The 279876-nt window shown below is 46.4% G+C and overlaps 21 protein-coding genes, 1 long non-coding RNA gene and 4 pseudogenes across 63 annotated transcripts in view; 15 read left to right on the top strand and 11 right to left on the bottom strand.

Annotated features, from left to right (window-relative positions):
* The window catches only part of LOC103463262 (TM2 domain-containing protein 1), a 6095-nt gene extending 2600 nt beyond the window's left edge, over positions 1–3495 (bottom strand). The window contains exons 1-6 of the mRNA XM_008406501.3: positions 3418–3495; positions 3269–3351; positions 2880–3007; positions 1007–1241; positions 258–331; positions 25–133 (exon numbers count right to left, since the gene is read on the bottom strand). Coding sequence (XP_008404723.2) covers positions 25–133; positions 258–331; positions 1007–1241; positions 2880–3007; positions 3269–3351; positions 3418–3495 — 707 coding nt within the window. The remainder of the gene's footprint in view (positions 1–24; positions 134–257; positions 332–1006; positions 1242–2879; positions 3008–3268; positions 3352–3417) is intronic.
* A 1407-nt stretch (positions 3496–4902) lies between these two features.
* Positions 4903–9726, top strand: LOC145551334 (inaD-like protein; annotated as a pseudogene).
* A 6401-nt stretch (positions 9727–16127) lies between these two features.
* On the bottom strand, positions 16128–23445 carry LOC145551335 (TM2 domain-containing protein 1-like). The gene is made up of 10 exons (XM_081605819.1): positions 23368–23445; positions 23219–23301; positions 22829–22956; positions 19864–20098; positions 19114–19187; positions 18881–18989; positions 18676–18767; positions 17311–17384; positions 17000–17128; positions 16128–16892 (listed from the first exon to the last, which is right to left on the bottom strand). Exons 1-9 carry the CDS (start codon positions 23443–23445, stop codon positions 17018–17020), a joined length of 984 nt encoding a protein of 327 aa, XP_081461945.1. The 3' UTR covers positions 16128–16892; positions 17000–17017.
* patj (PATJ crumbs cell polarity complex component) lies at positions 22817–68988 on the top strand. 13 transcript variants are annotated; one of them, XM_081605727.1, is made up of 45 exons: positions 22817–23023; positions 23650–23720; positions 23803–23981; positions 25561–25731; positions 25806–25945; positions 26007–26190; positions 28391–28519; positions 28593–28871; positions 28952–29054; positions 29132–29220; positions 29394–29523; positions 32239–32343; positions 33483–33544; positions 33614–33670; positions 34375–34509; positions 34643–34828; positions 34992–35282; positions 37973–38179; positions 38825–38893; positions 45201–45449; positions 45530–45611; positions 48093–48156; positions 48983–49036; positions 49103–49174; positions 49253–49430; positions 51008–51118; positions 52269–52328; positions 52883–52982; positions 55993–56189; positions 56290–56381; positions 58953–59196; positions 59420–59650; positions 59723–59782; positions 60095–60307; positions 60377–60460; positions 60525–60823; positions 61161–61308; positions 61491–61577; positions 61980–62112; positions 62964–62989; positions 63584–63706; positions 66334–66438; positions 66781–66887; positions 66953–67076; positions 67156–68988. In XM_081605727.1, exons 2-45 carry the CDS (start codon positions 23699–23701, stop codon positions 67300–67302), a joined length of 5928 nt encoding a protein of 1975 aa, XP_081461853.1. In that variant the 5' UTR covers positions 22817–23023; positions 23650–23698; the 3' UTR covers positions 67303–68988. The 13 variants fall into 13 exon arrangements, 12 of the variants coding, with proteins under 12 accessions (XP_081461853.1, XP_081461863.1, XP_081461861.1 ...); XM_081605732.1 differs by lacking the exon at positions 22817–23023 and having other exon boundaries at positions 23078–23720; positions 34992–35051; positions 35115–35282; XM_081605728.1 differs by lacking the exon at positions 22817–23023 and adding an exon at positions 23078–23558.
* Positions 68989–69474: 486 nt separating this feature from the next.
* Positions 69475–73150, bottom strand: pdzk1ip1 (PDZK1 interacting protein 1). The gene is given in 8 exon segments (XM_081605820.1): positions 69475–69709; positions 70363–70422; positions 70819–70887; positions 71123–71246; positions 72524–72643; positions 72646–72678; positions 72681–72747; positions 73136–73150. Coding segments are annotated over 8 exon segments (555 nt in total). The 3' UTR covers positions 69475–69642.
* On the bottom strand, positions 73144–85327 carry LOC103463259 (NACHT domain- and WD repeat-containing protein 1). The gene is made up of 19 exons (XM_008406498.3): positions 84873–85327; positions 83520–83605; positions 83332–83448; positions 82719–83073; positions 81329–82634; positions 80618–80821; positions 80367–80520; positions 80142–80259; positions 79855–80019; positions 79578–79775; positions 78357–78479; positions 78075–78274; positions 76926–77165; positions 76682–76772; positions 76460–76608; positions 75555–75828; positions 74929–75476; positions 74741–74846; positions 73144–74459 (listed from the first exon to the last, which is right to left on the bottom strand). Exons 1-19 carry the CDS (start codon positions 84982–84984, stop codon positions 74161–74163), a joined length of 4845 nt encoding a protein of 1614 aa, XP_008404720.1. The 5' UTR covers positions 84985–85327; the 3' UTR covers positions 73144–74160.
* Positions 85328–90591: 5264 nt separating this feature from the next.
* Positions 90592–95851, top strand: LOC103463258 (uncharacterized). 2 transcript variants are annotated; one of them, XM_008406497.3, is made up of 2 exons: positions 90592–90966; positions 92012–95851. In XM_008406497.3, exons 1-2 carry the CDS (start codon positions 90795–90797, stop codon positions 93301–93303), a joined length of 1464 nt encoding a protein of 487 aa, XP_008404719.2. In that variant the 5' UTR covers positions 90592–90794; the 3' UTR covers positions 93304–95851. The 2 variants fall into 2 exon arrangements, with proteins under 2 accessions (XP_008404719.2, XP_017159794.2); XM_017304305.2 differs by having other exon boundaries at positions 90883–90966; positions 92041–95851.
* Positions 95852–96703: 852 nt separating this feature from the next.
* Positions 96704–109236, top strand: LOC145551260 (thimet oligopeptidase-like). Of its 2 annotated transcripts, XM_081605746.1 has the most exons (14): positions 96704–96835; positions 99429–99635; positions 100530–100678; positions 100763–100870; positions 101007–101109; positions 101224–101381; positions 101458–101593; positions 102012–102154; positions 104819–105042; positions 105116–105317; positions 105392–105578; positions 105994–106122; positions 108724–108860; positions 108939–109236. In XM_081605746.1, the coding sequence occupies exons 1-14, from the start codon at positions 96823–96825 to the stop codon at positions 109098–109100; spliced, it is 2058 nt and encodes a 685-aa protein (XP_081461872.1). In that variant the 5' UTR covers positions 96704–96822; the 3' UTR covers positions 109101–109236. The 2 variants fall into 2 exon arrangements, with proteins under 2 accessions (XP_081461872.1, XP_081461873.1); XM_081605747.1 differs by lacking the exons at positions 108724–108860; positions 108939–109236 and having other exon boundaries at positions 105926–105994.
* Positions 109237–110557: 1321 nt separating this feature from the next.
* Positions 110558–126899, top strand: LOC103463256 (uncharacterized; annotated as a pseudogene). The gene is made up of 7 exons (XR_014087141.1): positions 110558–110865; positions 111632–111700; positions 113337–115146; positions 117610–117795; positions 119722–120473; positions 122508–122694; positions 125201–126899. The product of XR_014087141.1 is annotated as an uncharacterized LOC103463256 (transcript).
* A 15122-nt stretch (positions 126900–142021) lies between these two features.
* Positions 142022–159909, bottom strand: LOC145551254 (protein NLRC3-like). 3 transcript variants are annotated; one of them, XM_081605740.1, is made up of 11 exons: positions 159771–159909; positions 157537–157642; positions 157386–157460; positions 157040–157150; positions 156155–156233; positions 155827–156049; positions 151033–152788; positions 145063–145257; positions 143945–144118; positions 143277–143429; positions 142022–142767 (listed from the first exon to the last, which is right to left on the bottom strand). In XM_081605740.1, the coding sequence occupies exons 2-11, from the start codon at positions 157566–157568 to the stop codon at positions 142761–142763; spliced, it is 2805 nt and encodes a 934-aa protein (XP_081461866.1). In that variant the 5' UTR covers positions 157569–157642; positions 159771–159909; the 3' UTR covers positions 142022–142760. The 3 variants fall into 3 exon arrangements, with proteins under 3 accessions (XP_081461866.1, XP_081461867.1, XP_081461868.1); XM_081605741.1 differs by having other exon boundaries at positions 159054–159909; XM_081605742.1 differs by lacking the exon at positions 157040–157150.
* A 1360-nt stretch (positions 159910–161269) lies between these two features.
* Positions 161270–162143, top strand: LOC145551336 (uncharacterized; annotated as a pseudogene). The gene is made up of 2 exons (XR_014087142.1): positions 161270–161476; positions 161551–162143. The product of XR_014087142.1 is annotated as an uncharacterized LOC145551336 (transcript).
* A 1010-nt stretch (positions 162144–163153) lies between these two features.
* On the bottom strand, positions 163154–177446 carry LOC103463218 (uncharacterized). Of its 2 annotated transcripts, XM_081605743.1 has the most exons (3): positions 177367–177446; positions 171435–171815; positions 163154–166591 (listed from the first exon to the last, which is right to left on the bottom strand). In XM_081605743.1, the coding sequence occupies exon 3, from the start codon at positions 166574–166576 to the stop codon at positions 164255–164257; it is 2322 nt and encodes a 773-aa protein (XP_081461869.1). In that variant the 5' UTR covers positions 166577–166591; positions 171435–171815; positions 177367–177446; the 3' UTR covers positions 163154–164254. The 2 variants fall into 2 exon arrangements, with proteins under 2 accessions (XP_081461869.1, XP_008404677.3); XM_008406455.3 differs by lacking the exon at positions 177367–177446 and having other exon boundaries at positions 171435–172478.
* LOC103463219 (uncharacterized) lies at positions 175213–179224 on the bottom strand. The gene is made up of 2 exons (XM_081605761.1): positions 178665–179224; positions 175213–177440 (listed from the first exon to the last, which is right to left on the bottom strand). Exons 1-2 carry the CDS (start codon positions 178834–178836, stop codon positions 176056–176058), a joined length of 1557 nt encoding a protein of 518 aa, XP_081461887.1. The 5' UTR covers positions 178837–179224; the 3' UTR covers positions 175213–176055.
* Positions 179225–187205: 7981 nt separating this feature from the next.
* Positions 187206–196318, top strand: LOC145551259 (uncharacterized). Its single transcript, XM_081605745.1, has 2 exons — positions 187206–187724; positions 190074–196318. The coding sequence occupies exon 2, from the start codon at positions 190089–190091 to the stop codon at positions 192165–192167; it is 2079 nt and encodes a 692-aa protein (XP_081461871.1). The 5' UTR covers positions 187206–187724; positions 190074–190088; the 3' UTR covers positions 192168–196318.
* A 9721-nt stretch (positions 196319–206039) lies between these two features.
* Positions 206040–211907, top strand: LOC145551283 (uncharacterized; annotated as a pseudogene). The gene is made up of 2 exons (XR_014087094.1): positions 206040–206823; positions 211759–211907. The product of XR_014087094.1 is annotated as an uncharacterized LOC145551283 (transcript).
* LOC145551266 (uncharacterized) lies at positions 206854–211417 on the top strand. Its single transcript, XM_081605755.1, has one exon. It carries the CDS (start codon positions 207049–207051, stop codon positions 208522–208524), a length of 1476 nt encoding a protein of 491 aa, XP_081461881.1. The 5' UTR covers positions 206854–207048; the 3' UTR covers positions 208525–211417.
* Positions 211908–211928: 21 nt separating the features above from the next.
* On the top strand, positions 211929–214579 carry LOC145551269 (uncharacterized). Its single transcript, XM_081605768.1, has one exon. It carries the CDS (start codon positions 211929–211931, stop codon positions 213228–213230), a length of 1302 nt encoding a protein of 433 aa, XP_081461894.1. The 3' UTR covers positions 213231–214579.
* A 6047-nt stretch (positions 214580–220626) lies between these two features.
* On the top strand, positions 220627–221714 carry LOC145551297 (uncharacterized). The gene is made up of 2 exons (XR_014087104.1): positions 220627–221071; positions 221434–221714. It is a non-coding gene; the product is annotated as an uncharacterized LOC145551297 (long non-coding RNA).
* A 1013-nt stretch (positions 221715–222727) lies between these two features.
* Positions 222728–228856, bottom strand: LOC103463215 (uncharacterized). Of its 2 annotated transcripts, none has more exons than XM_008406452.3 (3): positions 228779–228856; positions 225452–225580; positions 222728–225194 (listed from the first exon to the last, which is right to left on the bottom strand). In XM_008406452.3, the coding sequence occupies exon 3, from the start codon at positions 225133–225135 to the stop codon at positions 223423–223425; it is 1713 nt and encodes a 570-aa protein (XP_008404674.1). In that variant the 5' UTR covers positions 225136–225194; positions 225452–225580; positions 228779–228856; the 3' UTR covers positions 222728–223422. The 2 variants fall into 2 exon arrangements, with proteins under 2 accessions (XP_008404674.1, XP_008404673.1); XM_008406451.3 differs by lacking the exon at positions 228779–228856 and adding an exon at positions 227298–228652.
* On the top strand, positions 228775–234859 carry LOC103463216 (tetraspanin-33). The gene is given in 9 exon segments (XM_081605773.1): positions 228775–228959; positions 228961–229051; positions 229478–229535; positions 229854–229978; positions 231105–231179; positions 231246–231341; positions 231408–231536; positions 233125–233286; positions 234131–234859. Coding segments are annotated over 9 exon segments (981 nt in total). The 5' UTR covers positions 228775–228858; the 3' UTR covers positions 234275–234859.
* Positions 234860–235312: 453 nt separating this feature from the next.
* LOC103463214 (excitatory amino acid transporter 5-like) lies at positions 235313–244781 on the bottom strand. 2 transcript variants are annotated; one of them, XM_008406450.3, is made up of 12 exons: positions 244301–244781; positions 243311–243390; positions 241895–242110; positions 240358–240400; positions 240070–240277; positions 238951–239050; positions 238598–238684; positions 238451–238519; positions 238192–238386; positions 237924–238058; positions 237743–237845; positions 235313–236601 (listed from the first exon to the last, which is right to left on the bottom strand). In XM_008406450.3, exons 1-12 carry the CDS (start codon positions 244688–244690, stop codon positions 236425–236427), a joined length of 1803 nt encoding a protein of 600 aa, XP_008404672.1. In that variant the 5' UTR covers positions 244691–244781; the 3' UTR covers positions 235313–236424. The 2 variants fall into 2 exon arrangements, with proteins under 2 accessions (XP_008404672.1, XP_008404671.1); XM_008406449.3 differs by having other exon boundaries at positions 235316–236601; positions 238451–238684.
* Positions 244782–245470: 689 nt separating this feature from the next.
* Positions 245471–249801, bottom strand: LOC103463249 (zinc transporter ZIP3). 3 transcript variants are annotated; one of them, XM_081605780.1, is made up of 3 exons: positions 249702–249801; positions 248099–248392; positions 245471–247569 (listed from the first exon to the last, which is right to left on the bottom strand). In XM_081605780.1, exons 2-3 carry the CDS (start codon positions 248303–248305, stop codon positions 246862–246864), a joined length of 915 nt encoding a protein of 304 aa, XP_081461906.1. In that variant the 5' UTR covers positions 248306–248392; positions 249702–249801; the 3' UTR covers positions 245471–246861. The 3 variants fall into 3 exon arrangements, with proteins under 3 accessions (XP_081461906.1, XP_081461908.1, XP_081461907.1); XM_081605782.1 differs by having other exon boundaries at positions 249693–249781; XM_081605781.1 differs by lacking the exon at positions 249702–249801 and adding an exon at positions 248537–249685.
* A 1316-nt stretch (positions 249802–251117) lies between these two features.
* On the bottom strand, positions 251118–258628 carry LOC103463213 (small glutamine rich tetratricopeptide repeat co-chaperone alpha). Its single transcript, XM_008406444.3, has 12 exons — positions 258510–258628; positions 255721–255845; positions 255534–255637; positions 255378–255468; positions 255198–255297; positions 255023–255127; positions 254310–254445; positions 254167–254232; positions 252298–252335; positions 251949–252224; positions 251751–251874; positions 251118–251501 (listed from the first exon to the last, which is right to left on the bottom strand). The coding sequence occupies exons 2-11, from the start codon at positions 255818–255820 to the stop codon at positions 251763–251765; spliced, it is 1128 nt and encodes a 375-aa protein (XP_008404666.2). The 5' UTR covers positions 255821–255845; positions 258510–258628; the 3' UTR covers positions 251118–251501; positions 251751–251762.
* On the top strand, positions 257937–263991 carry LOC145551281 (uncharacterized). 9 transcript variants are annotated; one of them, XM_081605803.1, is made up of 4 exons: positions 257942–257959; positions 260576–260636; positions 260856–261309; positions 261486–263991. In XM_081605803.1, exon 4 carries the CDS (start codon positions 261621–261623, stop codon positions 262134–262136), a length of 516 nt encoding a protein of 171 aa, XP_081461929.1. In that variant the 5' UTR covers positions 257942–257959; positions 260576–260636; positions 260856–261309; positions 261486–261620; the 3' UTR covers positions 262137–263991. The 9 variants fall into 9 exon arrangements, with proteins under 9 accessions (XP_081461925.1, XP_081461929.1, XP_081461926.1 ...); XM_081605800.1 differs by lacking the exon at positions 257942–257959 and adding an exon at positions 258007–258318; XM_081605804.1 differs by lacking the exon at positions 257942–257959 and adding an exon at positions 258007–258318 and having other exon boundaries at positions 260952–261309.
* Positions 263992–265039: 1048 nt separating this feature from the next.
* On the top strand, positions 265040–268283 carry LOC103463248 (uncharacterized). Of its 2 annotated transcripts, none has more exons than XM_017304299.2 (2): positions 265040–265382; positions 266703–268117. In XM_017304299.2, the coding sequence occupies exons 1-2, from the start codon at positions 265148–265150 to the stop codon at positions 268115–268117; spliced, it is 1650 nt and encodes a 549-aa protein (XP_017159788.1). In that variant the 5' UTR covers positions 265040–265147. The 2 variants fall into 2 exon arrangements, with proteins under 2 accessions (XP_017159788.1, XP_081461880.1); XM_081605754.1 differs by having other exon boundaries at positions 265041–265319; positions 266703–268283.
* Positions 268284–269121: 838 nt separating this feature from the next.
* The window catches only part of LOC103463212 (uncharacterized), a 15334-nt gene continuing 4579 nt past the window's right edge, over positions 269122–279876 (top strand). The window contains exons 1-5 of one of the 9 annotated variants that reach the window (XM_008406443.3): positions 271059–271169; positions 271343–271537; positions 277202–277321; positions 277592–277669; positions 277764–278593. In XM_008406443.3, the coding sequence (XP_008404665.3) occupies positions 271106–271169; positions 271343–271537; positions 277202–277321; positions 277592–277669; positions 277764–277951 (645 nt within the window). In that variant the 5' untranslated portion in view covers positions 271059–271105 and the 3' untranslated portion in view covers positions 277952–278593. The other 8 variants (XM_081605759.1, XM_081605758.1, XM_017304303.2 and 5 more) reach the window with 8 other exon arrangements.

The raw sequence follows: 279876 nt of genomic DNA on the forward strand, positions 1-279876 counted from the left end.
CTGGCCCGGTCCGGAAACACTCACACGTTCCTGCAGGCAACGGTTCTGTTGAATCCGACCTCATCTCCGCTGAACCGGACCTCGGTTCCGTTGGACAGCCGGCAGGTGACGTTCGGAGCGGGCAGACAGTCCACTGCAGAGACAGACACACGTTCTGACCCGGTTCTGGTTCCGACTGCTGCTTCTCTGCTCATCTTCAGTCAAACAAACCATCAGAACCAGAACCAAGCGGGCCGGTTCCGATGGAGCGGACTCACCAAACGCCACGCCGTCCCGGCAGTTCTCTGGTTCCTGCGTGGATTCATCGATCTTCGGGTCTCTGCACAGATACGTGACCGGGTCAAGGAACCGGAACCAGAACCAGAACCTCACAGCTGTAATGAACCGGAGCCAGAACTGGACCCGAGCCGGTTCAGGGTTACAAATGTATTAAAATGTAATTCAGAACCCTAACGAGCTGCTGATGGATCAATAAAATAACTGATTAAATGATCTTAAAACAATAATAAAAAGTTAAACTGTGTTTATGTATAAAAAGGTTCATTAAAATAAATAAAATTCATGGTAAATATTTTAATTTCTTGATAAATATAATGAACAAAATGCAACAATATTAGGGAAAAGACAAAGATTACAATAAGTTAAAAGCTAATTATAGTAAGTAATGAACAAAAATAAATCAAACTAATGTTGAATAATTAGAGTTAAGCAGCTTCTTGAATCCAAAATTTAACTTTAGATGCTTTAAAACCTTCAGGTTGTTGTGATATGTAGCATCATCTGACATTTTGTTTCTTTTGCTGACTTATTGATCAAACCACGTCATCCATCTGATCCAGAACCGAGTTATTCTGGATCAGAACCAGACTCATCTCGGCCAGCTGGTCGTTAAACTTCCGTAGAACTACAGATAAACACCGTGCTAAGCTAAGCTAAGCTAAGCTAAGCTAAACTAAGCTAAGCTAAGGGCTCCTTCCGGAAGCGGCGTCACGTGACTGAAGGATATTGTCCCAGCCTCAGGTGTCTGCAGTCCTCCGCCTCTTCAGCCTCCGCCGCCCTGAGACCAGAACCGCAACCAGAACCGCAGCAGAACAGCACGAGCGTCAGGAGTAGCAACCGTCCAAAGGGAGCCGCCATGATGAGCCAACCATCACGTGACGGCGTGTTGCCTTCAGGGTCCTGAGGACGGTGGGCCATCGGAGCTCTGAGATTAAACCTCAGGTTCTCGGTGATTCTGGATTATATGAAGCTTTTAAATAAAACTTTGATCTCAGCAAACCCAAACGCTTCATAACCGGCCGTTCAGCCCGTAGAGTGGACCAGAACCGGACCTGGACCCAGATCCGGTTAAAGGTTCGGCTGAAGTGGAATGGAAACAGCGAGAACACGGGTCAAGTTCTGCTGCAGGGCTTCTCAGCAGACGGAACAGGAAGCACAGACTGAACGTGAACGCATCATTCTGGCCGAACGACGCGTTCAGGTGCAGTCCGTCCTGCCGCCCCTCCTGTCAGCCGAACTTTAACCCGAACCTGCAGGAGGATTGATTTTATTTTGACCACAATTAAGTATTATATTTGTTTCAAACGTGCATTTCTAAAGCAACTATTTTTACTTTTCAGCTTTGATTTGTCTCATTTTTGCAAACAATTTTACACTTTGTGTATTTTGATATATTTGAAAAATGCAAATTATTTTTGTGTTAAGTTTTATTTACTTTTTAAATAAAAACGAAATTTTACTAGAAATGTAATCTAAGAAATTTATTTTACTATTTTACTTGTTACTCTATTTTATTTACTAAAACCTTGGATTTTTTCCTTTTTTACATTTAAAACATTTATTTCCTTAAGAATTCTAAAATATCTGAACTAATTCCATCCATCATCCATCCATCCATCCATCCATCCATCCATCCATCCATCCATCCATCCATCCATCCATCCATCCATCCATCCATCCATGTCTTTCTCCAGCTGACATTCCGGGAGAGAATAACTAATTCCATCCATCCATCATCCATCCATCATCCATCCATCATCCATCCATCATCCATCATCCATCCATCCATCCATCATCCATCCATCATCCATCCATCCATCCATCCATCCATCCATCCATCATCCATCCATCATCCATCCATCCATCCATCATCCATCCATCATCCATCCATCATCCATCATCCATCCATCCATCCATCCATCCATCCATCATCCATCCATCATCCATCATCCATCCATCATCCATCATCCATCCATCATCCATCCATCCATCCATCCATCATCCATCCATCATCCATCCATCATCCATCATCCATCCATCCATCCATCCATCCATCCATCATCCATCCATCATCCATCATCCATCCATCCATCCATCATCCATCCATCATCCATCCATCCATCCATCCATCCATCCATCCATCCATCCATCCATCCATCCATCATCCATCCATCATCATCCATCCATCCATCCATCCATCCATCATCCATCCATCATCCATCCATCCATCCATCATCCATCCATCCATCCATCATCCATCCATCCATCCATCATCCATCCATCATCCATCCATCCATCATCCATCCATCATCCATCCATCATCCATCATCCATCCATCCATCCATCCATGTCTTTCTCCAGCTGACATTCCGGAGAGAATAACTAATTCTAAATAAACTATAATTTATTTTCATCTATTTCATCATCATCGTTATTATTTATTGTTTTTTATTTTTTTAAACTTCCACAATAAACTTTTTAAAACAAATAAACACTTTTTTTTATTGAACTCAGACACAAACAGGAAGCAGACGGTGTAGAACCAGCAGAGAGTTACTGATAAGTACCGAACCGAACCGAACCGAACCGAACCCTCTGACCGTTCATGCTCAAATCACGATCCGCACCAGATTTGTCATTTCCGGCGGCACCTAAAGGCATCATCACAGCGACTCTGTTGGCGAACTGGGTCCAGTTGAAGTGAGTCCTGTCCCAGTTCCGGATGGTTCTGCGGCCAAGTGTGGACTTAGCGGCTGTAGGAAGTTCGGTTCGGTTCGGTTCGGTCCGGTCGGAAGGTGAGTTCTGATTCTGGTCCGGACAGCCCAGCTGAGTTAGCGGTTTAGCTTCAGGCGGACTGGGTCAGTTCGGGTTGCTCGGTTCCGAGTGAGTGGGGGGTTCGGCTGAATAGAACCTCATGGTTCTCCTCCCGCTGAACGAAGCTGCGTTCAGGTTCGGCCGTTTAAACCAGTTTCAGCAGGTTTTCTCTCACCTGTCAGGGAAGTTTGGCCGCACCTGCCTCACCTGCAGGAAGTCCAGCTGGACCTCTCGGAACAGTTCCGGTGCCTCCAGAACCTGGACGGTTCCGGGTTTAGCTCATTAAACTGCCGAACAGCGCCCATCGGAACCGCGCTGTCTCACTTCCTGGTTCCTCCCAGGTGAGCTCAGGTGTGTGACCCGGTCCGGTTCTGCGAGGTTATTTTCTGTGAACTGGGTCATCGGTCTTACCGGTAAACCCGGCTCGGTTCGGTTCGCTTTGGACTCTTACCTGCAGATTTACCACCTGAACACAGAAACTGTCAGACTCGCAGTGCGCATGCGCATGTAGGCAGGTAGCTGTTCAGCCTGGTGATGGTTCCGACCCGGTTTATAGATCAGAACCTGAGTATTTCAGTCTGACCCGCTTCCTCCCTGTGGCTCCAGGTTCTGGTCGGCCCGGTGATCCTGCGTGCCGCCCGGATCCAGGACGGCCATGTTGGACAACGTTCCCGTCGGTGAGTCCCGGTTCCGGTTCCGATTCTGGTTCTCACATCAGCTCATCGGTTCTGTCGAGTCCTGCCGCTCTCTCTGTTTCAGTGTCATCGGCGGAGCGCCAGCAGGTTCTGGCAGCTCTGGACCGGCTCCAGAACCGGCTGGTCCAGAGGGAGGAGTGGAGCCTGAACGCCGCCCTGGGCAGCCTGAAGGAGGCGCTGCAGAGCCCGCTGTTCGGCCGCGTCCTGACGCTGCAGCACTCCGTCCGCCAGCTGCAGCAGCAGGTGAGAAACGGCCGGAACCGGAACAGAACCCGGAACAGAACCTGGAACAGAACCAGGTTCTGTGAATGTTTATTCACATCCTGCGCCTCTGATTGGCCGAGCCGCTCTGCTTGTTCCACTTCAGACCAATCAGGAAGTACTAGATTAGTTGAAGCTCCGCCCACTGGCTTCTGGGTTTCGGACCCAGTGGTCATGTGTCCCTCAGGGACCGCTGTGACTCTTTTGGACCTCCATCCTGGTCGGTCTGAAGCTAAGCCCCGCCCACCAGCTGGAGAAAAGGGGCGGGGCCTGTGAAGACTTGAGCTGCAGCCTGGCTTTATGCTGGCTCAGCCAATCAGACGTGAGTTTAGGCTTTTACTTCTTAAAACCCTTAAAGTGACCCTGCTGCAATCTGATTGGTTCAGAGGGACCAGACCCGTGGATGACGATATCACCATCTGGTCTGGTCTCTGATTGGACGACCTGATTGCGTAATCGATACGCCCCCTCAAGTTCAGATAACAGGGGGTCAACGTTCACCACGATTACTTCAGGGCTCCACTCAGAGTAGGAACTTCCAGCTCCTGGAGTTTTTCTGCTTTTATTTTCCAGCTGTTTTCCATTTGGACTTTGGTTCTGATCTCAGCAGTCAGGTCTGCTGGTTCTGCTGGTCTGACTGGTGTGTTTCCAGTTGGATCAGGACCTCCTCCTGGGATGTGGCAGGTGTAGCCCCGCCCCTGGTCATGTGACCGGCCCTGATCTGTATTCCGCCGTCGCGCCGCCTCCACAATAAACAACCTGCAGCCAAATTAAGGTAATGGCAGCCGCAGCGGGCGCCTTCATACGCTAAGTGCTGCGAAGGTCACCGTGGCGACGGAGGCATGGGCCAGTAATGTCCCGACTGAGTAACGGCCCGGCCTCGGCTGGGTCCTGCGCCGTCAGCCCGGCCCCAATCAGCCGCAGACCGATGCGCCTCACAACGAGAGAGGAGAGGTCGTTCATACATCAGCTGCTGGAGCCGCAGCGCCGCGGGGAAATCGATGCTCCGCTTCCAAACCTTCCTCTGCTTCTGCCCCCGCCCATCTCCCTCGCCCCCACCCCCACACCACCCCCCACCCCCACGCCACCCCCACCCCACGCCTCGTTCCTAACTCCTCGCTGTCCTGATGCAGCTCAGTGCTGCACTTCCTGATGAGAGGCCCTGAACGTCTCAGGAAACATCCAACATCCATCCAAACATCCTGGATGGATGGATGGATGGATGGATGGATGGATGGATGGATGGACCAACCAACCATCCATCATCCAACCATCCATCCATCCAACCAACCAAACACAAACATCCTTCCAAAAACCATCCAACCATCCAACCAACCAACCAGGTTCCACCAGAACAGAAAAAGATGAAAATCAGAATGTAATGAAACCTGTACCTGACAGCCTCCTTCCTCTTCCTCTTCCTCTTCCTCTTCCTCCCCTCCGCCCCCCCAGCTCAGCAGCTTGCCTCCTGACACTCGCAGTGACTTCAGTTTCTCCAGACGCGGTCAGCTGATTATGAGCGCCGCCCCCTCCTCCGTCCTGACCAATGGCTCGTCGCCTCTGTCCCTTCAGGCTCCGCCCCTGACGGAGCACCTGCAGCAGTGGGTCCAGGAGGCGGCGAAGGTAGGTGCAGCCTCGGTGGCGTTGTCATCGTCACGGCGACGTGTGCCGCGGGACTGAGCCGGTTCTGTTCGCAGGGCCGCCGGATCGAGTCGATCGTTCTGACCCGGCCCGCTTCAGGGGCCTGGGGTTCAGCGTGGTCGGTCTGAACCCGGCAGGAAGCGCCGGCCGCGGCGTCTTCGTCAAACACATCCAGCCTGGAGGAATCGCCGACCGGTGAGGCACACCCGGACCCACGGAGCGGTTCTGGTTGGTTCTGACCTGGGTTCTGTTGCAGGGACGGGCGTCTTCAGGAGCAGGACCAGATCCTGGTGATCAACGGCAGTGCTCTGGAACCGGGCCGGAACCACCAGGCGGTCCTGAGCTTGCTGCAGCAGCCGGGCGAGACCGTGGAGCTGGTTTTGGCCCGGGAGTGGGACCGGGTCGCACCAGGAGGTCCAGCTGAAGGGCCGTCGGCACGGTCAGTGGAATGGAGCTGGTTTCTACTGGGTCCTACTGAGATATGATGGGTTCTGATGAGTTCTGCTGGGTCCCGCTGGGTTCTGCTGGTCAGGTGAGGAGGTTCTGTCAGTTGCTGTGTTGGTCTTTCCGGCTCATCCCCAGAACCGAAGCGGGTTTGGTAGGAGGCGCCCCTTCACACCTGGAGGGGACTTTAATGCCACATTTCTGCAACAGAGTGAGCCCTCCTGTCTGTGAGGATCTGTGATGCTGCTGACTTTGACTGACTTCATTTTTATGACCTGAGAGGAAACGAAGTTAGCGCTCTGAGCGCCGCTGACAGGCTGAGGGAGGAGGAGGAGGAGGAGGAGGAGGAGGAGGAGGAGGAGGAGGAGGAGGAGGAGGAGGAGGAGGAGGAGGAGGAGCGATCGATCGATCGATCGATCGATGGATGGATGGATGTCAGGAAATAATTTCTCAAACGCTGCTGCCCATCGCCCAGACTCACTTCAGGGCAAATCTAGGGGTTTGGGGGCAACCAGGGGGGTTTGGGGGCAACCAGAGGGGTTTGGGGGCAACCAGGGGGGTTTGGGGGCAACCAGGGGGGTTTGGGGGCAACCAGGGGGTTGGGGGGCAACCAGGGGGGTTTGGGAAAATGTTCAGTTAATTTCTAAAGACTCTGTACAAATAATGTTTTGCTGATTGGTTTGTGGGCCATCATCATCATCATCATCATCATCATCAGAGAGCAGCTCTCTGGAACCTTCTGGCTGGTACCAGAACCTCGGCCCGGTTCTGGTGAGTCAGTCAGCATTGATCGAATCTCACTGAGGAAAATAATCTAGAGCTGAAATCTGTTGAACTTTGATCCCTGAAAACATCCGCATGTTCTCCAGAGACAAACGAGCTCTGTGACCTCCAACATGGAGGGGTCAAGGGTCAGCATCTCAGGCAGAGACGCCATGTCCTCCAAGTTGCCATGGTGACGCAGCTTTCTGCATCTCTGGCCCAGTCCTGGGTCTGTTCGCGGTGTCCGGCCCGGTTCTGCCCGCAGTTCATGTAAACATGACCTCGATCTGAGCGGGACATGAATGAAGCAGCAGGCGGATCAGGGGCCCGGTATGCAGAACCTGGCCCGGGTCCAACAGAACCAGACAAGAGAGACGAGGACTCTCATGAGAGCTGCAGCTCTCGGTTCTGACTCTGTTCCCTGTGATCTGATGGACTCGGTTCAGTAGCTTGGTTCTGCTCCACGGGGAGGACTGGGTCGGTCCAGACCCAGAGAACCTGCTGGATTCTGTGGAGGTGGACCCACATCTCCACAGGTGCTGATGGTTCTTCTCCTGCGTGGTGGTCCAGATTCTGGTTCCCCTCAGCAGGGAGCGGTTCAGAGCTGCCGGTCTTAATCAACTGGACCATGCGGGTCTGCTTCGACCCGGTTTCACCAGAGGAATGACTGGAACCAAACAGACCCTTCTCAGCCGCGGCTAAAGGTCAAAGGTCACGACTCTTCTCCCTAGCAGCGCCACCTGCTGCTGTCAGCGTTCAGCACGGCGGTGGAGGGGTGATGGTCCGGGCTCAGCAGTTGCCAGAACTGAGCCGGATCCATCTGAAGTTCTGACCCAGAAAGCTGCTGCTGGTTCCGCCGGGTCGGTACCGGTCGGTAATGGATCAGTTCCTGGGAAAACTGAGACCTTGTGTCGAGAAGCGGAGCGTCGGCTCCGCCCCGAGGTTCTGGAATGAAGGGAAGGATTGTTACTGCTGAATCGGGTCAGGGCTGTAATCAGAACCGGAACAGCGGCCTGAGGTGAGTGTGTGTGTGTTGTGTGTGTGTGTGTTTTGTGTGTGTGTGTGTGTGTGTGCGTGTGTGTGTGTGTGAGCATGGCTCCCACTGTAAACACTTCCAGCAGTTGCTGCTCAGGTGCAGCCAGCAGCCAGTCAGATCTCAGAGATAGTGATGACCCATCAGCCAGATTATCCATATTTACAGATTATTTACTGTCTGCAATCCCTACAGATTTAAGTTTTTGGGTTTTTGCTGATAAAACCTGGAGCTGCAGAATCCTGATCTGAATCATGATCCTGATCTGGATCTGGATCCTGATCTGGATCCTGATCCTGATCTGGATCCTGATCCTGATCTGAATCATGATCCTGATCTGAATCCTGATCCTGATCCTGATCTGGATTCTGATTCTGATCCTGATCCGGATCTGGATCTGTATCCTGATCCTGATCTGGATCTTGATCTGAATCATGATCTTTCCTGCAGGACCTCTGGGGTCATGTGGAGGAGATCGAGCTTTCCAACGACGGCTCCGGTTTGGGATTTGGAATCGTTGGCGGGAAGACGAGCGGAGTGGTAGTCCGAACGCTGATCCCCGACAGCGTAGCCGACAGGGTGAGTCTGCTTCCTCTTCCTGAGGTCGAACCAAAACGACAACTGATCGGGTTCTCTCCTGTTGTCCAATCAGGATGGGCGTCTCCGCACAGGTGACCACATCCTCCGCATCGGGTCGACGCCCACCAGCGGCCTCACCAGCGACCAGGTCGTAAAGGTTCTGCAAGCCTGCGGCGTTCATGTGACCATGCTGATCGCCAGGGACCGCCAAGGCCAGGCGGCCGCCCCGGCTGCACCTCCTGACTCCGCCCCCTTCGTTAACGTACCTCCTCCACTTCCTGACTCCGCCCCCGTTACGTCCTTACCTCCAGGTGCTCCTGTAGCCCCGCCGCAGCGCCGGCCCAGCAAGACGGTGAGCCTTCGGTTCAAGTGGTTGTCATGACGACGTGGAACTGTTTTACCTGCTTCACTCAGTTCTGGTTCTGGCTTCAGCCCAACCTGGAGGGATACGAGATCCATGAAGTTCCCCTCACCAAGACGGACGGCCAGAGCCTCGGCATCTCCATCGTCGGCTTCAATCCACTGACCAGCCAAGGTGGGCGGTCGGTCCTGGAACCGGTCCCGGGTCCAGATGTGAAACACGAAGCGTTCTGATGTCGTCTTCCTGTCTCAGATGCAGTGGGTGTGTTTGTGAAACACGTGGTTCCTGGCAGCGCGCGGACCACAGCGGAAATCCAGGTCATGACGCCTCCTCGCTGTGAGTCCTGACGGTCTGGGCTTTGGAATCCGTTTGAGACAGATTCTGGTGGGGACGGTTCTCTGGGATCAGAACCCCGACCCATCAGAACCTCCGACCCATCAGGTTTCCTCTCCGTCTTGTCTCTCCATCAGCTGGACGACGTCGGTCTCCATGGAATGACCAACCAGGTTCTGGAGGTGATGAAGCAGACGGGTCAGACTGTGGTTCTGACTCTGGTCCGGAAGAAAGTCCAAGGCCCGGAAAGATCCCTGGATAAAGGTAAGAGGGCGATACAGTAAGTAAGTAAACTTTATTGCTGTAGCGCCTTTCAGACATAAAAACCACAAAGTGTTTTACTAAAAGGAAACAATGAACCAGCAGCCACTGATGGAGGGAGCCGGTCCAGAACCTGGGCTGCACCTGATGCTCCGTCACCAGTTGAAAACGGTTCTGGGAACCAGAACTCAGAGTCCTGGGCGGACAGAGAGGCTCCAGAAGGTCCGATGTACATTTGGGAGCCTCACCATGAAATGCTTTAAAAGCTGAAACCAAAGTTTTAAAATGAGTCCTAAAGACACGGGAGCAGAGCAGAGAGGCCAGAACAGGAGTTCTGTGGTTCTGGTTCTGTGGGTCTAGTTAAAGCCTGGCTGCAGCGTTTAGCACAGACTGAAGGAAGCCATGGAGGATTTACTCAGACCACTAAAAGGCCGTTGATCTGAAGGAGAAGAAATAAAAGCAGGACAATCATTTCTAGTTCAAGTGAAATCCAAGGGATTTTCAGTAGTAGCCTACAATTGAGCCTTGGGGGACTCTGTACTTTAAAGGTGACCAAGATGGACCCAGAACGTTTTCTAAATATGATTTAAACCAAACTGAGCCTCTAAGGCCAACACAACGTTTTAGCCGATCTAAAAATAATAAAACTGTAGCATCACAGAGTCACTCGAAGCAAAGCTGCTTCAGAAAACCCACACTGACATTTATGATGCAATCTATAAGAATTCAAGCTGAATAAAAACTAACTTTTCAAGCACCGTAGATAAGAAAGGGAGCTCAGATGTGTTCTAGTACACTTGAATCTAGATTGGGTCATTGAGGATTTAACCACAGCCTGACCACAGCGAGGCGTCACCATGAAGGTGGGATAGCCACAGGTAGCAAAACGTCTGTAATCCAACAGGAAGACAGTATGGAGGCTGATTTGATGGTCGAAGGAAGGATCTGAATCTAACGATGTAGATCTACATCCTAAGAACTGTAATTTTCCCACTGAGCAACTTAGAAAAGTATTTACAATCCAGAAAGACCTGAAGTCATTGAAGCTACAACATTAACAGGGCAGTAAAGCTTTAGAACATTAGGACAGCAGTGCCATGAATTACAGGCTGTAGAACATGAGAACAGATGCGGTGGACCCGACCAGGAGCAGGAACACAGGTGGGACAATCAGGGGAACCAAGGGACAGGTGTAAACAATCAAGGTATAGACGGGACAACGCAGAGACTCCACAGAACACCGAAACCTGAATAAACACACAAAAACCCAAACCTTACAAATTCTGCATTAGGGCATTAGCATATTAGCACATCCATTGTAAAAGTTGGAGCGCTTCAATATTCAGATTGCTGTCAGTAGGGAATTATCCAGGGCATTAACATATTCAGGCATTAGGGTATTAGCAAATTAGGGCATTAGCGCAATCAGGCATAAGGGCAGCAGCACATTAGGGCATTAGGGCATTAGCTTGTTAGGGCATTAGCAAATTAGGGCATTAGGGCATTAGCGCAGTCAGGCATTAGGGCAGTAGCACCCTAATGCCCTAATGCCCTGATGCCTTAGGGCATCAGCATCAGGTGAACACATGATGCTGTTTCTCGTATCTTAAGGTGAACATAAATACAGAGGGATATACAGGTGTGTCTGTGTCTGTGTGTGTGTGTGTAAAAAAAGTTTTTAAAAAAAGTATTGTTTTACAGCGCTGAAACTCTCATGTGACTTCCACTTCGGACACGACTCACTCAGTTCAGCTGCGATATTGTTCCCGGTGTGAAGCAGAAGCCACAGCTGCGAGCGGTGGTGGGGTTGAGCGTATTAGGGCATTAGGGTATTAACACATTTAGGCATTAGGGCATTAGCATATTAAGACATTAGCATTTTAGGACATTAGCATATTAGGACATTAGCATATTAGGGCATTGGCACATTCAGGCATTAGCTGAATGCCTGAATGCATGTAGCTGCTACTAGTGCCCACTAGTGCCCTAATGCTATAGTGCGCATTAGGACAGTAGTGCATTCAGGCATTGGGGCAGTAGGGCAGTAGTGCATTAGGGCAATAACGCATTAGTGTATTAGAGCATTAAATCATTATCACATGCATTGTAAAAGTTGAAGTGCTTCAATATCCAGATTGCTGTCAGCAGGGAAATATCCAGGGCTGCACTGAGTTGGAGAACTTTGGTCCTGAAGATGAAACATGGTGGCTCCTGGTGGAGATACCCCACCAACAGATGCCCCACCAACAGATGCCCCACCAACAGATGCCCCACCAACAGATGCCCCACCAACAGATGCCCCACCAACAGATGCCCCACCAACAGATGCCCCACCAACAGATGCCCCACCAACAAATGCCCCACCAACAGATGCCCCACCAACAGATGCCCCACCAACAGATGCCCCACCAACAGATGCCCCACCAACAGATACCCCACCAACAGATGCCCCACCAACAGATGCCCCACCAACAGATACCCCACCAACAGATGCCCCACCAACAGATGCCCCACCAACAGATGCCCCACCAACAGATACCCCACCAACAGATGCCCCACCAACAAATGCCTAACCAACAGATGCCCCACCAACAGATGCCCCACCAACAGATACCCCACCAACAGATGCCCCACCAACAGATGCCCCACCAACCCACTAACAGATACCCCACCAACAGATGCCCCACCAACAGATGCCCCACCAACAGATGCCCCACCAACAGATGCCCCACCAACAGATGCCCCACCAACAGATGCCCCACCAACAGATGCCCCACCAACAAATGCCTAACCAACAGATGCCCCACCAACAGATGCCCCACCAACAGATGCCCCACCAACAGATGCCCCACCAACAGATGCCCCACCAACAGATGCCCCACCAACAGATGCCCCACCAACAGATGCCCCACCAACAGATGCCCCACCAACAGATACCCCACCAACAGATGCCCCACCAACAGATGCCCCACCAACAGATGCCCCACCAACAGATACCCCACCAACAGATGCCCCACCAACAGATGCCCCACCAACAGATGCCCCACCAACAGATGCCCCACCAACAAATGCCCACCAACAGATGCCCCACCAACAGATGCCCCACCAACAGATGCCCCACCAACAGATGCCCCCAACAGATGCCCCAACAATGCCCACCAACAGATGCCCCACCAACAAATGCCTAACCAACAGATGCCCCACCAACAGATGCCCCACCAACAGATGCCCCACCAACAGATGCCCCACCAACAAATGCCTAACCAACAGATGCCCCACCAACAAATGCCCCACCAACAGATGCCCCACCAACAGATGCCCCACCAACAAATGCCTAACCAACAGATGCCCCACCAACAAATGCCCCACCAACAGATGCCCCACCAACAGATGCCCCACCAACAGATGCCCCACCTGCCAGTAATCTGCCCTCCAATTGGTCGAGGGAAGGCTCTGCAGATGGACGTCCATCTTGGTTTCTGCCACATTTTATTCAATCTGTTCCCAGTTTCATTTCTGTAGCTCAGATAAAAATATGGATTTTAAAAAATATATATTCATGTCAGGAGGTCAGTTTTTAAAATATATCAGAGTTTGGAGATGAAGCCTTCCTCCTCCTCCTCCTCCTCCTCCTCCTTCATGCTTCTTCAAACACGGAGCTCTCCAGGATCTTTAAATATGATTTTATGTCCCTGTGGAGGAGACATTTACTCTGAGAGGTCGACGTCTCCCCTGAGGAACAAACTGCACCTCTTCCTCCTCCTGTGTCTCCTGTCCGTTCCGTCCGGTGGTTTTATGACTTCTGCAGGTTTCTGTTTGTGGATCCTTCAGCCTGAAGCCTTTTCTGAAACTCATCATCACTTTTCTGTTTGAACTCTTTCACTTTTAATGGTTTATTAGTTTAATCCTGTATCACTGTAACCTCAGGAGTTTAGTTTAGGTTAACTAATCATTTTGTATGACTGGTTAGCTAACTGGTTGAATGACTGGTTAGCTGGTTGTACGAATGGCGTACGAGTGAATGGCTTGCATCCCTCGAGCTTTTCAGAGCGCGAAGAAATAAAAATGGACAAATAGTAAATGTGGACATTGTGAAGCAGCCAACTTCACAATGTTTAGCCTGTTATTCATCCAGCCACCAGGGGCGCTGCTGTTAAAGTTCTAGCTGCACATTGCAGAAGTAAAACTGTACATCAATCTCTCTAACGTCCTAAAATTTGATAAAGACTTCATATGGAGTTACCAAATAGACCCTTTTCACAGTGACGTCAGACAATGGCCGCCGTAACTTGAAGCGGTGAATCTTTACTTTCGGTGTGATTTTGTCTCTGGAAACCTGACTGAAAAATTCACGGATACTCATCATCTGTAGGATATAATAAAAGGTAAGGTTCATAATAACAGTTAGATAGCTGTTATTACTCATTGTCAATTCACCATTATCTATGTGTACAATAAACAGCCTCCGATCGGAGAGGAAACCAGCTAGCAGCAGCTTTAGCCACAGTTAGGAAACATAAACACCGCTGCCTTTCAGTGCTGTGTTGTTAAAAGTTTCACTAAAATCACTGACATCATCCAACACTGTTGTTTAGAAAAGCATTTGAAATATTGATTTAAGCACCATCTGCCAAATAATTTACATATTCTGATGTGATTAATAATTTCTCCATTTGTTTTGTTGTCCATCTTTCTCAACAGTAGCCGACCGAACAACCCACCATATCTGGGACGGTCTGTTCCTCTGTCCATGGCAGATTCAGTCAATCAGCTGTGGGACATCTGCTGCCTAGTCAAAGTATCATGGGCCTCTTGATTTAAAAGGACAAATCAGTTCAGAGCCTCTCTGCTCCTGCAAGTCTCACTTCATGGATGAACTCACTACTGCTAGCAGCTGTTACATGATATATATGATGATTATATATATCATCATATATATCATATATATATATATATATGATATATATATATATATATATATATATATATATATATATATATATATATATATATATATATATATATATATAAAATAAATGAATTGATGTGTAGAGTTCTGTAAAAAAAAACTATTGTAAATAGCTTCTCTTGAGTAATTCTACATATGTGCAACTTTTACATTTAAATTGCTTCTTTTTGTAAATCAGTGGTTCTTAACCTGGGTTCGGTGGTTCGGTCTCAGGGGTTCGGTGGAGCCTCTGCAGGAGGTAAAGACACATTAACTTGTGTAAAGTCGTGATGACGCCCAGCTTTGCCATCACTTGCTGCAGAGGATCACATTACATTGCTGAGCCAATCAGAGGATCACGTTACATTGCTTAGCCAATCAGAGGATCACGTTACATTGCTTAGCCAATCAGAGGATCACGTTACATTGCTTAGCCAATCAGAGCTGAGGAGGAGCCCTGATTGGAGGAGCTTCACTCTCAGCATGGATTTGAACTTGTGTCTTTATTAACTTCAGCAAAACTCACAGTTTAGTTTTTACCACATTCTGTAGCTTTCTGTTAACTTCTAAATCTGCTCCTTAGTCGCATCTTTTCGGGGTTGGTACTGCCTCTAGTGGCGTGGAGGTGGTAACACAGCTAATATAATTACATTACTAAATCAGAATACCACAAAGTCTTTATTATTTATGATTAATTTTTCATTCTCTTAAGAATGTAGAGCTAATTAAATGATCTAAAGACCTTAAAGTGGTTCCAGTTTCTCTCGATGGTCAACCTGTAGAAACTGACACATTTTAAAACCTCTGGTCGTTCCTGGACAGTCGGCTGAAAACACTGAGTATAGTTTGAAGAACTGATCTGAGACTCTACCTTTAAGAAGACTTGGTGATCATGTGGTGATCTAGAGTCTGGTTGTGTCACCTCTATGTCTTGAATTTGGGTTAAAAAAATCATTTTATTCATCACTACAGGGTTCAGTGGATATAAAACTGGTGGGTTCGGTTCCTCTAAAAAGGTTAAGAACAACTTTAAGGGTATTTGATAATTCGGCTAAACTATATTTATTAATTTTATGGTGTTTTTTGACATGTTGTGAAATGCTAATGCTGGTATTGCAGCAAAGCGCCTGTTACCTGAACTCAGAGCTGAAGTTGGCTTTCGATTCGGGAAACGGCTAAAGGGCGATTCCACCTACTTGTTGCTACCTTCAGCATCTTTTATCTGCTAGTTAAAAAACTACTACATGTGCAAACCTGAACTGTTATTCTGCTCTAATAGCAGAATATTTAAAACCAAGTCTGTAATTTGTGAAACTTGATAGATTTCAGTGGTTTAGTGTCTGGACCCACCAGGGGCCTCATGGGACCAACGCACATCAGAACATGAGGCCCAATGTTTGACGCTCAAGTCGGCATGTATAAAATTCACTTTGCGTCAAAGTTTGTGTAAATATACAAACTTTATTCCTGCGTGAAAATGTGCAGCAGCCATGCAAACTTGATCTGGTCCAGGTGAGGAGGATGGATCACTGATCAGATGGATCTGATGGCTGATCAGCTTTAGATCCATCCAGACGGATCATCCTGGATCTGAGCAGAACTTAGAGTCCAGTGGTACCGGTTCGGTTCTGATGGGGTCAGGATGAACTGCTGATCATCCTGGGTTTCCTTCCAGAACCTCAGTGACCCGACCGAGACCCAAAGACGAGACGCAGAGCAACAAGAATGATTTATTTCAATTTAATAACTTAAACAGCAGAAAAACTTCTGAATAGGGACATGGAGGACATGGAGGACATGGAGGACATGAAGGACATGGAGGACATGGAGGACATGAAGGACATGGAGGACATGGAGGGGATGGAGGACATGGAGGACATGAAGGACATGGAGGACATGGAGGGGATTGAGGACATGGAGGACATGGAGGGGACATGGAGGACATGAAGGACATGGAGGACATGAAGGACATGGAGGACATGGAGGACATGGAGGGGATGGAGGACATGGAGGGGATGGAGGACATGGAGGACATGGAGGACATGGAGGACATGAAGGACATGGAGGACATGGAGGGGACATGGAGGACATGGAGGGGACATGGAGGGGATGGAGGACATGGAGGACATGAAGGACATGGAGGACATGGAGGACATGAAGGACATGGAGGACATGGAGGGGATGGAGGACATGGAGGACATGGAGGACATGGAGGGGATGGAGGACATGGAGGGGATGGAGGACATGAAGGACATGGAGGACATGGAGGGGATGGAGGACATGGAGGACATGGAGGACATGGAGGGGATGGAGGACATGGAGGACATGGAGGACATGGAGGGGATGGAGGACATGGAGGACATGGAGGGGATGGAGGACATGGAGGACATGGAGGACATGGAGGGGACACCCGGATCGGTCCTCCAGGAATGTGACGGGTGATGAAGATGCATTCGCTCCTCTTCCACCTGAACGCTGCGCCTGCAGAAACAAAGCATCACCTGTTACCGGGCAGACTCCGGCTGAGGGAACCCGCAGGCTCCGCCCCTCACATCCGGTTCTGATAGGTTCTAGAGTTCTGGACTCACGGCCCGGTCCGGCGGTGATCAGAGCGCCAGGTGAGGCTTCCTGAACGTCTCGTTGGTGATGGAGAGCCGGGTCAGCCGGGCGCCGTAGAAATCCACAATGTAACTGGACCCGTCCGCCGGGCCCACCATCTGCAGAACAGGGACTGCAGTCAGGGTTCTGGTTCTGGTCCTGGTCCTGGTTCTGGTCCTGGTCCTGGTTCTGGTTCTGGTCCTGGTCCTGGTCCTGGTCCTGGTTCTGGTTCTGGTTCTGGTTCTGGTCCTGGTCCTGGTCCTGGTCCTGGTCCTGGTTCTGGTTCTGGTCCTGGACTTACCTGCATGGCGATCAGGATGAAGTCGATCAGAGTCCCGATCCCACAGAACCCCACGGTGCAGAACTTCAGCAGACCTGGAACACAGAACCGCCTGCCGGGTCAGAACCGCCTGCCGGGTCAGAACCGCCGACCCGTTTATCAACAAACATTACTAATAAGCAACTTAAGGCGAAATATGACTAAAAATAAAACAGAAGATAAATAGAAAAAAATAATTAAATGAATAAAACATCAAATTTTAAATAAATGAAAATAAAATGAACTAAAAAAATGTAAATATAGAAATAAACCACCAATAAGACAAATCAACAATAATTATTCATTAAAGCCGTAAGCGTCCCGACCAAAGATGAAGCCAAAGGTCAAAGGTCGAGTTAAAGTTCCACGTGAGCAACATGGCCACAATTTGACCTTTGACCCAAAATGGCCGCCTCCCTGAGCATTTTAGGGAGTACCTCCAGGAGACTTGTTGTCTTGATTTGGGGAGATCTACCTACACACGACCGTTTGGCCCCGCCCACTCCGGGTTCCTCCAGAACCCAAACCTTTTGGACAATTTGAGGTTTTTGATCCGATGAAGGATCCAAACAGCCGCAAGACGGAAAAACAACAACAACAACAACAAATCCTGGCTTTACAGTAAAATCATTACTGAATATCACAAACTGTACAATGTAAATAATAAACAACTTCAAGTTTTACAAAGAATTACCATGGAAACGAACCAAAACAAACAGTTTTAGTTCGTTTGGGACCCGAGAGACGGTGTGTGTGTCTGTGTGTGTCTGTGTGTGTGTCTGTGTGTCTGTGTGTCTGTGTGTGTGTGTCTCTCTGTGTGTGTCTCTCTCTGTGTGTGTGTCTCTGTGTGTCTGTGTGTGTGTCTGTGTGTGTGTGTCTGTGTGTGTGTCTCTGTGTGTGTGTGTGTGTCTCTGTGTGTGTGTGTGTGTCTCAGTGTGTCTCTGTGTGTGTGTGTCTCTGTGTCTCTGTGTGTCTCTGTGTGTGTGTGTCTCAGTGTGTCTCTGTGTGTGTGTCTGTGTCTCTGTGTGTGTCTCTCTGTGTGTGTGTGTCTCAGTGTGTCTCTGTGTGTGTCTCCCTGTGTGTGTGTGTCTCAGTGTGTCTCTGTGTGTGTCTCCCTGTGTGTGTGTGTCTCAGTGTGTCTCAGTGTGTCTCAGTGTGTCTCAGTGTGTCTCTCTCTGTGTGTGTCTCTGTGTCTCTGTGTGTCTCTGTGTGTGTGTGTCTCAGTGTGTCTCTCTGTGTGTGTCTCTGTGTGTGTGTCTCTCTGTGTGTGTCTCTGTGTGTGTGTGTGTGTGTGTGTCTGTGTGTGTGTGTGTGTGTGTCTCTGTGTGTCTCTGTGTGTGTGTGTACCGAGCGCCGGGTATCCCAGGTAGAACCGGTCCGCTCCCAGCCAGCCCAGGAACAGAGACAGCGCCACGGCAACCTTGTAGGAATATCCGGTCCTGACAGGAAACAGAACATTTGATGCTCATTCCAGTCCAGAACCGACCCGGTTTATCTGGGTCCAGGACCAGACGATGAGTATAAAGTTCTGGCCCGGTCCGGAAACACTCACACGTTCCTGCAGGCAACGGTTCTGTTGAAGCCGACCTCATCTCCGCTGAACCGGACCTCGGTTCCGTTGGACAGCCGGCAGGTGACGTTCGGAGCGGGCAGACAGTCCACTGCAGAGAGAGACACACGTTCTGACCCGGTTCTGGTTCCGACTGCTGCTTCTCTGCTCATCTTCAGTCAAACAAACCATCAGAACCAGAACCAAGCGGGCCGGTTCCGATGGAGCGGACTCACCAAACGCCACGCCGTCCCGGCAGTTCTCTGGTTCCTGCGTGGATTCATCGATCTTCGGGTCTCTGCACAGATACGTGACCGGGTCAAGGAACCGGAACCAGAACCAGAACCTCACAGCTGTAATGAACCGGAGCCAGAACTGGACCCGAGCCGGTTCAGGGTTACAAATGTATTAAAATGTAATTCAGAACCCTAACGAGCTGCTGATGGATCAATAAAATAACTGATTAAATGATCTTAAAACAATAATAAAAAGTTAAACTGTGTTTATGTATAAAAAGGTTCATTAAAATAAATAAAATTCATGGTAAATATTTTAATTTCTTGATAAATATAATGAACAAAATGCAACAATATTAGGGAAAAGACAAAGATTACAATAAGTTAAAAGCTAATTATAGTAAGTAATGAACAAAAATAAATCAAACTAATGTTGAATAATTAGAGTTAAGCAGCTTCTTGAATCCAAAATTTAACTTTAGATGCTTTAAAACCTTCAGGATGTTGTGATATTTAGCATCATCTGACATTTTTGTTTCTTTTGCTGACTTATTGATCAAACCACGTCATCCATCTGATCCAGAACCGAGTTATTCTGGATCAGAACCAGACTCATCTCGGCCAGCTGGTCGTTAAACTTCCGTAGAACTACAGATAAACACCGTGCTAAGCTAAGCTAAGCTAAGCTAAGCTAAACTAAGCTAAGCTAAGGGCTCCTTCCGGAAGCGGCGTCACGTGACTGAAGGATATTGTCCCAGCCTCAGGTGTCTGCAGTCCTCCGCCTCTTCAGCCTCCGCCGCCCTGAGACCAGAACCGCAACCAGAACCGCAGCAGAACAGCACGAGCGTCAGGAGTAGCAACCGTCCAAAGGGAGCCGCCATGATGAGCCAACCATCACGTGACGGCGTGTTGCCTTCAGGGTCCTGAGGACGGTGGGCCATCGGAGCTCTGAGATTAAACCTCAGGTTCTCGGTGATTCTGGATTATATGAAGCTTTTTAAATAAAACTTTGATCTCAGCAAACCCAAACGCTTCATAACCGGCCGTTCAGCCCGTAGAGTGGACCAGAACCGGACCTGGACCCAGATCCGGTTAAAGGTTCGGCTGAAGTGGAATGGAAACAGCGAGAACACGGGTCAAGTTCTGCTGCAGGGCTTCTCAGCAGACGGAACAGGAAGCACAGACTGAACGTGAACGCATCATTCTGGCCGAACGACGCGTTCAGGTGCAGTCCGTCCTGCCGCCCCTCCTGTCAGCCGAACTTTAACCCGAACCTGCAGGAGGATTGATTTTATTTTGACCACAATTAAGTATTATATTTGTTTCAAACGTGCATTTCTAAAGCAACTATTTTTACTTTTCAGCTTTGATTTGTCTCATTTTTGCAAACAATTTTACACTTTGTGTATTTTGATATATTTGAAAAATGCAAATTATTTTTGTGTTAAGTTTTATTTACTTTTTAAATAAAAACGAAATTTTACTAGAAATGTAATCTAAGAAATTTATTTTACTATTTTACTTGTTACTCTATTTTATTTACTAAAACCTTGGATTTTTTCCTTTTTTACATTTAAAACATTTATTTCCTTAAGAATTCTAAAATATCTGAACTAATTCCATCCATCATCCATCCATCCATCCATCCATCCATCCATCATCCATCCATCCATCCATCCATCCATCCATCCATCCATCCATCCATCCATCCATCCATCCATCCATCCATCCATCCATCATCCATCCATCATCCATCATCCATCCATCCATCCATCATCCATCCATCATCCATCCATCATCCATCCATCCATGTCTTTCTCCAGCTGACATTCCGGGAGAGAATAACTAATTCCATCCATCATCCATCCATCATCCATCCATCATCCATCATCCATCCATCCATCCATCATCCATCCATCCATCCATCCATCCATCCATCCATCCATCATCCATCCATCCATCATCCATCATCCATCCATCCATCCATCATCCATCCATCATCCATCCATCATCCATCATCCATCATCCATCCATCCATCCATCATCCATCCATCATCCATCCATCCATCCATCCATCATCCATCCATCATCCATCCATCATCCATCATCCATCATCCATCCATCATCCATCCATCATCCATCATCCATCCATCCATCCATCATCCATCCATCATCCATCCATCATCCATCCATCATCCATCCATCATCCATCATCCATCCATCCATCCATCCATCATCCATCCATCATCCATCCATCCATCCATCCATCCATCCATCATCCATCCATCATCCATCCATCCATCCATCATCCATCCATCATCCATCCATCCATCCATCCATCCATCCATCATCCATCCATCATCCATCATCCATCCATCCATCCATCATCCATCCATCATCCATCCATCATCCATCATCCATCATCCATCCATCCATCCATCCATCCATCATCCATCCATCCATCCATCCATCCATCATCCATCCATCATCCATCCATCCATCCATCCATCCATCCATCAATCCATCCATCATCCATCCATCCATCCATCCATCCATCCATCAATCCATCCATCATCCATCATCCATCCATCATCCATCATCCATCCATCCATCCATCCATCCATCCATCCATCATCCATCCATCATCCATCCATCATCCATCCATCCATCCATCAATCCATCCATCATCCATCCATCCATCCATCCATCATCCATCATCCATCCATCAATCCATCCATCATCCATCCATCATCCATCCATCATCCATCCATCATCCATCCATCCATCCATCCATCCATCCATCATCCATCCATCAATCCATCCATCATCCATCCATCATCCATCCATCATCCATCCATCCATCCATCCATCCATCCATCATCCATCCATCCATCCATCCATCCATCATCCATCCATCATCCATCCATCCATCCATCCATCCATCCATCAATCCATCCATCATCCATCCATCCATCCATCCATCCATCCATCAATCCATCCATCATCCATCATCCATCCATCATCCATCATCCATCCATCCATCCATCCATCCATCCATCATCCATCCATCATCCATCCATCATCCATCCATCCATCCATCAATCCATCCATCATCCATCCATCCATCCATCATCCATCCATCCATCCATCAATCCATCCATCATCCATCCATCATCCATCCATCATCCATCCATCCATCCATCATCCATCCATCATCCATCCATCCATCCATCAATCCATCCATCATCCATCCATCCATCCATCATCCATCCATCCATCCATCCATCCATCCATCATCCATCCATCATCCATCCATCATCCATCCATCCATCCATCAATCCATCCATCATCCATCCATCCATCCATCATCCATCCATCCATCCATCAATCCATCCATCATCCATCCATCATCCATCCATCCATCCATCCATCCATCCATCAATCCATCCATCATCCATCCATCCATGTCTTTCTCCAGCTGACATTCCGGGAGAGAATAACTAATTCTAAATAAACTATAATTTATTTTCATCTATTTCATCATCATCGTTATTATTTTATTGTTTTTTATTTTTTTAAACTTCCACAATAAACTTTTTTAAAACAAATAAACACTTTTTTTTATTGAACTCAGACACAAACAGGAAGCAGACGGTGTAGAACCAGCAGAGAGTTACTGATAAGTACCGAACCGAACCGAACCGAACCCTCTGACCGTTCATGCTCAAATCACGATCCGCACCAGATTTGTTATTTCCGGCGGCACCTAAAGGCATCATCACAGCGACTCTGTTGGCGAACTGGGTCCAGTTGAAGTGAGTCCTGTCCCAGTTCCGGATGGTTCTGCGGCCAAGTGTGGACTTAGCGGCTGTAGGAAGTTCGGTTCGGTTCGGTTCGGTCCGGTCGGAAGGTGAGTTCTGATTCTGGTCCGGACAGCCCAGCTGAGTTAGCGGTTTAGCTTCAGGCGGACTGGGTCAGTTCGGGTTGGTCGGTTCCGAGTGAGTGGGGGGGTTCGGCTGAATAGAACCTCATGGTTCTCCTCCCGCTGAACGAAGCTGCGTTCAGGTTCGGCCGTTTAAACCAGTTTCAGCAGGTTTTCTCTCACCTGTCAGGGAAGTTTGGCCGCACCTGCCTCACCTGCAGGAAGTCCAGCTGGACCTCTCGGAACAGTTCCGGTGCCTCCAGAACCTGGACGGTTCCGGGTTTAGCTCATTAAACTGCCGAACAGCGCCCATCGGAACCGCGCTGTCTCACTTCCTGGTTCCTCCCAGGTGAGCTCAGGTGTGTGACCCGGTCCGGTTCTGCGAGGTTATTTTCTGTGAACTGGGTCATCGGTCTTACCGGTAAACCCGGCTCGGTTCGGTTCGCTTTGGACTCTTACCTGCAGATTTACCACCTGAACACAGAAACTGTCAGACTCGCAGTGCGCATGCGCATGTAGGCAGGTAGCTGTTCAGCCTGGTGATGGTTCCGACCCGGTTTATAGATCAGAACCTGAGTATTTCAGTCTGACCCGCTTCCTCCCTGTGGCTCCAGGTTCTGGTCGGCCCGGTGATCCTGCGTGCCGCCCGGATCCAGGACGGCCATGTTGGACAACGTTCCCGTCGGTGAGTCCCGGTTCCGGTTCCGATTCTGGTTCTCACATCAGCTCATCGGTTCTGTCGAGTCCTGCCGCTCTCTCTGTTTCAGTGTCATCGGCGGAGCGCCAGCAGGTTCTGGCAGCTCTGGACCGGCTCCAGAACCGGCTGGTCCAGAGGGAGGAGTGGAGCCTGAACGCCGCCCTGGGCAGCCTGAAGGAGGCGCTGCAGAGCCCGCTGTTCGGCCGCGTCCTGACGCTGCAGCACTCCGTCCGCCAGCTGCAGCAGCAGGTGAGAAACGGCCGGAACCGGAACAGAACCCGGAACAGAACCTGGAACAGAACCAGGTTCTGTGAATGTTTATTCACATCCTGCGCCTCTGATTGGCCGAGCCGCTCTGCTTGTTCCACTTCAGACCAATCAGGAAGTACTAGATTAGTTGAAGCTCCGCCCACTGGCTTCTGGGTTTCGGACCCAGTGGTCATGTGTCCCTCAGGGACCGCTGTGACTCTTTTGGACCTCCATCCCGGTCGGTCTGAAGCTAAGCCCCGCCCACCAGCTGGAGAAAAGGGGCGGGGCCTGTGAAGACTTGAGCTGCAGCCTGGCTTTATGCTGGCTCAGCCAATCAGACGTGAGTTTAGGCTTTTACTTCTTAAAACCCTTAAAGTGACCCTGCTGCAATCTGATTGGTTCAGAGGGACCAGACCCGTGGATGACGATATCACCATCTGGTCTGGTCTCTGATTGGACGACCTGATTGCGTAATCGATACGCCCCCTCAAGTTCAGATAACAGGGGGTCAACGTTCACCACGATTACTTCAGGGCTCCACTCAGAGTAGGAACTTCCAGCTCCTGGAGTTTTTCTGCTTTTATTTTCCAGCTGTTTTCCATTTGGACTTTGGTTCTGATCTCAGCAGCCGGGTCTGCTGGTTCTGCTGGTCTGACTGGTGTGTTTCCAGTTGGATCAGAACCTCCTCCTGGGATGTGGTAGGTGTAGCCCCGCCCCTGGTCATGTGACCGGCCCTGATCTGTATTCCGCCGTCGCGCCGCCTCCACAATAAACAACCTGCAGCCAAATTAAGGTAATGGCAGCCGCAGCGGGCGCCTTCATACGCTAAGTGCTGCGAAGGTCACCGTGGCGACGGAGGCATGGGCCAGTAATGTCCCGACTGAGTAACGGCCCGGCCTCGGCTGGGTCCTGCGCCGTCAGCCCGGCCCCAATCAGCTGCAGACCGATGCGCCTCACAACGAGAGAGGAGAGGTCGTTCATACATCAGCTGCTGGAGCCGCAGCGCCGCGGGGAAATCGATGCTCTGCTTCCAAACCTTCCTCTGCTTCTGCCCCCGCCCATCTACCCCCCCACCCCCACGCCACCCCCCAGCCCCACGCCTTGTTTCTAACTCCTTGCTGTCCTGATGCAGCTCAGTGCTGCACTTCCTGATGAGAGGCCCTGAACGTCTCAGGAAACATCCAACATCCATCCAACCAAACATCCTGGATGGTTGGATGGATGAATGGATGGATGGATGGATGGATGGATGGATGGATGGATGGATGGACCAACCAACCATCCAACCAACCAACCAACCATCCAAACATCCATCCATCCATCCAAACATCCTGGATGGTTGGATGGATGGATGACCATGGATGGACCAACCATCCAACATCCATCCATCCAAACATCCTGGATGGATGGATGACCATGGATGGTCCATCCAACCAAACATCCTTCCAAAAACCATCCAACCAACCAACCAACCAGGTTCCACCAGAACAGAAAAAGATGAAAATCAGAATGTAATGAAACCTGTACCTGACCGCCTCCTTCCTCTTCCTCTTCCTCTTCCTCCCCTCCGCCCCCCCAGCTCAGCAGCTTGCCTCCTGACACTCGCAGTGACTTCAGTTTCTCCAGACGCGGTCAGCTGATTATGAGCGCCGCCCCCTCCTCCGTCCTGACCAATGGCTCGTCGCCTCTGTCCCTTCAGGCTCCGCCCCTGACGGAGCACCTGCAGCAGTGGGTCCAGGAGGCGGCGAAGGTAGGTGCAGCCTCGGTGGCGTTGTCATCGTCACGGCGACGTGTGCCGCGGGACTGAGCCGGTTCTGTTCGCAGGGCCGCCGGATCGAGCCGATCGTTCTGACCCGGCCCGCTTCAGGGGGCCTGGGGTTCAGCGTGGTCGGTCTGAACCCGGCAGGAAGCGCCGGCCGTGGCGTCTTCGTCAAACACATCCAGCCTGGAGGAATCGCCGACCGGTGAGGCACACCCGGACCCACGGAGCGGTTCTGGTTGGTTCTGACCTGGGTTCTGTTGCAGGGACGGGCGTCTTCAGGAGCAGGACCAGATCCTGGTGATCAACGGCAGTGCTCTGGAACCGGGCCGGAACCACCAGGCGGTCCTGAGCTTGCTGCAGCAGCCGGGCGAGACCGTGGAGCTGGTTTTGGCCCGGGAGTGGGACCGGGTCGCACCAGGAGGTCCAGCTGAAGGGCCGGTCGGCACGGTCAGTGGAATGGAGCTGGTTTCTACTGGGTCCTACTGAGATATGATGGGTTCTGATGAGTTCTGCTGGGTCCCGCTGGGTTCTGCTGGTCAGGTGAGGAGGTTCTGTCAGTTGCTGTGTTGGTCTTTCCGGCTCATCCCCAGAACCGAAGCGGGTTTGGTAGGAGGCGCCCCTTCACACCTGGAGGGGACTTTAATGCCACATTTCTGCAACAGAGTGAGCCCTCCTGTCTGTGAGGATCTGTGATGCTGCTGACTTTGACTGACTTCATTTTTATGACCCGAGAGGAAACGAAGTTAGCGCTCTGAGCGCCGCTGACAGGAGGAGGAGGAGGAGGAGGAGGAGGAGGAGCGATCGATCGATGGATGGATGGATGGATGTCAGGAAATAATTTCTCAAACGCTGCTGCCCATCGCCCAGACTCACTTCAGGGCAAATCTAGGGGTTTGGGGGCAACCAGGGGGGTTTGGGGGCAACCAGGGGGGTTTGGGGGCAACCAGGGGGGTTTGGGGGCAACCAGGGGGGTTTGGGGGCAACCAGGGGGGTTTGGGGGCAACCAGAGAGGTTTGGGGGCAACCAGGGAGGTTTGGGGGCAACCAGGGGGGTTTGGGGGCAACCAGGGGGGTTTGGGGGCAACCAGAGGGGTTTGGGGGCAACCAGGGGGGTTTGGGGGCAACCAGGGGGGTTTGGGGGCAACCAGAGAGGTTTGGGGGCAACCAGGGGGGTTTGGGAAAATGTTCAGTTAATTTCTAAAGACTCTGTACAAATAATGTTTTGCTGATTGGTTTGTGGGCCATCATCATCATCATCATCAGCATCAGATAGCAGCTCTCTGGAACCTTCTGGCTGGTACCAGAACCTCGGCCCGGTTCTGGTGAGGTCAGTCAGCATTGATCTAATCTCACTGAGGAAAATAATCTAGAGCTGAAATCTGTTGAACTTTGATCCCTGAAAACATCCGCATGTTCTCCAGAGACAAAACGAGCTCTGTGACCTCCAACATGGAGAGGTCAAGGGTCAGCATCTCAGGCAGAGACGCCATGTCCTCCAAGTTGCCATGGTGACGCAGCTTTCTGCATCTTCTGGCCCAGTCCTGGGTCTGTTCGCGGTGTCCGGCCCGGTTCTGCCCGCAGTTCATGTAAACATGACCTCGATCTGAGCGGGACATGAATGAAGCAGCAGGCGGATCAGGGGCCCGGTATGCAGAACCTGGCCCGGGTCCAACAGAACCAGACAAGAGAGACGAGGACTCTCATGAGAGCTGCAGCTCTCGGTTCTGACTCTGCTCCCTGTGATCTGATGGACTCGGTTCAGTAGCTTGGTTCTGCTCCACGGGGAGGACTGGGTCGGTCCAGACCCAGAGAACCTGCTGGATTCTGTGGAGGTGGACCCACATCGCCACAGGTGCTGATGGTTCTTCTCCTGCGTGGTGGTCCAGATTCTGGTTCTGGTTCCCCTCAGCAGGGAGCGGTTCAGAACTGCCGGTCTTAATCAACTGGACCATGCGGGTCTGCTTTGACCCGGTTTCACCAGAGGAATGACTGGAACCAAACAGATCCTTCTGAGGTCAAAGGTCACGACTCTTCTCCCTAGCAGTGCCACCCGCTGCTGTCAGCGTTCAGCACGGCGGTGGAGGGGTGATGGTCCGGGCTCAGCAGTTGGCCAGAACTGAGCCGGATCCATCTGAAGTTCTGACCCAGAAAGCTGCTGCTGGTTCCGCCGGGTCGGTACCGGTCGGTAATGGATCAGTTCCTGGGAAAACTGAGACCTTGTGTCGAGAAGCAGAGCGTCGGCTCCGCCCCGAGGTTCTGGAATGAAGGGAAGGATTGTTACTGCTGAATCGGGTCAGGGCTGTAATCAGAACCGGAACAGCGGCCTGAGGTGTGTGTGTGTGTGTGTGTGTGTGTGTGTGTGTGTGTGTGTGTGTGTGTGTGTGTGTGTGTGTGTGTGTGTGAGAGCAGGGCTCCCACTTTAAACACTTCCAGCAGTTGCTGCTCAGGTGCAGCCAGCAGCCAATCAGATCTCAGGAATAGTGATGAGCCATCAGCCAGATTATCCATATTTACAGATTATTTACTGTCTGCAATCCCTACAGATTTAAGTTTTTGGGTTTTTGCTGATAAAACCTGGAGCTGCAGAATCCTGATCTGAATCCTGATCCTGATCTTGATCTGAATCCTGATCCTGATCTTTCCTGCAGGACCTCTGGGGTCATGTGGAGGAGATCGAGCTTTCCAACGACGGCTCCGGTTTGGGATTTGGAATCGTTGGCGGGAAGACGAGCGGAGTGGTAGTCCGAACGCTGATCCCCGACAGCGTAGCCGACAGGGTGAGTCTGCTTCCTCTTCCTGAGGTCGAACCAAAACGACAACTGATCGGGTTCTCTCCCGTTGTCCAATCAGGATGGGCGTCTCCGCACAGGTGACCACATCCTCCGCATCGGGTCGACGCCCACCAGCGGCCTCACCAGCGACCAGGTCGTAAAGGTTCTGCAAGCCTGCGGCGTTCATGTGACCATGCTGATCGCCAGGGACCCCCAAGGCCAGGCGGCCGCCCCGGCTGCGCCTCCTGACTCCGCCCCCTTCGTTAACGTACCTCCTCCTCTTCCTGACTCCGCCCCCGTTACGTCCTTACCTCCAGGTGCTCCTGTAGCCCCGCCGCAGCGCCGGCCCAGCAAGACGGTGAGCCTTCGGTTCAAGTGGTTGTCATGACGACGTGGAACTGTTTTACCTGCTTCACTCAGTTCTGGTTCTGGCTTCAGCCCAACCTGGAGGGATACGAGATCCATGAAGTTCCCCTCACCAAGACGGACGGCCAGAGCCTCGGCATCTCCATCGTCGGCTTCAATCCACTGACCAGCCAAGGTGGGCGGTCGGTCCTGGAACCGGTCCCGGGTCCAGATGTGAACACGAAGCGTTCTGATGTCGTCTTCCTGTCTCAGATGCAGTGGGTGTGTTTGTGAAACACGTGGTTCCTGGCAGCGCCGCGGACCACAGCGGAAACATCCAGGTCCATGACCGCCTCCTCGCTGTGAGTCCCTGACCGGGTCTGGGCTTTGGAATCCGTTTGAGACAGATTCTGGTGGGGACGGTTCTCTGGGATCAGAACCTCCGACCCATCAGAACCTCCGACCCATCAGAACCTCTGACCCATCAGAACCTCCGACCCATCAGGTTTTCCTCTCCGTCTTGTCTCTCCATCAGCTGGACGACGTCGGTCTCCATGGAATGACCAATCAGGAGGTTCTGGAGGTGATGAAGCAGACGGGTCAGACTGTGGTTCTGACTCTGGTCCGGAAGAAAGTCCAAGGCCCGGAAAGATCCCTGGATAAAGGTAAGAGGGCGATACAGTAAGTAAGTAAACTTTATTGCTATATCACCTTTCAGACATAAAAACCACAAAGTGTTTTACTGAAAGGAAACAAAAGAATCTAAATGAATGAACCAAATGAACCAGCAGCCACTGATGGAGGGAGCCGGTCCAGAACCTGGGCTGCACCTGATGCTCCGTCACCAGTTGAAAACGGTTCTGGGAACCAGAACTCAGAGTCCTGGGCGGACAGAGAGGCTCCAGAAGGTCCGATGTACATTTGGGAGCCTCACCATGAAATGCTTTAAAAGCTGAAACCAAAGTTTTAAAATGAGTCCTAAAGACACGGGAGCAGAGCAGAGAGGCCAGAACAGGAGTTCTGTGGTTCTGGTTCTGTGGGTCTAGTTAAAGCCTGGCTGCAGCGTTTAGCACAGACTGAAGGGAAGCCATGGAGGATTTACTCAGACCCACTAAAAGGCCGTTGATCTGAAGGAGAAGAAATAAAAGCAGACAATCATTTCTAGGTCCTTCTGAGATAAAACGGCTTTAAATGTTCCTTACTGGTAAAAACAGCCTGGAACCAACAGTGGCAGTGATTGTCCATCAACTGTCCATCAACTGTCCATCAACTGTCCAAGAGAACGTCCAGATTTCTGAGGCCGTTTTTACTCACAGGGTTCAAAAACCTGATTCTGTGATTTTATCACCAGGAGCTTCGATAAGCGTCTCAGTCCTGCCTTTACCTGCAGCTGGTTCAGATTTAATGTCAACAGATTTAATGTCAACAGATTTAATGTCAACAGGCCGTTACTGACTTCAGTCAATTTATCCAGAGGATGGAAATGAACAATATATTTGAATATCGTCAGCGTACACATGGTATGAGACGTTACGATTTATATCAGGCCCAGTGGGCGCAAGTACAGTAGAAAGAGGAGTGGGCCCAGAACCGGACCCTGGGGCCCCCCACCCACAGAGGGCCCAGAACCGAACCCTGGGGCCCCCCACCCACAGAGGGCCCAGAACCGGACCCTGGGGCCCCCCACCCACAGAGGGCCCAGAACCGAACCCTGGGGCCCCCCACCCACAGAGGGCCCAGAACCGAACCCTGGGGCCCCCCACCCACAGAGGGCCCAGAACCGGACCCTGGGGCCCCCCACAGAGGGCCCAGAACCGAACCCTGGGGCCCCCCACCCACAGAGGGCCCAGAACCGAACCCTGGGGCCCCCCACCCACAGTGGGCCCAGAACCGGACCCTGGGGCCCCCCACCCACAGTGGGCCCAGAACTGAACCCTGGGGCCCCCCAGGACAGCTGAGCAACATCAGAGTGAACATATAAAAACAGGGAAAGACCTGTCAGATAAATGAGTGAAACCAGTTTAAAATGGTGCCTGAAATCCCAAACAGATCTCAGTCTGCTGATCAGAACAGTGAGATCCAGAGTCAGAAGCTGAAGTCGGGTCCAGAACAACAAACAGTGAAGCTTCCAGACCAGCTGCCATCAACACATCACTAGGAACCTTTAATCATGATGTTTCTGGGGCACTGTGGTGGTGCAGGGGCAAAGCACAACCCACGTACTGAGGCCTTGGTCCTCATGCCGGTGGTCGCAGGCTCGATTCCCGGCCTGGCAACATTTGCCGCATGTCTTCCCCCTCCATCATAACCCTCTCAAATAAAGGCCACTAGAGCCAACAAAACCTTAAAATAATCATGCAGTCTACCAAACCAGATTGTCCTTAAGGTGATTTTCCTCTAGAAAACGGTTCAGTTGTTGTGCTGCGACGTCCTCAGGGATCATGAAGGGAGTTTAGATCTGCAGCTTTCAGGCTGGGCTGAGTTAGCAGAGGACAGACGGCAGCAGCTGTAAAACACTGAGACGAGTTGATCAAGCTGACTGCACTGGGACCGATGCAGTTAAAATATCTCTAGAGAGATTTTGGAACCATCCAGTGGACTCGATGACGGCAGCATACGCTTCAAAAGATCAGTGATCTGATGGGTAAAAGAGACCACAGGTCAGAGGTCAGAGGGTCCAGAGATACTGGCTCTGATGTGGGAAGTACCGCCTCCAACAGGCCATGTGACTAACAGCTGAGCTGCTGCGGTTGGTTCTGGTTCTGACGGACCGCCTGTCCTGAGAAAAATGATCATTTACATTTATAGTGACTATGAGCTAGACTGCTCTGGTTCTGCTCTGGTTCTGGTCGTGCGGACCTTATCAGAACCTTTGTCTGATGAATCTGTTCCTGGCTGTAATCTGCAGAATGTGCAGCTCTTTCTCCTCCTCTTCCTCCTGCAGTGTCTGCAGAGATTAATGTGTTAGGCTTCGGGTCGTTTGTTCTGGTCTGGTCCGGTCCGGTCAGCCCACGGGCCGAGGAAGAGCCGTTATCTCCTGCTGTGTTCAGAGTTGCTGCGTTCTGCCGTTATCTGACCAGCGGAGCCGCTTCTGCATTCAGCGCCTCTGCTGGTCATTAGTCAGAGGTCAGAGGTCAGCGGCGACGGGAGGTTCAGGTCCAGCTCAGGAACCGATAAAGAGCCGACAGCAGAAAGTTCTGGAAGAACAAAACCCGTTTCTCAATGTGACTCCATCGACCTGATGGGACGGTAACCTTCAGGACGGTTCTAGCGGTTTTGGTTTTCTGGTTGGAACCAACTGATGAAAAAGGTTCCAGGTTATTCCAGGTTATTCCAGGCACCAGGAAGTCCTTCATGGTTTTCTGTCCTGTCTGTTTCAGTGGAGCGGGCCTCGACCAGGGGGTCTCAGAGGAGGAACCTGGAGGTCAAAGGTCGCTCGTCAGCATCTGGATCCATCATGATGATGAAGCAGGAAGTGACATTTGGTATGGGCAGGATATTGAGACGGGAACGGCGCATAATTTTTTGTTCACAAAGATAAATCATCCTCATCGCTCCTCTGAAGGCGACTACAAGTTATTCCTGTGGTTCACATAGAGCTGCTCAACCAGAGTTAAACTCTCACCTTGATGTGGAGTTCTCCAAAGAATCATAATTCCTCACAGGAAGTTGATGTAAATATCCATACAGGTCAGCCTGAGTTCAGTTTGAGTGAGAGGAGGAGCTCGATCCGCACTGAGGGAAACTTCAGAGATCAAGCAGCGGCAGCAGCGCGCGAGGAAACGTGCTGCTGTGTGATTGGTCCGCTCTGCGGCTTTAAATGCATAAACTATGAACCTGTCTTTAAGGATAAATCAGTCAAATGCTCTGAGCAACAGACACCCTGGTAATCCGGCTTAATAATTCCTTTTATTTTTAGCCATTACATCCTAATAAATGGAATTTAACAGAACAACTTCCTGTTTGCAAGCCTCAGCCCCCCAACTCCACTCTGAGTTTCTCTTTCTCGTTAGTGCGGCAGACGCCCGTCCCTCTGGGACGTATTGCTGCTCTGATTCAGTCCAACACGGCGCATTAATTTACCGGCTGGAAGCGGGTTAGCAATGCTAATTTAATCAGCCGGCTCTGACTAACACCTGGACCTGAGGCGAACGTCACAGCGTTCCATCTCGGAGTCGGTCCGCTTCCTAATCCGCTTCCCGGCCTGCAGACAGACTGTCGCTCTGCTGCCGAGCGCTCATCTGTCCCACTCCCGTCTCGGTCATTAAACTAACGCAGGCCGATGCTTGCTGCTTACTGCGGCGCTTTCACTGCAGCAGCAGGAATCCTGAACGGCCGATGGCCTCAGAGCGCCAGGTGACCGTCTGTTCCTCACTCCACCCGCCCAGACCTGGTTCTGGTTCTGGTCCAGTCAAGGCTCCGTTCGGCTGACGCATGCGGAGCGCGTTGAGCTGACCGAGCCTCACGCTGCAGGAACCAGAACCATCTGACCTCTGGTCCGGTTTGTCCGAACAAAGCCTCTGACCCTGATGCAGAGTTCAAAGGTCACCATGCATTTCCAGTGTTCCTCAGTGAAACTGCGGCTGCAGCAGAGCCCAGACTCAGCCTGCTCTGTGTGTTGCAGCGTCTGATGCAGAGCTGCGGGCCAAGTGGGAGGCGGCTCTGGGACCTCAGTACCTCGTCCTGGTGAGTCCAGAACCCAGCAGCTGATCCGGTTCTGCTGCGTGTTTGACTGTGCTTCCTGTTTCCTGTCAGGTGGTGAACCTGGATCCCGTGATCCAAGACGACGCAGAGCTGCAGAAATCCTCCAAGGTGCAGCATCTCGTTCTGGCTGCTGGTCTCGCAGCCGCAGGCCCTCTGACCGACCGTCTGTCCGACCCTCTGTCCGACCCTCTGTCCGACCCTCTGTCCGACCCTCTGACCGACCCTCTGTCCGACCCTCTGTCCGACCCTCTGTCCGACCCTCTGACCGACCCTCTGACCGACCCTCTGTCCGACCCTCTGACCGACCCTCTGTCCGACCCTCTGTCCGACCCTCTGACCGACCCTCTGACCGACCCTCTGACCGACCCTCTGTCCGACCCTCTGACCGACCCTCTGTCCGACCCTCTGTCCGACCCTCTGACCGACCCTCTGACCGACCCTCTGACCGACCCTCTGTCCGACCCTCTGTCCGACCCTCTGTCCGACCCTCTGACCGACCCTCTGTCCGACCCTCTGTCCGACCCTCTGACCGACCCTCTGTCCGACCTCTGTCCGGCCCTCTGACCGGCCCTCTGACCGGCCCTCTGACCGGCCCTCTGACCGGCCCTCTGACCGACCCTCTGTCCGACCCTCTGTCCGACCCTCTGCCCGACCCTCTGACCGACCCTCTGACCGACCCTCTGACCGACCCTCTGACCGACCCTCTGACCGACCCTCTGACCGACCCTCTGACCGACCCTCTGTCCGACCCTCTGTCCGACCCTCTGTCCGACCCTCTGTCCGACCCTCTGACCGACCCTCTGTCTCTGCAGCTGCTGCCCATCCACATCCTGCGTCTGGGCGTGGAGCTGGACTCCTTCGACGGCCACCACTACATCTCCTCCGTGGCCCCTGGGGGCCCGGTGGACCGACACGGCGCGCTGAGGCCCGAGGACGAACTGCTGGAGGTAAAACTGGAGCTGCTCCGTTTATCCGTTCAGCGCCAGGGTTCTGGAACGGGAACGCTTCAGTTCTCTATCCATCCACTGGACCCGGACCGACCCGCCGACCCGACCCGTCTGACGGTTCTGTTCTTTGAAGGTCAACGGCGTCCAGCTGTACGGGAAGTCCCGGCGGGAAGCCGTGTCCTTCCTCAAAGAGGTTCCGCCTCCATTCACTCTGGTTTGCTGCCGACTCCTGATCCCAGACCAGGAACCGGAACCGGAACCAGAACCAGAACCATCCTCTCCACCACAACCAGCAGCAGAACATCGGAGCATCGAAGAGGTGAGGGAGTCCGGCCCTCGTTCCTCCCAGGAGTTTCCACGTTTCTCATGTTCCAGATCAGCTCCAGATGCAGCTCGGGTCCAGAGAACCCCTGGTTCTGGTTCTGGAGGTACGGGTCAGAACCTTCTGAACTAGGAGGTAATGATTTGTTTTTGCCTGTCAGATGGAGATGAAGCTGTCATCGATGCTCCGCAGAGAGGAAGAGGAGGAAGAGGAGGAGCAGGTACCACAATCAGTCAGTCTGGTTCTGGACCCGAAGCCTGATCCGGTCGGTTCTGTCCGTCAGCGGCAGGGTTCTCCTGTGGAGGAGCCGATGAGGAGCGAGGACTCCAGCCTGGAGGAAGAGGAGGAGGAGGATGAAGGCGAGCTGGCTCTGTGGAGTCCGGAGGTCAGCGTGGTGGAGCTGCAGAAGGAGGCGCAGCGCGGCCTGGGCTTCAGCCTGCTGGACTACCAGGTGAGACCGGGCCCACAGCACCACACGCCACCGCCGAGCTGCCCTGCAGCGTGAAGACTGGGATCTGTTGGAGAGGAATCGGTTCCAACGGGGTCACGGTGGATCCATGCGGTACTGATCCGGTTCCTCTCTGCTGTTCCCTCAGTTTCCTACCAAACTTGTCAGTTTTAGTGAAACTCTGGAGGCTGAAGATTCAAGAGGAGCCTCCTCTCCTCTCCTCTCCTCTCCTCTCCTCTCCTCTCCTCTCCTCTCCTCTCCTCTCCTCTCCTCTCCTCTCCTCTCCTCTCCTCTCCTCTCCTCTGTAGGAGGCGGCCCTGACTCCGCCGCTCTCCACCTGCAGCCGCCGTGCTGCAGCTAAAAATACCCACGCTTTCTTCTGCCAGCCTGAAACTTGGCACGGCAGCGGCTCGCTCTGCGCCGGCGGCGCTGCTGGGATTCACTGAACCGGCTTCTGAATTCTGCTGGGGGGAAGAGGCAGGTTCTGGCGGGTCGGGTCGGGTCCCAAAATCAGAGCCTCTCTCAGAAGATTTGGAGAAATCTGGAGAGGAACTGGTAGAAAACTTCTGAAACAAGTCTGGAAATTCCTAGAATAAAAATGTTAAACAAGACGAGATGGTTGGATGATGGGTGGAACCAGCAGAGCCTTTAGCTACCGGGAACCAGCAGAACCTTTAGTTACCAGGAACCAGCAGAACCTTTAGTTACCGGGAACCAGCAGAACCTTTACCTACCAGGAACCAGCAGAACCTTTAGCTACCAGGGAACCAGCAGAACCTTTAGCTACCAGGAACCAGCAGAACCTTTAGCTACCAGGGAACCAGCAGAACCTTTAGCTACCGGGAACCAGCAGAACCTTTAGCTACCAGGAACCAGCAGAACCTTTAGCTACCAGGGAACCAGCAGAACCTTTAGCTACCAGGAACCAGCAGAACCTTTAGCTACCAGGGAACCAGCAGAACCTTTAGCTACCAGGAACCAGCAGAACCTTTAGCTACCAGGGAACCAGCAGAACCTTTAGCTACCAGGAACCAGCAGAACCTTTAGCTACCAGGGAACCAGCAGAACCTTTAGCTACCAGGGAACCAGCAGAACCTTTAGCTACCAGGGAACCAGCAGAACCTTTAGCTACCGGGAACCAGCAGAACCTTTAGCTACCAGGGAACCAGCAGAACCTTTAGCTACCAGGGAACCAGCAGAACCTTTAGCTACCAGGGAACCAGCAGAACCTTTAGCTACCGGGAACCAGCAGAACCTTTACCTACCAGGAACCAGCGGAATCTTTAGCTACCAGGGAACCAGCAGAACCTTTAGCTACCGGGAACCAGCGGAATCTTTAGCTACCAGGGAACCAGCAGAACGTTTAGCTACCGGGAACCAGCAGAACCTTTAGCTACCGGGAACCAGCAGAACCTTTACCTACCAGGAACCAGCGGAATCTTTAGCTAACAGGAACCAGCAGAACCTTTAGCTACCGGGAACCAGCGGAATCTTTAGCTACCAGGGAACCAGCAGAACCTTTAGCTACCGGGAACCAGCGGAATCTTTAGCTACCAGGGAACCAGCAGAACCTTTAGCTACCAGGGAACCAGCAGAACCTTTACCTACCAGGAACCAGCGGAATCTTTAGCTACCAGGGAACCAGCAGAACCTTTAGCTACCAGGAACCAGCAGAACCTTTAGCTACCAGGGAACCAGCAGAACCTTTAGCTACCAGGGAACCAGCAGAACCTTTAGCTACCAGGGAACCAGCAGAACCTTTAGCTACCGGGAACCAGCAGAACCTTTAGCTACCAGGGAACCAGCAGAACCTTTAGCTACCGGGAACCAGCAGAACCTTTAGCTACCAGGGAACCAGAACCTTTACCTACCGGAAGCGAACCACTACAGAACCGGAATCTTTAGCTACCAGGGAACCAGCAGAGCCTTTAGCTACCAGGGAACCAGCAGAGCCTTTAGCTACCAGGGAACCAGCAGAACCTTTAGCTACCAGGGAACCAGCAGAACCTTTAGTTACCAGGAACCAGGTGATTGGTGGAACCAGACAACAAGGAGTTCTGCTTTGGTGTGGAGTGCTCTCCATCGTTTCTTCTTCTGCTCCTTTCTGCAGTAGAAACTCTGAAGCGCCCTCTGCTGGAGGACAGCGATGGCCTCCGCTGCTGGTCCTGGTCCGGTTCCACTGGACTGTGACTCGTCACCATGGATACATGTTCTGCTCCAGCTGAAATTCAGAACCATAGAAGGCCGCTCCCTCCATGTTTCAGTCTGGACTTTAACTAGACCGTCCTGTTTTCACCACCAGCCAAGGCGTCCATCAGGAAACAAACACATGAACATGATGCGAGTGGGACGGTCAGACGGTCAGACGGTCAGACGGCGTTCTGGTCTCTGTCGCCCCCTACCTGCTGGTCTGTGAACTCTAAATCTCCTCTCTCCGTCCCACCTGGACGGTTTAATTCACAACCCGGTTCTGACTCTCTGTCCCGGTTCAAACAGAACCTTTCTGCTGCAGACTGGGTTCCTGCAGAACCCGGGCTCTTGTGTTCGGCTCTTTTATTTCAACGAGTTGAAACGTTTTTGAACGGCTGGGTCGTTTCCAGCCCGACTTGAGGTCCACTCGGGTGTGTTTCTGTTCCTCAGGGTGTGAAAATGTCCCACCCCGGATTAAACCCGTCTCATGTCTCACCCTGCAGGACCCGTTGGATCCTGGTCGCTGTGTGATGGTGATCCGGTCTCTGGTTCCTGGTGGGTCCGCGGAGCTTCATGGAGGTCTGCTTCCTGGAGACCAGCTGGTATCGGTTAACCACACCCTGTTGGACCTTCTCACCCTGACCGAGGCAGTGGAGGTGCTGAAGTCGGTACCGCCTGGTACCGTCCGCCTGGGAGTCCGCAAGCCCCTGGTAAGTCCAGACCTTCTGCTCTACAGGTCCAGGTCCTACCAGGGTCTCTGGGGTTTTCATCCCACTGTTCATTTCCTAATGCAGAGGTTCCCAAACTGTGGGGCGCGGCCCCTAAGGGGGCGCAGTGCCATTGCAGGGGGGCTGCGGGAAGCAGTATGGATGAATGGAGAGAGAAAAAAAAGATGAACGCTGGGGGGGGAGTAGATGGAAGAGTATAACAGGGAGTCTCTAAGAACCCCCCACCAGACACACATCGTTCAATTAGACAGCAAGAGTCTAACTCTCCTGATTTATAATCCATAGGGGGTGGGGCCCAGGAACAGAACCACTGTGGTTCTGGACTGATGAGCCTTCAGACGTTTCCTGGCCCAGAGTTTTAGTTTTAGGTCAGAAGTTGATCCAGACTAAGTTCTGGACCTTCAGATATTTTGGGCATGAAGCTTTTGGAGCTTCCTGTTGATGAACCAGAGTAGATGTGGACGGTGTTGATCGATGGCTTCTTGGGTTTCCTGTTCACAGGTTGTAGAGTTCAGAACTTGTTTCCTCTCTGGTTCAGAACCTGCTGAACACAGAATCCTTTTGGTTCTGGCTGAACCTGAGCTGCTTTCTCCAGCTTCCTGGTCGACCCGTTTCCTGTTTCTGCAGGTGGAAGCAGCCGGTCCCAGCAGAGAGAACCTGACCCAGGATTCTGCTGGAGGCGGCCCGCTTCCAGAGGTAAGCACCGTGTTCCTGACGCTCTGCAGCTTACGGATCAGAACCACATGTCTAAACGGAGTGGATGAGATCTGGTGATGATGTCATGACTTTAAAAGCTTCTGATTGGTTATTCCATAACTCCTCAAATTCTGCTTCCTGCTGTGACATTGTGGAATCATCTAACCCAGTGGTCCCCAACCCCCGGGCCGTGGACCGGTACCGGTCCGTGACCAATTGGTACCAGACCGCGCAAGAAATGATTAAATATTTCAGTTTTATGTATGATCTTTTATTTTGAAAATCCTTTAACCGGATTCTCTCGATTACACTGAGGCCACAAGCAGCAAAATGAGTCAGAAACAGATCAGATGTCTTTGGAAAGTTTCTCTGCAAAGGGGAAAAGGCCCAGAGAAGAGACAGGAGGATGGATTTATCCCGGACCGGTAGGTGAGTCCCACATTACAAGCCGCTCTGCGTAACATGCGGCGACCGGCTGCTAATGAGGCAATGAAGCTTCAAGCTGCTTCACCACGTAGAGACCAAGCAGGCTGTGGATATCAGCAACACTTCAGGTGTTATTGTCTCCCATCTCTCCCAGATGGACCGTCTGGTTGCAGAGAAACAAGCTCAGGGCTCCGTTAGTCAGTATCGTGAGTTAAAATGTTCACCAAAGTAAAATGTTCGTTTTTGTGGCACATCTGTATCTTATTTTGAAGGGATATATAAACGTTACCATAGCGACCAGAGTCAGAGCGTTTGGGTCGAGAGGAGATGAGTAGAGCTTGTGAGTCTTAAGTCTGGTTTAGACAGAAAGATTTAAGAATGTCGGCCGATTCTCCAAACCTCTGTGACCACAGAGCTGATAAAGTCCAACAGGTTCGATCGGTTCGTGTGTCCAAGGCAGGAGGAGCAACACGAACCGATTCCAGTCAGAACATCCCGATTCCAGAGGATAATCCAGGAAAACCCCAACATAGCAGGAATTTAGAACAACCAAACACGGATGACGATGTAGAAGCAACAGTGATAGTTTGTGGAATCATTTTAGAGATAAAAGACGTAACAAAAAGAAAAGGAGGTGGATGAAAGACGACGGAGCAGCCGCTCTATTTGCTGCTCTATGATTTGGAGGTGAATGTTTTTTCATAGTTAACATTTTTAACTGAATAAACATAATAATGACCTTTAGATTTAATAATAAACATTTCCACATATCATCTCCGATATGTCAGCTGTTTGGGATTCCCCTCTGTTCTCACCGCGCTTTCTGATTGGCTGCCGTCACATTCAGCAGGTTGTTCTCGTTCCCAGTCAGGGAAAAACTCACAGGCTGGGTAAAAAGGCCAAGACAACCCAAATAGGGAATATTCAGGATTTAGAGGGACACCAACATGCAGAAGCCTCATCTGACTGTTCATCCCCCTCCGGGCCGCAGCAGCATTTCCAAGTCTTGACTGGTCCGCGGTAATAAACAGGTTGGAACCACTGATTTAAATAAAACAGGATTTGAACAGAAATGACCTGCAGTATCTCTTACAAACATCATCTAAGTAGAACAGATGATTATTGAAATTATCTGCAAATAATTTGGCAATCAGTGAATTGATAACTGGAGTACACAGACTCTACGTATAAATGTAAACATTCTGCAGTGAACAACCTTCCTTTGTAAAGCTGTTCTACCAAATTCCTCTGGTGGCCGTTTTCACCTGGTTCACATTATGACTAAATCTATTGATCAGCTCTTCATCCAATTAATCAGATAATTATGTTACTGCATCTCAGCCAATAAAAGGTTCATTTCTTTCTTCTAAAGATTAAGTGAATTATTTAAATATTTACGAAGGGAAAAATCTGCAGAATCGTCCAATTTTTAAAATTCCATTAATCAAAATTTGCTACCAGTTGTAATTTTAACGTCCAGTTTCATAATGAGGCGTGGCGTGCTGCAGGCGCCGTGTGCTGCAGGCGCCCTCTGCGTGCTGCAGGCGCCGTGTGCTGCAGGCGCCCTCTGCGTGCTGCAGGCGCCCTCTGCGTGCTGCAGGCACGGTGTGCTGCAGGCGCGGTGTGCTGCAGGCGCCCTCTGCGTGCTGCAGGCGCCCGCCGCCTGCTGCAGGCGCCCGCCGCCTGCTGCAGGCGCGGTGTGCTGCAGGCGCCCTCTGCGTGCTGCAGGCGCCCGCCGCCTGCTGCAGGCGCCCGCCGCCTGCTGCAGGCGCCCGCCGCGTGCTGCAGGCGCCCGCCGCGTGCTGCAGGCGCCCACCGCCTGCTGCAGGCGCCCTCCGCCTGCTGCAGGCGCCCTCCGCCTGCTGCAGGCGCCCGCCGCCAGCTGCAGGCGCCCGCCGCGTGCTGCAGGCGCCCGCCGCGTGCTGCAGGCGCCCACCGCCTGCTGCAGGCGCCCTCCGCCTGCTGCAGGCGCCCTCCGCCTGCTGCAGGCGCCCGCCGCCAGCTGCAGGCGCCCGCCGCGTGCTGCAGGCGCCCGCCGCGTGCTGCAGGCGCCCTCCGCGTGCTGCAGGCGCCCTCCGCGTGCTGCAGGCACCCACCGCGTGCTGCAGGCGCCCTCCGCGTGCTGCAGGCGCCCTCCGCGTGCTGCAGGCGCCCTCCGCGTGCTGCAGGCGCCCACCGCCTGCTGCAGGCGCCCTCCGCCTGCTGCAGGCGCCCTCCGCCTGCTGCAGGCGCCCGCCGCCAGCTGCAGGCGCCCGCCGCGTGCTGCAGGCGCCCGCCGCGTGCTGCAGGCGCCCGCCGCGTGCTGCAGGCGCCCACCGCCTGCTGCAGGCGCCCTCCGCCTGCTGCAGGCGCCCTCCGCCTGCTGCAGGCGCCCGCCGCCAGCTGCAGGCGCCCGCCGCGTGCTGCAGGCGCCCGCCGCGTGCTGCAGGCGCCCACCGCCTGCTGCAGGCGCCCTCCGCCTGCTGCAGGCGCCCTCCGCCTGCTGCAGGCGCCCGCCGCCAGCTGCAGGCGCCCGCCGCGTGCTGCAGGCGCCCGCCGCGTGCTGCAGGCGCCCTCTGCGTGCTGCAGGCGCCCGCCGCCTGCTGCAGGCGCCCGCCGCCTGCTGCAGGCGCATGCTAGGTGCTCTAACATGCGTCTCGTGTCAGACCGACATGTTTCACTGCTGCTGCCTCCTGCTGCGGCCATGTTGGAACAGGAAGTCCTAACTGGTTGCTCCCGGTTCCCAGTGGGTCTCCCAGTCCAGAGTGCAGCAGCTGAAGCCTCAGTAATCACTCTGAGAGCTCGCTCTTTGTTCTGACTGTCGTCCTGCTTCCCTTCACTTCATCATCCTCTTCCTCCCCCCTTCATCTTCTCCTCTCTTTCACCTTCCTCTCCCTCTGCTGACTCAGCGCCATGGCTCGATGCTATAAAGTGCTCCATCAGCTCAACCCGCAGCATCTTTCTTTAAGTGAGGCGGCCGGAGGGAGGAGGACGGGGGGGTTGCTGTGAGGACATGCCCCCCCCCCCCCCCCCTCGTGTCCTGCAGTATCTCTCTGTTGCTGCAGGACTGCTGCCGCTGCTCCAGAAACGTTCTGCTTCCCTCTGCTGCGTCTCAGCTCCTGATGCACAAAGCAAATAACAGTAATAACCTGCTGGCAGAACCACATCCGCCAGCAGGGGGAGCAGTTTCCCAGCCACAGCGGGTCGGGACAACGTGTCCCCACTGAGGACACGTTGTCCCCAGAGCCTCTGGATGGTGGTCAGCAACATTTTCCACGAATTAAAATGAAAATGCTTCTCTACGGTTTGTTAATCAGAAACACTGTAGTACCCTCGCTCTGCCAGCAGGGGGCGGAAAGGAGCTTCACAGGGAGAGTCGACTTTAAAATACTGATGGATCAACCATTCTGGTCCTGGTCCAGGTTCTGCTCTACATCCAGAACCAGAACCTGACCCAGCAGCCTCTTCTTTGCTCCTAGATCTGGAACAAACTTCCAGAAAACTGCCAACCAGCCGAAACCCTGAGCTGCTATCTGAAGAAAGGCACCAAAAGCAGCCAATCAGAGCCGGGAGGTGGGGCTTAGTGCTGTCAATCAAGCTCATGTACCTGCTGCTAAATGTGCTAATGGAGGAGAGATGACTTCCTGTTGCAGGAAAACCGTTTATACGCCATCATCAGTGGCTATGCTAACTAGCTTAGCATTCAGGACAGGCTCTGCTAAGGGGGAGAAGCTGCAGCCTAGCAGAGCGCACAGGCATGATTGACAGCGCCAAGATCCTTGATTGGCTGTTTCCAGTAAGCACTGGGTGAAGAAGAGGATATCCACTCAGAGTTTACTTTGACTGGACCGTTGATCGTCTGCATGATGGATCTGATCAGTTGTGATGAATCACAAACGTCGTCTGACTCCAACGCTTCATGTTGATGATCCTAAAGTCTCGTTGGTTTTCCTCAGGTGAATTTTCTGAGCTGTGGATTCAAACGAGCGTCAGAACGTTTCCCCCATGTGGTCAGAGGGAGACGTGATCAGTGTTCAACCATCACTTCAGTCAGGAGATGGGATCCAAACACGCTCTGCTGACCCGGGTTCTGGTTCTGACCGCGTTCATTTACTTAAAATCACAGATTATTAATGGAGCAAGTCGACATTTTATTCAGTTATTTTGTGTGTAAAAGTTGATCTGAACACCAGAACCAGAACCCTGATCTGTTCTGGTCCCTGCCAGGCGCCTTGCTCCTCTCCCTCCTCTTCCTCCTCTCCCTCCTCCTCTTCCTCCTCTTCCTCCTCCTCTTCCTCCTCCTCCTCCTCTTCCTCCTCTTGCTCCTCTCCCTCCTCTTCCTCCTCCTCTTCCTCCTCTCCCTCCTCTCCCTCCTCTTCCTCCTCCTCTTGCTCCTCTCCCTCCTCTCCCTCCTCTTCCTCCTCCTCTTGCTCCTCTCCCTCCTCCTCCTCCTCTTCCTCTTTATTTCCTGTTTTACATGCTCCTCATTCAGCTGAAGTCGTTTCACGGCTCACCGCTCCCTGATGTCTCTCCATAAAGTTCTGCGGGTCGGTTCCGACCCGTTGTGTCAGGCTGACCAGAGAGGGACCCCGCTCCGCCGCCGCGCCTCGTTAACTCCTGGAGGTCGCAGGGGGGCGGAGCCTGCACCAGCCAATGCTGCTGCAGTAATCTGATTACTCTGAGAGGGGGCGGAGTCAGGACAGAGTCCGACTGGTTCTGGACCGGTTCCAGGGTTCAGATGGAGTTCAGATGGAGCGGCCCGGTCCACTTCAGCACATTGTTCCATTCTGGCTCAGAACCGCCTTCCTGGACCCTCCTGGAAACACTGGGGGACCCATCAGAACCGCTGGGGGACCCATCAGAACCGCTGGACCCCCAGCGGTTCTGATGGGTCCGTTTGGACCCGTCCTCCAGCACCTACATGGGTCGGTTTTAATCATCCCGACCTCTGCAGGACCTGTGTGTGTGCATCGTCCCCCTCCTGGCTGTAAACGGGCCGGGCCGGGCCGGGCCGGGCCGGGCCGGCTCGTCATCATCTCATCGTCTAATGGGAGGATATTAAACGCCGCATCTTTAAATCTTCAGGATGAGGCCAGCAGTCATCAGTCTGCGGAGCGCTAGCCGCCGTCTGCTCCTCACCTCCATTACGGCTGGACTGGGCCCGCTTCCCGGGCCGGGCCCGCTTCCCCGGTCCAAATGAGGCAGCAGAGTCCTTGAGGACGAGGCGGCGGGGAATTAGCCTAAGTGTTGCCATTAATATTTCCTGGAGGGAGCAGGAGAATCCCTCAGGATGTGCTGAGGAGGCGCTTTGGGCCGGACCGGGCCCGGCGCCAAGTTCTGATGTCCAGAGGAGTTCAGCAGAACTTTCTCTGTCCTCACACTCCCTCAGAACCAGAACCAGTCAGAACCAGAACCAGAGCTTCCCTCTGCTGTTCTACTCAGAGCTGTGAAAAGTATTCACCCCTGACCTGGTTCTACGGTTCTGACCCGGTTCTACGGTTCTGACCCGTTTAAATCTACCACATCAAGCAGAAGCTAATGGAGATCGATTCAGGATAAATGGTTCTGATGGTTCTGCTGATGGTGCCAACATGCTGGTAGATGACCTTTGACCCTCTCTGTGCTCTGCTGAATGGTCAGGTCAGGGCGCTTCACCATACTTTAACTAGGACACCTCTTTGAGCCAATCAGAGGGGGACATGCTGGTCAGGGTTCGGCCCAGTGTAACCTGGCTTCAGGCCCGGTTCTGATGGCTGGATCTTCTCCTTCAGGAGGTTCTGCTGGACCAGAACATCACACCACCTCCACTGTGTCTGGCTGCTGGGAGGATGTTCTGGTTCTGTCTGATGGATCGAGACCAGAACCGCCCAGTTTGATCTCTAACGACCGATTATCCTTTCAGGGTCCCAGTGAAAACTCTGAGCTTCCAGATGATTCCTGTCAGGAGGAACCGGAGCTGATCCTGGACGGAGGTCTGCCTCGCTACGCCTCGTCTGTGACCTCTGACCTCCTGCCAGCGGAGGAGGGCCTGGAGATGGCTGTGGATGAAGAGGAGGATGAAGAGGAGAGTAGCTCGCTGCCCAGGAAGCCTCCTCCATCCTGGGAAGACTGGAAGCTGTGGTCTGCTGGTCGAGCAGGAGGTCCACAGGAGGTCGGTTCTGTTTGGTTCTGTCTGGTTCTGGACCTTGTGAGGTGTCTGTGACCTGAGGAAGGTTCTGCTTCAAACTCCAGGTGAGGAGAGACTCTCAGGATGACGAGGAGCTGCAGAAGTCCGACCTGGAGAGCATCTCATCTGTTGGAAAACTCATCCTGGGTGAGGAACCGCTCCACCTATTAGAACTCCACTCCGCCTATTAGAACTCCGCACCGCCCATTAGAACTCCGCTCCGCCTATTAGAACTCCGCTCCGCCTATTAGAACTCCGCTCCGCCCATTAGAACTCCGCTCCGTGTCTTAGAACTCCGCTCCGCCCATTAGAACTCCGCTCCGCCTCTTAGAACTCCGCTCCGCCTCTTAGAACTCCGCTCCGCCCATTAGAACTCCGCACCGCCCATTAGAACTCCGCACCGCCCATTAGAACTCCGCTCCGCCCATTAGAACTCCGCTCCGCCTATTAGAACTCCGCTCCGCCTATTAGAACTCCGCTCCGCCCATTAGAACTCCGCTCCGCCCATTAGAACTCCGCTCCGCCTCTTAGAACTCCGCTCCGCCTCTTAGAACTCCGCTCCGCCCATTAGAACTCCGCTCCGCCCATTAGAACTCCGCTCCGCCTCTTAGAACTCCGCTCCGCCCATTAGAACTCCGCTCCGCCTCTTAGAACTCCGCTCCGCCTATTAGAACTCCGCTCCGCCCATTAGAACTCCGCTCCGCCCATTAGAACTCCGCTCCGCCTCTTAGAACTCCGCTCCGCCTATTAGAACTCCGCTCCGCCCATTAGAACTCCGCTCCGCCTCTTAGAACTCCGCTCCGCCATTAGAACTCCGCTCCGCCTATTAGAACTCCGCTCCGTGTCTTAGAACTCCGCTCCGCCTCTTAGAACTCCGCTCCGCCTCTTAGAACTCCGCTCCGCCATTAGAACTCCGCTCCGCCATTAGAACTCCGCTCCGCCATTAGAACTCCGCTCCGCCCATTAGAACTCCGCTCCGCCATTAGAACTCCGCTCCGCCATTAGAACTCCGCTCCGCCTAGACTCCCCCCCCCCCCCCATTAGAACTCCGCTCCGCCTATTAGAACTCCGCTCCGCCTCTTAGAACTCCGCTCCGCCCATTAGAACTCCGCTCCGTGTCTTAGAACTCCGCTCCGCCCATTAGAACTCCGCTCCGCCCATTAGAACTCCGCTCCGCCCATTAGAACTCCGCTCCGCCCATTAGAACTCCGCTCCGCCCATTAGAACTCCGCTCCGCCCATTAGAACTCCGCTCCGCCTCTTAGAACTCCGCTCCGCCCATTAGAACTCCGCTCCGCCTCTTAGAACTCCGCTCCGCCCATTAGAACTCCGCTCCGCCCATTAGAACTCCGCTCCGCCTATTAGAACTCCGCTCCGCCCATTAGAACTCCGCTCCGCCCATTAGAACTCCGCTCCGCCCATTAGAACTCCGCTCCGTGTCTTAGAACTCCGCTCCGCCCATTAGAACTCCGCTCCGCCCATTAGAACTCCGCTCCGCCCATTAGAACTCCGCTCCGCCCATTAGAACTCCGCTCCGCCCATTAGAACTCCGCTCCGCCCATTAGAACTCCGCTCCGCCTGTTAGAACTCCGCTCCGTGTCTTAGAACTCCGCTCCGCCCATTAGAACTCCGCTCCGCCCATTAGAACTCCGCTCCGCCCATTAGAACTCCGCTCCGCCAGTAGACCTCCGCTCCGCGCCGTAGACTTCCGCTCCGCCCATTAGAGCTCCGCTCCGCGCCTTAGACCTCCGCTCCGCGCATAAGAACTCCGCCCGCCTATTAGAACTCCGCTCCGTGTCTTAGAACTCCGCTCCGCCTCTTAGAACTCCGCTCCGCCTCTTAGAACTCCGCTCCGCCCATTAGAACTCCGCTCCGCCCATTAGAACTCCGCTCCGCCTATTAGAACTCCGCTCCGCCCATTAGAACTCCGCTCCGCCCATTAGAACTCCGCTCCGCCTATTAGAACTCCGCTCCGCCCATTAGAACTCCGCTCCGCCCATTAGAACTCCGCTCCGCCCATTAGAACTCCGCTCCGCCTCTTAGAACTCCGCTCCGCCTCTTAGAACTCCGCTCCGCCTCTTAGAACTCCGCTCCGCCCATTAGAACTCCGCTCCGCCTCTTAGAACTCCGCTCCGCCATTAGAACTCCGCTCCGCCTATTAGAACTCCGCACCGCCCATTAGAACTCCGCTCCGTGTCTTAGAACTCCGCTCCGCCCATTAGAACTCCGCTCCGCCTCTTAGAACTCCGCTCCGCCCATTAGAACTCCGCTCCGCCCATTAGAACTCCGCTCCGCCTATTAGAACTCCGCTCCGCCTCTTAGAACTCCGCTCCGCCTCTTAGAACTCCGCTCCGCCTCTTAGAACTCCGCTCCGCCTCTTAGAACTCCGCTCCGCCTCTTAGAACTCCGCTCCGCCTCTTAGAACTCCGCTCCGCCTCTTAGAACTCCGCTCCGCCTCTTAGAACTCCGCTCCGCCTCTTAGAACTCCGCTCCGCCTCTTAGAACTCCGCTCCGCCTCTTAGAACTCCGCTCCGCCTCTTAGAACTCCGCTCCGCCTCTTAGAACTCCGCTCCGCCCATTAGACCTCCGCTCCGCCTCTTGGGTTTGACTCTCCTCCCTCTTCCTGCAGGTCTGCCCGCCTTCAGGGACGGCGAGGTCGAGTCCGATCTCACGCTGACCGACACCGACACCGAGTCAGTACCGCCTTGATCGCCCGTCTCTCACAACCACTTTGATGCTGGTGTCTCCTGGTTCTGGTTCTGGTTCCTGACTGGTTCTGGACCAGCAGCTCCAGAGTTCAGTAAAGACTGGAAGTGAAGACAGGAAGCAGCTTTTCCGTTTCCTGTCTGGACAGGAAGTCCTCTGTTCTGAGTCCAGAACCCAAACCCAGTTATCAGCTCTCCAGATTATCATCAGATTATCTGGCGTCATGTTTTCATCATAATCTGAAGATTCTGACATAATCTGTTCAAATCTGTTCGTCCAATCAGAGACGAGCAGCTCTGATGGGATTATTCATCCTGTCCTGGATCTGAAGGATCTTTGCTCCTTTAAGAACCACAGGAATCACCTGAAGGCATCAGATGGTCCGGTTCTGTTGCGTCAGAACCTCAACAAGCCAGACCTTTAAATCGGGCTGAGCTGGTTCCCCAGGCGGTCCAGTTCGGTCCGTTCCGGGTCACAGAACGGGTCAGACTCTTCCTGGGCTGATTCTCTGGCCTCTGGCTCCCCCTGCTGGCTAAACCAAGCAATATCCTGCAGAGTCACTGGTTCTGCTCCGGTCCGGTTCTGCTCCAGTCCTGGTCCGGTTCTGCTCCGGCCCGGTTCTGCTCCGGTCCTGCTCCGGTTCTGCTCTGGTCCTGGTCCAGTCCTGGTCCGGTTCCGGTCCGGTTTGATGTTGAAGGAGTTTCAGAACCACTGCAGTAGAACCGGGCCGTGTTTCACCAATCTGTGTTTCATTCCACAGTTTGGTGTTTAACCGATCAGAACCAGAACATGACGGGTTCTCCTCCCCTGCAGGTCCGTCAGGATTGTCGCCGCAGGCAGCAGGAAGAGGCGGAGCCAAGGCCGCAGGTATGGCAGCTGCTGATTGGCTGATTCCAGGAAGCTTCAGATTAACAGCTGAGCTGGTTTCCATAGGAACCTGCCAGAGAGGGAGGAGGGGGAGGGGGAGGAGACGCCGGCCTTCAGCCACTGGGGGGCGCCACGCAGGTAGGACACGCCACCAGAACCCGCAGAACCGGGTCCTCCGTCTCGGTCCTGACCCGGTTCTGGCCCGGTTCTCCTCAGGGTGGAGGTGTGGCCTGAGGACGGCCAGTCTCTGGGCCTCAGCATCGTGGGCGGGCGCCACGTCATCAAGCGTCTGAAGAACGGCGAGGAGCTGAAGGGAATCTTCATCAAGCAGGTCCAGGCCGGCAGCCCGGCCGCCCGGACCCGCTGCCTGAAGACCGGGGACAAGATCCTGGAGGTAGGGCTCTGGTTCTGGTGCGGGTTCTGGTTCTGGTTGTGGTTCCAGTCCTGGTTCTGGTTCCAGTTCTGGTCCTGGTCCTGGTCCTGGTCCTGGTTCTAGTTCTGGTCCTGGTCCTGGTTCTAGTTCTGGCTCTGGTTCTGGTCCTGGTTCTGGTTCTGGTTCCAGTCCTGGTTCTGGTTCCAGTCCTGGTTCTGGCTCTGGCTCTGGTTCTGGTTCTGGTCCTGGTTCCAGTCCTGGTCCTGGTTCTGGTTCTGGTCCTGGTTCTGGTTCTGGTTCCAGTCCTGGTCCTGGTTCTAGTTCTGGCTCTGGCTCTGGTTCCGGTTCTGGTCCTGGTTCCTGTCCTGGTTCTGGTCCTGGTTCCAGTCCTGGTCCTGGTTCTGGTCCTGGTTCCAGTCCTGGTTCTGGTTCCAGTCCTGGTTCTGGCTCTGGCTCTGGTTCCGGTTCTGGTCCTGGTTCCAGTCCTGGTCCTGGCTCTGGTCCTGGTCCTGGTTCTGGTTCCGGTTCCAGTCCTGGTTCCAGTCCTGGTTCTGGTTCTGGTCCTGGTTCCAGTCCTGGTCCTGGTTCTGGTCCTGGTCCTGGTCCTGGTTCTGGTTCCGGTTCCAGTCCTGGTTCCAGTCCTTGCTCTGGTCCTGGTCCTGGTTCTGGTTCCGGTTCCAGTCCTGGTTCTGGCTCTGGTTCCAGTTCTGGTTCTGGTTCCAGTCCTGGTCCTGGCTCTGGTCCTGGTCCTGGTCCTGGTTCTGGTTCCGGTTCCAGTCCTGGTTCCAGTCCTTGCTCTGGTCCTGGTCCTGGTTCTGGTTCCGGTTCCAGTCCTGGTTCTGGCTCTGGTTCCAGTTCTGGTTCTGGTTCTGGTCCTGGTCCTGGTCCTGGTCCTGGTCCTGGTTCCGGCTCTGGTTCCAGTTCTAGTTCTGGTTCCAGTCCTGGTTCTGGCTCTGGTTCCGGTTCTGGTCCTGGTTCCAGTCCTGGTTCTGGTCCTGGTTCCAGTCCTGGTCCTGGTCCTGGTTCTGGTCCTGGTCCTGGTCCTGGTCCTGGTTCTGGTCCTGGTTCCGGTCCTGGTTCCAGTCCTGGTCCTGGTTCTGGTTCTGGTCCTGGTTCTGGTCCTGGTCCTGGTTCCGGTCCTGGTTCCAGTCCTGGTCCTGGTTCTGGTTCCAGTCCTGGTTCCAGTCCTGGTCCTGGTCCTGGTTCTGGTCCTGGTTCCAGTCCTGGTCCTGGTCCTGGTCCTGGTCCTGGTTCTTGTGCTGGTCCTGGTTCTGGTCCTGGTTCCAGTCCTGGTCCTGGTTCTGGTTCTGGTCCTGGTTCTGGTTCCAGTCCTGGTTCCAGTCCTGGTCCTGGTCCTGGTTCTGGTTCTGGTTCCAGTCCTGGTCCTGGTCCTGGTCCTGGTCCTGGTTCTGGTTCTGGTTCCAGTCCTGGTCCTGGTCCTGGTCCTGGTCCTGGTTCTGGTTCTGGTTCCAGTCCTGGTTCTGGTCCTGGTCCTGGTTCTGGTTCCGGTTCCAGTCCTGGTTCCAGTCCTGGTTCTGGTTCCAGTCCTGGTTCTGGTTCTGGTCCTGGTTCCAGTCCTGGTTCTGGTTCCTCCTCAGGTGTCCGGTGTGGACCTGCGAGCGGCGAGTCATGAGGAGGCGGTGAGCGTCATCAAGTCTGCTCCCAGTCCGGTCGTCTTCATCGTCCAGAGCCTGTCGGCGACGGCGCGGGTAAACGGGTCGCACCAGAACTTTTCGGGTTTGGGTCAGAAATGATCCAAAAATCAGAAAATGAATTCATGTCTGATGAACTGATTCTTCTGCTTTGGACTCGACTTAAATGTTGGGAATTTATGCAATTATTGAAACGACATTTATGAAAATTTAATCTGGAAAAGTTATAAAATAAAACAGTTGGAAGCCTGAAACATGCTAATGCTAATCAATGGTAGCATGCTAACATTGATTTTAGCTTGGTAACACATAACAGTAATTCTACTGCTACTAACAGCCAATGCCCTTTAATATTGATACTAAACACATCATGCTAATGCTACCATGCTAACAGTAACTACACCATGCTAATGCTATCATTCTAACTTTATTGCTAGCCACACTATGCTAATGCTACCATGCTAACAGTAACCGCACCATGCTAATGCTACCATGCTAGCAGTAACCACACTATGCTAATGCTACCATGCTAGCAGTAACCGCACCATGCTAATGCTACCATGCTAACAGTAACCACACCATGCTAATGCTACCATGCTGACAGTAACCACACCATGCTAATGCTACCATGCTAACTTTATTGCTAGCCACACCATGTTAATGCTACCATGCTGACAGTAACCACATCATGCTAATGCTACCATGCTAACAGTAACCATACCATGCTAATGCTACCATGCTAACAGTAACCACACCATGCTAATGCTACCATGCTGACAGTAACCACACCATGCTAATGCTACCATGCTGACAGTAACCACACCATGCTAATGCTACCATGCTAACTTTATTGCTAGCCACTCCATGCTAATGCTACCATGCTAACAGTAACCACACCATGCTAATGCTACCATGCTAACAGTAACCACACCATGCTAATGCTACCATGCTAACAGTAACCACACCATGCTAATGCTACCATGCTAACTTTATTGCTAGCCACTCCATGCTAATGCTACCATGCTAACAGTAACCACACCATGCTAATGCTACCATGCTAACAGTAACCACACCATGCTAATGCTACCATGCTAACAACAGCCACAGGATAAGTTCCCTTGTTGCTGCTCTCATGAGTTCTGGTTCTGGTTCTGCTGAGTTGTGTGTGACAGGTTCTGACTCGGTTCTGTCTGGTTTTGTGCTGCAGCCGGTGTCGCTAACAGCTTCCAGCTACAGCAAACACAAAGCCAAGCGGACCGATCCTCTGGTAAGGACCGAGCCTCAGCTGGAGGCCAGCAGGCCGGATGTTTGTTCCTCGCCATTATCTGGATCTTTGTTCTGTTAGAACCAGCGTGGCGGTACCACTGACCCAGTCACCTGGTTCTGTTTCATTTCCCCCATATGGCTTTAGTCGTATTATTATTATTATAAACGCCTCAATAAATGAAACTCTTGTTTCTGGAGCGAGTGAAAAGCGCCACCTAGTGGATAAAATCATGCAACTGGTCGGGTCGGGTTCTTTAGCCTCAGCAGAACTTCTGACCCGTTTTACTCCGTCGGTGCCGTGAATTCAGTGGGGTTCTGCAGAGACCCGCCGGTCGGTACCAGAAGTTCTGATCCAGCCTTCATTTCTGCCTGGGTCGGAACCAGCTCAGGTCCGGAAAGACCTGGAGAACCGCCGGTCCAGAACCCTGCAGGAGGTCCGGATCAGAAAGAAGCTGGATCAGAACTTCCTGTTTGTTCTGTACCTCACTTCCTGCATGGGTCTCAGGTGGACCTCTCGACCAATCACGTGTCTCCCTGCCCCCCCCCCCCCCACAGGTACCTGAGGCAGCCCTGCCCCCCCTCAGAGAGCCCCCACCCTACAGGCCTCCCAGCCAATCGGAGCAGGAGTTGACTGCTCACCTGCAGAAGGTCAAAGGTGAGAAACCCGACCAGCTCTGGTTCTGTGGTACTGACTAGGACAACCGGGCCAGACGGGTTCTGATGTAAATATCGGTTCTGTTGGGATTGCTTAGAGATCTGGTTCTGGATCATGGAGGACATCGGGACTCGGTCCAAGTGTCTCCGATTCTTTTCTTAGTTTGTCTTCCGGGACTCGTGTGACCTTTGACCTGCTTTCCGGGACTCGTGTGAGTGTTAACCTGTTTGTGTCTTCCAGGACTCGTATGAGCCAGCGGTCCGTCGGTCCGATTGTCGGTCCGTCCATCGGTCCGTCCTTCGGTCCGTCCATCGGTCCGTCCTTCGGTCCGTCCATCGGTCCGTCCATCGGTCCGTCCTCCCTAGTCGTCGTTCGGAGTCGACGTTTCTCCTAGTCGATCTTTTCGCTTCTCCTGCTGTCTGCTCCAGGCTCGGTGCGCTTGGTTTCGGTTGGGGGCGTCTGAGCCGGGTGGGCGGGGCTGTGGTCGTTTTGATGCAAGCAGCTGATTGGCTGCTGGTCTTTCCGGGTTTCCCGCTGGAATCTGATGCTCCCCTCTGGGATTGATTTTTTCTGTCTGCTGAACTCCATCAAGGTTCTTCCTGCTTGCTGCCACTGAGGCTCCATTCAAACTGATTCTACATTTTAACTCTAATAAACGGGTCAGAACCTGATTTTCTGGCCCGCTTTGGTTCTGAATAGTTTCTGTTTGCCCGTTTCTGAGGATTATATCTAAAACTTAATAAAGTTGAGATTAAATTTGATGCGTCTTCAGATTCATTCAGGCACAGACAGAAGACTGGGTCCAGATGGGGTTCTGACCCGGTTGGTGAGGGAAGTTCTGGTTCTGGTCTGGTTTTTGGACCAGGTTGAAGGTATTAAAGTCAGAAAGAATCCCTGGATCAGAGCGGGGAGGGGAAAGGAGAAGGGGGGGGCAGGAGGGGCGGGGGGAGAGAGGGGAGGGGGGGCAGGAAGGAGGGGGAGGAGGAGGAGGAGGAGGAGAGGGGAGGGGGGAGGAGGGAAGGAGGGGGCGGGGGGGAGCGGGGTACAGGGGAGGTGGGGGGAAAAGAGGAGAGAGGGGAGGAGGAGAGGGGAGGGGGCATGAGGGGGAGGCGGGTGGTGCAGAGCTGCTCTCTCTCCCCCTCAGCAGCAGCAGAGCTGCTCTCTCTCCCCCTCAGCAGCAGCAGCGCTGCTCTCTCTCCCCCTCAGCAGCAGCAGCGCTGCTCTCTCTCCCCCTCAGCAGCAGCAGCGCCGCTGACTCACACTAGCGGATCGGTTCTGGTGGATCTCCATGTTTCTGCCGACCCGACGAGGAAACCAGACGTTAGTTCTGCTCCACACTCTGACTCTCTGTCTCCCCCGTGGATTTATGTCTGAGTGTGAGGACTGGAGCATGGACGATGCTGCCGCCGGGTTAGTGAGCGTCCTTCTGTCTCTGTCTCTCTGTCTCTGTCTGTCTCTGTCTGTCTCTCTGTCTCTGTCTGTCTCTCTCTCTCTGTCTGTCTCTCTGTGTGAGAGGTCACCTTTCCTGCCGCTGCAGCAGAACCGGGTCGGGACGCTGCTTGCTGCGGCGACCCGGTTCTGCTGCAGGAGGAGAGTGGATCTGTTAGCCGCTGCTGGAGAACTTCAGAACCGGGTCGCTGCAGCAGAACCGCTTCAGAACATTCTGATGCATCGTGAGGAAGACTCTCAATCGGATCCATGAGCTCAGAAAGATAAAGATGCTCTCTCTGCAGCTTCACAGCCGGCCACTTTATTAGGTACAGCGTGTAGCTGGAGCCCGTTTCACCTCCAGAACCACCTGAGTTCTTCTGGGTCCGGATCCAACAAGCTGTCAGAACCATTCCCCAGAGATTCTGGTGCAGGAGCCATGAAGGTGGTCAGCGGGGGTCAGATGAAGCTCAGCTGGTTCCAATGGGTCCAAAGCCAGCCAAGTCACTATCTCCCACAGCATGATGCCGCCTCCACCAGGTTCTGACCCGTCCATCTGAAGCGACCTGTTCTGGTCCAGTTCTGGTGGATCCACAGTGGTGTGCCTTGGAAAATCAAAAATGAAAAGCAATCATTTTTCACTGTTTCTGTCATTATCCCGTTTAATTAGCAGCGTTAGCTTTAGCGTTAGCGTTAGCTTTAGCGTTAGCTGACTAATTAGATTGAATCCAAGTGTTTAGCTTCAGGACTAACTTGGTATCTGAGCTTTTACTGAAGATGTATGACTGAAAGTGAATGCTGTATGGAAATCCAATAATGCCGATATGTTCTGCTGAGTAATGAGCCAACGCTTAACGTTTCATGTTTTGGTGATTCAACATTCAGTCCTGCTGATAAATCACCTTTTATAAAGCTTAACAACCAGAGGTACAAAAATAATGCACTCAAGTAATATTTTAATTAAATATGCGTAAAGCTTGTAAAATGTTAAGCAAATAAAAGTAAAAATTAACTCATTAAAATTTATGTTGTGGGGGAAACGGAAATTTCTTGGGTCAGATTTAGGACCAAGGTGTGAATTGAGTTTTGGTTCAAGTCCCAACAAAGATAGGTGTGTGTGTGTGTGTGTGTGTGTGTGTGTGTGTGTGTGTGTGTGTGTGTGTGTGTGTGTGTGTGTGAGAAACTGTGGTTTGTTTCTACCTGATGAAGCAGCTCAGTTCAGTTACTCATCACATTACTGACTGACTCAGAGTGAGCAGTGCTCAGCTGTCCAGCAGTGCTCAGCTGTCCAGCAGTGCTCAGCTGTCCAGCAGTGCTCAGCTGTCCAGCAGTGCTCAGCTGTCCAGCGGTGCTCAGCTGTCCAGCGGTGCTCAGCTGTCGAGCAGTGCTCAGCTGTCCAGCAGTGCTCAGCTGTCCAGCAGTGCTCAGCTGTCCAGCAGTGCTCAGCTGTCCAGCAGTGCTCAGCTGTCCTCCAGCTGCGCCTGGCTGCGGGACGCGGCGAGGATTGGACTGGACCCTTGTGGGCCTCGGTGCTGGTTCCCCCGGCAGCCGGTGACCGAAGCCTCCTGCTGTGCCGCTGCAGAGCGCTGCTGTGAGCGTTATGGCGACCTGCAGGGGGAGCTGCTGCGCGTGGACCTGGAGAAGGACCGGCAGGGTTTGGGCCTCAGCCTGGCGGGGAACCGGGACCGGACCCGGCTCAGTATCTTCGTGGTGGGCCTCCATCCCAGCGGGCCGGCCTCCAGAGACGGACGGATCCGCGTGGGAGACGAGCTGCTGGAGGTGAGGAGGCGGATCCTGCCTCACCTGAAATCACCTCGACGGGTTCTGACCCGTTTGGACCGGTTTGATTAACGAGGTCAATCATCTGTTTGTGCATCAGATCAACAACCAGATCCTGTATGGGCGGAGCCACCAGAACGCGTCGGCCATCATTAAGACCGCCGCCGCCAAGGTGAAGCTCGTCCTGCTCAGGTAGGACTGCAAGGCATGCTGGGAAAACCTGGTTTCTGTTCCTGAAACGCCGTCAGACGTAAACACGGCTCCCACATCGCGTCTTTAACCTGGGTCAAATCTGGACCCGGTCCGATTCTGTGACCGGGTCGGATTGCCGCAGCGTGGTGCATGTTGGGTAAAGGTTGCCTCGGTGATGACTGAGTGGCCAGCATCGCCGTGGCAACAGCCTTCCTGGGCCAAACATCCGGCCAGAACCAGCAGCCGAGCTGAGAGGAACCGGGTCAGAATAAAGTTCTGTTCAGGTTCTGATCCATTTAAAAACAGTGAAATATCCCTTTAGCCTCCGAAGCAGACACCAACTTCAGCACCACAATGTTTGACCCAGAATCCGGTTCCGAGTGGTTCTGTTTCGACCTGGAGACTGAGAATATCAGCAGGTTCTGATGTCCCGGTATATAGTGTTCTGGTTCTGGTTCTGGTTCTGGTTCTGCCCCCTGCTGGCGAGGAGGAGGAACTGCTGTTTAACGTTGAACCAGGAAACCGTCTCAGTCCGTATCGTCAACAAGACCCGCCCAGAAACGTTCTGATTGGTCGGCCTAGTCATGTGACGAGGCTGAGGTTCTGTTGTGGTTCCGTTACTACTACTACTACTATTACTACTACTACTACTACTACTACTATTACTACTACTATTACTACTACTATTACTACTACTATTACTACTACTATTACTACTACTACTACTATTACTACTACTATTACTACTACTATTACTACTACTATTACTACTACTACTACTATTACTACTACTATTACTACTACTACTACTATTACTACTACTATTACTACTACTATTACTACTACTATTACTACTACTATTACTACTACTACTACTATTACTACTACTACTACTATTACTACTACTACTATTACTACTACTACTATTACTACTACTATTACTATACTACTACTACTATTACTACTACTACTACTATTACTACTACTACTATTACTACTACTACTACTACTACTACTACTACTACTACTACTACTATTACTACTACTATTACTACTACTATTACTACTACTACTACTACTACTATTACTACTACTACTACTACTACTATTACTATTACTACTACTACTATTACTACTACTATTACTACTACTACTACTACTATTACTACTACTATTACTACTACTACTACTACTACTATTACTACTACTATTACTACTACTACTACTATTACTACTACTATTACTACTACTATTACTACTACTACTACTACTATTACTACTACTACTACTACTACTACTATTACTACTACTATTACTACTATTACTATTACTACTACTATTACTACTACTATTACTACTACTACTATTACTACTACTACTACTATTACTACTACTATTACTACTACTATTACTACTACTATTACTACTACTACTATTACTACTACTATTACTACTATTACTACTACTATTACTATTACTATACTATTACTACTACTATTACTATACTATACTATACTACTACTACTATTACTACTACTTTACTACTACTATTACTACTACTACTACTATTACTACTACTACTACTACTACTATTACTACTACTATTACTACTACTATATACTACTATACTACTATATACTACTACTACTACTATACTACTACTACTACTATTACTACTATATATTACTACTACTACTACTATTACTACTACTACTACTACTACTATACTACTATTACTACTACTATACTACTACTACTATTACTACTACTATTACTACTACTATTACTACTACTACTATTACTAATACTATTACTACTATTACTACTACTATTACTACTACTACTACTATTACTACTACTATTACTACTACTACTACTATTACTACTACTATTACTACTACTATTACTACTACTACTACTATTACTAATACTATTACTACTACTACTACTATTACTACTACTATTACTACTACTATTACTACTACTACTATTACTACTACTACTACTATTACTACTACTACTACTACTATTACTACTACTACTACTACTATTACTACTACTATTACTACTACTACTACTATTACTACTACTACTACTACTACTACTACTATTACTACTACTATTACTACTACTACTACTATTACTACTACTATTACTACTACTACTACTACTACTATTACTACTACTACTACTACTACTATTACTACTACTATTACTACTACTACTACTATTACTACTACTATTACTACTACTATTACTACTACTATTACTACTACTACTACTACTACTACTATTACTACTACTACTACTATTACTACTACTACTACTATTACTACTACTATTACTACTACTATTACTACTACTATTACTACTACTATTACTATTACTACTACTATTACTACTACTACTACTATTACTACTACTATTACTACTACTACTACTACTATTACTACTACTACTACTACTATTACTACTACTATTACTACTACTACTACTACTATTACTACTACTACTTCTTCTTCAGAAACACCAGCAGCTGTTTGGTTTCACTTTCTTCTTCTTTGTCTCTAGAAACGACGATGCTGTAAACCAGATGGCTGTTTCTCCTTTAACGGCTCCTCCTCCTGCTCCTCCTCCTGCTGCTGCTGCTCCTCCTGCTGCTCCTCCTCCTGCTGCTGCTGCTCCTCCTGCTGCTCCTCCTCCTGCTGCTGCTCCTCCTGCTGCTCCTCCTCCTGCTGCTCCTCCTGCTGCTGCTGCTCCTCCTCCTGCTGCTCCTCCTGCTGCCCCGCCCAGCCTAACCCCAGGCGGCCTGGAGGTAACCACACACACATTCACACACACCTCAACACATTAAACTTCTGGTGCCTTCGGGTTCTTGGGGTCGAAGGTCAGAGTCAGGAAGCAGAACCTGCAGGGTTGCAGTGGCGATTCCCTCCAGCAGGGGGAGCCGCAGACCAAACGGAGAAGAACCTGAGGCAGAATCAGAACCGGGTTCAGGTGGATGTAAAAACATGGCCGCCTCTGTGTTTCCGGGACAGGTCGGAAGCTCCGCCCCCCTCTGCCCGTCGCCAGACCCGCCGGTCAGAACTGACCCATGTTCTGCTGAACAGGACCAGAACCCGACCAACGGGTTTGTTCAGAGCGACGGCGCCCCCGAGAGGCCAGAGGTGGAGACGCAGGGGACGGTCCAGGGGACGGTCCAGGGGACGGTCCAGGGGACGGTCCAGGGGACGGTCCAGGGAAGCTCCGCCTCCTTCGGCCGCTCCCAGGTTCATCCTGCAGAGTCCAGTTAGAGGACGGACCAGAACCAGAACCTTGACTCGCCCTGTTCTGTGTTGCAGAGGCTCAGCGACGCCGCAGATGGCGATCCGCAGGCTGCCAGGGCGCCGCCGGAGCTCCAGGTACCGACAGCACACCACGGGCTTCTGGAGCGGGTCGGGTCAGAACCGGCTTGTTTAACAGCAAGCTGACCCGGTCTTCTGGTTCTGAAAGGTTCTGATCTGTTTAAACACGTCCAAATATGGCGCTTCCCGCACTGCCAAACATTTACCAGAACCGACGTTTGGACCGCACTTGGGTCCAGACAAAAGTGTTCAGAACCGACCCGTTTCAGACCCAAAGAACCAGCATCAACTACGCAGGACCTGGTTCAGAACCAGAACCTGCAGCTGGTTCTGGTTTGGGTTTACGGTTCTGTTCTGATCCGGGTCCAGTCCAGCAGCTCCAGCCGACAGGCGGCGGCTTCTCCTCCTCCGGTCGGCGCCGAGGTCCATTCCGCTAGCCCAGGTACCGCCCACGGTTCTGGGCCGCCCGCGTCGGACCCGTCTGGCTGCACCGTGGTTCCGGGTCAGGAAACGGTTCTGGAGATCTGCAAGGGTCGGTCCGGACTGGGGCTCAGCATCGTGGGAGGAACAGACACCCAGCTGGTAACAGCAAGTTCTGTCGGGCTGAACAGAACCGGTTCGGTCTCAAACGGGTCGCGGTCTCTCCTGCAGAACGCCATCGTGATCCACGAGGTGTACGAGGAAGGAGCTGCGGCCCGGGATGGACGGCTCTGGGCCGGAGACCAGATCCTGGAGGTACGGCTGCTGGTTCTGGTTCTGGTTCCGGTTCTGCTGGGCTGACGCTCGGTTCTGTGTCCAGGTGAACGGCGTGGATCTGCGCGGGGCGTCCCATGAGGAGGCCATCGCCGCCCTGCGCCAGACGCCGGCCATGGTCCGGCTGACGGTTCTGAGGGACGAGGCCCGGTTCCGGGACGAGGAGAACCTGGACCGGTTCCGGGTGGAACTGCAGAAGAAGAGCGGCAGAGGACTGGGCTTCAGCATCGTCGGCAAGAGGTCCGACTCCATAACCGGGTCTGAGGGCCCAGAACTCTGTAGGGGAACCGGACCGGGACCAGAACCGCAGCATCTAAATGTGGCGCCCTCTACGGGTGAACGGTGGTACTGCAACCGAGCTCTACTGAACTCTGTGTGTGTGTGTGTGTGTGTGTGTGTTTGATCTGTGTGTGTGTGTTTGGTGTGTGTGTGTGTTTGATCTGTGTGTGTGTGTGGTGTGTGTGTGTGCGTGTGTGTGTGTGTGTGTGTGTGTGTGTTTGATCTGTGTGTGTGTGTGTGTGTTTGATCTGTGTGTGTGTGTGTGTGTGTGTGTGTGTTTGATCTGTGTGTGTGTGTGTGTTTGATCTGTGTGTGTGTGTGTGTGTGTGTGTGTTTGATCTGTGTGTGTTTGATCTGTGTGTGTGTGTGTGTGTGTGTGTGTGTGTGTGTGTGTGTGTGTCAGGAGCGGCAGCGGCGTGTTCATCTCAGAGGTGGTCAGAGGGGGCGCTGCTGAGCTGGACGGACGGCTGATGCAGGGAGACCAGATCCTGTCGGTGGACGGAGAGGACACGAGACGCGCGTCCCAGGAGGGCGTGGCCGCCATGCTGAAGGTGAGGATGAGGATGAGGACGAAGGCAGGGGGTCCACCTCCTGACCCGAGAGCAGCTGGTCCGGTCCAGTTGGAGAGGAAGGGTTGGTTCTGCTCAGTACGATCCGTTTAAGAACCAGAACTTTATGTGCAGAGCTGATTCTGGTTCTGACCCGGGTCCCTGTGGTTCTGTGGGTTCTGCAGTGCGCCCGTGGACCCGTCCAGCTGGAGCTCGGCCGCCTCAAAGCCGCGTCCTGGATGTGCTCCAGACTGACCACCGGGGGGAGCCAGGTGGGTTTCTGACACCGGGTCAGAACCGACCGGCCCGGTGGAGCTGCTGGTTCGGATCAGGTTCAGTAACAGAGGTGCTGCTGGTCGTCATGGCTGTGATCTGAAAAGTGTGGCGTGCTTCTGTAGCTGCTTGACGTGAAAATTACACAGATTTTAATTCTGAAAATGAATTTAATGCAGAAACGCACCAAATTCAATGAAAGTGAAAAAAGTTTCCAGCTGTTTTCTGTAAAACTGCATCACGAGTTCTGACCAGCAGGAAGTTACTGCTGGCAGAAACGCAGGAGAGGAAACGACAGGAAGTGGCAGCGATTTCTAGAGACACAACAGGAACCAATTTATCCTCTTTGTTTGGGTTTTATCTGTTACTGTGGCTGAGCCATCAAACGTTTTACCTTCCAGATGAGCAACGTCTGCAGCTCAGGTGTTGAGGCTCCGCCCCCCCCACCTGCCTCACCTGACCCCACAGCAACCCCTGGGCCAATCAGCGCCAAGACCAGCAGTGACATCACTTCCTGCTCCGACAGCAGCTCAGGTGGGACCAGAGAATCTAAACTCTAAAAAAGTTCAGGACATTTAAAAAGAATCAGCTGGAAGATCCAACCTGTGTGTGTGTGTGTGTGTGTCTGTCTGTGTGTGTGTGTGTGTGTGTGTGTGTGTGTGTGTGTGTGTGTGTGTGTGTGTTTGATCTGTGTGTGCGTGTGTGTCTGTGTGTGTGTGTGTGTGTGTGTGTGTTTGATCTGTGTGTGTGTGTGTGTCTGTGTGTGTGTGTGTGTGTGTGTGTGTGTGTGTTTGATCTGTGTGTGTGTGTGTGTGTGTGTGTGTGTGTGTGTGTGTGTGTTTGATCTGTGTGTGTGTGTCTGTGTGTTTGATCTGTGTGTGTGTCTGTGTGTCTGTGTGTGTGTGTGTGTGTGTGTGTGTTTGATCTGTGTGTGTGTGTGTGTGTGTGTGTGTGTGTGTGTGTGTGTGTGTGTGTGTGTGTGTGTTTGATCTGTGTGTGTGTGTGTGTCTGTGTGTGTGTGTGTGTGTGTGTGTGTGTTGATCTGTGTGTGTGTGTGTGTGTGTGTGTGTGTGTCTGTGTGTGTGTGTGTCTGTGTGTGTCTGTGTGTGTGTGTGTGTGTGTTTGATCTGTGTGTGTGTCTGATCTGTGTGTGTCTGTGTGTGTGTGTGTGTGTGTCTGTGTGTGTGTGTGTGTGTCTGTGTGTCTGTGTGTGTGTGTCTGTGTGTGTGTGTGTGTCTGGGTGTGTGTGTGTGTGTGTGTGTGTGTGTTGTGTGTGTGTGTGTGTGTGTGGTGTGTGTGTGTGTGTGTGTGTGTTTGATCTGTGTGTGTGTGTGTGTGTGTGTGTGTGTGTGTGTGTGTGTGTGTGTGTGTGTGTGTGTTTGCAGGCGTCCGGACGGTGCAGATCACCAGGGTAACGTCGTCTCACAACACACCTGAGTTCTTCAGAACCAGAACCGGTTCTGACTCTGCTGCTCTCTGATTGGACCTCTGAGGTGTGTGATGTCACCATCAGAACCAACTGGATCTTCTCCAGAACCTCTGGTCTCGATCTTTAGGGAAACCTCAGAGATCTGGTTCTGGTCCAAATGAGGTCCAGCAGGTTCTGTACTGGATCCATCATTTCAGAACCTCCCTAAGTCCAAACAGGGACCAGAACCAAAATAAATGGGTTTATCTTCAGAACCAGAAGCTACAGAAGTTCTGATCCGTTTCCAACACAATGGTACCGGTACCGATACCGGGCCCATCCAGCAGTACCACCTCCTGCTCCAGATTTGTCTGGAAGTGGTTCTGACCCAAATCTAAAGTTGTTCTGCTTTCAGAACCCGATCTGAACCCGGTATTATTCCCAACACCAGTCCAGAACCCACATTGTTGGTTCTGAACCATCCCGTTGACCAGAACCAACAAGAAGAACCTGGGTCCGATCACTGAGCAGCAGACAGAACCTCCTCTGGTTTCCTGTGATTGAGTGAGGTTCTGGTTCTGGTTCTGACCCACTCAGGGCAGCGGCGACTCCCTGGGTGTGAGCGTGGCGGGGGGGCAGGGCAGCCCGCTGGGCGACGTCCCCGTCTTCATCGCCATGATCCGGGCCAACGGCGTCGCCGCCAAGACGCACCGGCTGAAGGTGAGCGCCGCTCCGGTTCTGGTTCCGCTCCAGAACAACTTGGCACGACCCGATCAGCAGGTTCTGTTTCTGGAGAGCCGCTGTTCATTTCTGCTTGCTTCATCCATGAAGTTCTGGTTCTGGTTGGGAACCGTCACCTGTTCATCAGACCGGACCTGGAACAGAACCGTTTCTGTAGGAAGAGGAAGCGGGTCGGAGCCGCCGGCCGGTCGGCCATGTTGGCTGGGAAATGATTGAAATGTTGCCGTTTCTGCTGCTAGCGCTAGGCTAGCATGTTAGCTTTGGTTGTATTTACCCAGAATGCCCTGTGCTGTAGTCCACTTCCTGCTTGTGGAGCCGTCTCTGGTCCGCTTGGCGTTCACATTCAAACTGAACCTTCACCGAGGTCAGGGGTCAGAGGTCAGAGGGTGAATAGAGCTCACATCAAGTAAAACAAACGGACTGGATTTGGGTTGAAGTGGACTGAACTGGGATCAGAATGTTCCATATTTTAAGTGAACTGAGACCTGACCCGGTTCTGAAGTCATCTGGTGGACCTGGACCGGCTCTCAGGTCGGCCCAAACGTACACGGCGCCGACCAACCGGGCTCAGCTTGTCCTCCTTTAGGGAAACGTCCTGAGGACGACCCGGTAACATGGGCTCTGCGGACCGGCGGCCATGTTACAGGATCTGACCGAGCAGAGAGAGACCCAGAAACTAGAACAGGCCCAACATCAGCCCTGAGGAACCCCAGACTGCAGAGGACCGGATCTCCTGCTGTTGGGAAGAACCGGAACCGGGTCAGTGCTGAGCCTGGAATACCAGGAGATCCTGTGATCCACAGCAGACGGACCTGAAGACCTGCTGATTCTCCCTCAGCAGTTAGAAACCAAAGAGCCAGTAAAGGTGAAGGCAAACCTGATATAATTCATTTAATCACATAATTATCGCGGTAGAATTTGTTAAAACTTAATGAAATATATTTGTTTGTTGTGATGTTTGCTCACAAACCAACCAGGTAATCAGTCCAAGTTGAATGTTCAGAACCTACAGCAGGTGTGAAGAGCCACAGCAAAGGTAAAACGACCCGAACAGACGACCAGCTGGAAACACCTTCTTACTCTCTCTGTCGGTTAAACACACCTGTTGCCGTGGCAACCGCCTGCACTTTGCAAGCCGAGCAAAGATTACATTAAAAACATTCAGTCTGTTACATATCAGGTTTCCAGGCTTGGTGTTTATTAATAATCCTCATGATCACAGCGGTGGCTGAGCAGCTGGTTTAAACTCCTGCTCTGCTCTCAGTCGTCTTTCAGTCGTTTTGTTTTTTGTTAATGGAACTGAAACGCACTGAATTGCGCAACATCTTGTTGAAACAATAATTACTGAGATTATTAATTTTAAATGTTTCGTTGACTTTTTATAATTATTCTTTATTAATGAAGCTACAAACGTTCAGGATCTCAGTGAATATGTTTGATAAGCCTGTCGGAAGAGGAAGTGCTGACTCAGCGTCCTGACGCCGTTCAGCTTGTCACCTGCAGAGATCGACTCCAAACCTTTCCGGTCGATCGATCGATCGATTGATCGGTGGATCGACGTGTTGAGCACCTGGTCTGAAGGGTGAGACAGTGGAATGGAGGTTTAATGATGGAAACGCTCCAGACATCAGAACATAAACCAGTCAGAGATGGAGGCCATGAAGACTTTAACGTTTTAACAGTTTTATCAGCTCTAAACCTTCACAGGTTGCTTTCAGACCGGAGGAGCCAATCAGAAGGTCTGTTCTCACCGGAGGAGCCAATCAGAAGGTCTGTTCTCACCGGAGGAGCCAATCAGAAGGTCTGTTCTCACCGGAGGAGCCAATCAGAAGGTCTGTTCTCACCGGAGGAGCCAATCAGAAGGTCTGTTCTCACCGGAGGAGCCAATCAGAAGGTCTGTTCTCACCGGAGGAGCCAATCAGAAGGTCTGTTCTCACCGGAGGAGCCAATCAGAAGGTCTGTTCTCACCTGGATGAAGCAACGTTTCTGCCGGACATTATCCAGTGAAGAGGCCAGTTTGGTTTGTGACGGTTTCAGGAAACGAGGTTCTTTCACAGAAATACTGAAAGAATCCAAATGGTACCGCTGGTACTGGTCCGCCTGGGACCGTCGGGTTTGTTCTGCTTCGGTTCTGAGAGACTCTGTCCTCTGGGGACGTTGAGCGTCTTCCAGGTGGACCATCAGCGGGACGGATCTCCATCCCAGTTCACCTGTCAGAACCAGCTGTTCACTGGGATGTTCTGCACTCGGGTTCTGATCCAGTCGGACCACATCCCACCTGGACCTCCAGCTCTCACACTGATGTTCCGGGTTGTTGGGTTCAACATCCGTGGTTCTGGTTGAGGTGCTAGAACTCAGTCCTGGTGTTCTGGTTCCTGTCCACTCATTGGTAGAACCCCTTTAGAGTTCTGCTGGTACTGTCCGTCCAGAACCACACAGACCCTCAGAGGTTCTTCCTGCTGGTCCATCTTCCTGACGGCTCTGGTACTGGCTGACCCGGGTTCTGGACTTCAGTCTGGTTCTGTTCTGAAAACCTGGCCTGCTGAAGGCGGTTCTGGTGGATGCGGCCGTGTCGGTTCTGTTGGCCTGAGGTTCTGTGTGTGCAGGTGGGGGACCGTATCGTCAGCGTCGGGGGACAGCCGGTGGACGGCCTGTCCCACAGCGAGGTGGTCGCCATGCTGAAGAACAGCTACGGGAACATCAGCCTGCAGGTGAGCCTGAGGTTCTGCTCGGATCAGAACCGGCACCGCCTCCGGTCATGGTGGAAAGAAAGTACAACCCAGGTTCTGGCCCAGCTCTGATGTTGTGAAGAGCAGCTAGAACCGGGCCTGTGTCCGGATCCGTCAACCTTTAGAACCAGAACCTTCAGAGTGGCTCCGGTCCAATTGGTCCAACTGGAAGACGGTTCCAGGTCCAGACATGGTCTTGGTTCTAGTGTGGTTCTGACCCAGTCAGAACCAGACGTCCTGAGAAACGCGTCCCTTCTGAGGACGTGTTTCAGGTCCGATCAGAACCGGTTCTGATCGGACCTGAAACCTGTCTGCTGTCTTCAGGTGGTGGCCGACACCAACATCAGCGCCATCGCTTCTCAGGTGGAGAGTCTGACCAGCAGCTCCAGCCTGACGGCCAGCGCCGACACACACCCCCCTGCCGAGTCAGAGTGAGAACACACACACACGCCCGGCTGGAGGTCAGCTGACCCTGACCTCTGACCTCTGTCCCCAGGGGTCCTCGGCCCCGCAGCATCACTCTGGAGAAAGGCTGTGAGGGTCTGGGCTTCAGCATCGTCGGCGGCTTCGGCAGTCCGCATGGAGACCTTCCCATCTACGTCAAGACCGTCTTCAGTAAGGTCAGAACCGGCCGGTCCGTGGGTCGCCTCAGAACCTCCCCTCTGTCCGTCCTGACCGTCCCGTGTCTCCGTGTCTCAGGGCGCGGCGGCGGTGGACGGGCGTCTGAAGCGTGGCGATCAGATTCTGGCGGTGAACGGTGAGAGTCTGCAGGCGGTGACCCATGAGCAAGCAGTGACCATCCTGAAGAAGCAGAGGGGGACGGTCACTCTGGACGTCCTGTCCTAACCTGGACGTCCCCGTGTCTCCGCCGTCATTCGGCTTCTGCAGGCCGTCGTCTTCACTTCCTGCTCCGCCCATCAGGCCAGCTGCCGCATGCGCACCTTCCTCTGCCGCTTCTCAGTGGAACAACTTCCTGTCAGGTTCTGGAGCCGGAGCGCCGCCTGGCGCCGCCCAGTGAGCCGCAGCAGGACCAGCAGTCTGCCGCCTGGTGGCCGGAGTGGGGACTGCAGCCTGTCCTCCTGCAGGTTCGCTTCGGTTCCACCGGAACGCTCGGATCGGACCCGGGTCACCCGGTCCGATCATCAGAACCGACCAACCACGTCTCCATGGAGACGCCCCTCATTCCTCGGGTCGAACCTTTCTCCTGACAGGTTCTGGTTCTGTCCGGATCATTCCCGGCATGTTTCAGAGTTCCCAGTGCCGATGCATGCAGCAGCGTGATGCTAGCACCACAGCTTAGCATGGAGCCGTCTGATTGGTCGGCAACCATGATGTCATACCAGGTCGCAGAAAAGCCTCAAAAGTTCTGAAAAGCCAAGAAAAGGTTGGTTTGGGTTCTGGTTCCTGTCCCGGTTCTGGTTCTGCGGGTCCGGCTGGCTTCCTGCCGTCAGGCGACCCAAAGGTTTCGGTTCTGGTTCTGTTCCAGGTCCAAAGTGCCGTTTATCAGTTTGTTACTTTATTTCATGCAGTCGATGCATTTCTGTGATTTCTCTGAGCGTTATTGTTTGTCCGTCTCCATGGAGACGGCTCTCAGGATGCTGTTGGCATGGCGCCCGTTGCCTTGACAACAGATGCAGTGTCTTCCACGTCCATATTAAATCTGCAGACTGACGTTCCTCATGATCCCGAAATAAACTTCCAACCCCAGAGAAGCGGATCTGGAGAAACTCGGCTGCTGAAAACTCCCTGAAGGTTTTCCTGGATTTCAACTTCCCAGAAAACCAGCCCAGTTTTCCAGTAAACGTCCAGGGGTGGTTGGAACATTCCCGGCCGTTTTCCCTGCTGGTGTAAAACGTTCCAGAGCAGCTTGAAGTTTTCCTCTGAGAATCTGCTGAATTTTCCTCGTCTCCACGTTTCAAACCTGCTTCAGGCTTTAGAAACGTTTAAATCTGATGTCATCACTGCAGCTTAAAGCTCAGCTTCTGGCAGCTGCTTTAAAATCTGGGTGTTTCGTGCGTCTGACCTGTGCTAACATGTTAGCTTGAACAAGCTGCTGTTAGCTCGGTTAGCTTGGCTAGCTCTGTAATTTCATCTCCACTCAAACTCAAAGTTTCTAATTGAAACATTTAAACAGCAACGTTTCATTTATCACAAGATTGAACTTCAGCTTCGTATCCAAACTGGCCAATATTTAACATTTCACTGGTGATGAGTCTGAAACGCTGATATATGCTTAGGAAGATTTATGAAGATGTTTATAATGCCTTAGATGCTAAAGCTAGCTTGTTGTTAGCGTAACAGCAGAGCGGCTAAAGGGAAAACGGTCAGCAAACGTCTACATATCAAGTCATGTGGTCAAATATTCTCTTAATTTATTTGTTGATTCCACTGTAAATAATCAGATTTGTGTGTTTTTGTGCCACATCAGAACCTGAAACGTTTTACTTCCACGTCACGATTCTGGAAAATGTTTTGATTCTTGGTGAGATTTAAATGATGATTAGTTGGAATAAAGTGAGATTTTCTCTTTAAGCTGCTTCACTTTGTTTCCATTTGATTAAATGTTAAACTTTCTGTTGAAACTAAAGTTTCAAACAACATATTTTGATGTGTAATTATTTTATATTTAGCATTTGAACCTGCAGCAGCTCAGAAACAACCATAAGCTAAATGGTTCTGGTTCTGACCAGTAAGTCTGGTGCTGGACCAGAACCGCTACCCTTCATCGTTTTACTCTTCATCACTTCACTTGATGTTTTTATCAAAATTCTGTTTCTGTTTGTTCTTCATTGCAGTTTTGAGACGAATTTAAAATATTTTTATTTTTCTTTTAATCTCTTTTAAAAAGTGAAACTGAATTCAGATTAAAGTTGGTGATAAAATGATATTTAAAGGTTTACTAGGAAACATGACCTTGATTAATCATTCATGTTCAGTTGCTGCCTCAGGTCTGGACTTTGACTGGGACGTTTAATCTCTGCTGTCCAGGATGCTGTGAAGTTCAGGAAGACGCCGGGAGTCGGATCAGAGTTTATTACAAACGTTCATCATGTTTTCACTGAATCATTAACAGCTCGGATAACTGATTGATCTGGACAGGAAGGAACAGGGATCTGGTTGCTATGGGTTACTGGTCTCTTGGGTCACGTGATTGAACTCTGAGCCAACGGGACGCCTGCCGGCCGCTCACATGGCCGTAGATTTCTCCTCGGCGGCGATGACGTTGTCGTAGACGTTGCTGCCGTCTCTGGACCTGCAGCACAAACACAATCAGCTTCAAAGCTCCAGGTTTCAGAGCAACAAGCAGCCGAGGCGTCACTGGTTAGAAAAATGGGATTTTCAGCTGCTTCCATTCACTCCTGCCATGTTTTAACTTCCTAATGCTAATAACTCGGCCTGGTTTCTCCAGGGGAGGAATGCTGGTCAGAACCGGAGCAGGAGATCCGGTCGGCTCCTCAGAGCTTTTAAACCTCTGGACAGGTTCCGGTCTGCTGGGTCTCCAACGTTTGAATCAATTACCAAATGAATCTTCCGTCTGTGGACTCTGACTAGAGTTGGAGTCATTTTGTTTTTTAGTTGTTCTGCTGCGGTTCTGACCCCAGAGTTCTGCTGCGGTTCTGACCCCAGAGTTCTGCTGCGGTTCTGACCCCAGAGTTCTGCTGCGGTTCTGACCCCAGAGTTCTGCTGCGGTTCTGACCCCAGAGTTCTGCTGCGGTTCTGTCACCATAGTGCTGCGGTTCTGACCCAGAGTTCTGCTGCGGTTCTGACCCCAGAGTTCTGCTGCGGTTCTGACCCCAGAGTTCTGCTGCGGTTCTGACCCCAGAGTTCTGCTGCGGTTCTGACCCCAGAGTTCTGCTGCGGTTCTGACCGTTCTCCAGGTCTCTGCGACTCGTCTGCGGTTCCTACCTGGCCAGGTCCAGCCGCGTCTCGTACTTCCCCTTCTCCGACTCCAGGCTGCTCCTCGGCCTGCAAACAGAACCGGGTCGGATCAGCCCAACATGAAACATCTGGACGGGACCAGATCGGGTCGGGTCGCTTGGACCAGGATGGAGGCTGAAGGTGGCGCCACTAACCAGAGGAGCTTAGCAGATGTTCAGCTTTCCTTTCATATTTCTGACTAAATTTAGTCCTTTTATGAATAAAGTTATAAAGTTATCAGCTCAACAAAAACTAATAACATCACAAACAGAAGAAAAAAAACATTAATTACAATAAAAACTTTGATTAAAAGAGTTTTTAAAATGAACTAAATTAGAAAAGTGTCTCGTTAGCAGGAAGTTTAGCTTCTTTAGCTTTTTTCCTGCTGTGCCGCTTTTGGCCAGCAGGTGGCGGAAAACCCGCCTGAAGCGGCAGCAGCTTCACCTCAGGCCGTCCAGGTGGGTCTCATACGGGTTGGTCTCAGCGAAGGTGGCGTCGACGCTGGAGCGCCTGCTGACGAGACACACACACACACACACACACACACACACACACACACACACACACACACACACACACACACACACACACACACACACACACACGTCAGCTCATGCTGACCAATCAGCAGACAGCTTCATCTGCTAAAAGTGGTCTAGTCCAATCAAACAGGGCCTCAGCTGTCAGACAGACTGTTTCTGCTCCACAGGCGATGAAGATGAAGTGATGAAGAGGAGTTGTGACTCACCTGCTGGACTCGCACCAGACCTTCTTCACCAGCGCAGCGATGAAGGTGAGGATGAGGAAGCCGCAGACGGCGACGATCCCCGTCAGCCACTGGGGCAGCAGCCGCTGCGACGGGCTGGCCTGGCCTGCAGGCAGAGGTCAGAGGTCACTATGGTTAGCCAATCAGAGTGGAGCGGCGGTCCTGACCCGGTTTCTCTGGAACCGGTTCTGCTAACCAGAACTCTGCTGGCTGGTGACCTTTGACCTGTGGGCAGAACAGCAGCAGATCTGGTTGCTTTAAATCTGCTGCAGTTCAACTCCTGAAACCAAAGATCTGCAGGAAGACGGTTCAGCTACACTGTAAAAAGTCAACAGCAAACTAAACGTCCGGTTTTCAAAGTAAAAGCCCATCCTTTGTTTTCCAGGTCGGACAGGAAACGAAGAAAAACCTAAAGGTTTAGCAAGAGTTCCACAAAACTCAGCTTTTATTTTGATATTCCACTTGTCAGCAAGCCAACGTGAAACTAAACTAAATATTTAATTTTAATTTAGATATTTAATAAGCAGAATTCAAAGTTGGTTTAAATATTAAATATTTAATTTGGAGTTAAATATTTAGCTTAGATGCTAATTTTCAACTTCCTGGCTAAATATTATGTTTGTAAATTAAATATTTAGCTTGGAACTGACATTTATAGAATAACATGGTGAGTTTTTGAATATTCAGTGTTTTTTCCTCTATGAAAGACTAAATTAACCAAATTACTGCCGTTAATTTTTACAGTGTGATTTTACAAACTGGACCCATAAATATTCTGTTTTTAGTCGTTATGTTCCTGGTTCACAGGTCGATGACTCATCGCTTTATTGTTATATGATCATAATAAACGGAAAAGATTCTTCCTGGATCAAAGTTACGTTAAAACTTTGCGTTTAAATATTTTGGTGGTAAAACTTTATTTTGGAATCAGGCTGACATGACATAAACATGACATAATACATGTAATAAACATGAACGAGTCTTTATGAATGTTTATTGTCATTCAGTAAATAATGACTTTTAATCCAAAGTTGCTCTAACGTTTCATTAAAAATGCCAACTTTGCATGATTTTGTAAATTATGATAATTTAATGCAAAGTTGGCATTTTAATGGACTTTTAGAGCAACTTTGCATTAAAAGTCATTATTTACTGAATGACAATAAACATTCATAAAGGCTTCATGTTCATATCAGATGTTATTTCATGTTTATTACAGTTTTATTCACACCTTCAAATAAAAAGTTACCATTTTGGTTAAAAACAAAAGTTTCTTCATTTTTATTCACTTTTTCTAGATTTTAACGCTAAAACTGTTTCCTATCATTTTCTACCGGATTGGATCTCAGAACCTCAGGTTGAGTCCCGGGTGAAGCAGCCTACCTGTCTGGGCCGCCGCGGCTCCGACCAGAACCAGAACCAGAACCAGCAGGCAGGACGTCAGTTCGGTTCTTCCCATCTCTGAGTCTGAAACAAACATCTGAGAGCCGCAGCTGTTCCTGCAGAGCTCGGATCATTTCTGTTAATCTGTAACCGGCTGTTATCTGCTCCACTGGCTCGGCCCGACCTGCTGCTGCGGCCACAGAACCGGAACCAGAACCGGCTTCCTGCTGCAGATTCTCTGCACAAAGTTTACCTGCAGAAACGCTTTGAGGATGGGTTCAGGCCCGTTGTCAAGGCAACCAGATTATCACACCGTAACGGTAACTGAACCGGAACCGAGCCCGGTTTGGTGTCGGGGGGGCCGATCAGCGGAAATGAGACTGATCGATTAACATCCGGGACGTTTCTGATCCAAATCTGGAATTAAAACCTGCTGCAGATGCAGAATGTTTTACTGCACCTGTTAGAAACCAGAATGTTTTTATGAAACATTAAAAAACTTCTAACAAATGTCCAGTGTTTCCATCCAATCACGTTTCTGTTGCTAGGCAGAATAAATGAACTCCGTCATTTTGGTTTTAGATGCTAAAAATAGACAAATAAACAGTTTACCTCCAGCGTCTCCATTTATTGAAGATTTTTCTTTTAACGAGGTTTTTGTAAGATGAGGTAATTTTATTTATGTAGCACATTTTCAGCAACAAGGCAGTTAAAAGCTTTACACGAGTTAAAATGAAATACAGACAAAATAAGAAACCAAAGGAAAGAAGAAGAAAAAGAATCTAATGTTGATCTAAAGTAACTATGTGATCCTGTTCAGGTTCCTCTGGTCTGATCACATTTCTGGGTTGGAAGAACAAGAATCTGAAAAATAGTTAAGTTTCCTCTGAATAGGGAGAACTCTACAGATACTAACAACGTAAAATTAAAAAGAGGAAAGGACGCATTAGGGCAGGTGGCAACATTCAGACAAAACAAAGACATGAGTGAAGGCGGTGAGGTCAAAGGGCCATGAAGCCATGTTGCTCAGCCTAACCCAAAGTCCGATAGAGGTGTTGTTATCCAGGAATGATGTCCTTGGCAGCGCTCAGATCCATGGAAACAGGAGGGGTGAGGAGGGAAGAGCGTTGTGTTTACATATCTTCAAGGAGATTAGAGATATGCAGATATCCAGAGGCTCCGATCAACAGGAAGTAAAGCCACACAGTCACACTGGATTACCAAAATAAAACAGGAAGTCGAGCTCAAAGCGGAACCAAAACATGGAAACTTAAAACATAGAAAGTAAACAGAATCTTTTATTTTGTAAATTCATTTTAGACAAACTCAAACTTTGCTGCTTTCTGTTCTGTTGAACATCTGAAGGAATCTAAAGCAAAACGCGGCGACCAGCTGTTAGCATGAAGCTACTTCCTGTAGCCTGAGGCCGATATTCATGATCTGAACGGAGACGGAGCGGAACAGGAGAACGTTCTTCACCACAATAAACTATTTTTAGACAGCAGAACATTTTAGTAGAAGATGACAAAAGCGAAGCGTAAAGCATTAAAGGTTTCACAGTAAAACTAACGCAGATGTTTTACGTGATGAAGGTGAGCAGAAGTCTTCAGATCTGGCAGTAGCTGCATCTCCAGGTCCTACAGCAGGACGCAGGCGGAGGACGGCTTCCTGCTGAGCGTGCTCACTAGGTTCAGGCTGATCTGGGCCGGGTCGAAGACCTGCAGGTCGGAGCGGCCGGCCCCGCCCTTCTCCCTGGAGGTGACCCGGTACCGGGCCTTCATGTTCCTCAGAGGGTTGTGGTCCGGGTCGACCCGGTCCGGACACCTGAAGGCCTCCTGGACGACGCGGCCCTGCAGGGTCAGGCCCACGAAGCCGTTCCTGAAGGTCAGCATGCGGACGACTGGCGAGTAGACGAACTGGACGCACAGCAGCTTCCCTGATGGAGACAAACAGACGCATCGGACCGGAACCGGACCCACTGGAACCACAACCGGACAAACCAGAAGGGCAGAAGACCAACTGGGTCAGTTCTGAAATGATGCTGAAAACGGCAGAAAGATACACGATGGAGGGACGGAAGGAAGGATGGACCAGCGCCACCAGAGGTGAAGTTCTGGTTTGGGTTCTGAGGTTCTGAAGGACTGGTTCCTGCTGTTCCTCCTCAGGGAAAACAGCGGCCATCTTGCGGTGTACCTGTTGGTCCTGAAGCCAACTCACCTGAAGCGACGTCCCAGACCTGGACGGTTTGGTCCTGCGATCCGGTGAAGACGAAGCGGTCGCTGTCGGCGAAGGCGGCGCAGAGGACGCCCTGGAAGAAAAGCCCCTGGTTGGGACGGCAGAGCAGAGCGGCACGGTGAGTGGAGGAGTCTGGGTCTCCGCTGCGGCCTGAAGCCGTCCGGTCTCACCTGGTACTCCATGGTGTGGTCCAGGGCCACCGGGTCCAGGGCCCACAGCCGCAGCGTGGCGTCCTGGGAGCCCACCAGGGCGTGCGTCCCCCAGTTGCTGGCCGTGACGCAGGTGATCCCGGAGCTGTGAGGCTGCAGGTCGGTGCCAACGCCGGTGCCGAAGTCGTGCAGCTTCACCTCGCCGCCGGCCGTCCCGTACAGCAGCCGGCGGTGGGGCAGCAGCGCCATGTGTGACGGGGGGGCGTGGAGCAGCGGGGCCGTCGCCAGGGGCCCCTCCACGGCGGGGAAGCCGTCTCTGGTGGCGACCTGGAACAGACGCAGCGCGTCCTGGTGGGCGACGGCCAGCAGGCTCTCCTGGGAGCCGAGCGCCAGGCAGAGCACCGGGGTCAGGCCCTCCGGCGGCGGGATGCACAGCGTCTCCTGGGGCAACGCCAGCGGGTAGATCAGCACCGTGCCGCTACGCAGCCCGCACAGCAGGAGGCGCTTCTGCTGCGCCAGCTCCAGGCAGCTGACCTCCGCAGACACCGGCAGGCGCTCCGACACGGAACCTGGGCAGAAACGGGCCGGGTCAGAGGAGAACCCGGATCCGTAGCTCTGGTTGGACCCGTCCAGAGAGCCGCTCTGACCTGTGCGGTTGTTCCAGCTCAGCACTTCCCTCTGGGTCTGGTGGCGCACGTAGAACACCTGATCTCCGTCTCTGGTGACGACTGAGTGGGCGGAGCCTGCCGGGATGTGTGGGAGGGGCTTGTGGCTGGGGTCGTAGGTCAGACTCCACAGCTGGACCGAATCCGCCGCCGAGGAGGCCGAGACCACGAAGTGGTCATAGAGCAGCAGGGCGGTGACCGGAGCGTTGCAGCCGCACAGAGCGTCCACCAGGTGGCCGGTGGTCACCGACCAGATCTGACCAAAGCAGACACAACAGGACGTCACTGGCTTCCTTTCACAATAAAAGCTTCATTCAATCTTTCCTTCATTTTATTAGCAAACTGCCAGTTTACAGAAATAAATCCTGACGGAGAATTTATCAGGAAGACAAATCAGCAGAACCAGAACCAGAACCAGAACCGGGCTCAATACCAGCAACTGGAGGTCAGAAAAGACAGAGCAGAAGAGCTGATCTAGAAGAACTTTCTATGTTCTATGGCTCAATCAGAGGTTTGGCCTTGGGAGAGGCGGGTCATCATCTATAGAAATAGAACGGTTAGATTTCAGCAGCCGTCGCTCGGTTGGTTCCTGGAGACCATCACAGCCAGACGGAACCAGACCGGATGTGGTTTCTGTGGAGAAAAAGATCTGAGAGGAACTTGAAGGTTGGAGGGCAGCAGAAGCAGACGGGTTCCTGCCGCACTGAGCAGAAGTAACTCATGTTTTGCAGCATCTCTGCTGGACAGGACGTTTCTGGAGGTTTAACACGTCATCTGGTCCGTCTGCTGCGATGCTTCACCACCTGGATGTTCAGCGTGTTTCAGTGCTGTGATGCGTCGGCTCCCCTCCCTGCTGTTAGTGAGGAGGACCACCAGCTGGTTCTCACTCGGATCAGCTGATCCGCCGCTCCAGTGACGACGCGTCGGCCGTCCGGCGACACGCAGGCCGATAAAACCTCGTCATCGTGCTGCAGCTCCAGGAATCCGTCCACAGAGTCGCTGCAGATGCGGAACAGGCTCAGAGTCCGCTCCCTTCCTGAACACAGCAGCAGGAAACACGGGTTTGGCCTCAGGACCAGAACCGGTTGGTCCAGTTGGGTCTCTGCTACCTGCCATCAGGATCTTCTCATCCTCTGAAGCCGAGAAAAGAGTCGGAAGCAGAGGAAACTCTGAGACGGTTTGCTGTCCTGTCCTGGAGATCTGCAGACAGGAAGTTCACCTTCATCACCAGAACATGTGAAACATCACGTTCTAGATCCTGGAATCATCCAGGACAACATAGAAATATTATCCTAGAGCCTCAAACTCTGGTCCAGTTTCAGGCCTAAAGTTAGTTTCAGTGGTAAAACTCACCTGATGCAGGAACCCGTCGTCTGACACCACAAATAATGACCCACGTTTAGGTGAGGCCACTGAAACCACTGGAGTCAGGCTCCGGGTCAGCCGCACCATCGTCTGGGTCCCAGCAACCGGGTCAAAGATTCTGACCCGGTCCGAGTCATGCAGAGATACCACAAAATCTCCCAGAACCCCCAAAACCAACGACATGTCCTCACTGTGGATCTCGGTTCCGTCCGACTTCCAGACCTTCACCTGCACACAGAGTAAACAAACCCGGGTTCTTCAGAACCAGCTGCAGCTCCAACATGCTGAGGGAAGGTCCAACATGACGACACGGGTCAACCCAGAATGCCCCAAAACACAGAACCGCATAGATCAACATAGAACCAGATAGAACCGCATAGAACCACATAGATCAACATAGAACCGCATAGAACCAGATAGAACCACATAGAACCAGATAGATCAACATAGAACCGCATAGAACCAGATAGAACCACATAGAACCAGATAGATCAACATAGAACCGCATAGAACCAGATAGAACCACATAGAACCACATAGAACCACATAGAACCGCATAGAACCACATAGAACCAGATAGAACCACATAGAACCGCATAGAACCACATAGAACCACATAGAACCACATAGAACCACATAGAACCGCATAGAACCAGATAGAACCACATAGAACCAGATAGAACAACATAGAACCAGATAGAACCGCATAGAACCACATAGAACCACATAGAACCACATAGAACCAGATAGAACCGCATAGAACCACATAGAACCACATAGAACCAGATAGAACCAGATAAACAGGACGTGAAGACCTGCTGACCGTAAGACAGACGGAGACGGACAGCAGAAAACCCTTCAGTCCGTCTCACAGAGAACCACAAAGGGTTCCACCTTCCACGGTGCAGAAGGTGGAACCCTTTGGTTCTGTCTGCTTCATGAAACCATGAAGCAGACAGAACCTCAGGCGGACTTTGGACTGAACCCGTCCAAAAGACAGATCCAGAACTTTATTTACACAGAAAGATAAAACCCAAAATCACAACAGAGAACTGAAGAGACAAACCCTGAAAGCAGCAGAGCTGAAGACCAAAGAACCTTCAGGACATCAGAGCCAGTCAGGCTCCGCCCACCTACCTGCATCCAGCTGTGGACAAACAGCAGCTGGTCCGACACCTGCAGGCGAGCCGAGGAAGGGGCGGAGCCAGCAGGCCCCGCCTCCTGGATGCAGAACAGCTGCTGGCCACTCTTTAAGCTCCACCCCCTCAAGGAGCCGTCTGCAGCCAATGAGAGGCAGTGGGCGGAGCTTTCGATGATCTTTACCGACAAGATGGCCGCTACGCAGGACAAGACAGACAGGAAGTGCCGTCATGGTCCGATCTGAGCCGTAAGAAATCTGACATGAGCTCTTGGTCCCACCTGATGGTCCTTCCAGAACCTGGAGGAGATGTTTGTCCAGGAGGCTCCAGGCCGCCACCACGCCGCCGGCCGAGCCGGTGACCAGCAGCTGCGCCGCCGCGTCCACGGCCAAGCAGAGCACACCTGGACACAGCCAGCGGCGGCTAACTCATGATGCTAACCTTAGCTGATGAGGCTGACCCGGTTTGACCCGGTCAGACTGGGACAGACTGGGACAGACTGGTGACTGGATCGGCCGAGACGCAGAAGCAGCTGATTGGCTCTTTGGAAACTCCGCCCCCATTTGGTGCAACTGCGACTTTAAGAAGGAAACTTATTTTGCGGTTTGTCAGTAAAACTAAATGGGCGGTCAGAACCGGTCAGAATGGATCAGAACCGGTCAGAACCAGTCAGAACGGATCAGAACCGGTCAGAACGGGTCAGAATGGATCAGAACCGATCCCTCTGTTCAACCACATCAGATCACATTTCAGCTTCTAGAAGCTGCTGTGAGGACATGAGGGACATGGAGGACATGGGGGACATGGAGGACACGGTGGACATGGAGGACATGAGGGACATGGGGGACATTAGGGACACAGTGGACATGGAGGACACGGTGGACATGGAGGACATGAGGGACATGGGGGACATTAGGGACACAGTGGACATGGAGGACACGGTGGACATGAGGGACATGGAGGACATGGGGGACATGGAGGACACGGTGGACATGGAGGACATGAGGGACATGGAGGACATGGGGGACATGGAGGACACGGTGGACATGGAGGACATGAGGGACATGGGGGACATTAGGGACACAGTGGACATGGAGGACACGGTGGACATGAGGGACATGGAGGACACGGTGGACATGGAGGACATGAGGGACATGGAGGACATGGGGGACATTAGGGACACAGTGGACATGGAGGACACGGTGGACATGAGGGACACAGTGGACATGGAGGACATTGAGGGACATGGAGGACACGGTGGACATGAGGGACATGGTGGACATGAGGGACACAGTGGACATGGAGGACATTGAGGGACATGGAGGACATGGTGGACATGAGGGACATGGTGGACATGAGGGACATGGAGGACATGAGGGACACAGTGGACATGGAGGACATTGAGGGACATGGAGGACATGGTGGACATGAGGGACATGGTGGACATGAGGGACATGGAGGACATGAGGGACTGACGTCTCTGAAGGCTCAGCTCTCTGACCTCCGTGTGCTGCAGTCAGCGTGTGCTGCAGCGCCCCCCCTGGCTGCTGCAGGAAGCTGCTCCTCGGGATCAGAACCGGCTCCGGACACGTTTGGAGCCAATCGTCACACTGGCTGCAGAGCTGACCAATCACGGTGCGGAAGCTGGAGGCCAGGTGGGCGAGTCGGGCCAGCAGCTCGGAGTAAAACACAGACCGGTCTGGAGACAGGGGAAGCACAGCGGGTCACCCAGAACCGACCCAAACGGGCCAAAAATGTTCCCACCCAACCACACTGACCCATGTGGCCGGACAGGATGTCCAGGCTGTTCTTCATCAGGACCAGAGCCTCGTGGACCAGTCCAGTTTCACAGCAGTCCATGTACTGGGAGCACTGGTCCAGGTCGCTGATCAGGCTGGACACCCCACAGACCCGGCTCTGACAGTAGAGCCACTCGGCGCTGCCTGCACACAGAACCAGGAGACACTGGATCCACTGGTGGAACTGGACAGGGACGTCCAGATAAAAGCTCCTGTGCTGCAGCTCTGGTTGGTCTGAGCGCGCTCAGGTCAGTCATGCAACATACCTACTACTTCCTGCCGTAGCTCCTCCCACAGACCGGCATGCAGCAAGTGATACGGCAACTCCTGCAGCTTCCGGACATTCGCCAATCCAGGAGCAAACCACAGCGGCTGGGGCGGGACCTTGGGAAGCAGAGAACCAATCAGAACTCAACATCCACCCTATTTGTTTCATCACACAGAGAGCACGCTCAGACGTCTCCTCATGTCCACCACAGGAGTCCTGGTACCTTCCTGTCGGACAGCAGCAGCGTCAGACCCGGAAGAGCCACCGGCTTCAATCTTCCAGACCAGCGACCCAGGAAATACTCCGCCAGGATCCTGTGGGTCCGCCCCCGTCGCTCTGGCGTCAGATAGCGGGTCTTGACTACCTCTGAGAGAAGCCTAGAAGAAGAAGCTCGATGTTGTTCCAGAAGAACTGAAGCTGCTCCTGGTTAGGACATTTGGAATGGACATGGAGGACAACTGGAGGACATCTTACCGGCTGCTGAAGGCCAGCATGGCGACTCCGTCGGTCCACTGGACCTCCAGCTGGTCCCGCAGGTCCCGCTTGAGCCGCGCCCACAGGACAGGTGGCATCCGGATTAACGAAGGTGTCGGAGGCAGGGAATACCTGTATACCTCACCGATGACATCATCGTCCAATGACATGACATCACGCAGTTCTGCCTCCATCAGGCCTCTCCTGTAGAGTTATAGAGACAGAGACAGTCGGTTCTAGGTTTAGTGGATCATCCTGAGAACCTCCAGGTCCATCTGGAGGGAAACCCAGAGCTTCTCCGGGTCCAACTCCAAGGACTTCTGGATCACCTCCTCCTGCTTAGATCCAGGATCTATTTTTTCAGTCCTGATCCGTATCTCTGGACTCATGGAAGAGCAAATCCAGAACTTCACCATCTGCTCATCCTGCCATTCCTCAGGGGAACGAGGACCAGAACCAGCTTCCTGTCCGCTCCAAACCTGAACAGTGGGCAATAAGCTGATAGCAGAGCTAACTTTTGGTTTAGCGCCTCTGTTAGCTTTAAAGATGCTTAGCACACTTGGCTAATGATTTGAATTGAAGTTAGCATTTTACCATTCACCATTGAACAAATTGTTCAAACAGCCCAAACAAAGGTTGGGTTCCAGGTAAACCTGTAAAGGTTCTTCTGCTCCAGCACATCCTCAGCAGATGCTCTGCTAGTCTCCTCACCTTGCCAACATGATGTATCCCAAGGCCCCGCCCACCAGCTCCTTCCCATGTTTCTCCTCCAGCTTCAGGAGGAGCTGTGACATCACTTCCTCTGAGCTGGAGCCCAGCCGCAGCTCGGTTGGTGGTGTGAAGGATGTCCAGTTCTTGGCAGCAGACAGGATGAGCTGAAGGTGGAGAGGAGAGCCGGAGGCGTGGAAGCTCTGCAGGACCGCGTCCTTCTGCTCCTGGGTCAAAGTTCGCTTAGCCACCTGCAGATGGGACTCCATGATCTGCTGCCCTTCATCACGAGTCAGACGCTCCACCTCAAAGACGTTTCCTGCAGCGCTCAGCCTCAGCCGCATGCTGGCAAACGCCTCGCTGGTGGTTTCCATGGAGACCAGCAGGTGGACATTTGGAGGCACGTCTGTGGGCAGCCAGCGCAACAGGTGAGCCTGATGTTGGTCTGCCAGCTGCTCCAGGGAGTCCAAGATGAGGAGCAGAGTGTTCCCCTGCTGAGAAATCTTCTCCAGGATGTTCTGGAAGAGCCGCTGCAGCTCCAGGTGAGAGCTGACCGACAGCAGGGGGCGTGGCGCCAGGCCACACGCCAGACACACCTGGAGGCAGATGCTGTGGAGGACATGGCTGATGTTTGGCCTCTGAGGACGATGGGCGGCCAGCAGCCTAATAACCAGCACCGCCCTGGAATCCAGGACACCCTGCATCTCCTGTGCCAGTTTGCACAGCAGAGCGGTCTTCCCCATCCCAGCAGCGCCGTGAATCACCAGCGGACCGTGGTGGACCAGGGTGGACTCCCACATGGCGAGGCAGATCTTTCCCAGAAGCCCATCTCTGCCCTGGAGACTCTTGCTCAGCTCGTCAGCCGTGACGGTGTGCTGCCTCGCCTCTTCCACCACCCAGTCAAACTCCTCCTCATCTTCCTCTGTGCTTCCCCAGATCTTCCTCCTGTCCTCCCCCTCCAGTTTGACAGCCTCGCTGATCCGGGTCGTCATCTGGGAGATGAACTGCTGGCAGACGCTGTCCAGGTACTCGGCGTGTTCCTTGCGCTTTGGGTCGATGCTTCCTCTGTTCAGCTCCACGCAGTGCAGGTTGAGGATCTTCTTGGACGTGGCGTACAGACGCGACTTCAGGCCGGTGAGGAACTCCTGAGCTTCAGCATCCAGCAGCCCGTCTGCAGTGAGGTCCATGAACCTGGCCAGACGTTTGGATCCGTCCTTCATCCTTTGCCGAGGAATCTCCCGGACGAACAGCAAGGCGGCCATTTGGCAGTTGTCCTTCCAGACGCCTTCCTCCAGCGCCCGTTCTGTGACTGAATGAGAAGCAGGAAATGTTAGTCCTCCTGGACCAAAAGGACAAGCGTGGGGACATGTCCATGCCGGGGGACATTTCTCACCTGATGAGTAGAAGAGCTGCTTCTGCTCGGCTGTGATGTCTCCCGCCGTCTCAGCCTCAGTGGCTGCAGAGCGTAGCAGCTGCAGTAGCTGACTCTCCGTGACGCGCCAAGACAGAAGGTCATCGTCATGGAGCTTTGCCACCTCAGGTCGGAGGTCATCGTAGTGTGGGAATCGTGCAGTGACTGGCTGCAGAACATAGGTGGGTGGCACAGAGTTGTTGTCCTTCCGAAACCACTGTTGCAGTTGCTGAACACCTTCTGGATTCTTGGACAGCGGGGACAGAAGAACCTCAAACTGCTTTTCTGGGATGAGACGAGGAAGAGGTCGGTGACCGTACCGGTTCCCCAGCAGGCCCTTTGGCACCCAGACATGAGGAGAAGCAAAGTAAACGTGATCACATCTACAGATGCAGAACATCAAAGAACAACCAGCATCATGGAGGAACTGCCGAGGCGTAAAGAACCTGGTGAGAGGCTCAAAGCAGCATCACTTTACTGGCCGCATTCAGCCGCACGTCTACGAGGTACAGTGGCATCGATCCACCGGCAGGAGACGCAAACGCCACCGGCCGGGGTTTTACCAATGAGAGCCTGGAGAACGTTAGCAACTCACCACGAAGGCCGGTCCAGCAGAAACCTTCTGACTCGTCTGGATCTCCTGCAGGAAGATCTCACTGACCTCATGGTCTCCATACGGGAAGGTCCGGATCCCCCAGCTCAGATCCACCACCTGGACAGGAAGTGATGTCACTCACAGAAAGATTACATCAGACTCTCGGTGCTGAAAGAGGACGGACCGACCTCAAAGACCAGACCCAGACGGCGGCAGAACGACCGGACCTCCGGGTACGCCTTCTCCAGCAGAACCTTCCTCTCAACGGTCATGTCTGCACAGAAACCAGGGAATTCCTGTCAGAACCAGAACCAACACCAGAACCAGAACCAACTGCAGAAATATAACCAGAACCAACACCAGAACCAACAACAGGACCAGAACCAGAACCAACACCAGAACCAGAACCAACAGAAATATAACCAGAACCAGAACCAGAACCAACACCAGAACCAGAACCAACAGCAGAACCAGAACCAACAACAGGACCAGAACCAGAACCAACACCAGAACCAACAACAGGACCAGAACCAGAACCAACACCAGAACCAGAACCAACAGAAATATAACCAGAACCAGAACCAGAACCAACAGCAGAACCAGAACCAACAACAGAACCAACACCAGAACCAACAACAGGACCAGAACCAGAACCAACACCAGAACCAGAACCAACACCAGAACCAGAACCAACAGCAGAACCAGAACCAACAGCAGAACTTCTAACAGACTGGTCTCCGTAAGCTCTGGTACCACGGAGCGGACCTCTCTGACACTCCAGAGCCTCCAGAACCTCGTGGATCTTCACGGCTCCTCGCTCCAGAACATGTTGGACGCCTTCAGAGGATTTGACAGCGCCACTAACCCTAACCCTGGTCATGTTGATCCAGCTGGTAGACGTTCTGAGGGGAACCGGGTCGGCTTGGTTCTGGAGTGGAACCTGTGGCTCATGCATGAAGAGCTCAGCTTTTATTCTGAAAGTTGTCTGAAACGTTTGAACGGAGCGCAGACGTTTCATCATAGATGCTGCCTCATGTATGACTCCGCCCCCAAATGCTAAGTGGCATAAATACCTGGAAAGCTCGGCCCACCTGTCTGAATAACCATGGCAACGGCCTCCGCTTCAGTCTCTGAACGCGCCAGTAGAGCAGCGTCATGTGACCGCCTCCACCTGAGCCCCGGTTGGACCTCCGGAGCCGAGGCGGATCATTTACTGACCTCAGCGCTCGGACCGATGAACTTTTCCCATAAATCTTTCATCTTTTTGTTTGAGGCTAAAAAAGGTTCAGTTTCATAATTTACAGTAAAAGATTCAAATCAGAACTTCTCAGAGCTTTCGGGTCGGTTCTGGTTCTTTTTATCAACTGAAAAAGTTTCTGCACGTTTCCAGGCTCCAGGTCTGAACCGGGTCAGATGGACCCGGCTGAACCAGAACATTCAGTTTCACCTGATTCTCACACATCAACTCAGATCAGCAGAACTGGACCCGAACTCTGTCCAGAACCCAGACCTCCAGAACCAGGCTTGGGAGCAGAACTGACCTGTGAAGCTGGAGCTGATGAAGATTCGGATCATGTTGCTGCCGGTCCTCTGAGCTCCTTCGCAGCGTCCCCTCAGGACGTCCCGCGCGCCGCAGCTTTGTCCTCCATCCATGGTCTCAGACCGTCTGCCGGTTCTGGTTCTGGTTCTGTCTGTCGGCGCTCCTGCAGCTCCTGGTTTCCCTGGATGGTTTCCTCCCCGCAGAGCTCCGAGTTTCTGTTTACGGGTTCTGATGAAGCTGCAGAACCGGACCGGACCGGTCGGCGCTGCTGAAGGTTCTGCTCTGAAGATCAGCGTTCGCACCGGCTGGGCTCAGGGCGGCATCTCCCAGGGGGCGTCGCTCCCAGCTGCAGCGCAGACTAATTACAGCGAGGAAGAGGAGGACAACAAGCCTGTGACATCATCATCTTCATCATCATCTTCATCATCCTGCAGGAGCTGAAACATAAACATTAAATCTGAGCAGATTTAATGATCATGTTTGATGTTTTAATCCAGTTTTTACACGTTTTTTCTCTATTATTGAACTTTTATTATTCAAACTTTATTATAATTCAGGATGAAGATTAACATCAACTGTCAAATCAATCTAGCTTTTTATTAACTTTATTATATTTAAACATATTCTTCTTGTCATGTGATTCAGACACGTTTTTCTGATGTGAAGCTAAATGAACCCAGAAGAACCGGAACCGGTTCTGAAACTTCTGCTCTCAAATGAAGGCTGACGTCTCGGGTTCAGCTGCAGGTGTTTGTCAGCCAGAGCCTGAAAACAAACTTTAGTTTCTGTTTGTTCTGCAGTTTTACCTGCAGGCTGTTTGGACCTGCAGGTCTCTGGGGTCCAGCTGACGACAACAACCTGCCATCAAATCATCATGTTTGTTTCCTTTACAACAATCTTAATGGAACTGGAACAGTTTTCATTTTATTTCTGTTTCTGGATATTTTTCCAGAATGTCCAACTTTTTCCTGTAAACATTCAAGTGGAAACCTGTTTCACCCATTCTGTTAAAAAATAAAATGAAATAAATGAATGAATTAGTGTTCTATCAAAGCTACATTTATAAACAATTGTATTATTTAAGTATGTTTTTAATACATAGTTCAGCATATTTAAATATTAGTGGCTATAACAATAGAATAGGATGGAATATTCTGATATTGATGAATGATGAGCAGATTACAAAGCACACAGCCGTTCATCATTTATTTAATAAAGTATTTAGTAAGATCAATACATATTTATATAACTATACAAACACAAATAAATAATGATTAATACTGAATAATATATATTGGATACATGTATAAATATATATATCTCTGTTTTCCAGCCGACTAGTTCTATCTTCAGAGACTCAGCAGCTGAGATTGAGTCCAAACTCTGATGTGATTCATCCTGCAGTGAATCCGTCTCTCTTTATAGATTCTCCCTCTTCTTCCTCACATCGTGTCTTTAGGAAACCTTCAAAACAAAAACGGAGAATTTAGGATGAATTACATATAAATAATAGTCTTTACCACCTGTGTAAACTTTGCTGGTGAATGTTATAACACATAATATAAGTTTTATAATATGTTACATTGTTTCATTTCTAATATAGGCTCTTGTGTCAGATAATCTAAGTCAATGTTAGAGAATAATTAATTATTTTAGATTTACAGAATCTCAGTTATCCTTCATAGCGGCTGAATCCGTATTACACCGAGCACTGTAGCTAATATTAGCTGGTATCCATTAGCTGGTGGACATAAATACAGTAAAGTAATATTATAATCACAATATATACACAGTAATATGTCCATCTTACTTGTGAAATGTTGTCTGTGGAGCCTCACATCAATAATCCATCGATCAGAACAACAATATCCCTCAGTGCTGAGGCATCTTCTGCTGTTTTGGTTGAGCAAAGTAGGAGGGACGACCTCTCCAAGATGGCCGCCGTATTTCCTGCTCCGGAGCAGCCAATGCGGGGTCTACTCTTATATTATGTCTATGGTCTCTTACCTTATTTGGAAATGGGACCATTGCACTCCGGAAGGGAAGGGGGCGCTATTTCGTATATTATCCGTTGTCTCCCGTTATTATTTTCTTTTGAAATCTGTGATACATCGAAATCCACTTTGGACCAAATGGAACCACAGTGTCTGAAGGTCCTGGAAGAACTGAAGCAACCAGAACCTGTGGAGATAAAGCTAGAACCAGAACCAGAACCTCTGGAAATTAAACCTGAACTTTGGGAACCTGAGTTCCTGCAGATTAAGCTAGAACTGGAACCAGAACCTGTGCAGATTAAATGGGAAGTGGAGGAACCAGAACCTCTTCAAATAAAGCCAGAACCAGAACAAGTGAAGCCAGAACCAGAGGAAGCAGAGGAACCAGAACCTGTGAGGGTGAAGGAGGAGTGCGATGTTGTCTCCATCAGCCAGGATGAAGAACAGACTGGATCCTGATTGATTTTAAACTGGACCAGATGGAACCAGAACCAACAGGAGCCCAGCTCATCTCTAGGAACCCTCCAGAACCAGAGAATGTGGATCAGTCAGGAAGCGGTGAAGAACACTGTGAGTGAGGGAAGAGCAGAACCTGGAGAACTGGACCAGAACCCCAAACAGAACCAGTGGAAAGAGGAGAAACTGTCCACCTGCCAGATCTGTGGGCGTAGCTGCATCAGTAGCTACCTGACCGTTCATCTGCGCCTCCATGCCAGAGAGAAGCCCTTCTCTTGCCCCACCTGCGGGAAGTGCGTCAGCGTGGAGAGTCATGTGACCCGCCACCTGAGGACCCACACAGGTGAGAAGCCGTTACCTGCCAGAGCTGCAGGAAAGCCTTCAACCTGCAATGCAACCTGCGTTCCCACCTGCGGACACACACCGGCAGGCTGTTGTCCTGCACCACTTGTGGGAAAACCTCACACTGAAGTGCAACCTGACCTTCCACCTCAGGACCCACACTGGGGAGAAGCCCTTCAACTGCCCCACCTGTGGGAGAAGCTTCAGCCTGAAGAATGACCTGACCCGCCACCTGAAGACCCAACAGGGGAGAAACCATTTTTCTGCCAAACCTGCGGGAAAGCCTTCAACTCCACAGCAATCTGAAGTACCACCAGAAGACTCACGCCGACAAGACGTCCTCATGCCAGTCCAGCGGGAAGAGCTTCAAAGCCAAGACCCCCCCTGAATCACCACATGAGAACCCACAAAGATGAGAAACCCTTCAGTTTCTCCACCTGTAGGAGGAGCTTCAGCTTCAAGGGTCACCTGACTCATCACACGGCGACACACTTGTCTGAGAAACCTTTCAAATGTTCCTTCTGTGGCAAAAGTTTCATTGTGGGGAACCACCTGGTGCTCCACACGAGGACCCACACAGGAGAGCAGGTGTGAACCTCAGCTGCCTCCTACAGGTACCCTGTCAGGTTGACATGACAACAGTTGAAGATGCTCCAGGAGCAACTCTCCTCCAGAACCTGGCGTACAGTACAGTAGCACGTACAGGCAGAAATTTTATTCGACTTAGTACAGAAGCTCCGATAACAAAACTGCTCACAGGACGAGGAAATTACTGTTACATGCCTTCAGCTAGCTGCAATACAGCCAACGCACAACTAAACATGTTCCTGTTTTGAAGCCATAAACTGGAGGTAAGATTTAGAAAATTAATTTAGATATTTATTAAACCTCCTCCTGACACTTTTATTTTGAAGAAAAATCTAAATGTGTACAATGTGCTGTAAATATTCACATTGTCCAGATGGATTCCCAAAGTTCACAGAGGAAACACAAATATGGGGTTTCTCTTCCTACTGGTGGACACCAGCAGATCTGGACTGCAGTGAGAGCTTCTGATCTTTGGGTTAAAGGTTAAACTGGGATCATTTATTGTCATTATTAGTGCTAGCATCTTCATGCTATCAGGTTTCACTTGACTGAATTCAAAGGAAACAGACCTTTAGAGTGTCATTAGGTGTGGGTGGTAGGTGATGAGGAGAGACGCCGAGACCCAGGTTATGATGATGATGATGATGATGATGGTGATGATGGTGATTTATTGATGAAAAAGTGGCTCAAACAGTCCAGATCAGGCAGCACGGTCGAGAACAAAGCACACGGCTAATTACCGTTAGCAACTGACTTAACAGGACTAACATGAGCGAAACACAATCCAGGACTTAGCAGAACTACTGGAGCGTGACGACATGCGTAGACTTTGACAGCAACAGACAACAGGTGGGACTAAATCCACTGGGAGGTAATCAAGGGAACGAGACACAGCTGGGAAACAATCAACGGGGAAACGCAGAGACTCACAGGGAAACAGGACCTCAGGAAAAACTCAAAAATAACACAGGAACACGGATCATGACATAGAGGGACTTTAATAATGAATATAATCTTTGGTCCATAAATAAATAATTTATCATGACGATGAAACATCTCTACTGCCTCTTTAAAGGAGCGACTGAGTTTTCTGTTGCAGGTGAAAAGTTTATAACTTACTATGTTCATTGTTATAAGGAAACATTTATTGTAGGAGTCGATTTATTACAACATTCTTTGTATTTTTGAAGTTCCAACTTTCCTGAGAGGAAAATCCACCAGACGGCCGTTTAGAGGTCAAATGTTGTGAATGTTTAAGGCCAACTGTGGATTTCAGTGACCGCTCTGCACTAACAGCAGGCAGCGATGCTGGACATGCCAGGATACGCTGAGCGGCGAGGCCAAGTGTGAGGAATGGTGGGGTCAGGATGGGGGAAAGCTCTTTGCTGCTACCATTTAATGACTGATGCTGGCCCTGCTGGCCACCAGTCAGAGGATTTTTGACCTGAGGGTGTTGAGACATGGAGTTGGACCAGTGGAACTAAACGGCAGCAGTCCTGCCTTTTCGCTGCAGCTCTCTGCTGCCACCACTTGGTGACATTATGAGCGTCCAAGTCTCATAATGCTGCAGAAATGCTGCATTGCTGAAGATGGAGAGTTTGATAAGCTGCTAGACTGTTATTATCCACCAGGGCAGAGCTAAATGATTCTGTGCAGCTGACAGAAAAAACGTTTTTAATTAATATGAATTTATATTTTTTACATAATCCTAACAACAAAATAAATACAGGAAGAAGAAATTTGTTGAATATATTATTTTTTATGTAAATGTTTGTGATTTGTACATCAGCTAGCAAACCTGTTCTGAATCCATTAGCACTACCTCCATCCTCCACTGGGGGCGCTAGAGGACAGAAAAGCACTGGTCTCCTGTCTGTCCAGTTCGGGTGAAACAGCAGCTCAGCTGAACAGCCAATGCTGATATTTCCGTCTTTAGCCACACAAACTGTAAATATGTGGATCTCTGTTCGTGTTGCTGCTCGTTTTAAGCAGGAGATGTTTTTCCTGAGACACAGGAAGAAAACAACATGTGTGAGAAACATTTCAGACAGTAATGTGACCAAGATAAGTAACTGTAATCTGATTACTGTCTTACTTGTTACTGAAGAAACGGGTTCAGAGTTACTGACATCATTGTGCTCAACTTTATTGTCTTATTATCAAATACTTTTCGCTCTTGCGTGAGTCGTTTCTTGGATGAATACTTTGTAGTTTTACATTAAAGCAGACTGAGGTAGTCGTTACAAAACCTCTGGCTGCTCTTTTCATAGTTTTAGATGAATTTTAAATCTTATTCGTGTAGATTTATATGTATCATTTAAACTTTGTGTGTTTATTTGGTTTATTTCTTAATCTAGTAATACAGTTTTAATAACTGAGTAGAAATAAAATCCTAACGGAAACTTTTTGGTTCAGATTGTTTACATTTTTCCGGCGGTTTCACTCCAGTCCAGCAGGGGGCAGTAAGGCGGCTCACCGCCAGTCCGCTAGCCCCGTTAGCATGTTAGCTTGTTGTGAGCGTGTTGTGAGTCTGCGCAGCAACAATGTGTTCCGTTGAGCCTCTGAGAGAGTTTATCAGAGAGAGACTAACTGCTGCTGCTGAAGAAATCTTCACCCAGCTGGAAAAAACCATCGTCCAGTACGAGGAGGAGATCGACCGGCAGCGGAGGCTGCTGGACCTCAGCTGGAGACCCCGAACCGAGCAGAACCCCGCAGGTAGGTCCTGTCCGGCGGGGGCAGCGGGCTGAAGCTGGGAACCAGGTTCTGTTTCATCACAGGGTGGTTCTGATGGTCCAGTAAACGGAACCAGAACCAGAGAACGTTCTGCTCCCCGGTTCCATTAACCAGCACTTTATGGAACCGTAGTGGGTCAGAATCTGGACCTTTCTCACCCATCCGACCTGGTAGCTGGTACCAGGATTATGGGTCAGTAAGACCCAGTCAGAACCGCATCTGTTGATATCTGGGCTTTTTAGCAGAACATCAGAACCACACCGGACCGAAGCGGTCCTCCAGAACCAGAACCAGCAGCAGCGACGAATCAGGGGTGTGTTTACTGCTGGTTCTGGACGGATCCGTTTAGAACCAGAACCACAGCAGGACTTTGGCTCCAGATACCTAAGAAATGAAATGATTACCTCGTATTTCCTGACATTTTATCCTAAAATCGCACTAATTCTGATGAGCAGACATGTTCTGATACTTAAGCAAAATATTAATGAATTTCTAAAAACCTGAGACAATGAGCTTAAATTTGAATAAAATGGAAATGACGTCAGCATTTGAACATTAATGACGTTTTAAAGATGTTCTGCTCAGTCGGTTCGTCCAGCTTTGATGTTTTATAACAAGAACAAAATCATTTTATCTCACCAGGAACTCAGAACCTGGCAGCGGCTCAGAGGAGACACAACATTAAAACTGCATCAAACTCCAGTTAGTAAAGTGAAAACATGGCCGTTTCATCAGGAACCATTAGATGGTTAAAACCATAAAACACATGAATCCTGATTTAAAGCTTAAAACCAGTTTTTACTGCTGAGTGGAGCCGAGTCGTGTCTCATTAATGCAGCCGTATTAAGAAGGACACGACTTACTGAACCAGACCACATGTGACTGTCTGACCTCGGATGGTTTGATTTGTTTTCATGTAATCAGTTTTTATCATCATTACGTTGTAATCTCGTCGTCTTCGCTGGGTTCTGCAGAGGTTCTGTTAGACGCAGCGAAGCAGCATCTCTGATCTCTGTTTCTCCTCCAGTTCTCCTGCAGACCTCCACCTGCAGGCAGGTTCTAGATGAGATGAGCTCTGGTCTGGACCCGGCGGAACCAGAACTCCCACAGATTAAAGAAGAACAGGAGGAATCAGAGCCTGAGCTGGACAAAGATGAATATGTACAAGTGTGCATCAGCGAGGATGAGGAGGAACTGGTGCTGAAGCAGGAGCAGGAAACGGACCCAGAGGAACCAGAGCAGAACCAGGCCCGGTCCCAAAGCTCAGCTGAAGCTGAGAAGGTGGATCAGAAAGGAGGTGATGAAGAAGCAGAGGAGGAACCTGACAGTGTAGGAACGTCTGCCAGTTCAGCAGGTGCACCTGGGACTGGTTCCGACCCGAATAGAAAATCCTCTCAGTGTGACGTATGTGGAAAACATTTCACTCAGAGTTACAACATGAGGGCTCACCGCCGGATCCACTCAGGCGAGCGGCCGTACTCCTGCCAGGTCTGCGGGAAGAACTTCATCAAATACGACAACATGCTGGTTCACAGCAGAACCCACACGGGTCAGAAACCTTACTCCTGTCCGACCTGCAGCAAGCGCTTCAGCCAGCGCAGCAACCTCACCTTCCACATGAGGATCCACGTCGGCGACAAACCCTTCACCTGCAACACCTGTGGGAAGAGCTTCACCTCCAGCGGCCACCTCACCATCCACAGGAGAACCCACACAGGAGAGAGGCCGTACCTGTGCAACGTCTGTGGGAAGAGCTTTAGCCAGAGCGGCGGCCTGTCGGCCCACCGGAGGACCCACACCGGCGAGCGGCCGTTTACCTGCAAGGTGTGTGGCAAAGCCTTCATCAGGAGCGACGAGCTGCTGGTCCACATTCGGATCCACACCGGGGAGAAGCCGTACACCTGCAAGATCTGCTCCCGGAGCTTCGCCCGCAGTTGCCACCTGACCACCCACATGAGAACCCACACCGGGGAGAAGCCCTACTCCTGCCGAATGTGTGGAAAGAGCTTCAGCGAGAATCGCAGCCTGACCGCCCATGTCAGAACGCACACAGGCGAGAGGCCGTTCTCCTGCGACACCTGCCACAAGGCCTTCACAGACAAACGCAACCTGGCCACTCACGCCAGGACCCACACGGGCGAGAAGCCCTTCTCCTGCTGCATCTGTGGGAGGAGCTTTGCAGAGAACCGGAGCCTGACAGGCCACATGGCCACACACACGGGGGAGCGGCCATTTTCCTGCAAAGTCTGCCAAAAGGGCTTCACTCAGAGTGGGAAGCTGGCAGCTCACATGAGGCAACACAGAGAAGAGAACGTTTAGGTGCACCTGCTGATTTTATTCAGAAGGAGAAGAAACTGGGAAGCATTAAGTCACTGTATTTGTAGCAGCATAAAATACCTTTAGGGAATAAATTTGGTCGGTGTTGAGTCATATTTAGGGCTTATGTGGAAATTCAAAAAAATTCAAAGTCCAGTTCTGGTGTCCTGAGCAACAGAATGTAACTGAGCCTCCTCTCACAGGGTAACTCCTGGCTAGCTCGCCATATTTAGCGCTGGACTTGCTAGGCGGTTCGACTGCAGGGAAGACTCTCCCAGAACTGTCCTCTAGAGGACAGCAGTCTCAGCAGTTCTGGGTTGAACTGTTTCCACCCAGAACCAGTGGAAGTGTGTCGTGATGTGTGATTGATCAGGAGTTTGTGGATGTGTTTTGTGTAGAAATGCGCTCAGACAGCAGTACTGATATTTCACTAGTTTGCTATCTGAAGGCGACATGAATACATGTGTAGCCGGGACATTTTGTCTCTGGAAGCATGTTCCTGCACACTCTGCCCATATATGGAAGACGCTGTGACAGAGCTGACTCTTCACGGAGGCAGGTGATCAGCACTCAGACCTAAGAGCAGGTAGATCACTGAGGAGATCAGAGGTTTGATCCTTAACACTGGTGTTGAGGTTGGTTTTGTTTCTGATTCCTCCCTTCATTTTTGAAGGCGACATCCTTTTTAGAGGAAGTGACACACAGAGCGCCGTTGACTGATTTCACTTCTGAGGAGGTAAAAGCCGCTTATTGTTTGGCTACTTCAGGTGCTTGTCTAACTTTATCCCTTTTGTGTGTAAGACGCTACTGTTTCAGTTTAGTTCAAATTAGAATTACTCCATTTTGGTAGTTATTATTGGTTAAAATTAGTTGTGTGCCGATCCCAGGGGCGCTGTATTGAGGGGGTAAGTTAGGACAAGTCCAAGGACCCCTGACCAACAGGGGGCCATCCACAAATTTTTTCTAATTTTTTTAATCATAGAAATAAAAAAAAATGGGGGCCCTGTCAATTACAGAATGAATCATATTGTGTTTTCTAAAATTGTTTTTAGCAGTAAAAATCAAATGTTGCCCCTCCCAGACCAAAACACACATCTACATTTGCCCTGAACCCCCCTGGATCTGCATGAAATGGTTCGTTCCTGCTCAGCGGTGACGTTTTCAGCAGCAGTCAGTTCAAGACAAGAACGACTGGCTGTTACTAAGCTGCCTAGAAAACTTATAAAGTTGGGTTTTCAAGAAATACACAGAGAAAAAGGTTAAAGTGTCGATTTGTAACCCAGTTTTTCTCCAAGAGGTGAGTAGACTGAGATCATCAACCATTTAGCATAGTTAGCTTAGCTACAGACTGTTTGCCTCCATTTCACTAGCATTTAATGAATTAAGAAAAAAAATTACCAACATATTAATATTTTTAATATGTTGTACATTTTACCACTTAAGAGATGAGTCAGTCAGCAGCAGCTCTAACCCACGTCCCTCCAGATCTGTTTTCTCCTGAGTGAAATTAAAGCTGCATTATGTCACTTTTATAAAAATATATTTTTTTAAACTGTCATTATGTTGTGACAGGATGGTATGAGAGGTAATATGTGAAAAATCTATTTCCTCTGTCAGTGGCAGGAGAGTTTTAGTGCTGTCAATCACCATCTCATGTGGCTGCTCATCCTCTCTCCCCTGCTCTGTGCTATGCTGCAGCTAATACAGCCTGTTGTGAATGTTAAGTCTAGTTAGCATAGCTACCAATGACGGCAGAATAACATTTTTCCTGTAATAAGTTGTTTTTCCACCATTAGCACATTTAGCAGTGAATGAATGAAGTTGATTGACAGCACTAAGACCCTCCTCCTGCAGGTAAGCTCAGTGTGTGTCAGAGTTTTGCTAATAGTCACCTCATGAATAAGTTTGTCTCTCTAAGCTGGAAACAAGGTGAGGTGGACTATGCCGTTCTTGGAGAACCCGGTTTCAGATGGTTCAGAGAGACCCCTCCACTCCTCATCTTTAAGTTTCTGTTTCATGACCGACCTCCACCCCGCCTTCAGTGAAACCAGGCTGCTGCAGGGGGACGAGTTGGAGTTGTTCTGAGACTCTCCTCCTTTGCAAAGGCTGAAGTGATGCTACTCTCTGTGTGGTTCTTTACATGAACAGGTTAAAATAGCCAACAGTGGGGATGAATCCGCGGTTTGGCGTTGGAGACGGAGGACTGGGACCTTAATAGCAGGTTTATTAGGATGCAGCAGGGTTTCTGCTGCGTTCTTGTGGAAAACAGAGTGGTGGAAATACAAGCGGCTTATATATGTACGTTTTTTTTTTGTTTTTTTTTTTACTTTGTAGGTGCGGCTTATAGTGAGGAACTCTATTGTCCGGAAAATACGATATTTGTAAACTGCACTTCTATTCGCTCTGAAATGCATTAAATTGCAGTTCCAGCAGTTCGCCAGCAGTGGACGCAGTAACGGCTGGTCAGCGGAGGCGCTCACTGTCCGCAGACATGAATCACGTCTATGTGTCTGTTAACAGAGTTCATCAAATAAAAGAACCTGCAAAATCACACTGATTAATTATTAAGTGTGGAACATATGATGCTTCCCACATGTTCGTTATTTCTATAGATGCTCAGCCGTCCGGGACGTGGCAGAACCAACAGATTTAAACTTAAATATAACTTGTATTGACAGTTATGTCAATAAGTCAATATTTATGAGGAATTTTATCAAGTGGAGTCACTAATTAAAACTTTTTATAGCCTTGAATTTTTGTAAAGATGATTAAATCTGCCACTGAACCAAGATCATATCCAAACATTTATATTTTAGTTTGACTTTTTTAGTTTTACTCTAGTTTTCATACTGAGAAAAACACATTTGATGTGCATCACCACTTCCTGCAGCTTGAACACAAAAACTTTTTAAACCACATTTTACGTTACATTTCACTGTGACTTTGCTGACCTCCCCCCGACACACACACACACACACACACACACACACACACACACACACACACACACACACACGCACACGGTTCCTGTCTGCATGTTGGTACCGGACTGACCAGTGTGAACCTGGATCCGAGTTCCTTCTGCAGCAGAACCAGATAAATGTGCTGAAGCGACGGATCCAGACGGATATCGGGTTCTAATGGAAATGAGCGCAAATCCAGATTTCGTTTCAGACTTCTGGTGTCTTATCCGATTTGATCAGCAGGGGGCGCCACATGAGGGCCAGATAAACTAAAACCCGCTTCATTAGTTGGGAAGAAAACCAGTCAGAACCGGACCTGTTGGGTTCCATATATTAATAATAAATATAACGGAGTTCTTCCTGCTGAGCCATGCTTTAGATTTTCTGCTTTAAATCTCAGTTTTTCTCAATAAAAAGTGAACATTTTCGTCCTGGATCATTTTGCTTTTATTGTGAAACCTCTGATCGGAAATGACGCTTCCCTCTTTAATCCCTATCCGCCGAGTCTGCCCTCATTGAGCCACCCGAACCGAACCGAACCTGATCCTTTCTGTGAAGCATGGGGCCGACAGGTGAGTGGCTGCGGGTCGGTTTCACAGCACCGGCAGCGGTTTGTGGTAAAAAAGCGTTTTTCTGTGGGGATTTCCGGGCAGCGGCTTCAGCCTGCGGGAGCTAGCTGACAGTTAGCATCATGCTAACATCTGTGACAGGTGGTCAGAGATCACCTGCAGCGCGCTGGTTCTGTACCGGAGTCGATTCTGTGCTGAGTCAGATCGATAAAGAAGTTATTATATCTGGAGTTATTTCCGGTCACGTGTTTTCATTTAATTAAAACTTTCCGATCTGTGTAGCATGTTGCTAACAGTGGGAGCTAACCGACTCATCAGCAGCTCCGGTTTGCTAAGTCTGTCACATTATTGATTATTAATTGATTGTGAGGTGATCAGGTCCAATCAGAGCTTCTTTAATAACATCTGGAGTAAAACACAATTATTTGATCAATAATTATTACAAAGATTAGTGATATTATGTAGCCAAGACTGGAATTATTAGGTAAAAGTCATTAATGAATGAATGAAATGACAAACATCCGAACAATAAATGTTATTAAACAGAAAAGAATTAAAATAATATTAATGATCAGGTCAGTTTTCTAACTGATTTCATTTTATACCATCAGGTTAATTAAAGTAAATTCTAGAATATACTTTATTGATCCTCCATAATAACTCATTTGCTGACGAGCTGCTCCATCCGAGCTGTAAATATTAGTAAATACAAATATAACCATATGCATGAAAATGTGATAACAAAGTGAATAGTTAATAAATGAATACATTATTATTAACCAAACATAATCAACACATTTAGTCCAAACATAAATTTAACTCTCATTTACATTAATAAAAGTTAATTAAGCATTAATTCTCCTTCAGGTGATCCAGGTCACCTGGTTGAAATCCATGGATCTGATAGGTGGCTGTGTTGATGCCTGATTAAAATACTGCTAAACATATTGAGTCTGTTGAGAGTGCTGCTTTAAATCAGCAATATTAAAGAACATATTTCTGTTGCCATGATGAAGATGGTGTTTGGTGTTTCCATGGCAACGTCCGGCTGCAGGAACTGGTTCAGCCTGAACTGTTTCCTGTTCACATCTGATCCAGAATAACTGGAACAAACGTCTCACAGTGAAGGAAACGTTTTCTGCTCAACGATCATAAACCGCTGCTAAGCAACCTAACAAAGATTATGAAGGGAATATATACATAAATAATATTCTAAATAGGCCATAACAGGAGAATTAATATCTAATATCTACCAACAATTATGATCATAATAAATATTCAAACCACACTAAAAATGATCTGGAGGTTTTCGGTCTGAAATGAAGAAGATACTGTTTACTGCAGCCATGTTGCTTGACCTCTGACCTCCACTTATTATTGATATATTTATGCAGTAATTTAAAATAAGTCTGAACTAAATGTTGACACGATTGCTGCAATAATAAAATGAACTTTTAGAAATTATTATCGGGACATTAAACTTACAGAAGGTTTTTATGATCTTTGGAGAAGGGTCCTCAGGAATGTGGCTGACCATGGAGCTGCCTGATTTTTATTGTTTTATTAAAACCTGATAGTGTTGATAAAAATATAATTAACAGGAAGTTACTAAATAAAGCTTCATAAGTCATAATTCACCAAATTAAGAATAAAAGTACAGAAAAGTACATTTGTGCTGAAATCCCAGATTTATCCTACTTATGTTTTATAAATGTTATTTTTGCACTTTTTTAGTGGAACCAGATTTAGACAAATTCTCAGCGATGAACGAAACATCTTAATATTTAAATAAATATATTTGTTGTTCATAATCAGCCCTTCCTCAGCTGTTGCATTGATTTGGTGTGGAGAGCTTCAGATTTTATTTTCTATTCATTTTCTTTTGCTCCCCATTAAAATGAACGTTTTCCTCTTTTAATGTTGCTAATTTACCAAAACAAAGTGAATAAAAAAACAAAAGGAGCTGCTGAATGTAGAGACCAGGTGGGGTCATGTGACTTTGGTGCCACGCCTTTATATTCTGGCTTCTGATTGGCCGAGTGGCCATAGATGTGGCCACGCCCACCCAGCCTTACGAGCTGGGTCAAAGGTCAGCTTTAATATAAGCTGTGAAGGAAACTAAAGTGAATATTTAACCTTCGTTCTCACAGAGCTGGGAAAGTTTTCACACCTTCCACATTTCACTGGATAAATATTTAGAGAACCTGAGTGAATTCATTCATTCATTGATTCATTCATTCATTCATTGATTCATTCGTTAGGAGGAAGAACTAGTCACCCTGTAGACCCAGTAACAGCCCCTCACCATCACACTGCCACCACCGTGCCTCTCTGCTCAGTGTGGATGAACAGGATTAGTCCAGTCTAGGAAGATCCTCCTTTAGCAGACAGTGTTGCAGCAGACCTGATGAAGACTCTGACTGAAGACGGTGGAGGCGCTTCGAGGCCTGTGCAGCATGTTTGGAGCGTCTAGTGTGGCGATTCGAACCGTTTTGAGCGGATCCAACGTGTCCGACGGTCAAAACGTTTTGGAGTGAACGCACCAGTAGGGTGTGAATACTTTCTCACAGCCGTGCTCACCTGTCCGTGTGTCCAGGTGAAGTGGCGTTCGGCAGCCCGGCGGCGGTCTGCGCGGAGAACCGTCTGCGCTGGGACCTGAGCCCGGAGCAGATCCGGCAGCGCTCCGACGACCTGATCCGGAACACCAAGGAGGTTTACGACAGCGTGGGCCGGCTGGAGCTGGACTCCGTTACCATGGAGAACACGCTGAAGGCGCTGGCCGACGTGGAGGTGGAGTACACCGGTGAGTCCGCTGGGGGTCAGAGGTCACACCACAACCAGATTCCTCTGCTCACAACGAGTCTGGGAGGGATGGAGCCCTCTGCTGGGGTCAGGGGTCAGCTGGGGATCTCCTGCTTTGTCTGTGGTGGAGCTGAGTCAGCAGAGCCTGAATCAGAGCGATGGTTCAAATCCCATCAGCAGTTTGGAGACAAAGCAGCTGAACCAGCAGCAGCTTTGTTCTCCACGAAAACATCTCCAGCTCCTGATTGGTCCGTTCCACCAGCCTGCTTTCATTCATTCCAAAATAAAAGTCTTTTAATTTAATAGTCTTATAACAAATTAAAAGTGAAAATTGTCTTTTTCCCCAAACCAGTCCAGCTTAGAAGTGGGTCCAGACCGGGTCATGTCAGAACCCGGTCCGGACTGGTCCAGTATTATTTCAGCACACCTGGGGCGACTCCTCCCTCTGCAGGAGGTTGGAGCTCCCTCTAGTGGAGGCCAGAGGTTCTGCAGATGGAGACGATCCTGCCGACTCCTGAGCTCCAGGAAACATTCAAGTACAACTTTGGTCTGATTGAAGGTTAAAGGTCTGTTTTCTCTCCTGCTGTGACTCCGCCTCTCTGCTGTGGCTCCGCCCCTCTGCTGTGACTCCGCCCCTCTGCTGTGACTCCTCCCCTCTGCTGTGACTCCGCCCCTCTGCTGTGACTCCGCCCCTCCGCTGTGACTCCGCCCCTCCGCTGTGACTCCGCCCCTCTGCTGTGACTCCGCCCCTCTGCTGTGGCTCCGCTGTGACTCCGCCCCTCCGCTGTGACTCCGCCCCTCTGCTGTGGCTCCGCTGTGACTCCGCCCCTCCGCTGTGACTCCGCCCCTCCGCTGTGACTCCGCCCCTCTGCTGTGGCTCCGCCCCTCGCCTCAGTCCAGAGGAACATGCTGGACTTCCCCCAGCACGTTTCTCCCTGTAAGGACGTCCGGGCAGCCAGCACCGAGGCCGATAAGCGTCTGTCAGAGTTCGACGTGGAGATGAGCATGAGGGAGGACGTCTACCTGAGGATCGTCGCCCTGCAGGTGAGCTGATGTCCCGGCCAGGAGCTTCAGTTGACCTCTGACCCTCAGAGTGGCATGGTGAGTGATTTTTGTCCATCTCTGCAGAAGAAGACGGAGGGCAGCAGCCTGGCTCCGGAGGCTCTGCGCTACATGGAGCGACTGATCAAGCTGGGCCGGAGGAACGGCCTGCACCTGCCCACCGAGACCCAACAGGTGGCGCTGCTTCCTCCCGTCTCCACTGTAGCCTGACTGTTTTCACTCCTGCTGAACCAGGTTCTGGACTGAGCGGGTTCTGCTGAGGTTCTGGAGAACATGTGGGTCTAACAGCCTCGTTGTCCTTCTGCTTCAGGAGATCAAGAGCATCAAGAAGAAGCTGAGCAACTTGAGCATCGACTTCAACAAGAACCTGAACGAGGACACCACCTGCCTGAGCTTCACCCGGGAGCAGCTGGGTGAGTCCAGAACCAGAACCAGAACATTTATCACTGGACCGACTGAATCTGGAGGTTCTGGACAGTGGTCCATGATGCTCCCAGTCTGAACGGGTGTGGTTGTGTGGGCCCCAGGTGGGCTCCCTGAGGACTTCCTGAGTTCTCTGGATCAGGACGGCGACCAGCTGAAGGTCACGCTCAAGTATCCTCACTACTTCCCCACCATGAAGAAATGCTTCGTTCCAGAAACCCGCAGGAAGCTGGAGGAGGCCTTCAACTCCCGCTGCAAGGAGGTCTGTTCTGCCCGGGGCTGGGCCGGCCTTCCGCACCGTGGTTTGACCTCTGACCTCCCCAGCTGTGTGTTTCCAGGAGAACTCGGTGATCCTGAAGGAGCTGGTCAAGCTGCGAGCTCAGAAGAGTTCCCTGCTGGGCTTCAGCACCCACTCGGACTTCGTCCTGGAGATGAACATGGCCAAGTCTGCCAAGAAGGTGGCCAGTTTCCTGGGTGAGTCCAGCAGAGCCACAACACCGGGCAGTCAGGCTGAGGTCAGACAGGCTGAGGTCAGACAGGCTGAGGTCAGTCAGGCTGAGGTCAGACAGGCTGAGGTCAGACAGGCTGAGGTCAGTCAGGCTGAGGTCAGTCAGGCTGAGGTCAGACAGGCTGAGGTCAGACAGGCTGAGGTCAGTCAGGCTGAGGTCAGTCAGGCTGAGGTCAGACAGGCTGAGGTCAGTCAGGCTGAGGTCAGACAGGCTGAGGTCAGTCAGGCTGAGGTCAGTCAGACTGAGGTCAGTCAGGCTGAGGTCATCGTATGACCTCAGCCCATTCGGATATCTGAATATATTTGCCAGTATTTTCCACACCATGTAAAGGTCCCCATCTGTCTCCGTCTGTCCCCATCTGTCTCCGTCTGTCCCCGTCTCAGAGGACCTGTCCAGGAAGCTGGAGCCTCTGGGTGAGGAGGAACGCTCCGTCCTGCTGCAGCTGAAGCAGAAGGAGTGTGAGAAACGAGGTTTTGTCTTCGATGGACAGCTGCACGCTTGGGATACGCGCTACTTCATGACCCAGGTAGGTGGCGCCCTGTCCGGCCTCATGGTGGCGCTGCTGGCCTGCGTGTCCCCAGGTTTTCTCTCTGGCTTTTTTCCTCTGCTCCACTGTTACGTCCACCAAGGACACAACATATTTAGGACACGAGACAACAAGGTGAGGGTTTAACAAAATGTTTATTTATAAATTTTCTTCACGTTGATTTTCTTAATTCAGCTTTTCCTGATTTACTGCGAAGAAAATAATGTTAAGACCCTCAAATCCCGTGTTCCCAAAAGTAAAGAAAAAACAAAACCCCAACAGTATTAACATAAAGTTGGACCTGGTGAGCCGATCAAACGGAACAAAACGGTACAGCAGGGGGCCAACAGGGCCGTCGAAGCCCCTACTGGTACCGGACTAAAAGAGAATCTAATCAAAAGAAAGATGGAAAACAGGACAACCGGTCCCACCAGGCCAAAATCACAAGAAAGACAAACAAAAGCTAACAAAAATACCGCATGGCAGGTTGGAGAGTCGGCTGCGGCCCACAGCGACTGGACGCACCGCACGGATGGAGCAAGTGGGACGAGCGGAAAAGGCGGAGCTCGGAAAGGATGATGGCGCTCCCAACATGCCAAAAGCCAGCCTGTTTATAGGCGGACCAACAGCGCCACAAATTAACGTAATTACGTGAGCAAAAAGGAATTTATCCAAACTCCAAAATAGATTAATAAAACATAAATAATAAAACAAGGAAAAGAAATAGTCAGAATAATAATGTGCCCGCAGCACATAACAGCCACTTGCTGCTTCGTTTGGAGCTTTTCTTTGCACATCCTCTGAATCTGTAAGTTATGGATCTGATCAGCTGGTCTCTCAATGCAATTGATCAAACTTTCCCAATGAGGAGACGGGGCAGTGGACAGCCTCTTGTCCTGCAGGGACATGGATTTATTTGGACTCATGATAAGAGGGTTTCTGTTTGGATCCAACTCTAAACTCACTTCACTGCAGTCAGTAACAATAAAACCACCAGGATGAAGTTTGTTTTGGTCGGTGGCCTGTAAAGATGGCGCCGAGTAGGGCTGTTGTAAACGATTATTTTAGTAATCTATAGATTTTTCTTACGATTAATCGAGTAATCGGATAAAAACAATTATGAAATAAAATATTGGTAAATCTTCCATAACACCAGTGTTACTATCGGATATGAACATCAGTCTATTTTTTCCACCTTTGAGCTTCCCTACCAGTTACTGTTTTGTAGACCGGGGGAGAAACACGGGATATTTACGGCTCCTCCGTTCAGAAACTCATCTACCAGCCATGTTCCGCCTCCCGTCTGTTCAGACCGGGATGATATCAGTTTATTGTGCGGTTCGTCCGTAAAGCTGCTCTTACCTGTAAGCATCAACCCTCAGCCGCCCGCCGTGTTCAGTCTCTCCGCTCGCCTGTAGAAATCCTCCTCAGCTTCTTCCCGCCGTTCAACCAGCAGCTCCGGAGCAGAAAGGCTGCCGGACTCCCGGCATCGCGCCGGTCATTTTAAGGATGTTTATTGGTCCCACAAAAAACGATGGAAACCCGGAATTATCACCAATCAGTAAAATCCCCGCGGGCCGAACCTGAAGATTGGACGTTATGCCGCTAACACGTAGCTTCCGTCAACAACTCAGAGGCGGAAGTCAGAGCTCCGCGCAACGCAAATAATGTTCCGGCTGAAACACGGTGCGCTAAATGATAAAACATAAATTAACGAAGCTTCGAGGCAGGAACATTTTCCTCGAGGAGTTTTAATAATCGAGGTTCTCGAATCACTCGAGGAATCGTTTCAGGCCTGGCGCCGAGCGACGGGACCTGAACAACGTCTGACGCTGGTTCCAAAGCTGCGTTGGCCAATAGGAGAGGAGCAGCTCTCCTCATTAGCATAACGATGCAGCAGAAAAACAGAGCAGAAAAAAGACAAAGCAAAATGTCTATTTTACTTGATCAAAACGCATGTTTAGGGGAAATAAGAAAGAAAATGGAAAATATACATTATTTGATGGAAACTCATGAAAGGAAAAGGAAAAACTAAACATATATTTATGCTTTTATTTCTTATTATGTCGGTTTTGGTTCTCCATCCAGTTCATGTATTGGATAAATAATTAAATGTTGATGAAATTTGAGGATATTTTTAAATGTTTTTGTTAAATCCTTCATGTGGCCTCAGTCTCTGCCTGCAGGGGCTTCTGGGTAAATTCAGACCTGGTGAGACTCATTTAAAATTCAAGATGGATCTGAAGCCTGAAGTTTCTCCTGACACACACACACACACACACACACACACACACACACACACACACACACACACACACACACTCTGTGACATTCATGTTGCTACATGACATTTTCCCATCTGTAGTTCATCATTAGTTCAGCTTTATGCCTTTTAGATGATCATCCAGAGAAACTAATATTAGCATCTAGTTATTTATTCACTCAACCCAGAATTTGAATCAAACTATTAGTTAAAGTAAAAGATCTCCTGGTGTTTTTATTCCTTTATATTGTTTGAATGTCGTAACCTGAGACCAACATCATCAGAACCAGAGTCCAGAGAATCACAGACTGATCCTCAGACAGGTTCTACGTCCTGATTTCTCCTTTTGTTTTTCCTCTTTCATTGCTGTGTTGCATCCATAAACGCCCTGACCTCACCAGGTGGAGGAGACCCGGTACGCGGTGGACCAGAACCTGCTGAAGGAGTTCTTCCCCATGGAGGTGGTGACCCGCGGGCTGCTGGATCTGTACCAGGAGCTGCTGGGCCTGAGCTTCCAGCTGGAGGCGGCGCCGTCCGCCTGGCACCCCGACGTCACGCTCTACTGCGTCAGGGACCGCGCCGCCGGCCATGTGGTGGGCCAGTTCTACCTGGACCTGTACCCCAGGTCAGAACCGCAGCCGGAACCGGGTCGGGGTGCTTGGTGCCGGGTCAGAACCAGAACCTGTGTGTCCCTGCAGGGAGGGGAAGTACGGGCACGCCGCCTGCTTCGGCCTGCAGCCCGGCTGCCTGCGGCCCGACGGCTCGCGCCAGATGTCGGTGGCGGCCATGGTGGCCAACTTCAGCAAGCCCACCGCGGCGGCGCCGTCGCTGCTGCAGCACGACGAGGTGGAGACCTACTTCCACGAGTTCGGACACGTCATGCACCAGCTCTGCGCCCAGGTCCGCCGCCGCACGGTGAGGTCACAGAAGGTCACGGGGCTCCGCCTCCTGACCCGCCGCTGCTGTGTCTGCAGGCGGACTACGCCATGTTCAGCGGGACGCACGTGGAGCGCGACTTCGTGGAGGCGCCGTCCCAGATGCTGGAGAACTGGGTCTGGGAGGCGGAGCCTCTGCAGAGGATGTCCCGCCACTACAAGACGGGAAAACCCATCCCGGCAGAACTCCTGGACAAACTCATCAAGTCCCGGCTGGCCAACACCGGTACGTACAAACACCGTGATTCTGGTCCAAACGGGCCGGCTCACAGCCGCTGCTCACCGGCCCGGTCCACAGAACCTCTGGTCAGAACCTGCAGTAAAAACGTTCAGCAGTCAGAAATCCAGCGTCTGTAGCAGAGTGACAGGTTTCAGTTAGACTTTGATTTTCATTGGCGCGTAAACATTTTTCCCTGATCACGTCGCCATGGTAACTGGAATGCCAACCGAAGTCGCAGCCCGGATGCCGAGTTGGAGCAGCGCATGTGGAATGGGGGGAAAGGAAGCAGCACTTTGTTACGAGGTGCTGATGGTAAAACTGCAGCCTGTCAAACGTAGTTAACCTCCCACCAGGTGGTGGCAGCAGAGAGCTGCAGGTCCTTCTAACAGCATAACGTCACCAAGTTCCTCTTGGACTGCAGGGCTGTTTAACCTGCGGCAGATCGTTCTGGCCAAGGTGGACCAGGCTCTGCACACCAGAACCGGACTGGACCCAGCAGAGGAGTACAGCCGGCTCTGCCGGGAGGTCCTGGGGATCCCAGCGTCACAAGGTCTGCACACACACACACACACACACACACACACACACACACACACACACACACACACACACACACACACACACACACACACACACACACACACACACACACACACAGCAGAGTCGTACTCTTACCTGTCCTCCGATCGTCCTGTCAAACACTTCAGCTGATAAAAACTATGAAGAAAAATCACTCGGTGTTAAAGACATTACAGGTTTTTCAACTGTGAGACTAAACCGTTAACATCAATGGTGATGTCATCATAACGGCGAGCGACGGAGAAACGGCCGTTTGATTATAACTTTAATTTGACTGAAAGCAGCTGCTGTGCTGAGGTGAAGTTTATGTGGTGAAGCATCGAATCTGCACTGATTTGATGTTAAGGGAAAACAGTTATTTGTTCTGGAGCTGCAGGAATCAAGATAATGGCTTCAAACTGTAAAATCGGCCAACTGTCAGTTCAGTGTTTAGCTAGCTTAGCATGACTTCAGTAGTAAGGAAAAGTTCACCAGTAAATCACTATCAGCACTTTGCAGATTTATGTGGAAACATTTTCCATACGCATCGAAATTCAAATCAAGTAAAAATGTTGTTACCTTTTGTTCGACAAAAACCAACTCTTCAAATCCATTTTACCCATAAAAAAGAGAAATGAAGACTCTTCTAGTGAGGGTGACAACTTGGGAATCTCATGTGAAAACTTGGGAATCTCATGTGAAAACTTGGGAATCACATGTGAAAACTTGGGAATCACATGTGAAAACTTGGGAATCACATGTGAAAACTTGGGAATCACATGTGAAAACTTGGGAATCACATGTGAAAACTTGGGAATCACATGTGAAAACTTGGGAATCTCATGTGAAAACTTGGGAATCACATGTGTTTTTACCACGAAGAATTCCAAAATCACACGTAAACACTTGGACATGTTTCACATCATTCACATGTGAGAAGTTGTGAGAACCACATGTGCATTTTTTATGATTTTCAGATGTGATTCTTGCATGTGAAATTAATGAGATTGTTTTTACATATTCAGTACATTAATCTGATCTTTACATGGAAAAAAATCTGACCATATGTTCACATGTTGTATAAACCATGAGCAAAATCATTTCTCACATGTGGAACATGTGAACTCGTGATGTTTGGGGGATTTCTTTGTAGTGGCTGTGATTGGTCCAACGCTGTTTTTACTTTATATTAGTAACTGCTATAATTAAAATAAAAAAATGTACAGATGATGATAATATTTACTGTTGTGGGAAGAATTTAACACGATTATTGGCAACTATTGATCATCTCTCAATATTAACAAAACCAAGTTTATGTTTTTGAAGAATCAAAAGTACAGGTCAGGATCAGGATCAGACTCTTGGATATACTTTTAGAGAACGAAGTCATTCCAGTAAATAAAAGTCAATAGGAACAGAATAAAGACATAAAGTTGCTACTTTATTTCTTTTATGTCTTTATTCTTGCATTATTAAAACTTTATTCTCAAAATGACATTTTTTTCCTGACAGTTGAAAAAGTAAATTGTTGGAGATGATATTAAAAACATGATTAAAAACATAAACGAGTGACTAAATTAAAATATTTAAGGATTATTGATTTATAAGTGAACATGGAGACAACATATTAAAAATATGCAAATATTGCAGAGATCACAGAAATGTCTAAATGATGCAGCTTTATGCTTCGCGTCCCTTTGTAACCAGCGCTGTGGCTTTACAGACTGTATGTGATGAAAACTGCTTTTTTTTAAAGCAGTTTTAAAAAAAAGACATTTGTAACTACATTTTTGGGTAGTTAAGCTAACGTTTTTGCTAACATTGTCCATCCATATTTAAGCTTTTTTTATTTTATTTTTTTAATTAAACATACATCAATGTACATTTTTGGGTAACGCAGATAGTTTTTTATCTAGCATTGTCCATCACTACAAATATCTAATAATTTAATAAAAAACATATCCTTTGACAACATCAACCTATGGAATGTTGAAAAGCTAGACGAGTAGACAGAAATGCCTGGAATAATCTCTGAATCTGACAAATTACCTTTTAAATAATCTGAGGTATTCAAGCCGCCTTTCTTCGCTTGACGTCTGTGGTTTTTTGCAGAGGGCAAACATCTGTCCTCTGCGGCTCGACGCGCCTCTAAGAGCTTTTGTTTGTGTGGACAGTGACAGTGTGTAGGACGTCTGGCTGAGTGGGCAACATGCTGTGATGCATGCTGGAAAAATAAGTACATTTTTATATTCATCTGAACGGCATCCTGAAATGTGTTCAGGATGCCGTTCTACGACATCCTGAACACATTTCCTGTTTTCAGCAGATTTTCACTCTCTCCACTGTTATCGATCGTTTCTGCCTGGGTTTCCTTTATGATCTCTGAAAAGTTTCTCCAGATGAAGGTCAGTTTGTTCGTTTCTGTTCTGGTTTCATCCAGTAGCAGCTGTAAAAATATTAATATCAGCTGCAAACTGAACTGTGACGCTTCAGAAACCTCACAAACCACTCAGGTCCCAACACTGACCCCTGGAGGACACCATAAGTAATGTCAGAGCAAGAAAACTGACGTTTGGCCGCCCTCCCCCTGCAGGAACCAACATGCCGGCCACCTTCGGCCACCTGGCGGGGGGCTACGACGCCCAGTACTACGGCTACCTGTGGAGCGAGGTTTTCTCCATGGACATGTTCTACGCTCGCTTCAAGCAGGAGGGCATCATGAACCCCCAGGTGAGCCCCGCTTCCCACCTCACCTGTCCAGTCAGGTGGCCAGGCTGCTGAGCTCTCTCTCCTGATTGGTCCTTCCAGGTGGGTCTGGACTACAGGAAGTTCATCCTACAGCCCGGCGGCTCCGAGGACGCGGCGGACATGCTGAGGAAGTTCCTGGGCCGGGAACCCAAACAGGAAGCCTTCCTCCAGAGCAAAGGGCTGACGGTGGAGCCGGACGCCGGCACGCCCTGCCCCTGCTGACCAATCACAGCAGCCGGCACGCCCTGCCCCTGCTGACCAATCACAGCAGCCGGCACGCCCCAGTCTGAACTGTGGACTGAATTTTCTAGAAAATCCTGTAAAGTGTTCCAGAAAATAAAGACTTGAGTTGATCTGAGTCTGAACACGTTTTTACTGAAAAATCAGAAGTTTGGAAACAGTGGGCGGAGCTTAATGCAAATCATTTTAGACTTTCAAACTCGAGTGATGTTTAATCCTCTAGAGTCCAGGTTTGATGAACAGAAACATAGAACTGTAATATAGAAGCTGCATTTGATCATAATCTGACTGTAATCCTGGAAAATTAAACATTAAAGTTTAAATATTCATGTTTAAAATGTTCTGTGGTGATAATGATGCCACTAGAGCTGAAGAAGCAAAATGACCAGGAACCAGATCCAATCCAGTTCCAATCCGACTCCAATCCAGATCCAATCCGGCTCCAATCTGGTTCTAATCTGGTTCCAATCCAGAACCAATCCGGCTCCAATCCACCTTCCATCTGGTTCTAATCTGGCATAGAACTCGCTTCACAACTGGAACCAGTTCCAATCCAACTGTGGATCTGGTTCTGGTCCGGCATTAGAACTGGAAATACTGGCTTTGAGGGAAACCAAACAGTTTCATTTCAGGTTTAAACCATGAATTATACAGATGCTTATTTCTGAAATCATCGTCATGGAAACAAAGTTTATTGTTTCTGACATTTGAACATTTGGGATTCACAGATCAGTTACACAGAAGTATTCACTCCCACGTTTCACCCTCTTTATGATTGAAATTTGCAGAGGTTTTGACTAGGCCATTCCTGAAGGTTCAGCTTCTACTGCGGGTTCAGGATGCTGCAGTGCAAATCTTCTCCAGGAGGGAAGGAAAGATGGAGGGATGATGATGATGATGATGATGATGATGATGATGATGGCTGAAATGTGCCATACAAATAAAATTGGATTGATTGTAAACTAATCCTGAAGTTGTAAAGCAGAAACTCGGATGCAGGTTGATTATTTTAACAGTTTCTACTTTTAGATCCACTGAAAACTTGAAGAATATGGAAGGAAACGATTGGCTGCTAATGTTTGTCAATATTTATAACCAAAGCAAAGGTTTTATCTTTTAGACGACAATCATTCTTCATCGGTAATAGAAGTCAGAAAAGGTCAAATGAAGGTAAACAAACCACTGTTATTTACTTAGTTCAGCTTTTTATAATCAACTAAAAATATCTCATTATTTGGTAAATATTTTACTTGATATTTCTTCTTGATCTGTCAAATTAACTTTCCTCGTATTTTATTGTCAATTATAAATGTGAAAATAAACTAATTTATTTAAGAATCATTTATTAAATTTGATCCAACTGTAGAACTACCGAACTGCGTCCTTTAACTTCGCAGATCTGGAACATTTCAGTTCCGACCCTTTGTTTCTGTCGGAGCTTCACTTTGTGACACTAGAGACGGAAGTAGAAATGGCGCTAGTGGCGTTAGCTTAGTTAGCTTCCATTCTAGTTGAAAAACGTCTTCAGGAGGCCCAGAGATCCGAACCGGACCCGGAACCATCCGAAGAACCCCAAACAGAACCGGCATGGAACGCAGTACCGACCCGACTGTGAGCTAGAACCGGAACCAGAGGTCCGGAGGGTCGGAGGGTTCGGATACTTAGTGAAAACCTGAAGCTGGACCCAGAACCGGGTTTAGTCCCACGGTTTCCTGGAAGGTTCGGGCAGATCTTGGATCAGTTTCAGGTAGAACTTCCGGAACCAGCTGCAGAACCGACAGAGGCCATTAATCAGCGATTATAGATAAACCAATAAGTAAACACCTGAACCCGTTATTAAACTTCCGGTCATTGTTGTTTTTGACCTGAAACGATGGTTGACAAACTCAGAAACGTTTTACAAAATATATGTATTTGTAATATGAACCTTTTATTTTGCTAAAACAACTGAATTAAAATATAAATATTATTATTTTATGTTATTTTCATATTTAGACAGAAAATAAAATCAGAGACACAAATGAGGAAAAGTTGATCCTGTAGGACGGAAGAGGCGCTGCCATGGTTACGGCTTGCCGACAGGAAGTGACATCAACATCTCAAACTAAGCATAATATGGTGGTGCGATGTTAGCCTGATGCTGTATGAACTGGGTTTATGGGTCTTCAACAGGGGGCGCCGGCCCCTGGGGGCCTCGCGGAGGTACTGCAGGGGGTCGACAGACTTTAAAATATTTAATTCACCACGAAGCGATCAAAGGAGTCAGAAACCATCAGACAGTCAGTGATCTACTATTTACATTCCTGTTTAGCATCAGATGGGGACCCATCAGAACCATCAGAACCATCAGAACCACTAACCCAATAGAATCAGTGGTCGACTTGTTTTTCACCTAAATACTGATCAGTTTTTCAGTCTAATATTGTAGATCTAGCTGCTGCTTTGATGAGCATCAGGAAATGATGATGATGATGATGATGATGGTTCTCTAACCTTCCTCCTCTGGTCTCCAGGTGTGTGCAGGTGGAGGTGTGGCATCCTGCAGGCCCCGCCCACCGCCACAGGTGTGTTTTCAGCAGCAGGTAAATGAGTAGCACTCAGGTTATCACCATGACGACGTTAAAGCCGACATGAGAAAAGCTGATCTGATGATTGATTATTGATTAATGAAATATTTTTGCAGAATCTCAGAAGTTCTGCTAGAACAGATTTACAGGTTTTTACCTTAAATCTTTATATTATTTCTGCTCTGACTGTTTTTTATTAAATTACCTTTTTAGTTTCCTGCAGTTAATAGATTATTATTTCCAGAAACGAGGAAATTAAAAGTATTTTTACATGATCAGAAGGAGAATAAATACACAAATATTTTTTCACACATTTTTTCCCTGGAAAGATAAAAAAGATCAAATGTTTTATTTTAAAGCTCATAACTTTAATTTGCTGCCTTCAAACAGCTTGAATGTCGTCACTTTACTGGACTTCATGTTTCCTGTCTGCCTCCATCTGACCCGATTCACCAGGGAGGTTCTGGTTCTGGTTCTGGTACCGGCCGCAGTGGCACTGGGTCCATTCCTCCCTGTGCTGATAGATGAGCCTTTTGTCCCCTGAGGTTCTGATGGAGACTCCAGATCATGTTCTGGACCCGACAATGAAACCCTGAAGAACCTGAGTAGAGCCGGAATGTTCTGGCGGGTCGTTGGTTCTGGTCCGATGGATCCTTGTTTGTTTTCACGTCCAAACTCCATTTTATTGCTGCAGAAGCTGTTTGGGTGGAACGGTACCAACAGAACCTGTCAGTACCCGTCTTGGGGTCGGGTTCGAGTGCAGCTCGTAAAACGACTTTAAATATGGCCGCCGCCGTCCTCGTCAACAACGCTAACCTTTACTAAATAATGTAATTAGATGACTGAACCTGAAGACGTGATCTGTGGAGAATATGGGAAAAATCTGTATTATTGGCAGAACAGTTTAAAATCTTCCTTTATTTGCTGAACAAAGTAAATGAACCAGTTAGAGACACCAGTAATGAGCTGGAGAGCGTAGACCAGCTGGACATGTTGGCCGTAATATGCTATAAAGTTAAACTAAAAGCTGTTTCCAACGTCTGAAACTCATGATTACGTCAGAAATTGTCTATTTACATGTTTTACCTCCGGAGGGCGCCGACGCACGCTGAGCCGGACCGCATCAGTTATAGACGAGCGAACAAGATCAGCCTGTTAGCCACAGCTAACGGCGTTAGCCACAGCTAACGCCGTTAGCGCGAGCTGTTTTAATATGTAACATTTCTTTTATAAAGGTTACATATGGCAGCTTTAAATAACTGTAAAGCTGTGTTGACGATTAAATAATGAGATTTATTTTTTGTTCATTTTGAAGACAGATTTTACTCCATTGTTTCAACACGGCGCTACAAGTTTGAGTCCTTGTACCGATTTTTATTAGTTTATAACTATATTTAATACTTGGCTGCGTTTCTCTGTTGTCTGGATTCAACATCGTTTTTGATGCGTTTTCCACATGTTGGTTTTTCCTGCTGGGATGAAAATGAAAAATCCTTGAAGCAGAAGAGTTTCCATGCCTGATGTTTATTCTAATAGCTTTTATTCCACAACAAATGATTAGAAAACAGCAAATATTTCAACATTCACAGATTTCCAAATACATGTTCACTGAAATCTCTTGAATTTCTTCTTGTGTTCTTCATCTCCTCAGACTTCCAGGAATATTTTCTGTAGAACCGAGAAGTTTTTCTTTCACGGACAGAAGAAATCATTCAGAACCAGAAAAATCTGTCCTGATGGAAGAACCGAAGGATCCAGATGGTCCAAATATAAAGCAGGAGCAGGAGGAACTGCTGGACAAACAGCTGAAAAATGACCAACATGCTGAAGATCTGCAGATTAAAGAGGAAGTGGACGAATGCTGCACCAGCCAGGACGAAGTTCGCCTGGTTCTGAAGGAGGAGACGGACGCATTGGGGATGATTACTGCTCCTGAACAGAGAAACAACAGGGAACCAGAACCAAACCGACTCCAGAACGCGCTACTGGCTGAAAACCAGCAACAGGAAGGGAAGAAGAGAAAGTCAGGACTCTGTAAACATCCACAACCAAGGTCGAATAAGAGCTGTCAGAAATCCAGAGTTCAAAGTGACGATGCACACGGTTCCAAACGTAGAAGGCGGAGCAGATCTCTGAGCCAGACAGAAAAAAGTTTGTTTTCCTGTAAAGTGTGTGGCAAGAGTTTCTCCCAGAGTAGCCATCTGAACAACCACATGAGATCGCACGCCAGTAAGAAACTACATCCCTGTGAGGTCTGCGGTAAGTTTTTAAATGACAAAGGTAGCTTAACGGTTCACATGAGAACCCACACAGGTGAGAAACCTTTCACATGTTCCACCTGTGGGAAAAGTTTTGGTGCGAGGAGCAGCTTCATTGCTCATGTAAGAACTCACACAGGTGAGAAGCCGTTTCCCTGTCCGAGCTGTGAGAAAGTTTCATTGTAAAAAGTCATCTAATCACACACATGAGAATTCACACAGGTGAGAAACCTTTCCAGTGTCTCACCTGTGGAAAACGGTTTGGCGCTAAAAGCAATTTAAACACTCACATGCGAACACACACGGGTGAGAAGCCTTTTGCATGTGTGAGCTGTGGGAAATGTTTCAGTGTAAGGAGTCACCTGATCACTCACCTGAGAACACACACAGGTGAGAAGCCATACTCCTGTCCATACTGTGGCAGAAGCTTCAGTTTGCGGAGTCATTTAAATGTTCACATGAGCACACATACAGGAGAGAAACCTTTTCCATGTGTGGCATGTGGAAAAAGCTTCAGAGTGAGAAGCAGTTTGACAATTCACATGAGAACGCACACGGATGAGAAGCTGCACATCTGTGATGTGTGCTGTAAAGGTTTCACTCAGAGCAGCCGTCTGGCTTCTCACATGAGGATCCACACAGGCGAGAGGCCGTTCCCATGTCCCACATGTGGAAAAAGTTTCAGTGCCAAAACGTATCTGAATACACACATGAGGACTCACACGGATGAGAAGTCCTATCTATGTGTGATCTGTGGGAACAGCTTCAGTCGAAAAAGCAACTTGAACAGACACATGAGGACGCACACGGGCGAGAAACCCTACGATTGTGAAGTTTGTGGGAAATCCTTTGGATGTAGTGGTAGCTTGACCGTCCATATGAGGTCTCACACAGGTGAGAAACCATTTCCATGTGTCACCTGTGGAAAAAGCTTTAGTGTAAGAAGTTACCTGGTTATTCACATGCGAACCCACACAGGTGAGAAACCTTTCCCATGTGTCACCTGTCGGAAGAGCTTCCTTTTACGGAGTCATTTGACTCGTCACATGAGAGTTCACACCGGCGAGAAGCCGTTCCCATGTTCGACCTGTGGGAAAGGTTTCAGTGTGAGATGTCACATGATGGCTCACATGAGAACTCACAAACAGGAGAAAGGTCTTTCTGACACGTGGCCTGTGGCAAACGTCTCCAAGGAGTTGAGATGATTCCAGCATACCCTACCTGGGGAGACAGGTAAGCAGCAGTGGCTTTAACCAATGAGAGACAAGAGCTTCCTCTGCTAAAACATTGAACTTTCAGAGAGTTGGGTTAAACTGCGAATCATTAAAGGATTTGACCTCAGTGTGTTTGTCGTTCAGTGACAAATGTGTTGCTTGTATAGATTTTGTGATGTTTATCTCCATCACTTATTTTCTCATGTCCTCTAAGAGTCTGGGTCAGTAATATTTAAGGTTTATGTTCTGCACAACCTTTTCCCTGTTTTCTGATTCACAAACCAAATAGCACTAACAGTTTATTAGCACAGAACTTCACAGGTTTCTATGAATCTGAAACCTTTTCTTGCCTCAAACGTTGTAACCATGACCTGACTTCACAACACAACAGGTACAAAACATCAGAGAAAGACAAAAACACAGAGAAAGACAATATTACTGGTTGATACGTCTGAATATTTGCAGCAGTTTGTTGTTCCCTTCACATGAATTGGTCTCATCCAGTCTGATTGGTTCTGGCTTTGCAGGTGCACCAATGCTAAGCTCACTTCCATTAATGGCTAATAGCGGAGATCATTTTTCTTTTTGCACTTTGGCCAACTTTGAAAACATTTAGCGCACTTAGCTTCCACTAAGTACATTTTTCTGGATAAAATCCAAAGGGCTAATTTACTTTGCTGTTTGTAAACTTTCAGTTTAATAAGGTTCAGCATCTGTGTTGAAGTTTTGTCATCAAGTATTGGGAGTTCTCCAAGTACATGTTTGTATTTATGCTCTTGTTTTGAAGGAGCGCTGTTTTCAATGCAAGCCTCTTTCCTCGTCTTGATTTCTTTATTTCTCCACCTTTTTAAAAAATGAGAAACAAGAACAAAACAGAAAATGGACAGAAGAGAAATGAAACGGTTGTTGTCATTTCAGAGGAAACGTTTGAATTGAAGTTGGCGCTTTTGCATGAACTTCCTCCAAATACTGTGTTGCTGTAATGTTTATGGCTATTAGCGCTGCTAGCTTGTCAGTTCAGCGATGTCCACCACTGAGCGACTTTCTGTGAGCTGCAGTTACAAAATCTAGAGAAGTTGGTCAAGAAGTGGCTGTTCGGCACCAGGGAGGGCAGCCATTCATCTGTTCATCATGGACGTCTTTATGAATACATGAACACTGCTTTTCTTTTTCATTGTAAATATCGATGAAGGTTCTGCATTTCTGAGCTAAACATGAGAGTTTGCTCCTTCAAATCAGGTTGTGGAAGATGAGACCCAACAATAAAACGGATGATTTCATGAAGATGTTCTGATGTCTTGAGTCAGTTTCAGCCACAGAGTTCAAACTGAGGCTTTTTCTGGAAGAATAACTCCTTCATTCAGCATTATTAATGTTTCTGGTTTCAGTTCTCAGGATCTTAACCTGGAAACTCCAAATAAAGTTATCCAATGTATTTATCATAACACAACATGCTGCAGTTTTCTGTTCAGAAACATGACGGTAGCACAGATAGATGGACGTGGCTGTCCATCCGTGCTACGGCAGGGAAATCTGATGAGGTAGCTCAGATAGTCAGACCACCGGCTCTGTAAGCTAAATGCTCTGATATGTAACTTTATTTGAGTGACGGGACTGAAGTGGAAGCTTATGGTTAGCTTAGCATTTATATACATGACGAAACACAAGGAGATCATTTCCTTCATCAGAGTATCCTACCCGTTGAAAATGAAAAGCTACAGATGTATGAACTAGACCTTTACTAGAATATCCGTCCTGTTAAAATGTTTTAAATAGAGGCGTTTATAGAATAAAACGATATCAGACAGGAAACGGGTTTTTACTGGAATTAAACTCAGACTAATGCAGATCACTGCAACGTTTTCGCTCATTGTTGTATAACAGACTTTATGAAATGCAGTTCAGTCACAATGTGTCCACCGAACTGCAGATCACTGCTGAAATGATGGGATATGATTAATATACACTAATATTTCACAGCTTCAATCCCACATAGTATCACTACCAACATCCATTTAGCAAAATTTAATAAAAAATGAGTGTTATTAAACTAACATATTTTAAAATACAGGGACAAAATAGCCCAAAAAACATATTTTGTCCTGATTAACCACCAAACAAAAACATGAAGTTGTCCAACAGCTTAATGAAAGCCAGGTATAAAATAAATTAAATAAAGTTTTCCGTAATCTTCGATGAAATGAAACTTCCACAGGCAGCACGTGACGTAGCATCGATGTACGCATGCGTATTACCGCTAGGTCGGACGGATTTGCGGGTAGCACAGATAAACAGAAGACCTGTTCGCAGCGCCGCCCGTCCCACCGGCTGTGAAATGATGCGGAGCCGATGACGCATCCAGCGGAAGTAACCGAAGAAGTGGTCGCGTTCGCTTCCGGTTAGCCTAGTTAGCTTGTGGTGTGTCTCAGAGCGTGTCCAGGTGTGTTGTGAGTCTGCGCAGCAACAATGTGTTCCGTTGAGCCTCTGAGAGAGTTTATCAGAGAGAGACTAACTGCTGCTGCTGAAGAAATCTTCACCCAGCTGGAAAAAACCATCGTCCAGTACGAGGAGGAGATCGACCGGCAGCGGAGGCTGCTGGACCTCAGCTGGAGACCCCGAACCGAGCAGAACCCCGCAGGTGGGTCCGGTCCGGCGGGGGCAGCGGGCGGGGTTAACGCGCCCGCTGCGGGCGGGGTTAACGCGCGCCCTGTCGCGGGAGCGCGCATCGCTGCAAACTCGCGTATTGATGAGAAAACAGAGTGAAAAATGACGGAAGAGGAAACTTTTAAAGATATTCGTAACGTCATCATGGTTATTAACAATGTTAGCCCTAAAACGGTAGAATATAAATAAATACGGTTCTGACTCCTTTAACGAGTTCAATGTTTTACAGTGTAATGTTTTAATGTTTTACAGTGTAATGTTCTAATGTTTTTCCTTTAATAAGAGCTAAAGGCCCCAGAAAGCAGCTTTAACTGTCCAGGTCAGGATCCTCCTGTGTTTTAAGGTCCCAGGATGACGACATTAATCTGCTTCCCTCTGTTGTCCTGTTGATGAGAAACTGATGCCCAGATCAGCTGTGACCATGTAGGAAAGGTTATTTCACTCTTAGCTCTTTGTTTCTGTTTGTATGGATTATAATCCTGCCGATATTTTTCTGCCCTGTTTCCGTCATACAGATGTGAAGGTCAGTCCAGCAGCTCAGAGTCGTTATGTAGAAACTTCATAAAACACATTTCCATCCAATATTTTCACACTGCAGGACCTGATGACCGTCCTCAGCTGGGGTCACTGGGCCGTTTGACCTCATTATGTCACAACAACTGAAACCTGCTGTGGATAATTATGTGTTTTAGGCCGTTAGACTGTCTGGTGCCGCACAAAGAGGAAGAAACATTTTGGGCGAGACGGAATGACTGGAGATTTGGAGGAAGTTAAAATCTGAATTTACTGATGAAAAGTTTCCACAGCCTCATCCAATAAGGACTTAGAACGACGAGATCTTCCTCAGGGTTGGAAAATCCTTTAAATCAACTGAGTGGTGATTAAAATGTCCAGACAGCTCAGAGTTATGGGGAAGTTCTTCACGCCAAACGTCAGCAGCAGGTGGCAAACTGGAGGCCCGAGGGCCAAATCTGGCCCACAGTAGTTTTTACATCAACACGTCCCTCCAGTTTTCACAAATCTCCACATTGTTTTTCCAATTTTACTGCTAGAATCAGTCAGAAACATTGAGTTTCAGTGGCTGCTGCTCATCCTCACTGGGTGTCTGTAACGGATACGGCGAGAAATAAAAAGTCACATTTAACATCAAACATTAGCACAAATATTGAAAAAGATCCTTACAAACTTTTCTAAATTGGTACCACAAAATCTGCACATTTTGATTTCAAAAATCTAAATTTGATTTTTGAAATCAAATTTTCCAAAAGTTGAACAAAACAGGGTTTTGTTTATCCAGAAAATCCTGGACAAACAGCTGTTTATTGATATTTGAATTGGTTTTATCAGTATATTCTGGCACAACTGGCCCTTTAAGAACATTCAGGTTTTTGATACGGCCCAAAATGAAGTCTGGACGTCCAGCGACGTCGTTGATGCGCCACTTCGTACCACTGTTCCGTCCAAAACCCACTTCGGTTTCGTGCCCGTTTTATCCAACATGGCTGCCATGCAGAATCGAACCCCGGAAAGTTTCAGGGATGAAACATTTAATTTGTGGCTCTGGTGGATTTTTTCCCGTTAAACGAGTGACGAGTCACGTCATCCTGACGTATGTTGCTTTAGTTAAATGTCCTAGAATGCAGATTACCGCTAACGTCCAGCGACTGCAGTCTGAGTAGCATTAAAGGCTACATTGAGGCCAACATGAATGTCTCAGATCTTCCTCCACCTTTCAAGGTGTTTCTGAAAAAACCCGCCTGTGGCTCCAGACGCAGCTGCAGAGGCTAAAACGCCAAACAAGCTTCTTTTAATCCAGTCTGGGCCACCAGAGATGTCTGATTCCAGAACTTTGTCATGTTAGAAGGACACCTTTTCATTTTGGTCTCCTTGGTCCATTTAGGCCTCCAGCGGCAGGAACCGGTCCATCAGAACCTCTGGCAGCAGAATCATTGCGACACTGAAGATGTTCCCTCTGACCCGGAGTCCAGTCAGCAGAAGGTTGGCTCTGGTGTGAACCCAAAGGAACCAGAACCGATTGAAGAGAAACTCCACGACGTCCTCGGCTGGGGAGCGGAGCCGCTCGTTAAGCAGGAGCCTGATCCCTGCATGGTGACTGTCGGGTACGACGACTCGTTCCCCACTAAAGCAGAACCAAACACAACCCAGATCTTTTCTCAGAACTCGCCTCAAGCAGAGATCCGGAGTCAGGAGCCAAGCCACCATAAAGACTCAGGATCCTGCACAGATGAAGCTCCTAAAGCTCCAACTTCAGATGATCCAGACCTGAGGACGGCTGAGAACGAACCCCTCACCCAGGAGAACCTGAATTCATGTCAGTTCTGTGGGAAAAACTTCACCACTTGCAAGGACCTGAAGGTCCACTGGAGGATCCACACGGAAAAGAAGCGTCATACTTGTGGAGTGTGTGGGAAAACTTTGAGCGACCGCAGCAGTTTGAGGAAACACCTCCGGATCCACACAGGAGAGAAGCCATATCCTTGTGAAGTGTGCGGGAAAAGATTCAGGAACAGCTGCGGCTTGACAAAGCACCTCCGGATCCACACAGGAGAGAAGCCATTCACATGTCAGACCTGTGGGATGTGTTTCAACCAGAGCAGCATTTTATACAGACACATGAAGAGGAAGAACCACTGAGAAGACCCCAGAGATCTGAGGAAGACGAGTCCTGGGTCTGCAGCTGGTCCTCCAACAACAAACCAGATGGTCGACTTTTATGACTCTGTCCCAAAAATGTTCGGCTCTGGACTGTGTCTCATTTTCCTTAGCAGCTAGATCACATGACAGTAGTTAAAAAGATCAGCTTTTACGTTGGGCTGTTTAAATTCTCAGACTTGGTTAGAATCGTCTTTCCTGTTTCTTCTGAATTCATTCCTTTATGAGCCACTGAGTTTGACTTATTCCACTCATACTGGAGTTGATGCCCCAATTCAACTGAATTGTCCATTTTCATTAATAATAATTTATTAATTATATTTAATAATTACATAAGCCAAACATGGATTCCCAACAACTGGAGGGATTCTTCAGACTCCACTGGAAAACATCCAGCTGTTAATGTCTGAGCTAGCATTAGCTTAGCATGGCTCTACTGTTTGCTGGAAAGCCAATTAGGAGATGCTAACCTGATGCTAACTGTGTGAAATCAGGTCTATATTTAATCTTCAGAGGATCCAGTCTGACCCGTAGCGTCACTTCTGCTGACCCGTCTGTTGTCAGACGGATTGATGTGGGTTTGTGTCATTAATGATCATTTTTCTTTCATGATGAGAACTGGATGAAAATGTTACTGGATCTGGCGCCATCTTGTAAAACACAGTCGTTCTATATTTGGTACTTAAACATCTGAAATATCTAGACTGTCATGATGGCGGCGCTGCGGATCCCTTCAGGAGCTGACGTCACGGTTGCCTAGAGACAGACAACAAACATGGCGCTGCTCTCAATGTCTGCAGCTTTTTAAAACGTCGTTTCGTTCTCAGAACCGAAACTTCTTCCAGACGCCAGCAGGAAGATGTTGGTCCCTGACTGAACAGGAATGAAGCTAAATCTGAAAATGTGTGTGAGAGTTTGAAACGGACAGCAGCGCTGCACACACACACACACACACACACACAGACACACACACACACACACACACACACACACACACACGCACACACACACGCACACACACACACACACACACACACACACACACACACACACACACACAGACACACACACACAGACACACACGCACACACACACACACGCACACACACACAGACACACACACACACACACAGACACACACACATGAAGGATTTTGTTATTGTTGAAAACAAGGCCAGAAAAATAAAGACCTTTAAAAATAGTTGCATTTGTTTTTGTATTTCATAGTCAGACAAAAACTTTATGCTACAAATGGGACAAAAAACTAAAAACATTCATTTTGTGTTAATTCCTGTGAATTGATCAAAACATATTTGAATTTGACATATAAGTTTGTCAGTTAAATTGACAGACTTGGTCAACTTAAGTTTTCCAGTTAGTTGACTAAAACAATCTGATTAATCAATAACTCAAACAAAATGACATTTTCATCAAAAGACTAAAACTAGAGAAACATTTCTGTCCACATTGACTTTAATCTAAAGATGGAAACAGCTTCACTTGGAATTTGGTTTTAGGATGATAGGAAAACATTTTATTCATAAAGTCGTTTCCTAAAAATTTCTCATTCAAGCTTTTAAAAAGGATTTAATTTTATTTGAAAGTGCATTAAAACTGAATGCATACCAAAGCTACCTAGTTATGTGAACGGGTTTTCCATTTCATATTATATTTATACATCTATAAATATTCGTTGAAAAAGGTGGAAATGTGTTTGATTTTGTTTCTGATCCTTTTCTGCTTTGGAGTGAAAACTATTTAAAACTAGCTTATTATAAAGATAAGCGGTAATATTACTCCTACTACTAACATTAACAATGTTTAATTTGTTATTAAAGTGTAATTTCTTTGTTTTCTTTGTCGCATAAAGTGGAACTCTAATTCGGTGTTTCTCTCGGAACCTGAAACTGTAACACCGGTGGAAGTAAACACAGCAGCTAGCTGGGTTAGCATCCTGCTAGCAGCTGGTTAGCATCCTGCTAGCAGCTGTCGCCGTGTCCAGGTGTGTTGTGAGTCTGCGCAGCAACAATGTGTTCCGTTGAGCCTCTGAGAGAGTTTATCAGAGAGAGACTAACTGCTGCTGCTGAAGAAATCTTCACCCAGCTGGAAAAAACCATCGTCCAGTACGAGGAGGAGATCGACCGGCAGCGGAGGCTGCTGGACCTCAGCTGGAGACCCCGAACCGAGCAGAACCCCGCAGGTGGGTCCGGTCCGGCGGGCCCCCCAGGGTCTGAGGAACCGGGTCGGGATCACGGGGAGGATCTGGTTAATCTCGCGGAGGAACCAGGGCTGCTACGCGCTGATGCGCCACTTCGTACCACTGTTCCGTCCAAAACCCACTTCGGTTTCGTGCCCGTTTTATCCAACATGGCTGCCATGCAGAAACGAACCCCGGAAAGTTTCAGGGATTAAACATTTAATTTGTGGCTCTGGTGGATTTTTTCCCGTTAAACGAGTGACGTACAGTCACGTCATCGTGACGTATGTTGCTTAAGTTAAATGTTCTAGAATGCAGATTACCGCTAAGTGTTAGCATGCTAGCTGTTAGCGTGCTCACGGGGTTCGCTCCATTTGTCTCCCAGCGAGGATTCTGGCCGCCGGAAGGAAGGCGGGGACGTTTGGACGTCATTAGCATCAGGCAGAGCGCGCGCTAAAGAAACATAAAAGATGTGATCAATATTAATTTAATGGAGGAGAAATTCTGTTTATTAGTGAGTTAGTGTTATATTTACAATGTTTAGAATGTTGGCTGAATGTGTTCAGGGATGTTTACAAACATTTGGAAGTTTCAACGTTGTTTAGGGATTTATACAAGGTACATATTTTAATTCATAGTTCTTATATGAATTAAGTTATTTAGAGATATGTAGGGAGAAAAATGTTTGGATTCTTACCAGAGGTTGTTATCGGAATGTTTTCCGTATTTGACCAGTTTTTTTTTTTTTTAAATTATAGGAAAATGTAAAGCGCGTCCATCACTTTGACAGGTTCTAATTAAACTGCTGCACATGCGCAGACATTACAGACTTTACCCAAAGATTTCATCGCAGAGGCAACTGAAAATCTCCTGGACTCTGAACTGACCGGGTTTGATGAGCTGCTGGCCTGTTGAGGAGTTAAAGACCGGAGGCTTTGGAGCGTCTGGTCAGGAAGGAGCTTTTGAAATGACGCCTTTAATTCCAGTCTGCAGCGCAGACCAGAGATTCATTTCCTCCAGACGAGCCGGCTGCTCATCTGGAGGAAATGAAAGAAGCTGCAGAACCAAACCAATGAAACTGAACTCATCCTGCGGTTCTAACAAGCTGAGCCTTCAGAGTCCAGGTCACCAGGAGGCCCGATGTCTAGAAATGGTGACCAATACAGAAAGATCATTTAATCTGTAGGCAGCATTGGTTCAGACCTGGACCGGACCGGACCGGACCGGACCGGAGTCAGAGCGGGTCCTGACCCGAACCCGACCCGGGGCAATGGGCCCCTGGCCCCCCGGGTCCTGTGTGCCACAGTCAGCAGTTTTTGTCATTATGTAGATGCATTTACCTGCTTTATGTGTGACGGGATCTGGATTCAGGTTCAACTAGTGAATATTAACTAAACGCATAGAAACGGCTCAGTAGCCGAAGTTAATGAAGTTAATCTGATTATAATCTGATGGGTCAGGATGACGGAACAGGAAGTCCAGGTCGACGTCAGAGGAGGATAGAAATGTCCGACCAGGGACTGGAGTTGTGAATTAGCTGTAGCTATATAAATATTTAGCGGCTGCACAGTGGAGCAGCTGGGAGCGAGAAGGTCCTGGGTTCGATTCCCGGCCCGGGCAGTTTGCATGGCGGCTCTCTGGAGCCTCCAGCTTCCTCAGTAACTGCTGAGTTATTTCTGGACCCTGAATCAATCGGTGACCTCCAGCCATCATGGCTGCTCCATCAAACAGGCACATCTGTTAAATATTTAAACTCTTCACAGCAGATGCTGCGTCTGAACAGAAACGATCACAGAAGCTGATTATTCTGCCTGAACGGTGAATCAACTCATAAAAATATTGGGTCGAATGAAAAATGTCGGTAAATCTGAACCCAATCAGCTTGTCTCCATGGAAACGGCGCAGGTTCATTGGAAGTTCACTTTATCTCTGTCTTCAAAATAATTTTGACATGAGTTTTGTAAAATCACTTCTTTTTTATCCTCTGATGGATTTAAAACATTTCCTGTCGCCGTGTGATGATGTCATCATTATGCAATGAGTCATAATGTGTTTTTGTCCCACGTCTAAAATGGGCTGAAGCACCGACTGCGTCTGGGAGACGAAGCAGAGGATGAGAACGTCGGGTTACTGAAGTCAGAACCGGTTCTGATCAAGAGAAGCTGGTAAAGACTTCAAAATAAGAGCATGAATATAAACGTCTAACCACGTGAAGAATGTTTAGGTCCATAACCAAAACTTCAACACAGACGTTGAACTTTATCCGTCTGAAAGTTGGTAACACTTTATCTGACGGGTCGTGAATAAAACTGTCAGAACTGAAAGTTTACAAACCAAGTTAGCATTTTAGAATTTATCCAGAAAAATACATTTACGGGGAGCTAACTGCACTAAACATGTGCAAAGTCAGCCAACGTGCTAAAGCGCTAAGCTAATAATAAGTTATAAAATTAGCAGATGTTACAATAAATTCATCCTGTTTGATGTTTTAACTGTTTGGTCCGTCCAGGTTCTCCACCTGGTCGTCTCTGTGAGGAGGACGTCCGTAACGACCAGCAGGAAGTCGGAGCCCCACAACGGCAGCTACAACTCCCCAAGATTAAAAGGAAGAAGAAGAAACCACTGCAGCTTCCAGAGGTCAAAGGTGAACGTGAGGAACTGTGTGTCAGTCAGGAAGCTGAGCGGCTCGATCTGAAGCAGGAGACGGAAACACTGATGGTGACAGTCGAGTATGATGAACCCGAACCAAGCAACGACCCGCTCCTCCCTCAGAGATCTCCCAAAGCCGAGACTCTGGAGTCGGGGACGAGCAGGTCTGAGGAGCTGGAGGTAAACTGTCTGTCTGAACCAAGCACCAGTAGAACACCTGTCAAATGTGACTTCTGTGAGAAAGAGTTCAGGTTTCAGTACGCCATGAGGAGGCATCGCAAAATCCACACCGGAGAGAAACCGTTCTCCTGCAAGACCTGTGGGAAGAGTTTCATCAGAAAGTTTGCTCTGCTGACCCACATGAGGGTCCACACTGGGGAGAAGCCATACTCCTGCTCTGTCTGCGGGAAATGTTTCCGCTGCAGCAGCGACCTGTCAAAGCACACCAGCATCCACTCCAGTGAGAAACCGTACTCCTGTGAGACCTGCCGGAAGAGCTTCACCACCAAGCGCAGTCTGATCCTCCACAGCCGGTGTCACTCAGAGGAGAAACCTTACTTCTGTCCCATTTGTCACAAAGGCTTCAGGAGGAGCGACAACCTTTCGGTTCACATGAGAACCCACATGGATGAGAAACTGTTCACATGTGAGTTCTGTGGTAAAAGTTTCAACCAGAACGTCCATCTGGTGATCCACAGGAGGACCCATACGGGGGAGAGCCCGTTCCCATGCAGCATGTGTGAGAAACGCTTTAAGAACCGCTCTGCACTGAACAGCCATCTGCGGCTGCACGCTCCAGACCCGCTGTAGGAAACCAGAACAGAACCAGGAGCTCTGCTGACACGCCCAGTTTTCAGATTGTTTTATTCCTTCTGGTTCCTTTGAGGCGTTTCCATGGTGACCCAAAGCTAACGGAGCTGTAGGCCAGTTTTAAAGTCTTGGTTCTGGTTCCATCCGGACCTTCTGGACTAATCAGCAGCTTCAGATGATGCATCCTGAGTGACCTCAAAGTGAAACTCTACCTGACTCCACCCACTGTCCCCACAGTCGATGCTAAGTCTGCTAGCGCTTAGCTGATGTTCCACAGTCGTCTGCTTTGCCAGCGTTACTGGACCAGAACTCAGAGGTTCTGGTTTTGCTTGAAGGACTGAAGGAGTCGGGTGGAGGTGGATGTTCTAGTCTCGGTTCTGGTCAGATGATCAGAACCTTTTTAACTCGTCTGGTACTGTGCTGCTCCAGATGTTCTCAGGAGGTTCTGTTGTCCTGCCAGAACAACCTATCAGAGCCTCAGGAGAGTGAGAGGAGGCGGAGCTTCGTTCTCCCTGACGTTTTGTTTTCGGGTCAGAACTGCAGAACTTCTCCATGAGGACTGAAGGTCCAGAAACGCCTGGTGACCTTCTGACCTCTAGATCCCATCCAGGTTTATCCTGAATTTGTCCGTTTTGCATCTGAACCCATAAATTACATCTGTAGATGTTTTTTCAACTTAAATGTTAAATAATAAATCTAAATAATCTGATTATGTAGATATTTTTGTTTATAAACAACCTTTAAAGTCACTAAATGTTTATTATTTCTGAGCTGCAGATGTTCAATAATTTGATTATTAAAACCTGAAAATGATGTAAATATTTGTAGGAAATGACCTCAGTGGTCTACATCTGTTCACACATTCACACACTGACGATGGGAATCCAACTGGCAACCCACCGACTGCAGGGCTCCACCTCAGACTTTGACTGGACCCGTCCAGAACCAGAACTGGGACCAGTTCCTGAGGTTTCTGCTGGTTCTGGTTTCCTGGTTTTCAGTTTTAACCGTTTCAGAATCATAACTTTGATTCAAATTCTTTCTGACTGAACGTTGAAATCACTTCCTGTTTCTCATCGTCACCACTTCCTGTTTCTGCATTTCTCTCTCTTTCTGCGTCAAACTCCACCCAAAGCTTCAGCTATTATGAAATTATAAAACCCAACATCCTGCTTTGAACGTCACAAACTTACAGAAGTTTGGACGGTTCCTACTGAGCCAGGGCCGTGCAGAGACCATAACGGGGCCGGAGCTGAAAAAGGCCCATCTAACCTCATTATAGGACAGAATATTAACAAACAGCTTTGAGTTTAATAAACGATAAAATACAAAATTATGACACAATCAAAGCTAAAGAACATCTCCATATAGATCATAACACTATGCATATGTAGGATATTTTATTAGTAATTTCTTTCTGCAGGTTTATTTTGTTATAGGAAAGTTTTGCAATATTCAAACCAGCAATTTAGCAAGATATGTAGCTTATTAGCATGATGTTACATAAAACCTAAAGATAAGAATAAAACCTAAAGATAAAAATAAAACCTAAAGATAAAAATAAAACCTAAAGATAAAATGTACACTTGTGACTTATAAAGCAACATTTTCACTGGTTGTTCTCTGTGTTTCTCTTTCTTGTTAAAACTCTGACATGTTAAACAAACGTTGGATGATGGTTGTGGGGAGGATCGGTTCAGCATGAGGCGTTCTGATTGCGTCTTAATGTGAATTTTACTACGAGACTTTATGGAACTCCAGTGGTGTCCATTAATAAAGATACAAAAAAAGAAGGCAGCAAATGTTCATGTTGGCTCCACAGGGTCCCCCTGAAAATATAGATCAAATCAGACATTACAGGGTAAAAGTAATCTGAACAGGGGGAAGCATATAAACAAGTCAATAACAAGTCAATGACATGATGCAATCTGCATTTTTAACTCAGATAACTTATTATTATTTTACTGACTTAATGCATTTTAATTGCTGCACTGTTAAGTAGAATGGAAATGACTTTTTTGGAAACTGTCTCGAGATTACCTATTGTAAATTAGTGTAATTTAAATCAACTGAATTGTTTTAAGAAAGGTTAGAATTTGCCCAACGGACTGGACCGTTGGTATGGACATACCATAGCCTGGTGTCTGAGCAGGTAAAGGTCAGCCCTTGTGATAATAAGAAGCTGTTGTCAGAAACCGTGATGTTAAGTTTGACTTGCGAAGCAATTTTCTGAGACACGAGTCATAATATCCTGTTCAACATAATTCTCAGTAAACAGAGTATTAAAAGTCTAAAAACGAGCATAAGAATCAGCATAAAGTCATGAGAAAAATGCTTGTGAAAACATTCTTGCTCCTGAATCTGGATCAGGAAAATTAAAATGTGAAAAAATAATAAAATCAGCTAAAGTGGGTGGAGCTTTAAGGTACAGAGAGACACAGCCAAGTGTTGGGGTAGATGGAGAGGAGTTAACCAAGGCTGTAGTAGCGCTGTTACCAACTTGGTACTTTATTGTTATAGTTTTCTCCAAGTCCTGCTTGAAGAAAGTACCAACATGTGCAAAACTGAGAAACTCTATCGGTCAACCAGCTGGACATTGAACTGCAGATGTATGCCATCTAGTACATTTCCTTTGTTTTTGTTTGGTTTGAGGCAAATATCTCCATCACAGTGTACAGCCTGCCACAAATTAAATTTAAAGATTCACAGGAACGTTACATTTTAATAAATAAAAAAAATGATGCATCACTAATGTATTTCATCTGCCTCATGTTCTTTGTTGGATCATTTTTGTAGCTGGATGTAGTAGCAGTAGTAATATCATGTAGTGCGATAGTGACAGAGATACTTGATATTTATCATTTATATGGAGGACCAAAGCTGACATAATAACAATTATATATATATATATCTTTTATTTATATATTTATCTTTTATTATCATGTTGTATGTGTGTATATATATATATTTTTTTTTTTTGCTAAAAAATAAAAGCATAAATACATATTTTTATAAATATATTATTCTTTATATATTTATTATTTTATTTATATATTTATATTTATATGGAGGACCAAAACTGACATAATAACAATTATATATATATATTTCTTGTATTTATATCTTTATTTTTTATTTATTTTATTTATATATTTATCTTTTATTATTATGTTGTATGTGTGTATATATATATATATATATATTTTTTTTGCTAAAAAATAAAAGCATAAATACATATTTTTATAAATATATTATTCTTTATATATTTATTATTTTATTTATATATTTATATTTATATGGAGGACCAAAACTGACATAATAAAAATAAAATAAAATAAAAATATATATATACACTGCTCAAAAAAATAAAAGGAACACTTAAGTAAACACTTAAGTGTTCCTTTTATTTTTTTGAGCAGTGTATATCAGGCTGCACAGCTGGTGGCATGGCTGGTTCCTGAACGCCATCCTGTTTTTCTCCGTCCGCCGCAGTCTTCTCGCCTCCGTCCGCCGCAGTCTTCTCGCCTCCGTCCGCCGCAGTCTTCTCGCCTCCGTCCGCCGCAGTCTTCTCACCTCCTGCCGCCGCAGTCTTCTCGCCTCCGTCCGCCGCAGTCTTCTCGCCTCCGTCCGCCGCAGTCTTCTCGCCTCCGTCCGCCGCAGTCTTCTCGCCTCCGTCCGCCGCAGTCTTCTCGCCTCCGTCCGCCGCAGTCTTCTCGCCTCCGTCCGCCGCAGTCTTCTCGCCTCCGTCCGCCGCAGTCTTCTCACCTCCTGCCGCCGCAGTCTTCTCGCCGTCGTCCGCCGCAGTCTTCTCGCCTCCGTCCGCCGCAGTCTTCTCACCTCCTGCCGCCGCAGTCTTCTCGCCTCCTGCCGCCGCAGTCTTCTCGCCTCCGTCCGCCGACTCCGTCCGCCGACTCCGTCCGCCGACTCCGTCCGCCGCAGTCTTCTCGCCGTCGTCCGCCGTCGTCCGCCGCAGTCTTCTCGCCGTCGTCCGCCGCAGTCTTCTCGCCTCCTGCCGCCGCAGTCTTCTCGCCTCCGTCCGCCGCAGTCTTCTCGCCGTCGTCCGCCGCCTCCGGTCGCTGTTCACCTGCGCTGCCTGGACTTGGTGTTTTTGTCATGGGTCCACTATGTCAACCTCATGACCTACAAACCGCAATTTTTGACGATCTGTCCAAGTCATTCTCCATGGGCTCTGGGAACTTCCTCTACACCCGAGTTTCTCCCTTAGCGACCACCCGAGCTGCATGATAGTTGGACTGCCAGTATCCATCAGCTGCTTCCAGGGTGTCAGTCCAAAAAGACCTGATAGTTCTCTATCTTTGGTTTGAGAGCATCCCTCCCTTCTGGTGCCTACGAGCTGATTTTAGGGTCGTCCCCAAAACAGGCACAGAAAATCTTGTGGCCACATTTCCAATAAGCCGCATTGACAATGGGGCGATGTTCTATCCACTTTCTCCAAAATGTGTTCAAGTTCTTCCAGAGGTGAAATTTGAAGCTCTGTTTCACAGATGGCTCTGCCAGGATCCTCACAACACTTTTGGGCCTCTCTGGTTTGACTGGAAGTTGGCTGATGATTGGGGAGGATACCAACCAGGGAGTGGTCAGTGGACAGCTCTGCCTGTCTTCACCCAAGAGTCCAAGACATACAGCCACAGATCAGATGGGAAACAACAAAGTCTACCATAGAACTGTGGCCATGGTGTCCTTGTGCTATGAGCACAAATGGACACCCGTATGCTTGAACAAGGTGTACATTATGGACAGTCCATGACGAGCACAGAAGTCACATAACAGTACACTACTCGGGTTTAGATCAGGGTGGCCGATCCTCTCAATCACAAGCCTCCAGGTCTCACTGTGAGTGCCCATGTGAGTGTTGAAATCCCCCAGCAGAAAGAGGAAGTCTCTTGGAGGGACACTCTCCAGCACCCCTCCAACAGCTCCACAAAAGGTGCCCAATGCGAACTGTTACTTGTTGGCTTTTCTCCTTGGTAGGAGATTAGCCAACCTACTGCCCTGCTGGCGAAGCCACTCGGAAACTCGTGACCTTAAATTTCCGGCATTTCTGCTTTCAGAAGGGACGTCCTCAAAAGAAACATCCACTTCTTCAACATCATTGCTTTCATGATGTTGTGGCTCAATCTGAACATGTTCTGAGCTTTCTTCAGAATCCATTTCTTCTGAGGTTGAACACTCAGAAATTCTCTCTAAAGGTGGCACGTAATTCTCCAAATTTAAATATCCCCGGATGGATGATCTCCTAGAGGAAACCAGCCTCCTGTAATAATTTTTGAAGAATTCAATGTCATCTTCTGTGAGAATTTGTGAAGAAGATGGTTTTTCTGAAGAATGCTCAGAAACTTCTTCAAAATGTGCCACAACATTATCAGCAGCTGTGTCAGAAGAAGGGATTTCCTTTGAGGCGACGTCCGTATCTGCAGCGTCCATGCCATCAAAATGGTCTGCGTAATTCTGAACTCCGTCTTCTGAGTTTCCATCAACAGAAGACGCCTCTTCTACCAATGGATCCTCATAGACTGGTTCTAAATTTATCGCATCTTCCTGGCCGTCACAGCTCGTTTCAACGGCCAGGTCCATTTCGTCAAGGGGAACATCGACACTTGTACAGACATCAGTGTCTGCGTCCCCTGGACAAGTTTCCAAGTGGAGTCCACAGATGTTTTCCAAAGCCACAGGAGCTTCATCACTAAAAGTTTCCAAACTTGTCAAGACACCTGAAGTGCCACTAACAAGGTTGGCAGAAGCGTCCATGTCACTTTGGTCTTCATCTGCGTCTTCAGGGCGTGTTTCTAAGTCCAGTTCACATCTGGTGGCAAGATCCACGGTGTCTTCAGGGGTAAAATCAGGTAAAGGTGTCAATACCCCTGAAGCGGCACTGACACGGTTGGTGGAAGCGTCCATGTCATCCTTTTCTTCATCTGTGTCCTCAGAGCAAGTTTCCCAATTCATTGCGCAGATGGTCTCCAAAGCCACGGCGTCTTCAGGGGTGAAACTTGTCAATCTTGTCACGACACCTGAAATGGCGCTGGTGATGTTGGCGGAAACGTCCGCGTGGCTTTGGTCCTCTGGAATTAACTCCTCAAACCCAAAATATCTCCACCTGATATCCTCGTCTCGGTCTTCAAACTGAAAATTCTTGTATTCCAAATGATAATAATAATCTTTTGAACCTTTATGACATCATAGATGAGAACATTGGTGGCATGATGATGTCAAACAACCTGTGACAGGTTCTTGTTTGTTTTAGTTGCTATGGAAACACAGAGTTGTGTGTGAGGTGGGACTACTGTCAATAAAAAATGCATGGTAGACATTTAAATCCATGAATGAAAGTCAATAAATGTGCATAAATTTAAGTTTTGTATTTGTCCTGTTTTTCAACTCATACGTGTAAAAATAAAGGATTTTACCTATGACAACACCCATAAACGAACAAATTAGTACAAGTGTTTTATAGAATATTTTTCCAGAAGTTAAACACATCAGTCACATTTAGAAACTGTCTCTAAGCCTCTGCTGGATCTATTTTGAACCGTCAGTGAGGAGGATCCCCTTAAACAGATCATATTTTGCCTTAATTGCTTGTTTTGTTCAAAAGGAAAATATTTAAAATCTAACAATTAGATTTTTTTTTACATTTGAATCAGTGACAAGGATGATGCACCAAGCAGATCAGCCAATTAATTAATTAATCTCACCTTCTTTATTTATTTTTGTACCTTTTCTCATTCTCTAACCTCTCAGCCTCTTCACTGTGTGTTTATGAATCGCCCCTCTGTGAGATCTCCTGTTTACTCTTAGCACCGCAGCATAAAGTGACAGTCCACCCAAAACATTTTGCTTCTCTGATTGCAGGACCAGTTAATGTTGTTCTGTCCGTTTAGTTGTTTTGTTGCCCTCTCCTAGTCATTTTTGAGTAAATGAGGTTTTTTCCCCTATTGCGTTATTAAGCATGTTGCAATAAAAAACCATAATAAAACTCAATCCAGCTACGGCAACACGCAGAGGCAACACGCAGAGGCAACACGCAGAGGCAACACGCAGAGGCAACACGCAGAGGCAACACGCCACAGAGGCAACACGCCGCAGAGGCAACACGCCGCAGAGGCAACACGCAGAGGCAACACGCCGCAGAGGCAACACGCAGAGGCAACGCGCAGAGGCAACACGCAGAGGCAACACGCCGCAGAGGCAACACGCAGAGGCAACACGCCACAGAGGCAACACGCCGCAGAGGCAACACGCCGCAGAGGCAACACGCAGAGGCAACACGCCGCAGAGGCAACACGCAGAGGCAACGCGCAGAGGCAACACGCAGAGGCAACACGCCGCAGAGGCAACACGCAGAGGCAACACGCCGCAGAGGCAACGCGCAGAGGCAACGAGCAGAGGCAACGCGCAGAGGCAACGCGCCGCAGAGGCAACGCGCCGCAGAGGCAACACGCAGAGGCAACGCGCCGCAGAGGCAACGCACCGCAGAGGCAACGCGCAGAGGCAACACGCAGAGGCAACGCGCAGAGGCAACACGCCGCAGAGGCAACACGCCGCAGAGGCAACACGCCGCAGAGGCAACGCGCAGAGGCAACGCGCCGCAGAGGCAACGCGCCGCAGAGGCAACGCACAGAGGCAACGCGCAGAGGCAACACGCAGAGGCAACGCAAAGAGGCAACGCGCAGAGGCAACGCACAGAGGCAACACGCAGAGGCAACACACCACAGAGGCAACACACCACAGAGGCAACACGCAGAGGCAACACGCCGCAGAGGCAACACGCCGCAGAGGCAACACGCCGCGGCAACGCGCCACAGAGGCAACACGCAGAGGCAACACGCAGAGGCAACACACAGAGGCAACGCGCAGAGGCAACACGCAGAGGCAACGCGCCGCAGAGGCAACACAGAGGCAACGAGCAGAGGCAACACGCAGAGGCAACGAGCAGAGGCAACACGCAGAGGCAACATGCCGCAGAGGCAACACGCAGAGGCAACGCGCCGCAGAGGCAACACGCCGCAGAGGCAACACGCCGCAGAGGCAACACGCAAAGGCAACGCACCGCAGAGGCAACGCGCAGAGGCAACACGCAGAGGCAACGCAAAGAGGCAACGCGCAGAGGCAACGCGCAGAAGCAACACGCAGTGGCAACACACCACAGAGGCAACACACCACAGAGGCAACACGCAGAGGCAACACACCGCAGAGGCAACACGCCGCGGCAACGCGCCACAGAGGCAACACGCAGAGGCAACACGCCGCGGCAACGCGCCACAGAGGCAACACGCAGAGGCAACACGCAGAGGCAACACACAGAGGCAACGCGCAGAGGCAACACGCAGAGGCAACACGCAGAGGCAACACGCCGCAGAGGCAACACGCAGAGGCAACACGCCGCAGAGGCAACACGCCGCAGAGGCAACACGCCGCAGAGGCAACACGCAAAGGCAACGCACCGCAGAGGCAACGCGCAGAGGCAACACGCAGAGGCAACGCGCCGCAGAGGCAACACGCCGCAGAGGCAACACGCCGCAGAGGCAACACGCAAAGGCAACGCACCGCAGAGGCAACGCGCAGAGGCAACACGCAGAGGCAACGCAAAGAGGCAACGCGCAGAGGCAACGCGCAGAAGCAACACGCAGTGGCAACACACCACAGAGGCAACACACCACAGAGGCAACACGCAGAGGCAACACACCGCAGAGGCAACACGCCGCGGCAACGCGCCACAGAGGCAACACGCAGAGGCAACACGCCGCGGCAACGCGCCACAGAGGCAACGCGCAGAGGCAACACGCAGAGGCAATGCGCCGCAGAGGCAACACACAGAGGCAACGAGCAGAGGCAACACGCAGAGGCAACGAGCAGAGGCGACGCACAGAGGCAACACGTAGAGGCAACACACAGAGGCAACACGCAGAGGCAACACGCCGCAGAGGCAACATGCCGCAGAGGCGCCAGCGTTGTGATTGGTCCGACTTTAAATGCATAAACTATCGTCTATCTTGTAGGACTAAATCTGCTCTGCCAGTGAAGCGTTCAGAGCAACAGAGACAAATAAAAACAGATGACAGAAAATGTTGAAGTATCGTTTCTGCTTCAGCTCGGAGTCGCGGTTTAAACAGAGAGGTAATGAAATACAACAGACACTGACAGGCCTCTGCGTCTGCCTTTCTCTGAAGAACTACTGAGGGGAGGAGAGAGGCAGGTGAGGAGAAACTGTTCTTATCTATCGATTCAGTATTTCTATCATACAGACATTAGGCTGTTGTTGTTGTTGTGCTATTAGCTAACTGCTAGCTAACGACTTTGCTAGCAAAGCTAGATAACTAAAAAGCTTCTTTCCTGTATCTTTAATGATATCAGTCATTCTTCAGTATCGCTTATGCAATAAGGGCACATCGCCCATTCAAAACTGATCATCTCCATAATGGATATATGTCCGATCTTCTAATTTCCTTTGCTGCATAATGTACATTTCATTTATTCTGGCGTTAGGTAAATGTATCTTGAAGAACAATAACACTTAAATAAAAGTCCATATTCATTTAGAATTAAAAATAAGTCTGAATTACCATGATAGATATAAAGTGCATAATTAATGAAGGGGAAAAAACTCCAGTTTAGGGTTTGCAGAGTATGAAGTTACATTTTTTCCCCAATTATTCAATGAAAAAAAAACTAACCTCAGTTAAGTAAAATAAAATTGTAATAAAAACTTTTGGAATTGTAATGATTCCTTTTTTAAAAACAAATCGTTTTGTTTAAAAAACTTTTTTTAAATAACTAATTTTTGTCTTGTGAACTTAAAAAGTTTTTGCCAAACAAACTTTTATTTGCACACATCATAAATCTGTTGTTGTGATTTTAGGCCCTGATCAAGACGTCATGTGAGAATCACAAGCAAAACTTTGAGTCTTAAACAAAACCTTAAAATAGCAAGAAAAGATTTATGACATGCGCAAAAAAGTTTGTTTTGAAAAAAAAATTCACTTCATGAGACAAATATGTGATTTAAATGTTTTAAAAGTTTTTTTAAGCTAAACTCAGTAGCTTTTCTCATGGTCACATTAACAATTACATTTTGCTTTTGTCGTTTTTCTGCAGTTCCAGTTAAAGTTTGCTGCAGCTCTGCTGTCCTGACCGTCTTCATCTCCACTGCAGCAAACAGGCAGATCTGTTATAGATTACAGTCACTAAAAGGTGGCATTGTGTCCTTCTTTATATTTTAATAGTGTAATTATGTAAAGACTAAATATGTCTGGTGGTCCAGCTCTGATTTACATATCTTGATAAATTGCTGGTTTGAATATTGCAAAACTTTCCTATAACAATTCAGAAAGAAATTACTAATAAAACATCTTACATATGCATAGTGTCATGCTCTATATGGAGATGTTCTTTAGGTGTGATTGTAAGTCATAATTTTGTAATTTATCATTGTTTATTAAACTTTGAAGGCTGAGAGGCTTTGTTAATATTCTTTCCTAAAATATGGATGGATGGGTCTTTTTTCTTTTTTTTGAGCACCTGCTGCCCCTTTAGTGATCTCTGCACGGCCCTGCAGAGGCCATATTATCTGTGGAGCCAATATTTACTAGGAGAAAAAAATTAAGGTCCTCCAAAATAGAGTTACTAAATGCCTCATTCTGCAGTAGCATAGCATTAAGTCTCCAACGTCCTTTTCTTTTTTTATTCCACATCCTTTAGTTTGGGAATGTAATTGTGACATTTGAACAACTTTTGCCAGGTTTTGTAGGTTTTCTGGTGGAACGAAACGGCCCAGATGTCTTTAGGGAGCCTTTACATGAGGCACATAATCAATATTCATCAAGAGAAAAATGAGCTTTTTATGACAGAAATAAAAAACTGGAAGCAAAAAGTACGAGTAATAACACTATTATCTTTATCGTTAGCATCCGATGCCTCAAGAAAGCATTATGTAGTGTTTTTATACTTAAAGGGGCTCTATTATGCTAAATTCACATTTTGCACATTTTGTACTTGTGTTTGGGTTTCACTGCTTCTAAAAACGCCCCATTACCTAGCAACCCTACCAGAGCCCAGCCCCGTTACCTAGCAACCCTACCAGAGCCCAGCCCCGTTACCTTACAACCCTACCAGAGCCCAGCCCCGTTACCTAGCAACCCTACCAGAGCCCAGCCCCGTTACCTAGCAACCCTACCAGAGCCCAGCCCCGTTACCTAGCAACCCTACCAGAGCCCAGCCCCGTTACCTAGCAACCCTACCAGAGCCCAGCCCCGTTACCTAGCAACCCTACCAGAGCCCAGCCTTGTTACCTAGCAACCCTACCACAGCCCACCCCTGTTACCTAGCAACCCAAGCTGAACTACATCACATTTGGTCAGCTGGATTTATGCACTGTCCAATGGCTGCTGGAAAAGACAAGTGTTTTGTTGTTGACTTACCGTCCAGAAACCACTTGCTGCGTTCTTGTTGGTTGTGAAGAAGGTTCCACTTCTACTATTCAAGGATGTACAGTTGTACTATTGCACATCTGTTTGCAGCCATTTTCATTTCCGAGTGTAAACGTTGAGTCGGGGAGCGTGGCTAGGTGCAGCACATTTGGATTTAAAGTGGCAAGTGGCCATAAAACGACTCTTACTGAAAGAAGCTCAAAATAGGTAGAAGAAAAGAAAATGTCTCTAAAATGCCCTTTGGTCTGAGCGTGTCTGGATTTTATGTGTCAGATTAGATGGTGAGAGTCTGTGGATATCATCAGTTCTTATGTTTAGATTTAGCTTTGAATTCAGGTTTGGTCTTTGACTAGGCCATTTTAACACATGAATGTTCTTTGAGTTAAACAATTCCTCTATAGTTCTGACTGCACATTTAGGCTGTTGAACCATTTTAATACGTGTAGATCAAGAAAGTATAACTTATCTTCCAAGACTGGAAAACTATTTTCTGTTTTGATGAATTTTGCTTTAAAGCTTTGGTAAAATGTAGTATTTTAAATCCATGCATCACTTACAGCATCTGCAACTGGGGATATCAGAGCTCTGAGCCAGTTTAGATGAAAATATCCTACCCTGGGTAACTTTGAGAGTCAAAGTCTGGAAAACATTTAAACTAAAAACATTTATTGTTAATCAGCTTCAACCAGCTGAGATCAGGACCTCAAGCAGGTAGAATCACCTAAAGAACAATTAATACAATTAAAAAGTCAATGAAGCTTTTAAAAATATTAAACTGTAGTAAACAGATTATTTTTACATTTTTGTTTTTGCCAGACTCGCTCTCTACCGCCCTCAAGAGGTCACACATTGTAACTACACACTAAAATCCTTCAAACTTATGTAGAAGAATATAATTATATTAATAGTTAAAAGTTATGTTAATTCACATTAAGATATGTTTTACTGAAAAGGAATGTATTATGTCGAATGTGCGGGTCAATCTGACCCAGTAAGTTGTTGTGCAAGGAATTCCTGGTAAGTGTCCTTTCATTATGTCGGAGCTGAAATATTAATTGAGTTGTTATTGCAGAAGATTTTGGTGTGTCTCTTCTCCTTCCATTGTGCGCTGCACGCAAATGGAACAAAATCAGAACATGGAAAGGATGTCTGTTTGAACAGATAAGAACTAACAATTTGACTAATGGTCCTCTGAAGGAGCAGATTTAACTTCCACGAGGTCAAACCCAGAATTCTTGGAACTTCCAACACACACTCAATGTAAAACAGAGCCAGAAGCAAGATTCAGAACGCCATTGGTCAGACGGTTTCCAGTACACAATAGCAGACTGAAACGGTATAAATGCTCGAAGCCAGAAGCAAAAGACAAGACATTTTGGATTCTGAGACGATGAAAATGAAATGATGAAAATGTAATGTGTGATGCCGCAGATGTGCATTAAATGTCTTCCTGGTTGCCAATGAGCCGGAGAGAATGGAGTTTTGTGTATCGTCTCTTAATTCATGAGTTTAGCACCTTTGAATTCCTCTATAAAGTGGTGACCCCGACGTGATTCCTTTATTGTATTGTCACAGTTTTGTTCAATTCTGATTTACGTTGTTCCTTCACTGAGTGATAGTGGGGAGGAATGTTGAGATGGTAATAATATGACATGGACAATATGTTAAATGTATATGGAAGGTCCTCGTGCGCAGGTCACATGTGAGTTATTAATGGGACTTTAGAATCCAATAAGGAGCATCAAGGATTTCTCCATACAAGTAATGAAGACCTTTAATTGGAACATGTTGTACTATAAGATACTGCTCAGTTTTCCTGTCTTCTCAGGACAACCAGAGTGACTGGCTGTTCAGGGACCCTCTGTGTGTTGGACTCAGAGACTCATGGACATGGGAATGTGATGGGACCCTGAACCTGGACAGTGAGAAGGCAGAGTAATAAAATCAAGGAAACATCAACCCGGAACAACAATTTGCTTCTGCGACCGAGGACAGGAACTGTACTACACAACGCTGCACTGCATCGCTGCAGAGAAGTCAAGCTTACTACTACTCGGTTCAAACCAAGCCGATTGTCCAATGATGGTGTTTGAGCAGAAATCATTGTGGGTACCATGGTCATTGATTTCACTGGTGCCTGAGGGTGGTTGCCTGGAGGGCCATAGGATAATGTTTCCCCTCGGATGAAAGGATTGTCAGAGAGGGTTTTTCGATCCTATACCAATGGAACCTCTGACCACGGGAGAGCAATGCACTACAGATTAACTAGAAAATAAGTGTACTTATTTTAGGGGGGAATGTAGAAGAATATAATTATATTAATAGTTAAAAGTTATGTTAATTCCCATTAAGATATGTTTTACTGAAAAGGAATGTATTATGTCGAATGTGCGGGTCAATCTGACCCAGTAAGTTGTTATGCAAGGAACTCCTGGCAAGTGTCCTTTCATTATGTCGGAGCTGAAATATTATTAATTGAGTTGTTATTGCAGAAGATTTTGGTGTGTCTCTTTTTCTTCCATTGTGCGTTGCACGCAAATGGAACGAAAACAGAACATGGAAAGGATGTCTGTTTGAACAGATAAGAACTAACAAATTGACTAATGATCCTCTGAAGGAGCAGATTTAACTTCCACGAGGTCAAACCCAGAATTCTTGGAACTTCCAACACACTCAATGTAAAACAGAGCCAGAAGCAGGATTCAGAACGCCATTGGTCAGACAGTTTCCAATACACAATAGCAGACTGAAACGGTATAAATACTCGAAGCCAGAAGCAAAAGACAAGACATTTTGGATTCTGAGACGATGAAAATGAGATGATGAAAATGTAATGTGTGATGCCGCAGATGTGCATTAAATGTCTTCCTGGTTGCCAGTGAGCCGGAGAGAATGGAGTTTTGTGTATCATCTCTTAATTCATGAGTTTATCACCTTTGAATTCCTCCATAAAGTGGTGACCCCGACGTGATTCCTTTATTGTATTGTCACAGTTTTGTTCAATTCTGATTTACGTTGTTCCTTCACTGAGTGATAGTGGGGAGGAATGTTGAGATGGTCATAATATGACATGGACAATATGTTAAATGTATATGGAAGGTCCTCATGCGCAGGTCACATGTGAGTTATTAATGGGACTTTAGAATCCAATAAGGAGCATCAAGGATTTCTCCATACAAGTAATGAAGACCTTTAATTGGAACATGTTGTACTATAAGATACTGCTCAGTTTTCCTGTCTTCTCAGGGCAACCAGAGTGACTGGCGGTTCAGGGACCCTCTGTGTGTTGGACTCAGAGACTCATGGACATGGGAATGTGATGGGACCCTGAACCTGGACAGTGAGAAGGCAGAGTAATAAAATCAAGGAAACATCAACCCGGAACAACAATTTGCTTCTGCGACCGAGGACAGGAACTGTACTACACAACGCTGCACTGCATCGCTGCAGAGAAGTCAAGCTTACTACTACTCGGTTCAAACCAAGCCGATTGTCCTATGATGGTGTTTGAGCAGAAATCATTGTGGGTACCATGGTTATTGATTTCACTGGTGCCTGAGGGTGGTTGCCTGGAGGGCCATAGGATAATGTTTCCCCTCGGATGAAAGGATTGTCAGAGAGGGTTTTTCGATCCTATACCAATGGAACCTATGACCATGGGAGAGCAATGCACTACAGATTAACTAGAAAATAAGTGTACTTATTTTAGGGGGGAATGTAGAAGAATATAATTATATTAATAGTTAAAAGTTATGTTAATTCACATTAAGATATGTTTTACTGAAAAGGAATTCAGTAAGATTGAATGATGAATCGGTTTAATGATAAAATCACGACCGATTATCAGTGAACTGAAGGACAGACTCCATTGTTCAGCATCAGAGTTTAGATCTGCAGCTGCTGATAATCAGTTTGTGTTTAAAACGAGCTGCTGCTTAAACCTGTTAGCATCGTTAGCATCGTTAGCTCCGCTCAGAGTCTCTGCCGGCTGACAGAGAAACCATTACAGTGAACCCAGGAGAAGAATCTGCCTTCATTTATATCACTGGGAACCAGTTAACCTGCTAGTCTGAAGCTGGGAACCAGTTAACCTGCTAGTCTGAAGCTGGAAACCAGTTAACCTGCTAGTCTGAAGCTGGGAACCAGTTAACCTGCTAGTCTGAAGCTGGGAACCAGGTAACCTGCTGATCTGAAGCTGGGAACCAGTTAGCTCGTGTATTTTATTTAAATATTCTTGGTCTAAACAATGAAAATAAACTGCTGTCTAAATTAGAAGCTTAAAGCTCAGATCAACTGAACAGGATGTTTCTGTTATTACTAAATAAACCTGTCAAAGTAAAAATGAACTTTAATATATTTTAATTTCTTTGTTGATCCAAATACAAAAAGCTGGACAGCATGATGGATTAAAATAAAAGGTGCAGTTATTATATTTGTACAAAGATCATTATTAAAATCTTTATTAACCAAATAACACATATTAGGTTAGAAGAAATATAAAAATAACATAAACCAATCAGCACATTATCCCAGTGATTCTCTGAGGTCTGAATAAGTCAATAAAATCTCAGTAAACAGCCTGATGTGACACATCGAGTCCTAAAGTTCTCTAGAAAACTAAAACATGAAACATGGAGTTAAAATGTAAAACACAAAAACAATCAGAGTTTCTGTGGGACATCCAGTTCTAAACTGGTTCAACTGGTTTCTGTGATGGAAGCTGAAGTTTCTCTGCAGTTTCCAGTAAAGCATCTTTTTATCTGTGGAGCTTTGAGGAACATTTTCCTGTCAGCAGAAGAAGAAGCAGCAGAGAAAAGAGGTTTGAATGTCTCATGATTCAGAGCTGAACTGAAATGATTCCCATGTTTCCATCTCAGACCATTTCTGGTTCCAGGATGAAAATGAATCAGAGAGAAAAAAGATCAACTTTCCAGTTGAATCCAGTTCAGATCAAAACTCCATGAAGCCTCTAAATGGAGCCCAGTTTGAATCGGATCTTTATTGATCCAAAGAGACAAACAGCATCAGACACTAAATGACAGACATCTTGGAGGTCAGAGGTCATCATCAGGATCCAGTCAGAGTCTCTTTAGACTCAAACTGCTGCAGCTTCAACCTCTGAGGATCAGCAGGACACAGAGACCGTTCTCTACTTTACAGAGATCAGACCCTGCAGAGAGAAGAAGGATCAGATCAGTGAGTGTTTCCAGCCTCTCCTGCAGCAGTCAGTGACGCAGCACATCCAGTAGACGGTTTCCAGGCTGCAGTCAGACTGATCTCAGAGCTGTGACCAAGATGAACCTGATCACTTGTTTCCTGTTGAACTGAGAGAACAAGCAGATCTGAGATCAGATCTGCTGCTGCCACCGTCTGATGAATGAGGACCACTGTCTCTAGACATGCTGGACGGCTGGACGCTGGAGTCCAGCTGGACGTCCTGGAGACATGGACACAGCAACAACACTCATCTTCACACCAACACAAACACAGGAACACAGCAAGCTGCTGCTGCTCTGATTGGCTGGTTGCTGTCTCTGTGTCCAATCAGGAAGCCTGAACCATTCTCCTCCCACTGAGAAGCTGCAGCTTTACTGGGAACACTGGAGCTTTGCTCTGATGCTAACTGGGTTTAGGTCAACATGCTGACAGCAGCTGGACTCACTACAAACATTTACTTACCGTAAAGTCTTTACAAAACGTTTCAGCTGCTGAACATCTGAATCCTTCAGGTTGTTTCCTCCCAGGTCCAGTTCTGTCAGACGGAGGCTGTTGGACTTCAGAGCTGAGGCCAGAAAATCACAGCTGATCTTTGACAACCTGCAGCTGAACAACCTGGATAAAGAATAAAAGATGAGCTGAAGCCAACAGGATGCAGGTGAACCAGTCCAACAGAACCAGTTAAAGATTCTCATGAATATTAAAGCCAACAAGCTGCTGCTTCAATAAAGACCTGCTGACTTCAGAACCAGAACCAGAACCTGGTACTGGGTCATGATGTGTTGGAGGATTTTAGTCAGTAAAATCCTTCCAGGTTCTGATCAAAGTGTTGAAGCATCAATCATTGATTATTGATTTGTTCCTGTCAGATTCCAGGAATTCACTTTTCTAGACTGGGTTGAATGACCTTTGACCTGCTTGACCTGAGGGGGATTTCTACACACTGGGGGTCCGAATGCTGTCCTGTTCTGACCTCAGATCAGCAGGTCCAACTCAGAGGGACTAAATTAAACTCTGGATCCAGGAACAAACTCAGAAAATATTGATTAGATCAGAAGAAATGAACTTTGATTTATGATCAATTATAGATAATTATTCACTGAAATATCAATAATTATATAATTACAAACCTCAATGTTTTCAGTCTGCAGCCTTCAGTCTGTAGAAAACCACAGAGCTCCTTCAGTCCAGAATCTCCCAGGTTGGTTTCATACAGGTCCAGTTCTGTCAGATGGGTCGGGTTGGACTTCAGAGCTGAGAACAGAGACGTCCAGCTGGTCTCTGACAAACTGCAGGTCCACAATCTGAATAAAGAATAAAAGATGAGCTGAAGCAACAGGATGCAGTTAAAACTGAAATATGAACAAATAAATAATAAAATGTAGAAAATTAATTTCCCTGAATGTAAAAGAAACTTGATGAACTGATTCTAACATCTGATCCAGTCAAACTGGGTTAAAGAGTCCAAACCAGCAGAACCAGAACATTTGATCAACAAAGAAACTCAAAGTTTTCTCTGAGCAGCAGCCTGGATGAGCTGAGCTATTTCTGCTGGTTCTGATCATCAGCTGGAGACCCGACTTGGTAACCGGATCAGAACCACTCAGTTTATCCATGAATGGCTTTGGGTTCTTCTTAAAGCTGCTGAAATCAATGGAGGCCATTATTTCCTCAGGAGACGAGACCTGATGAAGCTTCATCACAGAGACGAGGCTCCAACCGACTGAAGAGGACGGTTCCTCTCTGACCCGGCCCAACAGAACCACAGCTTCAGGACAGAGGGAGGAACCTGCTGCTGCAAACCTCACTGTCATTCAGCTCATCTAGATTTGCTTTTCTACAATCAGTCACTTCTTAGATGTTTCATTAATGGTGATCTGAACTGGTCAGTGTTTGTGGCTCGACTGGAGGATCAACATTTCATTCTGGATGTAAAGATGAGAATCAGAAATAAAACCATCTGAATCTTTACCAACCAAACTGAAACATCTCCATCATTAATTAACTTCATTTGGATTATTTTACTCAGTTTGTTCATCAGTCAGAAACATTTTAAAAACTGAGAAACAAAGTTCAATAATCTCAAAGTCTGAAATGAGAAAATAATTCATTTATAAGGTTAAATGTTTTAGACATTTTAATCTGACATTTAAACATGTTGGTTTAAAATATTACAATAAAATTATTAATTAAACTAAGAACTAAAGTATCAATGAATGATTTTATTGTATAAATAGAGAAAACAAACCCCAGAATCTCCACTTTACTGACTGAACTCTCCAGGATCTCAGACAGATTCTTCACATCAGAATCTCCAATGGTTCCTCCAAACAGTGATTCTAGTTGGATCTGATTTATGTCCAGTTCAGTCAGATGTTGGTTGGACTTCAGAGCTGAAGCCAAAACTTCACATTCAGCCTCTCGGATCAAACAGCCACCAAGTCTGTGATGAGAGGAGAAATAAATTCAGTTCTAATTAAATCAATCTGGATCATAAACAAATAAAATATGATAACAGTGATGTCATCATGATGTCATCATCTGATCAACATCTGATCTTCAGTTTCCTGAGTTTGACCCGACAGAGAGTCTGTGCAGCTCCTGACTACAGTCCAGGTTCTGGTTCTGGTTCTGGTCCAGGCTTCATGTCCTCAGACCTTCAGCTCAGTCAGATGTTGAAGATCTTCTATCATCTGTGAAGGAAAGTTCAGTTTCTCTGCAGCATCAGAGCCTCAAAGGAGCTGCAGCAGCTGATGCAGAGGCTGACTGAGCTGGATGAAGGAAACTACTGGAGATGATGGAGAGGAGGAGGAGCTGCTCACAGCTCTGACTTGGACTAGGCCGTTTGGCTCCTTGAGATCTTCCACCAAGCAGGAAGTGAGTTATAAATGAAGTGAGCAGAGCAGGAAGTCCAGCCTGCTGTGGACCTCTGGCCTCTCTGGGTTTGTTTAGCCCATATCTGCTGCTGCAGCATCTAGAATCCTCCTCATCATTAATAATAGTAGCATATTCTATAGAAACGTGGCTCCCAGCAGCAGATGATTAAATGCTGCCACAGAGGAAACTGGGAGCAGACCAGACACATGATGCTCCCAGTTGTGTCTCCGTCCATCTGCTGGATTTGATGCTTTAACAAAGTAGAAAGTGGACAGTCGTCAACCTGCTTCAACTAAAAGCTGCAGATTGTTCTGGTCGTCCTGCAGAGCAGCAGCAGAACCGGTCCTGCTGCTCCTTCAGGTCTGGACCGTCCTCTGTTGGTCTGAGAGGAACTGGGACAAACTGGTTGGACGAGGGACACGTGTCTCTGCAGTGGTCTGTCCATCGTCTCAGAGGAACAAAGGTTTGGATGTCAGAAGAAATTGTTGCTAAACTCCTAAAGAGCTGAAGAGCAAAACCCCTGGAGGAGACGGAGCGTTTGGGTCCAGCAGCATCTTCATGGTGAAGCAGTGAAAGTTCTCCAGGAACTAAAGAGGCTGGGATGTCTAAAGAGGTGAAGCTCATGTCTCTGCAGGTCTTCATGGAGGACAGCTAACAGCTTCAACAGAGGCTGCAGATGAAGAGCTGATGAGGAAAATGGCTCCAGCTCTGGAAGCAGATTCTCAGAGCTTTGGGAGGATCTGACAGAAACCAGGACTTTTTCTGGAACCAGACAACAATCACCACATTTTGGTCTCACACTCTAAAAAGTGTTTTTGGGCTGAAGTTCATCTTATGGACTTATTGACATTAATTTAACTTAATTCTTTTGCTGTTGCTATGCCAACTTACTGTTTGTGTTCATTTAACTCAAAACTTACACTAAATAGTTGAACCAACTTAATTGAATTGCTTCCAGAGGTAACAAGCAATTCAATTAAGTTTATCCAACTTAATTTATTAAGTTTAACCAATTCAATATATTCTAATCATCCAACTCAATTTGTTAATTTTATTTAACAAATGTATTAAGTATGTTTAAGATAACAGATTTAAGTCACTCTTACTCAAATCATTTATTTTCTTCTAATAAACATTTAAAATCTCTTTGTCTTAATTCTACAGAAAGTCAACTCAAACTTTTAAGTTGTTCCAAACTAAATATTTTGAAAAACTCTTTTTACAGTGTCCTCTAAATATGCTCTAATTTAAAAGTTACAAATCTTTTCCTTAAAGGACCTTTTTACTTTGACTTTACTTGAAATAATTAAGTTCAATATTTGTATCCCACGTCTGACCATGACTCCAGCTACCAGGACAGATTCCCCAGTAAGCGACTGTGTCTCTGTGGGTAGAGCAGTCGTCTTGTGATCGGAAGGTTGTAGGTTCAATTCCAGCTTCCTCCTGCCACATATCGATATGGATATTGGTGTGTGAATGTGACTCTAATGTGAAGAGCTTTGAGTGATGAAAGTGACTGGAAAAATGCTGTGTAAGTTCAATGATTTGAGTAAGACTGACTTAAATCTGTTAATACATTTGTTTAAAAAATTAACAAATTGAGTTGGATGAGTAGAATATATTGAATTGGTTAAACTTAATTAAGTTGGATAAATGTGAAGTCAAATCAGGAAAAAAAAAAAAGAACAAAATGTCACGCACTTCCACACGGACCTAAAAGAGGGACGGACAAGGAAAAAAAGAGAAGACGGAAGAGAAAGCGTAGACATCAACACTAGACGCCTCATGGAGGCTGAGTCGTACGTAAAAGCGTCCGCCATCTTCTATGTGGCAGCAGAGGATCGGAGCTCCTTCAGTCCTGTGCTGTGTGTTTCTACCGTTTTACGAAACAAACTGGATTCATTAGGATTACCTTCCCCAGGTAAGGATGAAAAATCAGAATTACTTTATAGCCAGAAATTTGCTTCTAAACAACTGGAAAATATTTCCTATGTAGCTAAATTGGCCTGAAATAACCACTGATTGTTAGCATAGCAGCTAATATAACCGCTGGTTGTTAGCGTAGCAGCTAATATAACTGCTGATTGTTAGCGTAGCAGCTAATATAACCACTGATTATTAGCGTAGCAGCTAATATAACCGCTGATTTTTAGTGTAGCAGCTAATATAACCGCTGATTGTTAGCGTAGCAGCTAATATAACCGCTGATTGTTAGCGTAGCAGCTAATATAACTGCTGATTGTTAGCGTAGCAGCTAATATGACCACTGATTGTTAGCGTAGCAGCTAATATAACCACTGGTTGTTAGCATAGCAGCTAATATAACTGCTGATTGTTAGCGTAGCAGCTAATATAACCGCTGGTTGTTAGTGTAGCAGCTAATATAACCACTGATTGTTAGCGTAGCAGCTAATATAACCGCTGATTGTTAGTGTAGCAGCTAATATAACCACTGATTGTTAGCGTAGCAGCTAATATAACTGCTGATTGTTAGCATAGCAGCTAATATAACCGCTGATTGTTAACATACAGCTAATATAACTGCTGATTGTCAGGATAGCAGCTAATATAACCGCTGATTTTTAGCGTAGCAGCTAATGTTTCATACTGTTTTCTAATGAGAGCTGATGAGAAACCGCTGTTAGAGGAGAAGTTAATTAAAAACCAGAGGATTTAGTGAGTAAAGGTCAGTCAGGATCAGAGCTGGAGCTGCTGGTCTTCAGTCTTTTTGCAGCTCAGCTTCACCATGTCGGTATTTAGCTATAAAGATGCTACGAGTCAGAGCCCAACATGCTGAAAATAGCTTTTTATGAATGTGAAGGAAACATTTATGTATTTTCTATTACACTTTTGGATAATTTTTCTTTTATTCTTGGCTTTAGCCTGTGAACCAGGACGTCTCAGAAGTCATTGAGTTCTCCCAGTGTGACCAGCAGACTGCAGCCTGTGACCAGTGTTCCCAGTATAAGAAATACATGTTTTATTCTTTCACTTTGTCTATTTTTAAATATCTTAATCTGAAGCATTAGTGTAATAATGTAGCTTTTGTAATGAAATATAATTTACTCTGTTGGAATTATTTTCACTCTTTGCTCTCAATAGCAGAGTTGACAAACTGTAATATATATATACTGCTCAAAAAAATAAAGGGAACACTCAAATAACACATCCTAGATCTGAATGAATTAAATATTCTCATTGAATATTTTGTTCTGTGCAAAGTTGAATGTGCTGACAGCAGGTGAAATTGATGGTCAATCAGTGTTGCTTCCTAAGTGGACAGTTTGATTTCACAGAAGTTTGATTTACTTGGATAAATCAAACTTATAGTGTTGTTTAAGTGTTCCCTTTATTTTTTTGAGCAGTGTATATTCTCTGGAAAAAAAGTAAGAAAAATATGTAGTTTAATTTTTGACAATGATTGATTTATAAATCCAATGTCATTTCTCAATAACGTATAAAAAATACAGGAAAATTATTTGTTTGTCTTGAAATATTAAATGTACATTAAATTATGGAATTATGTAAATATATTATTTAATAAAACACTGTAAAAGTGTGTCTGTTCATCAATTTCAATATAAAATTATCAGAATCATTTCTATCAAATAAAACATTGTGCTCTTTATTCAGAAATGCCCCAAAACAATTAAATAATCACATCAAAAGTTAGAAACTCTCTTTAGTCATATCTTTGATTGCCAAATATATTAATGTGTGAGAAAATGTGTCAATGGCAGGAATTAACTTAAAATACTTTGTAGAACGGCACTTTATAAAGTTCGGTCCATTCACTTGTATTAGCTTACTGGCAGAGATGCCACATTCAACATGGCGGACGCTGTTACGTATCGCAGCAACGGGCCGGTCCGCTCCATGACCTTTGACCCGCTCCATGAGGCGTCTACGTATTAATGTCTATGAGCGAAGGCCGCCAAACAAAGAGGGCAGGAGTTTGCGGACTTGTTGAATCACAGATCCAAGTCAACCTGTGTAAAACTGGATGATCTTGTAGATGAGCAGAGAGGCAGCCGGTAAGACATGAGCTGTATTGTTATGAGATCGGACCGCAAAGATGTCTACATTCCTCCAGCCAGGCTTCCAGTTTGGCCGATCGGATCATTAACACCTAATAGTGACGCTTGCCGTTCATTGATTGATGGACTTTTATGATTGAATTGTTTATTGTATTGATGAAATGGATTTTTGTACCGAGTTTATTTGTTAATTCATTTATCATCTACTTGAAAGAATAATTTAAAGCTAAATTTATAATAAATATTTATTATTAATATTGAGAAGCTGATGTTTGTATGTTAGGGTTAGGGTTATTTTTACATGTATGAAATGTAAAAATAAATATTAACTTGAAATGCACTTTAAAGTTAAGCTTAAAGTTAACATAAGTTTAGTTACTTGTGTATTTAATTTTGATTACTTTATATGTTTATGTGATGGGTTGCTTGGTATTATCTAATTTGCCATTTCCTTTGCAATTGAGTGAAATTAATTTAAACAGATTAGTAATTATTATTTTTTGGGTTTGTTTAAAGGTTTTTACCTGCACTTTCTGGATCAACGGTGAACATGTCCATACACTGTAAAATAAATGGAAGTAAAAGCAAGGAAAACTGTTTGGTCTTTCGAGTAAATCCCTGTCATTAAGAGTCTCCATGGGATCATCAATCCCTTTTCAAGTGGGGAATTTGCACAGTTTAAAAAGAACTTGACAATAAACTTAATTGAATTGTTTTTTACCCATAGAAGCAATTCAATTAAGTTGGTTCAACTTTTTCTTTTTAGAGTGCAGTTACAAACTCAGAGGAAACTAGTGGGAGGAGGAAGAGGTGAGGATGATGACGGGATGAGGAAAATCAACACTGTTCACAAAGTTTATAATTAATGCAATGGTTTATTTCAATGGTCCAACTTTCCATCAAACCTAAACAATTATTTTATAAAAACAGTCAAAGATCCTAAAAGGTGAATTATGGAGCAGCAGCTCAATGAGTGAAGAGTTTAAAGTTTAAAACGTCTCTCTGGCTGATTGGATCTTAGAGAAAATAGACATTTTCTAGAGTTCAGGGTTTTCTATTCATTTCAACCTGAAAACTAATAAAAATTTAAATATTTTTAAAATGATCAAAATGTCTAAAAACCAGAAGCTGCAGCTGTCCTGGATGAACTGAATGTTTAGATGTTTGAATGGCTGAAATCATCCAGAGGATGAAGGAAGAAGTTAAAGGCCAAAAACATCCAGAATCAACTTGAAGAAAGAAGAAGAAACAGGAGGACAATAGTGCTGAATCAGCATTCACACAATGGAAACATCTGGACTCACCGAGCCTTTCTGCAGTTTCTCACAGCTGGAACCAGTCTCCGTCGTCCATACTCTGATGTTTTGTACTTCTCCAGGTCCAACTCATCCAGAACCTCTGACATCTGCAGCATGAAGGCCAGAGCTGAACAGTCAGTCACTGAGAGCTGCTTCCCTGAATCCAGCAGCCGTTGGATCTCCTGATAAAATGAGACGTCGTTCATCTCCACCAGACAGTAGAAGATGTTGATGCTTCTGTCAGCAGAGATTCTATCAGTGTTCATCTCCTTCAGGTTGGTGATGATTCTCTGGATGGTTCCTGGACGGTTCTCTGTCTGACCCAGCAGATCCTCTAAGAGTCTCTGGTTGGACTCCACAGTGAGACCATGAAGGAAGCGGACAAACAGGTCCAGGTGGCCATTTTTACTGCTGAGGGATTTCTCCATGACTTTCTTCATGAACTCATCTAGAGATGTTTCTTTGTATTCTTCTCCCAGGAATGTCTTGATCACCTCTGACCTCCTGCTGGTGAAGCAGTGGAGCATGTAGACGGCAGCCAGAAACTCCTGGATGCTCAGATGAACAAAGGAGTAGACGGAGATGTTGTGCGTTCCGCTCTCCTTTTTAAACATCTGAGTGAAAACTCCTGAGAACAACGCAGCATCTTTAATGACGATGCCAAACCTATCAAGATCTTTGTCATAGAAGATCAGGTTTCCCTCCAGCAGCTGATCTAAAGCCAGACTACCTAGAGACTCAATCAGCTTCTTGTTCTCTGGACTCCAGATATATTTTGTCTTTCGTCGTCCATTAATTTTTTTCTCCTTGATTGTGAACTGAAGCAGCAGGAACTTGATGTACATCTCAGTCAGGGTCTTGGGCAGCTCTCCTCCCTCTCTGGTCTCCATCACATCCTCCAGAACTTTAGCAGTGATCCAGCAGAAAACTGGGATGTGACACATGATGTGGAGACTTTTTGATTTCTGGATGTGGGAGATGATCCTGCTGACCTTCTCTTTATCTCTGAATCTCTTCCTGAAGTACTCCTCCTTCTGGGAGTCAGTGAACCCTCTGACCTCTGTTACCATGCCGACGCACTCAGCAGGGATCTGATTGGCTGCTGCAGGTCGTGTGGTTATCCAGAGGAGAGCAGAGGGAAGCAGATTCCCCCAGATGAGGTTTGTCAGCAGAACATCCACTGAGCTGGACTCTGTAGCATCAGTCAGGATCAGATTATTATCAAAGTCCAGTGGAAGTCTGCTCTCATCCAGACCATCAAAGATGAACAGAACCTGGAACTTTTTAAAGCTGCGGATTCCTGCGTCTTTAATATCTTCAAAGAAGTGATGAATCAGTTGCACTAAACTGAACTGTTTCTCTTTCAGCACATTCAGCTCTCTGAAAGTGAATGGAAATATAAACTGGATGTTCTGGTTGGTTCTGCCTTCAGCCCAGTCCAGAGTGAACTTCTGTGTTAACAGTGTTTTCCCAATGCCAGCCACTCCCATGGTCATCACTGTTCTGATTGGTTCATCACTTCCAGGTGGGGCTTTAAAGATGTCTTCTCTTCTGATTGTTTCTTGTTTCCTGGATGCTGTTTCAATCCGTCTGACCTCATGTTCCTGGTTGACCTCTCTAGTTAACCCCTCTGTGATGTGGAGCTCTGTGTAGATCTGGTTCAGAACCGTTTGATTTCCAGGTTCAGCGACGCCTTCAGAGAGACTCTGGAACTTCTTCTTCAGATGGTCTTTAAGCTCCTTTTGACACCAAACATCAAAATCTGAAGAAAAAAACCAATAAAAACAATTTCTGATATTCTAAGAAGGGTTTGTGTATGAACAGCTATGATGGAAAATTAATTACAGAAAACTAATTATTTTTGGGGGGCTGCACAGTGGCGCAGCTGGTAGAGCCATTGCCTTGCAGCAAGAAGATTCTGGGTTCGATTCCCGGCCCCAGTCTTTCTGCATGGAGTTTGCATGTTCTCCCTGAGCATGGAGGGTTTTCTTCAGGAACTCTGGTTTCCTCCCACAGTCCAAAAACATGACTGTCAGGTTAATTCGTCTCTCTAAATTGTCCCTAAGTGTGAGTGTGTGTGCGTGCATGGTTGTTTGTCCTGCGTCTCTCTGTGTTGCCCTGCAACAGACTGGCGACCTGTCCAGGCGACCTGTCCAGGTGACCTGTCCAGGTGACCCCGCCTCTCGCCCAGAACGTTAACTGGAGAGGCACCAGCACCTCCTGACCCACTAAGGGACAAGGGTGTTAGAAAATGGATGGATAATTATTTTTCTACCAAGGTGTCTAAACCTGAAAGTAATTCCAATTTCAAGCATTGAGGAAATAGAAAATTATAATTCTGATTTTCTGAATAAAACTCCCACTGAGGCGACGGATGAAAGAAAAAAGCTAATAAATAAACCAGCTTCTTGCTGCACAGACTTAATTAAATCAGTTTTGCTCATTAAAACTCTGATTGTTTTCTCTGGTTGAAGGTTTCAGTTAATCAAACATGTTTCCCACAGAACGACCTCTGACCTTTTGTCAAAGTGTTTAATTTGAAATGTTATTCTTTTTAGCAGTGTGTGCTGGAAAATGACTACAAGTCAACATCTGCTGATCATGTTATATGAAATGCTTGTGAACTCTCACCACAGTGAAGTTATTTGGGTTCCATGATCCAGGTTGGGACTTGTTTCCCACAGCTGCATGAGAACCAGACTGTCTCAGCCATTGTTTTGGATTCTTTATCCTGGTATAAACTCATGTGTGTCTCTGCCTGGCAGAGCTTTTCATCCAGACCTGCTTCATCACTCATTGTCCTACAAGCTCTGAGTTCTGCACAGTTCACAAATAAACCTGATTGAGTGATTTCTCCTGAACAGTGCTTGGTGATCATTTTTTCCACAACAGTGTCTGCAAGCTGGAAACAAAAAGCCAAACTGGCCGCTTTATTAGGTACACCTGTCCAGTTGTTAATGGTTGGAGGTTTTAGAAAGGCAGCAGGAGCTGAGATTAAATCTTGTTGCAGTCAAACATATGAAACTTTAAAGGCATTCACCATTAGATGCAATAATAGACTGAGAAACATTTATTTCAAATGTAAAAAAATAAAAAAGAGAAAATATTGTTGCCTGTTCAGTTTTGATAAAAACTAAATCTTCATCATCATTTTCCATTTCTTTTATTTTACTTTAGCTCCAGTTGATGGATTTAGGCCCAGCTAATATATATCAGACAGGTTTACTACTGGTCACATTATGAAAATGTTTTTTGATTTTAATTATTATTACTTTGTAATATAGTTTGACTGAATATTGCTCAAAATGTATTTATATAAGAGCCCAGATGAAAATTATTATAAAGTTTATTTGATAGGGACAGACACACATCAACATGGACAAACTGAATAAAACATCATCCCATGTTTGCATCAAAGCAACAGCTGATTCGCAGCACTTGTCCCTAGATGGGCTTTTTAAAAAGTGACTCTAAAAATCGAAGAGATAATCATTTAAAATAGCACAACATAATGTATGCAAACAGACAAATGTAAAACATAAAAATGGGTACAGTTCTGTTTTTGACATAACCAGAGTTTTGTTTGATTTTTGAACGTACTAAAACTGGTTACAGACTTGAAATGAACAGGAAGTGAGTCCAAACTGCAGATCCTCTCACAGACGGAGCACTTTGAGCAAAAGTGGTTCTTTGAAAGGAGACCTTACAATTTCCATCTAAAGCCGCTCTGGTAGATCTGCTGTAGTCTCTGTATGCAATCGCTTAATGGTGTAGGTGCAAGTCCATTTAAACACTTAAAAATATATTTTAAAACATAATTTAGAAAAGTTGTAAAATCCAAAATGCCAAATTTAGCCAAAATGTGACAGTGATGGAATCTAATCGGCTTTTGATATAAAACCTTTTAGGCCCGATTATAGAGACTTGCTAAGTCTTTAACTGAAGAGAGGAAATAATCATTAAACATTGTCGCTAGCTTAGCAGGATCAGTTATGGTTTTTCCTGCTATTGCAAGTTCATATTTACGTTTAGTGTTTGCATTGGGATTCAGTAAACTGTTTAGTTGTTTCCAGATCGTCTTACCATTCCCTCCAGCTTATGATAAGACATTTGTGTAATATTTAGCTTTAGATTTGTACATTTCTTTAACTACTCTGTTCCTCAAACTGTTAAAAAGCAGCCAATCTGTGGTCCTTTTATTTTTAAGAAAAGATTTTAAAGCATAGTCTCTCTTTTTCATTAACAGCCGAATGTCATCCGATACCCAAGGTATATGCATTTGTTGAGCTGGAAAACTATTAAACTGACAAAAGCAGTGATGGTCCAGCAACACCGATGTGTTAAGGCTGTAGATGGACGGTAGACAGTCGGAGAGATCATGTCATGCAGATCAGCAGCAGTTTATCATTTACTCCATGTTGGCGCTGCTGCATCACAGTGTGAATTTGGTAGCTGTCTGTGTGTTTCTGCAGGTTCTTCATCTGTAGCTGAATGTTACATTTTTATGTACTGGGTACAGGAATCAATACTAAAATGGGTTTTTATCTTGTGCATTGCTGCCATGTTTGTTTTTTACAATATTTTACAGTAAATATAAAGTTCCCAAAGTTTATATTTCATGCGCAGCAACCAGTCACCACAGGTGATGTTTAAATAAAAAGCTGCTGAATCCAGAACGTCATTGAGCTCATGTGACTGTTTGATTAAGATTTTCTGTATTTGTTGGTTTCTCTTGTTTGGTTTCAGTTGAATTCATTTTCACATGTAATCATGTTTTAATTGTTGTAGAAATCCTCTTACCCTGCAGACGGTCAGCCAGCTCCTCCTGCTTCATCTTCCTCAGGAAGTTCAGGGTGATCTTCATCACCGCCTCTCTGCTGCTCCTCTGCTCTTCATCCTCACCCCTCATCACCTCCTCATCCTCACTCTGACCCTCTGAGCATTCTGGCTCATCTGGACTCAGAACCTTTTGGATCTTCTTCAGCTCGTTCTTCACGAATGTGACAATGTTTTCCTCCAGCAGCTGGAACAGAATGAGAAGATATCAGACTAGATCTGGACATCAGGTCCATGTTGGACAGACTGACAGTCCTCTGGTCTACAGACTGAACAGAACCAAAGTACAGACCATAAATATGGAGTCCAGCTGTGTTTGGTGCTGCTGGGCAGACGGATCAGTGGGAACCTCTGGGCTCTGCAGATCCTCTCTGTGGAGGAACCGGGACAAATGAACCAGAATCTGTCTGTCCACACAGAGACAAACTGAGATGATGCTTCTCTGCAGATTGGAGGCAGAATTAGCTCTGCATGGTTCTTTAGTTTTCTAAAGCTTAAAAACGGCAGCACAGGTTCCATCGGTGTTTAACTGAGATATTTTAGGATCTGTTTTCTGATGACTGGGACTGAAACGCTGAAAGAAGGACAGCAGCAAAAGTCTGTTTGGTTTAGGTTTAAATATCCAGAACAGAATAAAACATGATCCACCTTCTTTATGCAGAAACAATTAAATTAGCTCTGATTTTAGAATTCAGACCAAAATTATTCATACCCTGGCAGATTTAATTTTTAATAAAATCAGTCAATTTAAAAGGAAAAAAAATTATGTAATTCATACTTTTCTCCATAATCAGAATTACAGGAATCAACTGTTTTAACCTTGGAGCTCCACTAATGTTTATCTCCTCCACAGATTCTCAACATTGTGTCAGCATTTCTTTAGATAAATCCCTAAAATGCTCCAACAGGAGGTTTCCACAGAGCTGGAATCTAAGATGGCAGCAGGTGGTGCAGCTCTCAGATCATTACATGTTTTCTCCCTGTTAATAAACTTTCACATCTTGTTCTGCAGCTGCAGAGTTTTCTAGGTTCCTCATGTCTCCCAAACGTTGCTAAAGACCCAGAAAGTCCCTAAAAACATTCAATCATGATGACTTTTTAAAATACAAAACAGAAAATCAAATGTGACCAGAACTGGTATATTTTATGATCATGTCAGTTGAACATTGAACAGAACCTTTGGACCCGGCTCTTTGCTGCTGGAGGCTGGTCTGATTTAAACTTAGTAATAAAGTCCATAGATCTGTTGCTCTTCCATGACACACAGCTGGGCTCAGCTGCACGACTCCTGCAAATTAATGAAAAGGTCATATTAGAAATGGATTGGTGATAAAAAGCCTCCCTGGTTGTTAGCAGCACGACTGGATTGTTTTCCAATAATCACATTAATATATTTGTATAAAACCGTCAAATTTCAGAGGAGAAATATTTCTTCAGGTGATAAAAGGCCGAATTTGTAAAGGTAATATTTGTTGGGCTCACATGAACACATTTAAAAAATAACAAACTTAGATCCAGCTCACCTCTTTGAGTTGTTACTGCTGAAGGAAACACAGCTGGGTCCGGGTCCAGGTTCTGGTTCTGGTTCTGATGGCTTCCTGTGAATGGAGACAGTTTGGTGATTCCACTGCTGAACTTTGACCTTTCCTGCACAGGTAAAGGTCATGACCTCACCTGTGGTCCTGGTGTTCCCCACTCAGAGACATTTTAGAGGGAAGGACTGTGTCCTCTCCGTCCTCACACTGATCCTGCTGCCACTAGGTGGCGCTCCTCCACTCACCTGAAAACACAAATAAGTTTGAAACTTTAATTATTTTATATTCATGTTTCATTGAATTTATATTTATTTTCTAAATCAAGTTAGAATCAAATGTTGAAATGATTAATGATTTGTTGAATCAATGAATAGAGAGGAAAATAATTGATCATTTTGTGTTTTGAGGAATCTTGATGAATCTGAGACTTTGAGAGAAAAATGGCAGGAGACACTCGTCCACATGACCTGTTAGTAAAACAGCTGGAGAATAAAAACATGAAGCTCATTGATTCAGAACTAAAATAAAATCAAGTAAGAGTAGAAATACGTCATAGTAAAATTACTCAAGTAAAAGTAAAAGCAAAGCGTAGAAAAGTATTTCTGAAAATACATTTTTCAAAGAAGTTACTCAAGCAAATAAAAACTAACTCTGACTGAAGTGGAGTTTTGAATAAGTGACATTTCTCCAGTGGTGGAGAAAGTACTCAAAAAATGTACTTAAGTAAAAGTAAAAATACACAGACAGAAATGTACACAAGTAAAAGTAAAAGTACCACATTAACATTTTACTTAAGTAAAAGTAAAATAGTACTGGCTTTTAAAAATACTTAAGTATTAAAAGTAAAAGTACTTGCTGAATGGATTACCTAATCGCTAAAATCATTAAGTGAACCGATATATAAACAATGCCACAGATAAAGCATGTTTTTATTATGTTTACTCTGTAACATAGTTTAGACTGAGATATGTGATTCTATGCATCATAATTTCAAGATGGAAACATCTTCATTTTGTTTTGCTTTCATCTCTGTGCTACAATCCGCAGAGGTCTCCTGCGATCCTAAAAAAAATAACGCCCTGGGCAGTTGCCCATATGAGAAACCACAACTGTCTGCACCATTAAACACAGCAATTGACGGTAAACAACTGTAAACTATGCACACTGTCCAAGGTGCAATAAGCAAGAAGTAACCAAGCAGAAGGAGGTGACTATTCTCATCCTCCCTCCTGCTGCAACGTCTGCCACCATGACAGGAGACGAAAACAAAGAGCAATGAGCATGCTCTGTGTTCTTACGTTGTTTTATTTATTCACCAATTAAATAAATATATACTTGTTTTTTTGTTTTTATGAAATAATATAATAATAGCTACTGCAGTGTAGCACGCAGAGCATTACAAGAACAAAGAACGGGTCTAAGTGAGGCTTCAGTCCTTTAGGATTCAGTAAAGATCCGTCCAGAAGAATCGGATCGTTCCTGAATGTTATATCACTAAATTGCACTTTGGTCACAGCGTTGTCCCATATATACGACACCTCAGTCAACACCTCCACACAATAATTCAGGTCATGAGTGACAACTTGTTTTTCATCGCAGATGCAACATGTGTCTCTGTACAGCTAGCTTAGCTAGCATCACGTCCACAGATCTTACCTTTCTTTAAGCTTTCCTTCCAAGTGACGCTAAAAGTTGGACAAAGTCCCACCATGATTTTACATGTCGCCATATCTATGATTTATGCAGCTATTATATAACTGACATTAGACAGACATCTTCTCCCGCTCAGAGGAAACCACTGCGCATGTCTGGAGCTCCGCAGCGAGTAAAGGTGGAGCCGATGGGTGACAACAGACACTAAGTCACGTTATTGCTGGGATTTTACGGCGCCATCTTAAATCCCTGAACTTCACATTTTAACGGACAAAAAGAGCAACGCGACTTGGATGTAACGAGTAACGCGACAGTTTAGTAGAAATGTAGTGAAGTAGAAAGTACAGATACTTACTGTAAAATGTAGTGGAGTAAAAGTAGAAAGTATACATTATTAAATCTACTTAAGTACAGATACACGAAAAATATACCTAAGTATTTCTAGATGAAATGTTAAAATTGTCATCAAGGATTAATGTCACATTCTTTTACCTCAGCAGTATTTAGTATTTCATATAAATATCTATGGATCCTATGAACGTCTTGCAGCTCCAGGCCGCCCGTGTTTTCTGCTGCGGGCAGATTTTCATCGGTTCCTTCCAGTTTCGGCTGGGAATCTGTTACTGGGAACTATGGAGCGGAAGTTTCTGCTGATTCTGAACGCAACGACCCTTAAAACGATCTAAACCATCACAACGAAAGAAATGTTAAGTTTCTTACCCACAGATTGCGGCAAATCCAAACTGCGTCAAAATGAGGAAAGTGAAAATAAAACTCAGAGACGTTCAGGGACCAGAGAAAAAGTCAGAAGAAGTCAGACTCAATCTAAAATAGACGGGAAATACGGAATATTTAAAGAAATGATCCTGTTTAACTGATTATATTTTCTCCCTCTAAATCAGAGGTTCCCAAACTGTGGGGCGCGCCCCCTCAATTGGGCGCCGTGCCATTGCAGGGGGGGCGCGGGAAGCCGTCTGGATGAAAAAAAGAAAAAACATGAACGCTGTATGTGCTGGGTTTTTACCTTAGAATGGCCAACTCTCTGTTATTCCTCTGTCAGTTTGATACAGTAGGGCTTCCACACTTCCCATATCTGTGTCCTCTGTCACTTTTATCAGCAGTTAATACTGTTTAATCCGGTGTTAACTTGTGGTAACCTGTTTTTCCGAGCCGCCATTAAACGCAACATGAGCGCTACGACGCTCGCGCTGGGTTTCCACCTGTGCGGCAGTGAAGGAGACCTGCTGCTGCTGGGCGGAGCTGCACAGGTGTTAGAATCATGGCAGCAAACCAGCAAAACGCAAAGAACTTTTCACAGTTTTTCCCCAAACTAACAGACTGAGTTGAGTGAAGCTGCTGGATGCAGGTAAAGTTAGTTAAAAGATGACTAGCTAATACCAATACAGCACCTGAAGCTTAACAAGTAGCCTGTAGGCTACCGGTGTTGTTGTCTATGTCCAGCTACGTACAATCATTTTGTTTGCCCCCAAAAAGTTCCAGCTCAGCTTCACCATGTCGGTATTTAGTATTTAAATATTATTTAAATAAATAGTATTTAATATTTAAATACTATTCAAGTATTTATTTCATAAAACAAAAATCACAAATACAAATAAAACAGGGCAACCCCCTCCCCCCCCAAAAAAAAAAAAACAGGTCAGTGCATATCAAATCAATAAGTTTCACAAAACATTAAATATCCTCGATGTCAGCAGAAACAACCACAGTAAACAGAAGTATTTTCCAAAGCTGTAGGTCATCATAGAGTTTACTTGTCCCAGTGTTGCAGGAGAGGAAACAGTTCCAGGATTTCTTGAAGTTCTTCATGTCATCATTTAGTTCGGCCAGCATTTGTTCATAAGACATTATTTCCAACATTAATTCCAACCAGCTCCTAATATTCGGAGCGATTGGAGACTTTCACAGTCTGAGGATTATTCTGGCAGCTGTGACTGTCCCCACCTGCATTACAGTATTTTGGTGTTTTGACATTAGGCGTCACTGTTTGATCCCCTAATAACCAAAGTCTTGGTGACATAGGTATCCCCACACTTATCCACTTCCCAATGTACCATAATGTTGTTTTCCAGAATGGGGAAATTCATTTACATTCCCAGATCGCATGGATAAAGGTTCCCGGTTCAGTTTTGCATTTCCAACATAGGTCATTGGTGAGCAGACCCATTCTATGGAGCCTGGATGGGTGAAATAAAATCTATGTACCATCTTATAGTACGCTGTCGGTTCCCTTCCTGCAGGCCGACGACTACGTGGCCTTCATGATGCAGGACGTCCTGCACCTGCTGACGGTGACGGACCTGCTGGGGAACATGAGCCGCAGGCCGCTGCCCAGCGACCTGAACACGTTCATGCAGGATCGCTACCGGAGCTTCTCCGACTACATTCTGGACCGGTTCAAGCTCAAAGTAAGGAGGTTTTCCTCCGGTTGGTGAAACACAGAGAGGTTCTGGTCCTGACCTTCTGCTTGCTGCTCTGCCAGGCGCCGCTGGACATCAGACCCATCCCGGCCTTGGAGCGGTACCTGCTGGACTACAGAACCATCATGGACAAGGAGAAGCGTGAGTCTGCTGCCCTGCTCCAGGCTCTGGATCTGGATGGCCAACAGCCTGGAGGAAAGCTACTGAACGCCTACTTCGTCTGGAAGAAGGGCAACATGCACGGCGACCCGGAGAAGCACTACAAGGTTCTGCTCAACGAGAACCTGAAGACGCCCGACCAGATCAAACGGGCCAACCAGATCTTCAGGCTGCAGATGCAGAACGAGCAAAACTTCTTCGCCGCTTCGCTGGTGGAGTAGAGCGAAGTCTGGACCCCGAACCGGAACCGGTTCCAGAAGCAGAGGGAACTCTCAACTCTGGTACCGGAACCGGTTTATCACAGTGGAGGTCCAGAAGATCCAGTCGGATCACGACAAACAGCAGCTTAACGTAGAAAGAATATTAAAGCAGTTCCAGCTGTTATGAAATGATAATCATCAATCTGAATAAATAAAGTCTGATTTCATTTCTCCGATTCCTGAAGTTTCACATCAGTGTCTACGGTGGCCTGGAGGGACCAAGAGAACCACCATAAATACAGATTAGCAGTAAACCAACTGATATTTTCTCAGATTTTCCTTAATGGTCAATGCAAATGATGGTCCGTCTAATTTTCAAGTCATGAACTTTACAGTATAAATGTAATTTTACTGAACAAAGCTCCCAATGACAGCTGTATTTTCTTCACCAATAAGAAACTCAAACTGTTCCCAGTTATTATGCACAGCAGATTTTCTAAACATCTTATGGATTATGAAGTCATTGTTTGAATGTGCAGCATTACGGGGTCACAGGTTCCTGCTTCCACTGAACTGGAGAGTTTGTGGAAAGTTTCTGCTTTCATTTCTCTGCAGGAAGTCAGAAAACCTCCCAGAGCTGCTGGTTGATCTGAACTGCAGGTCCTCAGGTCTTCTGCTGGAGGAAACTCCAGAGGTCAGAGGTCACCACACCATGAGCTTTATGCCCTTAACAACCAATGACAGGTTTTCCTTGCAGTTTTTGAACCAGGAGAGAAAGTGATCAGTCAGAAAGTCCAGAAACTTTGCTGAGGTCATTTTCACACCTTCAGGGCCCTGAAGGGGCGGCCAGCTCTCTCTGGCCCACAGCATGACTCCACCACCTCCTTGCTGATGTCCTAGTGGGGACGTGGTGGCCATCCACCACCCGTCCACCACCGCGTCCATCTGGACCATCCAGGGTTGCACAGCAGCCATCAGTGAACAGGTCTGTCTGAAAATGAACCTCCGTGTACGGCTGGGCCCACTGCCACCGTTCCTGCCAGTCAGCCTGGTTCGGGGAGGCCGGATGGTGGGTTCATGCACCGCGAGCCTCTGGAGATCCAACACCTGGAGGCTCCACCAGCAGCTTCTAGTGACTGTTTGCTGCTTTGTAAGGACTCTGCATTTGAATAGAAATAATCTATACAACAGGTAATATTTAACAGTTACAGATGTTGATTTTGTATTTGACTTACGATGATTATTGCATAACGCAACTACGGGCTGTCATTTATAAATTGCTTTCAAAATAATCACAATTATAAAGTCCAGAATTTGCAGATTTTTATTCAGAACTACACATTTAGTGTTCCGATGTCAAAAACATTCAAATACTGTAGATGAGAGTTACTGCTATATAAATGTATCCTTTACAAAAAGCAGGTCATGTAACTAAAACCTTTTGGCTCCTCATGTAAGACACAGAGGTGAACAACATGGAGTTTCATCACAGTAAATGATAAACAGCACAGACTCCTAGTCTCAGTCAAAAATCTACAGCAATTTGGGTTATTTAGTCTACATAAAAGAAAAGAATTGGTGTTAATTTTTCAAAGTAAAAACTTTACTATGTTAACTCTTTTTTAAATGTCAGCTAAAACTAACTTCTTAATGAAGAGACTAGATATCCATCTTCAAATGTGCCTGAAATATCAGCTCCTATTTACACACATATATATGCTCTATATTAAGGCTAATATGTACACATTTACAGTATTTATACAATAATATAATTAGAGGTCAAAGATCACATGAACTGTATGCAAAAAAGAAATAACTTCAGCCAGTGTTTGGTTCACCACTGGCTGCAAAAAAACAGTAAACTGATGAAATTAACTATTTTAGTTAGATTAACAGGGTTCCCACTGGTATTTAGAAAAACATTCCATGACTTTTCCATGACCTTCAGTATAATTTTCCATGACCCAGGCACAACAGGTTCATAAAGAAAAGTGTGACTGACAGACCGACCCAAGTGGAACTACAGAGAACATGTAAAAATGAGGCAGAGGGAAGAAATATAAATGACAGAAATGTGGAAATGAAGCCCAACAGGCTGAATTGCAAAGTGTCAACATATTGACTAAGGAATCATATGATGATGATGTCATAAACAATAACATATTGGCAGTAATGCAAACAAGATTATACATGTATGTAGAACTAACTTCTACAAAAGTTCAGAACAGGCAGACAGACTGCAACACCGCTTCAATGATTAATATATATTTTTAAAATTGCAGCTGCAACAGCTCATTTACAACAAGGATGACATGGCAAATGTTTCTAATTTGTGTGAATTCTGACTTGGTTAGTTAAACTACTTCTGGAACAGATTTGTTTCCACTGCTTTAGATCAGAAATTCTTCTAATCTGTGTGAGTTTTTATGTGACGATTCAAATTACTTTTACGACCAAAACTTTTCCCACATGTCATACATGGAAAAGGCTTCTCAAACGTGTGTGTTTCTATATGTCCAATCAACTCATCTCTTTCACTGAAAGATTTTCCACAGGTGTTGCAATGGAACATTTTTTTCAGGTCATGCCTTCTCACATGGTCAGTTAAGTGACTTTTTTCATAAAAATCTTTTCCACAAGTTCCACACGTGAAAGGCTTCCCTCCTGTGTGAGCTCTAATGTGGCTGTTCAAATGGTTTTTGTGTCTGAAACTCTTCCCACATGTTATACAAGAGAAAGGCTTCTCACCTGTGTGAATTCTCATGTGGACCTTCAAAACATGTTTGTAACGGAAACTCTTCTCACACTTTATACAAGAGAAGGGTTTTTCTCCTGTGTGAGCTGTTATATTGCAAGTTAAAGTACCATTGTCATTGATGCCTTTTTTACAGCTTATGAATGAGAAAGGTTTCTGTTCTGAATGAACTTTCATGTGCTGGCTCAAACAATTTTTCTGATTAAAACCTTTTCCACAATTTATACATGAGAACTCACCAAGGTGAATTTTCATGTGGCTATTCAAATTATGTTTGCGAGTGAAACTTTTCCCACACTTTACACATGAGAAAGGCTTTTCACCTGTGTGAGTTCTCATGTGACCAGTCAAGATATTTTTTGTACTGAAACCTTTTCCACATGTTACACATGAGAAAGGCCTCTCACCTGTGTGAATCCTCATGTGGCATTTCAAATTATGTTCCTGACTGAAAAATTTTCCACATGTTAGACATGAGAAAGGCTTCTCACCTGTGTGAGTTCTTGTGTGACGAATCAAACTGCTTTTACGATGGAAACCTTTCCCACATGTCATACAAAGAAACGGTTTCTCACCAGGGTGACTACTTAAGTGCCCAATACATTTAAGACTATGTCTGAAACCTTTTCCGCAGGTTGGACAAGGAAATGGCTTCTCTGTGTGAACTCTCATGTGGCTATTCAACCTACTCTTTTCAAGGAAACGTTTCCCACACTTTACACATGAGAAAGGCTTCGCACCTGTGTGCGTCCTCATGTGTCTATTCAAATTAGGTTGGTAACTGAAACATTTTCCACAGGTTAGACATGAGAAAGGTTTCTCACCTGTGTGAGTCCTCATGTGTACAGTCAAATTATGATGGTAACTGAAACTTTTCCCACATGTCATACATGGAAAAGGCTTCTTACCAAAGTGACTACTTCTGTGTCCAATCCACTTAAGACTTTGGCTAAAAGATTTTCCACAGAAATGTTTTTCCCCCGTGTAATTTCTCATGTGGTCAGTTAAATGACTTTTTTCATTTATAAGATGTAGAAAAGGTTTTTGTGAAAACAGCGTCTCTTCTGAATGAACTACCATGTGTTGACTCAAACTACATTTTTGCCTGAAAGCTTTTCCACAAGTTACACATGAGAAAGGTTTCTCACCTGTGTGAGTTCTCGTGTGAATTGTTAAATACCAATTCCATTTGAAACTTTCCCCACACACTTTACATTGTTTGCATTTTTTACTTTTGTGAATTTCCCTGCCCTCCATGCCGTCCTCTACTTCGTCCCTCTGTCCTCTGGTTTTCTGAGCTCTCTTCTGTTGCTGATCATCTCTGCTGGATCCTGAGGCTTCATGAAGCTTTATTTCCTGATGGTCTTCTGCTTTAGGGAAGTTCTGAAGGAGGATTTGGTCTCCATTTAGTTCTGGTAGTTGGTTGTCTGCATCAGCAGTCTCCTGCTTCTGAACATCCTGGTCTTCATCCAGACTGAAGCGTTCAGCCTCCATCTTCACCATCTGCTCAGGTCCTGATCCATGCTCCTCTTCCTTCACTTGCTTAGGTTTTAGTTCCACTGGTTCCTCTTTGATTCCAACAGGTGCAGAGTCTCCTCTCATTAAGGAATCTGCCTCCTGATTCAGTACAGCCTTATTTTCATACTGACCGAAGTCTTCGACCTCAGTCTTCACCACCTGCTGAGATTCCAATTGATGATAATCTTCCTCCATCTGTTTCGGTTCCTCTGGTTCTTCTTTTATTTCAAAAGATGCACATCCATCTGCTCCTGTTACAGGATGTGTTTCTTGCTCAAGTTCTTCTTTCTTGACAAACTGCAGCAGTTCTGATCCATACTCTTCTTTGGGTTCTGTCGGTTCTGGTTCCTCTTGCCTTCCTGTGGTTTGTGGAGATTCTGTTTCCCTCAGGTCCAGATCAGCAGTCTCTTGCTGGTTGAGTATAAAATGATGAGAATCTTGCTTAGTAATAAACATAATGTTGTGGCAAATCTGAAGAAAAAAAAAAATCAGAATTGTTATTTTGAAATTTTAGGTCTGTACCTACAACAATCGGTTTCTTTTTCATGTCTCATTAACATGAGTCCAATCCATTTAAGACTTTGCTTAAATGCTTCAGCAGCAACTAGTCAATGAGTTGCTGCTTGATCCCATTGGTTAACTTTTACTTCTGCTGGCCTATATTTGTACTGCAATGGCACAGAGAAATGTTGACTTTTATATTTTCTCACTCCTTGATGCTCCCATCTGTGTCTTTTGTTCAGTAAGAAGGTTTTTGTTAACTTTGCTTCCTTATCCTGAAATTTTCTGCAGAAAACTTCCAAATTGATTTTATCTCACTGACTTCTTGAGGTTCTACTCCATCCTGTAGTTTGATAGCAGCAATATGAATAGATACCAGTAGAAAAACGTTTTATTCCAAAGTTTTTAAAGATGTCAACTAGGAATGTATGTTAAAAACGGTATATGGTAGAAACAATAACGATAGAGATCTGCAGTCGACCAGCCAACCACAGTAATGCTTATTGATGACATAACCGGCTAGCATCAAATCAGAGCAGCAGGAAGCAGCTGAGAGCGCAAAGGAAGAGCTCGTTAAAAGAGGGTGTAAAACGTAAATGATCTGGACCTGGTTCAGGTTTAACCGCCCTCAGCCTGGCGCTCAGGAAGAGTGTGGCAGATGTCACGGTCAGACAGCTGCGAAGCGAGAGGTAAAACGCACACTGGATCGGTGCGAGCCCAGCCCTGAAAGACGCGCACAGGGTAAAGCTCACCGAGTCTAATGGACCCGTCTCTTTACCCCAGAGGTCTCAGCAGGAACAGAGCAAGTTCCACGATCGGAGCAGGGTGGCGGTCTTTCTGAAACCAGCACAACCCCGCCGGACCGTGCACAGAGTAAAAAACCTGTGGGGTTTAAATGACCCGACTCTAAAAACCACAGGATTGTTAAAGGAGCAGAAAAATCTAATCTGCAAAGTGAGTGGAAGACAGAAAATACAAGCAATTTGTTTTACCACCTTTAAACGAAGCGTGATCTCTAAGTTTAGTACAAGTTCTAGTCACAACAATGGGAAGAAAATACTCTTCATTTTTTTATTTAAGTTTGATTTAACCAGGTGGTCAGCAGCATAAAAACCAGCTACACATTGTGTACAAATAACACCAGATAAATGAGTTTTAACAGATACATCTCACTCATTCAGCATGTGATTGTTCTCATTTCTATAGTTTTATACAAATCACATCATGATAAATATTGTTACCGTCACCCATCATATGGTGATATGAATGTTATGCCATATCACACATCCCTAGTGTCATCAACCATCAACCGTCCTCACATGTCTGAGCCGGAGCAGCAGAACGAAGACGAGCTGCAGAGACGAGGATTCAGCTGAACAGTGGAGTTACTGCATCTACACACACCGTCCAAACCAGCCACCTGCAGCACGGATCCTGGTTTCACCACTGCCACATACTATTAATGCTACCACAATATGAATGACGTAAACGAAGCCTCCACATAACTATGGAGTTATTAGCAGTACAGTTATGTCCAGAGGGAGGAAGCAAAAAGCTAGCCCACAGCGCTAACAGTAGCTCAATGCTGCTATAACAGCAATGGCCATTATCAACATTATAAGCTGCTAATAAAGCTGTTATTAGCCGCTTAGCGCTTTGCCGTTTCCCTCGTTTGCATAGAGAAGGAACTGACCCTCAGTCAGTCGACGTCTTTCGGTAAATTCTTCCTGATCCTGGCGGAGGTTGCAGAAGCGCTCATCCTAAAGTGCTTCGCATAAACAGACTTTTCCCTCTGATTGTGAACATCCCGATAAAAATAAACCTTAACCAGACAGTCTGAAGAGGCGCTGATGCCAGGGGGCGATGTGGGGGGTCCCTGGGTTCCCCCCACCAGGCTTCTGCTTTTACTAAAAAATTATTCTTTATTTTTTGTAACAAGCCGAAATGCAAGTGTCTCTTCTGCAGTGAACATTTCACTGGCAGGGCAGAATTATTCCTGAAAGAGAGATAGTTTATAGTTTTTATAGTTTTAATAGTTGATGCATTGAACAGGAAATCAGAATTTAACAGATTTAGTGAAATCTGGGACAGGGGGCCTAGTTGAATTAACCAGGACTCAAATGTAATTGTAGTTTACTAAGATGCATTAATGCAACTAAAACTCAAAGATTAACCTTATAGCATCATATTGTTGCTATGGTAACAAACCAATCTAACTATGAACTTTTATCACGTAAACTTGCCAGCTCCTTAAAATCTTACGATGAAAGTTGACCTATGCTGAAACCATTAAATCAAACTTAGCAACATTGACAATGTCTTAGATCATTTATGCCTTGGGCCGGCTCGGCTCTAAATCAGTGGCGGAGCCAGAGGGGGGGCCAGTGCCCCCCCTGTCATCTGATTGGCCCTCCCAGTGGCCCCCCCTGATGGTTGACATGTAACAGCACCAGGTTATTCCTGTACATTATTTGGAATCATTCTAAGTCAACCTAATATCTAAAGAAGAAAAACAATAATAAATATATGAAAATAAAATGTATAAAACTTTATATAAGTCCATGTGACATAAATAAATAGATTTTCATCACCAGCCTCCTTTATACTCATAACAACAAGCTGAAATTCTTCTCCTGGGTGTTTCAGTTGCTGCTGTGGTGAAACTCAAAGCCTAAAGCCCTTCATACCTGGTGGTGATGGTAAAACACCAATAAGTTATTTATTGATCCTCCACCGAAGAGAGAAAAACCTGAAGAGAAACCACAATGTTCTAGTTTGGATCAGAGGTTGGGTTGGAGTTTTTTTCGTTGTCCGTCAAAGAAAAAAATCATTTTATTTCCAATTTGTAGTCATCCAACAAAACATTTATTATTTCTCTGTTGGAACGTTTTTGAAATCAGGTAACATTTCAGGAAATGACGTGATTAGAAGACGACAGAACTCTGATCGGTTCCTGATCCCGCATCACTTCCTCCAGAAGCGGATCAGCTGCTGGACGCTCCAGAGTCTCTGGTCCGTTAAAGCGTCCAGATCAGAGATGATTCTCTGACAGATATTGTTCTAATAATGATTAATAATGATTAATAATGATTAATAATGATTAATAATGAGCTCCACGATGTTCTCTGTGCGTAAAGTTAAACTGTCTGAGCACCAAGTGGTCAGCTGACCACAGTCTGGACAGAAACCAGTGAACTGCTGTCTGTTCTCATCAAGACGAGGTGAGGAGGGAATCTGACATATTAACTCAGTTTTTACTGGTTTTGTTTTTAAAACACCATTAACTCAGCAGTGTAACTATATATTGTATATTTGGCGTTTGTCATCTCGTGTGATTAATTGGAGCATTTATTGTCCAGCGCTCTGCGCTTGTTTCTAACGGATCTGCACTTTAATTTCTTTCCTCTCTCAACAGTCAGCTGCTATTCCTCTATTTAAACTACAATAAGTAGATCACATTCTCTTTAGGTTTTCTCTGTGTGCTGCAAACTCATTAAATATAAACTCATTAGAAGCCGAACCACCATCAGGCAAACAGTTTTGGTCCGACCCAAAATATTGTTACCTGTCCAAACAGAGCTTCCTAACCAAGGTGTCCATAACTCTTCAACACGCTGTCAGCTCCGGTCAGAAAGACGCATTTAGTTCAGTGTCCATGAGATGATATTCAGAAAATATATTTTATTTGATTGATTTTAGTTTCCTCTGTGATGAACTCTGCATAAAGTCCATCATGTCTCCATGTGCTCCAGTCAAAGGTGTTAATTATAACATGTCAAATGACAGAGGGGCTTAAAAAATAACTAAATATTCAGTTTGGTTAATTTTTTAAATAACCAAACTGAATATTTGGTTCAATTTGGTTAGTTTATATATATATATATATATATATATATATATATATATATATATATATATATATATATAGATGTACACACACAAATTTTTAATTTTGCCCCCCCAGACGTAGTCCTTGCCCCCCCCTTGGCCCTCCCAACTTTAAAAGTCTAGCTCCGCCACTGATCTAAGTGTGATCAGCATTGCGTCATGTTTTTGGATCCACTGACTGATGATTTATTTGGTTTTAATAGAAGTGCAAATAAATGATATTTAATTGCATTTCTTGATTTGCTGTTTTTAAAACTGTAGTTGTGGGTGGAAGTACAGCCGCCAGTGTTTTCCAGTAACATAATTACCCAGGAATATTGAACGTTTCCTGTCAATTTAACATCTTTGAATAAAAACGGGCTGAACCCGAAACCCTGGAATCCTGAGAGATAATAAAAAACATTTGGACTTTTTTACTTCCAACTTCTGAAAAACTGAACTTGAACAATAAAATCTCTGCGAGGATTTACAAAACTGATCAACCGGAAGTCATGACGTCATTCCAAACCAAAGACAAAAAGCACCGGAAAATAACCCAGAAGAATATAAAAACATCTAATCAGCATCAGGAGAAAATATGTTTTAATTTTCCAGTTCTAGACACTAAAAGTACAAAAAAATGTATTTAAGGGCTAAAAATGGGATTTTGCATAATTTGTCCCCTACATCCATCAGGTTGATGAGATTTTAACATGAATTTGTTTTTATGTGGTTTTGTGCCCTAACCTCTAAAACCACAACATTATGAAGCTTTTGTGATTTATGATACCATGAAAGGTTTTATAAATCACAAACTCTTAGCTTCTGTTTGTGTGAAATAATAAAACAAAGGTTTCAGATTTAGACCTCCAGAGTTAAAAATGGTCCATATCCATTAATTACAGCACAACTTTAAATCTAGACAAGCCTGAAACGGCAAACAGACCTGGAGGTTCCGAAGATTTGGGGATCCAGTGAGGATCCAGCGGGGATCCAGTGGGGATCCAGTGGGGATCCGGCGGGGATCCAGTGTGGATCCAGTGGGGATCCGGCGGAGATCCAGTGGGGATCCAGCGGGGATCCAGTGAGGATCCAGTGGGGATCCAGCGGGGATCCAGTGAGGATCCAGCGGGGATCCAGTGGGGATCCAGCGGGGATCCAGCAGGGATCCGGCGGGGATCCAGCGGTCTGAGCCGCAGATCGTCTCTCCTCCTCCCGGATGTGGTTTATGTTTCTCCAGCAGCAGCAGCAGCAGCAGCAGCAGCAGCAGCAGCAGCAGCAGCAGCAGCAGCAGCTGGTCTCTGATGATGAACCGAAGAGTTTGTTGCTGCAGACACAGAAACAGGCAGAAATCATCTTCTGATCGACGACAACCACGAAGAAGCCTGCAAGCTAACGCTGCTAGCGCCATGTCGTTAACTTCCGCCGGAAGTCTTACACGGAAGTCTTCCCCCAGAAACAGACAATGCGCTTTAATTTCCGTCTCCCGCTACAAGTTTCTATTTTCTCCAAACACTTATTTTTAACTTGTTTTGAGACATAAAACACAGACTGTTGAATTGAGCAACTTTTATTCCGACTTTATATTCTGAATAAACTAATTACATCTACAGTTATATTCTTCCAGAGCAGGAACTCTTAGTTTGTATTATTAGAAACTGTGCAGTACTTTTACAAGATAGATAGATAGATAGATAGATAGATAGATAGATAGATAGATAGATAGATAGATAGATAGATAGATAGATAGTTAGTTAGTTAGTTAGTTAGTTAGTTACTTACTTACTTACTTATTTACATTGATTTATCAACCCAGAAAAACTACCTCAGCAACTACTTTTTAGACTCTTATTCTCCCAAACCGGAAAAGGAAATGGACCAGAGAAAACTTTAACTTCTCTACCTGGACAGGAATGTCTGGTTTATTTACTTTGGATCAACATTATTAGCTTTTTCTTCTTTTGCTCTTTCCTTGGGTTTGTTATTTTATTTGTATTTCCTTTTAATTCCTGTGAAGCACATGGTTTTGCCTTGTTGCTGATAATTTGCTATAGAAATAAAATTACTTTTACCTTTATATATTAAACTGCCTAATAAAGTTTATTTATATAACATATTTAAGCAACAAGATGGTTCAAAGTCCTTCCCACCATAAAGACATCACACAGTAACTAATTATGGAACAATAAACTTTTTTAAACATTGTAAAAAGCCATCATCAAAATCATCAAGCAAATATACAACAAATATGTTTATGAATCAAAAGCAGCTCTAACCAGGTGATCAGTCTTTGTTTCCCTGAACTCCCCAGAATGAAGAAACAAATGTAGAGTCATAAAAGCAGGGAGCAAAAACATGGCTGCCAAATGCAACTAAATGCATTAAAACATGAAAATTACTTAAGATAGTTTGATAAATTAAGACAGAAAAAAAGTAGGAGTGTACCAAGACTATTTAAATAAAGCCTCTGAGTCCAACAGGCTTTTATTTTGAAACTCTTCACACTGAAGCAGGGGCAGGGACTGACAACGTGAAATATTAGTATAAATGTAGTAACATGAACATCATAAAGAGTAGACCCGCATTGGCGCAGGAAACATGGCGGCCATCTTGGAGGGGTCATCCCTCCTGGCTAAACCAAAACAGCAGGCGATGCCTCAGCACCGCCGGACATTTCTGTTCAGATCATCGGAGTATTGACGTGAAATCTCAGGGGACAACGTTTCACAAGTAAGATGGACATATTACCGTTTATATTATGTGAATAGAATATTACTAAACTGTATTTATGTCCACCGGCAAAAACCCAGCTAATATTAGCTACAGCACTTGGTGTAATACTGAGGTTCAGCTATGAAGGCTGACCCAGAGTAAATCTTTTATTTATATTTACAGGTCCTTCGCAAAAAATTAGCATATTGTGATAAAGTTCATTATTTTCTATAATGTAATGATAAAAATTAAACTGTCATATTTTAGATTCATTGCACATCAACTGAAATATTTCAGGTCTTTTATTGTTTTAATACTGATGATGTTGGCATACAGCTCATGAAAACCCAAAATCCCGTCTCAAAAAATTAGCATATTTCATCCGACCAATAAAAGGAAAGTGTTTTAATACCAAAAAAGTCAACCTTCAAATAATTCTGTTCAGTTATGCATCAATACTTGGTCAGGAATCCTTCAATGCGGCATGGAGGCCATCAGCCTGTGGCTCTGCTGAGGTGTCATGGAGCCCAGGATGCTTCGATGGCCTGAAGCTCATCCAGACTGTTGGGTCTCTCAATTTCACAATATCCCACAGATTCTCTATGGGGTTCAGGTCAGGAGAGTTGGCAGGCCAACAGTAGCACCATGGTGAGTATACCAGTGGTTTTGGCTCTGTGAGCAGGTTGTGCTGAAAAATGAAATCTTCATCTCCATAAAGCTTTTCAGCAGATGGAAGCATGAAGTGCTCCAAACCTCCTGATAGCTGCTGCATTGACCTGCCCTTGATGAAACCCAGTGGACCAACACCAGCAGCTCCCCAGACCATCACTGACTGTGGGTACTGGACACTGGACTTCTGGCCTTTTGGCATTTCCTTCTCTCCAGTCTTCCTCCAGACTCTGGCACTTTGATTTCTGAATGACTTGCAAAATTTGCTTTCATCCGAAAAAAGTACTTTGGACCACTGAGCAACAGTCCAGTGCTGCTTCTCTGTAGCCCAGGTCAGGAGCTTCTCCCGTTGTTTCAGGTTCAACAGTGGCTTGACCTTTGACCTGGGGAATGCAGCACCTGTAGCCCATTTCCTGTACACGCCTGAGCACGGTGGCTCTGGATGTTTCTGCTCCAGACTCAGTCCACTGCTGGAGGTCTGGAATCGGTCCTTCTCCACCATCTTCCTCAGGGTCACCTCGTCTCGTTGTGCAGCGTTTTCCTTCCCCCTGAGGAGCCTTGATACTCTGTGAACAGCCTATTGGTTCAGAAATGTCTTTCTGTGTCTTGTCCTCTTGCTTGAGGGCGTCAGTGATGGCCTTCTGGACAGCAGTCTGGTCAGCAGTCTGACCCATGATTGTAGTTTTGAGTAATGAACCAGGCTGGGAGTTTTTAAAAGCCTCATGAATCTTTTGCAGGTGTTTAGAGTTACTTCGTTGATTCAGATGATGGTTAACGGCTCGTTCAGAGAACCTTTTCATGATATGCTCATTGTTTGGGTTTTTATGAGCTGTTTGCCAACATCATCAGTATTAAAACAATAAAATACCTGAAATGTTTCAGCTGGTGAGCAATGAATCTAAAATATGAGTTTAATTTTTATCATTACATTATGGAAAATAATTAACTTTATCACAATATGCTAATTTTTTGAGAAGGACCTGTATATATAAACATGTGCATTTAAATATGAAATGTATAGCCCAATATATATTTGTATTAATGTGTATATTTATATAAATATGTATTGACATTACTACATAGATATTTATAAAATCTATTTGTGTGTTCTGTAAAATAACCATCATAGATTAAATCAGGATATTTAAATATGCTGAACCACATATCAAATTCAAAAATACTTTAAATATAACAGTTTGAATAAGGTTTACAGCAAAAAAGTGTGAAAATCTGTTTAGTATTTAGCAAGTTGCTATTAAATGTGCTGATTCTTCTATGTGCCTGCCAAACATAACGCTGCTCCAAGATGGCCGCCCTGTTAGCAACAATAGGCAAGAGCGGTGCATGATGCGTCTACTCTTTATTATGTCTAAGGCACAAACAACCACACAGAAAAAAGTGGATTTTATCAAAAAATTAATAAAAAAAAGAATTTAAATGTAAAATCTTAATTACACATCAAGCTGACTGTGTAAACGTAGCCTTAGACACTGGTAGAAGTCAAGCGGACGGACATTACTTTGTCCAGTTTTCAGCAGCCTGCAGTAGTAATTCACTTTGATTCTGATTTCCTGGTTCCTGCAGGTAACCAGGAAAACCCAAATTGGAGCTTTATCTGCACGTCTCCTATGAATCAAATGGAATTAATTTTCTTGCGAGATGTCTCAATCAGGGCTGCACAGTGGCGCAGTTGGTAGAGCTGTTGCCTTGCAGCAAGAAGGTTCTGGGTTCAATTCCCGGCCTGGGGTGTTTCTGCATGGAGTTTGCATGTTCTCCCTGTGCATGGTGGGTTTTCTCCGGGTACTCCGGTTTCCTCCCACAGTCCAAAAACATGACTGTTAGGTTAATTGGCCTCTCCAAATTGTCCCTAGGTGTGAGAGTGTGTGTGCATGGTTGTTTGTCCTGTGTGTCTCTGTGTTGCCCTGCGACAGACTGGTGACCTGTCCAGGGTGAACCCCGCCTCTCGCCCGGAACGTTAGCTGGAGATGGGCACCAGCAACCCTCCCAACCCCACTGAGGGACAAGGGTGAAAGAAAATGGATGGATGGATGGATGTCTCAATCACAGCGTTTATTGTGACACCGATGCATTCAGCCATTCATACAGCCACAGCTGCCCTGGAGCAGACTGACAGAAGTGAGGCTGCCATGCACAGGCACCACATGTTGGGCCCTCTGACCTCTCGGTTAAACCGCCTCGTCTGTGTGAGTTTTCATGTGGGCAATTAAATAAAGGTTCTTGGTAAAACCTTTTCCACACTTCTGACAGGAGAAAGGTTTCTCACCTGTGTGAGTTCTCATGTGACGAGTTAATTGACATTTTACTGCAAAGCTTTTTCCACATGTAAGACATGAATATGGTTTCTCCCCTGTGTGAATCCTCATGTGGAACTTCAGATTACCCTTTAAACTACAACGTTTCCCACAGATCTGACAAGAATAAGGCTTCTCCCCAGTGTGGGTTCTTATGTGCTGGGTCAAACTGCTCTTCATGATGAAACGTAGTCCACAGGTCAAACAGGAAAAGGGCTTTTCACCGGTGTGAGTTCTTATGTGTGTGAGCAAGGCACTTTTCTGATTGAAACTCTTTCCACAGGTTTGACACATAAACGGTTTCTCTCCTGTGTGTTTCCGTGAGTGAACTTTGAGACCTGGTTTCTGAGTGAAACTCTGTCCACAGATCTGACAGGAGAAAGGCTTCTCCCCTGTGTGACTTCTCATATGACTAATCAAAGTACCTCTGGTACTAAAACTTTTTCCACAGGTTTTACAAGCATAAGGCTTCTCTCCTGTGTGAGTTCTCACATGAGTAGTTAACTGACTCCTGCTAGCAAAGGTCTTGTTACAAATTTCACATGGAAAGGGTTTCTCGCCGGTGTGTGTTCTCATGTGAAGAGTTAAATTCATCCTCTGAATGAAACTTTTCCCACAGGTCTGACAGGAGAAAGGCTTCTCACCGCTATGAATCTTCATGTGGTTTTTTAGATGACTTTTGAGAATGAACTTTTTGGCACAGGTGGAACATTTAAAGGGTTTCTCACCTGTGTGGGTTCTCATGTGTGCCATCAGATACTTCTGAGTGAAAGTTTTTCTACAAATTTTGCAAGATGACAGATTATAATTGGTGCCACTTTTTCTGTGCCTTTTTAGTTTTGTTTTGCGACTTCCCTCGTCTTGCTCTGACTTTTCCGTGCTGGATCCAGAGTCGTCTTCATTGCTTTCTTCCCGATTCTGGTACTCGGCATCAGCAGAGTTCTGGTCCGTGTTTGGTTCTGGTTCTTTCAGGTCATCGTCATCAGAAACGGGACCCATTAAAGCCGCCGGTTTGAGGTCGCTGTTTGGTTCTGGCTCTCTGGGGCGGTGCTGCTCAGGAACAGGACTCATCTTGAAGGTACACATCTCTTCTTTCAGAACCAGTTCTGCGTTCTGACTGACACACAGCTCATCCTGTTCCTCTTTGATCTGCACAGATTCTACTTCCTCCTGATCCAAACGCACCTCCGCCGCTGGGCTGCAGGGCTGCTGGTCCGTCTGAACCTCCTCCTCCTTGCAGATGTAATGCTGCGGGACGTCTGCAAGCAAAACAAAGGAAACGGATCAATGTGGCTCAGAACAACGCCACACTTTATCCACCATGTTAACAGAAGCCATCTGCACTGGAGAGACTCCTGTGTTGCGGGTCTAGAACTAACAGACGCGACTCCAGCTGATAACCAAGTAGCTGGTCAAGCGGCTAACATTGCCTGTGTGTTGCCACGAGTTTATTTTCTCAGATTTCACTCGAGTGTTTGAGGAGGAAAAATAAACTTTCACTGCGCTCCGATGTAAAGATGAAGAACAAATATTTCACAGTTTTGCGTAATTGTTTTACAAGAGCAACTGATTCTCAGCCAAACTCCACAGAAAACAAACTACGGTGGAAAAACCGTGTGGCTCTGTTGTCTTCGCTCGTCTGTCTCTCCGTCATCACTCCAGCACGGTACTCCTCATTTGCATAAATTGCACAGTGGCCAATTAAGCTATAAAACATGCAAACTTCTAATAAAACACTTATTCACAATAAAACATTATTGTGAATAATGTGAATAAGGTTTAGGTGGAATGTAATAGTTCCACCTAAACCTCAACTGCACTAATTAAACAGTAACTGAATATTTTCTACATTCTCGCCCCCCCTCCCTGGTTTCGCCCCCCACTGCTCCCCTCTGCCCACCTGAGCGCTCTCGCTCCAAAACAAGCAGACGTGTAAATTAAAACAATGAAGGTTTTGTTTTTATTGTGTTTGTCACTGTTAGAATCCCAACACGTTCTAAGAACATGCCCGCAGCATGACACCACCTCCACCAGCAGCAGCCAGGACAATTCGTAAGAGGAGGAATGGATCCAAACGTTGGTCACGTGACACTGATGCAGTGAAGGATTGTGGGTTTCTTAACTGAAGCAGAGAAATAATGTTAGAGATTCAGGAAACCATCGACGTCTGTGACGGAGAACAAAGGCTACAAACATGAACAATGATTTTCACTGATTAGCAGTTTGTCCTACAGTCTCAGCTCTGCGCATTTTAACCGACCTGCCGCCGTTAATCGCATCAGTATTTGAACTCTGACAGCTTTAGCTCTGTAATCATCGCTGTTTCACATGAAGCTGGCTGGTCTCCACACCGCCTGCCTGTCTTACAGCCTCTGGCCAGCAGGGGGCCTCTGTACCCAGCAGGCCTGGATAAATTCACCCCCAGGTCTCGTTAACCTTGATCTGCCAGTAAAACCGACAGCAGAACCCGACCGGTACCGAACCTGCTCGCTGTAAGCTGACCCGGGGTCTCCAGCTGAGGTCCAGCAGCCTCCGCTGCCGGTCGATCTCCTCCTCGTACTGGACGATGGTTTTTTCCAGCTGGGTGAAGATTTCTTCAGCAGCAGCAGTTAGTCTCTCTCTGATAAACTCTCTCAGAGGCTCAACGGAACACATTGTTGCTGCGCAGACTCACAACACACCTGGACACGGCGACAGCTGCTAGCAGGATGCTAACCAGCTGCTAGCAGGATGCTAACCAGCCAGGATGCTAACTAGCTGTAGTAGGCTAACGTTGCTAGCGCCTTTGTTTTCCTCCACCGGAAGTCTTGCCACCAGTTTCCGGTGTGACGCCTGACTTTAGGCGGAGCTGTTTTACCAAACAGTGAAAAAACGTGTCTGAAAAAGCAGTAAAATACGTTTTTCGGTATTATTTGTGTTTGAAACCCGATTTACAGGAAAGACTTTCTTACAACTAATCCGAAAGATGCCGTGGCTCTTCAGTATTTAAGCCAAATAAATGAATTACAGGCCATTTAATACGAGTGATGCTCATTGCATTGGGTTTCAGGTCCTCACCTGCCTTTGCAGCGTCACAGAAACTCCATTATTTTCTTTTTTTAGTTCTGCAGCTGACGAGCTTCGCTTCGTTCTCTTCAATAAATAACCATAAATCAGATCTTTCTTCTCTAAGAAGCTGTGCATTATGCTGCAGTCTAATAAAAACCCGGATTTATTTATTCAGTGAAAGCAACAGAAAGCAGCTGTGCAGTAGATCTTTGCTCTTTTTACTCCAAGCTACCAAAATACCCACTTTCTGCTGGTTTGAAATGACAAATTACCCGGAAGTGATTCTGACCTGATGACTGACCACAACTTTAATGTTTTCCTATTAGCCAACCATTACATACAAAATGTCTCTTCCTTATTTGATACAGAGGAAGAATGAGTTACATTTGTTTTATAAGTCTTTGTTTTGTGGAGTCAAAAATGCCTTTAAGTTATTAAAAAAACATTTGTACTTTAATGCAGAGAATTTTTTCTGTTGTAAACAATTTGCTACATTTTCAATTATTTTTGGGTCATTTGTTGTGTTTTGTAAGTATGTAGTGTGAAGACATAATGTCTACGTCATGGTACCCTTTAGATGTTGATTGTATTCATATTGATAATGATAAAAGTAAATAGATGAAGTTGAGACCTGAATGTTTGCAGTGTCTCCCCCTGCTGGACGGAAGCCGTTCAGCTCTGGACAGGATGAGACTTTCAGCCTCTGACCTCTGAAGCAAAGTGTTCATTATTTCTGTCCTTTTATTTTGCTTTCCAGTTTTATTTGCTCTGTGATTTTGTTCATCTACCTCATCATAAACCAAACCAACTTTCAAATCATCTAAAGTTAGAACGTTTAATAATTATTATTTTCATAAGGAGCTCAGCTCGACCACGTTGGTCTGAACTGTTCAAAATAAATAAATCCTTATCTACATGTGAACATCAACACTTTATTTTAGAAATACACAAAAGCTTTACATGGTTGTTTGTGTTTAAAAAACAGTTTTTACAATAAATTATTACAGCTTTGACAGCTTGAGATGCATTTTAGATTTTGAGCAGAAAAATAGTGAAACAGCAGAAAAAAGTCAAAAGTCAAACTACCATTCAGACGCCAACTTCAGCACCACGAGGCTGAAACCTGAGGAGCAGAAATCAGCTCAACGTTCACTGGGTTTCTGCAGCTCAGCTTTTCCCACATTAAAATGCCATCAGCAGTAAATGTTTTATACTTTTATACATTTTTATGTTTCCTTCCATTCTAACTCAACATTTTTCAGCTCACTGTGTTTTTCTGGATCTTTTCCTCAGGCTGGTAGATGTTATCAGCTCAGCCCTGGAGCTGCAGGCGACAGGTCACCCAGTAAGAACATTTTAACTCTGAGGTTCAGAGTTTATACCTTGAACTGAACTAAATCCATCCAATGACTTGTTGGAAACTCAACAGCAGAAAATCAGTTAATCGTCTTCATCATTTATTGAGAAGCAAAGAGCAGGATTCTTTTTATTCTACTAAACAGAACAAGGATTTGATCAGAATCAGAAAGGGAGCGATGAATGGAGGCTCAGGCTGCACAGTGGTGCAGATGGTAGCACTGTTGCCTTGCAGCAAGAAGGTCCTGGGTTTGATTCCCGACCCGGGGTCTTTCTGCATGGAGTTTGCATGTTCTCTCTGTGCATGGTGGGTTCTCTCCAGGTACTCCAGCTTCCAAGGGAACAGAAGCTCTTCCCACACATCTTGTACATGAAAGGTGTCTCCCTGTGTGACTGTGAAGTTTCAAAGTGTTTAACAGCCTCAAGGCCTTTCCACATGTCTCACAGGTGAACAGTTTCTCACCGGTGTGGATTGTGATGTGATGCTTCAGGGTTTTGTTTAACTTAATCTTTTCCCACAGGTTTTGCATTGGAAGGGTCTCTCTCCTGTGTGCGTGGTCAGTCAGCTGACACTTCTGATGGAAACTTTTTCCACACTTGTAACACATGAACGTCCTCTCACTCGTGTGGATTTGGAAGCGACACGTCAGCTGCCCTTTCTGTGTGAAATTCTTTCCACAGGTCTTGCAGATGAATGGTTTCTCTCTGCTGTGCGTTCCCATGTGGTGATTCAGGCTGATTTTCACTCTGAAGCTTTCCTCAAACATTGTACATGTGAAAGGCTTCTCACCTGTGTGGATTCTCATGTGAACAAGCATGTGGCCTTGAGTGATACTTTTCCCGCAGACGGTGCAGCTGGAGCAGTTCTGTTTCTTACACTGGTCCCTGGTCTGTAGTCAGATCTGGTTTGGGTCTTTAGAGCCTGGGGAGAGCAGTGCGCCCCTCTGGGGTTCTCTGAGTTCTGCTTCTTCAAAAGCAGCAGCCATCTGCTCTTCATCCTGATGGATGAAGAGATGAAGAGACGCAGAGTAACATCAGTTCTGCCTTCACTTGCAGAGATTTTAGAGCCTCTGGATCTAAACTGGAGATCCTTTGCTGGTTGCAGAGCAGATTGATTCTTCAGGCTTTTTAAAACTTTCTTCTGGCTCGTCTTATAAAATAAACTCTGCAGCTCCTGGTAGTTAGTTATGTGTTTCGCCTCCATGCCGGTAAATCCTCAAGATTATTAGAGAAATCTTTTTTACCGAGATAATAGATCATATTCTAAATATACGCCTATTCTTTCAAGATGCCTCGTCTGTTCCAGCCTATTTAGGGCGTTAGCTACTGGTTGTGATCCATTTTGCTTTGGGTTTTGAGCCGGAGAAATCCACTTCCGGACCTCCATCTGAATTTTGCGCATCATCCGGATCACGTGAAAGTGGCGCTGCAAACTGGCATTGTTAGTTTCTGCATTTCCTGTTTTTAGCTGTAGATTGTTGATCCACTTTTTTCCTCTTTTTTCAGTAAGTTTTTTAAAATTACCTCCCTTGTGACCAACTACCTTCAAAACACGAAAATAACGTTCATCCTTCTCTCTATTAGAACGGTTGGAACAACCGTACAGGACTTTAGACATTTTGATGCTGGATCAACAGAAATCTTTTTTTTTTTTTTTTTTTTTTTTATTAGTATATGAGAATAACAGTGACAAAAACTCACAACATTTCAAAACAAACAAATATTATAGATCACAACTCCTAATGTTAACCAATCATATTGATTGCAAAGACTCAAGAAAGGAAAAAAAAAAAAAAAAAACACGTTAGGGGGCTACAAACTAAATTCTTTCATTAACTCATACAATTTTACTGCATTTAAATTATGCATCTTTTTAAGACAACTCCTAAAAAAGGAAAGTTCATTTTTAAGAGCATTGATTGAGAGGGAGCATTTTGCATAACGACATTTATGGATATAATATTTTGTTGCAATAATCAGAACATTGACTAAAAATTCCAGATTTTTATCTTTAATGAATAAGCCGAATTGAATGTTTTGTAAGGAAACAAAATCCAAGTTTATTGTCTTAGAAGACAGAAAGTTACGAAGTTGATCCCATAAGTTTAATACTTCTTTACATTCATAAAACAAATGTTCAGTTGTTTCCAAATGAGTTGTACAAAAACCACAATTCTCTACATTAAAATTAAATCTCACTTTTAAGAATTCATTTGAAGGATATATGTTATTTATAATTTTAAAATGTAGTTCTTTATGTTTGGGAGGAATTGGACATTTCAAATAATTTGTCCTTATTTTGACTCTCATAGATTTGTTAAATTTTGTGCTTTTTGTTCTTCCTGGGTACATGTTATTTATTGAATACTTGTTCAAAAACTTGTTATTGCATTTATTATCTCTAATGTCCATATACTCAATTTGAATCTTGTGGAGTCTTGGAATAGAGAAATTAGATAAATTGTTCTTAACTGACAATAAAAGGACATCAGGGATGCTACGTAATACTTTCTTATGATTTGTTAGTGAACAGTCAGTTCCATATTTTCTGTTAAATTCCTCCAAACTGAGAATTTCACCATTTCCATCCAATAAGTGAGTAATTGACCAGATCTGTTTATTCCACCAATCATTCATGAATATAGATTTTCTACATAGAATGGCTCTGTTGTTCCACATTATGGGGCTAAAGTTGTGTTTAAACATCAACTTCCACTGTAACAGAACCTGTTGATGGAAAGCAGAGATTTTTAGGGGGAGTTTAGATAATTCAAAATCACATTTCAATAACAACTCAATACCTCCAACTTCCTGAAATACGAACGATGGAACCACAAACCAAATAAGATCACCGTTTTTTAAAAAGGACTGAAGCCATCTCATTTTTAAAGTCCCATTCATAATTTCAAAATCGATGCCTTAATACCACCTTCCTCATAATCCTTTAACAAATCTCTTTTTCTGATGTAATGGTGTTTGTTTTTCCAAATGAAGTTAAAGTTTATTCTGTTAATCTGTTTTATGAGATTTGGAAGGACGGCTAAGGAATATGCAGGATACGTCAGCCTGGATAAGGACTCAGTTTTTGTTAATAATGTTCTACCAAACAACGTCAAATCTCTCTGAAGCCAATTATTTAAGGTTTTGCCACATTTATCAATATTGTCTTGTAAATTTTTTCTTACACTAGTAGCTTGACATTTAGTAATCCACATTCCTAAATATTTAATTTCATTTTTAACAGGAATATCGGAAATTGAAGAATCAGAACAGTTATGGATACTCATAATTTCACATTTATTTATGTTTAGCTGCAGCCCTGAGGCTTGAGAGAACAACTTTATTTCCTTTAAGGCTAGAGGAATTTGTTCTTTATTTTTTAGGAAGAGGGTTGTATCATCTGCAAATTGACTAATGATTATTTTCTGGTTATTCATTTCCAAACCTTTTATATTAGAGTTATTAATTGTTATTGCTAGTAATTCCGTGACTATAATAAATAATAGAGGTGAAATACTGCAGCCTTGTCTGATTCCTCTTTCTACTTTGAATCTGGGGCATGTGCCCTGAGGCAGAGACACACAGCTGTTTATGTTGGTGTTCAACATGGTGATCATACTAAGAAAACTATTACCAAATCCAAAATGTTTCAAAGTATTAACAATAAATTGATGTTCCACAGAATCAAAGGCTTTGTGGAAATCTAAAAACAACATAAACCCATCATCTTTTATTAAATGACTATAATCAATCAGGTCCAGAACCAGGCGGATGTTGTTATGGATGGATCTACCTTTGAGAAAGCCGGATTGAGTTTGACTAATTATTCCGGGTAAGCCCATTTTTAACCTCGTTGCCAGAACTTTGGTTAGGATCTTGTAGTCTGTGTTCAACAACGTGATTGGTCTTAAATTATTTAAATTTTTCTTATCTTTACCAGGTTTTGGGATTAGCTTAATTACACCTTGTTTCATAGTTTCCATGAGTTCCTTCCTTCCAACACATTCTGCTACAGCCTGGAACAGCAAAGGTTTTAAAACCTCCCAGAAATGTTTATAAAAGTTAGCTGTAAGCCCATCTGGCCCGGGTCGCGGTCAGACGCCATATTTCTTATAGCAATATCAAATTTGGAAATACTTAGCTCTTCATCGCAGATTTCCTTAAAATTTTCATCAATAACAGGAATCAGATTTCTTACTTTTTCAAAAAATGATGAAGTAATTTGTTCAGTATGTGAAGATTTGTAAAGATTACTATAGAAATTAAAAACTTCTTGTGTTATTCTCTTAGTCTCAGAACATTCCACTCCATCAATCATAAGGCTATTAATTGCATTATATTCCTGTCTGCGTTTTTCTAAGTTACAAAAGAAGGCACTATTCTTTTCTCCTTCTTCAATCCACCTGGCTCTGGACCTTACATAAGCACCTTTTGCCCTATTTGTATATATCTCATCTAACTTAAGTTGTAATTTATTTATTGCGTCTTTATCCTCATCACTCCAACTTAATTTTCTGTAAAGTGACATAAGGTCTTTAATCACCATTGTCGTCTGCTTTTCTTTTTCTATTTAGATCTTTACCAAATTTAATTGAATACTTTCTAATGCTATATTTCAAGTATTCCCATTTAAGAATTGGTGTTTCAAAGGAATTATCATTTGATATATTTAGAATAAGTTCCTTAATAGATTGACAAAACTCTAAGTTTGTAAGAAGCTTTGCATTGAATTTCCAGTAATTATTAGGTTTGTAACTTCTATTTAGTTTCTGTAGTTTTAAATTAATGATGCAGTGATCGCTTAAAGGACAATTTGCTATCTCTGTCTCTTTGACAACTTCTAGGACTGCAGCAGAAACCAGCCAATAATCAATACATGATCTACTTTGACCATTAGGTTTGTGCCAGGTGAACTGTTTGACTCCACTGTGTTGCTTTCTCCAGACATCCAACAGTTTTGTGTCATTAACAAATTCTTGAAGAATAGGATTTAGAGTTTCCTTTACCAGCAGTGAAGGCCATCGATCCATCCATTCATCTGGAGCTAAATTGAAATCCCCTCCGACTATAATATGATCTGTAGGAAAAATAGCTGTGAACTTCGCAATAACCATCGTTATTTGATGTAACAGATTTCTATTGTATTGATTATTATTATATCCATAAATGTTTAACAAAATTATTGGGACATTGTCAACTTCCAAAACACAGGCTACCCAATGTCCATCTTCATCTGCTCTTTCACTCAAAATCTTACCCAGACATCTGAAAAAGCAGATGGCAACGCCAGCCGATCGATTTGTCCCATGACTGAAGATAATTTTATCACCCCATTGTTGCGACCAGAACTTCATGTCAGATGCATCAGAATGTGTTTCCTGTAAAAAGGTGCAGTGTGCTTGTTGTCCTTTACAAAACAAAAAAACAGCTTTCCGTTTAAGTGAGTCTTTAAGTCCCTTTGTGTTAAAAGAAACAAAAGAAAAATCAGTTTGTATCTGAAAAATAGAACACATGAACAGACGGTTTAGGAGAGTGGGAAAAGAAAACTCCTTGAGGTCCCATTAACAGAACTGTCCACTACCATTTCATGCTCATTCCTGCTGTATCTCAGTTCCCAGCTGAAGAAATGTCCACGATGCGTTTGCCTTCGATGAAACCAAACGGGCCCCAGAAGCCCGCAGCTTTGCCTTCTTTTCTTGCTTTTTCAATTTTTGGCCAAAGAACTTGTCTTGCTTTCCAATCTTCTGGTGTCAAATCTTCAGAGAAGCGAACTCCTTCTTCTTTGCAGATGGGAGAAGTTTTAGTTCTCCTCCAAATGTCGTCTCTCACGGTTCGTCTCACAAACAGAATGATGATCTGTCTGTCTCTGTTATCCATTTTTCGACCCACTCTGTGTACCGCGTCAACCTCTTCATCCAACTTTGAAGCCAAATCAGGAGCAATTTTGCACAGAAGTGCCGTCACTTCTTCTCGGATGTTCTCACTAGACTTTTCCTTCTTTCCTTTTAAGCGCAGGCACCATCGTCTTTTATATCTTTCACTATTCAGGACTCTCTTTCAACTGCATGTTTTCTTTGGAGAGTGAATCCGCTTGTTTCTCCAATTCTATTATTTTCTTTTTGCTTTCTTTTAGTTCCTCAGAATTGAGCTGAACCGACTTAGCAATAGCCGCTAGCATAGCACTATGCTGCTTCATTTGCGCGCCAACTTCTTCCAAGCGGTCTTCTACTTTCTGTCCTAAGGAACTTATAGCGCTCAAAATAGCCTCGGTGTTCATTTCTTCCTGGGACGTACCTTTTGTTCTTTTTTCCATGTGTGTTTTTTTTTCAGGAGTGCTGGTTGGGGTACCGGCTTCCCTCTCCCGTTTGCTAGCTGCAGCAGACTCCATTGGCACCGCATAGTCGTGCTCACTTTCGGAGGCTTTAGAATGCGGAGACTTAACTCCAGGCGGCATAAACTTGTTGGTTTTCTTCATATTACAAGCTGAGTATTGATATTTCAGATATTTACTAGTAGTTTTACTTACTGAGTTAACTTACAGTCGGGACCTTTTCGGGAGCTCAGAGAACCATGACTTGCTTGTCCGCCATCGCCATTGACTCCCCCGGATCAACAGAAATAAATGGGCTGAATTTACTTCCTGCCGTCCATCTGCATTGGGTGACGTCGTGCTACGTCATCTGAAACACAGCAATATCTGACAAGACCTATTATATTCTGTGATTGTCTGTATTTCCATAACAGTCATAATATTAGAGGTCAAATGTTAGGTTCGGCTTATTATTTATTTTTCCTTTTGTTTCAGTATATGGTGCTCACAGAATATAGCGGAACACCGGAACTCAAAGCGTCTTTTCTATTTCTGGGCTAGATCTTCATGTGACACTTCCGGCGGAAGTAACCACACTGAGCTAGCAGCGTTAGCTTCCAGGCTTCTTTGTGTTTATCGGTGGTTAAAAAACGGCTTTTCTGGGTGAGCTGAATGTTTAAGAGTCTGCAGTAACAATATCTTCGGTTAATCTTCGGAGAGAATCGATCAGAGAGAGACTAACTGCTGCTGAGTGGAAATATTCAGCCTCACCGGAGGAGGAAGGATCGACCATCCGCTCAGACTGCTGGGAAACCCGGATCAGCTCCAGGTAGTTTGTTGATCCAGGCTTTACTGGAGCTTCGACAGTTTCTGGTTTAAAACTTCATTTAAATCTCTTGTTGTTGAAGTTGTTAATAAAATCCCGTTTATTTCACTTTAACTCTAAATGTGACACAAACATTGAATGTTTAAAATTGAGCTTCATAATTTTATACAAACAAAAGATGAGAGTAAAACACGTTTTGGTTTTAATTTCCTGTCGTGGCAAAAATGGACAGAATTATTGTAGTTTGAAAATCTTTATTCAACAGATTGTGAATTTAAGTTTACTGCGGCCTGAAGCTGGTATTACTGAGATCTAGGGTACATTTATCTAATCTAAACCTTTTACTCTAGTTTGGTAACAGAACATAAATGTGTGTATTTTTCTTTATACTTAACTTTATATTTAAACTCATCAGCTTTAGTTTTGCATCACTTATTTTATCTTTTGCCTAAAAAATGAATTTTAAACTTTCTTTGGACTTGGAGAACTAAAAATTACTAAGATATAGTTATCTGACTAAAACGTTTTTTTTTTTAAATAAAATCCTACAAAACGTATCTGTTGCAATTTCAAAAGCCAATAATACAAATATAATAAACATTGTGACAAGAAAAGTAATATTTTGCCATGTGGACGGGGCATCGTGCTCTGCCAGGAGCTTCCTCTCTGAAACGCTCAACTTTATTTGGGGAATATTTATTTTAGATGTAAAACCAGTACAGTGGGTTATTCATGTAAAATCCACTAACCTGGTAAGTAGCGGCGCACCGATTTATCGGTGCCGATTTCCTTGATTTTGGGAGATCGGCTGATTTTTACATGTGAATCCGATCTTATCCACCGATGTTATCAACCTCGACAAAAGTCGAGGTTCCTGTGTCGATACAATTATTTCCAGCTGTGATAAATAACTTTGGTCTTTTAGCTCAACAAAACATCACAACATAATATTCACTGGATTTGCATCAATATCTTTTTTTCAGCACTATTAAATTCTGTACAGTGGAATAAATAACTCACCGTCACTAAATGCTTCATCAGTGTTTCAGAGGGAAAAGGCGCGATGTCAGCAGAGCAGCCATGTAGAGAACATGCTTTCCCACCTATTAACGAGTATCTGATTGGTTTTTTACCCTTTTAAAATGAAATTACAATCTAACTTTTAACACATTGCCACTAAATATTAGCTTGTGGCTAATCGGTAGCGAACCAAGCTAATAATAGCTCAGAATTCACCAGAGATTCACATGAAGAGATAAAAAAAACAATTCAAAAACAAATTTGAGATTTGTTTTTGAGATCCGGCCTCCGTCCATGCCGGATCCCTGCAGGCCGGGTCCTGGAGGGATCCGGAGGGATCAGGAGGGATCCGGAGGGATCATCCTGCATGTCTTAGTCTCTCCCTGTTTTAACGCACCTGGATCCAATGATGCTCATTAGAGGCCGAAGAGGAACATTGACCTGCTGAGAAGGTTGTTTCTACCACCAGGGAGAGAATAAAACATGCAGGATGCCGGGCTGCATGTTTGAATATTGCATTCAATATTTGCAATCTAAACTGTCAAGAAGTATTTCAATCCTCAATAAAGCAAAACAAGTTTTGGGGCATGGTACACCTCATTCTCTGTACGGTACCTTAATCTCACCATACAGACTGGAGGAGCGGGAACTGCTTCAGTCCTTCAGTGGAACCAGCTCCCTCTTCTTCATCACTAGATCTAGCTTCTTCCTCCAAAGCTACAGATAAATCGCTCACAGCTTCCTGACCTTCTGTGCACTCAGCCTTAGTCCTTTACGTTTTGACAGACCCTCATTATGTCACAAGATGGCGGCGGCATTTAACCCAGTTACTACAGACGAAAACGGTGACACTCTGCAATGACGTGGAGTTTATAGTAGCCTGATAAATATTTATTATTAAAAGCTTTTGTGCTCACAGAATGACAGCACAGTTCCAGCTGTGTGTTTAGAGTTTCAGTTTTTAGTACTTGTTACCACAGTGTGTTAAAAATGAGTACATTTTATTATTTTTTGGTCAAAATTGAAGGTCCTGACTAAGTCAATAAGTCTTGAGGTAACAAAGTGGTTTATGGAGCATCAGTGCCAACCTTAAGATTACAGGAAGGTTTGACATGATTTGTTGAAGTATCTCTGTCCGTCTGTTTCAGGCTGCGTTTTGATAGCTGTCTTAATGCTGTGTTAACTTAAACTCTGAAGACGATGTGTAGAAAAGAGCTTAAAGTCGAAAAGTGAACTTTGACCATCGGTTGGATTCTGAAATGTTGAAGTTCATCTGTGAGGCAATAAGCTAAAACTTATGTTACATTTTCTATTTGTCCTTTTTATTTTCAGATTTGCCTCAACAATATGTCTGTTATCAGGCAAGATGTTGCTGCTCACTATTTTGTCCTCAACCAACAAGAGATTTCTGTTTTGGACCAGAGCGAAGCAGAATCTCTAAAAACTGAGAGAAGAGCAGAAGAACCAGAACTTAGACAAGTAAAAGAAGAAGAGTATGGATCGAAACCTCTGCTAAATGTGAAGAAAGACAAAAACATAAAGCAAGAGACGGACACATTACTGGGAACAGATTCTGGAACTCTTCAAATAAAGGAAGAACCAGAGGAAACAGAACTGCAACAATTGAAAGATGACTATTGTCAATCAGAGTCTCAGCAGATGGTAAAAATTGAGGTTGACAACATCAGTCAGGATGAAAATCAGGAAGTACTGAAGCAGGAGACGGATACCCTAACGGTAACCGATTCTGGATCTCTGGAACTCAAAGAGGAACCAGAAGAACTGGAAACTAAAGAAGTGAAGGAAGAGGAGCATGGATCAGGACCTCAGCCGATGGTAGAGAAAGATGCTGTAAGCATCAGCCTGGATGAAAAGCAGAATGTACTGAAGCAAGAGACTGATAATTTAATCACAAAGACCTCTGATGGTGAAACAAACCACCAACAACCACAACTCAAAGGAAACAAAATCCCCTTTCAGAATATCCCTGAAACAGATCATCAGCAGAAAATAAAGACTCACAACAAAGGTCAAAGTGGTAATGTAGAGAAAGGGATGAAGGATAGGGGAACTTACAAAGGTAAAAACTATAAGCAATGTACAGTGTGTGGAAAAAAGTTCAAATGCAGGAGTGATTTAACAAGTCACATGAAAGCTCATAGAAATGAGAATCCTTTCTCATGTCTAACCTGTGGGAAATGTTTAAGTCGCAAACAAAGTTTAGACAGACACATGATGACGCACACAGGTGAGAAGCCTTTCTCATGTCTAACCTGTGAAAAAGGTTTCACTCAAAAATGTTTTTTGGACCAGCACATGAAAACTCACACAGGTGAGAGGCCTTTCTCATGTCTAACATGTGGAAAAGATTTCATTCAAAAAAGTAGGTGGACTTGCCATATGAAAATTCACAAAGCTGAGAAACCTTTCTCATGTATAACATGTGGAAAAGGTTTTATTCAAAAATATAGTTTGACTTGCCACATGAGAACTCACACAGATGAAAAACCTTTCTCATGTCTAGCTTGTGGAAAAAGTTTCATTCAAAAAAATATTTTAACTCGCCACATCAAAACTCACACATGTGAGAAGCCTTTCTCATGTTTAACCTGTGGAAAAGGTTTTGTTCAGAAAAACAAATTGATTCACCACATGAGATCTCACACAGGCGAGAAGCCTTTCTCGTGTGTAACCTGTGGGAAATGTTTCTTTCAAAAACATAGTTTGACTATACACATCAAAACTCATACAGGTGAGAAACCTTTCTCATGTCTCACCTGTGGAAAAGGTTTCCTTCAAAAACGTAGTTGGACTTTTCATATGAGAAGTCATTCAGGTGAGAAGCATTTCTCATGTTTAACCTGTGGAAAACATTTTATTGAAAGTAGTTGTTTGAGAAAGCACATGAGAACTCACACAGGTGAGAAGCCTTTCTCGTGTGTAAGCTGTGGAAGAGATTTCACTCATAAATATAGTTTGAATTGCCACATGAGAATCCACACAGGTGAGAAACCTTTCACATGTGCCACCTGTGGAAAAGCTTTCATTCAAAAACGCAATTTGACTGGCCACATGAGAACTCACACAGGTGAGAAGCCTTTCTCATGTCTCACCTGTGGAAAAGGTTTCCTTCAAAAGCGTAGTTGGACTTTTCACATGAGAAGTCATTCAGGTGAGAAGCATTTCTCTTGTACAATCTGTGGAAAAGATTTTAACCAAAATAGTTGTTTAAATCAGCACATGAGAACTCACACAGGTGAGAAACCTTTCGCCTGTATAACATGTGGAAAAGGTTTCACTCAAAGATGTAGCTTGAATAGTCACATGAGAACTCACACAGGTGAGAAACCTTTCTCATGTATAATCTGTGGAAAAGGTTTCAGTCATAAATGTAGTTTGAGTAACCACATGAGAACTCACAACTGAGATGTTTCATTAGAAGGGCTCAAAAAAGTTAACAGGGTTTAAATGGCCAATAGATAATGTTCTAGATAAAAATATTCTCAACTATTCTCAACTTCTCAATTTTAATGTATTGTACTTTTTATTTTGTACATAGTTTACTATTAATTTTCTCAATGTGCTCTGAGCAAGTATATTTGATGGTGACACAACATGGCAAAATAAAAGTCTCACACCAGCAGAAAACAGATCTGAGTACTTTGCATGTTCTTTAGTTTTGTGAGTTCGCTGTGGTGTAATTGTATATTTAGTTACTATAAAAGTTAATATATTACATTATGAAAAATATGCTTGATATTTGGGGCCTGCCCCACACAACGCATGGCAGGCCCCAGTTTAATACTTATTTTTATTCTGTCACCATTAATGCAGCCCGAACCGCTGCGTGAAACCCCACAAAATATGTCAAAATGTACGGCCTGGCCTCGAGGAGGAAGTTGTTACTTCTGTTGGTGTTTTGACTTGCCATGGCAATGTAGTTGATAAAAAACAAACCACACCTTTAAATTACAATGGAAGTGAATGTACCCTACAAAATAAAAGCCTTTTTATGCTACACATCAGGTAATTGCTACTTTGGCTTTTATATGACTGGTATAACCCAACTACTGCTACCCTTGGGATTTTTATGGCCTTTCAAAATGAAGCTTACTGAAATTTTCAAAATAAAAGCCTCATGGTTCCTTACTTACTCTCTACATATTAACAGTTCAATGGGATGTTGGTTTAGGACTCCACGTTTGTAAGTGCTCACATTCAATTGGTAGAGTCAACATGCTAGTAGTTCATCATGCTAGTGGTAGCCCAAACATTAAAGCTAGCATTTAATGATGGCTGAAATATTTGGTTCCCTGTGTTACTTTGGAAAATAAGGAGCTAATGTTTTAAAATTCTCAAACACAGTTGTGTGTGACGTTAGGATTGAGAGACCTAAATCTCAAGATGATTGGTTAATTTTTGTCCCATGGGGAAACAAAACATTACAAATTGTGAGTTTTATACGGAAATAAAACATTTTTCTTTTTTGAAAAGGGAGGATATCTTTCATTCAGTAATCTGTCACATGTTACATTAGAACAGGATTTCCCAGAAAGCCTACACTCTTCAGGAAGTCTAATTTTTTTGTGTTAAGCTATCAGCTAGCTTCTATCCTTTTATCTCAGCACTAAAAAATTATAAACACACAATGTGTTGGAAAATAGTATTTGGTGACCGATATTTGTCAGGCTAAAGTGAAAATGACAAACGTAGGCGAAAGATGGATTCTCTTGGCTATTAAAAAAATACAAAACGGTGTAAGAAGAATCCCACACAAGGCCAGGTTTATCTATTTTGTTGCTGTTTTTAACAGTAGCTGTTGATGAAACAAAGTTACAACCTTGACATGATTACTGATCGTTTTACTGAGAAATCGATCAGAAGAGCCGTGAAAATGTTCTGATCTGGCTGCAGTGTGCAGCCAGACACGGGGGTCAAACTAAGCTCTGTCCAACTTATCGGACTGGGATAATGTTCTGTTTTTTGTAGAGATGTGCCGATCAGGTTTTTTCCTGCCGATTCTGATTCCGATCACCCATGAGGGCCGATCACCGATACCGATCACATGATTATTATTTAATCATAAACACTACAGGTTACATTATGTGGAAAAAGGAACCATGAATTCACCTTAATTTAGACAAAAACTTGTTTTTAATAACTTTTTCCAAGAAGAAAACTAAACAAAACAGGCATTCTGCTAATTGTACTGCTATCAGTAATACTATCTTTAACAGACTGAAAACATATGGAGGCTCTGAAGAGGCTAAATTATGCAAAGAGCCAAAATAAAACCTCTCAACATTGCCAAAAAAATTCAAGTGTAAAACTTAACATTCAAAGGCAAATACAGGATCCATTACAATAAACAATCCAGAGTTACTGAATGAAAACTTCCTGTTAGCATGGCGGCTAGCTGATTACTGCTAGCTCTTATTGGCTGTTTCTGACTGAGCAGAGTAATTATGCAGAGCAGGGAGGAGGTCGATTATTTTTTAGAGATTATCTGTCTCATGTTAGGACAGCGAAAGTTTTAATACGCATGTAAAATGTATTTTTTTAGGTTAGATGCTGCAGCTTTAAACAGAGGTTTGGTGTGAGAGTCACTACCAGGTGGAGCAGAAGCGGCGCTCCGTCTGTGAAATATTACTACCTGTAGCGTAGCAGCGGTTCAACAGCGAGAGCAGAACCAGCGTCTTACATCGCAGCTCCAAGACTTAAATCATTTTGCGGGTTATTTGTTTAGCTTTCTGACCGTCATGCTAATCCGGGTGAGTGTTTGTAGCTGTGCAGCTTTACCTGCTATCTGATCCTCCATATCTCTTTTTTACTGCAGTGAGCCTCGACGTAGCCAAACTCCGTCAAGTATGGCATTGTTTTTATGTCATATTAGCTTCATTGTGTTGATGCATTTTGATCTGCTTCAATTTTCCGCCGCAACACGCAAACGTCCCCATTCACTCAGTGCGTTATAGTTATAGTTCCACATCGCTTAGGATTTGTTGCTGCGCGTTTGCAGTGTGAAGGAAAGAGGAGACCAGCTGCACAGGCAGGCTGAGAAATGAGATGCAGGTGATCGGTATCGGCAACAAGAGCCAATGATCGGCGATCATGCACTTTTTCACGAAAATCGGCCGATTATGATCGGTGGCCGATCGATCGGCACACCTCTAGTTTTTTGTTCTTTTAATTCTACAGATTTAGTCTGAGTGATTGTTTTTCTGTATTTTCTATAAAAATAGCGAATAAAGCATGTAAGTTGCTGTGAAGCATCTTTGCTTATGTTTATGTACCTGTGACTAGTCGACTTTTATCATCTTGATGTTGACTTTTAAAAATCTGAAGTTGTGTAACCCCTATTCTTAATCTTATCACTTCGGTGTCACATGTAAAACAGTCTGATGTGAAAACCGTTTCTACCAGGCGGCTTTTTGTGCGACACCAAGTACGCGGTCATAAAAACGGATCTTTGCCGGACGTGTAAGCGGACGGCCGTGTTGAGTACCTGTGGCCCTCTGGACTGAAGTACCCCTGAGTATGTGGGGGTCTTTAGGATGACCCAGTCAAAGTCCAGGCCTAAACTGATCCAATCTGTCTCAACATCTTCATCTAATCTGACTGAGATTGAGATGTTTGGCAAAGAAGAACGGGCCAAAATTTCAGTCACTAGATGTGCAAAGCTGATAGAGACAAACTCACAAGGTATCGACTCAGGGGGACTCAATACTTTTGCACAAAGCGGTTTTCAGTTTTTATTTGTAGAAAAGGTCTGGAACCATGTATAATTTTTTTTGCTTCATAATTGTGCACCACTTTGTTTTGGTCTTTCACATTAAATTGCAATGAAATTTATTTATGTTTGTAGTTTTAATGTGACAAAACATGGAAAAGTTCAAAGGGTATGAATACTTCTGCAAGCCACTGCCTGCTTGGTATGAGGGATTGCTGTAAAGTCAACAACACAAGGCAAGCAATTTTCTGCTGTGGCCCCCTGCTGGTCCGGGAGTGACACTGCATGTCAATGACTCAATGCTGGGTTTCCTTGGAAACGTTTTAAGCTACTTTGAATAATTAACTGGGCTTATTGTACTGTTTTATAACTAGGATCAAGTGGAATGTATGTGTGACATTAACCAAGTCGACCATGAAGTTGTGAATAAATGAAACTCCTCCCACAGCGCTTATTGATCTGATCGGACTGGGATAATAAACTCATCAGAAATGATCAACCTGGACAAATCACTGCTGCAGAATCGATTCAAACGATGGAAAATACTTTGTTTCAATAATTAGCTTTTTTCAACAATGGCAAACCGTTTTGACGTCTTTCAGTCCAGTTTGTTTTGAGTCCGTTGTGGTCAAAGTGTTCAGTGACCCGCATGAATACACACTGCTCTGTTTTCACTTTCAATCATATTTCTGCTTGTGACATTGTGCAGGATATTATTATTACCAGCGTTATTTGTTTTATATTTTTCTTAGCACTCTTGGAACTTTTGTGTGAACTTATATCTGATGCTGCTATTGCGCCTGAGTTTTCACTTTTTACTGTTGTAATAAAGAATATTTCTATTCCATTGTAAAGTTCCCGTCATTTTTTGCTTCCTCTGTTTTTCAGTGATTAATTCAGATCGCAACAAATTCAATAATAAATATTATGTACTATACATATACACATTTTATATTGTATTATAGAGTTGTGTATGAAAAGGTTCTAATTCAGTGTTTTTATTTTTAGTTGGATAAAACTGTAGTTTCATTTAGTTTATTCAGATGATAAACTCAAAAGTGTCACAACAGACAAAATAACTAGTGAACAGAATATAAAGGTCCATGTCAGATATTGCTGCCATGTGGAGGTAACAACTGTAAATGAGCATTTGCTCACATTTTATTGTACCAAAGTAACATTTATGGGCTGCACAGTGGTGCAGTTGGTAGAGCTGTTGCCTTGCAGCAAGAAGGTTCTGGGTTCGATTCCCGGTCTTTCTGCATGGAGTCTCCATGTTCTCCCTGCATGGTGGGTTTTCTCCAGGTACTCCGGTTTCCTCCCACAGTCCAGAAACATGACTGTCAGGTTAATTGGTCTGTCCAAATTGCCCCTAGGTGTGAGTGTGTGTGTGCATGGTTGTGTGTCTCTGTGTTGCCCTGTGACAGACTGGCGACCTGTCCAGGGTGACCTGTCCAGGGTGACCCTGCCTCTCGCCCGAAACGAGATGGGCACCAGCAACCCTCCCGACCCCACTGAGGGACAAGGGTGCAAGAAAATGGATGGATGGACAAAGTAACATTTATCTTGGTTTGTGTTGAACATTTAGTCCAGCCTGCTGTCAGTGAGCATCAGTACTCAGTGAGTTATTTACTCAGTGCATTGTGGGACATGTCCACTGGGTGATCAGACAAGATGAGACAATAAACGGCCCCAACATGTCGCGTCACGTCATAAAGCCTCAGATGTCGTGGAGCCGGTGGCCTGTTGGACGTCCAGCAGAGCAGCAGCTGCCCGGCTCAGTGCCGGTTATCGGACCGCCGGCCGTTTAAGAGCTGCTTTCCAACAGACTGCAGATCCTCGTCTGACCGACTCGCCACATCGGCTCGTCCATCGGAGGATCGGCTCAGACCAGCGACTCACAGCTGATTGGTCGGAACTCCAGACGCATCAGACTGTAACCGCCTACGGGAAGCCAACTGGGTCAGAACCAGACTCCTCAGCCTGACCCTGATCATGACTGTCAATCCGCTACAAACGGCCGAACCTCGATGTTATTAATGCCGATATGAAGATCAGTAATTACTGAAAATGTATTTTCAGTTTCTCTATAAACTGCAACCCAAATGTTCATAAAACTCTTATATTTGACACTTTGCATGTTTGTTCAGTGTAGTATGTGGACAACATTTGATATTTGTAGATGCAGGCGGAACTTAAAAGCACGTTGTCTGTTTCTGGGTGACATCTCCGTGTGAGACTTCCGGCGGAAGTTACCAGCAAGGCGCTAGCAGCATTAGCTTCCAGGCTACATTGTGGCTTTTGTCAGTTAGAAGGCGGTTTGAGCTGAATATCTTCGGCTCATCTTCCATCTTCAGAGAGAAACTAACTGCTGAAATCTTCAGCATCGGAGGAGGAAAAGCTCGATCATCGGCTCGGAACCGGCAGGTAATGTTTGCTGATCCAACCTGGCTTCTGCTGCATTAATGGATCTGAATGTTTAAAAAGGAGATTCATTCTTTTATGCAAACAGATGTTAAGTAAAATACTGAATGTGATTCTTGAATCCAAATTAAATGAATAAATTAAATTTAAATAAAATAAATGCGTAAAATTGAACCATGACAATGAAAAAACCCTAAATGGGACCAAATGCTACTGAGAAATAAGTTTTTTAAAAAGAGAGACTTAATGACACGAAGCAAAGACGCCTGGCTGATATTCCAAGGTTTAGGAGCCACAACAGGAGCAGCTGGATCTGTTTCTGCTTAGTTTGATCTAAACTCATCTGGTCAGCTGATCTAAAGGATCACAGGAGAAACAGCTGGACGGTGAGAGCTGCTCATGTTGCTGCTGGAAATATTATTCAACATTTAACCAGGGGTGAAAGTAGTTTTAAATTCTTGGGGGTACTATAAGAAAAATAAATATATAATATATATATATAAGCTGGTAGTTGTTGAATTGCTACAAAATAAAGCTGCATTTCCTCCTTCAGCCCACTGGCTGCAATGTTGACACCTTGAGATGCCATGAGACCTAAATCCTGAACATCATGGCATGGAGAGCATCCCAGTTTTCCATGTCTGGCATATAACCATTCATTTTATCTGTTAAACTGGTTCTACTGGTCCTGTGTCCAGACAGAGGGATAATCAGTAGCCCAGCATCATGACCTGCTTGTTCTGAAGATCCTGCAGCTTCTCTTCCTAACATGGCGCCTCCTCACCCTGACTCTCATACTGACAGGAGGAACCACAGAGCTCTGTTAGGTTAAAGCTCATCTTCTGAAGTTGGGATGTTTTTCCTCCAACAGGTTCCAGAGGAATCACCTCAAACCAGATGTTGGATTTTATTTCATTTGTGAATGTTAGAGCTTCAACAGTGGAGCTATAAATGTTGAAAAAGGTTATTATTTTTGAGAAAATCTCATCAATATTTCCACTAAATAAGAGGCAAAAAACGTCTGATAAAGTAAAAACCTCTCAGACTCTGAGCTCAAAGCACCAAACTATATTTTTATATTAGACAATTAATTTAATTTCACATAATTATCGCTGTAGAAGCCATTTGTTTGTTAAATACTGAATGAGACATATTTACCGTGTTTGATGTTTGTTGTAAATGACGTAAACTCAAAAAGATCGAGGTAATTAGTCCAAGTTTGTGTTTATAGAAACTACAGCGGCTGTGATGAGCCGCAGCAAAGGTAAAACAACCTGAACAGGTGATCAACTCTAAACCACTCGCACATTTTTCTCTGTCGTTTAAGCACACCCGTTGCCATGGCAACCTGCTGCGCTCCACAAGCCGACCAGAGATTACGTTAAAAACATAACATTCAGCCCGTTACGATATCAGGTTTTCAGGATTGATATTTTTTTTTCATCATTAATAACCTCCTGAGGACCTGCTGCTCTCAGCCAATCAGAGGACCTGCTGCTCTCAGCCAATCAGAGGACCTGCTGCTCTCAGCCAATCAGAGGACCTGCTGCTCTCAGCCAATCAGATCCACATGTTGCTCCGCTGCTGTAGGATCAGTTCAGAAACGATATGAAATGGAAACAAGTTATTTATTAACTGATTAAGTCTGTTTTAGATTGTTGTTGAGAAACTAATCAGTCACGGCTCACAGTGACCCGTTCATGTTTTACAGCTGCTCCTCTCTAGCAGGTTCTGTGTTCCTCCACTAAACCTTTTAGGGGTAGCAGCACCTCCCTGCCGTCCCCCCTTACTTTCACTCCTGCATTTAACCAAAACTCAATTACTTGTTTGCTCCCTGCTGTAAAAAAAACCAAACAATTTATTTGAGTTCATATTTAAAATAAAATCTTCTTTGCAACTCGGGGACTTTTTGTTGTTGATGTTTGAGTTGAAAAGTTGCTGACTCCTTGGTTATTTTATTTTTACTTTTATGGAGGATAAGTCTAAGAACTCAAATCTTCCCAGAGCTTTTTAAACACCATGCAGTTTTGTTTGTGACAGCCAGCAGTAATTAATGTTTCTTTGCATGACATATTTCATATTTCCAGTTTGCTACAGAATCTGTTTGTAATATTTCTTCTTTTGCTCGTTTATATCTCTGGACCTTGGTGTGTTTCACAGATGGATAACAAACAAAATAGTCAGAATATCATTTATTACCAATTCTACTATTATGAAGCAAAAATTGTATGGACAGAACATGATATTATAGATATAGTTTTGTAAATATTTTAAGGTACTTGCTCTTTATTAATAGTTTGTTTCGACTCCATATATTTTTTATTTATGAAATTGAATGCTATTTGAACTGTGGGCTTTTGTATGCACTGCTTCACGCTTATTAATATTGAGATGCATGTAATTCAGTATGAAAGTATTTAGCGTAATACTGAATCAGATGGAATCGTGACGTTCTTAACTTCCCGCCTTGAATCCAACATTCAGCCATTGCAGCTCTGCTATGTGCAGCAGCTGCGTTTTCATTAAAAATATTTGTAAAACTCCACATTCTGTTGTTGAAAAAACACAATTTCACAATTGTGATGCTTCCATTAAATAAGAAATGCATTTAATATCACACTTGACTAAATTTGTTCACGCGCCACCATCCCACTTCCTGTTGTCGTCTTCGTAACATTTGGTTGTTGGTCACAACTGATGATGCTGGAAAGTTTCCACTGCAGCTTTCAGACAAACGCACATTTTGATACAGCTGAAAAACCACTTTGTCCTCAAAGTCTTTTTTAATTCCATTAAGCAAATGCATTTTGTAATTCCAACTTGCAAAATGGAAACAGAAAGATGGTTCCACACTACCAAAATGGCGACAGAGTTCCTGGATGTAGGAAGACGTGGAAACTTTCTGAGCTCCACCTAGAATCTGAGTTTGATCAGATCAGGATAAAGTAGTTAAATTTGAGTCGTGCTTTTATGTGTATTTAATGCGTCTTGCTGAAGAGTTTTGGTGAATATTATTATTTGTCAGAGTTTAAAGCAGTGTGCATGTTTCATATTTGTGAATTTGTGGTTCATGCTTATCTTAATTTTTAGTTTTTGTCTTGTTTAAGTAGTTTTAAAGTTTTTCTCAGTGTTTCTTAGTTGGCTCATTAATTTGAGCAGCTTGGCTGCATGTTGGTAGTTAAGAGCTCATTTATGGGAAAATTCAGCTGTAAAGTTGGACGACTTTGTTAGTAAATTTTCAGCCTAAATTGAAGATAAATGTCTGAGGCCATTCTTTGCAACGTGACGAGTTCTTCTTCTGGTATTTATGTTACATTAAATTATTATGGTCTTACCTGGTTTTGCAATTGGAGGTAAAATTGGCCGGACAGAGTGAGAGAGCGCGTAGCGGCGGCATTAGGACGGTGGTTTACTGCTTTATTTACTTTTTTTTTATTGCCAATTGTTTTTATTGTTGTGTTGTAAAGGAAATGTATTATTATTATTATTATTATTATTATTGTTATACCTCCAGCAGCACCATGACTTTCACCTTCATCTTTCTGCTCTGACTCTCTGACTACAGCCAGCAGCACATGAAATGTTTTTATGCACACAGGACCGTCTGCACCACTTTGGCTCCTTTAACCACTAATTTTTTGCACAAGTACTTTTGTACTTGAACTATTTTCAGATCAGACCTTCTGTTTCTTTCCTCACCGCAGCTTTAGGTGGTGACAATCTTTCTGTCTGACGTCGTAAAGTTGGCTAGATGGTCTCTGTTACTTTTTTACTTGTTTTAGTTTTTTCCTCAGAGCCCAACTGACGAGCTGTGGCAGCCACAAGGGGGCCCTCCACACTTTTACCACATCTTGGATTTGTCAGATTCTGCTGCATTTCCGTCCCGCTTGCTGCTGTTAGCCGCTTGTTGCTGTTAGCCGCCTGCTGCTGTTAGCCGCTTGTTGCTGTTAGCCGCTTGCTGCTGTTAGCCACCTGCTGCTGTTAGCCGCTTGCTGCTGTTAGCCACCAGCTGCTGTTAGCCACCTGCTGCTGTTAGCCGCTTGCTGCTGTTAGCCGCCTGCTGCTGTTAGCCGCCTGCTGCTGTTAGCTGCTTGTTGCTGTTAGCCGCCTGCTGCTGTTAGCCACCTGCTGCTGTTAGCCGCTTGTTGCTGTTAGCCACCTGCTGCTGTTAGCTGCTTGTTGCTGTTAGCCGCCTGCTGCTGTTAGCCACCTGCTGCTGTTAGCCGCTTGTTGCTGTTAGCCACCTGCTGCTGTTAGCTGTTAGCTTTTCAGTTGGGCTCTGAGGAAAAAAAACAAGTCTGGCCAATTTCACCTCCAATTGCAAAACCAGGTAAGCCCATAATAATCTTTAAAAAATATTTTATTGAATTTTTTCCAAATTGACATACATACATTAAGATAACAGATCAAATTCCCACCCATCCCCCACACGCACCAAATCGGCACATCAGAAAACGCAGTCAGGACAACATCATAAATACACCAAATGATCCAAATCATTCCACAAACGTACAAAAAACAAAAACATGACGGTTACACAAGCTGCTAAACATTGGTGGGTCTGTCATTAACAGTCTTTCTTTGGAGGAATTTTAGTACAGGGCCCCATGTTTTCTCAAACACATTGACTCCATCTTCATTGCAATATCTCAGTCTTTCCAGATGCAGAGTATTTGCTAGTTCCCCCAACCACAGATCAAATGTGAGCACCGAGTCCTTTTTACAAAATCTCAAAATGAACCTTTTAGCAATCACCGTACCAAGCAAAACTGTCATTTTCTCATTTTTAGTGGCTGGTTGCATAGCACTGGAGACCCCGATGATGGCAATAAGTGGTTCTGGGTCCCGTTGTTTTCCAATAGCCGTTGAAAAAAAGTGAAAAATGTTCTTCCAAAATGAGTGAAGCTGAACACATGACCAGGAGGAGAGTGTCAAGTCACCAATAGCAGCCTACAACGATTACAAATTGGAGACACGCTTGTAAAGAAAGTGCAGTTTCTCCCTTGAATAATGGAGTCTATGTAAAGTTTTGAACTGTATGAGATTGTCTGGCATTGACTGAACAGTCTTGTACACTTCATCAGATAGCTGCTGTCCCAACTCATCCTCCCATGCTTTCTTTATCCTGGTTGTGTCTACAGGTATGCTATTAAAGATCTTATGAAAGTATGACACTGCCCCCTGATTGATAGGATCAAACTTATTTACTTCCTCCAGGGTTTCATGTTTCTTTAAAGCTCCAAAATCCGCTACATTTTCCTAAAATAGAACCCGTTATCTGCAGGGTTCCGTTATCTGTCCCTGCAGATAACGGAACAAACTTGACGGGAGAAGATGATAGTCAGAACGTAACTGTGTTAAAGATGCAGAAGTTCCACTTATATATAGGTCACCTATCACACCGGTGGCAGAGAACTGGAGGAGTGCTGTCGTTATTCAGGGTTTTAAGAAAAGTCTCTGTAAAAGAAAACAATCTTATTGTCAGAGATTTCTGCATTGCTCTTGACTTTTGCTCTACGTTTGTAAGCCACCTGACTGCCTGAACCAAATCCCATTTCTTTAAATTCCAGGATAATTTCCGGTTTGAATGCTGCTGCCTCACTGTGGCTGCATCTGTCCACTAAGTCAACCTGACACAAACACACTTTCATTTACTTCTGCATTAAATTCAATACCCAATGGTTATTATGATCATAAATAAATGCTAGTTGTACTATAGCATATTTCCCAGTCAACTCATGACTCCATTCTGGTCATAATTCTGATCAATGCAAAGTACAAGCTAGTTACTAAACTAGCTAGTGCGTAGTGGGTAGTATGTACCCAAGGCAGCGTTATTGGCGAGCGAGCCAGGAGTCATGGTTTGTGAATGAAAAACGGCTGTTAAAAAATGGGGTGTAATAATGGATGTTTTCATTCAGTCAGGGGTAAACGTGCTAATCAATGGTGCTGATAAATTGATTGGTTAAAGAGTTATGGGACAGTGAAACACTTTGTATGTTAATGATCTGAATAGTTCATTCTACAAAGCTTGGCGGTCAAGTTTGAATAAATAAGTGAATGATTCATTCAGGGGGAAATCCACATTTCAGTACAGCTCATCCAAAGAAGGAAAAACAAAGAAACATATAAGACATTGGTAGACAGGTGCAGCCCTGGGGGTGACACCTTTTCATTAGATGAGAATAACCACATTAAGGAAAAATCATATTTCACACTATTTCCTATTTGACGCAAAGTAGGGTTGCAAAAAACCTTTGCACATGTCAGCAACATATAGACCACATAAGGAGAGGAGGCAGTGAAGGCGGTGAGATGAGGTGTGTTTATAGCCAGACATTGTGTGTGGATTTGTAAATAAGTCTGTGAACACTGTTTCCCCCCCACCATAGTCTTTGATAATTGATGGAGCATCATCAGCGGACTGTAGGCTTAAAAAGAACGGCCCACCTGTTCTAAATAAAATGCATTTGTTTTCAAAACTTGTTTGATCTACAAGTACCACCTTCTTAACTACTGTATTTCAGAACTCATATCGCCAAATAAGGTAATTTTATTTATATACCACATTTTCAGCAACAAGGCAATTCAAAGTGCTTTACATTAATTAAAAGGAAATACAAACAAAATAACAAACCAAAGGAAAGAAAAAAGAGGAAAGAAAACTAATCTAATGTTCTAAAGTATGTAAACTAAGTGATGCTGTTCAGGGTTGCTAAGTATCTAATTCAATTTCTAAATAGTGAAACTCTACAGTTTCTGATAAAATAAGCTAAAACTGATCTAATTCCTTTTCTGGGTTAAAGTGAGTACTCCACAATTCCAAGTTTGTTCTAAATATTTTCTGGGTTAAAAGTAATATAAACTAAGCAGTGACTGTTCCTGTTAAGTATTTCTGGATTCAGGTTTGTAGTTATTCTAATTCTGATTCCATTTCTGGGCTGTATAATGTTGATCTAAATAGTGCGTACTCCACAATTTCTGATATTACTAATAAACTAACATAATCCTTTTCTGGGTTAAATAGGGAGTACTTCATAGTGAGTAACAAAAAAGAGGAAAGGACACATTAGGGCAGGTGGCAACATTCAGACAAAACAAAGGGCAAAACTAAGACATTGGTGAAGGCGGTGAGGTCAAAGGGCCATGAAGCCATGTTGCTCAGCCTAACCCAAAGTCCGATAGAGGTGTTGTTATCCAGGAATGATGTCCTTGGGAGCGCTCAGCTACACAACTCCATGGAAACAGGAGGGGGTGAGGAGGGAAGAGCGTTGTGTTTACATATCTTCAAGGAGATTAGAGATATGCAGCCCTTCCAAGGCCACACGGGGGAAGCCAATTCAGAAACAGAATGTCTGAGGTCGGGAAGATTATAAATTTCAATCTTCCCTAAAGTCTCTCCGATGCATCTCAGTTCCCAATCATCCAAATTAGTTTGATCGTTCCACTGAGCCGAAACCAGCAACTTCTCCAAGATCGATTCCACCCCGTTAGTGAGTTTTAGAGTCCTGGTCTCTGTCCACCAACACTCTGAGTGTTCTCTAGTTCGGCCAAGTCCGTCACAAATGTGTCGATAATCCAGGAATCCAGAAGCTCCAAAATCCTGTCATCATGAATAAATCCAGGATGAATCCAGCAGGACAAGAGGCTCTCTGTGCCCAGACTTCTTGTCGAAAGTTTGATCAATTGCATTGAGAGATCAGTTGACCAAATCCATAATTTGTAGATTTGGATGATGTGCAAAGAAAGGCTCCAAAAATATAGAAAAAGAGAAAAAGACGGGACAGAAACAGAGCAAGCAGGGGAGGAATGGGCAGGAGGGAGCAGAGGGAAAAAGTGTCCGCCTTCACAGAGAGCAAGAGAGAAAAAAAAGTACATAAACCAAAGTATTTGTTCTGGGAAAACATGGTATTGAGAAAACCTGAGTATCAGTAGTTGCCTTTATAGTGTGCCCTGTCTAAAGACTGTAGAGAAACCTCAGTCTGCCTTAATTTTTGCACAAAAAAACTCAGTTGAACAGTGAGCGCCACCTGTCTGTTACATATGCAACATGTTGATCTGCAGCTGTCAAGCTTCTGGTGTAGCAACTGGTCAATGGAAGATGAACACAGAAAATAAGCTAAAATTAATATTACATTTTCTGTTCTTTTTTTCAGATTTCCCACATCATTATTTTTGTTATTAAGCTAGATGTTGCTCATTGTTTTGTCTTCTACCAACAAGAGATCTCTGTTCTGGAAAAGAAGGAAACAATCTTTAAAAACCAAAGGGAGAGACAATGAACCAGAACTTGGACACGTAAAAGGAGAGTATGGATCCGAACCTTTGCTGAATGAAGACGCCATCGAACTAAAGAGATGAATATCGTATTGGGGACAGATTCTGGATCTCTGGAAATAAAAGAAGAACCAGAGGAACTAGAACCGCAACAAGTTAAAGAAGATTATGATCAATCAGAATTTCAGCACATGGTAAAAATTGAGGTTGAAGACATCAGTCAGGATGAAAACCAGGATGTACTGAAGCAGGAGAGGGATCCCTTAATGGGAGGAGATTATGCACCTGTTGAACTCAAACAGGAACCAGTAGAACTCAAATCTAAACAAGTGAAGGAAGAGGAGCATGGATCAGGACCTCAGCAGATGGCAGAGAAAGAGGCTGGAAGCATCAGTCAGGATGAAAACCAGGATATACTAAAGCAGGAGACTGATAATTTAGTCCTAGACTCTTCTGATAATGATACAGACCAACAACAACCACCAGATGTAAATGGAAACCAAATCCTCTTACAGAACTTCTCTAAAGTAGAGCTTCAGGAAATACAGACTCATGAAGCCTCAGGATCCAGTAAAGATGATGGGCAACAGAAAATGGCTCAGAAAAGTGATGATGCAGAGAAAGGGATGAAGGGCAGGAAAATTCAGAATGGTAAACAATGTAAAGTGTGTGGGAAATGTTTTAAATGTAATAGTGATTAAGAGTTCACATGAGAATTCACACGGGTGAGAAGCCTTTCTTATGTCTAATCTGTGGGAAATGTTTCAATCACAAACATAATTTAAATAGCCACATAAGAATCCACACTAGTGAAAAGCCTTTTGCATGTAAAACCTGTGGAAAAGGTTTAATCAAAAAATTAGTTTGAAATGCCACATGAGAACTCACACAGGTGAGAAACCTTTCTCATGTCCAACCTGTGGAAAAGGTTTCAATCACAAACATAATTTGAATAGCCACATGAGTAGTCACACAGGTGAGAAGCCTTTCTCATGTGTAACTTGTGGAAAATGTTTCATTCAGAAGTTTAGTTTGACTATTCACACGAGAACTCACACAGGTGAGAAGCCTTTTTCATGTGTCACTTGTGGAAAGTGTTTCCGTCATAAACCTGATTTGAATCGCCACATGATGACTCACACAGGTGAGAAGAAGCCTTTCTCTTGTTCAATCTGTGGAAAAGGTTTGGTTCAGAAACGTAATTTGAGTGTTCACATGAGGACTCACACAGGTGAGAAGCCTTTCTCATGTACAACCTGTGGAAAAAGTTTCATCCAAAAACGTAGTTTAAATAGTCACATGATAAGTCACAGAAGTGAGAAGCTCTTCTCATGTATAATCTGTGGAAAGGGTTTCAATAAAAAATCTAATTTTACCTGCCACATGAGGATTCATACAGGTGAGAAGCCTTTTTCATGTTTAACCTGTGGTAAAGGTTTTAATCAAAAAAGATTTTTGAGTACCCACATAACAACACACACAAGTGAGAAACCTTTCTCATGTCTAACTTGTGGAAAAGGTTTTATGCAAAAACATAGTTTGAATAGCCACATGAGATATCACACAGGTGAAAAGCCTTTCTCATGTTTAACTTGTGGAAAAAGTTTCATTCAAAAACGTAGTTTGACAAGCCACATGAGATATCACACAGGTGAGAAGTCTTTCACATGTGGAACTTGTGGAAAGAGTTTCAATAAAAAATCTACTTTTACTAGCCACATGATAACCCACACAGATGAGAAACCTTTCTCATGTTTAACTTGTGGAAAATGTTTTATTCAAAAACGTAGCTTGACTAGACACGTAAGAACTCACACAGGGGAAAAGCCTTTCTCATGTATAATCTGTGGAAAGGGTTTCTATAAAAAATATAGTTTCACTTACCACATGAGGATTCATACAGGTGAGAAACCTTTCTCATGTAAGACCTGTGGAAAAGGTTTTAATCAAAAACGATTTCTGAATACCCACATGCTAGCTCACACAGGTGAGAAGCCCTTCTCATGTCTAACCTGTGGGAAAAGTTTCATTCAAAAACGTAGTTTGACTAGCCACACGAGAACTCACACAGGTGAGAAGCCTTTCTCATGTATGACCTGTGGGAAAAACTTCCTTCAAAAACGTGGTATGACTAGCCACATGAGAATTCACACAGGTGAGAAGCCGTTCTCATGTATGACCTGTGGGAAAAGTTTCCTTCAAAAATGTAGTTTGACGTGCCACATGAGATCTCACACAGGTGAGAAACCTTTCGTATGCGGAACTTGTGGAAAAGGTTACAGTCGTAAACATAGTTTGATTAAGCATCTTACAACTCACAAAATAGAATCCTTTCCCATTTCATACTTGTAATAAAGTTCTCTGTAGTTGTATTTTACCTACTGAAACTTGTAAAAATGTAATTAGAAACTGTTTTCAAAATTACCCATACAAGTCAGAAGGATTTATTGTTATTAATCTTGCTGCTGAATTCAAAGACATTTAAATTCTCTTACATTTGTGCGAATCTTTGAATAATTAAACCTACTTTTGCAGATAAATATTATAACTTTTGAGATCTGTGCTCAGATTTTCAGACTTTCTGGCGCTCTCACATTGTTTAGACCTGGCATGTACTTGTTCTGGTTCCTTTAACTGGCAAATTTAGCTTGAGACCCCCGGCATAGATACGTGTTAATAATTATACATGATAGTAATGACGCTTTGACCTCACAATACAAACTCTGACGTAAGAAAGTGGGTCTATTGAGAGTGAAAAAACAACTGAAGATGTAACATAAATGCACCAAGCAGGCGACTGGCTACAAAAGCGGCATCAGAAGATGTTCCTTTAAATGAGTCTGAGATGGGAATGAGGAAACATTTGGTTTCAGTTTTGGTCTAAATATTCAGTTCAATCTGCAAATAGAATAAGACATAATAGTGCTACCCCTGAAGTAGGTGGAATCTGAACTCAACAGTTGGGTGTAGGCCTGTCGCGATAAACGATAAATCAATTAATCGCACGATAAATTAAACCTATCGACCTCATTTTAATTATCGGCTTTATCGTCTCTTCGGCCTTTTTTCTCTCTGTTGATGACACTGAATGAAAAAAGGCTCCGGTCTCTCCACTGACCCTCCCTTCCTCATTTCCTTAGTCTAATGTCCAGCGCACACGACACGAGCTGTCGGCCCGTTTTCAAAACCTGAGAGACACATTAGCCAAAGAAATCCCAGGTATAACGGTTCGATCGTGCTGTGTGGTCCAGCCACACAGCCATTATTTTGGACTTGTAGCCCAAAATAATGTCTTCAAGTCCAGTTAACTAATCTTAATATCAGGCATTAATCGATGCTTTACTAGAATCTACCTGTGATGCGTGTGGCTAGAGTTAGCGTAAAGTCTTGACTGAATGAAAATCATTATAATCTATTTATGTCACGTTAACGAAGAACAGCTGAAAACTTACCGGGTTCATCAACTACTGTAGCAATTTGGCTCCAACTCCTCTCCTTGTCATTTCTATATTCTTTGCACGAAATGTTGAATTAACATTAATGTTGTTTCCACAAATCATCTCCGATGTCCTCTGGACTTCATGTTGCGCCGTGTCAGCTGTTTGGGATTCCCCTCCGTTATTTCTCCTCAGAAAGCAGGAGGAGAATCCGGCTTTCTGATTGGCTACCTGTCACATTCAGCGTTAAGATCCCAGTCGGGGAAAACCCCTGATTTAGATCGGAGCGGCCATGATGATCCACCGTAACACACCACACACCGCAGGATGATCGGTTACGAAATCACGTCTTGTTCCCATCCATCCATTTTCTTTACACCCTTGTCCCTTAATGGGGTCAGGAGGGTTGCTGGTGCCCATCTCCAGCTGGCGTGCCGGGCGAGAGGCGGGGTCACCCTGGACGGGTCGCCAGTCTGTCGCAGAGCAACACAGAGACACACAGGACACACAACCATGCACACACACACTCACACCTAGGGGCAATTTAGAGAGGCCAATTAACCTGACAGTCATGTTTTTGGACTGTGGGAGGAAACCAGAGTACCTGGAGAAAACCCACCATGCACAGGGAGAACATGGAGACTCCATGCAGAAAGACCGGGAATCGAACCCAGAACCTTCTTGCTGCAAGGCAACAGCTCTACCAACTGCACCACTGTGCAGCCCACGTCTTGTTCCCGTCTCCTCTATTTAAATCTAGTGATTACTGAAGGATAGTACAGACTTCATAATCTGCACTCTTTTGTTTGAATGCAGTATTTATTTCCACTTTGGCTTCATGTTGTTTAGTTTTTATTCAAATACGTTTTTTGTTAATGGAGACTGAGAATCCATTTTATTTTCTTTTTGGTTGTTTTGTTTATTTAGTTTATTAGTTCCAGTGTTACGTTCACTGAAAATAAAGTGTATCTACGGCAAGAAATCACATGCATTATTAGTCATGTCCATTAAATCAGTGTCAAACGGTCTTGAAACAATATTATCGTTTATCGCAATAATTATTTAGACAATTAATCGTCCAGCAAAATTTGTTATCGTGACAGGCCTAGTTGGATGTTTATCTACAAGGCAGATCAAAGTTGAAACTCTTACTGTCAAATGATTTTCTTTGCATTTCACATTTTGTGAAAGGATTTTAAATATATTGAACTCTGTTGTCTTCTAGTCTTTATTCTCAGGTGGGTTTTTATTCTTAACCTTAGTTTTTATTTTTGTGGGAGTGGGAAGCTTAAGTGAGTAATGAGAAAATGGGAATATCAAAGTTTGTTGCTTTCTATTGTTCCTTGTAGCAGTTTGTCAGTTTCTATCAGAAGTGATGTTCAGGAAAAATAACTCCATAAAGATTAATGGCTTTTTATGGGATGTTTGTAATAAATTGCCATAACAGTTTTGCTTTGTCTGTTTTTTTCACAGATTGTATTGAAATGATGTAAAATCAATGATGTGAAATAAAAAGAATAATAAAAAGGACCATTTCTCTGTACTTTACCAGTGACAACTATTCAAATGAATGAACATGCCTCTCCATGTATGGAGGCCTAAGTCCTCAATTTAGAGCCAAAAAAACTCTTAAAAATGAATAAAGTCTGTTGTGAGGATTAATGCTGGACTTAATTATATTAATGTTCATCAATAGACCAGCCTGTCTATCAGCTCAATACTAAACTGAGTCAAACTTAGACCAGGGCTCCATCAGTCGACAGAATGAATCTTATGATTCTGCATATGAGCGTTTGCATGACCTTCAACCTTCTCGATTATTTGCTGGGAAAATTTAAATCAAACTACCAAAACAATCACTATGAATAACAAATACAATTATGTATCTGAAAAATAACAGCTCTCATCATCTTTCCAAGTCGCCTTCTTCATCGGTTCCTGGTTGTTCACTTTGGCTCTAACGACGGCACCTGTAGAAAAGTTGAGGCTTCATCATCAGTGAGCTCCTGCAATCAGTTGTATCTTGGAAATGTTTTCAGCTGTGATGCTCCTTTTTTTTTTTTGGTCAATAAAAGATGAACAGAGAACCAACTGCTGCAGGTAATAAGTTAAAATTTTAATATTCAATTTTCTGTTTTCATTTTTTCAGATTTGACACATGTCTGTTATCAAGCAAGATGTTCTAGCTCATCATTTTATCCTCAACCAACAAGACGCCTCTTTTCTGAACCAGAGGGAATCTCTGAAAACCAAAGGGAGAGCAGAGGAACCAGAACTTATACAAGAAGAAGATCATGAGTCGGGACCAGACCTGACCAGATGGATGACACAATAGGAAAAGATTCTGCATCTCTTGAAATCAAAGAGCCAGAGGAGCTAGAACTGCAACAAATGAAGGAAGATGGTTGTCAATTAGGATCTCTGCAGATTGTAAAGATTGAGGTTGAAGACATCAGTCTGGATGAAAACCAGGATGTACTGGACCAAGAGACTGATACCTTAATGGGAACCAATTCTGTATCTCACCAAATCAAAGAGGAACCAGTAGAACTAGAACTTAAAGAAATAAAGGAACAGGAGGATGGATCAGGACTTGAGCAGATGGCAAGTCAGGATGAAAACCAGGAAGTACAGAAGGAGGAGATTGATATCTTAATCCTAAAGCTTTCTGATGATGAAACAGACCACCAACGACCGGAGCTCAATGGAACCCAAATCATCTTCCAGAACATCCCTGAAGCAGATCATCATCAGGGAATAGAGACTAACGAAGCCTCAGGATCCCACAGAGATAAACGGCAACAGAAAACCAGATGTGGGAACAAAGAGCAAAGAATGAAGGGCAAGAAAATTCAGAAGGATAAAAAATTGAAACAGTGCAAAGTGTGTCATAAAAGTTTCAAATTCAATTGTGGATTAACAGTTCACATGAGAACTCACACAGGTGAGAAGCCATTCTCATGTATAATCTGTGGAAAGTCTTTTAATCAAAAAGGTAATTTGATTAGCCACATGAGAACTCATACAGGTGAGAAGCCTTTCTCATGTCTGACCTGTGGAAAATGTTTCAATCAAAAACATATTTTGAATTGCCATATGAGAACTCACACAGGTGAGAAGCCTTTCTCGTGTAAAACTTGTGGGAAATGTTTCAGGCACAAAAATGATTTGAATAGCCACATGAGAATTCACACAAGTGAGAAGCCTTTTTCATGTTTAACTTGTGGAAAGGGTTTCAATACAAAGCGTAATTTGACTAACCACATGACAAATCATACAGGTGAGAAGCCTTTTTCTTGTATAACTTGTGGGAAAAGTTTCAGTCAAAAAGGTCATTTGAATAGGCACATGAGAACTCACACAGGTGAGAAACCGTTCCCATGTATGACGTGTGGAAAATGTTTCAATCAAAGAGGAAGTTTGACAAGCCACATGAGAACTCACACAGGTGAAAAACCTTTTTCATGTATAATTTGTGGAAAGGGTTTCAATGCGAAACGTAATTTGACTAACCACGTAAGGAATCATACCGGTGAAAAGCCTTTCTCATGTGGAACCTGTGGCAAAGGCTTCAGTCATAAAAAAAGTTTGACTAACCATGTTATAATTCACACAAAATAGAAGCCTTTCAAGTCACGCAAGGTCATGTGACCGAGGAATGTAGCTTGTTAACCGTATCTCCACACTTTTCCCTGATGTACCTTTGTTTTTCCACATATGTGATCTTTTGGTTGATATGTTTACCAAGTAGAAAGTGATGGTGACATCGTCACTGAACCAATCTGTCAAACAGGCTCAAAAACAAATGAATGTCCGCTCTGATGACAATGAAGAAACTGCTAACTAGTTAAGCTAGCAGTAGCAGAAGCCAGAACTACGCCAGTGGAAGAAGTGGTTGCCCAATTTTCAGCCAAAACACAAACCATGGTGACGGAGCAGATCGCTGAAAATCTGAGATGTTAACCATCCGATACTCTGAGACGCCTCAGAGTATCTAGAAACCACCAAAAGCCGCCTAACAGGTGTAGATAGCCGCCTCTCTACATTGGTGGGCAAGCTAGCGACACTGTGCCCCACACTGGAGGAAAAAGTAGCTGATTTGGTGGACAGGTCAGCCAGAGATGGATGGGATCCCCAAAGCCCTGGAAAGCCTGACCTTCCCACCTATTTGCTCAATGCTGTCCTGAAGTGGTTCCTGGAGATGCCTTCAGTTGAAATCGTGTGAATTCATTTCATTTATTTATTTATTTCGAACAGACATTAAAAACAGTCAAAAAAAAAAGAAAACAAAATAGAATGAGACAAACTTAAGAAATAAAATGTAAAACAAATTATTTTGCCCATGTGACATGCAATTTTATATTTTCTGTTTGAAAAGGAGCAGGTAGAAGATACATCTTATAATATCCTGCCCCTTTCATACTTGTCAATGTTTTATCAATTAACTTTCAGAACATCAACAAGAAACAACTTGTTTCCATTTTTCATTATGTTTAACTATGTACAATTATTTTAAGTACTATTTATATAATCATTTACATTATAAACTATTAAACATGATCCAACCGTAAGCCAATTCTGTTCCCTTCTGCTGACATTTACTGACAGATGGGTCCAAAGTGTGGAGATGAACAGACTCGTTAAGTGCTGGTTATGTTGTAAGAATGTTCTGCCTTCCTTGTTTCTTGAAGCCCTCTGGTTCCACAGTGACAGGAATGTCTCCGGGAAGGAAAAGCTCCTCTATGTTAATTTACCAGGACAGAGAATCTACATAACACTTTATGTGACCAGCAGCTTCTACGTTTTAAATTCATACCCTGAATGTTTCGCTCCCAAGAATGGAATCGCTATGAAAATGATCACATTTCCTAATTATGACTTTTGCACACTTAATAATCATTATTCACTTGTATTTGGCTTGTGCCAATGTGTTTGTAGACCTTTTTAATGACAATGAGACAACAAAATGACACGTCTGTTCGTATATTCATTTGAAATGAAAAAACAAAAATATTCTAGTTTTTTCGTTTATTAAACCATAATCAGAAATCGGATAACGGCTCAGCTCGGCTCTTTATCCCATTTCCCTTTTCATTCACAAAGGAAAATGGAAACAACGGATAAGCAGCGCTCAGTTTCGGTTCTCATGATTTCATTTCTAACCAGGAAGTTCAGTTTGTTTTTGTAAACTCGTCCAAATCGGCATGTAATTAATTTGATCATGATACCTTCACACAGAAAGCCTTTAACTCCGACTTTGTTTCCTAAATGAAGCTAATGGCTGATAAATGCAGCTTCTGATTCAGTAAATGGCTAAAGGGCCAGTCCGCCCAGTTTTTACCAGCCTTTAATCTGCTCTGGTTTAAAAAGACTCGAACCGCGACTAGAACATTCTGCCCGTCATTCAGACCTTCAGTTTCTCCTTTCTGAGTAGCATTAGCATCAATTATAATCTGGTATGTTATGAACAAGCAGGCAGAAAATGTTACCCAAATATAAAAATGTATCTATTTCTACCAGGTAGGAAATGTTGGAGGATTTGGGAAAGAAAACAAATCATCATTCTGACTTTAATCTAGAAAACTATCAGTTGGTGTTAGAATAATGTTTTAGGCCCTTATTCTCTTTAAAACCTCACAATATGTTTTCACATTTTCATAAGTCTGACTGTCCAGTTAGACATGAAAACTTTTGTCCCTTCATGAGATTATTTATTATAACTTATTGGACTCAACTGACTAAACATAATGAACAACTTTTGAGTTTATTCTTTATCTCTGGATTTATAAGCAAGAAACAAAAGAATTATTTCATATTTAATGTGTATCAACCTTTATGTAATCAGAGCTTTAAACTCAAATCTTACAAAATAAACAGACAAAACATTTTCATAGAAATTTATTACAATAACATACAAGCAGATATTCAGCCAATGTTTGGGGAATCATGAAATAATATTCCTATAATTTATGTATATAAAAGATGAGACAGTGAGGAAGACGATGTCAGGAGGAGGAAGAGGATCAGGGGGAGATTCTGCATCCAGACCTGGAGCTGAGGCGTCGCCTCCTGTATGAAACAATAAAAATATTAAAGAAGTTCACACTGCACATAAGAAGCCAATCGAAGGTAAGAATATATTTCACACACACAAATAATATGAATTTACAAACTACAAAAAGATCAGAGGAAGGGAATATTAGTAACTGGTATCGGATGATAATGTTTAGAAGATACTAACATCTTCAGAAATATCAAACTCTCCAGAGAGAAATATTATATTTTAACACACGTATCAAACAGTATATATGCAAACACATTAAACTTCATGTCACACTTTGAGAAGCTACGATCAGATACCAAGCAGCAGAATAGACAAGGTGACTTACCCAGACGGGGTGAACACACTCCACCTGCCCGCTGAGCCTGGAACCGCCTGGAACCCCCTGGAGCTGCCTGGAACCCCCTGGAGCTGCCTGGAACTGCCTGGAGCCGCCTGGAACCCCCTGGAGCCGCCTGGAACCCCCTGGAACTGCCTGGAGCCGCCTGGAACCCCCTGGAGCTGCCTGGAACCGCCTGGAGCCGCTTGGAACTGCCTGGAGCCGCCTGGAACCCCCTGGAACTGCCTGGAGCCGCCTGGAACCCCCTGGAACTGCCTGGAGCCGCCTGGAACCCCCTGGAACTGCCTGGAGCCGCCTGGAACCCCCTGGAGCTGCCTGGAGCCGCTTGGAACTGCCTGGAGCCGCTTGGAACTGCCTGGAGCCGCCTGGAACCCCCTGGAGCCGCCTGGAACCCCCTGGAACTGCCTGGAGCCGCTTGGAACTGCCTGGAGCCGCCTGGAACCCCCTGGAACTGCCTGGAGCCGCCTGGAACCCCCTGGAGCTGCCTGGAACCGCCTGGAGCCGCTTGGAACTGCCTGGAGCCGCTTGGAACTGCCTGGAGCCGCCTGGAACCCCCTGGAACCGCCTGGAACCCCCTGGAGCCGCCTGGAACCCCCTGGAACCGCCTGGAACCGCCTGGCCCCGTTAGCGGAGCTACGCTGCTCTGAAAACTCCGGAGTTTATTTCAAACTGCACATAACTAAGAGCGTAAATGAAGCTATAAGAGCTACTTTGTAGCCTAAAAACCAGTGGTGGGAAGTAACGAAGTACAAGTACGTCGTTACTGTACTTAAGTACAATTTTCGTGTATCTGTACTTTAGATTTAATAATGTATACTTTCTACTTTTACTCCACTACATTTTACAGTAAGTATCTGTACTTTCTACTTCACTACATTTCTACAAACTGTCTCGTTACTCGTTACATCCAAGTCTCGTTGCTCTTTTCTTCCGTTAAAATGTGAAGTTCAGGGATTTAAGGTGGCGCCGTAAAATCCCAGCAATAACGTGACTTAGTGTCTGTTGTCACCCATCGGCTCCACCTTTACTCGCTGCGGAGCTCCAGACATGCGCAGTGGTTTCCTCTGAGCGGGAGAAGATGTCTGTCTAATGTCAGTTATATAATAGCTGCATAAATCATAGATATGGCGACATGTAAAATCACGGTGGGACTTTGTCCAACTTTTAGCGTCACTTGGAAGGAAAGCTTAAAGAAAGGTAAGATCTGTGCTAGCAAAGCTAGCTGTACAGAGACACATGTTGCATCTGCCATGAAAACAAGTTGTCACTCATGAGCTGAATTATTGTGTAGAGGTTTTGACTGAGGTGTCGCAGATATGGGACAACGCTGTGACCAAAGTGCAATTTAGTGATATGACATTCATGGATGATCCGATTCTTTTGGACGGATCTTTACTGAATCCTAAAGGACTGAAGCCTCAGTGAGAGCCGTTCTTTGTTCTTGTGATGCTCTGCATACACTGCAGTAGCTATTTTATTTCATGAAAAATATCTTTATATTTAATTGGCGAATAAATAAAACAACAACGTAAGAACACAGAGCATGCTCATTGCTCTTTGTTTTCATCTCCTGTCATGGTGGCAGACGTTGCAGCAGGAGGGAGGATGAGAACAGTCACGGTGCTCCTCCTGCTTGGTTACTTGTTGCTTCTTGGGCCTTGGACAGTGTTCATAGTTGAGCTTGTTAATTGCTATGTTTAATGGTGCAGACAATTATTATTTCTGACATTGGCAATATGGGCAACCGCCCAGGGTGTTATTTTTTTAGGGATGGCAGGAGACCTCTGTGTATTGTGGCACAGAGATGAGATCAAAACAGAATGAAGAAGAGTTTGAATTGTCACTGGATAATTTATTTCAGCTCTAAGTATTTAATATCTAGGTGTTTTTATGGGAAAGTGAATCTTTCAGATCAATTTGAGAAGCAGTTTTGATAGGTAAACTTAATGTTATTGTCATGTAGCATGGGGTGCTGGTTTTGATTTGGTCTTGGGTTCGGTGGTCCAGACTAAAACTCTGCTACGTGGCTCCTTGGTTCCATGTCCTCCTCTGCCAGTTGGATTTCTTTCAAAATAAATGTGTGGCAAAAAAAGTGAAGTTCATGTTATGTTAGGACAGGAGACGAGATGTTTCCATTCCTGAAATTATGATGCATAGAATCATATATCTAAGTCTAAACTATGTTACAGAGTAAACTCAATAAAAACATGCTTTATCTGTGGCTGTTCATTAAAATGGCACATTTCTGATGTACTAAAATTAAATACGATCAGTTCACTTAATGATATTAGTGATTAGGTTATGCATTCAGCAAGTATTTTTACTTTTAATACTAAAGTATTTTTAAAAGCCAGTACTATTTTACTTTTACTTAAGTAGAATGTTAATGTGGTACTTTGACTTTTACTTAAGTACATTTTTGTCTGTGTATTTGTACTTTTACTTAAGTACATTTTTTGAGTACTTTCTCCACCACTGCTAAAAACACCTTAAAACAACTTTTTGTGACACATTAATAGTGTACTTACTGTTTGTCGCCGCTGGAGGCGCAGAGCAATGGCAGCCATCTTGCTGGTCCAGAGACGAGACGAGTTTGGCTGCGGTGGAAAGCCACTCCCCGGTGCGCTGGCCTTTCAAAATAAAAGACTTACCTAAAAACTCCGGCTAACCGTTTTTCTCCAGATGTTCGGTGTTATTTGTTACTTTAACTGACTTGCGGCTGAGAGAAACAGTAAATATCCTGAAACGAACAAGCTTGTCTCCCTGCAGCCTGCATGATGTGTGAGTTCCGGTTCCTGTGTCAGCCGGACGGAGAACTTCCGGGTCAGACCGACTGTCAACAATGAAATTATGAAAATCAAAATTAAGAGCTTGTCAGTTTTTTCCATTTTCGTTTTCTGCGCTAAATTGGGATAACGAGCCAAAAATCAGATTTTGTTTTTCTAACCGAAAGATGAAGAAACAAATTTATTTCCGTTTTTTCATTTTCCATTTCAAACGAAAAAATGAACTTCCTGAAAATACAAAGAGCCTCTTGGATGAGATGTGAGAGTTTGAATTGACACAAAACTAAAGGAGATGATTGAGGGTCTGTTACGTCCAGCAGGTTTGATATTTCTGCCCTTTGTGCTCATAATCTGCTCCATCCTGTCTGGTGACGTCACCAGGCGTCCAGCACCTGAATGACTGGAACCGTCGGTGACCCACAGCGACACGAACAGAACAGAAACCCAGACGGATCTCTGGGTTTCTGTTCTGTGACAGAACAACTCGACTCTCTGGGGAGATGATGGTCAATGTGGATTTAAACTTGGTGAATAAAACAAAAGCTCACCATGCAGATAGTTTTTCTAATTTCTGTCATATAGACACACAATGTTCCTCAATTACCAGCTTGTGTTAAATTTAGTAGCTATGAAATAACTCATATGGTGACATCTTCATTTTAATGTTTGCTTTTTCTGCGCTGTAAAGTCAGTTGGTTCACTGATATGTGTCACTATTATCTGTGGAACATGTGAGATTTATGGGAGGCTGAGGCTGAAACCATCTTGTTAAAGACACAATCATCCTTAAATGTTAACGAAACAGCAAACATCTCAACATCTGCACCTTCTTTAAACGGCCAGCTTTCCTCAGCTTTCCTCCCAAAAGGCGGATGTGAGTCAAAGATTCCCGTCTCTTGCTGAGCGTCAGTGAGGTTGAATGCAGGACGGATCTGAAAACATGTCTGATTCTCTCAGGTGGGACAGACATGCAGAGGTCAGACCTGATCGTCAGACCTGATCGTCAGACCTGATCATCAGACCTGAGCGTCAGACCTGATCGTCAGACCTGAGCGTCAGACCTGATCATCAGACCTGATCATCAGACCTGATCATCAGACCTGATCATCAGACCTGATCATCAGACCTGATCATCAGACCTGATCATCAGACCTGATCGTCAGACCTGAGCGTCAGACCTGATCGTCAGACTACGACCCATTCACTTTTCTCTTTTAGTAAAATATTGTGGTTTGATTCTCTTTCATGTTGAGTTTAAATTTTCATTAATTCAGTAATATTTGCCCATTTTATTTTGAATAGCTTTGGTCTTGATTTATGGTAACATATTTCATGAAGAATGCAATATGACGTTTGTTATATGTAGATTTTTATCCTACTGGCAAGATCAGAAACATAGATGTTTATAAAAAGTTACATCTGTGTGTATATATATTGTATTTTCACAATAACTTTATGCCACAACTGGGTAAAAACGACTCATTTTGAGTAATTTCAAGTGAAATGAACATTTTTACATTTTACATATAATTATGTTGACTAGATTGTAGATTTAGTTTAGTTAAATTTGATCACACTTGGTTGACCACAACAATTTATTTTGGCTAATCTGAATAAAAACGTTGCTGTAGAAACTAACTAACACTGCATTGTGTCCGTTTTGGTAAATGTCTGATCCACATGTGGAGGTTTTAGCTGAGGAGCGGTGAGTGTGCAGAAGGGCGGACAGCTGAGGCAGATGAAGGAGGAGGAAGAGCAGAGAAACCGGATCTTCACTGAGTTGTAGGAGGAAACCAGGAAGCTGCACAGAGGGTGGGAACCAGACTGGTAACCTTTAAAGCAGCTATTCTTAACCACAGGGCCGTGGCCCACATTTGGGCCTCCAGCGCCACCTAGAGGTCTGCAAGAAACTCAGGTTTTTACCAGTGGGCCGTGGGGGAGTGAAGTTTACAGAAACCAGAAGCGTCACTGTCAGAATTCAGGCGCTGAGTTACAATACAAGTTTCCACCACTTGGTGGCAGTTATGTGCCTTCAGTTGTTTAATAAGCTGCTCTGATAAGCAGAATAAGAAACCAGGCGGTACTGGACATGGACGTAATATTAGAGTAGACCCCGCATTGGCTGCTCCGGCTCAGGAAATACGGCGGCCATCTTGGAGAGGTCGTCCCTCCTACTTTGCTCAACCAAACAGCAGAAGATGCCTCAGCACTGAGGGATATTGTTGTTCTGATCGATGGACTATTGATGTGAGGCTCCACAGACAACATTTCACTAGTAAGATGGACATATTATTGTGTATATATTGTCATTATAATATTACTTTACTGTATTTATGTCCACCGGTGAGATACCAGCTAATATTAGCTACAGTGTTTGGTGTAATACGGGTTCAGCCGCTATGAAGGATAACTGAGATTCTGTAAATCTAAAATAATTAATTATTCTCTAACATTGACTTAGATTATCTGACACAAGAGCCTATATTAGAAATGAAACAATGTAACACATATTATAAAACTTATATTATGTGTTATAACATTCACCAGCAAAGTTTACACAGGTGGTAAAGACTATTATTTATATGTAATTCTTTCACTAGTAAGATACATCCCAAATCTTCCGTTTTTGTTTTGAAGGTTTCCTAAAGACACGATGTGAGGAAGAAGAGGGAGAATCTATAAAGAGAGACGGATTCACTGCAGGATGAATCACATCAGAGTTTGGACTCAATCTCAGCTGCTGAGTCTCTGAAGATAGAACTAGTCGGCTGGAAAACAGAGATATATATATTTATACATGTATCCGATATATATTATTCAGTATTAATCATTATTTGTGTTTGTATAGTTATATAAATATGTATTGATCTTACTAAATAATTTATTAAATAAATGATGAACGGCTGTGTGCTTTGTAATCTGCTCATCATTCATCAATATCAGAATATTCCATTCCTATTCTATTGTTATAGCCACTAAGCATATTTAAATATGCTGAACTATGAATTAAAAACATACTAAATAATACAATTGTTTATAAATGTAGCTTTGATAGATGATTGAATATGGATTCCAGTAACAAAAAAGCGTGTTATGATTGATTAAATGCGCTGATACGTCATTGTGCTGCTAAACACATAACGCTGAGTGGAGTGGTGGACCGCTCCAAGATGGCCGCCCGCTCCAAGATGGCCGCCCTAAATCTCGTCAGCGACAATAGGAGAGAGCGGCCATGAGGGTTTATCCTTATATTATGTCTTTGGAACTGGAGACATTTTTAATGTTACAATCCTTCCGTCTCCAGCTCTGAAGCTCCTCTTCCCATTAACAACCAGTGAACCCAGTGGATCAAGATTCTCCTTTATGGCTGCAACAAAAACTAAAACCCGAAACTCTCCGAGCTGCTGGAGGTTCAGGCCGCGAGCCGCCGGAACCAGACTGGATCTGAAACAAGCGTCTCATTGGGATGAGAATCAAAAAGAACGTCTTAGGCATCAAAAGATAAACTTTGGTTTATTTTCATGTGTTTACTTTTGAGAACATAATTTAACTTATCCAATTTTCACATTTTCCCAGTTCTGAGTCTTTAGTTATCTTGATGGCACAAATCATGTTCCTCATATTAACCCCATGATGTTCAGGTTTTAGGTCTCCTGGCGTCTCAAGGTGTCAACATGGCAGCCAGTGGACTGAAGAGGAAATACAATTTATTTAGTAGCAATTCAAGAGCTGCCAGCTTTTATATATATTATTTTGTTTTGTCATAGTACCCCAAGAATTTAAAACTACTTTCACCCCTGTATATAATCCATCTTTAATGTTCAACAGCTGTTCCTGACTCAGGGAAATTGCAAACTTCATGAAAGGATGAGGCATTTATGAACATATTTAAAATCTAAAAACCACAAAATCAACAAATTAAATGATTACATCAGATGATTAATAATAATTTATTTACTTCATGGATGAATAAAGTGAAGACACAAGAAAAAGCATCAAACGTAACAGAGTCTGAACCTCAGAAGGTGCCGTTCAGACTCACGGAGCTCCGTCCAGTAAAGTCGCCCTCTGACCAGACTGGCTGCTGGTCACACTGGTTTTGTGACCTTCACCAGTTAGAAAAATGATCATTCTGAGACATTAAAGTGGATCAGACTCATCTCTGAACTCCTGGGCCACGGCTTCTTGATGTTAAAGGAGTTTTATGAAAGATTTGAATGATTTTAAACCTTTAGTTTTCATTTAAACTAAGCCGTCTTCCTTCAGTATCTGGCAGGAGAAAGATTAATCTAGAGTCTAAATATTCATCATAACAGCTTAATAATTATAAATGTTGCACTTAGACAATCTCAGGACAGTTGTGGAAACAGAAAGTTCATAAATTCTTTTTTGACTCTAGTGGCGTCAGTGAACCGCTGATGGACAGGAAACAGGGAGGAGAGAGAAGACAGAGACCAGGAACTGAACCCAGGACTGCAGCTGCTGCGCTCCACTGACTGAACAACGCAGCACCATGTTTCTTAGTATTTTCTAAATTGAACTGACTTTCAGCTGTTAGTAATAATAGTTTTTATCTTGAAGCTTCCAGATCATCTCTAGGTTCAGTTCTTCACACATCAGTCCACCTTAGTCTGACTGATCAACCACACAGCTTAGATCCTCCCCTGTGTGAGTCTTCATGTGACGAGCCAAGTCATTACTCTGTCTGAAAGGCTTGTCACACAATGAACAGCTATACGGTTTCTCTCCTGTGTGGGTTCTGAGGTGACGGGTCAGATCGTTTCTCTGTCTGAAGGATTTGCAGCATAGCTGACAGGGGTAAGGCTTCTCTCCGGTGTGGGTCATCATATGATACCTCAAGGTTGTTTTCTGGACAAACCCTTTACCGCAAGCCAGACACTGGAAAGGTTTCTCTCCTGTGTGAGTTCTATGATGACGGGTCAAATCATTCCTCTGCCTAAAAGACTTATCACACACTTCACAAGCATACGACTTCTCCCCAGTGTGAGTCCTCATGTGTCTGGACATGCTGCTGCAGTCACTGAATGATTTACCACACACTTTACAGCAACAAGGCTTCTCACCTGTGTGGGTTCTCAAGTGAACGGTCAAATGCCCGCCGAAGCGGAAAAGCTTCCCACACACCTTGCAGATGTACGGTTTCTCCCCAGTGTGAGTCCTCATATGTCTGAGCATGCTGCTGTACTCACTGAAGTTTTTACCACACACTGAACACGAAGATGGCTTCTCACCTGTGTGAGTTCTCATGTGACGCGTCAGGTCGCCATTTTGTCTGAAAGATTTGTCACACAATTCACAATTAAACGGTTTCTCTCCTGTGTGAGTCCTCAGGTGACGCACAAAGTCACAACTCCGCCTGAAAGATTTATCACACGACTCACAGGAATACGTCTTACTGCCTGCGTGAACTCTCAGGTGACGACTCAGCTTAGACTGCTTGTTAAAGGCTCTCCCACAGGTCACACATGAGAAAGGTTTCTCAGCCATGTGTGTCCTCCTGTGGCGAGTGAAGTCACTGCTGTGTCCAAAAGATTTCTGACACACCTCACACTGATACGGTTTCTCACCTGTGTGGGTCCTAAGGTGGCAAGTCAAATCACTCCTCTGTATGAAGGATTTACCACAGAATTCACAGCTGTGCGGCCTCTCTCCTGTGTGCGTTCTCATGTGGTAACTTAAGGTGGTTTTCTGGATGAAACCTTTACCACACACCGGACATTGGAAGGGCTTCTCACCAGTGTGGGTTTTCATGTGCAGAGTCAGGTCCGGCTGCCTGAGGAAACTTTTCCCACAAGACTGACATGAAAAAGGCTTCTCACCTGTGTGAGTCCTCAGGTGAGCAATCAAGTACCTGTGCTGCCTGAAACTTTTACCACACACGTCACAGGACACATCTGTCTTACGTCTCTTGGACTTTGAGTTGTCCTCATGGCTTCTGGACGTCCAACATCTCTCCTGTGGGTTCTGGTCTGTCTGGGATCTGAATGCGTTTTGGGCTTCGGGGGAGAACTGGTTCTGGTTTGGTTCTGGGTCCATGGGGTCATGGACTGGTATCATGATGGTTTCGGTCTCCTCCTTCACTACAACCTGCTGGTAGCAGCAGATGTCCTCCTGCTCCTCCTTCATCTCCATCGTCTGCTCTGATTCCGGATCCATATGGACCGTTCCCAGGTCAGCAGGGCTCATCACAGAGCTGCTGCTCTCCTGCTTCACTACAAGCAACCCTTCATCCTCGTCTTCCTCACCGAGTTGAGCTTCTGGTTCCTTCTTGGTCGCCCTCATCTGCTGTGGTTCTGGTTCCTCCTGCTCCTCGTTCATCTCCGGTCGTCTGGGATCTTTGGGTCAACAGTTGAGTCTCTCTTCCTCCACAGTCAGAGCTGAATCACAGCAAGACATGGGAAATAAAACTGCAACCTTAACATTTTATTATTGCAGATCACAGACACAATACATTTATCATAATCTGCTGTTATACACACAAGAGGATTAGGGCCAAAAAATCTGAATTATAAGATTAAAGTCAGAATTCTGGGGAAAATAATTTTATTATTTTCTTCTTTTTTTCAGTTGTCTTAATTCCTCAAAGTTGCGTCTAATTCTGAACATTATTGAGTGAATTATTGAACATAAAGACCTGAGACGTGATGTTTCCTTCTTAGATCATTTTAACACACAGGAAGTTGATGTCCAGACACAGGAAGTTGATGTCCAGACACAGGAAGTTGATGTCCAGACACAGGAAGTTCTTCTTGTCAACAGGATCCTGTGGAAAGAACAAAATGTCAAAAAGGTCAACAAACAAGCCAGGTTGAAATATTGATAAGGAATGTTTTAGTGATGAAGGTTTTATCACAACAATAGGCTCAAAACGTGGGAATGTCAGGAGGATCCAGTCCGTTATTTTCCCTCAGTCAATATGGAAATTACAAACCAAATATTCCTGAAGTCATTTTTATACTCATTAATCTGAATATGTTGCTTTCATATTTGAAAACATGCTTTTATTTTGAAGGCGCTGCAGGCTCTGTGGCAGTGTCTCATTTTTGGATCATGTAGGACAATGTAGTGATGCTGCAGATTTATATTCATTTAGTTGAGTTACCGTAGCAACATTTGCTCTCTAAACATGGCAGGAAGGATTTCTGACAGAAATCAGCCTCAGTTTGTTGTGAGACAGGAAATCAACTCGTCGGCCTTCCTCCCAGTGCCAACTGAGGAAATACTAACCAGAACCAGGAGGGCCTTAGCGCTGTTAATCACTCACATGTACATGCTGCTCACTCCCTCCCTCCCTCTCTCTCTGCTATGCTACAGCTGGTTCACCACAGCAGAGCCTATCATGAATGCTACGGCTTGTTAGCATAGCCAGTGATGACAGAGGATAAACCGTTTTCCTGGACGGGTAAATTGTTTCTCCTCCTAGCACATTAAGCACCGCATACACGAGTTTGATTGACAGAGCTAAGACCCTCCTCTTGGCTCCGATTGGTTGTTTCTGGCCGGGGGCGGTGCATTTCTGTAGATGCTAACAGTAGCATTGCTCAATTTTTTCCCCACAGATTACCTGTCTTATATTATACTGTCACAAAGTGATGACACTTTTAACATTTGTAAAAACATTTTTTAAATAAAAAAGTTACACAATGAAGCTTTAGAAAAGGAAGCAAACAGAATTATTTACGTTTTATGTACATTTATATCCATGTTTGACCTTCATGTTGTGAATCATTCACGTTTATAAAATCTAATTACAGTCCTGCTTCCCATCTGGGTTTTTATTTAGCCCTCTTTAAAACATCGTGGATACCCGCCTGCTCAAAAATCTCAATCCTTTTGCTCATTACAGCTAAAACAAGAGACGTTTGATCTGATTTCACTTCAGACATGGAGGGAAAAGGTGCATGAGTTTATTTGGGCGTATGTAAACTTGTGGCCTCTGCTGTAGATATTTATATTATCTCGTTTTTAAAGCCTCTGCCACCAATCGTGACTTAGTCTGATGGGAACCTGCGTACGGCAGCAGTTTCCCCAGACTCAACCTAAAGCCATTTTCTAGATTCTCTCTTGCTACAATTTGTTAAATGAACAGAAACTTGTGAATAACAGAAAACACAAAGAACTGAAAAAATATTCACAGTACTGCAAATATATAACTGAATTATCAATAAAATGTTATATTTTCCCTGTAAATAACACAATCCCACATCTTGTATAATAAATTCCTTTATCGTCCTCGTGTTTTAATCAGGCATCTTCGTAGCGTCTATAAACATCGGCCTCAGGCGCAGAGGATAGCGAGTAGATCTGAAACACCTCCTACTGGGGACGAAGCTAAAATATTCCGGTTTTTGGGTCAATTTCTTGGTTTCTGGTTTAACATCTGCTGGGTTATTATTTATTCTGATTATTTATCTGCAGTTTTCTTTTCTATCGCAGTAAAAAGGGAAAGAAAAGACCGAAATGGCAATAAACACGGATACCTTCTGTTTCCTCCGCAGCACCAACTAGATTCTTGATCCTCCTCTCGGTTTCGTTAGCTCATCGGAACCGAGCCCAATTAAACCACCTTGTTCTTCCGGACCGGGTTCGGTTCTCCACCAGTTTCCCAAGAAACCAGTACACTGATAGATTCAGCTCAAGCAGCAAAAAACACGATAGACAGAGGATAGCGCTGCTAGCGGAATGTTATTTATTCCCACCGGATGTACGTTCAACGGCGTTCAACCAGGAACAGTGTCCGCCCCTTGAGTTCCGCCTCCAGCTGGAAACTTTACAGAGGGCGTTTACTTTTTGCTTCCGTTTCAAACATAATGTGTAAAATAAATAGTTTTATCTACAACTAAGAGTGAAACTTTACTGCTACAGTAAGAAAATTGTTTTAAAAGTCTAAAAACCAGAGAACGTGACCAGAGATGGGCAGTAACTGGTTGATTTGAGAACATTTTGTTGAGAAACATGATCTGTTTTTCTTGAATAACATTATTGTAGATAATGCTACTTTTACTCGAATACCATTTCTGGACCCTCAACCCGGTACAAGTAACAACACAGTACAAGCAACATGTTCTGCTCAAATGTATTGTTTCGTTGTGGTGATTTATTTTCTTCATTATTTTGAGAACCGAAATCTGCTTTTTTTTTTTCTTTTTACATTATTTAAATAATATTTCTATATTTTAATTGTCATTTAGATCTTTAAATAATTTGTTATTGTCGCTTTTGTTCTACTCTGGCTCAAAATATGATAAAATGTCATCCATTTTCTGTACAGCTTGTCCCTCAGTGGGTCAGGAGGAGCTGCTGCCCCTTCAGCTCACGTTCCGGGCGAGAGGCGGGGTCACCTGGACAGGTCAGCTGGACAGGTCAGCTGGACAGGTCAGCTGGACAGGTCACCTGGACAGGTCAGCTGGACAGGTCAGCTGGACAGGTCACCTGGACAGGTCAGCTGGACAGGTCAGCTGGACAGGTCAGCTGGGGAAAACTATATGTAGAACCTGCCCTAGCCAGCAGAGGGAGCCCTCCTCTGTTCAGAGAACTCACCATCAGCGGCCAGGAGCATCAGAGGTCTCACTACGTCATCACTCAACATTATTTATGATCCAAACTACGTCACAGTGAACCTGATTTAGTGTTTAATCTTCTGCCACGCAGCTTAAATCAATTTGAGCTTGAAATTGATCCGATCGGAGCATCTGGAGAAAACATCAGGGCCGAAGGAAATCACTGCCTGAGGTGCGTCATGTGTGACGTCATGCCGGACTGGATCCGGTCGGTTCTGACAGAACTGTTATCCAGTTTTCTGCCCGCCATGTTGCCTGGTTTATTGCGGCTCCTGACTGTCATTTAGTTTAGTTACTTTTTTTAAAAGTGTAAATGTTACTACACTTTTTTACTTTAGTATAATTTTGGATTTCCTGCCAACCTCAGGTTAAGAAACAGAACATTTTAAAAACACACTAACGTGCTGCTCCACACGCTGCCTGCCGGGGGCGCTGTGCTGGCCGGCTGAGCAGGTGTGGAGGAGGAGGAGGCGCAGCTGGAATGCTGCAGCTGGAATGCTGCAGCTGGAATGCTGCAGCTGGAATGCTGCAGCTGGAATGCCGCAGCTGGAATGCTGCAGCAGGTCGACACACGCCCTGCTGCACCAGGAACCAGCAGCCTGTTCCTGACAGACACCATGAGAGGATACCGCGGCGTCAAGTACACCTTGTTCTTCTTCTGCTACTGTTTCTGGGTGAGTCCGCGCCGCGGCCTGCGTCCGGTCCGGTCCGGTCCGGTCCGGTCCTCCATCTGGGCCGCACACCTCGCCCTGCAAGGAGCTGATGGTCCAAATGTCAGCAGGAAGGAGGAATAGTTTAGTTTTCCTGTATGTCGGTGAAGTCAGGATGGAGGGAGACGGTCAGTAAAGGTCACCGGGTCGGAACCTTTACTGGTTCCGGGTCGGCCGTCACGGGCCGGACAGAGGACTGAAAGTTGTGGGTCACAGACTGATGGACTAATAGGAGAGCAGCTGCTGGAGGTTTGATTTGTTCTGGTCCAGTAAATCAGAACCTTCAGAACCTTCAGACTGCGCTTCAGAACCGGGTTGAATGTTTTGACCGCTGTGGTCCTGTCCGGTCCTGTTTGGTGCTTAGTGACCAGAACCTCTGTGTGACTGCAGGTCGTCAGCGCCGTCCTGATCGCAGTCGGGATCTACGCCAAGGTCGCCAAAGAGAAAGGTCAGTGGAGGTCGATTCCTGGTTCTGTTCAGAACACGACCCAGGTAGAACCGGGCTCAGACTTCTGGAGCTTTCAGGACGGGATGCAGCAAAGAGGAAACCAGGAAACGATCCAGATCCAGACAAGTTTCAACTTTTCCTCCTGATGGTGAAACAGCTCGGCCAGTTACCTGCGGAGGTTTCCGTCTCCATGGGAACCATCAGAAAGGAATGGAAGTCAAACACTTATTCTGTGTGTGTGTGTGTGTGTGTGTGTGTGTGTGTGTGTGTGTGTGTGTGTGTGTGTGTGTGTGTGTGTGTGTGTGTGTGTGTGTGTAGATGTAGTCGACACTCTGACCGTGGACCCAGCGCTGCTGCTGATTGTCATCGGATCGCTGATGTTCCTCATCACCTTCCTGGGATGTTTCGCAGCGCTCCGTAACGCCACCTGCCTGCTGAAGATGGTATTTAATCATCTGATTGTGATTATTTACCGTTTTCTCCAGAGCGACTGGGAGTCAGCAGAGAAAACCTTCAGAACCCAGTGGGTTCTGGTTGGTTTCTGTGTTGACGACAGAACCGGTCTGAGTTTGACTGAAGGGATTTTTATCCAAAGTTTTTCTGGAGACAGAAATGAAAACCTCGGTCTGACCTGAATGTCTGAGAATCTCCAGAATGATTCTGTACCTCCTTCTACAAATGGAAAACCGCGGTGGCACCGCTAGCTAAAGCGCTAGCTGCACTAATCCAAAGCTTTAGTCATAAACATTAGTTTCACTAAGGCTAACAAAATGCAACACATTGTTTAGGGGAAGCTAATGCTAAAAGACTATACTGATCCATCTTCAGGCTGAAGCTAATGCTAAAGCAATATACCTGAATGGTAGCTAGAGGAAGCTAATGCTAAAGCAATATACCGAATGGTAGCTAGAGGAAGCTAATGCTAAAGCAATATACCTGAATGGTAGCTAGAGGAAGCTAATGCTAAAGCAATATACCTGAATGGTAGCTAGAGGAAGCTAATGCTAAAGCAATATACCTGAATGGTAGCTAGAGGAAGCTAATGCTAAAGCAATATACCTGAATGGTAGCTAGAGGAAGCTAATGCTAAAGCAATATACCGAATGGTAGCTAGAGGAAGCTAATGCTAAAGCAATATACCTGAATGGTAGCTAGAGGAAGCTAATGCTAAAGCAATATACCGAATGGTAGCTAGAGGAAGCTAATGCTAAAGCAATATACCTGAATGGTAGCTAGAGGAAGCTAATGCTAAAGCAATATACCTGAATGGTAGCTAGAGGAAGCTAATGCTAAAGCAATATACCTGAATGGTAGCTAGAGGAAGCTAATGCTAAAGCAATATACCTGAATGGTAGCTAGAGGAAGCTAATGCTAAAGCAATATACCGAATGGTAGCTAGAGGAAGCTAATGCTAAAGCAATATACCTGAATGGTAGCTAGAGGAAGCTAATGCTAAAGCTCCAACTTCATTTCAGATTATATCTGACTCTTAAGCACCAATTTAATATTTTACATAATTTTCTGGTTGGTTTCCTGTTGATGTATCTTCCTCTCTGCTTCCTCCTGCAGTTCCTGTCCATCCTGGCTGTGGTTCTGGTCCTGCAAGTCGCTGCTGGAGCCGTGACTTACGTTTTTACCGACCTGGTAACAGAACACCGCGAGCAGAATGCAGAACGCCAGAGATCCGGTGTGAACTCTGATGCTGTTCAGGTGATGGAGAGGACGGAGACGCTGATGATGAAGGCCGTCGTCCGCTACAGGGAGGATCGGGACCTGGAGAACGCCATCGACTTTGTCCAGAAGAAGGTGAGCTGGATGACCAAAGCAGCTTTAAGAGCGGCGTGGATTTAACGGAGAGCTGCTGTGTTCCAGCTCCAGTGCTGCGGCGTGGAAAACTACCAGGACTGGTCCCGTAACGTCTACTTCGAGTGTTCCGACAGCAACCCCAGCCTGGAGGTCTGCGGCGTCCCCTTCTCCTGCTGCGTCCACCTGCAGAACCAGGTCAGACCCGCTGGACCCAGTCCTGCATGAAATTCTGCCCCCTTGTGTCGGGAGCGCGCACTGCAGAGGATCCGACCATTTCCACGGCGCTTCTGATCGATTTATCGATAAAACAACTCATATAATCATGTCAAGGTTGTAACTTCCAGTTTAATGGGCAACTAACAAAATGGTAAAATAAATAAATAAACGAGGTCTTTCACCGTAAACCTGACAGTTGTTTCCAACACGTTGTGTGTATTCATGATTTTTCATCGCTGACATGAGGATGGAAGCTGCTGATAGCAGGACTCAAACAATAAAGACTTCCTGAGGGATGATATGCAGACTTTGTGGAAAATCCCGTTATGATGAAAAATGTGACAGATTTTTGGAGGCTCAATCATATTATCTCACATAACAATCATTGACAATTAGACATTTCCTGACCTGTTTCCCGTTCAACGCTGTTTGGAGGAGAACGGATTATTTCAGGCAGGTGGAATAATCTGTTCCCCCTCATAACTTTGGCAAATAGAGAAAAATACACACAACGTGTTGGAAACGTGTTTGTTGGCTTTGGGCAGAATTTCACAGAGGACCGGTGTCCTGTCCATCTGTCCTGTCCATCTGTCCTCCTGTCCATCCGTCATACGGTAAGTCCAGCATACCTGATGGTCATGCGCACATCGATGTTACGTCACTGCTTACTCAGCAGATTTCTTCTAAATCCGTGTTTTGTTTCTCAAAAGTTTACGGTAAATGTTATTTAATTAAGCTGCTATTAATATCAAACATATGAACATAAATGACTTTTGCTGTTTCCAATATTGTTACCAAACTGTAAACAGACATTCGTCCCGTTTAGCGTCATTATTACTATAAATACTGTTGGACTGCAGATAATCTACCGTTTTAATATTTTAATATTTCTTTAGAAAACTGCAGGAATTTGTCCTAAAATAACATAAATGACGCTGGATGCTGACCGGAGCAACAAGCAGAACATCTTTCTGGAATAACGAGATTTTTCTTATTTTAATTGTTTTTATTTACCGTAAACATCCCAGAAATAAAACACACAAAATGAGGCTTCTGCAGGTATGACGGCGTTATAAGAAACGTAGCATCGATGTGCGCATGCGCATTACCACAAGGTGTGCTGGGCCGGTTCCGGTTCCGGTTGTGAGGCTCAGAGTCCAAACCCGGACGGAAAACACCCTGGAAGCGCATTGCTGTCACGGAGGGGAAAACTTTTCCAGCGTTATGACGTCATAAACTGTATAAAGATGATAATGATCTAGTTTAAATGTGATAACTTCCTGTCCAGCAGGTGGCGGTAGTGTGCTGTGACTGCAGCCATAGAAACAGGTTACAGGTCAACATGGAGACGCTGATGCTGCTCCGCCCAGCAGCACATTGATGTTGTTCCATGTTGATCAGCTGATGTCGAGTAAATGACTTTATTCAGTAGGAACAAAGATAAACACACTTCATGCCCTGTGACCAGCAGGAGCTGCGCCCCCTGCTGGACGCTGTGAGTCATGTGGACGTCCTGCTGACCAGCAGTGGGTTCTGTCCACAGCCTCTCTGTCTCCTGCCCCTGCAGACGGTGCTGAACACCATGTGTGGCTACGGCCTGCAGCAGCAGCAGGAAGCGGCGGCCCGGCAGCACATCTTCACGGCCGGCTGCCTGCAGCGGATCGTCCTGTGGGCCCAGAAGAACCTGCTGCTGGTGGCCGGGCTGACGGCCGGTCTGCTGCTGCTGGAGGTACCGACACCCGCCGGCTGACCTCTGGCTGACCTCTGGCTGACCTCCGGCTGACCTCCTGCTGACCTCTGGCTGACCTCCGGCTGACCTCTGGCTGACCTCCTGCTGACCTCTGGCTGACCTCCGGCTGACCTCCGGCTGACCTCTGGCTGACCTCTGGCTGACCTCCTGCTGACCTCCGGCTGACCTCCTGCTGACCTCTGGCTGACCTCCTGCTGACCTCTGGCTGACCTCCTGCTGACCTCCGGCTGACCTCTGGCTGACCTCCTGCTGACCTCTGGCTGACCTCCTGCTGACCTCCTGCTGACCTCCGGCTGACCTCTGGCTGACCTCCTGCTGACCTCCTGCTGACCTCTGGCTGACCTCCTGCTGACCTCCTGCTGACTTCCTGCTGACCTCCGGCTGACCTCTGGCTGACCTCCTGCTGACCTCCAGCTGACCTCTGGCTGACCTCCTGCTGACCTCCTGCCGACTTCCTGCTGACCTCTGGCTGACCGCTGGCTGACCTCTGGCTGACCTCCTGCTGACCTCCAGCTGACCTCTGGCTGACCTCCTGCTGACCTCCTGCCGACCTCCTGCTGACCTCCAGCTGACCTCTGGCTGACCTCCTGCTGACCTCCTGCTGACTTCCTGCTGACCTCTGGCTGACCTCTGGCTGACCGCTGGCTGACCTCTGGCTGACCTCCTGCTGACCTCCAGCTGACCTCTGGCTGACCTCCTGCTGACCGCTGGCTGACCTCCTGCTGACCGCCGGCTGACCTCTGGCTGACCTCCAGCTGACCTCTGGCTGACCTCCAGCTGACCTCTGGCTGACCTCCTGCTGACCTCTGGCTCTCTCCTGCAGGTGTGCATGATGGGTCTGGCCGCAGCGCAGAAGGCCTGGATCCACCGGGTCCGACGGAGGCAGAAGGTCAGTGAAGGTCGCAGGTCAGAGGGCAGGAAGGAGAGGCTCTGGTTTCCCGCCTTCGCTGACTTCACTGAGGAATGATGAAGACGATGATGATGAGCTTCGTCTCTGCTGGCCGGACTCTGCAGAACCGAACAGAACCAGGAGGTTTCTGAGGCTCCTTCTCATCTCAGAGCTTCAGGACTTTAGAGTGTGACCTTTGACCTGTCGGGGTTCCGGTCTCCTTCAGGCTGCTTCCTCTCTAATCTGCTGTAATCTGAGGCGGATTAGCAGCAGGATCACCTGCGGCGGCAGCATGTTGCTGCGGGAGGCGGCGTGCAGCCGTCACGCTCGCCTTATTGGATTCATGACCTCAGGGTCAACCGGTGTGTGTGTGTGTGTGTGTGTGTGTGTGTGTGTGTGTGTGTGTGTGTGTGTGTGTGCGCATGATGGGAAACCTCGTGTCTCATTGATCCTGTATTTCATACGAGCCCATCGCCATGGAAACGCTTTAGGCTTTCTGCTGGAGTTCATCAGGGAAACAAACCAAAAAAATAATACAAGGTTCAAATCTGAAAAGTGTGGCGTGTCCCCATAAATACTCAGGTCTGTTCTGGTTCTGAAAATATATGAAATTGTTACATTTCTGTAATAAAATGTTTTGGTCTGAAGTAGAAAATCATCAGATGAAGAGAGAAAAACTCGTTTCAGGTTTTATTTGGCTGATCAGAGAAATGAGGAGAAAATATGGAGAAGCTGAAACCTGAGCCGTCTGAACGGCGCAGCCAGCATTCCGACCCGCTTCATCCAGCATCCCGACCCGCTTCAGCCAGCATTCCGACCCGCTTCAGCCAGCATTCCGACCCGCTTCATCCAGCATCCCGACCCGCTTCATCCAGCATTCCGACCCGCTTCAGCCAGCATTCCGACCCGCTTCATCCAGCATCCCGACCCGCTTCATCCAGCATCCCGACCCGCTTCATCCAGCATTCCGACCCGCTTCAGCCAGCATTCCGACCCGCTTCATCCAGCATTCCGACCCGCTTCATCCAGCATCCCGACCCGCTTCATCCAGCATCCCGACCCGCTTCATCCAGCATTCCGACCCGCTTCATCCAGCATCCCGACCCGCTTCATCCAGCATCCCGACCCGCTTCATCCAGCATTCCGACCCGCTTCATCCAGCATTCCGACCCGCTTCAGCCAGCATTCCGACCCGCTTCATCCAGCATTCCGACCCGCTTCAGCCAGCATTCCGACCCGCTTCAGCCAGCATTCCGACCCGCTTCAGCCAGCATTCCGACCCGCTTCATCCAACGCCAAAACGTCCTAGTCAAAACCCGCCTCCAGGAGCTTTTCTGTCTGAAATAATGAAACTGTTAAGGCTTCAAGCAGCTGTTCATCATCACAGCCGTCCAATAAAAACCAGCAGATATAAAAACAGTTGGCAGAGGAACGTAGAGGTCAGAGGTCACGTTAAGGCGGGTCTTTCCTGGCGTTGGAAACGAATCGCCGAATCATCTGAGAACCGAAGAACCGCCTCCGGTTCTGATCCGAGTCCCGACGAACAGAATCAGAACCTCTGATTCCCAGAATCCTTCAGCTCCTCGAGAGGAACAGTTAAAGCACGGCGGCTTCACGAGGAAGAGGAGCGCCGCGACGAAGAGCACTTGGACTTATTCATTACCTTTGACCCCTGACCGGGGTCGGCACCACCAGCCAATCAGATCACTCCGTTCTGCTGCCACACACATCCGGATCAGAACTCTGGATCCATGTCAAAGGTCAAGGTTTGAATCCCAAACCGGGATCCCTGCAGGTTCTGGATCCGGTTGGTTCTGGATCCCTGCAGGTTCTGGATCCGGTTGGTTCTGGATCCCTGCAGGTTCTGGATCCGGCCGGTTCTGGATCCGGTCAGTTCTGGATCCGGCCGGTTCTGGAGAACCAGGCTGTGTGGGAATCCTCCCGGCTTCAGAACCGATCATCGGTTTTTTCAGCCACAACAACAAAGTCGATCCGTCTGCATGAAGGGATTCTGTCCGGTTCTGACCCGGTTCCAGGGATGAGACAACCTGCCCCCAACCAGCAGGATGAGGCGGATCACTTCGGTCTGAGCGACCTTTGACCCCGTCTGGAGCTCACCTCCAGTAGGACCGGCTGGTCGAAGAGTGGAACGGAGAGTCCAGCTCTGGTTCTTCTCCGGTCCCAGACCCGGCGGTCTGAGGAGCGCTGCCTGACCCGGTTCTGGTCCATCACACCTGGCAGATGTTGTAGTAGACGGTGTGAGCCCGGTGGGGGCCCGGCGGGTCGCCAGGCGGGTCGCCAGACGGGTCGCCAGGCGGGTGGCGGTGGGAGTGGAGCTCCGTCATGGGAACGCTGATGCTGTAGGAGTTGCTGTGGCGGTTCTGGGTTCCGTACGACGGAACCGCCTGCAGGGAAACAGAACCGGTTAGAACTCAGAATAAATTCAGCTGAGAAAACTAAACCCGTTGCCCCCGACGACACATGAAGGAATGTCTGACCGTGGGAATTTTTATGGCTAAAACTTTGTTGAACATCGAAACGAACTGAACAGCCGGTGATCCGGATCCATGTCGGAAAAACCCGACCCGAATGAACCCGACTCTGATGGACCCGACACAGATGGACCCGACTCTGATGGACCTGACTGATGACCCGACCCAGATGACCCGACTCTGATGGACCCGACCCGAATGAACCCGACTCCGATGACCCGACCCGAATGAACCCGACTCTGATGGACCCGACACAGATGGACCCGACTCTGATGGACCCGACTCTGATGGACCCGACTCTGATGGACCCGACACAGATGGACCCGACTCTGATGGACCCGACCCTGATGACCCGACCCAGATGGACCCGACCCTGATGACCCGACCCAAATGGACCCGACCCGAATGGACCCGACCCTGATGACCCGACCCTGATGACCCGACCCTGATGGACCCGACCCTGATGACCCGACCCTGATGACCCGACCCGAATGGACCCGACCCTGATGACCCGACCCTGATGACCCGACCCTGATGACCCGACCCTGATGACCCGACCCTGATGGACCCGACCCTGATGACCCGACCCGAATGGACCCGACCCTGATGACCCGACCCGAATGGACCCGACCCAGATGACCCGACCCAGATGACCCGACCCTGATGACCCGACCCTGATGGACCCGACCCGAATGGACCCGACCCTGATGACCCGACCCTGATGGACCCGACCCTGATGACCCGACCCTGATGGACCCGACCCGAATGGACCCGACCCTGATGACCTGACCCAGATGACCCGACCCTGATGACCCGACCCTGATGACCCGACCCGAATGGACCCGACCCTGATGGACCCGACACAGATGGACCCGACCCAGATGACCCGACACAGATGGACCCGACCCAGATGACCCGACCCAGATGACCCGACCCAGATGACCCGACCCTGATGACCCGACCCTGATGACCCGACCCGGTCAGTAAAAAGTTCTGGCTGCTGCTTTACGTCTCCTGGCTCCTGATGCTAATAAATCCATCGGCTGTTTTTTACCTTTCCTGCTTCGCTCAGAGGGAAATCTTTCCGGCACAGGTGTGCGATGATGCCTGCGGCCAGGGCGTCGCCGAGGACGTTGATCATGGTGCGAAACCTGTCGCTGTGGGCCAGAAGGGGGCGCCGTCAGGCTCAGAACACATCCATCTCTGCTTGCACAAGGACAGGAACCGATACTTACAGGATCCAATCAATGGCCACTATCAGTGTGATGTCATCAGGCGGCAGGCCCACAGAGGTGAGGACGATCACCATGGTAACCAGCCCGGCCTGTGGGATGCCGGCGGCTCCGATGCTGGCGGCTGTGGCCGTGATGCTGCAAGGCGAGGGAGACGGTCAGAGTCTCTTTTTGGAGGATAAAATGAGAGAATCGTCTGCATACGGGCGAATCCCCTCGTCTCCACTGAGACGCCCAACCGTTTCTGCTCAGGCCAGGTGAGGCTCCTCACCTGATGGTGACCAGCTGGCCGAGGTCCAGCTCGTAATCGTTGACTTGAGCGATAAAGATGGCCGCCACAGCCTCGTACAGCGCCGTGCCGTCCATGTTGATGGTGGCTCCGACGGGCAGGACGAAGCGGGCGATCTGCCGGTCGACGTGGCAGTTCTCCAGCAGGCACTTCATGGTGATGGGCAGCGTGGCAGAGCTGAGGAACACGGAGGTTTCACCACCACAGCCCAGGTGATGCAGGAGGCGGGAGCGGCACTCACCTGGAGGACGTGGCCAGCGCGATGACCAAGGCCTGCAGCAGTCCCCGGATGTAGCTGAACGGGTTCTTCCTGGTGAGGAGGAAGTAGAAGAGAGGGAGGAGGACGAGGCCGTGGACGAAGAGGCCGGTGAGGACGGTGACGCCGTACCAGCCCAGCTTCTTCCCCAGCGTGCTCGGGTCCTGCATGTCCAGGATCTTCCCCGCCACCAAGAAGATGATCCCAAACGGGAAGTACCTGAGGAGACAGCAGCGTCCTGAAGGCGGAGCCAAAACAGGGCGGAGTCCTGCAGTCGATGACATCACAAGTTGCATCTTTCCAGATCAACTCAACCTCAGAAGACGGAGAATCGTTGTGTTGGAGCGGAAATTCTTGGGAATTTTTCAGATTCAGACAAAGAAAAGGGAACGAATGGTGTTGACAACAGATTCAGGCTGAGCTCCTGAGTTTGGTTCTGGTTGCTCAGAAAGGCTGGACCCGCTGATCCGACCGCTTTGACTCACCACACAGCAGCGTTGATGATCTTCATCACACACTCGTTGATGCACTGACAGACGTTGACCAGCGGGGCGCCGCGCTCTCCCATCCTGCCCAGCAGCAGCCCTGCACAGCAGCCAGACACCTTTTACTCCCTGAGCAACAACAGGAAGTTCCTCTCCGACATGAATCCTGCTGATTTCCAGGATGATTCCCTGGGAATCCTGTGAATGTTTGGTCAACATTTCTGCTGCTTCTGACCTGGACCTGATGAAGGTCAGGGCAACTTCAGCTTCAAAATGTCTACATTAACCTGCAGCCCAGAGAACAGATCCAGGCTGCCGCACACCCAGCCGTGGAAGCTCCACATAGCAGATTATATTCTGGATCCATCTGGTAATCTGATTACTGAGGCCGGAATCAGTTACAGTCCATCCAACACAGGTTACAGGTTTTATACGCCAAGCAGGTTCAATGAAAACAAAAAACTTAATATCTAATAAAGTGAATGACCAGCATAGCCATGCTAGTTGCTAACCAGCCTATCCAAGGCTAACGCTAGCTTATTGAATGCTAACGCTAGCTTATTGAATGCTAACGCTAGCTTATTGAATGCTAACACTAGCTTATTGAATGCTAACACTAGCTTATTGAATGCTAACACTAGCTTATTGAATGCTAACGCTAGCTTATTGAATGCTAACGCTAGCTTATTAAATGCTAACGCTAGCTAGTACTCTCCTCCTCATTTGCCAGAGCTGGTTGCCAAGTTACCAGTGCTGATCTATGATTAATCAGATCAGTAGCTTCAGAATGGATGTAGACCAGGGGTGGGCAGCTCCAGGCCTGGAGGCCCTGGAGGGCCTGGAGGGCCGGACTCCAAGCCCTCCAGGCCTGGAGGGCCTCCTGCAACCTTTAGATGTGTCTCCACTTCAACACACCTGAGTCAAATAACGAGGTCGTTAGCAGAACCTGACTGCACTGAGGAGGAGATCCAGCTGTTGGATCCAGGTGTGTTGGACCAGGGAGACATTAAGAGCTGCAGGACTCAAGGACCTCCAGGACCAGGACCGCCCACCGCTGACGTATCCACCGCTGCTTGTGCAATAGTCCTAATTTTGGCCCTGACACCTTGCCATACTCACCCATGGTGGCGGAGAAGATGACGATGCCGAGGACGTTCATCTGCTGGCTGCTGCCGGGACTCGTCTTGTAGATGACGTCTGGGGGCGGAGTCAGCTCCAGGTAGACTGTCCGGCCTTTAGGGTCGTTGTCGTCGGGGACAACGTAGACAAAGTTAGGCTGGATGGTTTTGGTTGGGACTCTGAGGATGGGGATCAGGTCCGTTTTGTACTGCAGCAGCAGAGTCAGGAGGTTAGAGGAAGGAACCGGAGCAGAACTGACAGGAGCCTCAGACCTGCGAGGAGGTTTACCTGCTGGAACGTGGCTTCGATCAGGTTGGAGGGAACCATGTTCCTGTGGGGGAAGGAGAGAAGAGGAGACCTTCATCACAGACACAGTGCTGGAGCTCCACTGGGCCGTGAGCTCGCTCCCCTGCTCTTTACTGTTCTGGCTCAGAACCAAACATCCTGAAGGTAAACATGAAGTACGGCAGCCCAGAGAGGACAATAATCTGTGTCCACTCCCCACCTCAGCAGAGACCGAGGCGTCCATCAGTTACTGGTGCTGCTGGTCAGAGTCCTGTCCAAACCAGAGGTTCCCATCAGAACACGCCTTGTTCTGCGGTTCGGGTCGCTCTGTCCCCGGGTTCTCTGGCCGTCCTCTCTTCAGTGTGTGCTGCCCCCTGCAGGCCAGCGATGTCCCGCAGACTCCTGACCACCTGCAGGAGCTTCCTCTGCTCTCTGGAACAACGGGTCTTACAGCACAACAAAAACAGACGGCAGGCTGCTGCACGCTCAGAGGTCAGAGGTCACCAGGATGACGGTGAAACGTGCAGCAGCAGAGATCAGTGACTCGGTTAATCTGCCTCTCATCCCGCAGGATTACTAAAAATACCGCCATGAGCCGGAGCTCTGAGGGGATGAAGAGCTGCTGCGGTTTGTTGGGCTCTTCGTTTCTGGATGAAACTGATCAGCTGCATTCATGCGGCTGCAGCCTTCGTCTCATGCTGCAGGTTGCTAGGTTACATCTTTGACTGGCTGGTTGGACATCAGAAAGGAGACGAATGTCTTTACATCCCAGACGAGCCCCCATGTCGTCTGTCTGCTGACCAGGTCATTTCAAAATGGGTTTTTATTTCAGGGCGTCAGAGTAAAGGTGGCTGAACACCAAGACATTCCTGTTGTGGCTCATTTACACTTTTATGTTAAGCATAATTTGCTATTATTAATTGAATTGAACATGATTGTATATAAGGGTGTAAAGAAAATGGATGGATGGATGGATGGATGATGGATGATGGATGGATGGATGATGGATGATGGATGGATGGATGGATGATGGATGGATGGATGGATGGATGGATGGATGGATGGATGGATGGATGGATGATGGATGGATGGATGGATGATGGATGGATGGATGGATGGATGGATGGATGGATGGATGATGGATGGATGGATGATGGATGGATGGATGATGGATGATGGATGGATGGATGGATGGATATAATTACAAAGGTGAAGTATTTACCTTTGTAAGTGGGAAACATGATTTATTTGAATAGAGGAAGTCTTTTATTTTGAAGAATGCTCAACAGGATCTGGTTCTGTTTTGTCACCGTCTCGCTTTTGTTGATTTTTGGTTGCTAGGTTACGAACAGCTGTTGCCGTTATCAGCGTTTTCTCCTCAATAGAAACTGAACAGAAATGATCAGTAAAAGACAAACGAGCCTCCATCTTGTTTGAAGTTTCCACCGTTTCTGTAAACAACGTCAGACCGTTTTCCTTCCATGTCGCAGGTTGGCCTCCAGCAAATCACACGATGAAAATGACCTTTGACCTCCCTCACCTGATCAGGTCGAGCAGGGCATCGGCCGAGGTCATGACCGGCCCGCCGCCCAGACGGTTGCTGTCCATCTCCGTCCCCGTGCCGGGCTTGATGATGAGGACGAGGACGATGCCGACCACCACGGCGATGAAGGTGGTCCACAGGTAGTAGGTGACGGTGAGGACGCCCATCCTGCAGCACGCTTTGGACTCCATGGACGACAGGCCGGACATCAGGCTGCAGGACAGACAGGAGGACACAACCGTCACGCAGCCTGTGGAGCCCCAGGAATGCCTCCACACCAAATCAGCCCTTAAATTATAGAACGATATCAGTGCCGAAATGCAGACTACAGCCCACATAGCGGTGGCTAATTGTCACAATGTGAAGCTAACTACTGATCTGATTAAGGGCAGACTGGCATCAGTAACTGAGACAGGCTAGCATTAGCCTGAGACAGGCTAGCATTAGCCTTAGACAGGCTAGCATTAGCCTTACATAGGTTAGCATTAGCCTTAGATAGGTTAGCATTAGCCTTAGATAGGCTAGCATTAGCCTTAGACAGGCTAGCATTAGCCTTAGACAGGCTAACAACTAGCATGCCTATGCTGGTCACCTGACCAACCTCTGAGTTTCACTAATCAAAATTGATTTATGTTGATTTCAGACATTGTATCCAAACATTTGTCTTTATAAAGTTTCCTTTAAAGGAAAAAGCACAAGTCACCAATGGTAGCCTAGGCATGCTAGCTGTTAGCCTTTTCAATGCCAGTACTAGCCTATCAAAAGCTAATGGACAGCTGAGGCAATGCATGAGCAGCCTCAGCATGGTAGTCATGGTAGTCATGGTAGTCTCAGCCCTTCTAATGCTAACGTTGGTTAGCACTCGTCTCCTCATTGGCTGCTCGGTTACCGGCGCGGCTGGCTTTGGATTGGACACAGCTTCATGCTACAATGAAGTAGCCACCGCCAGGTGCGCGATAGTCTTGGTGCAGATTCAACAACTTATTAAATTACTGCTTCATGTTTGAACTTCATCATCTTGTCGTGTTTATCGGGTCCAGACTGTTTTCACCCGAATAATAACAGTTCAGCCTCAGCTGGAAACATCACAGGCTGTCGGTCAGCCTCCAGGCGTCAAGACGGAAACACAGCAATGACCTGCTGCTACCCTGGGAAGGGTCAAAGGTCATCCCCAGAACATCTGAAGTCCATCAAACAGCAGAAACGCCTCCAAGCATGTGTGAAGCACGGAGGTGGACGGATGGTGATGAGGGTTATTGGATCAAAGGTCAGGACTGATTCATCATCATCGTCTGCCAGCTGTTTGGGCTCCCGGTTCTACCGGTCCTAAAGGTTCTGGTTCTTCCTGCATCAGGGCCTGAAGTCGGATCAGAACCAGAACTGGACCGCTGAGCCGGTTCTGCCCGCTCCTACCTGGACGTGATGAGAGGAAGGATGAGCATCTTCAGCATCCTCATCAGCAGCTCTCCAGGGAAGGAGAAGTAGATCTTGGCCTGAGGACAAAACAGAGACGTTTCACGTCCAACTGGGTCTAATCAAAGTAAAACCTTCTCATCAGCTCTGAATTAAACAAACCAGAATCATGTTGCTTTGCTTATGTTGCCATAGAAAATATACACACAGTGGAAAATGTTTGAGAAACAGCTGCATCATTTTTCAGCCGACGTTTTGGCGCCCGCTGCAGCCACTGTGTAGATAAATATCCATATTCATCAATAGATGTCCAACTGATCAGTGTGGTCAGTAGAACAGGTGGAGACGTTTAATTACAGAAGATGATTACTGAGAAATTACATTTTACTGCAGTAGAAAATATTAAAGTATTTATTTTAAAAACCAGCTTTTTACTTTCTCTTTAATTTCACAGTCAATAAAATTTATCTGACTTCTAAACAGACTTTAGAGCCAAATCTGGTTTATTTATGAAACCTTTAATACGGGAAGCATTTTAACGAGGCGCTGCACCAGAGGGGCGTCAGAGCCCGTCTGGAGGGGCGGCGCGCCCATGACGTCTTGTGTATGTTTTCCACGCTCCTTCACCGTGACGTACCTTCCTGGGGGGATTCATGTTTTCATCCACCTGAATAACATGCAGCAGCGACCCTGGACTTAATGTTGAGCATGTTTTGGTTTAATCGAGCCGATTAGATCCAAATCAGTTTTAGATTTTATAGACAAAATGTTCACAACTGTAAACGTTTAGAAAGTGACGAGTTACAAAGTGACGTCAGTCTGTGAATCACGAAGTTCTGTGAAGAATTTTGACAGACATGTAAAATGTTCTGGTTCTGGTCGGTGTGGCTTCCAGTACAGCTGCAGCGGAACCAGAACCGTTTGGGCCAAGCGGAGCTGCAGTCCGAGTCCAGAAAGGTTCTGGTTCCGGCTCGGTTGGAGGTTCCGTACCTGTGTGGACAGCTCGGTTCCTCTCAGCATGAAGCCCAGCGTGCAGCCGGTAACCACGGCGATGACCGACAGCGTCAGCAGCCCGTTCCTGCGGCAGAAGCCCCTCAGGTTCCTCCAGCAGTCCCCGCCCACGGCGGCCCTCAGCCAGGCCCAGACCCGGCCCACCGGGTCGGACCGGGCCTCCTCCTCGCCGCCGCCGGGCAGCAGTAGCTCGTCCATGGCCTCCGAGGTGGTGGGGTCGTCCTGGCAACGAGGCGCGGGGCAGCCGGCCTCTTCTTCCATGGGGGAGAAACAACCAGCAGCAGCAGGCAGCGGGAGGCTTACCGCCTTAAGAGGCTTACGGTGGACCGGAGGGGGGCGGCGTTTCCTCAACAGCTTCAGGACGGTCATCAGAGGGCAATGAAACCGACTCCACCAACAGGACGTGACGTCACGCCCTGTGAACCGGACTCTGGGCTCCAGGTACTTTCAAGAAAACCTTAAAACAAACCAGGGGGTCAGACTGGGCCCAGAGTGGGCTCAGAATTTGGCCCAGTCTGGGGCCAGAGTGGGCCCAGTCTGGGGCTAGAGTGGGGTCAGAGTGGGCCCAGTCTGGGGCCCAGAATTTGGCCCAGACTGGGGCCAGAGTGGGGTCAAAGTGGGCCCAGTCTGGGGTCAGAGTGGGGTCAAAGTGGGCCCAGTCTGGGGTCAGAGTGGGGTCAAAGTGGGCCCAGTCTGGGGTCAGAGTGGGTTCAAAGTGGGCCCAGTCTGGGGTCAGAGTGGGGTCAAAGTGGGCCCAGTCTGGGGTCAAAGTGGGCCCAGTCTGGGGCCAGAGTGGGGTCAAAGTGGGGCCAGAGTGGGGTCAAAGTGGGCCCAGAGGGGGGTCCAGAGTGGGGTCAAAGTGGGCCCAGTCTGGGGTCAGAGTGGGGTCAAAGTGGGCCCAGTCTGGGGCCAGAGTGGGGTCAAAGTGGGCCCAGTCTGGGGTCAAAGTGGGCCCAGTCTGGGGCCAGAGTGGGGTCAAAGTGGGGCCAGAGTGGGGTCAGAGTGGGCCCAGTCTGGGGTCCAGAATGCGGCCCCGGGCCGTTCACAGCCCTCCACCTGAGTGTTGTCCTGGATGACCGTTAGAAAACTGCAGGGTTTGGTGAAGCAGTTTGATGTAGAAACATGTAAAAAACACAAAACATGACAACATTCTCATCTGTTAACGTTAAAGTTTTATTAAAGTTTCATTTTATAGTGAATATAGAAACAGAAACGGGTGATTTGGTTCTGCTGTTCAGCTTCAGCCCTGATGCTCTGCATGGTGACCAGAGGAACTGGACCTGCTGACCATCAGCATCTTCCTCAGACAGATTTTAACTCTGTTACCTTCAATTGTTATAAAAATCCTTTACATGTCAAATATGACTTTTACTTTCTGATTTCATATCTTGAAATTGGGTCCCTGTCTCTTCCTGAAGCTCCGCCTCCAGGAAGTCGTCCCAACATGGCTCCTCTATTAACCCCTTAACGTTTCTACCAGCGCTGCTCTGAGCTCAACTAATTGCTGCTGGCTAGTCTGAAGGAGCTGAGAGGGGGAGGAGCTTCACCTTGAAGGCGGGGCTAGGTCTACCAGGCGTTTCTAACAGCTGGATGGTTGCCATGGAGATGCAAGGATTCCTCAAACATGAAAGAACTGCAGGGAATAATAATGTAACATGATAAAAACAGATGATTTACAAGATACTGGACCTTTAAATAAATCAGTTCAGTTCTGTTAAAACACCCGGAACTTCAATCAGAACCTTCAACAGATTATTCTGCTGATCTCAACATGACCAGAGATCATGTCTGGATTAAACAGAGTCTGACCGGACCTCCGGGTTCCGACAGGTCACACATCACAGTCTGGTTCCTGGTTCTGATCCATTTACTTCACACATCACAGTCTGAACCAGAACCCGAACAGATCTACAGGAGGCACAACAGGAAGTGATGTCACAGAGGGTGGAGGTCTTGGTTCTGATGGTGAGGGTGTTCGGGTTCTGGTTCAGGTATGGAACCGGTTCTGATCCAGAACCTGTAGAACGGTTCTGAGCCTGCCAGACGAGGTTCAGGGATCAGAACTAAATGGTCTGAACTTACAGAGCCTTTCCAGTCAATCTGACCACTCAGCGCTTTACACTAGAGCCACATTCACCCATTCACACTCACACATTCATACACAGATCGGTAGGCAGTTTGGGGTCAAGTGGAACAGGAGGAAGCCGGAATCGAACCTACAACCTTCTGATCACAGGACGACCACACAGATAGTCGACTGTACAGCAGAACATGTGTGGGCTCACCGCCCGGCGCCCCCTGCAGGAGGAAGCAGGCGCCATGCAATAAGAGCAGCAAACACCTGCAGGTCGTATGGGAAGGGGTCAAAGGTCAGGGATAGGAGTTCCCTCTTTAAGTCTCTTATTCAAGTCGTAGTTCCTGCTCTCCACAGCGATTGGAGAGAGCAGAGAGACCCCGCCCCTATCTGAGACCCCGCCCCTTTCCAGAGGCCCCGCCCCATCCCAGAGGCCCCGCCCCATCCCGGAGGCTCCGCCCTGCCGTCACCACCTGACGAGCAGCAGCGCGGCGAGCGCGGCGTAGCCCAGGACGAGGCAGAGCACCTTGAGCAGGCGGTCGTTCCTCTGCTCCAGCTCCGGACTCAGGACCTCCATGAAGGTGACGAAGAGGAAGGTCCCGGCGGCGAGGCCCTGCAGCAGCAGCGAAGCCAAGCCGGCCGCCAGCGTCCGCGCCGCCTGCACGCCCATCCCCGCCGCCGCGCCCAGGGGGATCGTCATGGCGACGGCGGCGGCCAGCTTGGCGGCGTCCTTCATGCCGAGCGCCGCCTTGGCCACGCTGACGCCTAGCGCGGCGGCGGCCAGCGTCTCGTGGACGGCCACGCCCAGCAGAAGGCCGCCCAGCTTGGCGCCGTCCTCCTGCAGGCCCAGCGCCACGCCTTCGAACAGCGAGTGGGCCGACAGCGCCAGAACCAGGCCGGCCAGCCGCAGAGGCCCCGCCCCCGCCAGCTGGCCCGGTCCAAAGTGTCCGTGGCGATGGCCGCCACCCAGGAAGGGGGCGTCGTACTCCGAGTCGCTGCCGGGTTCCGATCCGCCGGCGTTGAACGTCTCCAGGGCGATGAAGGACGGCTTCTCCTTCCTGAAGGTCAGGACTGCCTGCTCCACAAACAGCATGATGAAGAAGCCCATCATCATCATGGTCTCAGCCAGAGGGTAGTCGCCGCTGACCTGCAGCTGCTGCAGGACGCCGGCCGCCTGCAGGGGGAGGGGCCATTTTTACCACTCACTACAATTAGTCATGTTTTCAAAGGTATTTGTGGATCACACACTGGAGAAAACAGTAAAGAGTCGAGGCTGAACTCCAGCTGATTTCTGATGTTTGTGAAGTCAGAGGAACCGTTTCTGTGTCTTCAGCATTTATGGTGAAAATCTCTCAGCAGGACTACAATTTTGATTTATTGTCTTGAAAAACTTGCATTAATGTCAAAAAACAAAACTAGCTTTATTAGGAATGTTGCTGTGACGACTTCCTGAAGGCGGAGCTTCAGAAAGAGCAGGAGTTCTTAAAGGGACAGATGCCCAATTTCAAGGCGTTAAATATTGAAGTCATATTTGATATACATAGTATTTCTATAACAGCTGAAGGTAAAATAGAAACCTGATGGTGCCTTAAAATGCCTGGAAAACACCGTCCCTTTAAAGATGTTCCTGAAATCAGCTGCTTATGAAACCGTTTCCTCCTGTGTGTGTGTGTGTGTTTGTCTGTGTGTGTGTGTGTGTGTACCTTGTCTCTGACGGCCGGCAGCAGAGCGTTGAAGCACGTTGCCAGGAACACGCCTCCTCCGAAGCAGTTTCCGAGCGCCAGGCCCCGGTGGTAGCGCCCCGCCTTCTCGCTGTCGGCCAGCAGGAGGCGCACCGGCAGCAGGATGCCGGCCAGCATCAGCGAGGTCAGGCCCAGCAGGCCCAGCAGCTTCACCACCAGGAGCTGCATCCTGAGCTACAGACGCTACCAGCAGCACAGTGACATCACTTCCTGTGTGGTGGGCGTGGAGGAGCTGCAGCGTCTCTACTGGTTCCACTGGTGGAGAAACAAACACAGCAGCTTATTACTGGGTTACAACCAGAACAAATGGGGCTAAACTGAAGCACAACCTGAAAGTTTCCATTAAATAATAATCCGTTAAATTCATTTATTCTTTAAATTTTTTTTATACTGATTCACCTCAAAGATCCACAGAAACAGGAAGTGATGTATTTCCTGCCCTTCATGTCCAAAACAAGGAAGAAGTGAATTGACTGGTTAAGTTCACCTTTACTCACTGCTCAATATGCTAATGGAGGAGAAACAACTTACTGTTACAGGAAAACCATTTATCCGCCATCATTGTAACCATGCCGACGAGCCTGGTATCCAGGACAGGCTACAAATGGGGGAACAGCAGCACCAAGCAGAGAGTGATTGACAGCGCCAAGACGCTCCTCCTGGCTCTGATTGGTTGTTTGTAGTTACCACTGGGAGATTTTTTCAGATTATCTGTCTCATAGATAATCTGACAAAGCAGGTGGATTGGGGCAGCGCCTGCCGTGAAGGGGGCGCGGTACCGGTAAAAAGCGAAGCTCTCGATTTACCGGTCGATCTACGTTCCCACCCTCATCTATGGTGATGAGCTTTGGGTCATGACCGAAAGAACGAGATCACGGGTACAAGCGGCCGAAATGGGTTTCCTCCTCCGCAGGGTGGCTGGGCTCTCCCTTAGAGAGAGAAGCTCGGTCATCCGGGAGGGACTCAGAGTAGAGCCGCTGCTCCTCCACGTCGAGAGGAGCCAGTTGAGGCTCGGGCATCTGGTCAGGATGCCTCCTGGACGCCTCCCTGGTGAGTTCAGGTCCCACCGGGAGGAGGGGAGAAGATATTCTTTTATAAAGAGTCCATACTGCACCTTTAACCCAGAGTTACCCTGTTTTCTCTGATTTATTCATATTCATCCTGGTTTCTCTCTGATTTAATCCCAGCAGGAAAGTTCAGTAGCTCGGTTCTGTTGCTTTCTGCTCCGGGTCCAGGTTAATGGTTCTGAACAGAACCAGCTGTTTTTTGGTTCCCATCAGCAGCAGGTTCTGGTCCAAATGAGCGGATTTACCAGAACCTGAGCAGAGACCCTGCTGCTCTTCAGTTCAGAAACAAAAAGTCCAATTAATTAAAAACGCTACAACAACCTACTTCCGGTAAGCTGTCCTGCTAGCAGCAGCTAGCTAAAGCAGCCAACTGGGCCGGCCCGGAACCGGTCCGCTGGGTTAGAACAACGGTTCTGGACCAAGTTACTGAAGGTCTCTGAGCACCTCTAGAACCACAGGAACCGGGTCCACCCCAAACAGAACCTCACCATGTTTACCTGCTCGAACATCCGTCCTCTGCTCCGGCAGGTGCATCAAAACGCTTCCGCTCCAGCGTCACCCGACGTGCTCACTGATTGGTGGGCTCCTAGTGACGTAGAATCACGTTCTAAAGCGTTTTTCTGTATTTACACCTAAAAGCGGATCATTTTGTTCCATCTTTTGTTATTAAAAGCAGAACTGGAAGTTTTTACTTCAACATTTTTATTATTTTTATCAAAACCTTTTTTTTTTTTAACATTTAGAATCAAATGCTTGCCTTCTTCCTGCTGGATCCAGAATTTGGTTCTTTCAGTTGGAACATTTTCTGCAGCAAAGTGATGAAACCAAGACAAAGAGTTCAGAACATCCGTCTGCTGATCAGGCAGATTGAACTAAACTGGAAAATGTGGCTGAAAGTACACTGGTCAAAAACATAAAGGGAACATTTAAACAACACAATATAACTCCAAGTAAATCAAACTTCTGTGAAATCAAACTGTCCACTTAGGAAGCAACACTGATTGACCCTCGTCGGGTCAATCAGTGTTGCTTCCTAAGTGGACAGTTTGATTTCCTTGGAGTTGTGTTGTGTTGTTTAAATTCCCTTTATGTTTTTGAGCAGCGTTCTTTGAAGGAACTGCTGTAACTGCAGACAGGTGACCTGCCAACACACCGGCTGGTCAAACTCCAGAGGAAGAGTCTTGCTTCGTTTCCGCTGAGCAGTATGGTTCTGTTCGGTTCAATTTATAAAGTGGTCCATTGAACCGACCCGACCCACTCCATTCCCGGGCTCTATTAAGTTCCCAGGTCAAAGGTCAGGTTCAGACAGAGCCACTGGCGTCGCAGTCCAGTTACAACAGGAATAGTGACAAGATGGCGAAACACTTTCCTGAACACGCTGGACCGCAAAACGACTTACAGAACCGAACCAAACGGAGCCGCTGAGCGGAAACACGGCATTCAGAACCCTCCAGCCGGGTCAGACAGAACCCAAGAGCTGTTCAGATCCTGGGCTTTTGCAGCTCCTCTTTAACAAACCATGTGTTGAAACGATCAGACCTGCTTCCTGTTGAACGTCCTCAGGTCTGCACTGCAACTTTACTTTAGATTTTATTTGAGCCGTTCAGATGTCAGTCGCCTGCTTCCGGTTAAATGGCTCCATTGTTGCCATGGTTACACATTATAGCAACTGCCCAAAAGAAAAGAGCAACAGCGTACTTCTAAGTTTCGAGGCGATAAAACAACAAACAGAAATCTAGATTTTATGAAGTCCTTCCTCCGTACGGTTTGATCCGTCCGAATCAACCTGCAGGTTCGCTCCAGATCTTTAAACTCCTCCATCCTGGCTTCCAGCAGTCATCACCGAACCAGGAGCGAGACGCCGGAACCGCCGGCCTGATCGGTTACCATGGAAACAACAACCAGAGGAGGAGTAAAATGGTGAGATGCTCTTTTTAATACAGGTGTCAAACAGCCTGGCTCCTGCAGCTCCAGGTGGAGGAGCCAGAGCTCAAACTGCCTCTCAGAGACCCAGAAACAGGCAGAGATGCTTCTTCAGTCAGTCAGTCTGCTGCTCTCACAGGGAATGAAACACATGTGAAGCTGTGGAAGGTGTGATGGTGGGAAACGCTGCCCTGCAGACACACACAGAGCCGCGGGAGCAGAGGGGGGTTGGTGTTCCTGAACAAAGCCGACACTCGCTCATGCTGCCATTACAGTTACTGAAAAACAAGACATTTCCTTAAAGTCCTTTGAGTTTTACAGTCCAATCAGAAAGGAAATCAAACCAGATGCTGCCTCCACCAAACCTGTCCAACCTGCAAGAGACAGAGAGAATCAGATACCAGCAGCAGGAATTTGGGTCGTTTAGAAGAGAAACAATAGAATTAATGACGTTTTCTCCTTATTTATTCATCAAATGTCAGTTTCAAACTAACTCAGTAAATCTGTAGCTTCAAAATAAACAAGGTAGATATTTAGCTTGTATGGTGGTGGCACCATGATGATGTGGGGCTGACTAATTCAAAGTAATTAAATCTTAAGGATCAGTAATAATCAGTGCGTACAGTTCAGAAGCGTCACTGCTGCTCCTCGTTCCCGGCGCTGGGCGTCCGGTTGCGGATCTGACTCCTTAGCTGTTCGATGAGTTCCGGGTTCTGCTGCTGCATCTGCTGGGCGAACTGCTGCCCCCTGCAGGCCGAGCAACACACTGCAGTCAACAACAGCGCCGCGCTTCAGGCCTGACTGAAGGAGCGGGAACTCACGCCTGGATGAGGCCGGACAGATCCGCTGGTCCCTGAGCTGCTGAGGCTCCGCCCACTCCTCCTCCTCCTCCAGCACCGCCGCCGACCCCCCCGCTGCCGCCGACGCCCCCGCTGACCCCCCCGCTGCCGCTGACCCCCCCGCTGCCGCTGACCCCCCCGCTGCCGCCGACCCCTCCCCTGTCGCCAACCCCTCCGCTGCTGCTGACCCCCCCACCTCCTCCAGCTCCGCCTCCTGTCGCTCCCATGCCATATGCGCCTGACATCATCCCGGACATCCTGAGAGAAACCATGGAAACGGATCAGGGATGGAGAGGAGGAGGAGGGGGAGGGATGAAGGTGAGAGACTTACAGCTGCTGAACCTGAGGGTTGTTCATGAGGGTCGACGCCTGCAGAGAGAGCAGCATCAGTCAATGTTCAAGGTCAGTTCAATGACACTACCAACAGAAATTCATAAACTGATGTCATGGAGCCAACATGGAGCCGGCTCCGTTTTTATCCTGATGAAGGCTGAAGCACTCCTCGTCTTCCTCACTTTAAAAGGAAACCAGCTTCATCTTTTTGACAGGATAAATATCTGAGTATTTGTGAATCAGGAAGCAGCTCTAAAGACAGATCTGGATCAGGATCAGGATCAGGATCTGGTCCAGGATCAGGATCTGGTCCAGGATCAGGATCAGGATCTGGTCCAGGATCAGGATCTGGTCCAGGATCAGGATCTGGTCCAGGATCAGGATCAGGATCTGGATCTGGATCAGGATCTGGTCCAGGATCAGGATCTGGATCAGGATCTGGTCCAGGATCAGGATCAGGATCTGGTCCAGGATCAGGATCAGGATCTGGTCCAGGATCAGGATCTGGTCCAGGATCAGGATCAGGATCTGGTCCAGGATCAGGATCTGGTCCAGGATCAGGATCAGGATCTGGTCCAGGATCAGGATCTGGTCCAGGATCAGGATCTGGTCCAGGATCAGGATCAGGATCTGGTCCAGGATCAGGATCAGGATCTGGTCCAGGATCAGGATCTGGTCCAGGATCTGGATCAGGATCTGGATCAGGATCTGGTCCAGGATCAGGATCAGGATCTGGTCCAGGATCAGGATCAGGATCTGGTCCAGGATCAGGATCAGGATCTGGTCCAGGATCAGGATCTGGTCCAGGATCAGGATCAGGATCTGGTCCAGGATCAGGATCTGGTCCAGGATCAGGATCAGGATCAGGTCCAGGATCAGGATCAGGATCAGGATCAGGAATATTCCCCTTCATCCTGTTACTGGATGATAAACCTGAACGCAGCCAATCAGACCAAGCAGCTGCCATGACGGAGCAGGAAGTCCAGTGGATGTTGGAGAACAGCCAGAGAAAATGTGGATCATTTTTCTGTTAAAAAGGTTCCCAAACTGTCGCCATGGTTTCTTGGCAGTCGGCCATGTTTGTTTACTCTGAACTCACGCGTGATCTTGAGAGGTTTGGTGAGATTTCTGACACCTGACTGTTGGTGTAGTGTGACTACGACCGATCCTGTCCCGAGTCAGATTTATTATCACTGATTCGGAGTCGGAGTCGGAGTCGGAGGAGGAGGAGGAGGAGGAGGAGGAGGAGGAGGAGGAGGAGGAGAGTTCTCTGGTTTGGGTTCTCCAGACAGCAGCTGTTTTCTCCTCCTGCCCTCAGATTACGAACGCCGAGCATCGCCATGGTCCCCAGTTCATTCATAAAACCACCATGAATCTTTCATCCTCGTCGTCATCAACAGGCTGCAGCCCTGAACTCCTCGTCTTCCACTTCCGACCTCATTATTTGACTCAGGTGTGTTGAAGTGGAGACACATCTAAAAGTAGCAGGAGTCCAGGTCTCCAGGCCCTCCAGGCCAACTCCAGGCTTCCAGGCCCGGCTCCAGGCTTCCAGGCCCAACTCCAGCCCTCCAGGCCCGGCTCCAGGCCCGGATCCAGGCCCGGCTCCAGCCCTCCAGGCCCGGCTCCAGGCCCGGCTCCAGGCCCTCCTCTGGACTAGAGGCAGTCACAGAAACGGGTCTGTGTGTCACATTATTCTAGCACATAGAATCGTTTCCAGGAATAATTCAGACGTTTCCCAAAATGGCTGAACTCGTCTTGTTTTTCAGATCTCCCCAGAAACCCGGCCAGAACCAGCTGACCCAGTATGGTCGTCCTGCTCTCATGCATGCAGACGGTCAGGTGATCATTTCTTTACGTCAGAGCTCACCATGTTCATGAAGCCGGGGTTGCTAAGCAACCCAGCCAGGTCGATTCCTCCCAGACCCGCCGCCGACTGAAACAGAAGAAGAAGAAGAAGAATGAAGCGGAGACAGAACCGGCCCAGGTCGGACCCGGTCCGGTTCCTCTTACCGGGCTGGACGTGTCCATCTTCTCCTCGGCGATCTTCATGTTGGTTTTGTAGGTGTCGTTATCCGGGTCGAGCTCCAGAGCCTTCCTGTAGTAACCCACTGCCTCCGTGTGCTTATTGAGGCTGGCCAGCGCCAAACTGACACCAGAACCAGAACCAGAGAGAGTCAGGAGGAAGAAACATGGCAGAGAAACTGGATCAAGTTTATATAAATGAGCCACAAACCCAGCCAATCACAGACAGTTGTTATTCCTCAATAATATTCAACTGAATAAATCAGCAGAAAGTCTAAATTTGGCCCAAACTGCTGACATTATTGAACAAATAAAACTAATACAAGAAATAATTTTGTACCCAACGGATATTGAGTTAAGGATACAAACACTTATCGTCAATTTTAGGTCATTTTTCGTTAAATATACTTTACTTTTAAAGGTGACTATGGCCGTCCTCCGGTGGAAAATAACTCACTGCTAACATATCAGAACCACTCAGAGTCTGAACACAGGTTTGGTGGAACCTGGGAAAAGGGGCGGGGCTTCACTATTCAGACTTAAAACCAATCAGGGATAATTGGTCGTTATGTAAACCGAGCTCCAACAGAAAGATTCACCTCAGCATCAGATTGTTGTCATGAGATTTAGTTTTTGCACTTTTACAAAGTAAACTATCCTTTAAATCTTAATATCAGTTCAGATGTTTGTGTTGGTCTCACCCCATCCGGCCGTACGCCTTGCTGTAGTTTGGGTCGATCCTGATGGCCCGTTCACAGTCCTGCACGGCGCCGGCGTAGTTCCCCAGCTTGCTGTACGCCGCAGCCCTGAAACCACAGCAGGACATGGGTCAGAACCGGGCGGCTGGAGTTCTGGCCGGACCGGGTTCTGGCCCACCTGTTGCAGTAGTAGACGGCGTTCTGAGGGTTCAGGGCGATGGCCTTGGAGTAGAACTCCACGGCTGCTGCAAAGTTTTCCACCTTCATCTGGTCGTTCCCTGCAGAGCAGAAAACACAAAACAGATCCGCATGAGACAGATCCTCCAGAACCAGAACCGCCATCTGAACCTCAACCCACCGTCAGTTTTCAGCCGCTCCGCCTCGGCTTTCTGCTCTTCTGTTGAAGAACTGGGCGCCGTGTTGTTGTTGGCGTGGGACTCGGCTGGGAACTGGAAGACACAGAACCATCAGAACCATCAGGTTCCTCTGGACTTCTCCGGCAGCAGGAACTGACCTTGGCCGTGGCCGAGGCGAAGATCTCTGGTAGCGTCATGGGAACAGCCAGACTCTGGTCGTCCGTGGAAACGTCAAAAGCCGTCTCCAGACATTGGACAGCAACTAGAAGACAACAAGGAGATGTCAGGCAGCAGAACCCGAGCAGAACCGGTCTGGACCCGGTTCCAGCTGTGCTCAGGACTCACCCTCCAGGCTCTCCTGGGCGTCGGAGGTCAGGTCTCCGGCCTGCAGCTGGTCATGGAGGAACTGGATGATGGAGAAGGCGAGGCGCTTGCTGTCCGTCATGGTGGACGCTCTGTGGGGGGGACACCTGGACAGGGGACAGAGGACGCGCCTTCATCACATGACTAACGGGTTAGTTCACTGGTGTGGATCGAGCTGATCCAAACGGGAACATGTCTCCATGGAAACAGCAGAGGGTTTTGTAAATGCTGCCTTGCTAGCCCAACCTCTAACCTGACCTTTGACCCCAAACAGAGAAACGATCACAGACTCCACGTTGGAGCTGCAGCTGAAGAAAATTCAAGAAAGGATCTGACCTGCGCTTTCTGCCTGACTTCCTGACCAGAGCATAGCAGGCGGATTAGCAGCTGCAGAAATTCATCTCCGTTTTCACGTGACTGACGGGTTAGTTCATGTCAGGGTCATGAACTAACCCGAACATGTCAGAGACATGAACTCTGACATGTCAGGGTCATGAACTAACCCGAACATGTCAGAGACATGAACTCTGACATGTCAGGGTCATGAACCAACCCGAACATGTCAGAGACAGATTCCTCTACAGGAGATCACCTTCAACGACTCTGAAGAAACTTTGATGATATTTAATTTCCTGGTTATGTTTAGCACCACCTACAGGAGAGGGGGCGTAACTACAGCAGTGTTTCTGTGTGGGCGGGGCCTCCGGTAGATGAGGATCCCTGAAGCTAAGCCTGATGGGAAATCAAGTGACCATAAAAAACACAGAACATTTAATCAAGGACTCACTACCGTGTTCTGTCTTTAAACGCTTCAGTACTCAACCTACATCACAAGTGACGTCATCACTGCTGGGTTTCAGTCGCGTGACCCGGATGACGTGCGAAATTCAGATGGAGGTCCGGAAGTGGATTTCTCCGGCTCAAAACCCAAAGCAAAATGGATCACAACCAGTAGCTAACGCCCTAAATAGGCTGGAACAGACGAGGCATCTTGAAAAAATAGGCGTATATTTAGAATATGATCTATTATCTCGGTAAAAAAGATTTCTCTAATAATCTTGAGGATTTACCGGCATCGAGGCGAAACACATAACTAACTACCAGGAGCTGCAGAGTTCATTTTATAAGACGAGCCAGAAGAAAGTTTTAAAAAGCCTGGAGAATCAATCATTTAGTTTCATTTTGGGTCAAACATTTGGGATCAAAAGCAGCTTTAGATGGATGTGACTTGTTTCTGCCGGGTGAGTAGCGAGTTGTGCTATTTAAGTAATTAGTCTACGATAACGATGCTATGCTAACAACGAGCTAACCATGTTATTTTATGAGCTTTAATCTCCTGGTAAATCATTTATTTAGCTTCTGTAAACCAAATTCATGCTGGATTTGTACGTTAATGTTGAGTCGCTGCTGGATTCAGGTCAACGATTCGCTCCGATCTACAGAAACTCAGAGTTCGGGTCTTTTCGGGTCTGGAACAGTAACAGCTCACTGAATGGCTGGCAGGTTATATTTAATTTATTTAGCTTTTTTTTAAGTATGAAAGTCCCACTGAATAAACGTCATATTTTCTGTCCGTGACTCGCACTGAGCTAGCTGCTAACAGCATTAGCACTCAGAGGACAACCAGGCATAAAAATAATATATCTACCTTACATATGAACGCTTGTCTTTCTAAGCAACTGTCCAATAAAACATCTGAAAATTTAAATGATGCGATCGTTACCTGTTAGAAAGTGGCGCTGCAAACTGGCATTGTTAGTTTCTGCACCTCCTGTTTTTAGCTGTAGGTTGTTGATCCACTTTTCTCCTCTTTTTTCAGTAAGTTTTTTAAAATTACCTCCCTTGTGACCAACTACCTTCAAAACACGAAAATAACATTCATCTCACTATTGGAACGGTTGGAACAACCGTACAGGACTCAGATTTCAGGCATTTTGATGCTGGATCAACAGAAATAAATGGGCTGAATTTACTTCCGGCCCTCCATCTGCATTGGGTGACGTCGGTGCTACGTCATCTGAAACCCAGCAATATAATAATGCCAAAACAAATTTAATCTAAAGGAGAATCACGGCAGATCAGTGGGGAGAAAAATCATCTTCCAACTGAAAGGTTGTGGGTTTGATTCCAGCTTTACGTTGATGTGCCTCAGAGCAAGGCACTAAGGCGCTCAGTCTGCTGGGTTTTAAAAGCGGATGTTTCATCAGGTCTCTGCCTCTCGGTGGGTTTATTTGATATTCTTTCTGTTTCCGTGGTTCTTCTGAGTGGGCTCCACGTCACGCACATCGAACCGGGATTAGCCGTAAGAATGTTCTGGCACCACCGGGCCCGGGATCAGCATCTGGTCCCAGCTAATGATCCAGAACCCAGCTGCTGGCTCTGAGCTGAACCAGAACCGACACCTGCAGGTGTTTCGCTTCTGAAGGAGTTCGGTTCGGAGCCAGACCCAGTTTCCATGTTGGCTAACTTTCTTCTATAAACTGGAGCCTCTAGATGTGAACATCTGAAAGCTTCCAGAGCCATCTAATACGCGCCGAACCGAGCAGCAGGTCCAGATGTCTGAACCGGAGGACAAAATGGGTTCGTAATTCGTCGCGGTTTTCTGTCCCACGGAGTTTTTATTGTTTTTAGGTGGAGTTCGGCGCGAACGCCAGCTCACAGTGCTATCGCCCAAAAAGCTAACGGTCCCATCAAATTCTGGTTCTGCCGTCAAACTAAAACGGTTCTGGTTCCGGTTCAGAGCCGGAAACACAGCGGCGGGTGGTTCCTACCTGGTGTCTCCGGGAATCAGGTGAAAAACCGCCAGGTAATCCCGACGTCAGCCGCGCTGGGTAACCTCGCTGTACTAGCTAGTCCTGGAGCTGCCGCGGAGTGATGACGTCACCCGGAAGCGCCGTGACGTAGAGGTTTAAAAAAATCACCCAGAGTTGTAAATATTTTAATTCAAAATGACATTTTCATTCAAATCTTTTTTTTTTTTTACTTTTTTCAATTTTAATTTTAATTTACAATTTAAATTATAAGCTTTAAACAAACACAAGTTAAACCTTTTTATACCAAAGACTGTAAAAATGTTCTGTTCTCCAGAACCACAAGATTCTGCAGTTACTAATCCACAAGAAGCACAAGCCTTTAAGAAACTGGCTGCTCATCCAAGGTGATTCATAGAAAGTTTAGTGGAAGGAAAAAGTATGGAGGGAAAAGGTTGTGCAGAACCTGGGCCCTCAGGGCTACAGGCTTCCAGGGTTGTTCTGATCCAGAGAAACAATATCCTTCACTTTACCCATAACTACCTCAGATGTTTCACCTTATCGGCAGAACATTATGACCACGGATGTCTGGATCAATAAGCTTCAATATTACAACATTGAACCAGTATTTCACATCCAAGAGATAACAAAAATCAGCAAATGATAAAAACCTGAAATAAGAAAAAAATCTAAATACATTTAAATTGCACATATGACAAATATTTATTCGTCTATATTGGTTTTTGTTCTCTGAATCTGAGAATGTATCAATATACAGTTTGACAAATGAAGAGGTCAACAATTGATTTCCTTTACATCATTTTACTTTTATAAAGATGAAACTTATCAAACAAATTCAGACTGATAAGAAATATGGAAGAGGAATCTTTCATCTTCAAATCTGTGATGAACATTTTCAGAATAAAGGGGGGAAATCAGATTATTGTAAATGCTTTGAAGCCTTTTTATTTAGTTTAAAATAAAAAATCAGCACTGTTCCTTTAATATAAGTCACATTCATATCCAATTCAACAAATTCTGATCAAATCAATAACTTAAAGCCCCTTTTTGTGTAGTTCGGGATGTTTAACTATAACAGCTTATGAGTAGGAGATTCGCTCTTCTTGTGCCTCCTGAGCTCCCGTAGATCCCTTCACATTCCTGCTACTCAGAGGTGAGTTCAATATGGAGCCTCCTCTGCTGCTCTGTTTTCCTCCTAAATGTCTCCATTTATCTCCTAGCGATCACTCTGAAATGTTCAGGGTTTGCTTTATTATCTAATCGGAGCGCTTCATTTCCAGTTTTAACGGTAAATATCAGTTTTATGAGCGTTTTTGTGGAGCCAGTTTAAAGGACATTTAACGCAAAGCCCCCTGGTGGCGCGTCGCGACACTGCATGTAAAATGTAGCGATCTGTAAGAAAAATAACAAAAAATGTAAATATTATATTTTAATATTATTGATCTCATTCATTTGTATATAAGTTTTATACAAATTAATGGAGTCATTGTTATAATGTATTTTAGAAAACAGCAGTAATTGAGTTAGAGATATTTATCAGGTGTAGAAATGGAGACATGACCTGTGATCTGTGGTGTTTGACCTTAATGACCGTTTTTAAGAGTCTGAGGACACCAACCTGTGAAGCCTTGGAGTGGCAGCATCATGCTGTGGGGCTGCTTCACTGCAGGAACCACAGCATATCGGTGAATGACTGATGCCACATCTAAAGCCAGGAAGCTGAAGGCTGGACACAGATGTGTCTTCTAAAGGGGACAGTGTCCCTCAGCGGCTCACAGTGTTGCTGAAGCTGTGGTTGTGGTCCCTCACGAGGACAGTCCTCAGAGTTTAGAGGTCAGCTGGACTAATTCTCTGCTTTCTGGAGGCCCCAGAAGTCCAGCTGTCTTCTGGATGTTTCTGCTAAATGTCCATCTTATGAACACAAGGTCCGATTCCAGGAGTTTGTGTTCACCTGTTCTGCCAATCAGGTGAAACGTGTGAGGTAGTTACCTGTTCAGGCCACTAGAGGGAGGCGCTGCTCTGACGATGTTGGTGTAAAGTGCGCTTCTGTCTGTCTGTCCCTGCAGGGATGCCGTAGTTCCTGCAGGACGCCACCTTTCTCCCAGGTTTGTCCTCATGGTGAAGAAGGTGAGCAAAGATCCAGAAGTTTACATAAACCCAGTAAAAGACACCAAAAGTTAAATCAGAACAACATTTTCTTGTTTTAGATCAGAATAAACTTTATTTTTATAAATGCCAGAAAATAAATGTAGTGAGAACATTTATTTGTACGTTTGCATACATCTGCTCAGTATTTGTCTGATGTGGGTCAAATATTTTGGGTTGTCTTCCACAAACCTCTGATAGATGAACTGACACGGAGTTATTTAGCCGTTTACCTGTGGATGTATTGTAATGATGCACCTGGAACTCTCTGCTTCCTGGTTCGACTCCATGGGAAAGTCACAGCGTGACGGGAAGCTGTGGCAGGAACTGGGGAACTTCATCCACTAGACGGCATCGTGAGGAAAGAACCTAATGTGAAAATATTAAGGCAACATCTAAAGACGTCAGCAGGAAGTTAAAACTCTGGATGGACAACAACCGTCATCATGCAGAATGGTTAGAAAATGGCTTCAGAAGAGGAACGTCGGTGTTCTGCTGTGGCCGTCACAAAGTCCTGATCTCAGTCCTATGGAGAAGTTGTTGACAGATCTTAGATGGCCTGCAAACCTGACCCAGTTCTACCGGTTCCATTAGAAGCAGTGGACCAGAACTCCAGTACACAATGAAGAGAAGCTTGAGGAAGGAAACCCAAAAGGTTTGACACAAGACATGCAGTTTAAAGACAATGCTACTAAACATCGAGATGTATGCTAACTTGTGAATTTGAAGAGAGATACAACAAAATCTGTAGAAAATGTTCTCGCTGCTTTCCTGACATTTAGCAGATATCCAGTGTTCTTGGTTCCATCTGTGGTTCCTGGTTCTCTGCAGAACGTCCAGCTGGAGCCGTCCAGAACATCAGGAAGTCTTCCTGCTGCCGCAGACACAGGGAGAGGGTCTGCCATGGCGCCTGGTTCTGGACGGGGTGGATAAGGAGCGGTCCGGTCCGTCTACCCGCAGCCACACATGGGGAAGGGGAAGGACCTGAGCGACTTTGAGAAGGGTCAGATCGTGATGGCGCGCCGTCTGGGTCAGAGCATCTCCAAGACAGCATCCATCGTCGGATGTTCCCGGGCCGCGGTGGTCAGCACCTTCCAGAAGTGGTCCAAAGAGGGGAAGCTGGTGAACCAGAGACTGGGTCACGGACGGAGGAGACTCATCGATGAAAGCGGAGAGCGACGGCTGGCCCAGTTGGTCCAGTCCAACCGGAAGGCCACCGTGGCTCAGATTGCCGAGGAGGTCAACGCCGGTTCTGAGAAGAAGATGTCTGAATGGACGGTCCACCGCAGCCTGCTGCGTCTGGGCCTGAGGAGACGGAGAGGAACCAGGGGACATGTGAACGAGGCTTCCCGTCCGTCCGTCCCTGATGGTGCAGCACAGGACCTCCAGTCTGGAAGCTCCGCAGCTCCAGGGAATCAGGAGGACGAACCTTCAGGGGGAACCTCAGAGCAGAAGGAGGAAGATCTGCCAGGAGGAAACTGATGATGATGATGATCTGGACAATATAAGTCTTTGGGTTCTGGTCGGGTTCTAGATCAGCTGCAGGAACTGCAGTGGTGAAGGCTTCCTGACCTTCATCCACCGACTGACCATCGGATTCTCTGGTTCCTGTCTGAAGGCCTCGTTTATGGTTCACCTGGTTCCTCTGGGGCCAGAAAAGACGTGTCTGCTTCCTCTTCAAGTGTGAAAAAAAACTGTTAAACCATAAACAATATAAACTATGTGGAAGATTCAGGTGATGTTTTTTCTGGTTCCTCAAAGTATCAGAGAGGCTTTCCAGAGATGAGCAGAGGCGGCTCCGTCCTCCATGGTGTCTGGCTGCTTTACAGGGTCATGGGGTCAAAACTAGCCTGGTCACTTTCTTCGTACTCAATCCAACCGTCCCTTCGGTGCTCCGTCCGATTGACCTGGATTCCTCTAGTAGAATTTCAACCGGGCCAATCAGCAATCCGACGAAGTTGTGAATGATGTTGATTTCAGCTGTTTTCTAACTGTAGTCAGTGGGAGAGAAGGAAGCCGTTCAGTCCGTTTTTGGTTCCAAACGTTGAATTAACACTAAAAGCCGCTTCGTTTCGATCGGCTCCTCTCGTTTCCGGTAACCTTCACATTGTCGAACTGGCACATTACATCCATCACGGACAAATGTTAGCAGTTGGGTACATTTAAAACTTCAACACGCCTCCAGGAAGCAATCGCTTCTCAATAGCTGTGAGCCTCTGGATGAAGGTTTTACTTCACTAGATCAGTAGTTCTGAGGTGAGGAGCAGCATGTCCATGTTGATAACTGAAGGCAGGTCTAGGGGCCGGGTGGCGACCATCATGGCTGCTGTCCTGGACGTCTTTCTGTTGTGGAAAGTTGTGGCAGATCCACATCTTCTCCTGCAGACATACAGATACACAACTGTGTGTCATCAGTGTAGCAGTGGCAAGAGAAGGGAAGTGACCCCTGAGGGACTCCACTGGTCTCTGGGTTTGCTCAGTTTGCAGGTGCAGCATAAACCAACCAAAGGAAGAGTCTGTGATGGTGAAGCAGATGAAGGAGGGTGTTGTGGCCCACAGCTCCCAGCAGAGCTGCTTCAGGCCAGTGGACAGAGTTGTTTATGTCGCTTTGTCAGAGATGGTCCTTAAGACAAGAATGGAAGATCGGACTTTAATTTGATCATTGGGATCACGAGTGGGCTGGGCGGCCTGATCCTGACCTTTGTAAGGCAGGAGGGCAGGGTCAGTTTGAGGGTCTGGGTCAGAACCAAGGCGAGGAGTGGTGTGTGTTTTCAGCAGGCGGACGATTCATTCAGCTGAAAACGAGGTGGACGGTCATCTCTGTCTCTGGCCTGGAGGTTGATTAAACCAGACCAGCTGGTTATTCTCATTCATTTTAGGCCTGGACTTTGACTAGTCCATTCTTACATAGAATATATATTACAGCACATATAGATTTTTGATAGAAAAGAACATCTGAACATGACTTGAGGTTCATCAGAGTTGGTATAGTTCAGAGATGCTCAATACGCCTGAGGCGCTTAGAAAAACATTCACTGAGATCCAAAACGTCTAACTTTTTTAAAGATTAAATAAATACACCAACAAATTAATAATCGCTGATTAATAATCGTGACAAACATCAAGCCTGACAACCTGATATCGTAACGGACTGAATGTTTTGTTTCTAACGTAATCTCTGCTCGGCTTGCGGGACGCAGGCGGTTGCCACGGCAGCGGGTGTGAAAAGGTCTTCATGGTTTAGAGCTGATCACCTGTTCAGGTTGTTTTGTTTACCTGTGGCTCATCACAGCCGCTGTAGTTTCTGAACGTTCAATAAACGACAAACTTGGACTGATGACCTCGTTCGTCTGAGTTTACGGCACAAACATCAAATAGGACAAATGTATTTCATTTAGTATTTAACAAATAAATGGCTACTACCGTGATAATTATGTGAAATTTAATTAATTGTCTAATATTTTTTTAAAATAGTTTGGTGTTCTCTGGCATCTTGCTTTGAGCTGCAGAGCCTAACAGGAGCTTTATTGGCTTTTCCTCCATCAAACATGATATTTATTCTCGTCTCTTATTTAGTAGAAATATTGATGTTGATGAGATTTTCTCCAAAATGATAACCTTTATCAACCTTTAAAGCTCTGCTGTTGAAAATGAGGAGCAACATTCACAGATGACTGAAATAAAATCCAGTCCAACATCTGAGGTGATTCCTCTGGATCCTGATGGAGGAAAAACATCCCGACTTCACTAGATGAGCTTTAACCCAACAGAGCTCTGTGGTTCCTCCTGTCAGGCTGAAGTTTCTCATATTCAAACCAAAGTTCAGATCTACCATGACTGAGCTCTGGTTTCAGAGCGGACCAGAACCAGAACCAGAACCCATGAGGTCTGGAAGTCATAACAGCCGCCTCAGTTTGTAACCAGCTTCTGACTGAGAAACCAGTGAGCTGCTCCCAGTGTCAGAAACAGCATCCGGTTTTCTGTCACTTTAATGTTTCTGCTATCTGATGGATATTTGCATGTAAAATAAGACAATACGTTAAAGAATTGCTGTTATGACTTCCAGACTACATGGGTCTTCTGGTTCTGGTATGCTCTGAATCCAGAACCAGAACCAAACATGGAGTAGCAAAATTCAGCCAACCTGAAGAAGAAGACGTTATTTTTTGTTTTTATTACGAAAATAGGCCCAGTGAAGTCAGTGTACATTCTCTGTTCATGCTACAGAGTTACAAAGAACAAAAAACGCCAAAATGAACATAAAGCTTATCAGCACAAATTATAAATGCGCCAAAGTTGGCTATAAACTAAAAATATGGATGAAGAAGACGAAACCGGTTCTGCGTCAGATTTCTGAGCTTTTCTCCAGCACTGGGCGGTGGGGGCGCTGTTTCTCACCGGAGCAGGAAGTAGCCGTGTCACTGACTTCCGGTTAGCATGGTTAGCCGGTTGCCAGAGCGTGTCCAGGTGTGTTGTGAGTCTGCGCAGCAACAATGTGTTCCGTTGAGCCTCTGAGAGAGTTTATCAGAGAGAGACTAACTGCTGCTGCTGAAGAAATCTTCACCCAGCTGGAAAAAACCATCGTCCAGTACGAGGAGGAGATCGACCGGCAGCGGAGGCTGCTGGACCTCAGCTGGAGACCCCGAACCGAGCAGAACCCCGCAGGTAGGTCCGGTCCGGCGGGGGCAGCGGGCTGCTTCTGGACTCAAGTTAGAACCGGCCTGAAAGGTTCGTGGGAGGAAGATTTATTTCAGATTTTACTCTGAATGTTGTGAAGTTTCAGCAGAACCACGAGAGGTTCGATCCAAACACCAGAAAGCAGATCAACGTAACTGACTCATCATTATAGAGACATATTGATACCAAAGTGGGGAATAATTAAAGTTGTAAACTCAATAAGAAACATCAGACCTGTTACATTATACTCACATTTCTGTGTATTACACATAATATGGAGACAACTAGTTACTAGACGACCTATTAGGATCCGACTAAGATTATACAGTTTTACTTAACAGAATAAAGTCTAATTATTACACTAGAAAGAGAATAAAGTTGTCCGAAAATAACATTTTTCAACAAAGTCATAATACGAAAATAAAGTCATAATAATGTTAATGTTAATAAGAGAATAAAGTAATAATATGAGCACAAACTGATAAAATATAAGCTAAATTATTCCAACAGACAGAAAGTTGAGATCAACCAAAGTTTATTAAAAATATGAGATATATCTTTTAGATCCACTTAGTTACCTAGAGGCAGATCCAGTGAGATCTGATGGATCCATGTTGGCCTCAATATGTTGTAGTTTTCATATAAGCTAAAAAAAAATGCTGTTTGCCAAAACTCATAATTACTTCAGAAATGTACACATTTTGTTATATTTGTCACCCATGGAGGTCGCCATTTTGTCACCGCTGGGTTGATGACGTCATCAGGTCCTGGAGCCTACAGAGGAAACAGGAAGGCTAACTTTGCCCCAGTGGTTGTTTATCACATCGCGTTTGACTGGTGTCAGTTTAGATAAAGCCACACTGTAGCACTATTTGCTGTAATTTAAAAAATAAAAATTGAGACGAATCTGGATCATTTCCCACATGAAAGGAAGGAGAGCGAAAAAACATCTTTGATTTGTACCCACAGGTCCTGTGCTGGGATGAAGTTATAAAGTTAACTACCATTTGGTTCGTCTCCCTCTCATCTTGCTTTGTTGTTCCCCCTTTTCGTCGCCTCTTATCTCTGCAAATGCATCTTAAAGCCTATCAAGGCCAAATTCATCCAAACGATGGAGCTCAGAACAGAACAAGGCCCCACCTGTGTTCTCACTACAACATTCAACAAAGATCTTTTAATAATATGTTCTCTACGCACCTCAGCATTAAGTCATTGAGTGTATTTACATGAAAGAAAAACAGATCATGTGTTTACTAATATTAATTAATGACTTTAAGGAAATAAAAGTTGCTCTAGAAGTAAATGCAACTAATCTGATTAACGGGTCAAACCGGTTCTGATGAGATCCAGATGTTTTCTTCTCTCCTTCAGGCCTCCAGCAGCATCGTCTCTGCAGTCAGAAGGACGTTTCCACCCAGAACCGGGAGAGGATCTCTGGACCGGAACGTCTGAATGAGGAACCAGAACTTCTGCGGATCAAGGAGGAGCCAGATGATGAGTGCAGCAGCCCGGATGAGGTGCAGGTTGTCCTGAAGGAGGAGGCCGATGTCGGTGAGGAACCAGACCTTGTTGGTTTGGACCCAACCAGAGCCCAGGACTTCCCTGGAGTCACTCTGGAGGCTGAAGAACAGGAAGGAACCAGCAGGAACAAAGAGCGGCGTCCAGGTAGAGAGGCTAGAACTCCCAAAACGGATCAGAACCAGCACTTCTGTACAACCTGCTCTAAGGGTTTCAGCCAGAAGCGCTATCTGACCAAACACCTGAGGGTCCACGCCGCAGAGACGCCCCTCACCTGCCCCACCTGCAGCAAGAGCCTGAAGAACCAGCTGAGCCTGACAGTCCACCTGAGGAGCCACTCAGGTGAGAAACTGTTTCCCTGTGCTGCCTGCGGGAGGCGCTTCACCCACCAGCTCAGCCTGAGTCTCCACCAGAGGGTCCACTCAGGTGAGAGGCCATACAGGTGCCAGGTGTGTGGAAGGAGCTTCCTAAGCAGCAGCAACCTGACGTGTCACCTGAGAACGCACACAGGTGAGAAACCCTTCCAGTGTCTCACCTGTGGGAAGTGCTTCAGCCAGAGGGACAACCTCAAGAGACACGTGAAGATCCACCGTGGAGAGAAGCCGTTCCGCTGTCCCACCTGTGAGAAGAGCTTCTACCAGAAAGGTCAGCTGACGGCCCACCTGAGGTCTCACAGCAGCGACCGGCCGTTCCCCTGCGCTGTCTGTGGGAGGGGCTTCTGCGATAGCCATGATCTGTCCACTCACATGAGGACCCATACGGGTGAGAAGCCGTTCCCGTGTCTCACCTGTGGAAAACGGTTCAGTCAGAGAGGGAATCTAACCATTCACATGAGGACACACACAGGCGAGAAGCCCTTTGAATGTCTGACCTGTGGAAAGAGTTTCTGCCAGAAAGGCAACCTGACGGCCCACCTGAGCACCCACAGCAGCGCCAGACCCTACGCTTGTCGTGTCTGTGGGAAGGGCTTCAGCGAACGCTGCGACCTGTCCACTCACATGAGGACCCACACAGGTGAGAAACCCTTCCAGTGCCTCACCTGTGAAAAGAGCTTCAACAATAAGTTCAACCTGATCGCCCATCTGAGGACACACACTGGAGAGAGACCCTTTCAGTGTGGGACCTGCGGGAAGAGCTTCTGTCAGAGAGGGAATCTGAACGTTCACATGAGGACACACACAGGCGAGAAGCCGTTTCTATGTCTCTCCTGTGGAAAGCGCTTCCAGAGGAAAGGTAATTTAATGGCTCATATGACAACACACAGCTAGCTGAGGACTCTAGCATCCCCTTGAACATTCTTCTTCTTCAGCAACACCTGGAGGTGCCATGATGGACTGGACTGGTCTATAGGTGGGTCTCCAGGACCTCAGCATGGCTTTTTGTTAGCTTCCTATGTGAATTAAAGTAATTAAAGTAGTCTTCTTAACAGAGAGAAACAGTTATAATATAAACTTTTATTCAGTTCTTGCGTCGTTGGAATCTGTTTCCTGCTTCCAGTCATTTCATCTCCTCATCCCAAATGTCCTGTCTCGAGTCCCAAATAACAAAACTGGAATTACTTTTGAAGCGATGATCAGTTCAGTACCTGAAAGTGTTCAACTAACTCCTGAAGTTCCTCTGGTCACGGTTGTTTTCAGACGTAGAGGACCAGCGTGGTGTCATCAAGCTAACCTTAATGAAAACAAGGTGTTCTCAGCTGTGTGTGTGTGTGTGTGTGTGTGCTGATCATTTGCCTCTGGTGATTAAAGTTCCAATTCAAAATCAATAAGCCATCAGGTCTAGCCACGTTAGGTCTCATCACTGATTGAACAATCATTCTCATGAACATGGATGTGAATTGCTCGCCTGCTTCCATTCCTTCATTAGTTCCTCAGTCGGCAGCAGCCTGGAGCCTGGAGCCTGGAGCCCGGAGCCTGGAGCCCGGAGCCTGGAGCCCGGAGCCCGGAGCCTGGAGCCCGGAACCTGGAGCCCGGAGCCTGGAGCCTGGAGCCTGGAGCCTGGAGCCCGGAGCCTGGAGCCCGGAGCCTGGAGCCCGGAACCTGGAGCCCGGAGCCTGGAGCCCGGAGCCCGGAGCCTGGAGCCTGGAGCCTGGAGCCTGGAGCCTGGAGCCCGGAGCCCGGAGCCCGGAGCCCGGAGCCCGGAGCCCGGAGCCTGGAGCCTGTAACCTGGAGCCCGGAGCCTGGAGCCTGGAGCCTGTAACCTGGAGCCCGGAGCCTGGAGCCCGGAGCCCGGAGCCCGGAGCCTGGAGCCTGGAGCCCGGAGCCTGGAGCCTGGAGCCTGGAGCCTGGAGCCTGGAGCCTGGAGCCCGGAGCCTGGAGCCTGGAGCCCGGAGCCTGTCTTTCACTGGGATGTTTGAACATGTGGAACATCCTCTGGTGAAATGCTTCAGACGGCCAGCGGAGGGCGCTACAAGGCTGCTGCATGTCCACTGATCCTGACCTCCTTTAGTGATGAAGGGATGATTAGATCGACCCTGACTGGGTGTTTCTCTCTCCTCTCACATTGAAACAGAATCTTAGTATCAACATATTGACTCACTGATTGATTGGTTTCAACTTCTGTTGACTTTAGCTGATTAGTTTTCCTCCCATCCATTAACGTCAGAAACACGTATGGATGACCTGAAACCAGCACCAATATTTCATTTGAGGGATTTTATCACTGCAGACTGATGGTGACCTCTGACCTGGATCCTCTGGGATCATTTTCCAGATGTTTCCTCCTGGAAGACCTTTTCACTCTTTGTCGTTTAAGCACACCCGTTGCCATGGCAACCGCCTGCAGAGATTACGTTAGAAACAAAACATTCAGTCGTTACGATATCAGGTTTTCAGGCTTGATGTTTATTTCACGATTATTAATCAGTGATTATTAATCAGTGATTATTAATTAATCAGTGATTATTAATTAATCAGTGATTATTAATTAATCAGTGATTATTAATCAGTGATTATTAATCAGTGATTAATCTGTGATTATTAATCAGTGATTATTAATCTGTGATTATTAATCAGTAATTATTAACCAGTGATTATTAATCTGTGATTATTAATCAGTAATTATTAATCAGTGATTATTAATCAGTGATTATTAATCAGTAATTATTAATCAGTGATTATTAATCAGTGATTATTAATCAGTGATTATTAATCTGTGATTATTAATCAGTGATTATTAATCTGTGATTATTAATCAGTGATTATTAATCCGCGCTCCCTGCACACAGGGCGGCTGGTGGGCTGATTTAAACTCCTGCTCTGATGGTCAGTCGGTCTCTGATTTCCTTTTTCTGTTGTTAATGGAACCAAACGCCTCAACACCTTGCTGAAGCAATAATCACTGAGATCATTATTTTTGTTGGGTCATTAATTTGAACACGTTTTGTTGGTATGTTTCTTTAATCTTTAAAAGAGTTACAGACATTTTGGATCTCAGTGAATGTTTTTCTCATCGCGTCAGGAGGACCTGCTGGTTTCCGCACTGAGCAAATCCAGAGAACATGCAAAGCAGTCAGATCTGTTTTCTGTTGGTCGGCTTCCCACCCAAAGGCCAAATGTTGTGTGTGATGGTTGGACTGAGGGACCTAAATCTCAAGGTGATTGGTTAATTTTTGTCCCATGGAGTAACACGAAGTGTTAGCTTCAGGCTGAAAGAAAGTTCATTTTCTCATTTGATAAGAAAAGAATTATGTTCTCTTACATCTCAGAATCATAAATATTTTTAATTATTTAATAGAAATGCTGTGACTTATTATTTTAGACCAATAAATGATATTAAGCATTTAAAAATTAGCAGCTGTAAATACCTTTCATCCATTAATGTGTCATATTTTATATTAAGGTTTGGTAAATGTAGTTCTATAGCACATTTTCAGCAACAACACATTAGAACGGGATCCGCCTCTGGCTGCAGTTCGCACTCCCGACACGGGGGGCAGAATTTCTCACGAGACCGGAAGTGGACTTGAGCTTTCTGCGTTAGCTTTCTGACCAGCAGCGTGTGGCGCGGGTCTGCCGAGGAAAACCTTTTAGGTTCGTGTTGCTGGAAGCAGCTTTCTGGCTCTGAATCTTTACTTTTGGAGCTCTGAATCGGAACCTAGCCGAACCGAAGTCGGTTTCCAGCCCGAGTTTTGTTCTGGTGTGAGCTAACAGCCCGCTAGCCTCCAGCTAACCGCCAGGTTTTTCTCTTTATTTTAAGCTGAACTCGATCTGTAACAGAGTGTTGTATTGAAACCAAAGCAGAAAAATAAGAATCTGATGTTTGATGTTAAATATAAAGTCAGGCCGTTCCCAGCTGTTTGGGCCCTGATGCGAGGCCCAGGTGAGGTCCAGCCATCAGCAGACTGATGGTTGCTGCAAAAGGAAATATAGCTCCCGTGCTACAAAATGCAGGATTATTTAAACTGTGTGTTGTTATGCTAGTTTTCATATTTTTAAACAGTTTAAAATACTGAATAAATATTCAGATAGTTATTAATGAAGGTTTGTCTCCAGCAGCAACAGGAAGGCAGTTTGGATCCAAGATGGAGGATCTGGGGGAACCGACTCTGCTGCAGGTGAAGGAGGAAGAGGAGGAACTGGTGCAGATAAAGGAGGAAGAGGAGGAAATGGTGCAGATAAAGGAGGAAGAGGAGGAACTCTGCATTAAGCAGGAAGGAAGTGATGATGAAGGCTCAGGATCCAGCAGAGGTAACGGTTTTTCCCAGAGTTCTTTGCTCTCATCTAATCACCTCTGAGGAATCTAGACTGACTGCTAGTCAGTTAGCGTTAGCCCCAGCTACCGTTAGCCCCTCTAACTGGGGCTAGAGTTAGCCCCAGCTAGCTGACTACAGCTAGTTAGCTGGGGCTAACTAGCTAGAGTCAGCTAGCTGGGGGTTCCACTATGAGCTCTAGTTGTGCTAACAGAAACCTGGTAAACAGACTGGGTTCATACTGGGTCCAGACCATTAAGAGTTTCAAAACTAGTTGGGGAGCCGACCGCTAGCCGATCCAGATTTACCAGTATTGACATTAGTGCTGTAGGGCGGCGGCGCAGGGCGGCCTGCCCAGGGGGCGGTCGCGCCGCTGCCACCTACTGCAGTTCAACTCGGAACAAATTCAGTCGATCAACAAAGATCACCAACAGGAAATTGACATGACGCCGGCTCCGCCCCCATGCTGTCGTAGAGCGACCCTCCCCCAATCGTTTCTCAGCAACTTGCCAATCAGCGCTCCAAGCACAGCACTGTGACGGATCTATCATAGAAAACCTGCCGCAGTCGGAGAGATTTAGAGGAAAATAATAGATGGTTGTCAGTGGGGAACATGCAATCCCCACAGCCGTTACCCAGAACGTGTAGAGGGGAGAAGACAGTTTATTATGTTTCCAAAGCCAAAAAGGAGTTTGGAATAACGCAAGAAATGAATCGTGGCCTGCAGCCACCTCACGTCCAGATGACTGAAACTGATGGACGGAAACTCCGAAGTTGGTCACCATGAAGGTAACTGGTAGTAAACATCCCAGAGCTTCCCAGTAACAACACTTACTGATAGCTCCGTGCTAACGACTCACGGCTGATAGCTCCGTGCTAACGACTAGCTCCATGCTAACAACTAGCTCCGTGCTAACGACTCACGGCTGATAGCTCCGTGCTAATGACTAGCTCCATGCTAACAACTAGCTCCGTGCTAACGACTCACGGCTGATAGCTCCATGCTAACAACTAGCTCCGTGCTAACGACTCACGGCTGATAGCTCCATGCTAATGACTCACGGCTGATAGCTCCATGCTAACGACTCACGGCTGATAGCTCCATGCTAACGACTAGCTCCATGCTAACAACTAGCTCCGTGCTAACGACTCACGGCTGATAGCTCCATGCTAATGACTCACGGCTGATAGCTCCATGCTAATGACTCACGGCTGATAGCTCCATGCTAACGACTCACGGCTGATAGCTCCATGCTAACGACTAGCTCCATGCTAACAACTAGCTCCGTGCTAACGACTCACGACTGATAGCTCCATGCTAATGACTCACGGCTGATGGCTCCGTGCTAACGACTAGCTCCATGCTAACGACTCACGACTGATAGCTCCATGCTAATGACTCACGGCTGATGGCTCCGTGCTAACGACTAGCTCCATGCTAACGACTCACGACTGATAGCTCCATGCTAATGACTCACGGCTGATGGCTCCGTGCTAACGACTAGCTCCATGCTAATGACTCACGGCTGATAGCTCCATGCTAACGACTCACGGCTGATAGCTCCGTGCTAACGACTCACGGCTGATAGCTCCATGCTAATGACTCACGGCTGATAGCTCCATGCTAACGACTCACGGCTGATAGCTCCGTGCTAACGACTCACGGCTGATAGCTCCATGCTAATGACTCATTTTCACAAGCTGGTATTTAAGACGTTTCTCACCCATTTTGTTCGTTCAAAATGCGTCCCATAGCGTTCTCTCTCACATCCAACCAGACTTTGTGTCCCTCATTTTTCCTCTTGGCTTTATCGTTGATCTCTCCATTATTTCCTGCTAATGACCTCACAGACCTGACAGGACTAGTTAGAGAATTTTCTTGCTGCCATCTTTGCCTCAGTTTTGGTTTATAAGACAAAACTGACTCAATGTCTTGAGTAACTAACTCACTGCGGTCCGTTAGTCTGCCTTAATAACAGTTAGCCTGTCAGAGGACGGCTCTACTTCTGCAGGGGGCGGGGCCTGCAGGGGGCGGGGCCAGCAGGGGGCGGGGCCTGCAGGGGGCGGGGCCAGCGTCTAATAATTCACCACATACAAACATTTTCTCTAAACGTTTATCTGCATCAACCTTTTCGCCGTTTGATTCCTGTTTTCTAATGCTGGTGGATTTACAGCCACATAAGAGAGAAATCCTTGTTTTTCATATGAAATCAAAAGATTTCCACTTTTCGAACAGTCGACATGTTCAGAGCGTCGTTTCCTTTCCTCCACGGAACCAGGCGAACCCAGACTGGGTCCGTCCTCATGCTTTATAGATCGGGTCGATGGTCCGCATCACTTCCTGGGTTGGATCCCACATCTTCACGTTGAAGCATAAAATATCACGAGATTTAATTTATTCTGTGCTACTGCATACAGCAAGCAGTAACTTCGTTTCCCACAGATTGTTTTTCTTCTGCTCGGTTTTGGAAAACTTTTTTTTTTCCTCTAAATTATTTAGATACATGCAGCCAAAACACACACACACACTTATACAGAGGCGTTTATGGATCCATAAAGATCCAGAGTCAAGTTTTATTCTTTGTGCGAAGCCTTGGAGCTTTTCACCGAACGACGTTTCTTCTGCTGTGGATTCGGCCCACAGTGGAGACGAAGCCGACTTTGCTGAAGGCATCGATCCACTGCAAGGCATGTAAGTACATGGATATAAAATATTTATTTACTTTTGAGAGAAAGATGCATATATACATATATGTGTATAACATGTGATTGTTTTATGTCATTACTTTCTGACTGATCTGTAACTTCTGTGTCGGTGCTGGTGACGATGTGGAGGAGACGGAGGATGAGGAGAACAAGGATGAAGATGCTCTTGTACCTTCTGTTGAGGATGGAGGGACCAACAGTCTGCAGAGTCCTTCATCCAGCAGCAGAAAGGTCACCAGGTCAGACGTCCACTCGGGTCAGGAAGTCGGCTGGAGGACGGAGCAGGAATCGGACCGGTTGCCTCGTCCTGCGCCGCCTTTCCTCCCCAACAGGAGGCCCGGTGTGCAGCCTCCACTGTCACATGCTGACCGTGGTCCAAGTCCAGCAGAGCTTTTCAAGCTGTATTTCCACCAGGCTGCCATCAGAACTCTCTCTGTCAACACCAACAAAAATGCAGCAAAACGTTTATCTGCCTGTAAAAGCCGTAACTAGACCGACGTCTCGGAAGGGGAAATGTATCAGTACATCGGGCTGCTGATGTACACGCAGCTTCTGAAACGACCAAAAATCAGATTTCTGGAGAACCGGCACAATGTTTCAGCTCTCACATCCGTCCAGAGGAATGTCCAGAGATCGGTTCCTGAGCATCCGGGCCAACCTTCACCTGAGTGACCCGGAGGACGATGCCGTCAGCGACAGAAGGAAAGGCAGCCCCGAGTACGACTGCCTGCACAGGCTCCGCCCCCTCTACGACAGCGTGCGGGTTGCCTGCAGAGCCTCTGTGTTGATGAGCGGATGGCCACCAAAGCACAGCCTGGCCTGATGCAGCGTAGAAAAAGCAAACGGCATCGTGGGCCATCAAACTGTTTGTGCTGTGTGACTCCAGCGGCTACACGTGGACTTCCAGGTTTACACCGGCGGCTCCAGTCCGGCGTCTGGAGGCGGGCTGTCCTTCGATGCCGTCATGTCTCTGTCCAATAAGGCCTTCCTGGGATCTGGGTATCACGTTTACTGTGACAGCTGTTACAGCAGCCCGGCGCTGTTCAGTCGCCTCCATGATCTGGGCTCCGGAGCCTGTGGGACGTTCAGAGACACCAGAGTCGGTGTCCCAAACACCAAGATGGACGCCCTGACCAAACGGTCGCCTCGCGGCTCCATCAGATGGATCAAGAGAGGGGCCTCTGCTGCTCATCAGGTGGATGGACGTGAGGCAGGTCAGTGTGTGCTCCACCCTGCACACGGCCTGTTCAGGAGACGCCGTCAGACGGGTCAGCAGGGCTGGACGAAAGCATGGAGTTCTGGAGGTTCCAGTGCCGGCGGCTGTCAAAGACTACAACCGCTTCACGTGGGCCGGTCGGACCAGCTGACCGGCTCCGCCTCCTGGCCATTGACGGTCCTGCAGCATCTGGTTGATGTGGCCGTTAGAAACGGCTTCCTGCTCCACAGGGAGCCGAGTGGCCAGCGGGGGCAGCAGGTCCTGATGCTGCAGGCCTTTCAGGAGCAGCTGACCGCCCAGCTGTGTGGCGAAGGCCCACCGCCAGCCCCGACCAGCAGCAACCTGCACCACCTGCCTGGGGGCGTCTGGTCAGAACAAGGCCACCAGGGGGCGCCGCAGGTGCAGAGTGTGCTCCAAATCCACTCGGTTCATGTGTGAGGCCTGCAGACGCCCCGTCATCCTGGACAGGAACGGCCACCAGCAGCAGCAACAAGTGATTCAACACTAACTTTTATTTCACGTTGTTGCATTTTGTCACATTTCTGCAAATGAAACGTTTTGCAAACTCAAAATAAATGTTTTGTGGTTCAGAAGGTTTGTGTGTAACTTTGTTGACAATTTTAAGGGATAAAATTTTTATATTTACAAAAATGTTCTAAGAAAATCGAAACAAATTTGTGTTTTTTGTTGCATTTTATTTGGTTGCTATTGATTATTAACATACAGATTTTGAACAATAAGGATGAGGATTGTATTAAAAACGGCTCTGCAGCATCAGACACGAGACAATAAGGATTAATATATGAATAAAAGTATAAATATTCCCTTTGATCAGCCAGGTGACCTTTGACCTGTCAGTCAGGTGGCTTAACGTCTGGTTAACAAACCTGTCCTTAATTAATCCTAATTTACAGGAAGCAGCCGCTGCTGCTCCCATTAATACATATTAATGTAAATTAGTATAAATACCTGGAAGTCTGCCGCCAGGTGAAGCGGTAACCATGGCAACGGCCCTGTTGGTAGCAGTATGAGTATTATAATATATTTAAAATGTGCTTTCAGGGCTCATGATGTCACCTCAGGAATAAAAATACATTTTAATCTGATCTGTGATCAGAGCTCCTCAGGTAGCGGCTCACCTGGACCAGCTGCAGCCATGCAGGATTCTGTCCACACCTTAAATAATCAACCTGTTTTCTTCCGTCAGAGTTAAATGAGCTCACAGATCAAAGAGTTACAACTTTACGAGACACAAACTGAGGGACAGTTTTACTTAATGCTATGCAGGTCTCACTCTGCAGGGGATCCATGAGCAGCAGCAGCTACCGGTTCAGGATGAAGGTTGAACAATAAGCATTTAATGTACGACACGTTCAGCTGGTTGGTGCCGACTGCGAGTTCGTAATTTCCTTCGCCCGTTTGAAAGGGCGGCGCGTGTTGAGCAGTCGGCTCACAGCACCGCCTGCTCCCATGTTTTCATTTATTTCATTTTCCTTCTGAATAATATCCAATCCTCCAGGCTCATTTCTGTAGGTCTTCATCTGTTGATTCTTAGGATCTCTGCACTGTCCAACAGTAAGTAGCGGTTCTTACTTAAAATCCCTCAATATCTATATATATACATGTCTGCATCTCATACTGAAGTACAGAGTCGGTGTAAAACTGTAAGCAGGAACCAAACTGTTTGAATGGTTCAGGAAACTAACAGATTTTATTGTTTTTCTTTTTGTCTTGCTGTAGATTTAATCTGTGATGCTGCAGCTGAGGCGGCTGGAGACCCAGCAGCCAATCAGACGTCGGCTGGACCGAACCGGCCAGCAGCTGCTGGTGGACAGACTGGGACCAGCGCCGCTCCAGGGAGTACGTGTTTATACCGGTTATCATAACCAGACATACCAAGAACAGAATAAATGAATAGGTTAACTTTAACCGGAGTGTGTGTGTGTGTGTGTGTGTGTGTGTGTGTGTGTGTGTGTGTGTGTGTGTGTGTGTGTGTGTGTGTGTGTGTGTGTGTGTTAGAAACTGCCAGCTGCTTTGCTGATGTCATTTCCAGGCTCTTCCTGCTGTGAACTGCAGCTGTTTCCACATTAATCCTCTTTCTGTGTTTTCATAGTTCTGAATGTTTCTCAGCTTTCAGGTCCGTGGAAAAGAGGCAGAGAGCCCGGAAACTGCGCAGCAGACTGTCGTTAGTCCATGGATTAATCTCAGGTGTGCTATTTCAATTTATTTTATTCAGTAAAATCAGAAGTCTTAGCTGCTAGACATTAATTTCTTTAAATGTAATTTTTTTTCTATCATGCAGAGTCTCTGCTGCTGTTGGGAAAAACTCCAGGAAGACGTTCAGCGCGCAGAAGAAGCGCCGTCCGCCATCCTGACGGTTTAGGCCAAACTAAGGCCACTGTGCTGCTTCATGCGACTCGGACTCTGTTACACAGCGTCACCTCTGACCTGAAGGTCATTTCTAGGGATTCGTGTGACTCTTCCTGCTAACTCTGAGGTGTGGGAGACCAAGAGGGCAGAGTTGATTCAGATGAAATGAGAAATGTAGAAGAATTAAGAGAAATCTCTGATGCTGCTCAGATTATTTTAGACCAACTGAAAGGCCTCTTTGTGGGAATCAACCTCCAGCTTCTGCTGATGGTCAAGAAGATGCATTAAATGAAAACTAGACCAGGGAATTACCTCAGGGATTTAACTGATGGGCTGGGAGGCTCAACTCAGGAACCAAAAAACTGCTGAACCAAGCAGAAAACAAAAAGAGGTGATCTGACAGCGTCAGGAGCTCCAGCAAATGGGACGAAGAGGCTTCCTGTTACAATACGCTGCATTTCTTACGTTTTGCTTTGTGTGATAAGGGAAGGCGTTTTCCTGATGGATCAACTCTACCTTTTGGTTATTAGGTTTAAGAGAGAAACAAAAGAAAAACCTCATTCCGGAGATTTGATTAGATTTAGATTGAAGAAACCTGTCTGATGTATGACTGTGGGACCAAGTGGGTCTGGGAAAACTGTCATCATGTTTTACAGGATGTAACCATGAACTGTGACGGATAACGTTGTTTGGATTTATACTCTTTTTCATCATATGTATCCTGAATTGTAGAAAATGAATAAAAATATAGAATCTGTTGAAGGAATACCTCATTCTTTTGAAAATCCTTTCCCAGTGAGTCGAAGCCTCGTTTTGGATGCTGTCATTTTTAGCCGGTGGTCTAAATGTGAACGTACCTGAAATGAGTCAGGATGTCTGGATGCAGCACAAAGATGCTGCTACTCAATATTCTGCCGCATTGCTCAACCGACCTTCAAACTTTGTGAGATGCTTTGAACATTATAAAAGGTAACATCAACATTCTCAACACCGCAGATTGAAAAAGCATCAAAAGCTCATCAGGCTGTTGGCTGGTAAAAACCGGTTTGAAATGTAAACGGTCGGCTCTCCAAAGGGAAGGCGGAGGGTTTATTCTCCCGACTGGGAATCTGGTGTGTGGAATCATCAGCAGGTTAAAAATGTCTCGGGTGTTTCTCACCTCATCAGTTTGTGTTTGAGCCCAGCAGAGGAAGAGGAGCTGGAATGAGAGCAGGAAGGAACCAGGTTGACTTTGAGAAAATAAAAACATGATGCTTTGCTGCAAAGATATCCATCCTTAAGCAATGTGAGTTAGAGGAGAGTCGGCTATTCCCCTTTAGTCCTCATGCAGCTGGAAAGCATGAGGACGACTGAGCCGAAAGTACCAAACGGCAAATCAAGTTATAAAACTTCTTCAAAGATCACAAAAAACTTTCCCAGAGTAACGGAGGCTGGACATCCAGAGAGGAATCAGTTTATCAGGAATGTGACCAAAGACTCTCATCTGCTGGATTTACTCAAACACCTTCTGCTTCCATTTAAAGGAAAACCTCCAGGATGGAGGGACTAAACATCCCATTACCGCCCATGTAAACCCACAACTATCCGTCTGAATTCAGAACCAGGGTGTTTAGAGAAAACCCTGGAAAAACCTCCTGTTAGGACAACAAACTAAGACTAGAAAGTTTTCATTTCCTATGAAAATGGATGTGTGAATGCTGTAAAAGCGTCTGAAGCCACCAGCTGAAGACTTGCAGAAATACAAGAAACAGTCCACAGTGAAAAACCCAGGTAATAGCCAAAATTAGCTAAAAAGCTAAAACTAGCTAAAATACTAATGACAGCATCTAGGCTACCAGTAGCATGCTGGTTACAGTAATATATTCCATGAAATGTAAAAAAAAACTGATGTTAAACCCTGAAAATGACAGAAACGTCCCTCTGTTCCTCCTGATGAAAACGACGGGTGAATAAAATCCAAACCTTTTATGGTTCCTGAGATAAACTTGTTTGGAGGCTTCGTTTAGCACGGCGACTATAAAAACCATCCATTACAAAAAGAACAA

The sequence above is a fragment of the Poecilia reticulata genome, chromosome 4 (assembly GCF_904066995.2).
Source record: "Poecilia reticulata chromosome 4, P_reticulata-male-v2, whole genome shotgun sequence".
NCBI classification, from domain to species: domain Eukaryota; kingdom Metazoa; phylum Chordata; class Actinopteri; order Cyprinodontiformes; family Poeciliidae; genus Poecilia; species Poecilia reticulata.

What these genes read in the sequence shown, in the direction of transcription:
- LOC145551266 (XM_081605755.1), top strand. Translation starts at nt 207,049, where the DNA reads ATGAGAACTCACACAGGTGAGAAACCTTTCTCATGTCCAACCTGTGGA.
- LOC145551254 (XM_081605740.1), bottom strand. Translation starts at nt 157,568, where the DNA reads ATGTCTCTGAGTGGGGAACACCAGGACCACAG. An exon ending in GCAAAGAGCCGGGTCCAAAG is followed by an intron (nt 156,234 to 157,039) that starts GTTCTGTTCAAT and finishes GTTCCTCCACAG; the next exon opens with AGAGGATCTGCAGAGCCCAG. An exon ending in AGCTGGACTCCATATTTATG is followed by an intron (nt 156,050 to 156,154) that starts GTCTGTACTTTG and finishes ATTCTGTTCCAG; the next exon opens with CTGCTGGAGGAAAACATTGT.
- LOC145551260 (XM_081605746.1), top strand. An exon ending in CGTGGAGGTGGAGTACACCG is followed by an intron (nt 99,636 to 100,529) that starts GTGAGTCCGCTG and finishes CCCTCGCCTCAG; the next exon opens with TCCAGAGGAACATGCTGGAC. An exon ending in TGCACCAGCTCTGCGCCCAG is followed by an intron (nt 105,318 to 105,391) that starts GTCCGCCGCCGC and finishes CTGTGTCTGCAG; the next exon opens with GCGGACTACGCCATGTTCAG.
- LOC103463218 (XM_008406455.3), bottom strand. Translation starts at nt 171,899, where the DNA reads ATGGCGCTAGCAGCGTTAGCTTGCAGGCTTCTTCGTGGTTGTCGTCGA. An exon ending in CAAATCTTCGGAACCTCCAG is followed by an intron (nt 166,592 to 171,434) that starts GTCTGTTTGCCG and finishes TTTTTTCTTCAG; the next exon opens with ATTTGCCACAACATTATGTT.
- LOC103463248 (XM_017304299.2), top strand. Translation starts at nt 265,148, where the DNA reads ATGTGTTCCGTTGAGCCTCTGAGAGAGTTTATCAGAGAGAGACTAACT. An exon ending in AGTTAGAACCGGCCTGAAAG is followed by an intron (nt 265,383 to 266,702) that starts GTTCGTGGGAGG and finishes TCTCTCCTTCAG; the next exon opens with GCCTCCAGCAGCATCGTCTC.
- LOC103463249 (XM_081605780.1), bottom strand. Translation starts at nt 248,305, where the DNA reads ATGCAGCTCCTGGTGGTGAAGCTGCTGGGCCTGCTGGGCCTGACCTCG. An exon ending in TGCCGGCCGTCAGAGACAAG is followed by an intron (nt 247,570 to 248,098) that starts GTACACACACAC and finishes CTCCCCCTGCAG; the next exon opens with GCGGCCGGCGTCCTGCAGCA.
- LOC103463215 (XM_008406452.3), bottom strand. Translation starts at nt 225,135, where the DNA reads ATGAACGAGGAGCAGGAGGAACCAGAACCACAGCAGATGAGGGCGACC.
- LOC145551269 (XM_081605768.1), top strand. Translation starts at nt 211,929, where the DNA reads ATGGATGACACAATAGGAAAAGATTCTGCATCTCTTGAAATCAAAGAG.
- LOC103463219 (XM_081605761.1), bottom strand. Translation starts at nt 178,836, where the DNA reads ATGTGTTCCGTTGAGCCTCTGAGAGAGTTTATCAGAGAGAGACTAACT. An exon ending in GGTCAGCTTACAGCGAGCAG is followed by an intron (nt 177,441 to 178,664) that starts GTTCGGTACCGG and finishes TTTTGCTTGCAG; the next exon opens with ACGTCCCGCAGCATTACATC.
- patj (XM_081605727.1), top strand. Translation starts at nt 23,699, where the DNA reads ATGTTGGACAACGTTCCCGTCG. An exon ending in GAGGCGGCCCGCTTCCAGAG is followed by an intron (nt 38,894 to 45,200) that starts GTAAGCACCGTG and finishes TTATCCTTTCAG; the next exon opens with GGTCCCAGTGAAAACTCTGA. An exon ending in CCAAGCGGACCGATCCTCTG is followed by an intron (nt 52,329 to 52,882) that starts GTAAGGACCGAG and finishes CCCCCCCCACAG; the next exon opens with GTACCTGAGGCAGCCCTGCC.
- LOC103463259 (XM_008406498.3), bottom strand. Translation starts at nt 84,984, where the DNA reads ATGGATGGAGGACAAAGCTGCGGCGCGCGGGACGTCCTGAGGGGACGC. An exon ending in GTCTGGGTCTGGTCTTTGAG is followed by an intron (nt 83,449 to 83,519) that starts GTCGGTCCGTCC and finishes CTTCCTGTCCAG; the next exon opens with GTGGTGGATCTGAGCTGGGG. An exon ending in TGCTGCTGTCCGACAGGAAG is followed by an intron (nt 80,260 to 80,366) that starts GTACCAGGACTC and finishes CTGCTTCCCAAG; the next exon opens with GTCCCGCCCCAGCCGCTGTG.
- LOC103463214 (XM_008406449.3), bottom strand. Translation starts at nt 244,690, where the DNA reads ATGACCGTCCTGAAGCTGTTGAGGAAACGCCGCCCCCCTCCGGTCCAC. An exon ending in GCGCTGGCCACGTCCTCCAG is followed by an intron (nt 238,387 to 238,450) that starts GTGAGTGCCGCT and finishes CGTGTTCCTCAG; the next exon opens with CTCTGCCACGCTGCCCATCA. An exon ending in GGCCAGCTGGTCACCATCAG is followed by an intron (nt 238,059 to 238,191) that starts GTGAGGAGCCTC and finishes CTCGCCTTGCAG; the next exon opens with CATCACGGCCACAGCCGCCA.
- LOC103463258 (XM_008406497.3), top strand. Translation starts at nt 90,795, where the DNA reads ATGTGTTCCGTTGAGCCTCTGAGAGAGTTTATCAGAGAGAGACTAACT. An exon ending in AACCGAGCAGAACCCCGCAG is followed by an intron (nt 90,967 to 92,011) that starts GTAGGTCCTGTC and finishes TTTCTCCTCCAG; the next exon opens with TTCTCCTGCAGACCTCCACC.
- LOC145551281 (XM_081605799.1), top strand. Translation starts at nt 261,621, where the DNA reads ATGGGGAAGGGGAAGGACCTGAGCGACTTTGAGAAGGGTCAGATCGTG.
- LOC145551335 (XM_081605819.1), bottom strand. Translation starts at nt 23,445, where the DNA reads ATGACCCAGTTCACAGAAAATAACCTCGCAGAACCGGACCGGGTCACA. An exon ending in CGGCCAAACTTCCCTGACAG is followed by an intron (nt 22,957 to 23,218) that starts GTGAGAGAAAAC and finishes ACTTGGCCGCAG; the next exon opens with AACCATCCGGAACTGGGACA. An exon ending in CCTGGGATACCCGGCGCTCG is followed by an intron (nt 17,385 to 18,675) that starts GTACACACACAC and finishes TCTGTGTTCCAG; the next exon opens with GTCTGCTGAAGTTCTGCACC.
- LOC103463213 (XM_008406444.3), bottom strand. Translation starts at nt 255,820, where the DNA reads ATGACGGACAGCAAGCGCCTCGCCTTCTCCATCATCCAGTTCCTCCAT. An exon ending in GCCGTCTACTACTGCAACAG is followed by an intron (nt 255,128 to 255,197) that starts GTGGGCCAGAAC and finishes CTGTGGTTTCAG; the next exon opens with GGCTGCGGCGTACAGCAAGC. An exon ending in ACCCCGGCTTCATGAACATG is followed by an intron (nt 252,336 to 254,166) that starts GTGAGCTCTGAC and finishes CTCTCTCTGCAG; the next exon opens with GCGTCGACCCTCATGAACAA.
- LOC145551259 (XM_081605745.1), top strand. Translation starts at nt 190,089, where the DNA reads ATGTCTGTTATCAGGCAAGATGTTGCTGCTCACTATTTTGTCCTCAAC.